This window comes from Sciurus carolinensis, chromosome 5 (genome assembly GCF_902686445.1).
Source record: "Sciurus carolinensis chromosome 5, mSciCar1.2, whole genome shotgun sequence".
Lineage (NCBI taxonomy): Eukaryota > Metazoa > Chordata > Mammalia > Rodentia > Sciuridae > Sciurus > Sciurus carolinensis.
Genome location: NC_062217.1, coordinates 114222765 through 114499794, shown reverse-complemented (window position 1 = coordinate 114499794; position 277030 = coordinate 114222765). Strand labels below are relative to the sequence as shown.

The window sequence follows — 277030 nt, the reverse complement described above, 5'->3', positions numbered from 1 at the left end:
AGAGAGGGAATACTCCCAAACACATTCTATAAAGCCAGTATCACTCTGGTCCCAAAACCAGATAAAGATACACCAAAGAAGGAAAATTACACACTGATATTTCTGATGAATGTAAACACAAACGTTCTTAATACAATATTAACCAACCACATTGAAGAACACATTAAGAAGATTGAACATCATGATCAAGTCAGTTTCATTCCAGGAATGCAAGGTTGGTTCAACATAAGCAAATCAGTAAATGTAACTTATCACATAAATAAAATCAAGGACAAAATAACTTGATAATCCCTAAATAGATGCATAAGAAGCTTCTGACAAACTAAGCACCCATTCATGTTAAAAATACTGGAAAAACTAGGGATAGAAGGACCATACCTCAAAATCATAAGGCTATATATGAAAAACCCAAAGCTAACATTATACTGAAGCAAAACTGAAAGCATTTCTTCTAAATCAGGAGCAAGAAAAGCATCCACACTTACCACTCCTATTCAGTGCAGTTCTTAAAACTAGCTCGAACAATCAGGCAAAAGAAGGAAATTAAAGGGATACAAATAGGAAAAAAAAATCATTTGTGTGTACTAGCATGATTCTATACTTATAAAACCCAAAATAACTCAAAATAATAATTCAAAGACTTCTAGAACTGATAAATTCAGGAAAGTAGTAGGACACAAAAACAACGTGCAAAAAAATCAGTTGCTTCTCTATATTCTAATAATAAATCTGCTAGAAAGAAATCAGGGAAACAATTTCATTTACAATAGCCTCAAAAGAAAAGGTGTGGGGTTAAACCTATCAAAAGAAGGGAAGGACTTCTGCAATGAAAATTATTGAACATTGAAGAAATTGAAGAAGAACTTAGAAAATGGAAAGACCTCCCATGTTCTTGAATAGGCAAATATCATTAAATGACCACATTATCCCAAGCAATGTACAGATTCAATGTGATATCCATCAAAATCAAAATACAAATGACACTTTTAAGTGACAGATACAAACTTTAATCTTGAAAATAAATCAATGACATTCTTAACTAAAAAAAAAAAAATCCCAAAAATTGTTATGGAAGAATAAAAGACCTGTAACAACCAAATTAATACTGAATGATGCTGGCAGCAGCATCAAAATATCTGATCTCAAATTATATTGCAGGACCATAGTTACAAAAACAGCATGGTATTGCCACAAAAACAGACATGAAGACCATTGGAAAAGAACAAAAGACATAGAGATAAATCAACATTGATATAGTCATCTGATCCTTGAAAAAACTGCCAAAAACATTGGAGAAAAGATATCATTTTTAACAAATGGTGATGGAGAAGCTAGATATATAGGTAGAATGAAAATAGATTCCTCTTACCCTGCACACAAATCTACTCAGTGGATCAATGACCTGGGAATTAGACCAGAAATACTGCAACTGCTAGAAAAAATCATAAGGTCAACACTCCAACACATTGGCACAGTCACCAACTTCCTTAATAAGACTTCTAAAGCTCAAGAAATAAAACCAAGAATCAAAAAGCAGATGACTTCAAATTTAAAAGCTTCTGCATAGCAAACAAAAAGAGTGTGAAGAGAATGGATAGAATGGGAGAAAACCTTTGTCTCCTATTTTTCCAACAGGGAATTAATAACTAGAATATATGTAAAGAAACTCCAGACATTTCTCAAGAGAAGAAATGTGAACAGCCAATAAATATATATTTTAAAATATTCAACATCCGTAGCAATCAGGAAAATGCAAATCAAAACTATACTGAATTTCATCTCCAGTTAAGAGTGGGAACCATCAAAACATACAATAATAAATGCTCTAGAGGATGGGGGATGATATTCATACATTGTTGGTGGGACTGCAAATTAGTGCAACCACTTTGGAAAGCAGTATGGAGATTCCTCAAAAGATTAGGAATGGAACTACCGTATGGCCCAGCTATTTATCCAAAAGAACTACAGTCAACATGACTATATTGATACTTGCACACTAGTGTTGTTTGTAGCAGCATAATTCAAAATAGCCAAGTTCTGGAACCAGCCCAGGTGCCCGTCAACAGAGGAATGAATAAAGAAAATATGGTGTATGTATACAAAGGAGTTTTACTCAGCTATACAGAAGAATGAAATTATGGGTTTGCTGGTAAATGGATGAAACTGGAGAATACCATGCTGAGTGAAATAACCAAATGTTTTATATGTGGAAGCTAGAGAGAAATAAGGAATTTTAAAAGAAGGGGTGTCTCATGAAAACAGAAGGGAGAGCAGTGGAGTAGATGAACGGGAATATGGGGGAGGGATGGGAAAGGGTGGGAATAGTGAAATGAAATTAACTATGTTATGTACATGTATGAACATATCACAACGTATTCCACTTTCATGTTTAACTATAATGCACCAAGTTATAAAAAAAAAGGAAGCTTTTGAAATCACTCAGAATATTGAAGAATGCCTAGGAAGTGTTGTACAGGATAAGTGGTGGATCCAGGAATATTAAGACAGAAAGAATAAAGTCTGTTCTTCACCTAACTTGTTAGAACAATCTTTAGACTTGGGGATACAAAATTAATCACAAAATTTAATTGTCTAGAGCTGTATGTCTCAATCAGAAGTAATTTTTTTTCCCACACAGAACATTTGACAATCTCTAAAGAGATTTTTCATCGTAACTGAGGGTGGGAAATGCTGCTTGCAACTGATGGGAAGAGACCAGAGATGGGGCTTAAGATTCTACAGTGTATAGGACAGGCCCCCATGACAAAGAATTATCCAAACCAAAATGTCTATAGTTCCAATGTTGATAAACTCTGGCTTGGAATACATAAATACTTAATATTTAAGATAAAAAATAGTAAGTGTAGTAAAAATGTAGAAATATAATGGGCATACAAAAAATAAAGCTCTTAGGAGGCATTGAGAAGGCTTTTTGGAGGAAGTAACAGTTGAACTGGGTCTTGAAATGTATGTGGAATTGGGCTCTTCTGATAAAGCAGAAAGAACAGAAGGAGCAAGGGAGTGGGAGCACTATGATGGTTTAACATATTTCCACAAATTTTTTGATACTTCTCCTTCAAAGATGGAGTCTGATTCCCTTTCCCTTGAATATGGGCTGGACTTTAGTGATTCTCATAGAATATAGTAAACATGATTCCATGTGACTTGTTAGGCTAGATTATTAAAAAAGATACCTTATACCTATCTTCCTTGGATCATTCTCTGGGGGAAACTAACAGGTATCTCCGAATAGTCCTGTAAGAGACCCCTGTGGAGAGGAACTGAGCCCTCTCGCCAATAACCAGCCCCAACTTTCTAGTTAGTCACCTCAAAAGTAGATTCTCAAGTCTAGACATGACCGTAGCCTCCTGAGGAATTCCAAGCCAGGCCACATAGCTAAACTACTTCTAAAATCTTGTTCCACAGTAACTGTAAGATAATAATGTTTATTGTTTTAATCATCAAGTTTTGGAGTAATGTATTTCCTTACTAATAGGTAAATTTAAAAGACTTGAAAATATATATAGCTTATAACCAAGCACTTAAAAAGGCTTACTTGTGTATGGCTATTACTTAGGGGAAATAAGGTTGACTAGGCAGGTGTGTTCGACTCATGGAAAGTCTTGAATTTTAGGCTAAGTAAATTGCCTAATGTGTTTTATTCAGAAAGCTGAAGAAATCTGCCATATGGACTTCAGTCCTTCCAGATCACATCTTTGACTGATTCTTTATTAACATAGTAAGGGCAGATATGATTACAAGTAATAGTGGGAGCATGTTTATTATTGTCTCTCATAAAAGAAAACAGCTTTTAAATGCCATCAGTATATGTTAAGTTCATGGAGGATGGGGCCATTTTTTAAGCATGCTTTGTCACCCTAAAGATGCTGAGAGGACCTAGCTGCCTCTGACTTTATAAAGAAGAAACTGCACATCTATCCAAGTCATTGATGTTACACTATTGATTTGATTTTTCTTACCTGCCAGCTTTTTTTTGCAAGGAGAGGGTGACACATTAACATCCACCTGTGACATCTTAGCATGACTGAGTCTATCAAATTCTCTTCTTTGTAGAAAGAGTGAAGGAGAGGCCTGAAGGATTGTGAAGGGTAACCCAGAATAGATGGAAGGGAGGAAATTCAGGGGCCTAAGGCAAACCAGTGATTGCATCCAAAGGCTTTGAATGGAGTCCATGATTCCTACTTCCCTCTGAGGGATAGGTAACTTCTTCATCTTTTTTTTTTTTTTTTTTCTTTTTTTGTAATTTATGATACCGAAAGTATTTAAGTAGTTAATTTGTTTTTGTTTTGTTTTGGGGTACCAGAGATTGAACTCAGGGGCACTCAACCACCGAGCCACATCCCCAGCCCTATTTTGTATTTTATTTAGAGACAGGGTCCCACTGAATCCTTAGCACCTCACTTTTGCTGAGGCTGGTTTGTACTCACAATCCTCCTGCCTCAGCCTCCTGAGGTACTGGGATTACAGATGTGCACCACCATGCCCAATTTAAACAGTTAAATTTGAGGGCAAAGCCATCATCATCCTGGCTTATACTTCAAAAACTTTGCTGTAGTATTAAGCAATTCAGTAAAATTTTGGACATATAATTCCATTTTATACCAATATCAACCACTACAATAAAATGCTTGCTGGACCCAGAAAATGTTAGATTAAATGTACCACATGTCTTACTTAACCAACACCGGTGAAAATAATGTGTTTTTTAATTTTTTTTTCTGCCATGAACTTCCTGGGAAGCAATTGATAATGTGTACTATTAAATTACATATTTGGAGGAAAAATGTACTCAGCCAACACTTTCCTAGTCTCCACACAGGACTCTGCTGGCTACCTGGGCATCTGAAGATGGAGAATGGGGGTTAGTCTCACAGAGGTTGTAAGTTAGTTGGATTGATTCATGGGGTTCAGTTATAGTGTCAGTAAAATGACAATTTTACAGTGTTTGTTTGCCACAAAACTGCATTTCCAACAAAAATCTTATATAGATCTTGACTACATAAGACAGATGTAGAACTACTCTGAAAAGGGGTGAAGAGCACAAGCCATGCTTCTCTACCCACTCCCCAGTGCTTCCAGAAGCTTCTCCATTGGACCCTGTCATTTCCTGAATAGTTTGAAAACTTGTTTTAAAGAATTGCTTTATTAATCTTTTTTAAAAATCATTTTGTTGTTGTAGATGAACACAATACCTTTATTTTATTTATTTTTATGTGGTGATAAGGAACAAACCCAATGCCTCACATGTGCTAGGTAAGCACTCTACCACTGAGCTACAACCCCAACCCTGAACTGCTTGATTAATCTTAACTAAACACTACTACTAGTCATTCAGTTTAGAAACTGATGAGCCTTAGACCAACTCTACTTGCTCTTTGTTGCAGTGAATTGGCCTTCTAAAACCTTAGATTTTGACTGCTCAATACTGGATTACTCAGTAGACAAAACTAAGCAATGCTTAATTCAATAAAACACACCACATATACATGAGAGAGACCAGATTTTTCAATAGGAAAAAAAGTATCTCTATTTTAAAACACGTGTATGATTTGTATTTTATGAGTTGGTACTGTACTGTTTGTACTTATATGTGGCAGAGGGAAGAGGGCATCAAATCTTTAATGCTTAGTCTCCCAAAGACCTAATTCCTCACTAGCCAGCCTTCAACTAATTCCTGGGACCATGAATCAAAGAGAGAACATGTCTCCTTAAGCCCTATGCCGCCTCCTCTTGGGGAGCTAATAGCTCCTATCCCTGTTGCCTCGACCTCCTTTCCTGTTGACTGGAGGGAAGGCAAAGATGTTCATTGTGCTGTCTTCCATGGTTGCAAAGTCTGCACTCTCCTTCAAATCAAGAGGTTTCTTTGTTAGTCCTATTTCCTTCCTTCCTTCCTTCCTTCCTTCCTTCCTTTCTTTCTTTCTTTCTTTCTTTCTTTCTTTCTTTCTTTCTTTCTTTCTTTCTTTCTTTTTCTTTCTTTCTTTCTTTCTTTCTTTCTTTCTTTCTTTCTTTCTTTCTTCTTTCTTTTTTATTGTAAACAAATGGGATACATGTTGTTTCTCTGTTTGTACATGGAGTAAGGCATACCATTTGTGTAATCATAAATTTACATAGGGTAATGTTGTTTGATTCATTCTGTTATTTTTCCCTTCCCCCCCCCCCCCCCCCCCCCCCCTCTTTTCCTCTATACAATCCTTCCTTCCTTCATTCTTGCCTCCCTTCCTAATCCTAACCCTAACCCTAACCCTAATCCTAACATTAACCCCTCCCCCCCATTATGTGTCATCATCCGCTTATCAGCGAGATCATTCATCCTTTGGTTTTTTGGCTTATCTCACTTAGTATGATATTCTCCAACTGCATCCATTTGCCTGCAAATGCCATAATTTTATCATTCTTTATGGCTGAGTAATATTCCATTGTATATATATATACCACATTTTCTTTATCCATTCATCAATTGAAGGACATCAAGGTTGGTTCCACAATTTGGCTATTGTGAACTGAGCAGCTATGAACATTGATGTGACTGTATCTCTGTAGTATGCTGATTTTAAGGCCTTTGAGTATAGGCCAAGGAGTGGGATAGCTGGGTCAAATGGTGGTTCCCTTCAAAGCTTTCGGAGGAATCTCCACACTGCTTTCCAGAGTGGCTGCACTAATTTGCAACCCCACCAGCAATGTATGAGTGTACCTTTTCCCCCACATCCTCGCCAACACTTATTGTTGTTTGTGTTCTTGATAATCACCATTCTAATTGGGGTGAGATGGAGTCTTAGGGTGGTTTTGATTTGCATTTCTCTTATTACTAGAGATGTTGAACATTTTTTCATGTATCTGTTGATTGCTTGTAGATCTTCTTCTGTGAAGTGTCTGTTCATTTCCTTAGCCCATTTGTTGATTGGATTATTTGTATTCTTGGTGTAGAGTTTTTTGAGTTCTTTATAGATTCTGGAAATTAGTGCTCTATCTGAAGTATGGGTGACAAAGATTTTCTCCCACTCTGTAGGCTCTCTCTTCACATTACTGATAGTTTCCTTTGCTGAGAGAAAGATTTTTAGTTTAAATCTATCCCAGTTGTTGATTCCTGCTTTTATTTCTTGTGCTATGGGAGTCCTGTTGAGGAAGTCTGATCCTAAGCTAACATGTTGAAGATTTGCACCTACTTTTTCTACTATAAGATGCAGGGTCTCTAGTCTGATTCCAAGGTCCTGATCCATTTTGAGTTGAGTCTTGTGCAGGGTGAGACATAGGGGTTTAATTTCATTCTGTTGCATATGGATTTCCATTTTTCCCAGCACCATTTGTTGAAGAGGCTATCTTTTCTCCATTGCATATTTTTGGCCCCTTTGTCTAGTACGAGAAAATTGTATTTATTTGGGTTTGTGTCCATATCCTCTATTCTATACCATTGATCTACCTTTCTATTTTGGTACCAATACCATGCTGTTTTTGTTACTATTGCTTTGTAATAGAGTTGAAGATCTGGTATTGCAATACCCGCTGCTTCGCTCTTTCTACCGAGGATTGCTTTAGCTATTTTGGGTTTCTTATTCTTCCAGCTGAATTTCATAATTGCTTGCTCTATTTCTGTAAGGTACGTCATTGGGATTTAATTGGAATAGCATTGAATCTGTATAGCACTTTTGGTAGTATGGCCATTTTGACAATATTAATTCTGCCTATCCAAGAACATGGGAGATCTTTCCATCTTCTAAGATTTTCTTTAATTTCTTTCTTTAGTGTTCTGTAGTTCTCATTGTAGAGGTCTTCCACCTCTTTTGTGAGATTGATTCCCAAGTATTTTATTTTTTTTCGAGGCTATTGTGAATGGGGTAGTTTTCCTAACTTCTCTTTCTGAGGATTCATCACTTATGTATAAAAATGCATTGGATTTATGAGCATTGATCTTATAACCTGCTATTTTACTGAACTCACTTATGAGTTCTAAAAGTTTCCTGGTGGAATTTCCGGGTTCCTCTAAATATATAATCATGTCATCAGCGAACAGGGATAGTTTGAGTTCTTCTTTTCCTATTCGTATCCCTTTAATTTCTTTGGTTTTTCTAATTGCTCTGGCTAGAGTTTCAAGGACGATGTTGAATAGAAGTGGTGAAAGAGGGCATCCCTGCCTTGTTCCAGTTTTTTGCTTTCAGTTTTTCACCATTTAGAATGATATTGGCCATGGGCTTAGCGTAGATGGTCTTTACAATGTTAAGGAATGTTCCCACTGTCCGTATTTTTTTCTAGTGTTTTGAGCATGAAGGGATGCTGTATTTTATCGAATGCTTTTTCTGCATCTATCGAAATAATCATGTGATTCTTAACTTTAAGTCTGTTGATATGGTGAATGACATTTATTGATTTCCTGATGTTGAACCAACCTTGCATCCCTGGGATAAAACCCACTTGTTCGTGGTGCACTATCTTTTTAATATATTTTTGGATGCGATTTGCTAAATGTTGTTGAGAATTTTTGAGTCAATATTCATTAAGAATATTGGTCTGAAATTTTCTTTCCTCCATGTGTCTCAGGGTAATATTGGCTTCATAGAATGAGTTTGGAAGGGTTCCCTCCTCTTCCATTTCATGGAATACTTTGAGGAGTATTGGAATGAGCTCTTCTTTAAAGGTTTTGTAGAACTCAGATGAGAACCCATCTGGTCCCGGACTTTTCTTTGTTGGTAGGCTTTGGATGACCTCTTCTATTTCATTGCTTGAAATTGATTTATTTAAGTTGTGTATGTCCTCCTGGTTCAGTTTAGGTAATTCATATGTCTCTAGAAACCTGTTGATGTCTTCGAGGTTTTCTGTTTTGTTGGAGTATAGATTTTCAAAATAGCTTCTAATTATGTTTTGTATTATACTCATGTCTGTAGTGATATTTCCTTGTTCATTCCGAATTTTAGTAATTTGAATTTTTTCCCTCTTTCTCTTTGTTAGTGTGTCTAAGGGTTTATCAATTTTGTTTATTTTTTCAAAGAACCAACTCTTTATTTTGTTAATTTTTCCGATTGTTTCTTTTTTTTCAATTTCGTTGATTTCAGCTCTGATTTTAACTATTTCCTGTCTGCTACTACTTTTGGTGTTGGTCTGTTCTTTTTCTAGGGCTTTGAGCTGTAGTGTTAAGTCATTTATTTGTTGATTTTTTTCTTCTTTTGTTGAATGCACTCCATGAAATAAATCGTCCTCTATCTACTGCTTTCATAGTGTCCCAGAGGTTTCGATATGATGTGTCTTTGTTCTCGTTTACTTCTAAGAATTTTTTTATTTCCCTCCTGATGTCTTCTGTTATCCATTCATCATATAATGGATTATTTAATCTCCAGTTATAGGAGAAGTTTCTGTTTTTTATTCTGTCATTTATTTCTAATTTCAATCCATTATGATCTGATAGAATACAAGGTAGTATCTCTATCTTCTTGTATTTGCTAACAGTAGATTTGTGGCATAAAATATGGTCTATTTTAGAGAAGGATCCATGTGCTGCTGAGAAGAAAGTTTATTCATTCTTTGTTGGATGGTATATTCTATATATGTCGGTTAAGTCTAAATTGTTGATTGTGTTATTGAAATCTGTGGTTTCATTATTCAATTTTTGTTTGGAAGATCTATCCAGTGGTGAGACAGTTGTGTTAAAATCACCTAGTATTATTGTGTTGTGGTCTATTTGATTTCTGGAATTGAAAAGGATTTGTTTGACATACATGGATGAGCCAATGTTCGGGGCATAGATATTTATGATTGTTATGTCTTGCTGATTTACGCTTCCCTTAGGCAGTATGTAATATCCTTCTTTATCCCTTCTGACTAGTTTTGGCTTGAAGTACACATTATCTGAAATGAGGATGAATACTCCAGCTTTTTCGCTGTGTCCATGTGCATTGTATATTTTTCCCATCCTTTCACCTTTAGTCTGTGGGTATCTTTTTCTATGAGATGAGTCCCTTGCAGGCAGCATATTGTTGGATTTTTCTTTTTAATCTAATCTGCCAGTCTATGTCTTTTTATTGATGAGTTCAGACCATTAACATTCAGGGTTATTATTGTGATATGATTTCTATTCCCAGTCATTTGACTCATTTTTGTTTTTTTGACATGATTTGGTTTCTCCTTTATTTGGCTATTCCTTTAGGCTAGTTCTTCCCATTGCTGATTTGCATCGTTGTTTTTCATCTCTTCCTCATGGAATATTTTGCTGAGAATGTTCTGTAATGCCAGCTTTCTTTTTGTAAATTCTTTTAGCTTTCGTTTATCATGGAAGGATTTTATTTCATCATCAAATCTGAAAGTTTTGCTGGGTATAAGATTCTTGGTTGGCATCCATTTTCTTTCAGGACTTGGTATATGTTGTTCCAGGCCCTTCTAGCTTTTAGGGTCTGGATTGAAAAATCTGCTGATATTCTTATTGGTTTCCCCCTGAATATAATTTGATTCTTTTCTCTCACAGCCTTTAAAATTCTGTCTTTATTTTGTATATTAGGTATTTTCATAATAATGTGCCTTGGTGTGGGTCTATTATAATTTTGTACATTTGGAGTCCTATAAGCCTCTTGTACCTGGTTTTCCATTTCATTCTTCAGATCTTGGAAATTTTCTGATATTATTTCATTGAATAGATTGTTCATTCCTTTGGTTTGTTTTTCTAAGCCTTCCTCAATCCCAATAATTCTTAAATTTGGCCTTTCATGATATCCCATAATTCTTGTAGATTCTGTTCATGATTTCTTACCGTCTTCTCTGTTTGGTCAATTTTGTTTTCAAGATTAGATATTTTGTCTTCAGTGTCTGAGGTTCTGTCTTCCAGGTGTTCTATCCTATTGGTTATGCTTTCTATGGAGTTTTTAACTTGGTTTATTGTTTCCTTCATTTCAAGTATTTCAGTTTGTTTTGTTTTCAGTGTCTCTAACTCTTTATTGAAATGATCTTTTGCTTCCCGTATTTGGTCTTTTAACTGTTGATTGGTGTGATCATTTAATGCCTGCATTTGGTCTTTCATCTCTTCCTTCAATGCCTGCATTTGCTCTTTCGTCTCCTCGTTTGCTTCCCTGATTGTTTTAATTATGTACATTCTGAATTCCCTTTCTGACATTTCTTCTACTGTGTTGTCATTGGGTTTTATTGATATAGTATGTAGGTTTGTTTGGGACATTTTCTTCCCTTGTTTTCTCATATTGGTCAGATGTCAGTGGGACTCTGAGATATTGCAGATTTCCTCTATTGGCTTATAGTGTCCCTGTAGATTTCCACTATATCACCTCCCAGCCTTCAGTAGCCTGAAGTCTTGGAGGAACTTGATAATGCAGTGCTTCTGAAGAAAGCTGCTCCTAGCCCGCTACTGGGTCCAGGGCTGGGGGCTGGTTCTGCGTGGAAATCCTCTCACTAGGCGGGCCTGCTCCTAGAATCTGGCTATAGACAGGGCCTGCCTCCGCTTGAGGGAACCGGGCTGCTCGGGGAAAGCCTCTCCCTGTCCTGCCTTGGTTCCAGAAGCCGCCTGTGGTCCAGGGCCCACCGCTGGGTCCGGGGATTGGGGATGGCTCTGTGCAGAAAAGCTCTCACTGGGCGGGCCTGCTCCTAGAAGCTGGCTGTGGATGGCGCCTGCTGCTGGAGGGAGCAGGGCTGCTTGGGGAAGACTCTCGCTGCCCTGCCCTGCTCCAAGAAGCTGCCCACTGTCCAGGCCTGCTGCCCAGGCCGAGCTTCATCCGGTGGGAGAGACTCACCCCGCGGCTCTATGTTGGTCCAAGTCTCTCAATACCTCCCCTTCTTGAATCCTCAGTTCTGGAGCAACAGGAGATGCAGTCACCCTCTAGTCCGCTATCTTGGATCCCAGCTAGTCCTGTTTCTAATAAATTGTTCATTTAATTCATCCTTTAGCAAGTGGTTAGTCAATATATAGAAGAATTTTTTTTTTCAACTTCTCATGTTTGAATGCACTCAGTAGAAACTTTGGCTGAATTACAGAAAAATACCCTAATATAAAACAAAATATGAAATGAAAGTGTGTGTATTAAGAATAGGTGAGAGTGAGACCCCAAGGCAGGGAGTCAGACACAGAGAAGGGAAAGGCTCAGGTCTGGCAACACAGCTCTCCTGTTGTCAGCCATACCTTACAGGGTCCAGCTACTTCAGCAGAGAAAGTATCCACCTTGGGTTTTAGTCCTACTGTGCTAGTTCAATGACTGACCTTCAGCTACTCAACATAAGTTTTGTTAAAGTGCAGAGCCTATAAAATGGTAACAATAGGATCTCCCTCAGCAGGATTAATAAATGTTAACTTCTATGACTATTATTATTGTTCTTGTTGTTGTTGTTGTTGTCCCAACCAGGACGTTATTCTAGGCATAGGAAACACTGTTTAGTAAACTGATTTAGGATTGTTGCAAGATGAGGACTTAGGGGGTCACATGTAACTGTATCATGAATTCAGATGTTAGATTACCCTAATCTCTCCTGAAGGGAACCAAACCAAGAACTTCTTCTGTGAAGTCTCACTCCACTTTGAAAGTGAGTTTTGATGTCTTTCCATAAACTTTCTTTGAATCAGAGCCAGAGAAACTGAAGCAACCAAATGCTCATTAGTGTAGGCCTGACTCATTGTCCCAACTCCAGTCAGTTTGGAGGAGCTGTCAGTCAAAAATGTGAGGATCTTTTATTGTTGAGGTCTTGATTTTTATAAATCATAGAAGCAAGGAATGGCAAGTTAAAATGAGAGTCATCTTAACTTTGTGGGTGGCAAATTAGATTAGGGAAGCAAAAGCAATGGGGAAGATTTTAGCAAGATTTTTGGGGCATTAGGGATAAGGATGGTGGCATCCATGATGGTAAGTAGAGTGACAACTTCCCAATTAATAGTTACTTTTTGTTTTTTGGTACTGGGAATTGAACCCAGGGGCACTTAACCACTGAGCCATATCCCCTGTCAGTTTTTATATTTTATTTTGAATCAAAATTTGCTTAGGACCTTGCTAAGTTGCTGAGTCTGGCTTTGAACTCCTACCTCAGCTTCCTGAACCTCTGGGATTACAGGTGTGCATCACTGCGCCTGGCAACAGTTACCAATTAAATTGGACAGACTTTTTTTTTTTAACTTTATTTATTTATTTATTTTTATGTGGTGCTGAGGATCAAACCCAGTGCCTCACATGTGCTAGGCACTCGCTCTAGCCACAACCCCAGCCCAAAACTGGACAGACTTTAAACCAGTAAATTGTAATATTTCTAATTGAGCTTCAGGCAAAAGAATAGCTGGTACAGCTATCTTTTTTGTTTCTGTTCAATAATTAATAAGAACTGTTTGTTTACTCATCTCTTGTTTGAGAACACTGTTAAATAATAATAAAATGTAAACAGAATAGTAGCATCGTGGGTATATTTTGTTGTTAAGAAATCTCTTTCTCGAGAAAATATGACTTCTTAACTGCAGTGTTTATCATAAACTCCATAGATAAGAAAGGAAATTCCAAGGTAATCTACTTCAACCTCCTCCACAGGCAGAGGTCATTCCTTCAACCTATAATATCCAGGAATATCTAGCCTCTATTTGACACAATTATTATCAAGATTGTTTTTAGAAATTTCAGCCTGATTTCTGGTAAGTGTCAGTTCTAAGATGGTTTTTCTTATAATTGAGACAACTCATTTTTCCTGAAACTTGCAACCTTTTCCACTGACAGCCATTTGCGATTCTGATTGGTGGTAGACTTTCTGGTTTGCTCCTCACCTTTGTGGCTCTACAGGTGATTTTTCCAAAACAGTAGTAATCAACTACATAATTTCCAGAAACCAATATTGCCAGAAACCTCCAAATTCCTCCTCAATGCCTTATTGAAGAGCTGATGCAACATGTAAAATACAACGTGACTTTTCTCTGGCAGAACATAAGCTTCTTGAGGGAAAAGACTGTGTCTTCTTCCTATATTCCTGGCCCCCAGTGTAGTGCCTGACACATTATAATGGCCGTAGAAGAATATTCAAAAGGCACCAAATGAACATCTGTAGAGTTGTCATTTGTTTTCCATTCCATGTTTACAAGTAACTTTCTTTTAAAGTTGTCTGCTATTAGGACAGTCACTTCATTGTTCATTAGTACATGACTTTGGTAAGTATATCTCCTGTGGAGAGAAATATTGTAACAAACTATTATGGCATTCAACACTGATATTTCAGTTACTCAACTAATCCACCCCCTGATAGAGTGAACTTTGAATTAAATGCTTTGAAGACTAAAGTCAAGTAAATCTTGATAAAAATCAAAGGCTGCGGAAATCTTGTTTGACAGAAAGCATGAACAAAAATGCTAAAATTAATACTGTTTGGGGAGAAACACTCATTCCAGAGCAGACTAAATGAAGAGCAATCGTTCAAGAGTATCAAAATGCCTATGTGATCAAAAGACAGAAACAGCCTCTTTTTTACTGCAGCTTTTAATATTCCGGAACTCATATTCTGCCTACATGAGCACCTGTCTTTGGGGTAACCAAGATTATTTGATCACCTTATCTCATCCAACCTCAAACTTCCTGTGAGGTAGGTAGACACTGAGAGCTCTCGGTTCTGTTTTCAAGATGAGGCAAGTGAATTAGAGAGGTTGTTCACACACTCCACATTTCACAGAAACCTGTGGAGGAAGTCAGGGTAAGAATTGACAGTTAACTCCTAGGCAAAGAAATCAGTGGCTGAACTTGAAAGGACATTGTAAGGCCCTAGACCATCGTGACTTTAATAGGAAGACTTACTTGTGGTTACTTGCTTCATGTCACCACCGACACAATTTTAAGTAAATTTTAATCATAATAGTAATAGAAACATGCATAAAAGGTACAGAAGAATATAATTTTAAAAACAAATGAAAACATACATCCCATTGCCATTTTTCAGATCCCCATTGCTCAGAGTTATCCACTATTTAGTGTGTATTTCCAAAATTTTGTTGTAGTTATATCTTCCAGCTCCTCTTAAGTAGCTACACTTGCAAGTCTAATAGATTTCAAACTTTTCATGACTTTTTACTGTTATCTCCCAATTCTGATCTCACAGTTTTGTGATTGCTCACAGTTCTTAATCTAGTAAGTACCAACTCCATCCTTCCAGTTGCTCAGATCAAAAACATTGAAGTCATCTTTGGCTCTTCTCTTTCCTTAATATCCTATGTACAATTAATTCATCAGCAAAACATATTGGTTATCTGATCAAACTGTATCCAAAATGCAAACATTTTATCTCCATCCACATTACTTCCACCCTAATACAAGCTACCTACCATCATCTCTTGCCTGAATTATTATAATTGTCTTCTCATTGGTCTGCCTAACTCTATGTAGCTTGTTATTACCTATGTTCAGGGTGGCACCCAGAGGGATCCTGTGAAAACACAAATCAGATCGTATACCTTCCATGCTCAAAATTCATCCAAAGGTTCCCCATTTGATTCATTATACAAACCCAAGTCCTTACAGTGACCTACCAGACTCCACATGATCTACTGACCTTCTTACCTCTATAAACTTAATAAATTGAATTTTGTTCCTGTTTTTATACTTTGAAAGTCTTTGTCAGATATATGATTTGTGAGTATTTTCTCCCAAACTGACTTATCTGAACAGTGCTTTTAATTTTGGCGAAGATAAGTTCATCTATTTTTTTTTTTTAATTTCATGGATCATTGTTTTTGGTGTCATTGAAGAAATTTTTTCTAACCCAAGGTCACCAAGATTGCTCCTGTTTTCTTCTAAAATTTTCACAGTTTTTAGGTTTTTGCCCTGTGATACATTTTATAGTTTATTTTTATATATGTGTATGTATTTTTGTATATATATATATATATATTTTTTATATGTGATGACATATGGATCAAATTTTATTTTTTGTATGTGAATATTCAATTATTACAGTGAAAACACTACTGTCTACTAAATTACCTTTGCACTTTTTTAGAGAATCAGCTATCCACTTATTTGTGAGTTTTGTTGAATTCAGGTACTCTTTTTGTCTCATTGATCTATTTTCCTAACTTTATACCAATGCCACACTGTCTTGATTACGCGAGTTTTATAATAGGCCTTGAAATTGGGTGGTTATCCCTAGAACTTTATTATTCTTCAAGATTTTTGTAGCTGCTCAAGATCCATGTCAGTTTCTACAAATTCCTGCTGGTATTTTGATTAGAATTATGTTTAATCTATAGGTTTGGGGGAAGAAATTGGCAACTGTCTTCTGACCCAGGAACACAGTATATTTTCCCATTTATTTAGATCCTTCTTAATAATTTAGAAATGTTTTGTAATCATCAGTGTAAAAACCTTCTATATCTTTTTTCAAATTTCTTACCTAACCAGTTTAAAATATGATGCCATTATACATTATATTTTTCTTTTAATATGTTATTTTTTTCTAATATAAAGAAATGCAACATAATTCTATTATGCAATTATAATTCTATGGATTTTGACATAGATAATCCTGTTGTGTTTGAAGAAAGACAGTTTTACTTGTTTCCTTCACAATCTGGATTTCTTTTATTTCTTTCCCTTGCCTTATTGCACTGGCTAGAACCTCCAGTACAGTGTGGAAGTGGTTGAGAGCAGATGCATTGTGTTACTTCTGATCTCAAAGAGAAGACATCCCTCCCCCAAAAAGGAAGACATCCTTCATCACCTATTTATCTATACATCTTTCATAGATGCTTTTTATTAGGCTATGGAAATTCTCTTAACATTCCTGGTTTGCTTGAGAAATTTTATCTGCAATGTTTTTGGATTTTATTGAAGATTTTTTCTGCATTTATTGAAATAATCATATGTTTTTTCTTTTGTCATGCTAATGCTGGTAGTTTGTGTCTTTGCTGGAATTTATACATTTTATCTAGATTTTCAAATTTATTGATTTAGTGTTGTAATATTTCCTTATTTTTAATATCTAAGTACTATATTATCTCTCTCATTCCTGATATTAAAATTATCATACTTTTTCCTGATCTTATTTTTCTAGTAAACCAGAGGTTTATTGATTTTATCGATCTAGGAAGTTTTTACTTTATTGTTTCTTTTGTTTGAAGTTCATTGATTCCTATGTGATTTTTGTTATTTCCCTTCTGCTTACTTTGGGTTTCATTTGTTCATTTTCTAGTTTGTTTGTTTGTTTGTTTCTTTCTTTCTTTCTTTTGTTCATTTTCTAGTTCATTCATTTGTTCCTTCCTTCCTTCCTTCCTTCTTTTCTTTCTTTCTTTCCTTCTTTCCTTAAAAGGCTAGGCAAGCACTCTCCGCTGAGCTACATCTCCAGCCTGCATTTTCTTCTTTTTTATAGTGGAAGCTGAAGTTGCTGAATTGACACTACTCTTCTTATCTCCTATAGGCATTTATAGGCATTTACTGCATCAATTTCCCTCCAAATACAGCTTTAGCAGCATCTGACACAATTTTGGTATGTGGACTCTGATTTTCATTCAGCGTAAAACGCTTTTTTTGATTAGCATTAGCATGGTTTATCTCTTTTCATTGTTTTACATTTAACCCCATTGTTCTTTATATTTAAAGCAAGCTTATTATAGGCATTCTATAGTTAAGGTCTTGCTTTTTAAGCCAATTTTAAATCTGCCTTTTCCTCTATTTATGCCTTCTTTTAGATTACTTGAGTTTTAAAAATTATTCCATTGATCTATTTTGTTGACTTTAAGCTGTAGTGTTTTTTGGGGTTTTGTTTGTTTGTTTGTTTTGGGTACTGGAGATTGAACCCCAGGGCACTTTACCACTAAGCCACATCTCTAGCCCTTTTTATGTTTTATTTAGAGACAGGGTCTCCCTGAGATGCTTAGGGTCTTGCTAAGTTGCTGAAGCTGTCTTTGAACTCATGATCCTCCTGCCTCAGCCTCCCAAGCTGCTGGGATTAACAGGTGTGCTCCACCATGCTCTGCAGTAGTTTTATTTTAATGGTTCCTTTAGGGTATAAAATAAGGCCAATTTGTTAGATAAACAATGAGATTTCTCTATACTATAGCCTTCTAAAACTTTTACAGCAATACCACTTTTTAAACATCTATTGTGTCAGGTACTTTTCAACACTTTAAATACATTGGCACATGTATAATAGTACTGTGATATATGGATTATTATTCCCATTTTGCATATGTGAAAACTGAGGCCTAATCAAGATCATACAATTGATAGATGATTAATTCTGGATTAAACCTCTTTTTCTTTAGTTCTATATCTGTGATTCAGTAAATGAATAGTCATGTCTTGAATCAATATTATGTTGTAACTACCTCCTTTGAAATTTTAGTTTTGTGTTATTTTTATTGTTCTTGTTTTAACTCACAAACCTATTTGTGGTAGTTTAAGCATTAAGGATTTCCTTGCATTTTAATTTTATGCGATTTGGAAAATTGCCATACCACATGGCTGAGGCCCTCAGTTCCTGCAAGGTAATCCATCAAACATAAACCACAATTTTTATTATTCTAAATATTCTTCCACTGGATGCTATGTTTAACTCCATTATCTCTGAGGTTCTTTTCCAAGTTTACCAACCTGGGTTTTTATTAGTTTGGTTTGTTTGTTTGGTTTTTGGTACTCAGAATTGAACCCAGGGACACTTGAGACCCACATCCTGCTGGGCAGGTGATGCACGCCTGTAACCCCAGTGCCTTGGGAGGCTGAGGCAGGAGGACCCCGAGTTCAAAGCCAACCTCAGCAAAAGTGACCCTGTCTCTAAATAAAGTACAAAGTAGGGCTGGGGATGTGGCTCAGTAGTTGAATGTCCCTGAGTTCAATCATCAGTACCCTCCTAAAAAAAAATTTAAAAAAAGAGCCACATCCTCAGTCCTTTTTTATTTTGAGACTGGGGCTTGCTGAGTTGCTAAGTTGCTGAAGCTGGCTTTGAATGTGGTATCCTCCTGCCTCAGTCTCCCTAATTGCTTGGATTATAGGCATGTGCTACCATGCCTAGCATCAGTCTGAGTTTTTAAATTCTTCCTAGAATTGATTACTTAAATAATTATAATTCACTTATGCTTTTATTTAATGTGGTACTTTCCAATTTAATATGGATGCACAATAGAATTGCTTTGTGGTTTCTCCTTATACGAATCTATGTTTGGCAGGTAGGTATATATCAGTGTTGTCCACAGATTCCTGGCAGTGGGGTGGTAGCTTTTCTCTGATATTCTTGGTGCTATGAGAAGGCAAAACTATTATCATAATAACACTAAAAAGATGTTCCCTTCACCACTATGTTGACTTTACACTTATGGAAAAAAAATCTGATGGGAAATCCAATGGCAGCTTCAGCAGCAACACCAGGCCCAAACAATAGATTGGTGGTTGTATTCTTTGCCACACTGCATGAGGTGGGGGTGGGGCAGTTTCATTTAGCATCCTTAATGGAACAGTTAACAACTATAATTATCAGTAAACACTGATCCTTGATTGCATGTGTTTTTAATGTTCCATGTGGTAATGAGGAAGTATGTATGACACACTTCTACATACCAGAATATGAGGATCGTCTCAAGAAAAAGGTCTTGAGTGGCTGCTTCGATTGTGAGTTCAACTGACAAATAATGGTTATTTAAACTTGTGTATTTGTCAGGCATTTTATCAAAAAAGTGAACCAGGTCACTGTCTCTAAAAGAATAGAAATGACAACACTCTAAAATTTAATCTTTCCATTGAAAATTAGAACTTTGTGATAGCTTCTCAGCACTTAAAAAATCTTGATGAATTAATTGGTAATAATAATGGAAATATTAGTGGAAATAATAGTGGAAAATGTAATTTTTAAATTGCATAATGAAATGTATCAACACTTGGAAAACCTGTATAACTCAATCAACCAGTATTTTCCAAATGACAATTGCTTGATATTACACAATTGTGCATGAGTAAAAGTACTTGATGAACCAACTGATACCAATTGTAACTGAGTACAAGATGTGCATTGATAAGGTTTCCTATTCTACCTTGCAATTTTCACTTATCACGTGTTGATATGGTATCAAAAAACGATATCCATGATTATATGAAGAAGTTACTAAATAAAGTATTTCTTCTTTTCCCAAATACATATCTGTGTAAGATGAATTTTCTACATATACTTCAGTCAAGTAACGTATCACAACAGATTAAATGCAAAAGCAGATAATAAGAATCCAGTTACCTTTTATCAAGCCAGACATTAAAGAGATTTGCAAAAATGTAAAACACTGCTACTTTTCTCACTAATTTATTTTGGAAAACACTGTCATTTCAATTTAAAATGTTATCAATATTAGCATACAATGGGTTTGTTTTTTAATGAATTAAAAATTAAATCATTTTAAATTTCTCAGTTTTAGTTTCCAATATAGTAAATTTTGATAACTATAAACCATATAAAAATATTACTTGGGATCCTCAGAAATTTTTGAAACTATAAAGGGATTCTGAGTCTAAAATGTTGGAAAACTGTAAGTATAGATCTTCTAGCTGACGCTGAGCCAGTGCTATTCTCTGGTAAATTCCCTTCCCTCTTTCCATGATGGTTGTTGATTTACTGGGTTATGATCCTTCGCCTCATCCCTGGATCAGCTGAAAGACAGAGGGGTTCATGGGTTGTAGAGGTTGTACTTTGTCTCCAGCAAAGCCTATCTTACCCTCCCTTTACTGTTCCACTAAGCCAAAAGAGTTTTGTCTTTCTCCAGTGCCTGACCCTATAATATAGTATGTCTATTACCATAAAGGGTCCAACTCTCCACCTACCGGAGTGAATGGGGAAAGAAATTGGTTTGCAGACTGAGAAAATAATAAAGCAGATAATGCAAAGAGTGTAGAGACAAAAGATAGAAAAACAGCCTAAAATTTCCCAGAGTTCCTACAGACCTCTCACCCTAGGTTCAAGTGTGTGCCTGAGCACAGGCTTGGGTGCTCTCAGAGAGCCCAGCACTAAATATTATCTTTTCCTTTTATCTGCCTGAGTGGACTTTTTTTTTTTTTTATAAACTTGGCAACCACATTGAATCATTTATAGCTAATGAAGTAGGACACATGTGATCCATTACAAAACTTATGTTAAGTTTATGATGTGCTATATATTAAGGTCTGATTAGACTAGAAATACAAAGCCAAAGTTTCCTGGAAATGCAAAGATACTATTTCTGTATTGAAGTTAAAAAGAAGAATCACCATAGGGTACACATGGATTAATTACTCTCTTCAAAGAATTAAACTCTATTCTTACCACAAAATTATGCTGAACAAAATTTAATCTTTTATGCTGAACAAAATTTAATCTTTTCTCTGACTGTTCAAAGAATTTAGAATCTTGTAATGCTCCAGGGACATTATCATTTTGTAAATTGCACAAAAAATTCTCATTATTTCAGCTTTCTGGTAGTTTGGATTTAGAATAAATGGGAATTTACTGTAATACTCTGAATTATTAAGTTCTGGGGAGCTCAAAGTACTTCAAATATACATGCATTACATCACTTATCTTTCTCATGAAGTTGACAAATGGAAACAGTTAGTAATGGGTGGATTTAGGATACAAAGTCATGTTTCTTGAAGTTTTAATGATTAATTCTTCCATTTGGCTACTCCAAACCGATGCTAGCTTTTCTATTTTAAAATATTTTATATATAATATATAAATATATAATATTACATATAGTACATAACAAATAGATATATAATGTTTTATATAGACACACACACACACAAATACCAAATAGGGCTAAGACTAGAAGCAAAGAATTTGGGTCATAATTTTATTATAATAATAAATGATTTGATTATAAGTTTCATCTTATAAATTTTCAGATGAACTTAGATTTTGGAGGATTTTTTTTCACAAAAATGGAAAACTCAATAGTAAAAAAAATCAAATTTATGTATACTCATGAATTTCATTGAACTAAAAATATAGTTTAACATATACAGGGAAAAATCAACAATGTGAAAAGAGAGCCTACAGAGTGGGAGAAAATCTTTTCCACACACACTTCAGATAGAGCACTAATCTCCAAAATTTATAAAGAACTAACAAGACTTTACACCAAAAATACAAAGAACCCGAACAATAAATGGGCCAAGGAACTGGAGAGACACTTTATAGAAGACATACAGGCAATTGATAAATATATGAAAAAGTATTGAAAATCTCTAGTAATGAGAGAAATGAAAATTAAAACAACTCTTAAGATTTCATCTTACTCCAATTAGAATGGCTATCATCAAGAACACAAGAATAATAGATGTTGGTGTGGATGTGGGGAAAAAGGCACACTTTTACATTGCTGGTGGAGTTGCAAATTGGTGCAGGCACTGTGGAAAGCAGTATGGAGATTCCTCAGAAAACTTGGAATGAACCCACCTTTTGACCCAGTTATCCCACTCCTCAGTTTATACCCAAAGGACTTAACATTAGCATACTGCAGGAAGCAGCCACATCAATGTTTATAGCAGTTCAGTTCACAAGAGCTAGATTGTGGAACCAACCTAGGTGCCCTTCAACAGATGAATGGATAAAGAAACTGTGGTATATATACACAATGGAGTATTACTCAGCCATAAAAAAGAAGTGAAATAAGCCAAGCCCAAAAAACCAAAGGCCGAGTGTCTTCCCTGGTTAAGTGGATGATGATACATAATGGGGGTTGCGGGGTGGGGGGTAAAAAAAGAATGGAGGAACTTTAGATTACATAGAGGGAAATGAAAGGGAGAAGGGGGTGGGGGTATGAAAGATGGTGGGATGAGACAGACATCATTACCCTATGTACATGTACAATTACACCAATGGTATGAATCTACATTGTGCACAACCATAGAAACGAAAAGTTATACCCCATTTGTGTACAATGAATCAGAATGCAGTCTATATAAATAAAAAACAAATAAAAAATGTTTAAAAAATACACAGGGAAAAAGTTTTCATTATTTTTTTTTTCCTCTAACCTTCCGTTTTGGACTCGGTATAGTAAGATTTGACTTTCTACTTATGGACTATCTATGACCAAATATATTTACTATATAAATGACCATATTGCCCCCCAAGTTCCTTTCTAAATATCTCTTTCCCTTAAAATGTAATTAGTTTCTTTCTGCTACTAAAAAATTTAATGCTCTCAGAAGCCAAGGCTTATTTCTGCATCTCCTGCTGTTTTAGAGTATCTGTACCTTTCCTCCTGCCAGTTAGCATGGATAATCAAAAGTGAACTGTAAGAAGAAATCTTCCATTTAGGAAACATCAATTTGTACTAAGTCTAATCTAAAAGATTAATATGGAGCATGTGGTACATTCAATAGGAAAATGGCATTTAAATATTAATACTAGATAAATACACTCTTGCTGCTGTCTTTGATAATTTATAAGTCATACACTTCTAGAAGGAAGTAAATCACTCTTCTTTTATAGTGTTGCTCAGTAACATTATACAGCAACATGTAAAAACAAGGCACCATTTTCCTAGTCAGTTCTGACAAGGGGAAATGAAAAATTTGTGTCCAATTTCAACCTCATTACCTTACAGCCTCACTTCATGTCCTACCTGGTACTTGATCCTAACTGGTGCTTTCCAAATTAAATGTATATTTTTCAAACCAATATCTTAAGTGGTTATGTTCCAACAGTCCAAATGTCGATTACCAAAACAAACATTTGTTTCTCTAGCAAGTGTTTTCACACAAAAGCATTTGATTCGCGTACTGCAGCAAACAAACATTTGCTTTAGGCAGTTAAGGCAGCCAAAAGTTCTTGCAGAAACATTTCACAGGCTGGCTGGCATCCCTCCCTGGAGCAGGGCTTGCTGATGTCCGAGAAGGCCTGGGAAGCCATTTGCTGACCAACAGAATCCTTTGCAAGACATTGAGACCATTAAGCTGCTTAAGTTTTTCAAAACACATCTTTTAAGAAAAAGTGCTTTTAGTTATGATGTTTCCATTAGAAAATGCCTCCATGTCTTCACAGTGCTTCATTTGCTAATATAAATTCAGTCTTTGAGGTAATCACAGAACTAAATTCTTAGGAAAGTTCACAAAGCCAGTTTTCACATAAAAACATTCACACAATTCAGGAATCATTATTTATGCAGCAGCCCATGAGAGTTCATTACATAAATAGTCCTATTACTACATTAAAGTCTATTTTCTCTCTTGAACAAGAGGTAGATTATCTGTGTAAATATATTTTTCTTAAGTGCACATCTACCTCACTGTCAAGATACAGCTTCCACACAAAAATCCTCTTGTTTTCCATATTATTTAAATTCTTTTGGAATGAATTGATATTTCTGAGGAAGTGATTTACTTAAATACATGTTCTTTAAAGCATGGGGAAATTGATTCTTAACTTCTGCTCCAAAGACATAGTATCCTAGCAACTGGGTCACGATCGATTCTTTGGCTAGTTCTAAACTGAGAATATTTACTAGCCCCCTTAAAGGCAAACAGAGAGGAGTTCCTCTTAGAGGAAGGAATGAATGAATGAATGAGTGAATGAGTGAAAACAGATGCACATGCACATAGTAAATTTCATTTAGAGTGTATTTGATAGAACACACGATAGTTTTGTCCTCTACCAAATCTACTTGCAAGAAGAGTTTGTTGAACATCTTCCACAGGTTTGGTTCTCTTTTGGCATTTATGGGGATTGGGCAAGGATGGTAAGAGAGAGCAGGTACATGGCTGGAATTATTCTGGTAAGAATAGATGTAGCATGTGTTATGAGCCAGTGCCTACAGGTGATGCAACTTGAAACAGGTAGAAGATGGCAGATCAAGACTCACCCCAGGTCTGATGTTAAAACTCTAAACTATAGTACTTTGACATGATGTCACCTGAGAGAGTAGATATGGAAGCGCCAATAATATTAAAGTAACAAAAACTTGTGTTTACTGAACCCTTGTTTGCATTAGGGACTGCTCAGAACATGGCAGCATGGAGGAAATGGAACTTGGCACTGGGCCTTGAAGCAGGTGGGGAGAAGGAAGAATCCAGGAGGTTGTGTCCTTCGTAAGATGCAACTGCATGAACAGAGGCATGAGGAGGTGGGGAGGTGCTCTTTTTTGGGACCTGACAGTCTTGGGATTATGGATTTTTGGGGTGTGGCAGTACTGAATATGCAGGAGGTCCAGATTATGGAGGATTTTTGCATACCAGGCTGAGATGCAGAATTGACCCAGGAGGAAAATGTGAACTCACTCTAAGGTTCTTGAGTATTGGAAGCATGATAATCCCCCCTGTACCTTCTGGGACAAAGGGAATATGCATTTTCTGTTGAAATAGCTACAGCCAGTGTTCTTCTTCAAAAAGGTTCACATTTACAGTACCACCCATATGCCAACAGTGTCTTAAGAGTTTTCTCACCTCCTGCATTTGCAAACATTTTAGTATTTGCTAACTTTTTCTTTAAATATGATATCCTCTATTTTTTGATTTGCACACTCTTGACTTTTGGTGTAAGTATGTATGTACTTATATTTTCATTGTCCATTTGCATTTTTCTGTCAATTGAATGTTTTCCTCCCTTATTATAATTGGAAGTTTTTTTGTTGTTGTTGTTAATTTATAGTTTTTTAAAATATATCATAAGCTCTATCCCTTTATCATATATTTGCAATTTTTTCAGAGTATTGTCTTACTCTGGATTAAAGTGGTTTTTTTCCATATAGAAATTTTTTATACTTATGTAGCTAAAGGTACAATTTTTTTTTTAAATTCCAGGCTTCATCTGCCTAGAAGGAAATGCCAAAATTATAAAAATATTCCAATATTTTCTCCTAGTACTTAAAATTTTTGATACATTTACATTTACATACACATACATTTGATCCATCTGGAATATAATTTGAGTTAGGTGTGAAGTCGAAATTTATTTTCATTTTTGCTACTGATTTGAAATGCCTAATTATCATATGTTAATTTCCTATGTATGATTCTATTTTTGGTTCCTATTCTGTTTCTTTAGTGTATGATGAAAAGGCACAATGTTGGTGTAATCAGTATCTTGTTATTTCAAAAAGTCCTGATGTAGCATAGCACTATGGTTAAGAACATAGATACAGTTTAGTAAAGAAGAGCATTAGACTTGGCAGCCAGGTGACACTTTACCACTTTCCAGCACTGAGAAACATTGCTTAATCACTCTGTACCTCAGTTTTTCTGTCTTTAGAATGGGAATAATAATAGTGATTATACAGATTTAATGGATTTCTATGTGCAGAGCAGTTAAAAGAGTACCAAGCACATAGTGAGCAATTATAAAGGTGTCAGCTACCATTGTCATAATTCCCCACCCCTCACATTTTCTTGTTTTGCTCACCCATTATCTGGGCGAGTTATATAAGAAGTTCCTAAGAGAGCTTATCAAGGGATTTCCCAACATACTTCCCTTCCTGTGAAGATTTCTAATGCCAACTGTTAAGAGAATTCATTTTTTTATTCATCTGGCACAGAGTAAGCACTCAATAAATAGGAGTCATTCTTATAGTTTTAATAATTATTTCAGAAGGAGCAACAATCTTGCATTTTTTAGTCCTCCTCAGATAGCTCCTTCTCCACTCCTAAGGGAACCCCTTGGAGAGGGGAAAGAAAACTAGGAGTGGGACACAGAGGACGATGAGGAAGGAGCAAATTCTTAAATTCCTTTGGGGGAAATTGTGAGTCCGTCTCTCTCTTTCCCCTCACATCATTCTGCTGTGGTCCTTGCCTATACAGAGCTGGGAATTAGAGGAAAGCTGCCTGTCCCTGTACTTCAGTCATGGCATTCAGAAATCTGGAGAAGATAATGCTCCCAAGAAATGCAACTCAGGATTGACAAAGGTATTCAGCTGCTTAGCAGAAGCCTACTGGGGCCAGCAGACAAACATCAGTGGTCATTGAACATTTTTGCTGATGAACCTCCTAAATTTTTTTTTATAAACCATATACCTCTCACCAAATTTTTAGGTTAACACTTAAAGGGTAATTAGAATAGTACAATAAATGGTAACATTTTTTTAAAAAGTTCACTTCATTCTAACAAACCCCATAAGCAATTTGATAACACCATCAACCATAAAAAAACAAGATTTTATTTGACACACAGGAATTTTACTCTTTTTCTCTGTGTATTCATATCTTAATTTCTTATCACACAAAATTTTATTCTAATTTTTGTTTTCAAGTGTTTTCTCATCACCCTAACAGATTCTTACTGAGATAAATAAAAATACAAATTGAAATTTTATGTCCCATGACCAGAAGACCATACAGGTGCTCACAAAATGTATCTTCTGGAAAAACTGATCAAAACAACCTACATAGATAGACTTTTAACATTTTTATGAATTATTATTCATAAAACATAAAATTAGAATTTTACCTAAAAATGCATGCCTGTAGAAGATGGATGAGATTTTATTTTTTCCACATATTGGTTCACATATGCACGGATGGATCTTAATACTAGAATTAATAAGCTCAGTATCATCTCTGTCTCTATTTTTGGCATTTATAGATGTAAAGGTTGAAAAAACTGGTTTGCAAAAAAGAGTAAAGGAACCATTTTGTCATATCAGCTTCAATATTCTGAATGGCTTCAGTGTTAGCAAAAAAGTCATAACACCCTATGTGAATGCAATATTGACTATGTGACTATGTGTCACATAGTCACCCTAGGTGACTATGATGCAATATTGAGATTGCATCATAAAAAGATTTGAGTCAGGCGAAGGGTGTCCATTTCCCTTGCATTGTAGGTTGGGTTCTTGGAAAGCAGATTGTAGGGAAAGATGTTTATTGGGGATCAAAATCTGATCCTTGAGTACAAAAGATATGGTTATAGATCTGACCAGTCCTTAGGAGCTCTGAAGTGAGCTGTTAAAGATGTTTTGGTGACAGCCTCTACTCCTACACTGTACCCCATACACTCAGTCAGCAGGCATGAAGCTGTCCTGCGAAGGGTGTGGCCTCAGGGCTGGAAGCAACTGACCTTTGGTTGCTGGCTACTGACCATGCTCTCCTGTTTGGGGGCTTCATAGAGCTGTCACCACCAATTAGTACACACTTGTGGCTTCAAGTAACAGAGATTTATGCTCTCATGGTTCTGGATGCTAGAAATTCAATCATCAAAATGTGGGCAGGGTTGGTTCCTTCTGGGGGTGCTGAAGAAGAATCTATTTCACGCCTTTCTCTCAGATTCAAGTGGTTTCTGGAAACGCTTGGCTTTCAGTGTGTAGACGCATTACAACCATCTCTGCCTCTGTCTCCATATCTGTTTCCTTTCCAGTCTCTTATAAGGATACCACTCGTTGCATTTAAAGTCCACTGTAATCCAGGATGATCTCATCTCAAGATCCTGACCTTAATCATATCTACAAAGACCCTTAGTCCATTAAGGTAACATTCCAAGATTCCAGGTGAACATATCTATAGGGGGTGGGTTCAGCATTTGACACAGGACATGTAGCAAGTTCTTTGTTGAAGGGGTAGCTGAATTGCATATCTCCGTATCTACAGTATCTCATAAAGTGGGAAAAGAGGGATTGTAAAGGCAAGCTGAGGAAAAAACAGGGCAGCCATGAGGCTCAGAAAATAAGCAGGTTACCAAGCAGATCAACTTTAGAAATGAGAACATATGGAAATTGAGTGTCTGGAATTTGCTATTCCTTGGAAAACCATCGAGTACCCTAGGGTGACAGGTAACCCAGTTTGAGGATATGGTTTGAGCTGATTATTTCCTTGCAAGAATACAGACCTCAGCTTGTTAGATTTCAGGTTATCTAAGAGTGTTAGAAATTCATACCTTAAATAATATCTTTTTGTTTTTAAATGTTGAAAACAAACTATGCAGATCCAAGAAATGAGCATCATGGAGCTAATTACGGCCACTGAAGCAAACTGCTTTATAATGTTTCTATGCCTAGTCCTATCTGTCAGCAATGAGAAGATATGCATCTTCCTTTGATTGCCACAGTTTTACTGTCTCACCTGGACAGCTGTCTGTCAGGGTTCTCCAGAGAAACTGAAGTAACAGCATAAATATGTATATAAGGAGATTTGTCTTAAGGAACTGGTTCACACAGCTGTGGGAACTGAAGGTCCAAAATCTGTAGGGTGGGCTGGCAAGCCAGAAACTGTCAGGAATAATGTTGCAGCCTTAAGAATTGTTCTCTTCTCCTGGAAACTTCAGTTTAGGCAAGAACTCCCAACTGGTTAGACGAGGTCTGCCCTCTTTTTTTTTTTTTTTTTTTGACCCTTCATTATTGTTTATATATGTATACTTTATATTTGTTCTAATTAGCTATACATGACAGTAGAATGCATTTTGACACATCATACATAAATGGAGTATAACTTCTCATTGGTCTGGTTGTACATGATATAGAGTTACACAGATCATGTAATCATATATGCACATAGGGTAATAATGTCCAGTTCATTCTACTATCATTCCTATCCTTGTGCCCCCTCCCCTCCCTTCACTCCCGTGTCTAGTCCAAAATACCTCTATTCTCCCCTCTCCCATTGTGAATTAGCACCACATATCAGAAAAAAACACTTGGCCTTTGGTTCTCTGGGATTGGCTTATTTTGCTTACATAATATTCTCCAGTTCCATCTATTTACTAGCAAATGCTGTAACTTTCATTCTTCTTTAAGACTGAGTAATATTCCATTATGTATATATACCACATTTTCTTTATCCATTCATCTGTTAAAGGGCACCTAGTTTGGTCCCATAGTTTAGCTATTGTGAATTGAGCTGCTATAAACTTTGATGTGTCTGCCCTGATTTTTGAGACTAATTCATCTCCTTTACTTAAAGTTAGCTGATTGTGGACATTAACTACATCTGCAAAATAGCCTTCACAACACCTAGATTAGTGTTTAATTAAATTACTGAATACTAAAACCAGCCACATTGATATGTTGTTGAAGAAACTGTGAAGTGGAAGGAACCATATAGGCTACCTGACTCAATAGCACCTTATTGTTCAGCAGAGGAAAGTGTGGCCTAGTGAACTGAAGGCCACACAGCAGGAAAGAGAAAGAAAACTTGAAGTGATGCTCTGGTTTCCCAACGCAGAACTATTTGCACTATCTTACCATCATGCAGCTCAATTCTCAAGAATAAAATCATAGCCCGTGAAAGCACAGAAAGTTCCTCAGAGGTTAAATGGGCCACCCCCATCATCTTACAATGAGCTCTAGGGAATTTAAGCAGGAGAATTGTAACTTCCGGGGAAGAACATTTTCCATCACATACATTGCCTTTCAGATATGATTGTATGCAAACTAGGTTCTGTTCATTTTTCTTTTTCTTTTGAGACATCTTCTCTCATAGGAGAATCACTGACTTCCCATGAGGGTGTAACAGCCAACAAAACCAAACCAATATGATTAATTGAAAGTTGAATTATTTGGGTGCCAAATCAATGTCTTTCCTAAAATTTTTGTGGATATTTACCCATTATTTTTCTAGAACAGCAAGACCAAGAATTGAACAGTTAGTTCCTCTATGGGTGAACTTTTGAACTCCCTCCTTTCTGCTACAGCTGGTTATTCTCTCAGAAGACCACAGGAGTGGCTTCACTTTAGTAGAACTTAACAAACTGAATTCCAACTCTAATCAGTTCTATGTCACATCACATCCATTGCTCAGGCTTATTCAGATGACCTAAGTCACATTTCCAAATCACCTTCTCCCATCATATGCCTCAAACTCAGACCATCCCACCCATAGATCAGAACGAATGGCCCCTATAATTATATTTCTTCATTTTCTAAGTGTGGCTATAATTCAGCAAAACTTGCATGTTTACAACCCCAACATGGTCAGTGACAGAAGCATATTAGATGATAAAGAGATGCCAGTATAAGGCTGGTGAGGAGGGAAGGGCCAGAGTTGTTTCTGATTCTTATGGGTCTAGAAAAAAGAAGGAAGTGTGTCTCGGTGTGACCCTGAGAGACATCAAGGCAAGTCTTTCCTTTTCCTAAGAGCACCTCTGTGATGACACTCTGACTTTCATTTCCAATAGTCTTGATATTTCCTATATGTTTTGCTTATTATTTAAGGAGAGTTTAAAATAGACATTTTTCTGTTGACAAGAGTGGCAATTTATATATATGCATATTTAATGTATATTAAATATTTAAAAATATACATATATATTTATAGGGCATAGCTGAAGGAAATAAACATTCCTAAAGTTATATAATTTCTTCTCCTGGCCCTTTCCCACCCTTAGTTAAAATTAACCTAACAAAAAGAGAAGGGAAAATGTAATTTCACAGAAGCATAGAGTTCACTGTTTCTCTAGGCACAAAGGGGAAAATCAAGTCTCTGGGTACCACATGTCCTCTGAAATAGCAGTGAAGGAAACATAATTTAGCAAATTCTATTTATTTATTTTCACAACCAAAGTCACGATTCTCTTCCCACAGAATCAAGGCTTAAAGTCCTGATATCATATTTAACAATACCAAAATTCTTTATTTTCCAGGATAAATAGGTTTGGGAAATGGCCAGTGGAATTTTCCACTTCAGTTAGCCACAGTGGGGAGTTTACATTGTTACACAATTGCAATGAAGTTTAGTAATGAGCATCACAATGGAAAATTAATAAAAGCTCAGTGTAGCCCGGCTCATTCAAGTAATTGTCAATTAAGGCTACAATCAATACCGAGGTAATAGCTCATGAACAAGGATACTTGGGTACTTACTTCATTAACGTTGCAAATCGATGTCGACCATTTGGGAGTAAGTGCAGAGAAATGAGCTCATGTATTGGAGGTAATCATAGTTGGGGAACTTGCAGGCTGAAAGGAAACATAGGGATCAGAGTCGGCATATAAACAAATGTCAGAGAATAGCCCAACCTGGTTCATAAGATTCTGGTTACTAGAGGGCAATACCTTCTTTGTTCCAATGTTTGATACTGAAATCCTTTGAAAATACCTTGGTTTCTTTTTTTAAACTTGGAATGCTGATCAATTGCATTTATTTCCTCTTCCTGTTTGCTTTTAGTTCCCCTTAGATACTTGTATTTTTCCTGTCATTAAAAATGACTATAAATATTTCTCCCATAGTCCACTGTAGCACTAGGTAACTTCCTAAGTTGTGTCTGTTTATTCAGCAGGTGGGTCTTCCAAGGGCATTTGCTTAGAGAATAGTCTATGATCAGCATTGATAGACAGAGTGTCCTACTCCTTCTCTTCCCTTTCTCCTCTTTTCCTCCCCAAAATAGCACCTAAATCAAATATGTACATAATATGAAGTTAGAATGTATTCTGAAACCTGAATATAATTTTAGCTTTGCATACCTAATGGAAGGGACATGACTATAGAGATCAAGCAATGCATGTTGTTGACTTTCCGAAGTTGAAACCAGTGCAAACCCTGTGCTATAATCATAGTAGTAAATTCCACCACTACCTTATTGTCATCCAAAGAATGTATTTTGTCTGAGAATTTATGAATTTCTTTCTTGCCTCATATCCTTCACAAGAGTGGATAGCCTGTGATTTGCACATAGACTTCCATCCTCTTGTTCTTTGGATGCTTGTGGCTTCACCCTATTTGACATTTCTTCTCATCCTTCAGTTCAGATATGAGCATTACAAAATGTTGTTATATTGGTAATGTTATATGTAAAAAGAGAGACATGGAAACAGGTCTGAGACCACAGAGTCAATGACAAGGTTGAGTTAGAAGACAAAGAGGGAATTCTAATGCCAACCTTGTAGATCTTCCACTATCCTGGTTGGTTTCTGATACATTGGAAGAAGAGCAAATGTTTAGAGCATTTTTAGTTAGAACTTGTGGAAAGGCAGATACTGGGAAAAGTAGAAATAGCAGGTCAGACTATGGGAACAACTGCATCTTTATTCCTTAATCTAAGAGTATCCCATTAGTAGCAAAGTGGAAAAGAGAAAACTAAGAGGTGTTGGATGTTGATTTCTTGGCTCCTGCTGCTACTGCCCTGAATTAGGTCTAAGTCCAACATCATCTCATGTAAAGAGCAATCAAGTAGGAATTAAGAAACTGGGGATTCAGGAGCAACTTGCTTGTCCTTGGAAAGAAGTCACTGAACCTTCACTGAGCCTCCATTTTCCCATCTCTGAGCAATGTCAGGATCCAAGAAGATAATGCACATGGCAAGAAATACAGCTCCCTCTTCTAAAGTGTTCAGCTTCTTTAGAGTCTAGCATGGGCTAGTCCTTACACACAGATCTGGGTAGAAAATCCAAGGAATTTAAGCATTGCTCAAAATTATTTAATAATAACAATAATGAAAAAGAGATGCTATTTTTTTAATACTGAACGCATCATGGTTTTCTTTTCCAAACCAAGTGTTCTCCATAAAGAAGTCATTGGGAGTCCATAATTACGCAATAGCAATGGAGTCATCTGCCCTTGCTACTTCCAGAGCAGCTGTAAATTGGGACACACGCATGCAGCCAAAGGAAACCATTTCCTTGCCTGTCACCTCGTATGTCAGCCATCAGTCAGGAGCAGGTTTTTATGGCGCTGCTGTAGAGCCAGGAAATGGGGCACCCCAATGGAGCCGCAGACAAGCCCTGGATGACCCCATCACTAACTGCACACATTTTGTAAGCTTGCCTGCCAGGAGATGCTTTCTTCACAGATGTAAAATATGAAGTGTTTACTCTAGCACTTCATGAAGATTCCCCCCGCCTTTCTTCTCATGAAGAAATCCCTCCTCTGTGGAGGCCTCAGGCTCCCCCATCTCTTTGCTCCATCCAGGGTATGAGGAGAGGGTGCCTCCTGTGTTCTAAGTCACTTTTTTCCCAAGGTGTGTGCAATGCAGGCTTGCACCTGCCTCTACCACACTCAGACAGCACTGGGTCCCTGTCAACTCCATCCGTCCCCATGTTCATCTCCGTCTTGCCATTCTACTCTGTGATCTTCAGCAAACTCTTGGTCAACTGTTGCCACTCTACTCCCTCTTCCCAGGCCCAGTCACCCTGATGGAATTATGCTCAGATGTGCCTGGGTAATGCTCCCATGAGGGTGTTTCAAGAAATAGCCATTTGAAACCCACAACTATATTTGTTTCAGGGATGTTATTATATACTGTCTCATAGAAAAATCCCTTTATGAGGACAATAAAAAAACTTCTTTGATTCAATACTGGAAAGAACTAGGCTTTTCCTGAGCCAGTGACTTCTTGTTCTTGGGGTTTTTTTGTTTGTTTTATTATTTTTTTCTCTCCTGTGAATCTAGCAAGGGACCTTTGCTCTCTTCTCGGTGGCTACTAGAAGACGTTCTGTAATACACCTCAACTCAAGAACTGTTCATTATGTATTTTTAACCACTAACTTAAATTCTGGATTTTATGGGATTTTATTTATTATTTTTGCATTCTCTTGATCTGATTCATCATTGTGTGTGTGTGTGTGTGTGTGTGTGTGTGTGTATGTGTGTGTGAGTTTCAATAATGTGTACAACTCTGTGTACAATTTCAAAAATGTTTTGAAACTAGTTGGAGCATAAGTACCTAAAAATTAGATCACCTTTCCTACATTTGTTGAGCACCTACTTTATACAGAAGGCTGCTCTGGGATGTCCACAGCTTGGATTTGCTCTTGTGTCCTTAAGATGAGAGCGCCACCAGGCAAGCTACACTTACATGAAACCCTGAGGAAGTGGAAGCCAGAACGACGACAGGAAGGGCAGTTGGGCTGGTTGTGTGGCTTCTCGGTCATTCATCCTGTGATGTATGGGGATTGGGCTTCTGCTTCTGCCTGCTGGCTTGTCTGTGTGTGTCTTCCCTCCAGGATGCTCAATCTCCAGCTGCAGTTCAACACACAAATGCCAGGCAAGAGAAGGTTCTCAATTAATATTTCTTGACTGGATGGATGGACGAAGGCCCATCACTTTCCTGCTTTAATCTTCCAGTTGTTAAAAAGCACACTTAGCATAAAATCCAAATTCCTTACATTGGGCTGTAATGAACTACACCCATCTGGCATTCGCCTACTCCCTACTTCTCTGACTTCCTTTGCTTTGCTTCCGACCTTCCTTCTTTTGTTATTCCCAGTGCCTGGAAATCTTTGCTCCCAGGCTATGGCAAGTGCTGAAGCTGAGACTTCAAGTCTTCACTCGGGTCTCAACTCTCATTTTTGAGAAGCTTCCACTTAATCAATAATAATACCTGCCAGCCCCACCACTATCCCTATGAATCCAGTGACTCTGCTTTTACTTCCTAGCACTCATATTAACTGCTCAATCCCACGTAAGACTACTGAAATAACGCTGATGGCGTTAAAAAGTCAAGTTTGTTGCTTGGCGCAGTAAGTGGTAAATACATTGATGGAGTCCTAGAAGCCTCTTACAAGGGGGAGATCAAGAGTGGGATACTGGGGCTGCAGTTGTAGCTTAGAGGAAGCATGCTTGCCCAGCACATGTTAGGCACCAGGTTCAATCCTCAGCACCTCATAAAAATAAATAAATAAAATAAAGGTATTGTGTCCATCTACAAATAAAAAAATAAAAATAAAAGATTGGGACCTTGATAAGGTTTTGAGAGTAAGTTAAAGTGGGTCTTTCAATGTGAAGATAGATTGGAATTGCAAAGTCTGCATCAAATTACAATTTGCTATTTAATAGTTTAGAACTGGGTGAAAACAGCGAGATGAGGGCTCCTCAGGGGGCACTGAAGAATGTGCGACAAGTTGGGTTGTTCTGAGAAACAGCTGACTACCCGGAAGAGTCTGTTTTCAGAAAAATGGATTTTCAGGAAGTTCCTGAGACAAACAATAACATTATTTGCAACTTAGTCATTTTAAGGGCTAAAATTTTGTGGAATAGTGTAATCATGTTAGCACGGACAGTAGGCTGTGTGTCTGCAATGGTTTCAGTTGTTATTCATCAGTGTATGAAATTATGATGTTTATTTATTTACTCCTTTATTATCTGTCATTACCTGTTGTTATCTATGATTACCATCACCACACACAAATGTAGTTTCATATGTATGTAATTCCTCGGTTCCTCTATCTTGTTCATTTCTTTGTCCAGAGTACCCACAATGGGGCCTGGTTCCAGGCAGAAGCTGAGTATTTAGGAAATTTGAAGTAAAATCAGGACTTTGCCTTTGTTCAACACCAGAGGCCAGAATGCTGCGTTATCAACTCCTTGCTGAAATTCAAGCAACAACTCTTCCATTCAATAGGAACCTATATGATGGAAAAGTGGGCGTTGGCGATTAGGCTAAGGTGCTTCCAGGTCAGATAGGGTTCATTCTTTCATTTATTCACATAATCAATACATCTTTCATAAATTTCTCATCTGGACCTGGCGTGGTGCCAGGTGTTTGCCATATCAGGCTTCTGATATCTAATCATCATCTGCAAAAATGGAGGTGTCTGAGGAGATCCGTCCCTCTCATTCCCTGGCATGCCTGAGCTGGAATAAGTGAGCATTTTCAGCAATTAAAAGACTTGCTCATGAAGGGTATTAAAGACATAGAAAATATATAGCATCAAACATGTATGATGATAAGTGAAATAAAGATATAACTTTATATGTTTAATGTTACATATGTTTAATGTAATATATTTCCTCAAATATACAAACACATTTTCATCTATATATATATAAAATGTTATAAAGGAAAAGCATAATATAAAATCATGTATTTCATATAATTAAAATTTTATAAATAAACATGATTCACAGTAAATCAACCCCCCCAACACACACAGACTGACAGAAATAGACCAAAATGTTAACACTGGTTAACAACTCTGGGTGGCAAAATTATGACTGGTTTTAATTTTTATTTTTCATACTTCTCTACATTTTTGACAGTATTTTTTTTTAGAATGATATTTTAAAATGTCACTTTCCTGTTTGAGGGTGGGGACGGTAGGAAAGTTGCCAGATAAAATACACGATGCCTGTTAAATTTGAATTGCAGATAAATAACATTTTTAAAAGTATAAGCATGCCCCCAGTATCACCTAGGACATATTTATGCTGAAGAGTATTCATTGTTATCTGAAATTCATTTTAAACTAAGGTACTCAGATTTTATTGTTTTTGATTTTTGTTAAATCCAGCAACCCTAGAAGGTGGGGAACAGCTCATCCGATACATTGGGGAATTTTTTAAACATATCTTCCCTTCCCCCAATCAGATTCTGATATGCTCCCTGCCAACGCTCAGACTTTGAAATCTCCCAGAGTTATCCCAGACACTGAAGGCTGAGGATGGCATTGCACTGGGATACTTGGTAGCACAGTGTGTGGGGTCTAACAGGAGTCCAAGGAAGCTTCCTCCATGTGTGTCCTACTGCTCTCCCTGGTGAAACTCACTACATTTGACATTGTGAGCTCAGCTCTCTAGAAGCTCCTAGACTCTCCTGACTGTGTTCTAATTAGCCTGTTTTCATGATTTTTGTTCCCGAGGGGCACTGGAGGACTCTCCCACCCAGGTAAGGTACAGGCAGAAACTGGTGACCTAGTTGGAGTAGAAGCTCTCCAGGCTGCCTGAGGCCTCTGGTCTGGGAGATTCAATTCTGTGTCTCTGGATTTCTGACAGACCTTGGGACTGAGCCACAGGGAGATCTGTCTTTAAGGAGTGTCCCTTTAAGGGGTCCCCTGCCTCTGAGAGACTACTCCAACCTCAACCTCAAAAGGATGCATTTCTGTCAGAGGACACATATGTCTAGAAGACATGGCCTTTTCTTAGGAAGAAGGGATCTGGAACCCATGATCAGTGACCAAGCACAGAATGGCACCTTTGGGGAGCTCGAAGAATTCACTGCATTGTCCTTTTGGAAGAGCACTGTAAAAGATCGGAAATAACCCCAATGTGGCAACACCTAGAAAATATTACTAGAGGTGCAAATAGTTAAACATCAGTCAGGATGTGTAAACATGGACTTCAAAAAGATAATAATTAATGAGGTATAGGACAAGGAGCAATAAAGGAGGAACTTCAGGCTTTGAACAAGGCCCCTGAATGCTCTAGATCTTAGTTTCATCATCTGCAAAATGGGTGGGTTGAACAAGGTGGTATAAAAAGTGCCTTCTAATTGTAATGTTCTAGAATGTTAATTTGGGGAATTAATTGAGCGGGGACTTCTCTGAACCAGAGAAGTGGGATTGATGACTCACATAAACCCAGCATCATTTACTGAAACTTACAGTACAGGGGGAGAAGGAGGAGTTCATATTCTTTAGGTGCTTACTTGGAGCCGGTTATTGTACGTGTCTGATCTCATTTCTCTGCTTTAACACTGCTCTTGGAGGTTTATATCTAGGGAAATGGAGCCACATAGAGGTTAACTTTTTCTTAGGGCCACCCAACTAGCAAATATAAAGCCACAATATATACTAACACTGTCTTATGCTGAACTTGATGCCTTGACCACCATATTGTGTAGACCTCCCTTAGTCACCTTTGTGCTGAGCTCTTACCAGCACTAGGTGAGGGGCAGAGATGGAGAGAAAGTAAAGTCTCTGCCCCTTCCACTATGATTAACCTACAAACTGTAAGAAAGGAGAAGCTGAAACCCAACCATTTACCAGGGACAGATGCCAGAACATGTCTTCAAGGGTCTATAAGCTCTGGAATTTTCCATATACCTCCATTCTGATCCCTGAAATACCTTGAACAACATCCAAAGCTTTTCACTATGTACCTAGTCCTTCCTTCCCCATCTCCTACTGAGAAGATACATGGAAACTACACATGTCAGACACTTACTGGTTTAATAACTTCTTAGGAATAAACTTTGTGCAAGAGGGGAAAATTATGTCATTTTTGCCTGAATGAAGTCACTGGGGTATAAAAAGAGAGATTGAGAAAGAGGAGTCAGAAAGTCTTTGACTTGAGAGTAAATATTCAAGGAAATCTCCCTGAATAGATAACTTATTTGGCTACTGTAAAGTCCTAGCCACTTTCAGGCCACTGAGGGATAGTCATAAGAAAAGTATTAAGTGAAAATACTGCAAATAACCATAGCACAGAGTTTTGTTGGAGAGAAATTGAAAATTTTACTTATTTAAATGAGCAACTGCCATTTAAATGGTGCTGGTCACTCCTCTTGGAGGAACCAAATCTCTTTGGAATAGTTTGAAATGTCTATGAAAATGTAAGGCCAGAGGGCATTCGCCACCTTGACCCTTTTTAATGGTGTCTTAAGTTGAGTTCTGCAGGAACAGACTCTGAAATGAAGATCATGAGGAAGTGGTTGGATAAGAAGTGCTCCCAGGGAAGATGGGTAAGTAGGTGGAGAAAGCAGAACAAGGAAAGAAACAGCAAGAATATGTATGAGGTTGCCTCACCCTCCCAAAGAGGAAATTTTAAGGGTTAATTGCATCCTGTTGTTATCCGCCACAGGGCAAAGGAACTGGTTTTTTTACATCGGGAAAGGATCATTTTTGGTGTAGGATGCTGGATGTAAATTCATAAGTCACTTCTTGCTTTGTACAAATGCAAACAAAATGACTTTAGTCACAGGGCGGTTCTTTAAAGATATATAGACACCTTAACAGCATTGTGTCTTTGTACTCTTTGGAAAACAGAACTAGTTTCTGGACAGCAAGTGGGTAACTTCTACATAACTAGCCTTAGCAATGTCCTCCCATTTTGAAGATCTGATGAACTGAGGTGCTCCTGAGTCAGGCCTGCTTGCAGGAAAGGAATCTTGAGGGAGAGAGAATTCGCCTTGAAGATAGGGGAATTTGAGTTGGTAGATGCCCCTGTTAACTTGTCTATCTGGCCTGGTGTGTTCACTTTGGGACATGGGCTGAATGTGGGAGGGGGCAGTTTTAGCCTCAGGAGCTTGATGTGGGCACATAGATGAGCATGATGCTGAGATTATAGCATCTTTCTCCCAAATAGACAGCCTGAACTGGGAATGGTGTTATGGCACTAGTGGGCAAAGATGGATCAGACTGATAGTGCCACAACTTTTCGGTGGTGACAGAGTCTAAAGTAGTCATTGTGGTAATAGAAACAGCAATGGATGGAAAGGAAGATCTGTTAGTGGACTCGGCAGATTTTGCAATCCCTTGCAGTAGGATATTTAAAAGCTTGACTAACTAGACTGAGTACGTTGTAGGGTTCTAGGATAATTCAACCAGGGTGCTCCGAGATAGAGACATACTACTTCCTGTTTTTATAGACAAATGATGGCTCAATGTGTTTGGTATTTTTGTTTGTTTGTTTGTTTGTTTTATTTTGTTTTGTTTTTAATGGATTTTGCTATGTTGCCCAAGCTGACATCAAACTCCCGGGCTGGGGAGATTCTCCTGCTTCAGCCTTCTTATAGCTGGAACCATGAATGCACACTATCACACCAGATATTAAACATATGTTTTAATGTACAATCAATAAGCTAAGATGAGAGAAAATAGAATGATATAAATTAAAACCAGAGAAAACAGAAAAAGAGTGGGAAACAAAACAAATGAATGGAATAACGGCGATGATAGAAAACAGGTACAAATGTAGTAGGTATTAATCCAACTGTATCACAATCACTTTAAATGCCATTAGTCTAAATATAAAGTTAAAAGTCAGAGATTCTCAAAATGGATAAAAGAAAATTAGACCCAACTAACTATATGTTGTCAATAAGAGCCCCAGTTTCCATTTAAAAACATGGATAGATTTAAAAAAAAATAATAAGAGTGGAGAAAGACTATGCTAACACTAATCACAAGAAACCTGGAGTCACAATATTCCTTCCAGAGAAATCAGGCTTCAAAAGGAAGGAAAACTGCTGGGGGCAAAGGGACTAATTCTCAAGGAAAATCTTACAATCCTTAGTGTGCATTCATGTGGTATATTTCTGATGCTAACTGCCTAGCATTAACTAAGACTTCACAGGCTAAGGGCTTAGTTGTTCACAGGGCTCTCCTTGTTAAACAATAAGCTCCAATATTCTTAGGCTGCTCACACTTTTGACCAACTGATTACAAACTCGGGTTCCCACCATCCCTTAGGTACTACTGTATTTCAGCAGAAGGACTTTGATATTTACTCTCTCCCTTCCATATTTTGCAATATAAAGAAATGAATCTTAGTTGAGTAGCTTACCCAAATAGTGAAGGTAAAACTCTAATCCATGTCTTTCTATTTCAGAACCCATTATTTAAAACTGTCTCTAGAGGATTCTCATTAACAGGTATCAGCTGTCAGGGTTCTACTCCTATCTCTTTGGGCCTTTCCATTTCAATGCACGCCTGCCAGCATCTGCCTCTCTTTGCTTGAAGGCTTCCTCTTGCTGCTGCAGGAGCCAACCCTCAACTAAGGAGTCTAGCCTTGTAGTAAAAATATCCCATTTTCCGGTCCCTGGGGGTGAGGGTAACTCTGAAGTGTGTTTTTCCCCTGGCTCAGGGTTCCCCAATGGATCAAGCTCCATTGCTGTCAGAGGTCACTTGCTTGGTAATATACACTTCATTGGCTGCCTTCCCTACCCTGACTCACTTTCCTGCTCCCTGCTGGTATTTCCTTATCCTCCCAAATAGACTCCATTTGTACTGAAATGCTTGTCCTGGGGTCTGTTTCTGGGGGAACTCTAAGACAATTAAGTTCCTTGGAAACAATGTTTCTTGAGTTTCCTAGCACTCCTAGCCATTGCTGGTTTAGTCATTGGGTGTGATCTTAATATTGGTTTTCTCTTGTCCACAAGGCATAATTAAAAAAGAAAAGAAAGACTAGACAAATTTCTACCTTTTTTTGTTTTCTTTAATATTAAGTCGGAATTATTTTTATAACTGTACTTTTTTATTCAGGCATAATTCTCATACTGCAAAGCTCATCATTTTAAGATGTTTAATAGTGGTCTTATTCTCAGAGTCGTGCAACCTTTTCCACTATATAATTCCAAAATATTTTCATCACATTAAAAGAAAACTCATACCATATAGCAGTTGTTCCCCTTTTCCTCCTGTCCCCAGCCCCTGGCAACTCTTAACCTAATTTTTGTCTATCTTGATTTGCCTATTCTCCACATTTTGTATAAATGAAATCATATATTTGGATCTTTTGTGTCAGGCTTCTTTCATTTAGCATGTTTTCAATTCTTAAATGCTGTAGCATTTATCAGTACTTTATTACTCAATACTGCTAAATAATAGACCATGGTATAGGTGTACTACGTTACATTTATTCATTCTTCAGTTGATATACATTGGGCTTCTTCTACCTTCAGGCTATTATGAATAATATGAATATCATGAATAATGCTATAAATACATACAAATTTTTGTTTAAACACCTGTTTTCATTCCTGAAGTATATATACCTAGGAGTGGAATTGTTGGGTTATGTAACAACTCTGATTAACTTTTTGAGGAACTACCAGACTCTTTCTAAAGTGGCTACATAATTAGACATTCCCACTGGCAATGTATGAGAGTTCTAAGTTTTTCATATCCTTAGCAATGATTATATTGTAACTGTGTTTGTTTTTTAGAATTATAGCCATTCTAGTGAATATGAAGGGGTATCTCATGAACTCGATTTACATTTACCTAATGACTGATGATGTTAAGCATTTTTCAAGCGTTTATTGTTCATTCGTATATCTTCTTTGAATAATCTATTCAAATCCTCTGGTCATTTTAAAATTGATTTATTTATCTGTTTATAAATCTGGCATCCTTGTCAAAAGTTAGTTATTTATAAATATGAATTTATTTCTGGACTCCCAATTCTATTCCATTGATCTATATGACCATCTTTGTACATGACCACACTCTTAATGCCATAGCTTTGTGCTAAGTTTTGAAATCGGGAAGTGTGATTTATCCAACTATGTTCTTTTTTCAAGGCAGTTTTAGCCATTCTGAGTCCCTTGCCTGTCTCCCGCAGCTGGAGTTCCTTAATTCCTACTAAAAGAGACTGGCATATACTGTCCTAGCTGAGAAAGCCTGAAGCCATGCATCTTCTGGAAAAAGTCTCCTAATTAGGTAAGAGTTGTGTGGCCTCAGATACCTGCTTCACTGCCAGAAACTCCATTATTGTACTTTTATTCTTTTAACTCAAAGACTTTTGAAGGATCTCAGGAGTCAATCAGGCCAAGGCCTAGAGGGAATCCAGGCAAGAATCCCGCTGAAGGGATAAGAGGCCAATTTGTTAGGGACCCAGAATTCGGAGACCAACAGAGCTTTACCACATGCTTTCTGTGTGATATGGCTAGATACTTAACCACTTTGAGGTCCAGTATCTTAATCTATAAAATAGGGATAACAATATCCATGTTACAGAATTAGTAAGGTGATGAATAGGATCATGCATTTAAAATACTTAGCAGGGGAGGAGAAGAGAGACTTGAATAGTCCTTTTTAGACCCACTGCCCTGTTCCACACCTGACAGTCTCAAGGATTAGGAAGTGGGACCTGTTAGTGGACTATGAGTCAAGGTCTGCACAGGCCTACTCAAGTTTACTTCTACATAGGACGGTTTACCCTGAGAAGCTTCTACAATAGGTATGAGAGCTAGGGAAACTGAAGAACCAGAGATAGAGTTGGGCAAGGGAAAAAGAGTTTCTTTCTAGAAGGGTCAAAGTGGGGAGAGAGGCAGGGAAGAAGAAAAGGGATGTGGCTTGCTGAACCAGACTGAATTCAGTAGCAATGAAGATGGAAGTTCCGTAAGAGACTTCCACCTTCTAAGTGCTAACCCAAGAAAGACTTTAACAAAGAATACTCACATGATACACAGGAACTTTCAGGTTTGTTTTTCTTTTACAAGTCCTCCATTATATAATCTCATGCAAACTGCAGGGAGAAATCGGGTTTAAGTTGATTTTTATTTACATCTTCATTTACTCATTGGCACTTGTCTGGCTTCTGAAACTCATTTGACAACCTGACTCAAGGCTGAGCCTGGTTATGTATTCTTGTAGAGCTACACACCATCATTTACTAACTAAACACAGGGGTCAGGACTCACCCCTCCCTCTTCTGTAAGCCACAGCTCCTGATAACAAAACTGACCTGGGGTTTGCATGTTGTACCAACTGCCTGCAATCCCTGAGAAATGTCCTTCATCCTCCGTGATGGCAAATTGTGTTTTAATTCTTGTGAATATTTACTTCTGTAAAATTACACAGATGTGTCAAGAAAGATTCTGAATCTGCATCTGGTCTCCTTGGGGAAGAATTTGTTATTAGCAATGTCTGCTTTGGTGATGGTAGTAAGGAGGTATAAGTATTCTGACTTAATATTAAAGGTCATGATTGGTCATCCCTGATTTGACTGTGGAAGAAAAAAAGCACATTGAATTCTTTTGTATCTTTCAGAATATGAGGATCACAGGTTTAAAAGACACATTCTATTTTCAAGTTCCAAAACAGGTGATGTACCCACATAGACCAAACCAATGCCTGAGGAAAAGAAGGTTGGGAGAGGAGTTTTTCACCACAAGGAGAGCGGTTATGTATCCATGTTCTCTCTGACCTGTGAAAAAATTCCTCTCATCTTCTATTTCATTTCTTCAGTGAGCCAGTCTTAGTGGCAAGTGCCTATAATTCTAGCTGCTCAGATATTTGAGGAAGATAGCTTGAACCTGGGAGTGTGAGGCTAGCCTGGCCCAACACAGCAAGAACTCTGTCTTTAAAAAAATAATTAAAAATTTAAAACTTCAAAACTATTCAGTGAAAAACCCCACAATTCTCTGCAATTTCATTGACTTGAAAACGTCTTCACCTTCTCTTTATTTGGTCTTTTTTTGTATGTGGCAACATATATGTAACCTAAAAGTTACCACTTTGATCATTTCTAAGTATAGTTCAGTGACATTTTCTGAACCATCACCACCATCCATTTCCAGAACTTTTTCACCTTCCTTACCCATAATCCATTTGTAAAAATTTGAACTTGAACCTCCAATAAAACCACAAATCTGTTTTAAAATGATCAAATGTTATGCATGAAAGGTATACAGCAAAATGATTAACAGAATTGACTGTGGTTTTGGACTGTACTCCATCTCTGCCACTCACAAACTGGAAAAATCACTTGTTGGGCCATGTCTCTGTTCTTTCATCTGTAAAAGGGGATAATATCAGTATATATGTCCTGGAGTTGTCATGAAAATCAAGTACTATTAAGTATTCATTATTATTGTTTTCCCAACAACATATCAATTTGTTATAAAGAATACCCCCAAAAAATGAAAAAAAAAAGTGAGATTTTAGAAAAATAGACAAAGTAGAAGTGCATTATCTTCTCCCTGTCTTTTTGGATTGACTTACACAGCCCCCAGCTTTTTCATACTCTCCTTTGAACACTGCTAGGCTTGCCTATACCTGCCTTGATGGTTCTCATGAGTCATGAAGGCCCACAGGGTGGGACCATTACAACACCACCATGGACTTTGTCAGGAACCAGGAGACCATGTTGGCAGTGAGTGTGAGTCTAAATACCCGAAGGATTAAATAGCAGCCCTGCAGGGAGAGTTTCATGGGGTTTTTAGAATATATTTTTATTTTTTTAATTTTATCATAAACAAATTTTATTTGCTTTTCTCATGAGAAAAACAATAATTGCCATCTAGGAAAGAATTTGTTGCATTGATTTTCAAAGTGAATATATGAAAGGCTTAACCAAGCTCAGATAAATTCTATTATACTAATAAATACTGATAAGCAAACTGTTTTGCTTTTTAGTGCATTGTAGTTATACATAATTGGGTTCATTTTGACATATTCATGAATGAATATAACATAGTTTTTCCCGTTTCCATCCTCAGTACTATCCCCTTTCCTCCCCTCTTCTTTCCTCTGATCCCCTTCCTGTACTCAATTGGTCTTCCTTCTATTTATTTGTTTGTTTAATAGGTGCATTATACCATATATAAAATTGTGATATTTTCATACATGCACATAGTATAATTTAATCAACATTATTCCCCAGTTCTCCTTACTCTCCTACTCAGTTCCCTACTTCAACTTTACTGCTCTCCCTTCTATTTTCCTGAGATCCTCTTTTATAATTCCTTTTTTCTCACTTGCTTTTGCACGTGAGAGAAAATGTTTGACCTTTGACTTTTTGAGTAAGGCTTATTTCACTTAGCACGATGTTCTCCAGTTCTTCCATTTATCAGACATAATTTTATTTTTCTTTACAGCTGAAAAGAACTCCATTGTCTATGCATACCACATTTTCTTTATCTATTGATGGGCCCCTAGACTGCTTCCATAACTTGACTATTGTGGATTGTGCTTCTATAAACGTCGGTATGCATGTATCTCTATAGTATGCCAATATTAGTTCTTTGGAATAAATACCAAGGAGTGAGATAGCTGGGACATACCTAGTCTTTTTGAGAAGGCTCCATACTACTTTCCAGAGTGGTTGTACTACTTTTCAGTCCCACCAGCAATGTATAAGCATATCTTTCCCCCCATATCCTCTCCAGCAATTATCGTTATTTGTATTCTTGATGAGTGCCATTCTGACTAGGGTGAGATGAAATCTCAGTGTTGTTTGGATGTGTGTCTCCATAAGTGCTAAGGACGTTGAACATTTTTTCATATATTGGTCATTTGTATTTCTTCTTTTGAGAAATATCCCTTTAGATCTTTAGTCCATTTATTGACAGGTTTTTTTTTTTTTTTTAATGTTAAGGTTTTGAGTTCTTTATATTCTGGTTATTAATCCCCTGTCAGAAGAGTATCAGTTAGAGATTTTCTCCCATTCTGTCAGTTATCTCTCTATACTCTTAAGTTCCTATGCTGTGAAGAAGCTTTTTAATTTGAAGTCATCCCACTTATTGATTCTTGATTGTATTTCTCCAGCTTTAGGAGCCTTTTTAAGAAATTTGGTGCCTACAACAGCTTGGAGCATTGCCCCTAGGTTTTCTTCTAGCAGTTGCAGTGCTTTTGGTCTAATTCCTAGATCTTTGATCTACTTTGAGTTGATTTTTCATGCTGGGTGAGGGGGATCTTAGTTTCATTCTTCAACATATGGGTATCCAGTTTTCTCAGTATCATTAAAGAGACCATCTTTTTTCCCACTCATGCTTTTGGCACCTTTGTCAAGGATTAGATGACTGTTTTATCTAGGGATGGAGTTCAGTGGTCTAGCACTTGCCTAGCATTTGTGAGGACCTGGGTTCAATCGCCAGCATCACAAACAAACAAATAAACAAAAAAAACTGAAGTCCTCAAACAGTAAAATGCAAGAACCAACACACTCCCTTCTCATGAATCCACTGCCCCACCAGGTGCCCTCAGAAAGGCAAAAGGAGGTACCTGTGAAACTGCCAGACTGTGCTCAGTGCCTGACAATAACGTTGAAAAAAAATGTGGACTTGTCTCTGGGTCTTTTATCCTATTCCACTGATCTTCCTATTTTTTTTTTAAATGCCAATAACATGTTGTTTTTGTGACTATAGCTCTGTAGTATAATTTGAGATCAGGTAATGTGATGCCTTCTGTCTCACTTTCATTACTCAGCAGGATTGCTTTGGGTATTCTGGGTCTTTATTGTTTCACATAAATTTTAACACTGTGTTTTCTAGTTCTATGAAGAATGTATTGGTTTATTGATGGGGATGTAGATTGCTTTTGGTAAAATGGCCATTTTGACCATATTAATTCTACCTATTCATGAACATGGTAGGTCTTTCCATCTTCTGAGTCTTCAGTTTCTTTCTTCAGTGTTTTATAGTTTTCATTATAGAGGTCTTTCACTCTTTAGTTAGATTTATTTCCCAAGTTTTGCCTCGTCTGTGAGGTTATTGTAAATGGAGTAGTTTTCTTGATTTTTTTTCCTCATTGGGTTCATTATCAGAATATAGAATCACTATTGATTTACATGTATTGATATTGTATCCTACAAATTCACTGAATTTGTTTATCAACTCTAGAAGTCTTTTGGAGAAGGTTTTAGGTTTTCTAAGTATAGGATCATGTCCTCACCAAACAGATGTAGTTTGATTTCTTCTTTTCCTGTTTATATCCCTTTAATACCCTTTTCCTGCTTTGCTACTCTGTCTAAAGTTTCAAGAACTATATTGAGTAGGAGAACTGAGAGTAGACATTCTTGTTCCTGATTTTAGAGGAAATGCTTTTAGTTTTTCTCCAGTTGTGTTGGCTTTAGGTTTGTCATTTACAGCCTTATGGTATTCAGGTTCTTATTTATGTACCTAGTTTCTTTCTTTTTTTTTTTTTTTTTTTTTTTTTTTGGTACCAGGAATGGAACTCAGCGACATTCAACCACTGAGCCACATCCCCAGTCCTGTTTTGTATTTTATTTAGAGATAGGGTCTCACTGAGTTGCTTAGCACCTTGTTTTTGTGGAGGCTGGTTTGAACTCACAATCCTTCGTCCTCAGCCTCCGGAGCCACTGGGATTATAGGTGTGCACCACCATGCTCGACTTCTTCAGTGTTTTGACTGTGAATGGGTACAGAATTTTGTCAAAGGGTTTTCTGCATCTATTGAGATGATCATGTGATTTTTTTGTCCTTGATTCTATTTATATGATTAATTATATTTATTAATTTACACATATTGAATCAACCTTGCATCCTGGGATGAATCCAACTTGAACATGGTACACAATCTTCTTAACATATTTTTAATGTGTATTACTAATATAAAGGATTTTTGATTCAATGTTTAGTGTAGATATTGGTCCGTAGTTTTCTTTTCTTGATGTGTCTTTGTCTGGTTTTGGTATTAGGGTGATACTGGCTTCACAGAATGAGTTTGGGAGCATTTCCTCCCTTTCTGTTTCATGGTGGAATTGGAGACAAATGGGAATTAATTCTTCTTTAAAGGTATGGTAGAACTCAGATGAGAAGCCATCTGGTCCCAGGCTTTTCTTTGTTGGAAGGTTTTTACTACTCCTTCAGTCTCATTGCTTGATTTTCATCTGTTTAATTTTTCTATATCATCTTGGTACAATTTGGATAAGTCTTAAGTGTTTAGAACTTTGTCATTATCTCCTAGGTTTTCCAACTTATTGTAATAAAAGTTTTTAAAATAGTCCTTTATTATCTTTTGGATTTTAGCAATGGCTGTAATGATAGCTTTTTCATCTCTGATTTTGTTGATTTAAATCTTCTCATTCTTTCTTTGGTTAGTTTGGCTAAGACTTTATCAATTCTGTTTATCCTTTCAAAGAACAAACTCTTTGTTGCATTGATCCCTTACATTTTTTAAATTCTCTATTTCATTAATTTTGGCTCTAATCTTAATTATTTCCTGTCTTTTACTGGTTTTGGAACTAGTTTGCTCCTGCTTTTCTAGGGCCTTGAAATGTAGTATTACATTGTTTATTTGGGATCTGTTTTTTTGTTTGTTTGTTTGTATGTTTTAATATAGGTACTTAAAATTGCCTTCATAGTGTCCCAGAGATTTTGATACATTGTATCACGATTCTCATTTGACTCTAGGAATTTTTAAATTTCTTCTTTTAGTTCTTCAATGGTACGTTCCTCTTTTAAAAAAATATTGTTCAATGTTCATGTGTTTATGTGGTTTATAATTTTCTTTCTACTGATTTCTAATTAAATTCCATTATGAGTTGATAAGATGCATGGAATTTTATTTTATTTGCATTTGCTAAGACTGACTTTGTGACCTAGAATATGGTCTATCTTGGAAACTGGTTTCATGAACTGTTTTATCTGCTAGGAAGAAAGCAAATTCTGCTGTTTGGGGATAAAATATTACATAGATGTCTGTTAAGACCTATTAATTTATAGTATATTTTAGTTTGCAAGAATCTTTATTAATTTTATGTCTGGGTGATGTGTCTATTGGTGAGAGGGTATTTTGAAATCACTCATTTTTATTGTATTGGGGTGTATCTAGAATTTAATGTCAAGAAATGTTTGTTTTATGCAATTAGGTGTGCTGATATTTAGAGCATAAATATTTATAATCATTATATATTCTTGTTGGATCATTCCCTTTACCAGTATGTTACAACTTTCTTTGTCTCTTTTTAAAAAAATATTTTTAAAATTTGTTCTAATTAGTTATACATGACAATAGAATGTACTTTGATACATCATACATATATGGAGTATAATTTCTCATTCTTCTGGTTGTACATGATGTGGAATCCCATCAGTTGTGTAGTTATATATGTACATAGGGTAATAATGTCTGATTCATACTACTATCCCTCCTTCCCCCATAACCCCTCTCCTCACTCCCCTCTACCTAAAGTAACTCTATTCTTCCCTAACTGCCCCTCATTGTAAAATTAGCATCCACATATCAGAGAAAATGTTTGGCTAATTTTGCTTAGCATGATATTCTCCAATTCCATCCATTTATCAGCAAATGCCATAATTTCATTCTTCTTTAAGGTTGAGTAATATTCCATCATATATATATATATATATATATATATAATATATATATATATATATCCACATCTTCTTTATCCATTCATCTGTTGAAGGGCATCTATGTTGGTTCCATAGTTTAGCTATTGTGAATTGAGCTGCTATAAACATTGATGTGGCTGCATCACTGTATTATGAGGATTTAAAGTCCTTTGAGTATAAACAGAAGAGTGGGATAACTGGATCAAATGGGGGATCCATTCCAGATTTTCTGAGGAATCTCCATACCACTTTCCATAATGGTTGCACCAATTTGCATTTCTACCAGCAATGTATGAGTGTACCCTTTCCCTCACATCCTCACCAACATTTATTGCTGTTTGCATCCTCTATAATTGCCTTTCTGACTGGGATGGTTGAAATCTTAGAATAGTTTTGAATTGCATTTCTCTAATTGCTAAAGATGTTGAACATTTTTTCATATATCAATTGATTGATTGTATTTCTTCTTCTGTGAAATGTCAGTTCAGTTCCTTAGTGCATTTATTGATTGGGTGATTTGTTTTTTGGGGTCTCTTATTTTTGCTTGAAATCTGCTTTGTTAGCTATGAGAATAGCTACTTCTGCTCATTTTTGGACTCCGTTTGCATGGAATATCTTTTCCCATCCTTTTACTTCCAGCCTGTGTATGTCTTTGCCTGTGAGAGCAATCTCTTGCAGATAAATCTCTAGCATACAGAATGTAGTTGGATCTTGTTTTTTAACCTATTCTTGCCAGTCTTTATCTTTTAATTGAAGAGTTGAGACTATTTATGTTCAGTGTTATTATTGATAGATATGTGTCATTTCCTGTCATTTTGGTTTGTTTCCTATAATTTGGTTTTAATTTGGATTTACTTAATTGCTCTTAAAAAGCTTCATTCATTTTAAGCCTCTGGGATTTGTTTTTGTATTCTGTGTGCAGTAGGTCTTTGTGTATTTTTTTTTTTTTTGTAGTACTGGTTTAGTTGTCATAAATTCTTTTAATTTGTTTGTTTCTTGGATTCTGAAAGACAGCTTTGCTGGATATAGCAATCATGGCTGACAATTGTTTTATATTTTCTTTTAGTGCTTGGAATATCTCAAAGGCGATTTCTTTTAACCTCAATATCTCACTCCAAGTTCTAAAACATTGATTTTAAGAAGTCATAAGTGAGGGAGAAAATCTTTGCCAATCATACTTCAGATAGAGCACTAATCTCCAGAATCTATAAAGAACTCAAAAAACTCTACACCAAGAATGCAAATAACACAATCAACAAATGGGCTAAGGAAATGAACAGACACTTCACAGAAGAAGATCTACAAGCAATCAACAAACATTTGGAAAAATGTTCAACATCTCTAATAATAAGAGAAATGCAAATCAAAACCACCCTAATATTCCATCTCACCCCAATTAGAATGGCGATTATCAAGAATACAAGCAACAGCAGGTGTTGGCGAGGATGTGGGGAGAAAGGTACACTCATACATTGCTGGTAGGGCTGCAAATTAGTGCAGCCACTCTGGAAAGCAGTGTGGAGATTCCTCAGAAAACTTGGAATGGAACCACCATTTGACCCCAGCTATCCCACTCCTTGGCCTATACCCAAGGACTTAAAATCAGCATACTACAGAGATACAGCCACATCAATGTTCATAGCTGCTCAATTCACAATAGCCAGACTGTAGAACCAACCTAGATGCCCTTCAGTTGATGAATGGATAAAGAAACTGTGGTATATATATACAATGGAATATTACTCAGCCATAAAGAATGATAAAATTATGGCATTTGGAGGCAAATGGATGAAATTGGAGAATATCATGCTAAGTGAGATAAGCCAATCTCAAAAAACCAAAGGACAAATGATCGCACTGATAAGTGGATGATGACACATAATGGGGGGTAGGAGGGGTTAGTGTTAGGGTTAGAGTTAGGGTTAGGGAGGGTGGCAAGAATGGAGGAAGGACTGTATAGAGGGAAAAGAGGGGTGGGAGGGGTGGGGGGAAGGGAAAAAATAACAGAATGAATCAAACAACATTGCCCTATGTAAATTTATGATTACACAAACGGTACGCCTTTACTCCATGTACAAACAGAGAACCAACATGTATCCCATTTGTTTACAATAAAAATGAAAAAAAAAAATAGAAGTCATAAGTGAGCCGTATATGTTTACCTCTAAATGTGACCCTACATTTTTCTCTTGTGACTTTTAAAATTCTTTCCTTATTCTCTGTTATTCATTTTGATTATGATATATTTTGGAGAGGTTCTTCTTTGATATTGTCTATTTGGGTTCCTCTGTTTCTCCCATATGTGGGTGTCCATCTCATTTCCAAGGTTTGGACATTTTTCTGCTATTTTTTAATTTATAGGAGAGATTTATTTAAAGAAACATTACAACATATAGAAACTATATAAAGTCTTAATTTCCACCGTACACTGGTAATTTGATATAATGCATCATAAAAGCTTTTAAAATCCAGAATGCACAAAGTACTGCGTGGTTTGATCACTAAGTCATTATTAAGCAAACCTCACAGAACAGATCCATGTCAACCAAGGTCACAAACACTGTGTATACCACATGTAAACTGACAGATTTCAGCATGTTGAAAATACAACATCAGTGCATGTTAGGATTTATTATTTTCACTAAAAATGTTCTTAATACAATTATACTGCATGTCTATGCTCACTTACATCCCTTGATGTTATCATAGAGTTATTATATATCTGACCATGGCCTTTTAGGTTCTTTTCCTTTATTGTATACTGAGTTTCAAGTTCACATACCCTGTCTTCAAGGCTTTAACTTCTGTCTTTGAGACACAAAGTTCTATTTCCTATGTAATCTAAGCTGTTGGTAATACTTTCAAGTTAATTTTTTATTTGATTCAATATGTCTTTTATTTCTAGGAGTTCTGATTGATTTTTTTTTTCTGAATCTCTATCTCTTTATTGAAATGATCTTTTATCTTCTGTATTTGCTCTCTTAATTTGTTCTTTAGATCTTCTTTTAGCTTGTTGAACATTTGCATAATCAATTTCTTACAGTCTTGCTGTGGAATTTCATCCACTTCCATACCTGTGGGTCCCTTTGTTGGGGGATTATAAATTTGACAAGGGAGACTTGTTTGCCAATTTCCTCATGTTTTCAGAGGTCTTGTACTTGTGTTTCTGTTGAGATGCATCCCCATTTGGTGTACATTCAACTTTTTTGTAGTGAATACTGTATTGTCAGTAGGTATACATTCAACTTTTTTGTAGTGAACACTGTATTGTCAATATCTTTTAGCTTCAACACCTAGGCTCAGCATAATCTGAGCATTAATTTCAACCACCAATGCCTCTCAGTTTACTGTTGTAGAACTACTGATTTAATTCATTCTTGGAGACCTGCTGCAATACTATGCATTCCTCTGAGCTCTCATCTTGAGACATTTTTCTGCTTTTACTATGGATATATATGTATGTCCAGAAAAGGGACCTGAGGTTTCTGACTAGCTGGTACTACTTGGGGCTGGTCTCAGTTTGGGTTTTTGTCTCCTCTATTCTATGTGCTAAAGGATTATTGGTGCTTGAGTGGGATTAGTTTGTGCATGGAGTGGGGTTCATTGTCACTTGACTGAATTGTGGGTATAGCTCAGCAGTAGATTTCTACTCTGTGACTATGTAGTGTTCTGATCATTCCCCAGTTCCTCTTAGAATGGGGGGAGAAAGCAATAGAAATATTAATAGTAATCAATATAAAGCCTTAAAATAAATGTCCAGTGTCTACTATCACATCTATAACACTAGTTTTCAAACAAAGAGGAATGATGGGGGTCAGTATTTAACATCAGCAACAAAAACAAACAGTCACAAAGTAGATCTAGCATTGAACTGCAGGTGTCAACTACACCACCCACAACAACATGAATGGTGGGGGTAAGAATTATATAAATCAAGTAGTTCTAAAAGATAGTAAAATTACAGTTACTTAAGTGAAAATAAAATGAGATAGAAGGGGAAGAGAATGTTAGAAGTAGTTAAAAAAGTGAACAGAGGGGAAGCAGGAGAAAGTTAGCGTGGTGATGACTATAAAAAAGAGAAGTAAGAAAACATAACTAAAAGTGATAAAATAAAGAGAAAAGAAGAGGGAACAGGAGAATTTGGCTATTAGAAGGGGAAGAATGGGAAAGAAAGAGTAATAAGAGGAACAAAAAGAAAGGTAAGAACAAACAAAAAATCCAACCAAAAAACCCCATGAAAATCCCTACCCCTCCAAAGTCCAAAACAAGACTCAAAAAGGTGAAAGAAAAATGACAAAAATGAAAGAAAACATATAATATATATATACTTAATTACATATAATATATAATTTTTTATATATATGTGTGTGTATATATATTCTTGAATCGATCAGCACATCAAGAACACACATACACAAATATGAAAAAAATTCTTAATGAAAAACAAAAAACTTGTTGCCACTGAGATGATCAAAATTTTGATTAGGATGTTTATTTCACTGCCTATGCTGTTGTGCCCTTCTTCTCATTTCTTCTTGAGGTATGTACCCCTTAGATCAAGGACTGGGTCACTGGTTGTAACAGCTCTCAGTTTCCCTGCCTCATAGCATAAGGTAGGACAGACTGGGGAGTACTGGCAATTGGAGTTTTGTCTGGACAGACTCGGTCAATGAACTCAGAGCAGAGTTGATGAAGAATTTTAAATGGGATGTCCACTGGCTGGGGCTTAGTTTGACTATTCTTGGAACTTGTTAGGCAGTGTTTACTCCAGAGAGAAATGTCCTGTTGCTAGAAAGAATGTTGTTCTCTATTGGATCTGGGTCTGAGGGACCCTCCCCCAAATCCCTGTGGTATGGGATCTCACACGTTCCCTGTTTGAATGTGGATTCTCAGTATCAGATTTGGAGTGCAGATGCCTCTCTGACCAGTTTCTGGTCTCTTCCCAGCTGCTTGCATGGGACAGCAGCAATCAAAAGAACTCAATCCTTCTCCCCTTGGTATCCCAAGCTTCATACTCTGGACCCCCTGTGGCAGCATTTGCTGGGACAGATTGGTAATGCCCTTTGTGAACTTCCAAGCTTCTACCACTGAAAGCTGGTGGGTAACCACCATGAATGGCTCTCTTCTCAACTCTGCTCACCAGCTAAAAGATTTGGAGCAGTTTTCAATCTTCGGTTTGCCTTGCTATCTCTAGGTCAGATAAAATCAGCCTCCCTGTCTGTTCCACAGGTTTTCCCATGCCAACTGTATTTTCTGTATTTCTGCCTCCCCTCTGCAGCGAACTGGTGGTGCTAAGGCCGCCACTGCTGCTGGCAGCAAAGCTGGGATATCTCTATTATTTCTTGTTTTATGTTCAAGGCTTGTGAATTTCTATATCTCTATGATTATTTTACTGTCCACAGTTGAATTGCAGTGAATTCCTTCACTCACACACCTCACTGAGAAGCAGTCCTTCTTTTGCTGGACTCTCAAGCCTAGGAGCAGTTGGAAAGCACAATGTTCCTCTAATCCACCATCTTTGATCTGTCTGCCCTACATGATTTTGAAGTAGTTTTATTCTTTGGAAGGAAGATAAATGGGGAAAATTTAAAATAAAAATAAAAAGAAAGGAGAGGAGGGAAGTGTTAACAATGATTTTAATTCTTCTTGGTCCTGCTACTCTCTGGAAAGTCTGCAGTCCTGAGCTAAGGGATACCTACTTCCAGGATTCTTGCCGGCCTACATTCCAATTGCCTTGAGGTTTTCATGGAAGACTAGATTGCAGGTTATTTCAAGAGGCAAGATGATTTTTTCACTGCCCCCTTTTGTAGGCATTTCTTAATTTTCCCATATCTACTTCTGGGTTACATTCCACCTCCTCTTGTTCTGTTTGTATTCCAGTTAAGCCTCACTTACTTCCTCTATGTCCTTCCATGTTCTCAACAAGAAATTTATCAATATTTATTGAGCTGAGACTTATTATATATAGCTACTTCACTTCCTCTTTTTAGGGAGACCTTAAACATGTGTGTGAGTAGTTTTTCTTGGCCCCATTTTTACTTTTTCAACAGAGATCCAGAAATGTTAAGTATAATTTATCCTGGCATATAAGTCACAGTAATTAGAATTTGAACCAAAACTTTGATTCCAAGGTCTTTTGCCCTTTCCACTGTATCAGAGCTACTTCCTCGTAAGATCAGGTGAATCAGTTAATAATGGATTTGGCTGTAAATAGCAGAACACCCATTCCTAACAACTTAAACTAATGGGAGGCTCATTTTCCTCACATAATGAAAAATCTGGACATAGTCTCTCAAGGCTGGTACAGTGGCCCAAACATGTCAGTGGAGGGTCTTTCCAACTTTAACCCTGCCTTCCTTAGTGCGTTGGCTTTGCCCTCTCACATGTTGTAGGATGTTAATTATGAGATGACTACTGTGCTTACAGTCTCTTAGTCATATCCCAAAAGGAGAAAAGGGGGAAAAGGGACAAAAGTCTAAAGGAACATGCCAACTAGATCTGTCATTTAATGCAAATCTTTCCTAGGTGCTTCACCCAGAGATTTCTGTTTTTATTTCTTTGCCTGAACCATACTCCAGGGATGCTCCTTGCTGTATGAATAAAGAGGAAGTTGGTTGGAAGTTGAATAAGCTAACTGACATCTGTCCCATCTCCATCTTTGCACCCCATATGCCACACAGAGCTGATCTCAGAGAGTGACCAGTATGGAATAAATGAACAAATTGCCTTCCATGAAGGACCTGGAGGAGCAAAGCTGTCAGAAACAGGTGATGGAGGGGAGAAAGATCCAACCAGGATCTCAGGACGTATTCCCAGCACCCTGGTATCCAGCTGAAGTCTGATGCTTGTAGCACCACTGAAGTGTACAGGGCCCATGAGAAGACCAGATGGGTGTAAGCCATCTTAGTCTGCCCAACTAAGGCAAGGGGAAAGAAAGACAGGAGGTGAGCCTGTATCTGTTTTTGTCATCTCACTCCATTTTATCTATAGAGAGGAATGCTTGCACAAATCATAACTACATTCTTTTTAAATTTGATTTCCTTTCATTATTTAACTCTCTTGATGCTGAAGCCAGTTCCCTGTTCGTTATGTATAGAGCCAACCATCCTTATGGGAGGCAAGTGGGGAAATCTCTGAGATGTTGGAAGGTCTCCTGGGACCCTAGCAGTGTTCTAAGGGCCATTGTGTGAATTTTTTTTTTTCTTTTGGGTCACAACCTTCCTGTATTTTGTTACTCCCACTTAAAAAAATATATAGACCATTTTAAAAGTCCATCATTCTACATCTATGTAATCCCTTTCATGTTAATAAATGAAAGTAATTTATCTATATATTTTAAACTTCTAATAGTAGAGCAAAATATAAAATGAGATGTAAAAGCCTTCCTTCCCCAACTCTGTGCCTCACGGACTCACACACACACACACACACACACACACCACACACACACTCATCAAGTCATGGCTTTGTTATTTCTTTGAACTTTTTTTTTTGTTTGTTTTGGTACCAGGGATTGAACCCAGGAGTGCTTAGCCGCTGAGCATATCCCCAGCTCATTTTCAGGCTGTTTTATTTTTTATTTTTTTGTTTTGAGACCGGATCTCCTTAGTTGTGTAGGGCCTCTCCAGTTACTGAGGCTGGCTTTGAACTTGTGATCATCCTGCTTCAACCTACAGAGCTGCTGATATTATAGGTGTGTGCCACCATGTCTGTTGTCTTCAGAAAATTTGTCTATGAGTATACCAGTACAAATGTCTGTCTACTTATTTTTGTAAATCGACACAAGAATGATGATTCTGTACTCACAGGCATCTACCTATTTTTTTACTTCATTCTTTTTCAAAATTTCCTAATAATCCATCAGATAGAGCACCATATTTTATGCAGTTAATCCCTTCTTGGCAGGTTACTTCTCCTTTTTTGTCTTCTTGTCATTCTCTGCTATTATAAACAATGCCACAGGGAACACACTCTTTAGACCTGTTGACCAACATCTGTAGGGATAGTTTATTACAGGAAAATTCCTGGTAGAGTTGTCACGTAAAATGACATGTAACCTTTAAATTGACAAATGTTGCAAAGTTTCCTTACAGCAGAGAAGTGATCCACCACCCCCTGCCTCTGCTCAGTGTCTTAATAGTAATTGTACCCTCCATAGCCTTCTCAGAATTGGGTCTCATCGCTGCAGTTTCTCACAGTCTGAGTTAAAAACAGTCTCGACTTGCTGTTAATTTACATTTTTTTTCCTTTATGAGTAATATTGAGCATATTTTCATATTTGCTGACTACTTTTATTTTCACTTTTTGGTAATTGACTACCCATATTGTTGTCCATTTTTTTTTTTTTTGCCTATAGGATTGTTTATCATTTCTGTTTTATTTGCATAGTATTTTGAAAATGAAACAAATTAGCCCTTTTCTGCCTTATGAGTTAAAATATTTTCCCCAACCTGTCACTTCCCTTTTCTCTTGGTTTAATGGTATTTTTTTTACCCTCTCTTCCACAGCCCAATCACAATTTTTGTATGGTCAAATTGTATCCATCTTTTCCTTTGTGGCTTCTGGGCTTTGAGTCCTCCTTAGGCTTTCCCTATGTCAGGAACATAAACTGAGTCACTTGTTTCTCTAGAACTTTCATAGTTCCTTGTTCACATTTAAATCTATGATCCACCTGGAACTGATGTTAGTATAGTAAGTGAAGTAAGGATTCAGCTTTGCTTTTTCCCCCTCCAATCAGCTATTTTTCCAACACTATTAATTGACTAATCACCTCCTCCTTGCTAGAAGTGTCCCTGTTTCACCCATAATAAATTCACTCATGAATTTGGTTTCACTTTTGGACTCTCCATTTATATTTATTGATCTATTTTTTCTAATGACAAACTAGTTTAGTTATTGTAGCTTTAAAGTAGTTTTCGTAGCTGGTTGTGGTGGCACATACCTGTAATCCCAATACTTAGGAAGCCGAGGCAGGAGGACCACAAGTTTGAGGTCAGCCTGAGAAACTTTGCTAGACAGAAACTGTATCAAAATAAAAGTAAAGTGGCTGTGAACATAGTAGTGCAAAAACATATAAATAAAATTAAAACAATATAATTTTAGAATCAGAGTGGCCTAGTTCTTATTGTTTTTCAATTTCAAGAATTTTTCTGATTAATTTTCATAATTAGTTTTATAAATGAACTTTAGTATTCTCTTATACAAATATGTGAAAATTGCTATTTCAATTGGGTTTCATTCAATTTATAAATTAATTTAGGAGGAAATTATATTTTCCCACCAAAGACCAGTTGGTCTTTCAATTTAAGTCATTTTGGGGTCTGTTCATGGATTATTAAAATGTTTTTAATAAAGGCCATGCAAATTATTTATTGTATTTATCCCTTGGATTCTTTTATCTGCTACTTTTTTCTTTTTTCCTGAGGCACTAGGGATTGAACCCAGGGGCACTGTACCACTGAGGTCATCCCCAGCTCTTTTTATTTTGTAGTTTTGAGACAGGGTTTTGGTAAGTTGCCCAGCTGGCCTCCAATTCATGTCTTCTGGCCTCAACCTCCCAGTCTCAGGTTCTCTGGACCTGGCAGTCTCTTTAGAATGCAAATTAACAGTGGTAACATCTGTCAGTCGTTATTCAGCCAATATTGGACTAGTGCTGTTTTGTGAGGCTGTTGTCCAGTACTATGTCAGCCCAGTAAGTCAGTACTGTTCATACTTTCCCACTTGGGTACTTCCCCCCAAAGTCCTGTTTCCCCATCTCAACCGCAGCCCTCTGCTCTCTCTCAGTTCCTAGAACACCTCGTGTACTCTCTTGTTTGTTAAGTTTCATGTGTCTTATTTCTCTATTTATCACTTCCCAGATCTTTGCTTAAAATAACTTCCTTCAGAAGCCCTCCCTGAACCCCAGTTGCCGTTACTGCCCCTTGCTCTGTGCACATTGTCTTGTCTTCTGTCACACTCCACACACTGGGAAGGACTGCTCTCCCCCTCCCCCGGGGCTCGGGGAGAAACAGTGCTGCTGCTCTCCTCAGCGCTGTAGCCAGAGCTTCACCCTGCCCAGAACATAGGCAGTGACCAATGGATAGTTGTCAAATTGCAGCTGTTGCAAATAGGATGTTTTTTTCAACTTTGGTTTTATCTTAAAACTCAGGAGAATTTTGTCTTCTATTACCTGTTATTTTTGTTATTTTAAATATAAAAATAATGGGTTGTGTTTTTTTTTTTTTTGACGGTGGAGTAAGTAAGGGCAACAGTGGTCATGGTTTTTCATGTCTTTGTGAACAACTACAGATTTAAGCTTTCTGTCTTTAACTTAAAAGATTAATGTTGGGGTCTGAGGTTGTGGCTCAGTGGTAGAGCACTTGCCTAGCATGTGTCAGGCACTGGGTTTGATCCTCAGTAGCACTTAAAATATGGGAAGAAGAAAGAAGAAAGAAGAAAGAAAGAAAGAAGAAAGAAAGAAAGAAAGAAAGAAAGAAAGAAAGAAAGAAAGAAAGAAAGAAAGAAGAGAAAGAAAGAAGAAAGAAAAGAAAGAAAGAAAGAAAGAAAGAAAGAAAGAAAGGAAGGGAGGGAGGAGGAAGGAAGGAAGAGAGAGAGAGAGAGGGAGGGAGGGAGGAAGGAAGGAAGAAAGAAAGAAGGAAAGAAAGAAAGAGGAAAGGAAGGAAGGAAGGAAGGAAGGAAGGAAGGAAGGAAGGAAGAAAGGAAGAAAGAAAGGAAGGTAGGTATTGATTGTGTCCCTCTACAACTAAAAATGTTTAAAAATAAAATAAAAATACAATAAATTAATGTTGACTTAACTGCTCATTGAAATTATATTATGCTCGTGTTCCCCTGAAATTCATGTGTTAAAATCTATTCTCCAAATGGTATGGGGGGGGGGTTGGGACATAATTCGACCATGAAGATAGAAGCCTCATGAATGGGTTAGTACCTTTATAAGAAGAGAGATGAGCTGTCTTCTCTCCACCATGTGAGGATACAAGAAGAGAATGGCAAACCAGAAAGCAGGTGTTCACCAGACAGTGGATCAGATCATCTTGATCTTGGACTTCCTGGCCTCCAGAACTGTGAGAAATATCTGCTATTTACATCACCCAGTCCATGGCATTTTTGTTATAGTATCTCAAATTAATGAAGATGATTATGAATAAACATTTAAAAAATATTTGCCATGAGTTCCTCCCATTTTAGAGAAACCTTGTCATTCACACTTTTCTGTGGATTCCTCCATGCCATGCCTATGACTAAGACACTGAGAAGTAGGAATCTCTGGATAAAAATTGCCATTTTAGAAAAATTGCCATTTTAGAAAATGGCAACATGACAAGAATGTTTGATGAGTGAGAAAGAACTTCCCAAAGATGAACCTCCTAAGGTTTGTATAGTAGATTCAGGGAAGCTGAGAAAGAACAGAAACCAAGAGGGATGGAGGAAGTCCAGGTGGACTGTGGCAAGGCTGACCCTCATTCATACCTACAGTGTATGAATGAGGAAAGGTATAATCTGGCAGGAAAGGTATAATCCCAAGGAGAGAAGTTTCAGTTCAGGGTAGAAACTGAATACAAGATCACTGGAGGGGCTAGAGTTGTGGCTCAGTGGCAGAGCATTCGCCTAGCACTTGCGAGGTATTGGGTTTGATCCTCAGCATCACGTAAAAAAAATAAAATAAAATAAGATAAAAAAGTCAACCCATTCTATTAAAAAAAAAAAAAAAAAAGAACACTGTAGCCTGATGTTCTATGTTTATAGTCAAACTGACACTGGTTGGGTGACTATGGGCAAGATACTCTTTCTAAGCCCTACTTTCCTTATCTATTAGGAGAAACATGAAGTACTGGCTATGAAGACTAGTCCCTTACTTGTATTGTAATAAAGAATCAACAGATATTATTATTATAGCTCATTAATGCAGAACATTCGAAAAAGTCTTTTTATCCACAGACATTGAATGTAGATGGGAGCTGGTTACTGATTTAAGAAGATGCCACATCTGTTGCAGACCATTGACCATAAGCATAATTTGCCCTTTGATTTACTGAATACAACTTAGTCTTCACACAGGAATGGAGCACCTTCCAGAAATTAGACATGAGGTTAAAAGTGTGTGCGTGGGGTAGGGTGGGGGGATCCCAGTGCTTAAGGATGGAAGGAGTCAAAAAGACATTTTTTTTTTCTATACAGCAAATCTTCCTTCCTATTGGGGCCTCTGAAATACAGATGATGGACTAATACATGCCCTTAGAGACAAAAATTCTGGACTTTCCATCTTTGCCATAAATGCTCCAGATGACATTTTGCAAGTTATCTCTAGCTTCTCTAAACTCTAGTCTCCATGTCTATAAAGAAGAAATAGTAACATTAACCTCAGAGTGCTGTGATAAGAAGCACTTAGAGGCTGGGGTTGTGGTTCAGTGGTAGAACACTTACCTAGCATGTGTGAGGCACCACATATAAATAATTAAAATAAAGGTCCATCAACAACTATATACATATACTATATATATATATGCACACACATATATGTACTCTCTCTATATATATACTATATACTATATATACAGTATATACTATATATACACTATGAACTACATACTACATATATATACTATATACTATATATATCTACATATATATATAGAGAGAGAGAGAGACATTAATAAAAAAAGAAGCACCTAGCACAGTACCTATGCATGTGTATGTATATACCACACATACACCTGCATACATCCTTATTTGGAGAAGGAATTGTAAGTGAATCCTCATGGCCCAAGGAATGCAGTCCCATCACTTTGCAGCCCCAGTTCTAAAGCCCTTTACCTCCCCATCCTGAACCTCTTCTCCAGATAAGTCAGTGTGCTCCCCCCCCCCATGACCATTCAAGCAGCATCCTGTCCACCCAGATATTGGAAAACTAGCTTGGAAATTGTTCCTGATATGTTCTTGAATTATGCAAAATGATACTACCCAAGAAAAGCAGAAAGACACTCCTCTTCAATCTATGACACAACTATAACAACTGCCACCCCTTTGCTTTGAGGCAAAGGTGACCATGAGCTGTGAGAGGTGATGAACAGAGCCAAGGTGCAGAACGATGTGCTCTCTGAGGGATCTGTGCCCTTATCATTGAATTCCTGGAACCAGATCTTATGCTTCTCTGCAGTAGGCAATCAGGAAAAAGTCCCACCAGCCTTGAATCTAGCGGGGAGGTGAATAAGAAGAGATAAGATGGGTAGTCCTGAAAACACAGGCCAGTGTTTGGAAGCATCTTAAGGTGTTGGACTGGGAAACAGCCAGGGTTCAGGAGGTTTTAGAATGAGATGCACCTGTGTGTAACTTTAAGTCTTCTGCTTACTTCCCCAGGACCTTGGGTCATGCACTTACTATGCGCCTGCACCTACTGAGTTGTGCAGTGGGGATAAGAATGATGCAACACCTACCCATTGAAGTTGTTGTGAGGATTGCATGACTAAAACATTTGAGGATCTTGCAGGGGACTTATGCACAGAAGGATGTATAATGTTCCATGTGAATGGTGTCACCTCCTGGAGTTGCACAACGCGGCATTCCTCTACATCAGCTTGGACACTGAGCTTAGCTGTATTGGACTTCACTGCTTATCACACATTTTCCTGTCTTGACAGCAACACTGAGGGGAGATCAGACAAGGGTTATTATCCCCAACTTCCATTGAGTGAACTGAGGCTTGGAGTGTGTCAACTCAGATTTTTACCCCATGTGCAGCATTATATGTCCATTAGTTTGTTTTATACAGCAGGAGTGATTTCATGCATATATAAATATGTCATGTATCACCATATTCTTCCCACTCAGATTCAGTAAATATGGACATTTTGCCATTTTGCTCTAGACAACAAAAGAGATAAATTATTATGAAGTTCACCTTCTCCATCAGCTGCTCCTTCCCTGATTATGAACTATGTTTTTATACATTTGTTAAATATATCCATCCATAAACAGTATTACCTTATTTATGTTTTTAACTTACACTGTGTCAATAATGTGCAGTGTGGTTTTTTCCCACTGAACACTAAGGTTTTGATGCTTATTTACATGGATACATAGCTATTTAAAATATTTGCATATTATTCCATATACTCATTTACCTATTCTTCATTGACAAACTTTTATGCTGTCTTGTTTCTGGGTATTTCCCTGTGTGTGATGCAGAATCAATGGTGCAGTGAACATCCCATACATACTTCTAACTTGAGTTTGAGGGTGCTCAGTGAATGCCCACAAGTGTTCTTGCTGAGTTTATAATAAGCAGTAAGAACATCTGCAGTTTTAACTGCATTTTGCCAAATTGCTTTCCAACTTATTTTGTTAGATTCAATTCATAGTTGCATTTTTGTTTTATTGCTTTCGTGAATGGAAAAAAAATTATGTATCATTTCAGGTTTTGCTGGCAGATAAAAATGTTACGGACTTTGACATTTTAATCCTATATTGAGCAAATGTGATGAGCTCTCTCATTCATTATAATAATGTACCTGTGGATTCTTTTGGATTTCCCAGAAGAATAATCATATTGTTTATGAAAATATCAATCTTACTTCTTCCTTTCCAAAGTTTATACCTTTTAATACCTGTTACAATCATATTATAGCACTGCAAGGAATCTGCAGCACCTTGTTAAATAAAAGCAATAATATGATAGCAAAATATCTTTGTGCTTCCAGTTTTTGAAAGAATTTTAAAAACAAGCAAGACCAATCTCTGATGATAGAAATCAAAACAGCAGTTGTCTTTTTCTGGGTCAGAGTGGAATAATTGTAAAGTGTCAGGAGGAAATATTCTGCCAAAATAGAAGTGTACTATATTTTGATCTTGGTTATGATGACAGTTGGCTCTCATATTTGCAAGTTCTGTAATTGCAGATTCACCCAACCATGTATTGACAATATTAAAAAAAATCAGTTGCATCTGTACTGAATCTGTAGAGACCTTTTTCTTTGTCATTATTACCTATGTAATACAGCAAACAATTATAGAGCATTCCATTCTATGAGGTCTCATAGGTGATCCAGAGATGATTTAAAGTATATAGGAGGATGTGTGTAGGTTCTCCGCAAATACTGTGCCATTTATATGAGACTTGAACATCTGGGAGCAAATGAATTAATAGCAGAAATTCATTTAAAACAGCACATATGGAGCTGTCAGTCAATATCATTAGTTGTTATCATTATGTGTAAAGGAAAAATAAAGAAATAGAACCAGACTTGAAAAAGTAACTAGGCCCAGGACACTACAAACAAATTTACCATAAATGTACCTATACTGGGCTCTCCTCTCCTCACTTGGTCACGGGCTCGCTCACTGAATGCCCTCCCAGTTTCCGTAGTTGACTGTTGAACTGCCACACAGTGAAGCAGTGCAACTTGAATATGGTCATGCCTGACATTTCCCAGACTTTCTGAAGGTTGCCTTCAAACCTCTCACACAATCATATTTAACACAAAAGGCAGGGCTGGATTACAAAATATCATAATTGTAGACTTCTCTTAACACTTGTTCAATGATTTATTTGCTCATTTAGGAAGTATTTAAACACCTATGATGGTTAAATCCTGAATGAAAAATAGTCTTAAATCCATTGTCACCCCCAATTAACAAAATTTTGCCAGTAAGAGGCATGATTCACCTGCTTTAGTGTGTATGTTAGATTTTATATGCAGATATTGGCTAAGTGTGATCAAGTCTATCCATGTATGCATATTGGACAACCTTCTAAAATTGTGTTGTCTTATTCAGGAACCATTAGCTACATGGGACTATTTTAAGTTTAAATGACTAAAATTAAATAGACTATTTAAAAAGTCAGTTCATCTATCATACTCAGCACATTTCAAAGGCTCAGTAGCCACACTGGCTATGAGCAGCAACATTGGAAAGCTGAATTCTAGAACATTCCCACCATTCCAGGAAGGATGACTTGTGTTTAGGGAAATTTTTAACAACAGAGTAATAGTAGGGCCTGGGGGTGTAGTTCAGATACAGGGCTTAGTGTGCATGAAGGCTTGGGTTCTATCCTCAGCACTGTAAGAATAAAAACCCAAATCTCCTGTAAAGTAGCTGCTGCTCTTCTGTAGGTGGCTCAGAGAACAGACTATCTTCTTTGTCCCAGGCTGGCTGAAGCCCCATGATTACGGCTAACATGATTTAAAATAGTTTATTCTTTGAAGTGGGTTAATAGAATGCTTTCTCTATCTTGGGAATTTTCCTGGAGATTCCCAAACTCAGGAATTCTGAACTGGTGAGGCCCAAATGAATGTGATTTACTGTATGCCCCAGGTCCGTCTTGAAAGCTGTACTTTCTTTTACATAATTCCTGGCCAGAGGTCACCTCCAACACTATTCCCATCTTCTGCCACTTGCATACTTGTTGATGCTGATTTCCTGGTCACTATCAGCCCTAAAACATTTGTCCACTTTGGCCTCTTTCCTGGAATATATGTTTGGGCATTTTCATTGCTTTTGCTCTATGAGCAACATCTTTAGCTAGAACACTGTCCCTTCCCAACAATATTTGCCAGCTAAACCTGATAAAAATAGATAACTTATCATGATGCTTCCTGTTGTGTATGAATCAAGTATTAGATCTACAAATGCCGAATGTGTCAGAGATGGAAGGACGTTCCTTTGATGTACTCAGAATGACTTATGATATGGTGAAATACACATGAATCAGAATGAGGGCCAGGAAACCATGGGGCTGGGGATTCCTGCTGTGCTTGCTGAGTTCTGGAGGAGCAAAGAGGTGACAACCAGCAAGAAGAGAGTGAGGCTCCTTGTGTGTCGCTGCAACTCTGCTGACCTGACCTGAGAAGGCTGTGCAGGGTCCTTCAGGGAGTCAATCATGATGAGAAAAGGATCCTGTCTTTTATAAAAATGTGATTTTTTTCCTCCTCCCAGTTGTGCTGACACACTTGCTAACATCTTATTTTCTTCTGTCTGTTCAAAGCCATCCTGACCAGGTGGGTGGTGTAGTCTTAAGCCAAGGCTCTCACCAAAGCCCTGTTCCCATCCTTATCCCTCCTCCCCCATCTCTGGAGCCCATTAGAAGGGAGAACCAGCAGGTGACTTTGTAAATACCTATTCAATAGGAAGTAAAAAAAAAAAAAAAAAAAAAAAAAAAAGGTCATGGGAAAGCCAGGAGGCAGAGGATCAAGGGAAAGATTAGAAATCTTTGTCCATCACCACCAGGTGTGTGGATAAAAAAAAAGCACCTCAGAATACAGAGTATTTTCCTAGATTTTCAGTCCTGCCTGGTATACTGCCACCAATTGTCCTATTTAATCTACCATCAACTTGTTCATCTTCCTTCTGAGTACCTGTAGAATAGTCTACTTTCCTGTTCTACTACTCCAATCGAAAAGACCTTGGTCTTCATGTTAGGCTGCCTCCCTCTGCCCGCACACAGCAGCTCTCTAGAATGATGTTGGAAAAAACAAACCTGAACCAGCCATTTCCTCACTTAACCCTCTGTTCTGCTTAGGACAGACCAAAATGCTGTCTGGTCTATTGGGACCTACATGGCTGAGCCCTGGTCCCAGCTCTGCTCTACCCTCACCCAACCTCATTCCCTCAACATTATATTTGTGATGCAGAGGCTCCCCCTGCCCCCAATTCCTAATCACAAGCCTCAGGGCCTTTGCATGCATGGTTTACCCATCCTGGTTCTCAATCCCCTCTTCTCCCAATTCTCTCCCTCTAGGTAATGCATGCTCATCCTTCCTGGGTTAGCTGGTCCTCACTCACTCTTCATGTGTCACTTCAGGCATCACACTCCTCTCCCCCAGAACTAGGTCGAGTTTTGCATTTATAGGGGCAACTATTTGATTAACTCTTATAAGATTTATGAGTTCCAGAGACAGTATTTATCTTTTACTTACCATCATATACCTGACAATTGAGGCATGAGTCAATCTCTTGACTGAATAAACAGCAACTTTTGTAATCTTCAAGGAAAGGAGTGTACAGATTTAAGAGTCCTGGGTTCAATTCTTAACTCTGCCATTTGTTAGTCAGGTCATCTTAGGAAAGTTGATACACCTGGCTAAGCTTTTTTTTCTCGTGAGTAAAATGGGCACAACAATATTCACATAAGGTTGTGAAGATAAGAGATAACATATACGAATTGGGAATCCAGTGGGCTCTCAACAAGAACAGATATCATCATCATCGCCATCAACATCATCAATATCCAACTTAGGGGCCAGCGGGTGGAAGGTCCTCTGATGAGGCCACGTGGCTTCTAAGAAAGAAGTGACTGACACCCAAAAGGAAACAGATAGTAACATTTTTTATTAAATATTACAGTGGATCAAAAAGTACAAAATATCTCTTGCCTGCTATGTGATTGGGAAACTATTGGCACGTAATACAGTATCAAAAGCAGTAATAAGTACAATTTGGAAAACATACAAAATTGAGTGTTTATAGTTGGCTCAGCATTCTTCTGGTAGTGTTTAAACTAATGCAAAGGTTACTCAATAACCTCTCCATTGGGAATCTATATAATATCACTGGGCCATGTTGCTATATACAAATAATCACCTTACAGAGCATAGAGGTTACATAGCTGGAATCACCAAAAGTATACAATATTTACAACACAGGAAAGTTTAAAAAAGTATAAACAGCCAAGAGATTATGCTGCTATTCTTCAGACATATTTCAACCATGGGGAGACAAGCAGAATATCAAATACGTCAACAGCCCACACTGGAGTTGAAGTGCTCAAGGTAATCATGGCAAGGGTGTGGGTCTCACCAGGGCGAAATCATTCCCATTTCTCTTTAAAATCTGGACAAGAGTAAAACTAGACCAAATGGGACTTGGCTGACCACCACCAAATGTGACTTTGTGGGACAACAAGTGAAGAGAAATAAATGGTTCTCTTTGAAGGCACACTACATAAAATATTTTTGTGGGACCATCTCGAAATTTCCATCAGACACACCAACACAGTGAAATACAGTACTTGAGAATTCATGCACCAGGTCAGAAAGTTGTAAAGTCAATATTGAGTTTTAACAAACCCTCCTGTATATGCCCTGATAAACAAGTGAACTTAAGAACTTCTAGCAAGTAAATAAATAAGTCAGTCCTGTGGCAAATGTTACAAGTGTGAATCACTCATTAGAATACTTAGTTCTGAAACTCAGTTGGACTGTTTTGTTTTTTTTTTTCCTTTTTTTAATGTGGAGTTGCCAAAAGTTAGACCAGAAGTTACATGGAACAGTTTTTAAAAAACATTATTTGGAATCTCCAAATCTCCAATAAATCACAGGCTTAGTGCATTTCAAATTGCAACATTTCTTGGAAGCCACACTCAGTAAATAGATTTATAACTCCATCACCAATTAGATTCCACAGTTTCCTTTACAGAACTACCAATAACAATGGTTTGATTGCACAAAGAAAGGCTTGTGCAATTCCATTCAATAATAAGGCCCCTTGAACTCAAACAATGCAAACAAAGCCCTATTTAAGACTTTTAAAAACGTAGTTCTCAGCCAATGAAGAATTCAATGGTCTTTCTGAAAGATTTCCAAGATCTCTGTTCGGAGTTTTAAAACAAATAACACTCAGCTTCTGTTGGGAATGTATACCCCCATCTCTCTATATTTGTCCTGATGTTTTGCCGAGGGTATGAGCTTCCTCAGACAGAAACAGTGAGTCTCCTCTCGGAAGAGATGAGAAAAACAAAAGCTGGACTATGTTAACATTGTTTGAAAATGGTGTGATCAAATTCCAACATGATGAAACCAGACTGAAATCATCGCAGTGGGGAAAACAAATGCCCCATATTCCAAATGGACAGGTGAGCTCCACTGGGGACAGACAGCCCCCATTTTCTTTGAGAAACAAACTCACAGAAACCATGTACAATCTAGCCCACGTCTGCTGCAGAATCACCAGTTTCCTTTTCTTCCATGTCCTTGATTCTGTGACCATTCAATCTAGTGCAACTTTCTTACATGTGTCCTGACCAGCATTTTTCCAGCTGGAATTGAGATTCTTTCCCCCTTATTCTTGTGCAATAGCAGGATAATCTGCATTCACACATTTATAATCTAAATTCTACTAGTCTACCTATGGTTCTATTAAATATATATATATATATATATTATTCCACAGGAAGGTAAATAATTAATTGAAGCAAATGGAACTCTTAACACTGGATCTCTACATTCTTTTGTTTCCACCTTTGGATATTAAGTATGTTACATGGAATATTTGGCTTCATATCATGGAGACATTTCAATACAGATGCACGGCATGCATGGCTTTGTGTAAGAGCCGCAGTTTCACTGTTATCAGTTTTGATTATTTTGCAGTCGAGTTACCTATTTAGAAGTCAAAAATTGTCATCAATTTTCATAGACTTAAATATCTCAGAGGTAAAAGACTTGGTTAACTATGGTCCTAAAGCCTATTGGTAGTGTTGGGGGAAGGGGACAGTGGGCTGGGGGTTCATCAAAGCAGTCTGCAATGGGGATGGATGGGAATGGGAAAGAATATCCACTCTCTACCGATCGACTCTTCACACACTGAGAAAATGCATCCACTTTGATGTTACATCTCAGGAGCAAAAGGAATAAAGTGGCCAGAATGACAAGAGGCATTTTCCACACCTTTGACTGCTTGAACAGCTCAATCACTCATTTCCAACAATAAAAGAAATGATCAAGTGGACCGGTGTTGCCAGGTGATTAAAAACCTGGCACAGGCCATGTTAAGTGTGCACCAGCACACAAAACTCACATCCCATACATCCAAAGAGGATGACTTTCTTTTGAAATGGGTAATCCAGCATGCCAAATATCCCCAAAGATAGACCCCGGGAGAATCTTCTTGGGGTTGACAAGAAAACAACTGATGAAGACAGTGTGACTTGATACCACTCCACAGGCCAAGGCCCAGAGAAGCTGTGTGGCGGCCAGGCCTTCAGCTGCTCCTCTATTGAAGGCTCAAGCTCCACCCTCTCCCAATCCCCTTTCCCAGACCCTTTAATGGGAGCAGTGCCAACACCAATGTAAGTCATTCTGGCTTCTGTTTTAATTTCTGAAATTCCTAAAATATCTGTGCAGCCCACAAATATGTCCTCTAGATTCTGTTGTTATTCAGCAGCTTGCTGCCAGTGAGGTTTTTGTTTTTATGATTCTTCTGGTATGTAGGACAGTTTCACAGCCTAGATAAGGTAAGTACAATGCTCAATATTTTCACATCACCCAATACTTCAAAGCAAAGCATTTGGCCCGGCAAGCAGTGTGTAAGCTCTTTCAACTATGCCATTTATGAGGAACAAAATCCGTAAGTCGTGGATCTGCAAAGGAACGTTCTCTGCACTGTGGTGTGCTCGACTGGTTCTTTTTCATTTGTTCCACTAGAATCAGTTGCTTCAATATGTAAACAATAACTTTACCACCCAAAGCTGCTCAAAATGATAAGATGTGGGAAAAATTACAAACACACATCAACAACAAGGACAGTCAGTCAGCCTTTAAAACAAAAATGAAAAAACAAAAGACCTGCAAACAAAAGCGAAACTGTTTAATTAAAAAAAATATATATATAGGGACAAGAAGGAACTGGGAGAAAATGGAACTACCTGTATATAAATTAGGTGAGCAAACAGTGATACGGGTAGTTTTAAAGAAGCAAATATATACAGTCAATTTAACAGTGTTTACTTCTCTGGATTGTTTAATAGTGTCAAAATGAAAGATCTACTGAAGTTTCACTATACATTGCATTGATTGAACGTTGGAGAGTTTTTTGAAAAGAGGGGCATTCCTTGGCTATGTGTGCCAGTCTTTCTTGCCCCTCCTTTGAAAAGCCTGCCCCCATTTTTGCCCAGATTGTTTTCCTTACCATTCGAACTCAGATGGGATGGGGTCCTCTAAGTTCTTCCTGGATCTACATCAATCCTTTCACAAGACCCATCGCAAAGTGAATGATCTGGAGGTGCCGGGGCATCCACATTGGAAGGGGGTCAAGACTGACCAGCCAAGGCTGGAGTTGTCCCAGAAAAATCAGGCCTGTTCACCTCCCTTTCGGCCACTACGACTGGGACTAATCGTACCCCCCATATTAGAAGGAATACTGACTTCTCACTCTATAAGCCATCACCCCTGGGTCGGGAGTGAACCTTTGATAGCCACGCCATTTGGGGATGCTAGGCAGAATCGGGCTTACAGTTTTGTACTGGGGTGTACAGACGACAGCTGGGAAGATGGAAAGGCAGCTTGAGGATTTATAGCAGCTAAAGGGTAAATGCTGTTGTGCAAAAGGTCCCCGTACGAACTTCCTACAGGTGTGGCCGCAGCCAAGTGTCTGTATAGCTGCTGAGAATTTGTCGGTGATGTAAAATCCCCCTCTGCATCACAAGCGAGTGGAAAGCCAGGGGCTGCATGAGCGGAGAAAGCACAGTTTGGTTTTTCAAGTACTGCAGAGAATGAGAATACCCAGCTGGGAGCCTGGAGTTGAGGCCCGAGTTACACAGGCCCCCAGAATACAAACCTGGGAAGATGGGGGAGGAGAGGGGAAGCTTGTGGCCCTCAGATCCGCCCCCAGAATGCCCACCACCGTAGGCTGCCTTGCCGCCTTCACTCTCCTGCTCAGAGGCCTTTTCTTTCCCAGAAACCTCCTTGGACGGGTCCAGGGAGACACTGCCCGGGCCTTTTTCCCAGCAATCACAAGGTCCAAATCCTCCAGGCTGCGCTTTATGGGACGTGCTGCACCAATGTTCTGAGGGCTCATTTTTCGGTGCAGGATGGGATGGACCATGCCTTCCATCTTTCTGAAATTCTCCAGTCTCACGTGGTGAGGTTTACCCGATCTCGAAAGTGACTCGGGGTACTTTTTAGGTGCTGACATGGTCATGGGTGATACTCGACAGGCCTTGGGGTGGCAGTCTCGACTCTGGCTGCTGATGACCTGGAACTGGGAGATGCCTTTGTTCTCCTGGGGTCCTGTGGCTGAGTGGGCCAGGCCCAGGACCTTGCCGGTTGGTTTATGTGGGTTTTTGGGAAGGCTCAGATCCGTCGGCTGATCATCTGTAGGGGCTTCTGCGGTGGCCAACTTTTCCGAGGCCAACTTTTTGTCTTGCAGATGCAGAGACGTGAGATAATTTACATGGAGCTTTTCTTGGTGTTTGTGGGAAGGAAAAGAATTGTTTTCCGATTCCCTGTACATGTCCCTAGAAGGGTACTTGGATGTCTGTTCACTATGAAGATGGTGTTCGGTGTGTCGATAGAGACTGTGGAGATGCGGGGATGAGTAGAAATCTGCCAGGAAGCTGGGCATGTGGGGATGGGGGAGTGCCCTCTTCTCTAAGAGTTTATCCTTACCCTCCTGAATTTCTTGCTTCAGGACATAGGAGTCAGCCAAGGAGTTCAGGTGATGCTTGGAGAAGCTGCAGCGGTGGGCGTCTGATCGACTGAGCTTGTCATGCTTAAAAATGTCATTGATGCTCTTTCTGTCCTCCGAGGTCTTGCTTTTGAAACTCTGGACGTGCTGAATCACTGATGGCCGGCTGACCGCCATGTGGTCGGCGCTTTGACTGTGGTGGGCCTGGGACAAACCTGAACACAAATCATCCCTGGCTATCAATTTCTTTTTGCTGATCAAAGGGGGTGGGGAGCCATAGGGGTAGCTGCTGGAAAGGCTGGCCCCACTCACCTGCGACAAGAGCTTTTTCTTGGCTAGTGGGGACATGATGCCTGGGTTACCCCTGGAGTAAAGCAGGGGTGTGTAATTGAGTCCATGGTTCTCATTCATGGGCCCAGTCAGGTCTTTGTCCTTGAACATGTCAAATGACTGGACCACAAGGACCTTTGGGGTCTGCTTTAGTGCATTGTGGATGTCGTCGCTGCCCAACTGGTCCACCTTCACAGTGCAGTTGGCGATGTAATCCGCCATGGCGGGCAGTTTGTCATCCTCTATCTCATTCTGGTTTGCCAGTGGTGGCTGAGTAGCGGGGAAGCTGGCAAAGGATGCTTCTTGGAGGTCATTGTCAGGGCTCTCTGTAAAACAGCAGGGTTTGGATTCTTGCTTTGAGTCTACCAGGACACTAGGAGAGGTGAGGGACTGTTTGCCAGATCCAGGGATTGGAACTGGATCCCTTTCTGGAGCCACAGGTGTGCTCGGGAGCAGAGGTGCAGGTCCTTTCTCTCCTGCCTCCTCGGCCTCTTTCTCACTGTTGGAACCTTGCTCTGTTTCATTGTCTTTTTCTGGGTCTGTTCTGGATGCCAGGGATCTCGCTGTAAAATCCTGGTACCCTTCCACTTTTTTCTTCAAGTCAGTTGCCGGGAGAGGCTCTGTGATGCTTTTCTGGTTTGAAGTCTCTTGTTCTTTCTCTTGCTCTGATGAAACCTGATAAAATATTTCAAAAGACAATCAGAAGAAAACTAAATACACTGACACGTTTTGCTATGAAATAAAACGTTACACACAGCAGTTTTTCCTGAAAACAGGCTTGTCAATCAGCTCACCGAGTTTCGGTAAGGTTTTATTACTCCCCAATCACGGCTCTAAACAAAGAAATCTAAATTACAGAAACATTAGGGGAAATATGCATATTCACTTCATTCCCTCATGAGACACCTATCAAAATAGCAAAGTGTTATGTACTGATGGTATACAATCACATCACTCCTTGATTCTAATATATAGTTTAATTCTAAGGTTGTCTTCTTGTCAAATCAGTCAATTATCCAAATGGGTTTTAAATTACATGTTGTGTTTTATGACACTTCTGAGAAAGGTTTTTTTTAAGCATCTCTCTTTCAAATATCCAACCAACTCCATGTCAACAACAACAAACTCACTCTTTGCCTTTCTTTGGAGAGCAAATCCCTTCCTGATGTGTTCAATATGATGCATTGAAAATTAGCGATGCTTAAGTGTCAATAATTTCCACTCCTTGCCATTTGACAACAGATAATGCTGAAACATTGAAAAAGAATCCAGACACAACAGTAGCCTGTCTACCACCTAAATGACAGGGAATGTTCTAAGTCCTTCTGGACTTCAACAAACTGTATTTCTATTACAGCCAAAAAGGAAATCGCCAGAATTTGCACAATTGAGTGCCACCACATGCATGGTTTTTCTATTCCTTACAACAAATTATAGTCAATGAGATGGATTTTTTTTATGTGTCTCTATTCACCAAAGTTGTGGGCACAATTCAAACCATTTATTGCATTATGTAGCTATGTAAGCTTTGACCTTACAAGATCATTTTAACTTTCCATCTGTGACCCAACTGACAGACAAAACTTTTCAAAACTGCTGTCATTCTGCCCTTACATGTCTTAATGAAGCAGTCACAAAACAGTTGTATTGTGTTGGTCCCCAGATCCCCCTGCCCCAATCTCATCCCTAGAACTTTGCTCTTTGTTAAGAAAAGAAATGCCAACCACATTAGCATCTTTGAGCAAAATGGAATACTCTGGTGTAGGGATACATAGGAACAAAAATTTTAAGGAATCACACCCATTTCGTAGATATTTCTCCTCAAATCCACCTACAAACATTTCTACTTTCTAGGGTTGTATTATATAACTAAGTGCCTTTGCTTATCCCCTCCCTTTCTTTCACTAATAGCTGCTTTTTTCAGTACAAATATCATTACTTGTTCTACATTAATAATCAGCATTGGTCTCTTGAGCTTACACATTGCATGAAAATACAGAAAAATGAGTAAAGGCAAATGAAAAAGGCAAATTGCATTTAATTGTTACTTTCTGATGGGACTAGAGTTTGAAGTGGGCCTCTGGGGAATACTCAGTCACACTGCAGTTTCTGTGACCCAGTCCATCAGTTCTATTGGAATCTCATCCCCCTAGCTATAAAGTAGGTTTAGAGAATGTGAAGCTAGGTTGAAAAAAGCAAAAGGCCCTTTTCCTAAGATTTTATGATCTGCTTTAGTATGTTAAATGCTAAATGATACCTTCCCTGGAAGCAGCTTGCAATTCAATTACCTGAAAATAGTGGATTTCACTAGAAGAGGTTTCTCACCCCTCCTATCTCTATTGAGTGCAGTGTTTCACATAGAAAACCAAAAATTTAAATAACAAACAATTGAATCCAACTAAATTCAATGAAAAGAAATATAGTTCAACAACATGGGTTTATGCTAGAGGTGATTCTGACTATAAGGTCAATTTTGAAGAGGGTGGGAGATTCTGTGTTGTTTAGAGAACCTCACAAGACAGCCCTGTGACACTCCGGACTCAGATAGCTCCTGAAGAGCACAGCTGGGGCCTGTAGGAAACAAGAAGCCTAACAGCTTTCAGTGTTCTTTCACTCTGGGGAGCACGGTTCCACTCTTGGGAATGATCATCTCCCAAGCTGACAGGCTCAGTGTGTGGGCTGAGGATCCTCCCATGACTCACAAACCAACCATTTCAAACTTCACCCCCAAAATGGAGCCCTTCAAAGGTCAGTGGGCCTCTTGGTCCTCAGTTTGCCCCTGGTGCTCTGGCAGCACTGTACATATGGTATCTAATAGAATTCACTGATCCAAAACCCTATAATAAATCACCAGGCCAACAGGATAAAGGAAGAATGGAATGTAAGCCTTAACTTGGAATTTCCTTGCTTTTGGCCATTTATGTTGCAAATTTGCAGATGTTTAAAAGTCTGGATCATCTTTTTTTATTCCTTCCTTTAAAAATTACTAGAATTTAAAATAATTATGAAACTTAAAAATAAGAACAAAACCAAAATTTCTCCTCTCGGTATTAATAGTTTCTTCATATAGAGGAGTCAGTTGGGTAAGTTAATATTATTATGAAGTTGAGAGAGAGAGAGAGAGAGTGTGTGTGTGTGTGTGTGTGTGTGTATGTGTGTTTGTGTATGCATGTGCATGTGCGCATGTTTTAAACCAGAGTTTAATTAGGGAGTCTCTTATGTGTTCATTATAAGCCTGATTTTTAGAGGGTGTTTAATATCAGCACCAAAATTCCCTCAGGGGTTGAATCCTAGAACATGCTGTCTCCAAATGTGGCTGCTAAGTTTTGTTTTTGATTTTTTTTTTTAAATGGTGTTTTTTTTTTAATTATTCAGGTTGAAACAGCCCAGACCAGCCTCCATGACTGGCTGTATGCTGACGGTAATGGTTTCTACCAAAGAGCAACTGTTGGGGACTGTGGGTAGACGGGACTTGTTTTAAAAGGTTAAGAAACTACCTGTTAACATGAGAGATAATAATGGTTTCAGAGGAACCATTTCAAAAATTCCCCTATAAATAATATGTACTTAAGATATTGCCAAATTGGTCCCCACCCAGGGCTGTTGCCTAGAGGTCAATTACAATGGAGACCCACAGCTTCCAGGGTTTCAGAAGAGGACTACTGAGTCAGAACAACCATTTCAATGTCCTCCCCCTTAAAAAATCCCCCCACTACCCCCTCCTGCCCCAAAGCCACACCAACCGCCCAGATGGACTGGCTGTGAAATGGGTGAGAAGCATTGTTTCACTATGGAACCCCTTGGTTTGTAGTCCTGTCTCCTTCCATCTCAGAGTCTGAGAAGTTTGAGCATTTGTTCTGTTTTTTACAGGATGTTCTTGTCTTTCTAAGTTCTATACTTGGCCTATCCCATTTCATACCTTGCAATGTATCTCATCTCTCCAACAAAGGAAAGAGTCTACAGGAACTGGAGAACTACTGGGGGAACAATGAAGCTTAGGTCTGAGATTTCTCATTTCAGCTGTGAACTCTGCAGGAACACAGCTGTGGGACTCAGGGTTCCAGAAGACCTTGGGGCAGGATGTCCTTCACAGGTGGCATTCCTGTGGAGCTCAGCAACTTACCTCTGCTGCATCCTGGGGCTTTGGGGCATTCTCTTTTTCTTTCTTGCTCTTAGGTATTTCATGTTTGATGCGCTTGGTTCCTGATACTTTTGTTTTATTTTCATTTTCCTGTGAACTGTTCTCCTGTTTTCGAGGTTTGATTGGAGGCAAGGGCTTATCTTCCTCTCCCTTAATAAACCTTTCATACGGTAGGATTAATCTACAAGAGGAGCAGAGGAGATGATAAATCAGCTGACCAACTCCAGCAGTGTCCATGCTATGGGGGTTTTCTTTCTTTTCTCAGTATAGTCATCCCTTTGCATGGGATTTGTTTCAAAACCCCCGCAGAAGCAGACCAATCTAATAGATGAACTAGGGACAGTAAGAGATTAACCATCATAACTAATAATACAATAGGACAATTATTATAATGATTATTGTAATAAAGGTTATATGAATGTGGTCCCTCTCTCCTGAATGAGTCAAGACAAATATTATTTTTGGACTGTGGTTGACCTTGGGCAACTGAAACCACAGAAAGCAAAAGCACCACAGATGAGAAAGGAGTACTATACAAGCAGCTTGTGAAATTACTTCATTGCCAGTGACCCCAATGCATTCTAGAAACTTCCACAGTCGAGTGAAAAGTCCATACCTGGTCAATTAAATAATTCTTTGCAAGTCAGATGTCACTTGGAGGTTGTGAATGTAGATACCAAAAATACCAAATGGATGCATTCAAGGTTGACAATATTCTTATTATAGCCCATGGCACTTGGTTAAGTGCCAACACCACCACAAAGGTAATGATAGTTGCTGTTCATTTATCAGTCCATCAATGTTCATTGAGCACCTATTATGCCAGGCCGTGCTCTAGGTGCTGAGATACAGCAGTGACTCAAACTTCCAAAGCCTCTGACCTCATGAAGGGACAAGTACATTATGAAGATCATTTCATAAACTCTCCACCACATCCCTACGTAGTCTTATTCTTTTCTTTTAAGCAATGAGACAACTGAGACCCAAAATGGTTAAATAATTTGCCTAACAGTCACTTGTTAGAGCTGGAATTTTGAACTTGGTCACACCTATCACCAAAGTTTTTATTTTTATATACCTCAGAATGCAGACCTAACACCTAGGATGAAAAGGTCAAGGGCAGACAGGCTCAGCATGGCTGAGGTGTGGCCTTATGCTGCAGCTCTGGGGAGGCAGGTGATGCCAGCCTGAGGAGGTCTGTTTTGGGGTGCCAAGTCAAAGAGGGCCCCAGAGAGAGGGAAGCAGACCAACCACTCAAGCCACAAAAATCAGAGGGCTGAAAAATTCAAGCATTTTAATTATATAACTTTTTAAACAAAGTGCATAAAATTGCTCTAAAAAGAGAAACATCAAACAGCTCTGGTTTTAATCTGTTTTCCCTTTGCGACGCAGCTCTTGATCTGAACGGGAAAAGGGCTGATGTAATTAAAAGGCATGGATTGCATTACAATCTCAGTTTCAACTTCAGTGATTAAAGTTTTTATAATGCATTTGGTATGATTAATGACTCACTGTGGGATTAATACAAGACTCAGCCTTAAAAATATGAACTTTAATACAGCAAACATAATTTGTTTTAAATAAGACAAGTTGACTCAATGAAGAAAATGTACTTGGCTTATAAACAACCAAAATCTGTTCAAATATCGGGAATCCTAATTATTTTTACACTAAGACACCCAGGCAAAAACTTTCTTGCTTTGGATATTTGTTTGCTCTCCTAAAATTGCTTTCTAACTACACAATTTGGATCTCAGCTACTTAAACATATTCAACTGTTCAGGTTTGAAATTAACAGGGGGACATTTGGGAACATAATATATCATTCTTTAAAAACAAACCAAGTAAATTGTGGGAAAATCAAATCCCAATTTATAGTATATTTGAAACCAAATCCATTTACTGAGCATGCTCGGACAAGGTATGTGCAAGGAGGCGTGAATAATACCTTCGAGCCCTACATCTGGCAGTGGGCCAGCCATGAAGATCAACACAGCCCATGGGGAATAGTTATCTTCAGATCCCATTACAAACTGAGTTTAAACATGTTACAGCTGCTAAAACTGGAAACTGCTCTCTCTATGTGGACTTACTAAAATAATATATGGCTGCCAAATACCTGCTTCCCACTGTAATATTACAGTTAATGTTTATATAATAAAAAGCATAACTAAGCAGAGACGAGAAAAAAGCAATCTTGTTCATACTTGAATTTATTCTGTCTCATCTGTAAAGTCCTCAACATTCCCCCCAATTCCTTTTATCTGAGTAATTCTGCCAGGGACTTTATCCCTTTCAATATTAGCAGGTTGGGGATTGTCCAGGAACAAGATGCATTGAATATTTTAAACTGGAAAAATATTTTAAATTAATTTTAATGAAAACATATTTTATTGTGGGGACAGATAGATTTGTTTTACTTTTGTTTTGTTGCCATGGGAACGCAAGGAGCTTGGAAGCCTGGGTATTCCATTTGCTGGTATTACCCTTCCCCCAGCTTCGTTTTCTAATTGAGATGGTGACACCATGAGGGACCCTCTTTTCTGAGAAGAATGACAGCATTACCTCTGAGTGTGAGGAGGGGGATGAGGGATAGCAGAGCCTTGGGTAGGGGAGACACCCAGTGGGTCCCAAAGGACCCCCTGCCCCGAGTCCTGACGGTCTTGGGCCAACTCAGCTCTCTAGATGGGTGCTAAGGAGACTTTAATTTCCTTTTCTAATTTTGTAAGTTCATGAGGCAGGGCAACATTTTCATTTCTTTTCTTTCTTTTTTTTTTTTTTTTCCCTTTCCTCTCCCCTTCACTCAACTCAGCAGCTGGCAGGCCGACAGCAGTAAAAAATACATTTCACTTTGCTGGTCAAAGGCCTAAAGCCAGAAGCAGGAAATCTGGAATTAAATGTTTCTTGTATCTGGAAAGAGGCATGACTAAGGTAAAACTGAATCCAAACACAAGCCCTGCCTGTTCAAGGCTTCCAGAGGGAGCGTGCATGTGAGCATGTGTGTGTGTGTGTGTGTGTGTGTGTGTGTGTGTGTGTGTATAAAGGTCAATTGAATTTTTTTCCCCTTCTAAATCATTGAAAGATAATTATAGTGGCTCGGGGGTTGGGGGAAAAAAGGCTCCCAGAATAAAACAAGAAAGGCAGCAGTTAAAAGGAAACAAGTAAAAATATGACCAGCTAAGCTCTGAAGAGCAGGGCATGGTCTCTCACAGCACAGAAACAATTGCTGCTTCATAGAGCCATTTCCGTTTGGTACGATTTTCACTGAATGTTTTTTCAGTTATCCTGTCATGGTACAACACAATTACCCCACAGGATGTGATCTTATCATTTGATTATTAGAAGTTTTTACAGTACAAGAGGACGAAAGCTATTATAGGTTTCTGAACATTTAAATGTTCAACGTAGTATTAAAAACAGGTTTGCCAATATGAGGTCAACATTGCCCAATGCAGGAAGCTGCGGAGGTTTGTATTATATAAAGAATTCAGCATAATGCAACCTGCCTGGGCTTTGCGGATGATTATTCCTCAAATATTTGTAGTACAACAAAGATTTAATCAGTCTCTAAACTGTGCAGATAAAAGCAAAAATGCACCCAGTCCCCAAGAATTCATTATATAGAAGAAATATTTTCAATGGGTTGCATTTCTTAAAAAAGGGGGCTGGATTTTAGGTGGGTGTAAATAATGGAGAAGAGAAGCAATATATTCATTAGTAAATCCAGAGACGCTCCCCCGCCCTCCACATCTAGTCTGGGGATTGAAAGCTGGGCACATAAATGGGTCTTTATTTTTATCCAGATTTCACATTTCAGATTAGTAAAATGCTTATTTATGATGCCATTAATGGATCTGAAATAGGTAAGCCATCATGTATTAAAAAATAACATCTTTTCATAGGCATAAGATTTGTAGCAGCATGAGATTTTATTTTTCCCTAGGAATAATACAAGAATAACATTTTCTACCCCAAAGCAGAAACAGTAGGGGAGCCTTTTGCTATCACAGAGATTCTTATTAAATTCAGTCACTGTGAAAAGCAAGATTTTTTTTCTCCTTCTCATTCTTTTTCCTCCTCTTCTTTTTTCTTTTAAATAAAGAAGACTTAAAAATCAACCCAAGTTAAAATTAACAAATCAATGGCATTATAACCTTGATTTATTAGTGTCTGAGCCAGTAAATTATCATCATACAAGAAATTGCTGGTTTGAAAAGATTTCAGCTTTGCTAAATCTCAAGTTAAATAATGGTGCTCAGTATACTAGGGTTTTAGATTTGCCTCATCTGATATTATAAAAAATTCAATACATTTCTCTACAGCAGAAGTCAGGGGTCAGCAAATCTATTACTGTAATGTAAGTAATCTGGCAACCTGCCAACTCCTTCTCCCTTTTATTATTTTTTTAAACACCAAGGCAGATAATTTTATATTTACAAAGTCTAAAATCCTCCAGGGCCTTGCCTCTCTTTTTCAACAAAAAGCAGCAGCCTGACATTAGAGAAATGTATATCACACATGTCCTCGTCATTTGCATTTCATACAAAAGAAGAAAAGACCCTTCATCTTTATTAGGCAACATTCCTCTCCCCTCCTCACAAGCAGAGGAAAAATAATGTCAAATCTCATCTGTACGAGTAACCACTAATGTCTCCTATATTGATTAATGCTTGCGTGGAATGACTGAACTTTTGGGCCAAAACATTTAGCAAACAGTGCTTAAGAGAAGAAATGAGAATCCATCTATTTATAGAGCTCTGAAAAATGATATTATAATAATGTCTGGAACTGACTCAATTCAGAGTGAGGAAAAGAAGTACGAAATCTTGAGGGTTGTTTTTGAATCTCAAACTCACCTATTACTTCATAGATTCATAGACACTTTCATGGTATTAAACCAATGAAAAATTTTAGGTCTACATATTTGCTGGTATTCTTGGAGCAGAATATTTAAGGGGCAGAAGGAAATATAGTTGGTGTGCATGTCAGGTCAAAAATGCTACTACTATTCTTATACTATTAAGTGTTTCTGTGTGTGTGGCAGTAGAAGAGAAATGACATATTGGTTCCACTGGGGCTTCGGACCTGATCTGATCCCAAATGGACTCATTACACCTCCAAGTTGATTTCAGGGTTGATAAATTCTAAGGCTTGGCCAGACGTTTCCCTTCGCAGCCAGAAATTGAAAATATAACTTCACTGTGAAGTGAGGGAAGCAATCTTTCACCAAATATGGAGCCAATAGAAGGTATATTTTTCCTTTCTGAAGACGAAGTACACGCACTTGTTAAGGTTCCAAGGAGCACAGAGTTTCTAATCTTACATACTATTCACCTCTCAAGGTGCTAGACCATGACTATAAAAATGGCAGAACATTTGGGGAGTACGAAGGCAAATGTACACAAACATGCTACATAGATGTTCAGAGAAATAAAAATGTTTTCTCAGTGGACACAACAATAGTTGAGGGGAACACAATAGCAATTGTGCGGCTTTGTTCCTGTTCTTTTACAAGGTAAACTCCATTGGGGGCTCCTGATAAAGATCTCTGTTTTATGGTATGAATTTTGGTGGAGAAGAAAAAAATTCTGTGTGGTGTGTAAGGAGTGAAATATCAGAAATCAAGAGAGCTGTGAAAGAGGTCTCCAGTTTCACCTTTCAATAGATAAGAATGTGAACTGAAAGCTTTGGGCATTAAACCATGAAATGAGGAGCCATGTTGACAGGCAGGAAGTGGAAGAATGAGCCTATGTTAGGACCTACCTGAGCCAAGAAAATGGCAGGAGAGTGCAATGTGGATTCTGTGGGGAAGACTTAGCTTGCCCAAGAGCTACCAAGAGCAAATCTTACTGTGCTTTTAGAAAATGAAGTATGTATAAATGATATCATTTGTATTCTATGCTAAGACACCAAAAAGGTATGGGGTCCATTATCACTAAGAACAAAACATGGTCACTTGTCAGAATAGCTCTCTTCCCTGGGAAAATGATCTGCTCACCGGGGGCTTCATTACCTACTCCAAGGCAGAAGTTGAACAAGAAAACTTTTGGAAGGCTTTAATACCCTCTTCTTTCCCCTGGAAGTGGTGAGAGTTTTATCTGACTCACTGTTAAAATTCTGACATTCTCTCCATGGTCTTGGAGTGCCTAGGACCCTAACTGAAGAGAAGAGCAAAAGGCACATGGTGCTAGGACCCAGAAATATTGTGGCTTGGTTCCTATTGAGGTGAGTCAGTGAGATAAGAGATAGCTTGAGGTTGACAGTTCCTCTGAACTGGAATTATGTGGACTTCAGGGAGAAGGTTAGAGGCAAGGTGAGAGGGTTAAGAGAGAAACTTCAGGTTATTCTTATATACTAATTAGTCATTATAATATTAATAGCAGTTCCTATTAATACCAGGCACTGTGTGCCTTTCACTTTAATGTATACATAAAAATATGTTATCTTCATAGTATGGGTGACAAAACTCAGGTTCAGGACTAAATAGTGCAGTGAAGAGACAATGGTACATAGCCCTTAAGTCCCCAAGTTTTGTCCAAACACAGATCTTCCTGTCTCTGCTAGTCCAAGCTGCATTCATCTCAGCATTGGAGATGTGCATCTTCATACACTGCCTGAGAAATGTCAACATAGAGGAGATACTAAATGATTATCTGTGCACAAGTTAAAGGAATTCCAAGATCCTGAAGAATTACCTAAGAAATCAAGAGGAGCAATTCTTTTTTCTCAGAGGCAAGAGACCTACAGAATACATGTGTGGCCATTCCACAAAAGGTCAACCCACTACATCAGAAGCAGCACTATGGTTGGGTACACTACATCTCTTATAACGTATCACAATAACCATGCCACAACTCTTAAAGAGCAACCTAGTTGATTCAGGTCCTACTTAATACTGAGTAAGAGAAACTCAAGAATCATCATATGCTCTATGAATTCTGGCCTCTAGGACTTAATCTTACCATGTCTGAGTTTCCCAGGATCTCCCCAATAGAGCTCATCAGGGAATTTGCTTCACCGAGGACTCCTTGCCACTTCTAAGGGTATCTAGATTAATGTTATCCCCGCCTCTCTGCCTTTCAAATGAGGCCACATTGAAGAAAGCTGGGGTGGGCTTAAAGAAGCTGACTTTATGGCCCAGGGATTAAAATTCATGATCACAACAGAGAACATGGACCATAAACAGCACCCAGCCCTCCATGGTGCCAACCAGCCAAGATGGCAGCAATTACTCTTCTCAATGAGAAAACAATGACTAATGTAGAACGCAGTTGCATGGATCCTTTCCAAAGGCAGATGAACAGTATTTTAAGAATAATAAATAAACATAACTATCATATTTTTAATGTCAAGCGTATCCCACAAATGAAGGCAGGCAGTATCCATGTGTAAAAACAGGCAATCGACAACTACATTTAAGTCTCAGGCATGTTAAAAACCACTGTTTCCAGAGCTTCTGAAATGTTCACCAATTCCCCACAACACTTAAGATTTTGGCCAAATTTTGTAATAACTTGTACAAAAACAAAATGTTCCAGGAGGTTTTCAGTGGATGAGTTAAAGATATATTTTAATGGTAAACAATTACATTCTTCTGTCATCTGATACTTTTTTTTCCCCTTTCTTTTTTGGAAACATGCTTTCTGAATTTTCAATAGTTCCTTTGTGAAGGCATCTGTTACTCACATAATTGAAAAGATGTTTGTGCAGTGGCATGCTTGAGAGTACAGTTATTTAATCTTAATGATAAAGCCCCGAGGACAGAAAATCATAAGTAGAAACCTCTTGTTATTTATCAAAAAGAAAAGGGGCTAAGACACCTAATCTATTCTCAAATTTAAATTCATGCTTGATGAAAACTATCAATAAAACATGGGACCTGAAAAGTTTCTTGAATACTATAGTTAGGTCCAAAGGCAGCAGGGAGGTAGGTTGAAAACAAAAATGAGACAATAAAGGAGCCTGACAAAGAAAAACTGCTGTTTGGCAAGCTTTTTTTTTTAGGTCAAACAAAGAAACTTGCTGCAGTTTTACAGCATGACATACACACTTGATTAGTTTGTGCCGGAGGGTGTTTTTACACTCAACAGTGTAAACTCCAACTTCTATTAATTACAACTCGCATTTAGAGGCGGATTTAAGAATTTTTAAATACAGATTTTTTTTTCAAAGGCTGTTGTTTATTTTTTTTAAAACAGAAACCAGTTTTTCTACTCCAGGGCCTGGCTGGGGTTTTGTTTTTCTTTTTCAAAGTTTCTTGAAACATCCAGGCATTGGAAAGTTATCAGAGCATTTTAGGCATGCTGAGTGATTCGGAGTGTGAGGCTCTTCTGTATGAAATTACCTGACTATCCTTTGGGGAGAAATTCTTTACAGATAAGAAGATGCTACTCAGTGTAGGGTATGTTGATCTGGTTCAGGTCTCCTGTGAGAACCAGCGTGGTGGGGTATAGACAGCAGCTGCACAGCCTCAGGTCACCTAACTCTGAGCCACTTGTGTTTGACTTCCTGGGCTGCTGTCTGTTGATAAGGGCCAGCAGGCTGCCTGCTGGTTCAAGGAAAAGGAACAGAGCACCTGGTGGCAGTGTTGCTGAGGGAGGAGCAAGAGAGAGGCCACTGGCCAGGACTTCCCTCAGCAAGACAGTTGGGAAGGAGGTGTACAAGGCCATAGACTGGTCACCACTACCCTGGATGTGGTTGGACATAATGAATCCACTGGACCACAGGGCAAGAGAGTTAACAGACATCAAGAGAACAGACTGCACTGCCTGCCTTTCAAAATTCAGTCTTAGCAATCTCCTGACAGCCCCTCCCACCACCACATTCCCTACCTCTTTACATATATTTCCTAGTGGGAATCTCCCTTTTTGTTTGGATTTAATTTAGTTCATTCAATCCCTGTTTCCTGATATATGTTCATAATGCTTCACTGGGAGCACTGGAGAAATTTCAAGGAAGGCCCTTCCAAATGGTTTCTTTATTGTCCTTGAAATCTGCAACTGAGTTACTGTAGGCAATTAGGATGATCTATCCTAATTTCTAATCCTATCTTTTAAAGATCCAGTTCAGATTCTAGATCCTCTAGGAAGACTTTTCTCATTTCAGTTGTAAATTCCTTCCTGGATCCCTACTGAACCCATTATTTGTATCCATTATGCAACTGGTTTTTCATACCTTAAATATTTAACTCTTCTCTAGGCCTATATGGTCTATAAGTCAGATCTTGTGATAAATTAGAAAACCCAAGAATCCTAGCAGCTTCAAGTTCTAATGAGATGGCAGTAGAAGTAGCTGGGGGTGCCATGTTGAGGATTGTAAGGCTGAACCTGGGCTCTTGGGAAGCAACATCATGTTCCCTAATCAATCTCTGCCATGGGTGTGGTAGCATGGGCACCTCTTTATTGTTTGCCAGTTTCATTCTCAACTCTTTGGTTCATATATTCTCATTATTCCTGACCCTGCCAGCATATCGTTGATGTTCAAAAAACACCAGCTAGCTCTTGAGGACAAGAGCAAAGGAAAAATGGCAGTTGACCACATGGAAAATCTATCCTATTCAAGAAAAGGAAGAGGAAGCAACTAGGAGAGTCTTCTTAACCAATTTCAAATCCAATCTTAGGCTGTGTTGATAGGCTGATAACAGCTCCCATCCCAAGAAGTACTATGTCACATCTGGAGTAGCTTTGGGTATTCTGAGTGACACAAATTAGAGGTATCTATATGAGAGCGAGCCAAGTTGGGGAAGTACCATAAATTATGCTCTGAGATGTGATTGAATGGAATAAGAACACTTGGAATGTGCCAAGCGTCTGGAAGTGCATCACTGAGAAAAGGAAGCACACAACAAATTGGCCCCAAAACACAAGGCAGGGTCAGTGGGAAGCCACACGAGGCACATGCTCTTCATGTACAAGAGCGTTTGGAAGCAAAGCACCTTCCACCATGTTGCTCTCTCCACAGTCTCCCACTGAAGGTACTTAGCAGACTCTGCAGAGCCCAGTGCCAAGCACAGTTCAATCCCACGGAACTTAGCAACCTCTGGACTATATTTTGCCTAAGGGAATGGTTGGTTTATTTATGTAAAATATTTCCAGGAATATTAGAGCCAATATCTATAAAGTTAGGTGACTTTACCTACAAATGATCTTGAAAATATGGATGGATAGGAAGGGTAGAGACTGCATCTGACTATGGCAATGGTGTTGGCTGATCCTACTGAGCATCTCTGGCCCGGGGCCATGAAGGTGTGCTTCCTTCAAATAATCTTCTGCTATCCTACTTTCCTCTGTGCACATCTATGCCATCTTCCCTGGTAAGTATCTGAGTTTGTGACAAGGGTGTGGAGCAGTGCTTCTCCAATGACTAGAGAAGAATGGTCTTCTAGATTCCCATCTGATACTTTTTAAAAATACATAAAAATGAGTTACTAGAAAAACGAAATTTAAAAAGTCACACGAAATACATGCCCAATTTTTTTTTTTATTATATTCAATGAACATAAAATTATTCTGGCAAATTTCAGGGTTAGTGTATCAAAACTTATTCACAATTGCTGTGCTTACTATTAGCTCTTTTTGGGATAGTAGCAAGCAACTCATGGATGGGACAGAAAAAACTCATTTTAGTGGCAGTAGTCTTAGCAAGGGTAAGTGCTAAGGGACTTCTCAAATGTAAAATTCTGAGTTCCGCCTGTGACTTTCTCAATTCTGTATTTATTAGCTTCAAGGGTGTCAAAACGAGCAATAACACATGAATTGTCCAAAACATGAACAGAACTGTAACTCACCTTGACTTTCCCTTGGCCTATCGTCATGGTATGATTAGCTGAGTTCCTTAGAACCTAAGAGATTTTTTGGTCTTTATTTTAAAGCACATGCTCATCTTACTCAGAGCATGAAGCTTCCCCTTCCCTGCCTACCACCTTTAGCAGGCCCTCCAGCTGTCTGTCACTTGGTTTCTGCCCAAGTGCATCTGGCCAGGGCACAGCTCACCCCAAGTCACTGCATCAGCCACGCAACATGACAGTCTTGTCCAAGAAATGCTTATGGGAAAAGCAGAAGGTTAGAATTTGAAATTGGGTATTCCGTATGCAAGAAGATGAAGTGTAATTGCTCATTTCCCTCACAAACAAATACATTTGTTTATGATTTTGATTTTCTAAATACTCAGAAAAGCACATCACAAAGTACTTTTGCCTTAATGCTCCTTTTAAAATCCCTAATAACAACTTCATGTGCTCCACAGAAACAGACCATGTAATTTATTCAGGAAAATTAAAACCAGTAATCTGGTATTCTGTGTAAAGATTTTTTTCCCTCTGCTTGTGCTTCAAAAACATTTAAAAGAAAAAGAGAGAGGGAGAGAAAGAAAGAAATCTGCATGTGAAAACAAAGCCTTTAAAGTGAATTAGCATTCTAGAAAAATCAAGCTAAAATTCCATAAAAGTAGCCATTTTTCTTTTGGTTCCTTTACTGATAAAATGATTTGAGGTATCTTAGGTAAAGAGTTGGACAAAAAGAAAATGTTCCATTTAGAAGGGTCTTGTGCCCAGGAAGATGTGGGCATTTTTCTTTGCGTTATAATCTATAGTAACTTTATCTATAAATCCTGAGCAAAAAATGTCCAGAATAACCACATTTCATAAGCTTTGCTGAGTTTGAGACATCTACATAGCAACAGCCTTGCGATGGGAACACATTAATGCTTTTTATATTGGTAATCATCTGTAACATGAGCAATTAAGTACAGTACTAATGGACTATGGCCAGGAGCCTGGTACTAATATTAAAAACTGACAGAGATGAATAGGTTTGGAAGCAAAACCAGGCTGACAAAGACATTTTTATGAAGTGCTTGGACCTATTTGATTTAAACCAATCAGAAGCAAGTTTGGACGAGTCGGGCCTTCAGCGACAATGATGCATTCACAGGCATTGTACCATTTCTGCTGTGCCTTAAATAAAAACACCCATTGATTCTTTTCAACAGCCCGCACTTTCATTATTACACTCATTAATAAACCAAAAGTGCCCAACTAATATACAAGTAACATTTACTGAGGAACTGGCTACTTTTTTCTTGTAGTAAAATGAAAACATTTACTGGAATCATGAACCACACTGCATGAAAAATACATCAGTGGATAATGCATAGTAGATCACTCACTCCTTTTTCATCTTCTAGGAAAGTAAAGCTGGAGGGAGGGGACTAGCTAAAGGAGCAAGTCTCTATAATAAGAGGGAAAAAGGAGAAACCAGCCGCTAGGTAGGGATTCCAATCATTCTGATCTGGTTTGGGAAGGCTGTAAGAATTTCAAAGGGCAGCTCCAGACTAGACATTTGCCTGCAAAGTCTCCTGACCCTTCTCAAGGAGTCTTCTTGAAAACAGTGGCCCTTCACCAATCTAGTTATCTCTGTTTTATCTGTGTTCGTGCAGCCTGTGACTAGAAAATGATGAAATCCACCATAATCTCGCAGCGTTAGCCACTAGTACAGTCTCTTCTTTGATCGTCTCTGTACAGATCTGAGTCTCCTCTGCCTCTCTCTGGTAGAACCAAATAAAGAGAAGATGCCCAGGACAGTAATTTCCAGCTTCTTACCCCACCATAACACATGGGATTATGGGTGATTGATTCAAGAAGGATAGTGGCATTGCAAGTGCAGTCTGAATTTTTAAAAAATAAATCAATGATCTTCAAATATGGGTGGCTGGCTACCTTTAGATAGTAATTATTTATGGCACCCCTTGCATCTGATTACAAGATCACAAAAGAAATATGGAGGAAACACTAAGGGCTTGCTAATTGCCTGAAGAGCTGTGCAGAGCTGTCCCTGTTGAGGTTTCAACTTGGCAGCTGGATTATTGTCTCTCAACTGTAAATTCACCCAGCTGTACTCTGCTAGGTGATGCTAGGAGAGGAACTCTTAAATGGCATGTCCCTTTCATCAGCTGTCTTCCTGTGGTAGTTCTACAAATAAGGGGCTCTAGGACACATGAGAAAGGGATAAGGGACCCCTTTCTTTCTGTTTTGCTTGCCATTCATATCAGCATCAACCCAACAGTTCTTCACAACCCAATAGTACTTTCTGATCTTGTAACTGTTCTTCACACCGCTTAAGAAATTCCATACAGTAAGTACTCCGTACTGAAAATCTAGAGTGGTTTCTATTTTTCCTCCTGCACTCTGACTGATACACCAACTAAACAAATTCTAGATTTGGAAAAATAACCTGGCTCTTTAAAATTTTAATCCTGTGGGAAACAAACCTTTATGAAATATCCAGTCTGACCTTAAGACTAATGAAGAAACTTTTTAAAAAAAGAAAACCCTAAAAATGTTTGGTAATGTTAGAGTTTGAAGTAATGCTACTAGAATTTTCCAATTTGATTGATTAAAGGTTTTGGGAAATCTGCTACTCTAAGAAGAGGTTATCATGACCCAAAGTGTATCACCTTTAAAAGAAAATATCTTGGCATTTCATTTAAGACTGAGGTTATTTTTAGTCACGACTTCTCAAGTAAATTATACACATAGACACATACACCACATACAAATACACCCACCCACACCTGGATATTGGATTCATTCCTTCTCTCTATCCCAAACATTATTGACTTATTTTGTTGACCATGTGATACTTTGTAATTATTTGTATTAGTGTGTGCATTCTTCAACTACACTGAGGTACCTACAGCACAGAAATTTGTTGTTTCAAGTGTTGGGGACATTTGCACATGGAGGAAAGGGACATTCGCTCTCAGAAGTGAAGTTATTTGAAAGCGGAGACAACATTTCTAACAAAAGTGTTTTAATTAAAGCCTTGATTCACAAGTCAAAACTAAGCAGACTGTGGTATCCTTGGATGTTATTTACAGAGCACACACCTGAGTAGATATTGTACATCAAGGGTGTACTTTTTATGTACAATGAAGATGTGTAGGCTTTTGTATTAAATACTGAGAGAAATAACATTCATATTTTAAAAATTGATGCATTATATTGAAAAACAACACTATAAAGAGCAGCCATTTGAAAGCCTACTGTCAATCTTTAAAAATCCTTCTGGATTCTAACATTGCCAAGGCAAGCTCTTGGGAATACTTTGTGGAAATTTTTCATGAGGTACTAAACCCAACTCAAATTACTTTGATTATTCCTACAAAAGCATTCTAACTTTCGTTGAATGGCCATACTAAAAGAGGCTCTGGGTTAAATGCAGTACAGAAGAAAGTACAACAGAACTTAAAGGAAACACAACTAAGAATGATGTGTTAAATGGCATCACCTGAGAATGCCCACATACAATCCAAAGGTGAATGTTGCTGCTCTAGACTGAAGTGGGAATGGTAACCAACTATAAGAAGAACAACAGGTAAATTTAGGAGTTGTTTTACCTTTCAAAGTAGCAAGTGAACTGGTCTGTTTATTCAGCTTATTTAGCTATGTTTTGACATCATTCCATGCATAGCCACTATTAAAACACACACACACACACACACACACACACACACACACACACACACTTCTACTTGATCTCCCAAGGTCTGACTTTGAAACCAGGTTGCTCAGTCCATCAATGCACTTTGACAGGGAGGTGCCAATTATTAGACAGTTGGTACAAACTAAACCAATGAAGCCTGAAGCAGAGCAAAGATGATGCACACATTTGTAAACCCATTGTCATCGTTGTAGGTAACCCAGTCCTAATGCAAAGGGGAAAGACTCCTGCAGACACCACCCTCAGGAGGCTACTCTTGCATTGCTTCCTGGTTTCCTTATCACCACCCTTCTGAAACAGGCAAAATTGTTAGAAAACTAAGCCACACATAGTTTGGCAAGAAGATTTCTTGGGACAAAGGCAAAGCCATAGAAGAAAAAAAATACTAAAATGGGAAAAAACAACAGACCCTCTCTGAGACCAGTGCAGTTATCCTAAGAACACTTACTTTTAAATGTTAATTCAGATACATAGCAACATCATAGTAACATAGTAGTTCTTTTTTTTTTTTTTTTTCCAGAAGCTCAAATGTTTCATGGTAAATGAACCTACAGAAACATCCTGAGTAATCTTTGCCTGCAGTGGGGAAAGAAGGCATTGACAGACAGGTGGTCACAGGATAAAACCAAACTAAAAGAACATCTAATTTTAGATCCTGTAACTAGAGAAAGTCATGTTCTCTAAAAATCACAGGGCAACATGCAAAGAAAATGCCATAGGGATATTTTCTATTTCCTAAAAGGTCCTTTAGACTTCCTCTGTCTTATCTTTGACCAGAGAGTCTTCCAATGAACACGCTTTTAATTTCACACTTTCCAAGAAACGGTTCCTTACCTTTCATAATGTCTGCGGGTGCAAGTGGCGGCGCTGGTGCTCCCAGGATTACCGCCTAATTCATCATAAATATGTTTCCACTGACGGCGGGCTGTTATCTGAAAAAATGGCAATGAGAAATTCAATCTAGCACCATCAGAGAGTCACAGTGCCAGGCTTCAATACATATGCAACAGTCAGAAGAGAACAGTCTGTTCTGGAAACCCAGAAACAGAGAAGTCCAAGTGAGTATATGGGGAGACTTGTGGTTTTATAGCAAGATCTCACTTTACAGTAAAAATGGAATTCAACTTTTGGCTCTATATTTCTGTCACCCTTGTGCATTTTCATTAAGGTATCTCCCTGGCTATTCAGGTTTGCCCCCATGGTCCCAAACTCATACCCTGTTCCTTCACCTCATGTGAAAAATCATCAAAATAAAATCACATTTCCACTAAACTTTATCTTAGTTTGTCAGTTTAAATGGATCAAAATTAACACTGGTTGCTTAAGGCTGGTGGAGGGGGGTGGTCATGTCCAGGGGTTAAAAAAAAAAAAAAAAAGAACTCTTCACCAAACATGCTTTTGTATCTTCTGATTTTTGAACTATGTGATATGCTACCTACTTTAAAGTATAAATAAAATGATTACATAGATTAAAGTGATCAATTGGTTGAGGAATTTATAGTCATCTCAGGCTCTATTTTTATGCCAGCTCCTATAACTACCAAAACAATACCACAAATCTGAAACTGTACATGTCACAAGCTGTTTATTTTTATTTACTTAGGTCAGGAAAATGGGATATTGATCAAATCCTATGAAAACTTACATATTCCAAAGTTAGAATGCTCACTATGTGTATTATTGAGTTGGGTGAATAAAACAAATAGCTTGAAATATACTGAACTGCTCACTGTGGTCTTTTTTTTTTAAATATTACTTTTGTACATGAATTAAGATTTTAACAAAATAACAGATGCAAGATCTGGCAAATGATTACTTTGGGGAAACCACGACACTTACTACATCCAAGCAAGACTAGTGTTTCCTTGAAACTAGGAAGACAGGGCAAGTTCTGAGGTCCTGGTGAACATTTCAAAACTGGGTTACAGGAAAACTGTGCCACTGGAATATGTAGGGGACAGAGCACAGCAAAGGTGCCAGTGGCATTTAGTATAATCAGAGCAGGAATTTTGTTTGAAAAATATCCACAGAGTTCCCAGCACCAGCAGAGTTCATGAAGGGGTGAAAAGCATCAGTGGGGCTGGGGGAAATCTCAATTTGCAACTGGGAGGACTTTGTAACTGCAGTCCAAGGAGAAGGGTGGGGAGATATTACAGGGCAAATGGTACCTTTTCCATTTCTAATATAAAATTACCCTTTTATTTCCATAAACCCTTCTCAACAGATCCAAATAAGATCTCAAAGACAAGGTTAGTTTTGTATTCTTCAATTTCCCAAAAAGCATTCTCAAACCTATTTCTTTCAGTAGCTCTCATTAGAGTGAACCATGTCTTACATCTATTAGTATAGACAACTGAAAAAAATCCTTCATATTTATGGTTTGGTTTAGATATTTGATTTCAAACCCCTTTAAAACACTCAATATACAAATTTTGGAAAATCATTATATACTGAATTACAATCTCCCTCCAATCTTTAAATGATACAATCTTGAGCTGATCTATTCTAGGGTCATCTATGGAGGAAGAAGATGATCATCTCCCAGGGGTTTCAAGGGACCTTAGAATACTGGGTTCCCTTGAAACACACCTCCACCTTCCCCTCCCTCAGATGAGGTGTGAAGGTCCAGGAAAGCACAGCGAGGCCAGAGAGCAGCCTAGGTGTGTCCCTGTGGTCACTTGAGAAGAAACCTTCACTCTCGTCCTTATATCTCTTGTACACAGCACTTTACATGGTATAAAAGATTCTCACTTGCTATCATTTAATCTTCTCTTAGCCTATGGGATAGGTTGTTGGAATCTCCTTCACAGATAAAGGAGGCAAGACTCAGAGCTTGCATAACTTACCCAAGGACACACAGCAGTACAGCAGTAAAACCCAGATTCATAATATGGTTGGTTGTCCTAAGAGAAGGCTCAAACTTCTATCCACAACATCAAAGCAGCCTCCTCATCAGAATGACCTGATGAACGGGCCATGCTTGTAGCAAGGTGGTAACAGAACTCTGGGGCCTCTTCCATCAGATGAAGCAGATGACTACAGAAATCACAGCTTTTGCTATCAGTTCTCAACCTTTAAAGTTTTTGGCCTTTCTCTTTGGGAAAATACCACTAACAGGTCAGCATGAATCAAAGGTTAGATTGGGGAATCGTGCACTGAAATTTTATTGTCAACTATGAAGTCAAACTATGTTTCCTTCCATTCTGACTATTTGTGTCTCTGGTTAGGATAAGAGGGTCTGTATTATGTTCACTGAGACCCAGTGAAGTCCCAATTACATCAGAATTCATCCACCTACCCCTTCATTCATTCACCAACAATTTACCAAATATCCTCCATTTGTTGGGTCTTAAGCTAGCAGTTGGGTGCAAAGATGAAAAACAGACCCAACATTCAATGTGACTGATTCTAGTGGGGGATACCAACAACAAACAAATGAACATACAGACAAAATAGCACAAGTCATGAAAAAGGTGACACTTTATACATTTCACTGCTGATAGGGACATTTAGTGCAGGCACACTGGCCTTGTCTCCCTCCCACAACATACCATTTAGACAAGGGATTGTCCTATCAAACCCTTGCTCTCATAAAAATGACAAACCTGTTTTAAGAATAAATAATGAATTATCCAAAGGGGAAAAAGGCAATCTCACACTAGGTTTGAAACCACGGCAGCTGGAAGCACCACTGTGCGTTAGTAAGCCATGTGCAGCCAGCTCAGGGTCTATGTTAGCCCCCTGGCTAGTAGGTTCTGGTGTTTCAATACAGTTTTTATCAGGGGGGAGGGGATTTCATCTGGAGTAAAGACAGGGCTGGGCCTTGGAGAAAGTGGTCTCTCTGCTCACTGAGCTCCACTGGACAGACTGGGTGCATAAGACAATTTTGAGATATTTTCTTTCTATGGCAAAGTCATAAAATGCACCCTTCCCAACTGCTTAATGCTTTTGAAGTACAGGGTTCTCTTGAGCACACGGATCTTTTTTTTTTTTTTTTTTTTAATTTTCTTTGTCATCTCCAAATGCACTCTAAATTTAAATGATGACCATGGTCTATAAAGTAAGGAATTTTTAAACTCCTTCCACTGTCCAAACCCATCAGGGATCTCAAAAACCAATAAGGAAAGGGGAAAGGGCAGGAAACTCTTCTAACCCATCTCTTAACCTCCTGTAAATCTCCCATCGACACTAACACGTTTTAGCTGTGCCTAATTATGAATTTCCTTGGGGTTTATATTCTGTCATCCAATGTCCTCTCTGGGGTTATGTTAGCTTTAAAACCCCACCTGGGGTAAAACCAATGTCTGCCTCTTGCTATCTAGTCCCCAACCCCAGCCAGCTGGAAAATTTAATCGATGCTAGTTTGTTCAACTCTCTTACCCAAACCTCAGGCCTCCTGGTTATATTTATGTTTCAACCTGATCTTTTATTATATTAGGTTTTTAAGAAAATGTCTAGTTTTTCATTTCCAAATCAAAATGGCCAAATTTGTCCAAGCAGTTATTTCTCTTGGATTGTGCTTCCCCCGTCCCTCCTTCAAGGTCTTTACTTGGATGACAGAGATTCGTGACATCACCATCTACCATTGCTGACCATTTTCGGGTTACAGAGAGGTTATAGAGAGGCATGGAAGAGGATGAAAGGTAGAGGGCGAGGAGACAGCATGGAAAAAAAGGGATGTTCCACCAGGTGCACATGCCTATAATCCCAGAGGCTTGGAAGGCTGAGGCAGGAAGATTGCGAGTTCAAAGCCCAGCCTTAGCAACTTAGTGAGGCCCTAAACAACTCAGTGAGACCCTGTTTCTAAATAAAATATAACAAAAGGGCTGGGGATGTGGCTCAGTGGTTAAGCACCCCTAGGTTCAATCTCTGGTACCAAAAACAAACAAACAAAAACCCCACTGCTTTCAAGGACTTATAATTTAGCAAGAAGCATAATTCCATGCAATTAACCACAAGCAGGATGAAAAACTGAGCAGACCACACCCCGGTAAAATAAACCAATCTGGGTGCATGTGACTCTAATCTCACTTTGAAGACACTTGAAAGTTACTTCTTTCAATGGTGTAGGCAGGATTTAGGGAACACTATGAAAAGCACTCCATGACTATTAGGTTCATAAAATTTTCACTGCTTATAAATATAGTGGTTTTCATACTGCTCTGTAGAACCCAGGTGGTGTTTTAAAGGTGGCCTGAAACTCACTCTCCACACTGCTGAATCTGGTCAAGAACAGGTCTAATGAGTGGGAAGAAGCTGTCCCGTCCACAATTTTATTTGATGAAAATATTCTGTCACTTAAAAAAAAGAAAAATTGAGAACAACCATTATGTTAACCCAAGACTCTTGGAGCCTTGATTTCTCTAGCCTTAAGATTTCAGAGTCAAATAATGCCAGTATTTTTGTGGCCTGGTGATGAAACAGCAATCAGAAATCTTTTTGGACTCTGGTTCTTCCAATGGCTTGAGAATATATAAGAAATATGAAGTCAAAGGAGCATTTTCCTGCACACAGTGTTGCCCAGGCTGCTCTGAGAAACAGCCTCTTTCTCAGGACACCTTGAGAGCCAACTGAATTCAAGGAAGATGACTTTTTTTTCCTGGTAGTACTCCAGGAACCGGAGCCTTTCAAAACTACATGACATCATCTTTGGCCTCAAGAACTCTGAATTAAGCCAGAGGCTTTGTCTGTCCAGAAAACTAAGGTTAGATTCAGAGGATGTCTTGAAAATGATGTCAAAGCCAGAATTTGATGTCAAAGCCTAATCCTTCCAGCAAGAAGACAAGTGACTTCTTCTAGATGAAAAATCATGGTCCTAATCTCACTGGTGGGAAGAGAAGAGGCCGCTCACCGACACTCAAAGAAGGTACCACCAAGTGTCACCCTCTGTCTCCAGGGTAAGATTTCCTCAACACCCATTTCCCTACCCTGCCTTCACTCCAAATATTGTGTCTGGCTTATCATCAAATGGTTAGCCAAATGGAAATTGCTTTAGCAAACCATATGCTGCATCCTGGTAATACCCCAAGCTACTCTTCAAGCCTTAACTGCTTCCCCAGACACTGAGGTGAAGGTCTCTATAGCTCATCAGTAAAGTCATATCCAGTTCTGCCTCTTCAACTGTAGATGATCCATTCTCAAATGTTTGGGAGGAAAAGTTGGATAGATGACTGCAGAGGAAGGATCCTCACTGCCAACCAATCAAAATGCCAGAATATTGTTTTTTGGGAAATCAAATCTGTTCAATGCATTTCTGATCTCTAAACCTAAAAATGAAGTGACACTTTATACATTTCCAGCAAAGGCGGAGGAGGCTGAGGGATTGTATATATCATTAGTCAAATGCTATAAAGGCTTAAAATAAAACTTCTGCTCCTCTTTTTTTTTTTAATTCAATTTGAGGGTTGTGAAGGACTGAAATGAAATAATCCATAATCCACAATTCAAACCAGAAGGTTTGGAATAGTTTATAACCACAAACAAAAACAAGCCAATTAAGATGGCCTCTTTTTCAACCAGAAGGAATTTCAGAAGATGTCTTTATCCAATCACAAGTTAACAGCAGAAGTAATACATCTACAAATTTTAAACTTGCACTTTTTGATTATTACTGAATATTTACATTATCAAGATTTCTTGACCCATCTCCTAAATTCACGTTTTTCCCAAGAATCAGATAAAATCTCAACGAGTAACTAGTCCATCTGGTAAAGCTCATGTTGGAATGGACGGAAAGATGTTGTTAACAAAAGCAATTTATTAGATCCTCTTTCCAAGACATGGACCCAAATATATAGAAAACATTTTAAATATATAAGAAATTACTAGGATGGAAGGTATATGACAAGAAATGGTCATTCATGAATGTCTTTCCTCCCAGTCATGCTACAGAGGTTGAGACCATTGTTGAGACTAAAAGAATCCCTCGATGACCCCGTGCAATTCATTTCATCTTCCTGTGTCCCAGTTTACTCATTTATAAAATGAGGCTATGAACTGGAACAGAGCAAGAATTCTTTTATGCACAATGGTTAATTCAGGAAAGATAAAATACATGACAGTGCTACACTTTCCCTTATTCAAAGTGAAATGGTTCTAAGTTGAATCCTAACTTAGACTACCACTTTACAGAATCGAAAAATACTCATCAGAAACTTGGTGTTGCTTGTGAACCCTGGAAATATTCTAGCATGTTTATATAGTAGCTGTATGAAGTCAAATTTCTAATCTTTGATATTTGGCTCAGTTGGGGGTCCCATTTTGAAGCTAGGAGCTACAGGAGATGGTAGGCTTCAGTGTTAATAATCACAATTACCACTGGGTTTGAATTAATATCATCTGGAGAGCATGAAAGAGGATTCCCTGGTTCTGAGGCCCAGGCCTCAGTATAGAATTCACAGGTTGGGCTGGTGGTCTAAACAACTACTTACACTTCAAAGTTTCTCCTTGAAAACTTGAGTCCCAATTCTTGAGTAACTTCTGGAAGTCACTGATGTAGAAGATGCTAAGATTTCTTTGAGCTCTAAATGATACGTCTATAGTTGTTTTTGATATCAAATAATCTCAGAGATAAGTATCTTCTAGTAACTGCAATGACAGCTTAAACTCTCAGACTCTGGATATTCTCAGTGTAGGATACATTTCCTAGACTGACTTCAAAATTGAATGTTCACTGATCATCTCAAATTTTTACTTGTCAAAATATGCCAACATGCCTGTAATCCCAGTGCCTTGGGAGACTGAGTCAGGAGGATCATAAGTTAAAAGATAGCCTCAGCAACTTAGCAAGGTGCTAACCAACTTAGTAAGACCCTGTCTCAAAATAAATAAATTAAATTAAAATTAAAAAGAAAATAAAAAGGATTGAAGATGTGGTTAAGTGGTTAAGAGCCTTTGGGTTCAACTCCCAGTAACAAAAACAAACAAAAAACAAAACAAAGACCAAACAAACAAAAAATGCCAAGAGAAAAATATATTCAACACATAGGAGTTCTGGAGGCTTAGATGTAGGATGGCAGTGGTGAACACACATGCCTACGGGGCTAACAGGCAGCACGAAGCATCAATGAAAGAAGCAAAGTGGGAAGGAAATAGGGAGGAATTCTTTAAAAATCCTGTTCATTGCTGGGTGTAGTAGTGCATGCCTATAATTCCAGCAGCTCAGGAGGCTGAGGCAGGAGGATCACAGATCTGAAGCCAGCCTAAGCTATTTAGTGAGGGCCTGGGCAATTTAATGAGACCCTGTCTCAAAATATAAAATAAAAAAGGACTGGGGATATGACTCAGTGGTTAAGCACCCTTGGGTTCAATTCTAGTACTCTCCCCCCCAAAAAATCTGTTTATAACCAGCTAGAGGGCAGATACCAATCTGTATTTCCATATTCTCCCACCTCAATCAAGGGCATCAGAATATGTCATCTGCACATATGCAAATTGGCATGAGGATATTCTAAGAGGAAGGGAACTGAGAATCAACAAAGAATCCCCTTCCTGGTTGCTTGTCCCAGCCACCTAATCATCCTATTTTAACTTACTTGAATTTTCTGTGCTCAACTTTGTTTTACCTCCATATTCTCCACCATCATTTAATTCATTCTCTCTTTCTGGAAAGCCATGACCATTCATCTCTAAATCCCATTTCATTCCCCCCACTCAAATCTGCTCAAATGACATCAGAGCCATCAAGCCTTCCTTCCTCCATCCCCACTGGGGAATTGCTTTATCTCTACAGAGCACTGATCTTTTTCCACCTCGTTCCATAGCTACTGTTTCTCCTGAATGGTAAGTAACTTAAGGACAAGAACCACAGGCTTAGATATTTTGCTTTTCTTACAGTGTCTAACACAAGCCTTTTACACACCAAGTATTCTGTAAATATGTGATCAGGTGATTTGTTATTCATTCATTCAACAAAATAATAAATACTATTTGTTGAAAGATTCCACAAATACCCTGAAACTTATCAGAAGTTTCTTTTGTACCTTCTACACCAACTTGCTGTCTCATGGAAAAAAAAAAAAATCTTTGTAAAGATACAGAAGATACAAAAGCAGGAAAAACTGATTCTGTGAAATGTGCTGGCACTCTTCCTATCAGTGAATAACAAAAAGTTCCTGAGTTTTTAAAAAGACATTTCATAATGTTGTGCAATATCATATAACTATCTGCAATCACAGTTCATAAAAATGTGTTCTCCTATTCTTCATATTAAAAGTTAGATTTAAAAGTCTAGGCTGTGGGGTTGACAACTAAGTTATCTTTTTCACATGGATGAAATATATAATTAACTCAAGATTCTGGAAAACTATGAGATACAGTGACAAGGAATCCATATCCTGGTCCTATCAACAGACTCAACCAAGTGAAAAATTATAGTATTTATTTTTACACAGGGTACATGATAAAATAAATATTTCCAATAAATTCATGTCCATGAAATCCATATTTTATATGTAGTTCATATGAGTATTGTATTTTCTTATAAACACACATATATACCCCATATATTAAATATATATTTTATATATACATATAATCACATCAAAGAATTTCTAGTCAGAGTTCATAGCAGATCTCTCTACAGTAAATACCAGGTTATCTGAATTGCATAATGTTTGCCATCTTTTCCTGTCCCAAGCCTCTAACATCAAACCATTATATTAGTTTATGGAACAATATGCTTTATCTGGTAAGAAACACTGGTTGTTGTGTTTGGGCTAACATAAATTTTATTTTCTTGACTTTGTGTCTCTTACTGTCATTTTACTTTGGTACAGAGATATTCCAGATTACTTCTTAAGGAAAGAAAAAATAATTTCTTACTCAATTGCAGAAGAAACAGCACAACTTAATCTGATCATTGTGTGGAGGAGAAAATATTTCCAGTGACGACATCTTCCTATGTCAATTGATTTTATTATAGATGTCATCTCTGTGTGCTATATTAATGCAGCTCTTTTTTCTTACTTCAAGATCTTAATCTTAGTTTGTTGCTCTAACATTTTATTGGTTCAGAATACATGCTGTAAAAATCCGTGGCCATCAAATTTTCCCGTGGGCTAAAAATAACCCATTCCTGTCAGTTGGAATTAGCTGATAAAGAGTGTCAGAGCCTGTTCTGAATAAGTTTGATAACTTCCTGTTTATGCAGCACTGACCCTTGTCTAATAAAGCTTCTTTGCCCTAGAACGAAAGGAGATTCTGCTGCATTCTATTCCTTAATGGCCAATCCTGATTACTTTTGAAAGCCTTTAATACATTTCCCATATTAGACATGAACAGATGTCAGGTATGTTGCCAAGGGAAATTTCTTTTATGCAATCTTGGCTTGTTGTACAATAATAGCCCTTTCTCAACATGGGAAAAAATTACAGACCCAACTAATTTCCCTGACAGGGGAGAGTTACATATGTTTTCCACTTGTAGTTTTTACGACAAGTTTACAATTTTGCCAAACCTGGAACTAATTGGGACTGTTTCCAAAAGCAGCCCAATAAACCCCCAAAAGTGTAGAGCCATTTGAAAAGGCAGTCAATGATGGTTTGCTTTTGCATTTTCTCCATTTTGGCCAAAGAGAGGGGGAAAGTTAGATTGCAAAATTACTTCATTTAAGTTGCTTAAACACTTACTGTTTCATATCCTCCCAGTTTTTGAGCAGCTTGAAACATAGTCCAAAGGTTAACTGTTAGAGGGACAATAAGTATTTAGATAAGCATTGCATTAACATAATTCCAAGAAATGTCAATTAAAACATTTTGTTCTGTTTTTCAATGAGAAAGAGAAAAAAAGAAATACTAATGTACCCCAGAGAGCTAAATTCTTAGGAAATATTTTGCCAAAGGGCATTCAACAACAGAATCTATTATTACCACTTAAAATATTTCTTAAGAAACAGTCACAAAACTACAGAGAGGTTCTACTTTTAGGATAAAAGACAACACAATTTTAGTCCTGTTGCCATCAGTAGAGCAAGAAAGGTTGAATTAGAGTGACCTTGAGAAAATGTGCCAGGATTTCAAAACTGGAGTTGGTCTTGCTCAGTCTTCAGAAAGAAGCCGTTGACTAAATAGTAATAAGTAATGCTTCCCTCAGATAAGACCTTTCTGGGATCAATAAATTATAGCTACTTTAATATATGATTACCTTCCTAATATTAAGACCATCTGATGGCAACACTATATTAAAGGCTCAGACCATATTTCATGAGCATGTGGTGCCTTGAATGACAAAGAAAACAAGTAATTCATGTGTGAGGCAACCAACTCACAACAGGTCAAAGGGAAGGAAGATGTTCATTCATAAAGCAACTGAGTCATGAGCCCACTTAATTCCCTAATTTGCCTGTGTGATGTTGCAAATAGGTTTTTGTCCAGGTTCTTTTTGTTGGGTTTGTACATGTTTATACTGTTAAACAACTATGCCCAATTGCCAGCAACCTTGTTTCATTTGTACCAAATACCATGGAATGTGACTGCTACAGATTTGATTCTTTTGTAAGAGGGGGGAAAATTGAACTTCTAGTCATTCCTTGGTAAGGGAAATGAATAAAATGAAAATTAAAAAAAAAAAGGGGCTCTTTGACACAACGTGTTCGCAAAGCCTCATTGAACCTTGCACTATTTCAAAGCTATCAAGAGCCCTGCCTCGGCCTTGATTTAATCTGAACCAATGCATAATGCAACAAAGCTGTTCATAGTACATTAATTTTACTTCTATTTCAAGCAACCAGTTTTCAGACAAACATTGTAATCATTCGTAGTTATATAAGTTTATAATGGCTGTGAGTGTTCTCTTGCAATCAGTGCCAATTGCTATTAGGTATGTAAATTGTTATGTAAAACATACAGGTTTGACATTCTTCATCAAAATGACACATGGTTTTAATCTAGGAAGATGCGTTTAGAGAAAATACTATTTCAAGCCAGAGGCTCATTGCTTTGTGCACCACTAAATCCAGACAGAGGCAAAATATATATTCATTTGTGAACTCAGGGCAACATCAGCATTTCTTCTCTTTTTGGTATGAAATTGTGCTGGGCTCTGAGATCCCTGGTCTACTTATACACAGTGATACTTAGATGTGTATCTCAAAGTTATTCAAAACTGGGACCTCTGGTTTAAATCTATATATTTCTTGTCTCCCCTGAGGTCATATTTTTGTTATCTTTTAACAAATTGGGGGCATAGGAAATGTGTTTTTCTCTTTGTGGTTGTTTTGTCCATCTTTAAATGTCTGTCTTTCACAGGCAACATCTGGCCTGATCAGGCTACGTCATATTATTATCTCACAAGAAAGGCGTTACAGACACTCAAGATTGACAAAACAGAAAATGAGAAAACTTTCAACATGTCTATTTCCAGTCATAATCAGTGGATTCAAACCTATAAATATCTCACTGCAACTGTCCCAGAAGGGAACAATGTAGCGGAAAGAGGCAGGGAAAAAATTCTTGGCTGGGACAATTTGGAGATTTAGTATAAACAGAGAACACCATCCCCAGATTTGGATTTCAACATAATTCCAAGTAAAAAAAAAAAAAAAAAAAAAAAAAAAAAAAAACCAAAAAACAAAACTTCTTTTCCCCGTTTCAAAGAATTTGAGCAATCTTGATATTTCAGAAATGAAAACTAGTATACTTACTCTGTTTAAAACCTAAATAGGGTATTCGTTCTATCGGCGTTTTCCTTTCTTTCATGTACTTATAAAGTGCCACCAAAAAGGCCTGTTCATCTGCCCTGCACTCTTCACCAATGGCCAGCTTTGGTTTTTCTTCATTGGAGACTTTTTTACAATTTGTATGGTTATTCTTCGGCTTGGTCAAGGCTGACCTGGCCTCACATTTCACCTGCAAAACAGAAAATACACCACATCAAATCAGGCACAGCACTGGAGGGTTTACAAAGACATGACTGGTGACATTTCCTGATGGGAAGGATGAATCAGTAAGTGACTCTTGCCCTGGAATGGCTTTTCAGAAGTATCATTGAATATGAACTAGCTTAGGATCAGGGGATGGCCAATTTGTAAAGGGCCACATGTTAAATATCCTAGGGTTTTGGGCCCTATGGTCTCTGTTGTAATTACCCTGTTCTAGCCCGAGAGCAATATGTAAATGAACTGGTGTGGCTGTGTTCCAATAAAACTTTACTGACAGAAACAGGTGGCCAGTGGGCCATAGTTTGCTTAACTACACCAGTTTCTTTTAGACTCTCTACAAGTATGCTGATGCAAAATCAGAGTTAGTGTTTGTATGAACATTTTTTGAGTTCCTTGACACATCTTTATTTCCCTAAGGGGTACCATCAGTGTCCTTGAACAAACTTTGCTTTCTAAATAAATTGTCCCAGATTGTAACACTTTGTATCAAAATGAATGACAAGTTTGGTAAACTTATCTTGTTGCTATTCTTGCCAGCAACCTGGAAAAACAAGTCAATGCCAGCAGATACTGGTAGCAAGAATATCAGCCGGGTCTCTGCTGTCTGTCACCTAAGGGTGACGCCTGAATACACCCTCAGTAGGAAACAAAAGATCTCACTCTTTAACGAGGACTTCTTCCTTTTCAGTCAGCTCTGAGAATAAGAGGTCAGCTAAAAATTCAAGAAGAGTGAGTGAAAAGCTCCATGATTAAGAAATAAATGGTGGTAGGCGCTCCAGATGTTCCTCCGTCCACACTACAGGCGAATATGGAACTCGGCATGTGGAGCTGCTAACCTAATGTTCCCTCCTAGCTGCCATGTTCTACAAGAGGCCTTTGATGGTTGTTAAATATAACGCTAAGTTGCTGAGCTATTTTAATTGTAAAAGGGGGAAGTACAAAGGGTCAGACTTGGAGTTCAAGTGCGCCCATGGGGAATGTGTACATTCCAATATTCTTTACATCTCCATATCTAACATCGGGCAGGAAGAGGGCAAGTGCTGAGGAAATGTTATGAATAAAAATGTCCCACAGATTCTACAGTGTTCTCCATTTCAGATTTCTGAACCCTTTTTTCTTTCCCTGCAGATCCTCTTTCCAAGCACTAAGAACATAAAAGGCTACACTTATGTATTAAAGGAAAGCATCTTCTGCAAGGGTTTTCTTTATTGCTTATTCTCTCAAGTGAACGCATCAGATTAATGTGGTTAGACCGGTCCTGGAAAAATAAAACTCACGCACAACTCATTCAGTAGGGCCTCTAGATAAGGTTTTAATTTTTAAGGGGCTGTGGAAATGAGATTAAAACATTTTCTCCATGTAGAAGTTTTACTTTCGATCTTCTCAGACTTGAGTACTTTGTGGTATTATACGAAGGCAAACATCCTGTGAAACTTTATGTTGTCATCATCTTTCACTGCCAAATTTTAGGTTGTTGGGTCCAAAGTTCTGATGAAATGTATAATTTGATGGCTCATAAAATCACTCCAGTTTTAATTTATATTGCTTTTCAGCCCTTTTTGAGTGTTTACTATGTGGCCAAGGTCTATTGTAAAAGGTGTTCAGATATTATTTCATTTCATGCTCACAGCCCTTATGGGGTAGGTTATTATTCTCAAATTAGAAAAGTGGAAATTGAGGTCAATAGAATGAGTAACATGTATACATGTACAAGTTCATGTGAATATGCACAAATTCATAAGTGGTGAGTCTGGAATTGAATGCAGCCTCTCTCTAGGGTTTGTGGTTTTAAACACTATGCTTTACTGACATTCTTAATAAAAATGTTAAAATCTGCAGTCAAAATAAACATTTTAATTGAAAAAGCATATCTTATTACGAGGCATTACAAAAGCTACCACTTAAAAATGTGATTTATCAAGTGAGACATAAAATATAAAACTAGGTGCGCCTTTCAAATCATAGAAGAGCTCCATTCCTTCGATTGGAGATAAAACTAAGAGAAGAAAAGTCAACATCAACATCGAATGAGCACCCACGATGACCTACATACAGTGCTGTGGGCTTCAGAGAGTCCACCTTCATGTCCAAAAATATTGCAAAAGGGGGGGTATCTAGCACCATTTTACAGTGAAGGAACCTGAAACTGAGAGAGGTCATGGTCTTGTCAAATGCCTGGTGAGGGGCAGATGAGTGGGTTTGGAGCTCAAGTCTGCCTCACTCCAAACTCCAGTCCAGTACAGAAAGAGTAGAACTAAAGGCTGTGGGAAAAACAGGCTGAGGCTTAAATCTTCAGTGGTAACGGACAGATCATCTCTATTATTAGGTCAGAAGCACCACTGTTAAGGTACTATGAGATTTGCTTTTCAATGTCTAGAGTTGTTCAACCCTCTGCCTCACCTGTGCAAAAACACCCAGAAACAGAAGGAAGGTACACAGGGGTACACTAACCAGATCCAAAGTCATTCCCACTCCCTGCTTCACAGCATAGGCTCTCAGTGAAGCCAGGGTGCTGCCTGGTGAACTGCATCCTGATCTCAGTGGGTGCCCCAGCATGCTGCACCCAAGGAGCCAAGGTATCAGTAAAAATCGAACAAGCAAACAGTGGTTTTCCATCTCCCACTAGCTTGATAACATTTTTTTTTTTTTTTTCAGTTTACATAAGTGAGCACTTTAGAGTATTATTCTGTTTCTGGGTAGGACCAAGTTCTTTTCTATACTTCTCCCCACATTTACCCAGCATATTCTCAACATTTTAATCTACTGAATTATTGCAGTGCAGGTGGAATAGAAACATGAGCTAGTCCTCAGGTTGACCTTGAGAAAGCCCAGTCTTTTGATAGTGACAGTTAATTACTAGATCTGTTTTTCCTGACCTGAACACCACACACCTGTTGAGTTCATGAAGCGCTCTGGGGTTTCCAAAGTGATTGAGGAAGTACTAATTAGAGAATCAACATTTAATGTTTTCAATGAACCACCACCTATTTGATATTAACCACATCCTTCCATGGGATCGAGTTATAACTAATCTAGTCTTTAACTGGGGCACAAAGATGTGCTGAACTAGTAATAAACAAGCTAGAGTTCTAATCTTGGTTTGGCCACTGACTTGCTGGGTGACCCTCAGTGTTTTCCTTGGTGAAGCAAGAAGGATAATCCCTGGGATAGTTCTGAGATGTAAATGACTTGACAAATACTGAAAATAATGGAAGTATTGCATCTGTGAAATATCAACATACATTTGTGATTTAAATGAAAGCAAATATTGCACACCATAGTTTCCTTCTTTATGTTCCTTCTGAATATAAACCACCTGTTATACACTTCTTATCTTTGGAAAATGCTTGAAAGCTACAGGGAAATATTTGCCTTCTATCAATATAAGACTTTAATTAGTGACTTAGGCCAAGTTTTATCTAGAGAAGATCGCTCTATGAACAAAAGTGGGCTTCAGATCTGCTGCTTTAACATGATCCCAGGAAAAAGTCAGGATTTGAGCTGAATGCATTAAAGATGACTTCAGAGAACTGGTAGCTTTTTCCCCCATGTGACTTTTGCTGTCTTTGAGAAGTCACAAAATCCTCTCTCCCTGGGAAAACAGGGTCTTGCAAAGCTGCCATCATGTACTCATTGAAGAGAGTACAACCTTTTGATAGTGACAGGCAAATTACCAGGCATGAACACAAACCCAGAGGGTCCCACTCTAGGTGCTTTGCTGTGTGGAGCTGCAGGAAGCTGGTACTTATCCATAGTTAGAAATGGTCTGTTTGAAGCACTTTTGAAAAAAAAAAGAAAAAGAACAGTCACACAGGCCTTAAAGTCAAATAGCTCTTTGTCACCTAACATGTTGCTTCCAGTTCAGAAAATGATCAGATGGTCACAGCTTACACTCTCTACTGTAGCATTTCATGGGAAAAGACCACTTTACGAAACAAGTGCCATTTTAATAGCTGTCCTGGTTCCGGATGTGGCTTGTTTATTCTGTAGGATATTTTAGACAGGTACCAACAGACGAGATCACCACACTTCACACCTACCAATCTTCCTAAGCAAGTTGATGTGGTTTTGCAGACTGGCTGGAAATGACCAAGGCAGGACTCTAATCCAAGACTCCAAAAGGAGCCATGCATTTGACCAGTCCCCAGGAGCTGACTGCAGCATGACATTCACCATAGCACATGAACAATGGAAGGGTGCTCTGTCCCCTTGTAAAGATTCTGAATGGCAGCACTGGTGGGAGGTGGGGTAAAGGGGTCACTTAGAAAACTCAGGCTTGACTTCCCTCCCCTCTAAGGGGAATAAGTCAGTGGATACTTAATACAGCCCATCCTTAGAGCAGGCTCCTATTTTCCTCAGCTTTGTGAGCCTGAGTGTTAAGTCCGAGCTGCCTTCCATGGAGAGGAACATTGGAAGCAGTGTTCTTTCAGATCAAACTGTATGAGTTTTAGAAGATCCCCAGAGGCATACTTGGTAGTAACTCCGAAGGACAAGGGAAGGAGCTTCTTCCTGCTGGATTCAGGCACAGTATGTGCTGGAGTAAACACATGATGTCACTCTTCAGGCGTGGACCAGCACCAACACGAGGCATGGGCAGTTCACACTCTGCTGAATGTGATAGATCTAAACCCTTTGTGCTCCACTCTGCAGAATCTCGCAGGAACTTGCAAACTATATCATGTTCATATCACAAGGAATAAGCGATTCCAGCTGACATCCTTTAAGACCAAGGAAACCAAAGCCCTAGGTAGGCAACTCAAGAGTCCTGTCCAGTTCACAGGAAAATGTCCTTCATAGTATCCATGCGCACTCACTATAGAAGGTCAATTGGAAAATGCACATTTCTACTTATTGGGCTCTTATTAACCCTTTGGAAGCATGAAGAAATCCTACCCAAAGAGTCTTCAGAACTTCTTGATGAAACAATCATAAATGAAGATAAGATTTATGGAATGTGAATGTCTAGGACATTTATTGTACCCAGAAAGGGGTGGAGTACATGGTAGATAAATAGTAGACTGTCAACACAAAACCAAATTCATTTTTTTTTTTCCTGCAGCAAAATCTTCCAAATTCACCAATAATCCAAATGCTCCCATTTTCAAAAGTTCAGTTCTTGCATCTGGAAATCTGCTGTCAGTTCAAATCTGGTTTTCAATTCAGGTCACAAATGGATTATTGCTGTCTTTGGCTCAGAAACAACACCCACACACAAACACCCAGTGACTGGAACGTGGAAATCTGAACCAATCTCACAAAAATCAAAAAGATAAGTCTAAAATTATGACGTGACTCTTCACTTTTTGAGGGGCTAAATAATTTGGGTGCACACTTTAAAGATTCCAAATAATGCTCAGGCAAAATGGGCTGGACCAAAGGAGGCCCGGAATTGAGACTTTCTACACTAACGGAGATCTTTAAAAACATATAAGTGGATACATGAGAATATGTTTACATACAAATATTTTGCTATGTGTCTTTAATTTTATTCTAGTGTGAATTAGAGGTGACTTTGAAAAGTACATAACTAAAAAGATTAATTCCAGCCATTTCTAATTTCATCCTCCGCTAATCTCTGAAACATATTTAGATGAACACTTTCAGAAAGAGGATGGTTCAGCTGGTCTATTTTTAATACGAGCAGAGTAAACTATGTCATTGTGTCACCTACTATGAAATCTCAGCCCCAGTGACGTGGGTGCTTAATCATCTGTCCTTTATCCAACAGGCCAAACTGGGAGGTGGGAAGCCTTTCTGTTGACAAATCAAAATGCCTGCCTCCCACCACCCCCAGACACCAGGGAGGGGAGATGTTGGGAACAGACACGGCATAGTGCTTTCAAAGGCTCTGAATACCAAAGTCAGATTCTGAATTGAAAACTGCCACCAAGGCACAAGAGCAGAGAGATGAAGAGGAAAAGGAAAAACGAAAAGATGCAGCACAGTGAATACTATGGAGTGAATGATCATACCTTGGCAACAGCTTTACCATCGGAATTATTGTTGGAATCCTTAGCTCCACTGAATGAATCTCTTCTTTGTGGGCATGGTTTCTTTTTGCGTGGTCTGCCTTTAAGATTTGGCGCTGAAAACAAATGGAGAATAATTGATATACATTTTCATTGGCATGGCTTTCCTTAGTAAAGACTCAGAATCTTACAGCAGTGCTCTCCTCTAATTGTTCAGAGAAATGTACATATTTGTGACAGCCAATTCTCATTAGATGCTTCTCTCTCCGGAGGGTTGCAGCTTGGTAGACTATCCCCCTCTGTATGTTTTCCCAAGCTAAATTATTGTACTTGACTATGTCTAATTAATATAAAAAAAATTAAGCCTAAAGGATGATGATAAGAAAAATGCCCTTCCCCACTGTTAGAAAAGAAGCATTTGGGGCTGAAAGATAACCCTGAACCAGGCTTCATGATCATTCTTTGTATTTGGTTTTGTATCTTATTTTCAGAAACCTAAGTGATATGCCAGCCCATTATGGTATCATAGTAATCTAACACTTGAAAACATCCCCCTTTGAAAGTGTTTGGAGACATGAACATTTTCTCAAATTATCATACAGAGTAAGGAGAGAGAGAAAGGGAGAGCAAGAGAGAGAGAGAGAGAGAGAGAGAGAGAGGGAAGAAAAAGAGAGCTATGGAGAGAGTCATTCACAATAACAAGCTGCAAAGTATTTTTATGTGTATTTACTAATAATATCATGACCAGCATGTTTCAAATCTCAATAAATCTAGGAGATACATTTAAATCAGCATGTTTTCTTTTTCAATATATTTTTTATGAAGATCTAGAGGGTTATTTAAAATAAATCTCAAAGATTATGCTGGAGTTAACTTGTTTCCGCTGATTACACTTTTTAAAAGCCATAGACAAGGTATAAATCAGTTCTATTTCATCCTTGATGTTGAGCTTGGTTCCTTTTTGGATCTGTACAAAACGTAGTGGGGCAGAGGAGGCTGCTGTTTATTGAGTGCTATGACAGACTGTCCGGCAGCAGGCTTCACATTTGATTTCATCAGTCACTTAAGTCCAGCAAAATCAAAACCAACCAACTAACCAAACTGCCCTTCAACAATTCCAAACTCATGAATTCACCCCGGCAACTTCTTCCAGACCTTTAAAGATACCCATACTTTCTATTTTTTTCGGGGATGATTATGACAATGTCGAATCTGAACAACACGAACCCTCTTAACTGTTGTTAATCTTACTTATGACACGCAGTTTAACCCGTGGTTTGGGACATTTTTACCTTGTACTCATTTTACAGACACAATTAATCCTATTAATCTGATTTTCTGCTGGGGATATCAGTTTTTGTTGTGAAGCTCAGCAAGGCAGAGAGAGCTGCCTTGACAATCAGAGAGAAAAACAAACAAAAGTTCAAAAAGTGGTTTCGGGAGCCTAGGTTTCCCCTTCCCAATCCCGCTCTCATCTCATTCCTAAAAACGTTGATCTGAAAGTCCATCCCAGAAAGCCAGCCCGGAATTATCAAAGGTAAACAAGCTCGCAAACAAAATCAAGCAAAGAGAAAGTAGAGATTACCCATTCCAGTCGACAAACATCTGCCTGATTGATGTCTGTGTTCATGAAAGCTACGGCATGTGACTGCTCCCCGGCCACATCCCTGAAGTCTCCACTCCGTGTGTGTCAGCCTCCCTGTGAATGCTCCCCGCGAGGCTCGGTCTCTGCTTACAACTCCCCTCCCCCGGCAGCTCCATTACTCATGTAAACACTCGGCAGTGACTAGCACCGAGTGTGTGGGATGAGCTCTGAGCACTTTGCTGGAGCTGCCAGACTGGCAGGGAGGGCTCTGCTCTCTCCACCTCCCCGCACGGGGTTGGTGATTTCATCTGGCCTGTTTTGTGGATCCTGACCTCTTGCTCCTCCGACAGAGCGTGATGCCACGTTCCATGAATCTGACACAGTCCACAGCCTGGAGCCAGGGTGTGGACTATTTTGTTTAGAAGACTTTTGTGTAGCACAGAAGTGTTTCCACAAGTGACCCAAGTGTTAAGACTTTAATGACCCCGAGGAAAGGATGTACTTTCATGTCCCTTATCAAAATAATAGCCCAGCAGAAAAGCTGACAGAAACAAACAGAACTCCGGGGAGCAGGTCCGAGATATTTCATCAGAAGACACAAAACAATATTGCCTCTGTTCTAAGACTTGTTACTATCATCTTCCCCTCCCAGCATTTTGGTGAAAAGCACTTAAACCTAAAAGGCATTTATTTCCAGAAAAGCTTTCAAATCCCAAAGGCCTTTTCGAAAAAGATAACTTGCATTGAACATGCCATTTTAAATACTAAAGGCAAAGGTTCCAGGAACCGACAAGAAGTCATCCCCCAACTGAGTCTATTTTCTCAACTCTTTGAGCTGTTTTCAGAACACAGAGAAGCACAAGTCCTTCCCCAGCAGATTCTGAGAATTACAAATTTAGAACAGACTAGCACCAAATATTCTGGTCACATAAACTGAAACTCTAAATGGAATTTGATCAAGAGCAAAAACCTTTGGTTCCTAATAGGACAAGCACTTGTATATCTCAGGTACTGTTAGGTAATTCCCACCAGCAGCTTAAGCCTCGAACTCAACTCTTTTAGCCAGCCTCCCCTCTGAACTCTTTTTCTGTCCTTCTCTTATGGAACATATCACTAAATTCCATGTGTTTGAGCTGCGTTTTTTGGCATATTATTATACTGAACTGGTCAGTCCTTAAGGGCAGGACCATGTTCATTCAGCTGTCATCTGCCCCAGCACAACACTCAGGAGGCGGCATTACATAATAAATTTATGGAATGAGCAAGTGACTAATGGAAATAAAGATGTCCATATATCCTTTGCAACTTCATGAACTGGGCTGGCCAATGTGACCACTTGATATACTTGTCACTCTGGACACTGGTAAAACTGCATTCACCTTTATGACTTACATGGATGCTCAAGGAACATAAGCCAAAGACTTGATGTTGCATGGTGAACTGGGATAGAAGCCTCAGGCCTGTAGCTCCTGATCACTGTTGAGCCATTGCATTTGGTATCTTGTCCCACATGCAATGAACAAATGCCCTGAAGAGCACAAATGTTCAATGCCCCAGGAGCAGGGGAACAGGAAGGACTGGGCAGGAATCCCCATAGTACAAATGAGATCTTTTGGAGTCAAAAGACCCCAGGTGAAGCTTTGGGATTGAGGGGCTGCCTTTTGGGGAAAGCATAATTTCTGGTTTCTAGGCCTTATCTTTTTCTCCTTGGGGCCAGTGAAACAAATCATTTTCTAGTCCAGTGATTCAAAGTAAATACACCATGATGCGATGGTGAGCCAGGGACAGGGTGGGCTCTGGATTTTTATTCATTTACTTAAGAAACAGCTCCAGCCCTTCCAACTACCCTGGATGGACCTGTTTCTACCCTCTTCTTGAACGCCAAGGGCTACATACATACTGGAAGAACAAAAAGTCCAAGATTCCAGAATTGTAGCAGCTTTGGTGCTTTATGTTGGACTAATCTCTATTTACAAAGTTCCGTTGAGAAGCCAGTGGTGTACTCCCCTGGTGCACACTTGACTCTGGTCAGTTCTTAAATAAGTGACAGTGCAAAGCAATAAATGTACACCTATTTGGGCTTGTATGTATAATACTGTGCCCTGCCCTGGCCTGGCTCACCATGGAGTTCAGTAAGTGCTTTTTGCATGGATATTTTCAATATTACACACCCATAACCAAAGTAGCTCATACTTCATACTTGCTATGTGCTGGTTACTGTTTGGGATGCTTTGCATGTACTAACTCATTTAGAACTTACGACAAACCAACGAGGGAGGTGCGAATTCTTATTCCCATTTTACAGATCAAGAAACTGAGGCAGAGATGAAATGATTTGTCTCAGGTCATGCAAATGGTTATTGGTAGTGGGATTCCAACCCAGGCAACTGGATTTTATCCAGAGTTTCTGCTTTAAGCAAATTCTCTCTAATAGACACACACACACTCACTCTGCCTCATAAATGACGTATTCATATTCATATTAACTTGAGGTGACTGTCACCAGCAAGCATGAAAACACTCTCAAATACTGCACAGTGTCCATCGCAGCAAGCACTCAGCATCCCCTTGACTTGACAGAGAACAGGATCTCCCCCAGTCTAAGACTAGACTCAGCAGTGGGCGATAGGACTTCATTAAAGTCACTAAAACTTTGCCAGTGTCCCATACACATTACCCTTCACAGCAGGCCTGTGACTCTTCTGCCTAATCAATGAAAAGATCTCTGGTTTAAAAAAAAAAATTATTTTCTCTGATAGTCCATCTGTTCCTCTTACTCAGTGACAAGAAATTAACAAGTATTCACCTTTGTGAAGCCATGGTGACTTCTATAGGTGTTAATCCACAGAGAACCAAGCTACCTCCAGCAGTCCAGGCTACTCTGACATCTAATCCATGTTTGTGCTATTGTTTTCTTTTTAAAAAATATTTTAAAGTATTAATGAATTATAGCTATTTTCTCAACGACAGAGCAAAACAAGTTCAGACACGTTCGGGCAGGGCAGGTGTGGGAAACTTTCATCTCAGCCCTGACTCTTGTAACAATAATAATAATAAAACAAAGGAAATGTAACCAGTTACTGGCAGAGTAAATTGCTTTTGGCTTAAATGTTCCTGTTTTTTTTCTACTGTGTTCTTCCTGTCATGACCATCCCTCTCTTTCTCTCTTTTTATAGCATTTATGCTCTTGGAAATACCATGAAGATAAACTGCTATAAAAGCTGGATTGACTCATCAGTTAGCAACTCTCTCTTCCCATTTTGCAGAGAGAGAGGATTTTTGTTGCCAACACAGCTACATATTCTCTCGAGAAATTCTTTGTGAGACTGGGGATTGGGAATTGGGAATGGAAAACCGGGGATAATTTTCCTAAGAGTTTGACCCCCAGGGTCAATGGCTACAGGAAGTTGACAGAGCGTTAACTCATTTAATTTGCAAGTTGTACATGTGTGCCCGCGCATGTGCATCAATGTATGTTTTAAGCACAAGCCAGAAAACAAGACTCCACTGATTGAAGAATTAGGTTCTGACAAACATTAGTCTATGTATAGTCTGTGTTCCTGATAATAAAGGCATTTCTGTAATGCCTTTCTGTTGAGGATCACAATTCTCTGGTAGATTTTCTTTATAGACAATAATCTTAAAATACTCTGGCAAGTTCCAGCATGGAGCATTGCCCTTTCAAGAAGAAGAAGAAGAAGAAGAAGAAGAAAAAAAAAAACCTAATTTAGTTACCATTTACTTTGTTCTATTTTCAATGTTTCCCTTTTGACTATTTAGAAACTTCCTCTTTCACTACAACAAAAATAGGATGAATGTTTTTAAAGTTATTAACGTATGAGTACAAGATTTAGAAACCAAGAATGGCAGAATGCTTGATCAAAGCCACTCCTAAAATTTATGAGTGTAATAAAAGAAAGGCATTTCACAGATAATCTCTTACAGAATTTCAGTTTTCAAATACTTGGGGGTGGGGGGGAAAGAAAACTAAAAACTCTCAGTTCTCATTTTGGCTTTTACTAAAGCCAACATTTCAACTTAGGAATTCACAAATGATACCTGAAATTTTTATTTCAAATCCACAGTTTTATTCCATGTAACTCCTGTCAAAACTCAATGTCCATTTAATTGGTTAAATCTTTCTGCAAATTCATAAAATACACATTTTATTTTTATTCTTTTTTCTTATAAATAGTCTTCTACACCCAACAGAAATACTTAAGTAGTTGTATTGTCTGAGATACTAACACACAGGGCCATTAACAAGAACAACTTGATCTTGTAGGGCATTCAAACTTTAAATAATGAATTTTGAGCAATGGACATGGCAAAACAATGCAGTCAGAGTGGTTATTTGGTAATTGTTCTGACAGTTTCCTTTAATTTCTTTTTCCAAATAAAGGCATTAAAAAGATGAGCCTAGAGTTGTGCACCCAGATGTTAGAGACAGATTTAAAAACTCCTCACTTCCAAAGGCCACCAAGACCACACAGCCCAGAACAACTACCAACTCTGAATGAATGATCTCTAGAGGAATTCATCAGGTGGATCACATTGGATGCCATGGGCCCTTGTGAAGATCTGAACTTTCAAGTTTCTAAGTTTGTTTTTAGCCCTAATCATTTCCCCACATTACTTGAACTACAAACTAAAATTTAGCATTTCTCAATGAACTATGCTGTCATAGATTCCAGGTTCCAGTTCTACCTCCTAGAAGGGTGAGCACTGAAGTTGTTAGAAAAAGGGTGGAAAACAAAAACAAAACAAAACAAAACAACCCTGAAGTTGGCTCTATATGAAGTCCAGTCATTTTGGCTCTTGGTCAGAATCACTGAGATCCCCAAGAGCCACTAATGAGAGTGGAATGTATTACCACATTTGTCATACCTGGACTGCTTGGGCAGTGTAAGTCCAAAACAGCCATGGACTTCATTGACTGCTCAACAAACCATGTAAGTAAACACTCTTGTAATCTCTTCCAAAACATGCCCAGTCTTACTCACTCCAGTTTCATACTTGTGAATGCTGGAGCTTTGTTAATGCCCCTGATCAAAGTTTTAGTAATTTCATTGGCATGTGATTTACATAGCTATTTCCTGATCCGCCCTCTCTCTCTGCCCTGGAGGTCTTCATTTCTCAGAAACACTTAAAAACACAGATTATTTGACTTCTACCCTTCCCCCATCCCATAAATGGAACAGGACTTGCTAGCTCATCTGTATTGCTAATTGGTTTGAAAACAGGAGCTTTCTGCATGAGCTTCTGCATTAAAAGACAAGCGAAGCTCTTTTGTAGTCAGTTTTTATCAGCAGAGATAGGCGGATTTCTAACCTTGTTTTCCTCTGGGTCTTGAGGAAGGAGAGAAATTATCAAATATAATCTAGATGTTATTTCAAAATCATATAGTGGGTTCCAACATATTACAAAAATGTTATGAAAGTCTAGAAGAGAGGTTCACAAGGACACTAGCCAAGAAGAAAGGGATTCTAGCAGTTTTTCATGACCACCTGAAGTATGCAGGATACTCAGAGTCGGTGGTGGTGTGAAGAGAATCTGATGGATTTTCAGAGGGTAGATGCTAAAGGGAGAATCCTGGTGATAAGGAGACTGAAATCCATTCCAGACCTCACAAATACTCATCTATTTCTTCTGCTCTGTTTCAACCACCCACATTATGTCCCAGTAGACACCATGGGGGCAGGGGTCCCCCTTACCACTTGTAAAGGGGTGGAGGTAGTGACTCCTGGCTGTTTTGGAAAAAATGCTCTCATCTTTGTGATAATAGGGTCCACATACCACAGCCTGGATGGGAACATGGCCTTGGTTTCCTGAGAGTCAGGATCTTATGGGAAAACTACTCTACCTTAGAATGCCCACCTACTCTGTCCAGAGATCCCAGGGCAGGAAGGACACCTTCAGAGTTAACTGTGTCCTTAGGGGTGCGGTGGCAGCACTATCCAGGTGCTCACACTGCACACTGAGGCTCTGATTCCTACATCCTCATCTTATGGCTCCGCCCCTCCATCCAGGGTCTTCTAATGAAGTCACAAACTAGAAAACCCCAAAGTGGTCCCTTTTTGGTCATAGTGGCTAAACCTCCACTTTCACCTTGGTAACTCATCTCTCTTACTGTCCATATCTCCAGATGCCAGGTATCCAAGAATCACTTCTAGGTCCATGAGCATGGTGCCTGGTTCCTCCCTCAGTGGAGAAAGTTAGTCAGGCAACGTATTTCAATAACAGTGTGTCCTTTCAATGCTACACTGTGTGCTTTTTCTTAGGCATTCAAAATACTCTTGCTCCCATCTGTGGAAAACTATGCAGTGAACACAGAGTTAGTCTTAGTATGCTACTATGTAATCAGAACAGCATATTAACTTAATATAATTGTCTATTTTTTAAGGAATGTTTAAAGATCGACTCTGGAAATGCTGTTGTAGGACATTTTATCTCCACAGTTCCTGAAGGTTAATAAAGATAAGGCCTCTTAAATACAGAGAAATTTTTTGTCTCTTATCTTTCTCTCTCTTTTTTTCTTTTTGTTACAATCAATAAATGCACTCATTCCAGTCTATGATTGCTATGTTCTGTGTGTCACTATTGAACATGACAGCACAGAACTGAAAGCTACTTTTTTTTTTTTTGTATCAAATAGATTTGTAAGAACAGTAAATACCAGAACAGCTTTTAAACTCATATATAAACAGAACATTCTTGTTCAGCTATTTCTCCAGGATTGGAAATGAGATATTCCATTTTCAATGTTGAGGATAATTGATTTGCTACATCTCTAAAGAAAACATTCCCCACTTGGAAATAAGTGAAAGAGGTTTTTTTTTGGTACGTGTGAATGTGGATTAACATGGAGATATTTAACTTATTATAGACTTGCATGAATATATTATGAAAGACATTACAGTTTTTAAAATACATACACAAAAGAAAAAGTAAAAGGTCATCAAATAAATATAGGGCCCCAATTTGCTTTAAAAAAAATCCAATTGTAATCAATACTGAAAGGAGATTTTTCTTCCTCTATATGCTTTTCTGCCTTACAAGAAAGAATAGTGTAATAAGTAGGATCATATCTTACTTAAAAGTAAAAAGATGGCAATGTTTGCATGTCTGAGATTCTGAGGCATTTCTCTTTGTTCAGGTGAACCCTCTCCCTTTCCTTAAAAGACACCAGCACAGCCTTTGACAGAGCACCTTACTGGGCCCTGAGCTTCACTTCCCAGTGGAGGTACAGAAGCCACCATCCTGGAAAATGATTTTAAAACACTTCCGAGGCACCATGGAACTCATGGATCACATGGAAGAGTGTGTAAACTGCAGCATGGTGGAGTGAGGGTCCAAAACCAGAAAAGAAAGGAACCAGGTTGCAGGGTGCAGGGTGGAGAGGCAGCAACAAGTTCCATGATACCTGGTGGTATACTGACTATGGAAAGATGATTAGAACTCAGCAGGCAAGCTGGAGTGTTCAGTTAATGGGATCAATAGTTTGTCACGTTGTAAGGGAACCCAGGCAGATACATTGGAAACCCTAATGTAAATCTCATGAGGAACACAGGAGTTAGAACTTTTTGATATTCTTCTCAGTATAAGATAAACCATTTCTTCTGCTATTTAAGGCTTCTGTGTCCAATATAGTTACCACTGGCCACAGGTGTCACTGAGCACTTGAAGTATGTCAAGTCCAAATTGAGACATACTGCAATTGTAAAATACACACTGGATTTCCAAAACTGGGTACAAAAAAAAGTCAAATAGCTCATTAATAACATTTTATATGGATTACATATTGAAATGATAATATTTTGGATATAGTAGATTAAATAAAATATATTATTAAAATTAATTCCACATGTTTCTTTTTACCTTTTAAAAATGTGGTTTCTAGAATATTATAAATTACATGTGGTTTCCATTATCTTTCTCTTGGGCGATGCTGGTTTAGTCAACAATTCAATGTTATGATTATAGATATGTCCTTGGAAATATGTTTAAGAGCAGACAGAACAAGATTAACATCTGAAGCAAGAATAACCAACAAAAATTGTGATTCAGAGTTTTGATACAATTTAGCATTTTATTCCCTGTTATGGAGGACAGTTCTGTAGAAATGTTAGTATTAAAAATTTTATCAAACTTGAGGTATCTCCTTTGTGAGATTCAAATCTGGTCATCACTGACTCAAGGCTATGAGATGGCCCTGAGGAGAATGTGATTTCATGACTTCCTTGACTAAGATGTCAAAGCAAATGTTAAAGCCTTGACAACAGACTGGGGGAAGAGACAGAGAGAAATGATAAAGAGAGAGACAGAGAGAAAGAAAGGCCAGTTATTTACTTCACAACTTCTTCTCTTCTGTTGCCAGTGTAAGTTGGGTATTAAAACGTGAGCCATTTTCTTTCAGTGCAAACTGAATAAATGGAACTTGAACTTGAGTGGTTCTGGCTAGTCCTAAGTAGAGACTTCTTAACCACAAATTGTTGAATAAGTTCACAGTCTGTGTTTGCCTGTTGGATATTTCATTTGAAAGTAAGCAGAGAGGTCAGATATAGTCAGGCCCAGAGACAAGGGAATAGCCTAGCTGGCTTGGCCAAGCAGCCTCAGGTTCCATGGTTTTACAGGATAGAAAGTGAGATTATGCATTGAAGACAGGTATTCCAATGAGAAAAAAATAACAGAACAAAAAGGTTTGCACTCCGGGAACAGAGGAAAAGACATATTTCCCCCCACCCTGAATCATTCACAGCACCAGAAAGACCGTAGGCATCACCCTGAGAAGGTGGCTGCCCAATGCCCAGCTGGCCCAATGTCCCATCCTCCCAAATAACTGGTCACCGGAGTTAAAATCAGAGCCCATTTCCCCCGCCCCTTCACCTTTAGATGCCTATGCAGCAGCAAGACAGAAACATAACTAGAAATTAACAGCCCTCCAAACACAACATGAAAATCAAAGGCCTGCACATCCTCCTGGATTCTCTCATGGAACAATCCCACCCCCTATTACTTCCATTAAAATGTCTCTAGTTGTAAAACTACAACAAAAGCAATGTGGCACTTGAAATAAGCTTAGGAAATATTTTCTTTTCTTAGAAGGTGAAAGTTGCTATAGCATTGAAGGCAGTGGTATGCAGAGAGATTAAGACCCAAACCTCTGCAACATCAACAAAATATGCAATGAATATTATACATTCTACTGTTTAAAGCTTATAAGGTAATATTTTTTATGAAATTATTTGGTGGGTACATCTAGTGAAGCAGTTTGCACACCTCTGGTATGTTTCTGATATCTAACTATAGAAGTATTTGTCTTTGTCCTCCAGACTCTTTTATAGCACATGGTATGCATATTTCAGCATCCAACATTATTAACTCATGACCAACTGTCAGTTGATGGTTATCTAACACATGGGGTCTCCACAAAAGGGAACCTTATTTGGGCAAAAGCTCTTGTCTGCACCCGGCTGTCTATATTTTCCCTCAGAAGAACTTTATTTGGATTATTATTCGCTGTTAATGGAAACTCAGAGGCTGCATGTGTGGCAATTGAAAGGCGGAGAAATAAATCCTTACCAAGCTAAAACACTTAACTGATATTAAAACCATTTCTAGCTTTGTTAGCTGTAAGCAAACTCTTCATCGCCCTCTGGTGGTGAATCTATGAAATACGGTTGGGACGACCATAAAAACCCAGAAACCAAGAGTTTAATCAAATACAGGTAAGAACATTCATCTTGGATAGAAACAGCTGCAAATCACAACCTTATGCTGTTTTATATGTTTTAGAATTTACATTTAACAGTCCTCCTATGTGGTGATGGATGTGGTGGGGGTGAGGGTGGGTGGGGCTTGTAATATGGAAATTAGAATTTTGTCTTCCTAGAATACAATGATTTCACTATATTTACAACCAGAGCTGTTATGTACACGGAAAACTGATTTTTACGAGATTTAGAACCTTAAAAAAATCATGCCCACATTTTTAAAGTTCTTTCATAACCAAAAATAGACTGATGTTCCAACTGGTTTGGAATTATAGGAACCAAGGAAAGAAGTCTGAATAATTCCCTAATATGGAAGAAAAGCCAATATTATTTTTTTAAATTAGAACAGTTTATTTATTTCTGACAATAGGCAACATATGGAAACTTAGAATTTATAAAACCAACTATAGATATTACAATTAATCTTTCCAGATCCTGTAAAAATGAAAACTTTATGGAATTCTGAACTCAAAACTTAAGAACCAGTTACCCAATTGGCATTTATTTCTATTTTTCAGAAACACTATTTAAAATTTCTGCTGTATGTCTTTTGACAATTTCCTGCCTGACAGGCCCATCCCCAGAAAGCAAACAAACTTGGTATTAAAACAAACTGAGCAGCTTGAGAAGAAGTTGGGAGAGAATTCGCAGCAAAGTACACATGAACATAAACTATTTTTCATGTTATTACCAGTAAATGTACCAGTTCTGTCTTTCATGTGTCTTCCCTTTAAAGAAAAGCCACTCCCCCACCCCAGCACGAACAAAACTCCTCTGTATTTTCAATATGATTTTAGGGGCAGAGTCATCTGAGCTTCACTTTTCCACTCACACGTGGAAGTTCAGTTTTGCAACAATAGTTGTTTGGTTTGTCTTTGAATTAGCAAAGTTCTTAAAGTAATTTTACTATAAAATCAAACAGCTGTGAGTTCTTTAGCAAAACATGACGGGTCTTGTTCTTCTTTGTACTATTGTGCAAGCTGAAATACCCTTTCTTTCATGTCTTTTTATTCCAAAATGAATTCCCTAGTTAGTCTTGTTTAGCTTAAGAAAAAAAAAAAATAATAAAGGAGGGGGTGGTATTTGCTGACCTCTGAAATTCATCTGCCTTTAAGCACAGGCGTTTACACAAGGTAGTACTCAAAGGGCTTTTGTTTGATTCCTATTATGGAATGTAAAATGATATTCTGCCACAATAAAATGCCAATCCTGTGTAGAATAAAGCCATCTGTATTTCTGTGGAGCGAATTATCTTATGCCTATTTTGCAGATGGGAAAACTGAAACATGGCTAAATGGTGAGGAAGTACAGAACTAAAGACATTCATAGAGGCTTGAATTAAATTTAGAATTTGACTCTTAGCCCAGGACTGTAACCACGTGAGGGCCCTGACTCTTTGGAATCAACAGAAGAGCAATTTTAAAACATTCTTTTGACATGATTAACCACAGCCTTGGGGCTCAGGGAAGTGCGGGTGGGGGGCGGGGCCAGGAAACATAATACAGAGCTGTTGGGTGACAGCCTCTTGCGACACTGCTAATAATATGGATTACTTGATCCATGCTGCCATATATTCTAAGAACACTCAGAGGCTAAATGAAGTCTCCTTGTATCTCAAAAAAATTAGAATCTAAAGTTGAGAGTTATTGTAGATAGCTTTCTAAAATACAGAGCCAGAGAGTCAAGACAAGACATGAATTGCAGGAAGTGGCTCCTGATTTTTCAGATGGACTGGAACCCAACCTCATTGTTAGGAACTGGTGAATCCGAGGTGGGATGATAGTAGGATTCTTCATTTGAGTAATTTACAGAATGGTGGTATTCCACAACTTAAAGGGAATCTCAGGCACTATCTAGTCCAAACTCTCATTGGGCACATCAGAAAAGGAAGATCCAGAGAGTTCGTGATTCCTCCAAAGTCACACAATTGGCAACAGAGCTGTGATAAGACTCCAGCTTCTGCTGGCTGCATGGGACCAGCATCAGTGCCCTGGCAGCAGACGACTTTTTCAATGGGTCCCAAATACCTCCACTTGGGTCTCCACAGTGCCAGTTCTCTCAGCCCAAGACCACGTTACCGAAACACACTTTCCAAGGAACTGCAATTAATAAAGTCAACTGGGAGCTGACAAGGACATTCCCACTGTGTTCAAATGCCAAAACATACAACTGAGAAAGCTCACTTGGAGCACAGGGACTGTGGGTCCCTCTGGCAGGACTTCCATGCACCACACTCCCAGCTGTTCACTCAGCCCCAAGTAGGCGGGACTAAGAAGAAAACACTTGCAAAGACATCAGGACAGCACTTGGGTATTTGGCTTCAATGCCTGCTGCCACCTGCTTGCTTTTGTTAGGCTGGACTGGAAAAAAAGGAAGGTTCCCTCCTGGGACTGAAGAAAGGCTTTGGGAAATCAGGATCTCTGGGTGCAAGAATAACAGGCCCACAGCTTACCTGACATGGAGCCCACTTGTTACCATCCAATAGTAACAAATGCCCTGGAGGTCCCAAGCACCTCCTGGGGCTTCCCACTTGTGAACCTTTATTCCCCCGCTTCCTGTGATGTACCTTTCCTTTTTTGGCTTTATTCTCTCTTGCCCCAACTCCTGCTTGTTCTAAGCTGACATTGGTCATGTATCCCTGAGAAGCTTCCTTATTGACCCTCATCTCCAGCAGAGCCAGGACACCTTGGTCTGCAGCTTCTGTGTCATGTTTGCTTCTATCCTAGCACCTATCACTCTGCATGCAAATAGTGTGCCTCTGTGTCAGCAGACACTAGAGGGATTACGTCTGCCTTGGTCAGTGTAGCACGTTCATAGTAGGTGTTCAGGAAACAGTGACTGAACAAATGACTGACATGTTTGGAAATCAGTATCCGGCATTTAGTAAGAGTATAGTAAATATCTCGTCAAACTACACCGACTGCTGATCCCACAGAGACCTCTGAAGAGGGCAAGGTGACTGGGCTATCTCAGTGGTTTACCTTTACCTATAGCATCTTCACGGGGTTGTGATTACCATTAATAAGGGGAAGATGTGTACAACCACATTTTAATTTCCACCAAATAATTTTGAGACCCAGCTATCGCTAACTACTTACTTAACAGAAAACTGTTTTGTCTGTGGACACACATATCTGACCTGTTTTTTCAAGACCCTCAAACCTACAGGAAAATGCAGGCTGCCCTAGAGATCCTATACCTATAACGAGAAAAAAAAAAAAAAAAAAAAAAAGTCAGCAACACCCAAGAGAAAAAAGTTCCCTGGGGAGGATGGCACCTGCCTGCTGAGAACCATTTTTAAGGAACCCACCTCTGCAAAGCTGCCTAAAAAATGTGCACATGAAAGTGGGAAAATCTATAATGTAGAGATGAAATTTAAATTCCAAATAAAGATATATATTTTTTAACAAGGATCGATAACATAGGAGATTGATCTGCAGTTAAAAGTTCCCAGTAATGGGATAGTCTAGAAATTTCATAAATAATGCTTTTATCTTGATTGCAAAATAATCCCCTGCCACAAAAACAAGGCAAATCAAGGTAGGAAATTGTTCAGCGGGAATTAAAATGTCACACTTTACACAGAATAAAGCATTGCAATCACCAGGGAAACACACATTGCAAATGTGTTAACACAAAATTACATACATCACTTAATTATATAAGCACATAGCTCCTGAACAACCCATTAGCTAAACATGTCGGGCTGCGGTTGAATATATACATGCAATATTTTTAGCTCAGAGGGGATGTAACTATGTCAGGCCTGGCACCATAAAGACTGAGATGGCAAATGCTATTAAACTGAGATGCAATCATGTTGAAAAGGAAACAGTAACAAACAGCAGACAATTGAGAAGAAAATACAGTGAGCTTGTGTTCTCCTACATGTGCTTCCAAAACCTTATATAACTACTCATTGTCTACTTCATCTGGCTTGCATCCCAGGTTTGTTCTATGCTATACTAATTTTATAATAATAAACTGCTACACTAGGTTTATGAAATCACGCACGCAGAGAGTTACAGATGACATTACATCTGATTATTTTCACCAGCAAAGGACACTGTCCTGAAATTAAACATAGCCTCATGCAAAACCCATCCACTTCGTTTAAAATGGCCCCTGGAGTTCGCTTCTGAAAAAACACACGTCATCTTTTCTTTCATCTCCGCAACACAGGTGAAGTTGGTAGAACTGCTGCTGGCTACCTAAGTTCCACATGGAAGTAGAAAGCAGGTGACTCTGAACATACTTTATGTAGATCAGGCAATTATATGATTCTGGGAAAGTCATCCTCTCTCTGGGGCTGAATTTACCCATTTATCAACAGGGGATTATAATGCTTTCTTGAAAGATTATGATGTAGAAACAATAAGAACAAGGTAACATACCTATCACACTGAAGACACTAATAAATAGTGGATGGAATAATTACCACAACTATATGCACAGACACGTGGAAGTAATACATCACTTCAAGCATTTCAAGAAGCCAACAGTTGCCTGGTGGGAGAGTTATTGACACACTGGAAACAGCTGAGCCCTCAGCACACAGGTAAGCACCTTGGTGAACCCAGGAAGAAAGAATAGGTGCACAAAAATTATGGTATCATTTGACACAAGCATCTGGCATGCCTTCCTAGAGGTCAAAATCAGGTCTACCACATTGGCAGATCTTCTGGTACAGAGCACTTTACTGGGCTGGTAAAAGGGGGTAACGTGTTTTGGTGATAATGGATTTCATGTTTGGGGCAACTTTAAATCACAAGATAAAAAATGAAGAAAAGTAATGACCACACAGTAAAGTGTTGTCTAAATAAGACAGAAAGGAGGAGTCTGGGGTGGGGTGGGGTGGGGTGGGGTGGGGTGGGGGGAGGTCAAGAATCTTTATTCTTGAAATAAATCATTGAATGTTTCTGAAATATATTTGGGGAAGTCATACTCAATATGCAAACCCCCAATTTTATTTGAATTCCCTATGTGTCTAGGAATCACCATGCTGAAGGCTTTGAACATTGTGGATGCTTGCTAAATAGACAAAAAATATAATGGTATAGAATGTGGAAGACCAAGAAGAAAGGCAACCTGTTGGTTACAGGGGTCCCAGGATAGACAAATCTAACTTTCAGGAAGGTTGAGCTCCAATTAGGGTTCAAGGTTCTTCTAACATTTTCATGAGACATTCTTATTAATCAAATCATACTTTATAAATAAAGTCCCTACCTGGCAAATAAGAAGAGCAAATTGAATCTCTATAGAAGTTAGGGAAGTTTACTTAGGACAAAAGGGAAAAAAGGAATAATTTAAGAGGAAGCATTTATGGTCCTTATTTCTACTGGCTAACCCAAGTCTTGATTTTGCCTCTAAATTCCAATATTCATTGATTGATTCAAATAAATATTTATTGTATTGCCATGATACCTCTGACTCTGTGCTAGTCCAGCTTGTGATAAAATAAAGAACAAATATTGTAGTTCCCCAAATTAAGGATTTGGCATTTTCATTGATTTGGAATAAATATTCTTACTCACTGGACTTCAGTTCCTTCATCCATAAAATTAGGAGTTCATTAGACAAGAAAGGAGATCATGAGCTGGCAGTCATTGGACCAGGTCAGTCTATGGCATAGTTTATTCTGCTTGCACATTTAAAAAAATTGTCATCAATGAGAAATCATGAGATTTTTCATAAAAAAGGACTGTCTTTTCTAAAACAGTTGAGAGACCTGACAATATTTCAGCTTATATTCCTACAGCACAAGAAAAGAATGGAGTGGAAAAGCTCTGTATCTTTAACAGTATTTTTGTCTCTTGTTTCCTGATTTTTTTTCTTCTGTTTGAATCATTATTTAAATTTTTATTTGTTCTTTGTAACTATACATGACAGTAAAGTGTATTTTGACATATTATACATTCATGAGTATAACTTATCCTAATTAGTATCCCATTCTTATGGTTGCACATGATGTACTTCACAGAGGAAGAAATATGAATGGTCAACAAATATATTAAAAAATGTTCAAATATCCCTATCAATTAGAGAAATGCAAATTAAAACTACACTGAGATTCCACCTCATTCCATTCAGAATGGCAATTATCAAGAACACAAGCAACAATAAATGTTGGCAAGGATGTGGGGGACAGGGTACTCTCATACATTGCTGGTGGGACTGCAAATTGGTGCAACCACTTTGGAAAGCAATATGGAGATTCTCAGTAAATCTGGAGTGTAACCACCATTTGCTCCCTGATTTTTTAGAGGATCCATCTGGCCTACCCCTCTAGATTCCCTGCTCACTTTTCTGGACACATGAGCCTAATACCTCTGCTTTGGAAGGTCTCTTAGGTTCCTTTCATTTCAAATGAAGATATAACCATGAGAGTCAACCAATGGCATAAAGCAGTTACCTACAGGGATGAGACTATTTCTTTGATTAATCCATGTTCTTTATCCAGTAGGCTCAGTATCAAATCTGCAAGATCCTAAACTGGATTACCAGAGGAGGTGTGATAATCCTGCTTCTTAAAACTCCATTTCTTATACATCCATTTGGGATTGCACAGGAAGTAATCCTACTCCAAGGCAGAAAAGTAGACCAAGCTACATGTAGAGGTCTCTCTTATAACTTCCATTTTCCCTCTTTGCAAGTGTCAAAGATGAACAGAACATTTCAGATTGTCTCTACTGAAGCCAAACCAGATTTCTTAAAGTTACACGGCTCCTGCCTGGTTCCTGGGGGGCATGTTTTGAAACTGGTATCAGAAACTTGGTCATTTCAGCTGTAACATGAACTCTATTTGTTCTTCATTCATTTTTAGACCCTTTGCACTTCAAAAATGCTTCTTGATGGGTTGCTAGGCAACTATTGTTGAATACATGCAAGAGGCATTAATTGTGTGAACATTTTCAAAAACGAGAAAAACTGTTTAAAATTAAGGACCTTGCCATACTTAAAATATTTCCTTAGGCTGTTGTCCAACATAGGGCAACTACAGGCTTCTGTATGTTGCAAGGTAAGATGATTCACCACAAATTATTCATCTACACTTCTTTGTCTTCTGTCTTCCTTCTTCAACACCCAACTCAAATATGTAAGTAGCCTCATTGTATAGCCAAACCTCACACACAGGGTAACTGTGACCTGTCACATTAAATTGTTTCTGTTTTTCCTGTGGTATGGTTCCTCACTGCCCACGTTTTCCCTGACATGTGTATTTCATACTTGCATATCCTCCGGGCAGGACAACTTGTGGCTCGTCAATTATTACATCGAGCTTCAGAACCCACTAAACTTATCACAGAGAGATCATCTCTTTCTCTGACCCAAATGGAAACAACAAGAACTTTTCTATTTTCCACATCAAAGACTAAGCTTTCTGCTGATGCCAAATACTTTGTGCTTCTTACCAGTAAATGTACATTTCATTTTATAGTGTGTTTTCCCCGCGCTTTTTTTTTTTTTTTGACATTCCAATGTCATGATCAGCTACAAAGACAAAGGCTTCTATAAATTGAGTCAAACAACTAAACTAAGCAAGGGCAGAATTTGTTGCAAGGTGATCTCCCTCTTTGTTGAATATTAAGTGGAGAAACATAAATTTAACAAATCAGACTAATCTTATATTCTTCTTTCCATTATCTGGTTCACATCAGCAATCGGTTTCTTCATCTGTAAACTGGGAGAAATGATTCAGGACCCAGATTAGTGCCAGGCATGTATTAAAATAGTATAAAGTACTGGTCATCATTGTTATTATTACTGTCACTATTATTATTATTACTTCTGGGCCTTAGATCCTAAATTTGTCTTCCCATTATTTCCTGACTCATTTTGGGTTAATTCCAATCAAAGAATACATATTATTCTTTGATTAAATACATATTGAACACATATTCTTTGTACCTTCAATATATAGGCACAAATGACATGTACCTATGAAAAAATACTGAGAATGATAGAACCTGCCACAAAAAAGAGGTTGTTATCAGAGACAAAAATACATTAAATAAATACTATTTCCAACTTCCAAGCTTACTTTTCTTTTGGAGATTAAGATAAAAGAGGGTACAGCATGCCTGGACCTGAGTACAGTCTGTGGGATGTGTGTGAGAGGCAGGGTTGCAGAGGGGAGGAGGGGGGGGGGAAATGGAGGTGAGAACATCATGACTCTGGAATATTCTGTTTGGATAAATCCTAGGGAGCCCCGCCCCCCCATGCCTACTGCCCCCCCAAAAGGTCCCACAAACTGTTCTGGAGAATGGATAGGAACTGGCAAATCTCTTCATCTGGCTTAGCTGAGGTATGTATTGTAAATCTCTCCCAAGTGTTTTTTGCCAAACACTGGGCTAAGAGCTTTCATTTGGTCCTTATATAAAATCCCCTTGAGATGGGGAGCATCCCTGTCACCAATTCAAAAATGAGGAAACTGACATAGGGAAGTTGAATAATAGCCCGAGAACATGTGGGTAGTGAGTAAGAGTGACTGGACACAGAGACCAAACTGGTGCATCTCCACAGTTCGTCTTCTTGGCTTGTGCTTTCTACCTCTTCAGACCAGCCTGCCTCCCACAACACCATACCAGCTAATAGACTTTGTTCCCCGAGATGAGGGGGCCAAGGAGAGAGGCTACAAAGCAGGATGCATGACAACTGGCACGCACTTCTCGTAGGATTGCTCATTCAACACTATAAACTAGTATTTTAGTACTTAGATCACTCCTTCAGACTAAGAACAAAACAAGCCCAAGCTCGTTCATTCTTCTCCCTGTCCCCCACATCATTAAAGGAAAGCTGTCTCAATTCCTGGCTAAGGTAAACATAATAGCAGAGTTAGGTATTATTGTTGGGGGCTGGGGATATAGCTCAGTGGTTGGGCTCCGGCCTAGCATGCTCTAGGCCCTGGGTTCAATCCCTTGTTCTGGAAAAAAAAAAAAATTCTTGGACATTGATTTGCCTTGTGACTAAATATTACTTGGATCACCAAAGACACACAGGATAGGATTCCTGTTTTTTAGGGATGCGGAGTTTGTTTGCTAGGAGTCAGAGTTGACACAGCCCTTCGACACTCTCTGTCACCTAGGAGGAGCAGGCTGTACACGAGAGCAAAGTGTTTTTCCAAGGTCTCTCACAAAGTTGAGGTTCTGGCGCATGGCAAAGAGAGACGGTATGTGTGATAAAAGGGCAAGCATAGGAGCTCTGGAAGCTCCACAGGGATGCTGAAGTCATGGGAACATCAGGGAAGATGTCTCTGAGGAAGTGCTGTTTAAGCTGAAATCTGCAGGAGGGAAAATGTGGGCCAGGCTGAGGGGTGATACAAAGATGAGAAGCTTTCTTCTCCAGGAAAGATATAGACAAAGGCTTATGTTCAAAGGAGAGAAAAATGAGTTTAAAAACTAAAGTCCTCTAAAGTCCTCGACTGTACAGAACCCGAGGAAAGGACCTTTATCCTCTTAGGAGACGCTGTATGGCAAAGACCCTCTTGTGTACTTGATGGTACACAAGACTAGAAGAGAAGGAGGGAGAAAGAGAGGAAGTGCAGACTGCTTCCTTTCCTGCTCTTTCTTTCTGTATTACAGACACAGGGTGAAGCTAACCCTGGCTGCCCAGCCTGCCAAGAGCCTCCTTACCCCAGTACCTTGTCACCCTGACACGACTCTTCATTTGTATGTGTCATCCTTGGTGATGAAAGGCTCACAATTACTCCTTTCATTCCCACTAGCCCCTGTTCAGCTCCTCTGTAAGTTGAAGTTGCCTATTTTAATATATGATTCTTCATTTATTCATTTCAGCCAGCAAACAATTTTTAATTAGCCTGCTCTTTATTAAGGACACAGAGCAGGTTATTAACTAGGTGCAACTTTGGGTCTTTAAAAAGGGTGCAAAAGACAATGAATCTGCATGTGATGTTGAGGAGTTTAATTTGTATTAGTCAACATATTTAGAGTGAATCTCGTCAAGCTCCATTTTGAACCCTGACTCAAACTGACAATCCCATAAGACAGAAGGGAAGAGTGGGAGTCATACATTACTTACAAAATTTGCAGTCCCTCAATTATATTAGTTCTAGTAAAATGTTCAAGGGAATAATCAAACTTGGAAAATATATATATATGTACATATACACACATATATGTACATAGGTAGCTATCTATATCTTCTGTCTACTAAATGTGACATGAAGGAGTCACTTAGCCCTATCACAGTATTTACTTACTGTTACAATTGATTAATTCAAGGGTCTCCATATCCTGAAAGGCCAGTACTGTGTTGTGTTCCCTATTGTACTAGTCCTATTTCCTTATGTGAGACTACACACCATGGTGTGGTTGGGTAATCAATAAATGTCAGTTGGACACACAAATAAATGAACAAACTGATTGTCCCCACTGCACATATCTGCTAGTAGTAACACAGAAAACTGAGGGATCAAAAGAACCATACAAGCTCTCAATGAGGTGGTGGAGAAGGCCTTCTGGTCTCTCTGTTGGGTAGTTGTGCCCTGGTCAGTTGTTCCGAAAGGTATCACTGGGGGTTGGGTGTAGGTGCTCAGCATGAGTCAAACTCCATGCTTGTAACATTCACTTGAAAACTGACCCCAGCTTTATGGTGAAAAGAAGAGGTAAATGAATGGTGTCACCACCTTATTAGAAAGCCAGGTCTTAGGAGTTACTCAGCTCTTTTCTTATTATCCACTCCCAAGTACAGGTGAGAATTTGCAAGGCAGGGTCTTTGGTGCTTCTTTACCAGATACAAATACCTCCTGGGTTTCCATTCAGTGAAAGCCACTTTGGAATATATTTATCAAAATATTTTAGAAATTCTTCCAATTTGCCAAAATTAAAAATGCAAATGAGCTTTCCATTTGCTTCAGCTCCACTGGCCCTGGGTCAGCCTGCATGGAATGGCTTGCTTGATGAGGCATATAAAACTTGAAGGACGTCTATAAATAGAGGAGCTACAATATGATCACAAGCTATACCTATACTTCTCTATGTGCACTGACTTGATCAAGAGTGATTTGTATTTAGCCTATTTTTCTAATTACACGTCTGTTGTAACATTCAGCAGCCATTGCAAGAAACACACAAGCAAACACAGGTTATCTGGCTAATTCTGAGGCATTAGATGCCAACTATGGATGCAGAAGCAAGAGTAACTTAAATACAAGTGACCAGGCTTGTTACTGGGAAATTTACAGCACAAAAAAAAAAAAAAAAAAAAAGGCAAACAAATCCAAATTACCTTTTCAAAAAGTCACTAGACATGATCCAAATCTCCCCCTCTCCAAATTCTCTTTGAGGATACCCATGTGAATCTGCTTAAACTAATGTCACTGAATTCTATGACTCAGATAAAGAGGTTCCTTTATTGTGAGATTTGTTACAGAAAAAATAAGGCACAAACGAATCACAAAGATGTGAGATAAGAATTGTGTGTGGAAAACACTGTGATAGATGACACATCTCATTAAATATAATTTTATGCGATCGGTTACTGTATTGCCCGTTTAATTGATTTATATACACTTTAGGAAGCTTTTTACTGTTCAGAATGTAATTAAATGCTTTATAATTGAGTACATGTTGATTAATTACAATGTTTATGGTCATTTCAATTGAAAGCTGAATATTGGGTCCTTGGACAGAAACCTACCCTCCCTACCTTTAAAACATTTCTTCTACAAATAATGTTCTATGAAAACAAATTATACTTAACCTTTAAGACTTTCACTTACAGCAATTTCCAGTAAGGTATTTATATATAGTAATCAAGTGGATGTCTCTTCTTGGGTAATTGTCTATTCCTAAGCATCTTGGTACAGGGTCATTCTCAATGTTTTGAAAGTTCTTTCCAAACAATTTTAGAACAAGGAAAGAATTCCAATACAGAAGATAATTTGGATCCAGTAGCAATGTAGTCAGTGTCTACCCATGAAAACTTTTCTGATTTTTTTTCAATAGTTTGGTAGCTTTTATACTTTTAAATAAGAACAATGAGAAGTTAATCTCCCTCCTGAAAGAAAAAGAGAATCAGAAAACATAATTTTGTCAAATCTCCTTCAAAGGAATTTCTCTCCTAGCTTCTTATCTGTTCAAAGCTGCTTAAGATATGGTAGTCAATATCAATCAGGAAACATTTGACCCAAAGAGATAAAAGTCCAGAGGTATGAGCTGTTTGATGAATGGTTTGCCCTTATCAGCTTGTAATTGCTATTATAAACTCAACAGAAAGGTTCCTTTCCCCTCTCCTTTGTGAAATAAGCTCCAAAGAAAGAGTGGGACTGTCACCATTAAACTTTGGGCACTGAGCATGTGCCATAGCCACTGGTTGCCACAAAGCCACAGGTGTTGCTTCAGTCAAAATGGGGACTTTCTCACACACACATATCTATATACATATTTACTTGCTTACTAGTCACGTCCCTAGATTCTAGAATTCATGAAGGCAGGACATTTATCTCTTTTAACTGGGGCCCAACATAGTGCCTACCATATAATTAGTTCTCCTTAAATAGTTGTTGAATTGATGAATGGTGACCTGGGCAGAAAGAAGAAGAGATGGATGGATGGATGGATGGATGGATGGATGGATGGATGGATAGATGGATGAAGATGCTGTGTACAAGGGGATCATCATCCCTATTTTAGAGCTAAGGCAACTGAAATTTGAAAGTGAACCTGCTTATGCAGAGTGGGCACTTAAATTGGCATTTTCCATTGTGCAGATGTTGCTGAAGATGCTAAGAAGCCTTTTATCACTCAAAAGGGGTGGAAGCAGGAGAGGGGACATCACCAGTTTCATCTGTGTCACCCTGATCATTAATTTCTCCTTTTATCATTTCAAGACTACTCCACTGGGGGCACAGTTTAAAACATTCCCCATACATAATCTTGACCAATCCTTACAATAACCATGGAAATCAGGTTTTAATATTCTTGTATATAAAGTGAGAAGACTCAAGAAAAGTTAACTAACTTCCACAATAACAACAATGAAATGAGCAAGAAATGAGATGGAGCATTAGGAAAACTTCGGGCAAATTAAATACCTATTATCTCTCTCTAAAGGTGAGAAGACAACAACCATGGTGAAATTATGGCTTCATTTCTAAGAGCCACAAGAAGGCCCTAGCTCAGCATCCCATCAGGAGAAATAGGAAAGTGGTAGTGGTTGAAACAAGGGCTGGTTTATTCTAGACTCTTCCATTGATACATTTTATTTGATGAGTTCCAACAACAGTTTCTACATCTGTGCTAATGGGCTCTTATTAGTTCCCTCTGGTCACTCAAAGGACTCTCGGAGGAACAAGGAGGATTTCATTTGCCAGCTAAATGCTGCTGTGGTGATTTGAAAGGCAAGTGGAGCATTCGTGTGAAAAATTACCCATAAGGCCCTCATAATCTCCAACCAAAGGTTTCACCTCAGCAGATTAGTGGCTTTGTGTTCTGCAGACCGTTTCACCCACAGCTCCATTAATCCCAGCAGCCTCTACAGATCAACTGCACTGACAGCCCTCCCTGAGAGGTTCAGTGACCCCTCAAGTCTCATCGGGTTCAAAGCTACTGACAAAAAAGTGTGCCAAATAGTGTGGACACACCTCAGCTTTCTACATCTTCCTCAGAGTTGAAGACCCTCCAGGAAGCTGCTTTAACCACCCAGAACACTGGTATTATTTTTATTCAACTGCATATAATCTTCATTACACAGCTAGCTCTTAATTATTCTATTCAAAATTTGTTTTTTGAATCATTTCAAATAGATTTACTTAGTCTCCCAAACAGGCTTCATTCTCTAAAGTGTCTAGGGTGTAGCAGAATAGTCACCATTCATTAAAATCTGTGATTTGACTAGAATATCAGAAATAGCCTTCTTAATTTTATCCAAAAAGTATCATTCTTATTAATCCTATAAGTAAGGTTTCCCTTTATTGAACTAATGTAACATGTTACTACTTGTCTTCCTATTCAAGGTCACAGCTATCTATCCTTCATTTCCTTTTTCTTTCTGTATCTGACCCAGTAGTCCCTTGTTTCTGATTTAACAACCTGCTCTAAATCCCTTGTCCCTTCTCCTTTACAAATCTTCCTTAAACTCAGTAATACTTTCAGTTTTGTGTTACTCTATTCTTCTGGTATAAGAATGTGACTTAAAGTGTGGCAATGACCTTCCATGTGTGTATAAACATGCCATTTGGTCAAGTTGGTGTTAGGAGACTGGAAAGGGCTCTATGTCATATTTACATGCAGGCATAAAACTCTGAAGGCAGTGATACTTCTTTAAGGGCTGGTCAATTATTGACTATGAATGATGGCTGAAGGAAAGCAATACAGGGAAAAACTCCTTCACCTAAATTTAAGGAGCAAACCTGTGGAAAGTCCGAATTGAACAGTCAACATTTTTGTACTTTCAAATATTTCACTATCCTCTAACAAAGCATGTCCAAAAAGAAGTGTTATATTAGTGAACATATTAGAATTGTCCATAGCAAGGGGTATGAGACGGTTTTCCGTGAATGACTGATTTCTTCCACTAGGTGGTTCTACCATTGCTAGTAGGTGCTGGGAGAGGGGCAGGAGACTTGCCCCAGTATGTGGAAAGTCTGGGCAGGGGTCCAGAGCAAAAGTCACAACTGAGTGATCACAGGAGCTGTGAGGCAAAATTAAAGGGGTGAGGTTTTCAAAGAACACTATAGCCCTAGTGAGTTAATATAGAGTAGGACTGCCCCAAATAGGAAACCCATGTGTCCCTTAGAGAGTCCCATCTTTAGCAAGGGTTTTTGCATTTTATCGAAGCAGTGTCTAAAAGACCTCAGAGTTCATTTAGTCCAGCCTGCTGGGTTACATGCAAATTCAATTGTATAAACTCTGTTCATATTGCAAAGAACAAATTATATTACAGTGTGTGTTGTTTGTGTGTATGGGGAGAGGGGGTGGATGGCCCTGGGACTTAAAGCTACTAAAATAGCTGCAAAATGTAAAAATCAGAAGAATCCAAAAGAGCTATGTGATGTCAGGTCTTATTTCTCCTTTCCCCCCACAAAAGAACATTTGCAAATCATTAATAACTCTCCTTCTCTGATTCCTCTCTCTGTTGTGTCATCTCTTGCTGTGTTTGTGCTGATGGTGCCAGTTCCTTAAAGGCCGAGCTATAAAATATATGGACTAATTGTTGAACAGAACCAGGGAGCTATTAACACCGCAGTGGTGTGGCCCTTCTGGTCACACTTGATTATATCTATGTAATCGGGTTTGTACTGCTTCAACTAATGCCTTGAAATGCTGAAATAAATTAACTCCTTTATTTAGACATAAACATCACAGCACCCAGAAGGGACCAGAATGGACTCTTCTGGCTCATATATTCGTTCCAGGGCAAAGGGAGATACTTTTCAGTAAATATCATCACCAACCATAATCTGGATTCTCTAATTTCAGAAACCCATTCCTCTGACAGAGTAATATTTATAGAAAATGAAATTCGGGCTTTGAATTATGCCAACTTTCTCTTTCATATTCAAATGCTACATATATTCCAGAACATGTTTATAGAATTTTCCCATATTTCTAAATAAATACACCAAAGAAGTTCTGAAATATACACATTTTAAAGATGCCTTTGCGCACACCAAGTTATTCCCAGATGTTTTACATTCCGAATTTCTCAATAAATGAATAACATGCTAGGAAAGCAAACACGAGCTGACAGTATTTAGTCTAAGTTTTTTAAATGGTATAACATGTGCAGCTGAAAACAATGTTCAATAACTGCATGTCACTATCAGCAGTTATTAAAGAATTCAGAACCAGTGTCTATGGGATTTGGCACAGAGCTCTAGATAAATGTGGTCCTTAGGATGATTGCTTTGTGCTCCTTACGACCAGGCTGCAGAAGCAACTCTTGTCTTCCATCTTCTGATACATATATATCTCCATGTGACAAACCCATGATCCCCGTGCACTGCCACAAGCGCTCATTAACAAGCATCACAGTCCCGCAGTCAGTTCTGTGAGCTTTGAACCAGTTCCAGAACGAGGGCTATGGCAAATGGCAGCTTGGCCTTTTCACTTCTTCTATTTTTTACACTTAAAAAAAAATGTAGAAAACTCCCAATAACTGCTCCTTTCACACCTTTTATCTTCTTTATAAATTCATAATATTCACTCATTAAATCTCAAACTTTGCTGCGTTCTTATGTAATGCTTAATTCTCTTCTTCTCTGGTGTTGGCTTGTGAAATGTCTTTAATTAAAAAAGCTAAAAGCACTCTAAATCTGGATGGCAGACTCATTTCCAGGGCATTCAGGCATGTTGTCTAATTTTAAAACTCTGACAGGATACATGTAAATTTATGCAAGTTTCATAAAAGTCACAATTTCCTCCTTGAATTCAAGCTAAAGAAAATGCCCCTGAGCTCTTTTCAAAGCTGTTTGTTTTACTGGAGAGCTCCTTGTGCCCATTGTGTCGGAGGTGATTATTTTGAAGAATATCTCATGTCAGTGTCCCATCAATCCACTGAGAAGTAAGGAGTTAAATTTCCCGATTATTGATCAAACAGGCTCTTTGATCCCTATTTTATGGCTTCTAAACACAGATGGGAGAGGGCAGGGGAAATATTATCATGCAAATTATTTTGGTTGACAGTAATTAAGAAATTATATGTTAAGAAAATCAGTAATTGTTCACATGAGTCATTAATGTGTTTTCATTCTTTGTAAAACTTTCTGGCACGCCCTTCCTTTCTTGCTTTAAATAAGCAAGGACTGGAAAATATGCATAGTATTTGGAACCCAGGGGAGTGACATATTAATTCAAAGTTTGCTTGGAAGGGTAGCTTTGTGGAAACTCAAACATGTTCCCATCCTTTTTTGCTTCTGCCACCCTTTGCCCAAGAATTCTCTCAAGAAAGTTAGGGTAGCCTCTAAATGGCTGATGGACAGGGTCTTCTCTGGGCTGGGACTGTCCTCCCTTCAGAGGGTCATAACCAGAGGACCTGCTGTTTAGGAAATCTGTAAGAAAAACCACAAAATGGGGAATTAGAACAGCCCGGCTGTGGGCAATTAACCAGTCAATGCTAATTCTGTGGCTCCCTAGAAGCAAATCTTCACTCTGAATTAAACCTTTGCCAAAGTTTGTTTTGGAAAGGTCTTAAATCCACAGGAAAGAGACTAAAAGTATGTGACGGAAGACTGAGACAGGCTCCCAAACAGCTGGGACACCTTCGAATGAACTCAGGTTAGCTTACAAATCGTCAATCCCTAAAAGAGCACAAACTAAAATTACATTTGTTTTTATTGAAAGACAGCCTCAAGTGCTGACATGTAGTGTGTGACATGTGATACATAATAATACTCTTAAACCAGTTCTGACATAATATCTCCGGCGGCCTAATAACCACAAATGATTGCTTTAGTTAAGAACTAGCCAGAAGCAAAATAGATCCATGTAAAAGTAGCTTGAACCATAAATACCTCAACAATATTTTATGTCACTTTGTAAAAGTTAAAGGAGTCCTATAATAATTAACAACAAAAACGCCATGTTCTTTACTATTGTATGGTGGTTGTGAAAGGTTATTTCATAGTCCCGGGGCTGCCAGTGCTGTAAATTATGCAGGCACCAAGAAACATTAAGGAGAAATAATAGCAATTTAAACGAAGGCTGACGTAATTCATGATAAACAGTCATTGGAAAATATTACAATGTTGTCTTTTTCGAGTGGGTTTAATCAGAAGAATGTGACCATATTCTAACATAAACCACTTCTCTTTTCCATTGTGCTCGCACTTGGAATGTTGGCACTCACCCTAGTTGCAAGGTTCTTATTCACAATAATTGCTGAATCCAGAGCTCCAACACCTCCAGGGACCCTAACAATGTAAATTTGGTATTCTGATTGATGGAAGGAGCTTCCAAGACAAAGCTCCAAAGCTCTGAGCTGCATGGTGGTCCAAAAGGGGGACTGAAATTTGAGACTCATGTAACCAGGATGCCTTAAAGAATACATATCAAAAAGATGGCTCGGTAACACAAACACCGAAGAGTTACTTTATTGTCATGTCTAAGAGAATCTGGAGATGGGGTATAAATCAAGCAGCTGTCCTGATAAAAGCAAACCTTTGTCACAGACTGTTCTGGGTGAACTGTAAATATAGCAACACATTAAGAAGCCAATATGATGAGGAAGACCAAACCTGCCAACTCTCATTAATGCAAAATATCACCAGGTCAGGATTGTAAGATAGGATCCCATGATATGGTGGTCAAGCAGATGTTTATATCTGAATGCACATAAAAATGGTTACCTTCTGTGCATAACTGCTGATTGGGGGCAGGTTTGGGGGTGGAAAAAGCTCAGAAACACATTTCATGCCAACATGGAGACCGGGCAATATTTACCTCTCTGGCATCCACCCAGTCTTTGGGAGTATAAAGAGAATAAATGATATTGCTATTATAATGGCAAAGCCTTCCGATGCTGAGTTCATTTAAAAGTCTTTAAGCCAGCTATTGATTATCTGTGCTGACGAAGGAAGGCCAGGAGAAAAGAAACACAAAAAAATCCGATAGCTTATTTTTCCCACTGGTTTCTATTTCATTCATGACCCATTCTTTCCAAGGGCCATTAAGAGCAGCAGAAGTGATTTCATTTTTTCTTTCTCTCCTTTTCTCTGCCAACCTTCGGGTGGAGGTGCTAATGAGCTGGAATAAACTCAAATGAAGGGAGAAGAGGCCTGCCCGGCAAGTCAGGGACGTGAATAATCTACATAGTGGGGCCTCTGTATCTGATAATCAAAAATTAATTTCCATCTTCCAAAGATCACTTAAAATATCCATTATATAGCAAAACGGACTATTTTTGACATTGGATCCTTTCTTCCAACTGAATCTATTTAAATCATCTCAGAGGTCAAATATCTGGCCACTCCTTTAAAAATATTCTTTCAAAATAAGATAAATGATTTTCTCTGGCATTTATACTAATACAAATGTAATTTATCTCCTCTTACCACACAAACCTTACTTTCTCTAAATAGCCCACAGTGAACATTATCAGTGAATTTTGCTCAGTGTACAAATATTTTACGTATTACAATGAGCTGCGGAATACAAAACTTGCAAATATTTATTTTTAGACATATGGGAAAAAAAGCAATTAGAGCTAAAAATGTGAAGAATGAAGAGCTCACTTAGAAGCAATTATATTGGACATGCAAACTGTTCTGCCATCAAACTTTTATTCAGATGCTGTAGAGCATATTAAGAAATATCACTTGCACACACACAAAAGAAAATATTATTTCACAACTGAAAATACCCAATCACTATAAACAACATCTGGGGGTCATTAATAACTTACTCTGCAGCTGAATTAGCCAAGTAATATGTGGCCTGACTCAGAACTCCTAAATGTCTATTTTTGAAGAAGGAAAAAAAAAATGAGAGAACAAAACAAACCATCACACCATGACTTATTTTTGCAAATAGAGATGCTCTCTGGGCAGTTTATGAGCATTTGGAAATATGTGTACACAAAATGGACAATGTGTGTACACTCAGGAGGCACATACTGTTTATGCATTAATCAGGACTTCCCTTTACCGTAGTGTCCTGTTTTTGTTTTCAGGAAGTTTAAAATTGTAATATTGAGTTCACTCTTTCTGCTCAGAGACTTGTATATAATTAGCATATTTTTCAGACTGGTGAGAATCTGACCATAAGCAACATCTGAAAGGCTCCCCATTCCAAACTACTACAAAGTCTTTTGTATGTAGCCTTATAATGCATTTTAAGAACAGGCATAGTGTTCAAATATTCCAGCCCTAAGATAAAAGAACTAACAATTTTACTGCCACACAACCCACTGTACTGAAACACCCTAAATATTTATACTAACAGGAGTTGAAAATAGTATCAGAAGACAATGCCAAAATATTTCTTCCACACATTATTAGCAACAGGCTTTGGGAAGACAGATGCCAAAAAGCCAGCACTTTTCTAATTTATTGGGTCCCATCACGTGATCTGTTGTTATAGGTTTCATGGTGAGTCAACAGACCGGTGGCACAGCTGGGTAAAATTGTCTTTAAGACCATCTATATTTACAGTTGTTTTTCAATACCTCTAAACCATGGCTCTGAAAAATATAGATTTTTCAATTGTAAGACACTTTTCCCCCACCCACATTTCAGTGTCTCTTGAATCTGTGGTCTCCCAACTGATTGCTTTTTGTAATTAGCAGTGCTTTCCAATATTTCAGCAATGTAGTACATATAAAAATGATTTGTCTCAGGAATGATGTTTTAGATTTGATGAACTACTAATTGGTCTATATGAGGGTCAAGAAATAAAATTTTAATATATTTATTTTTGGCGATGCTGTGGATTAAGCCCAGGGCCTCAACATGTGAAGCAAGTGCTCTAGCAATGAACCATACCCTCAGCCTAAGAAAAAAATAATTTTAAATATCAGAGAGTAAATATTTTCAGCTCTGTGGGCCATGTTCATATTTACCATCACAGTACAAAAGCAGCCATAGATAAGATGTGAGTGAGCCCACAAGTGGGCAGTGATCCAGTAAATCTCCATGACAGGCAATAGGCTGCACGTGACCTGTGAGTTGTAGTTTGCCCTATGTAAACTAGATGGCAAACAGCAAACTGACCCACGAGAACAGATCCAGCAATGCAGAGTGACTGAACCTCAGTGCTGCCATTCAACCTGCTAAAGGCAGAAACCTGCTCCATCTTCACGACCTCTGCACTCTAACAACTCACCCCTAGCAGGTGCTCAATAAGGTGAGGTCAAAGGTCACATTTAAACTCATACTGTTCAGGAATGGAGAAGCAAAGACTATGCAGGTGAATTTGAAGAACAGATTTAGCTTCCCCTGAAAAAGCTTTGCTTTATATTTTGAGTACAAGTTAGGTTCTTGTAATCATTATTTAAATGAATTAGAATAGTTAACTGGCTACTAAAAAGAGCAGCACAGCACAATCTCTAAGAACACTATCTAGATGTTCACAGGGCAGAGCTTAATTTCCAGATCCCCCACTTAATGAGTCATACTGGGTGACTTCCTCCAACAGCTCTGAACTTTGATTTTCTCACCTGCAAAGCAGGGATAACAACACCTCCCTCAAAGTATGGTTGGGAGAATCAATGGAGATAATGTATATAGTAGGTGTTCAATAAATGTTAGATGAAGTTGACTTCACTAAGCCTTTCACTAAAATGATACATCATATTAAACATACACAATTCACCGAACGGATTTCACTTAGAGATAAAAACTATCTTTAGGCACCTAAGAGAGTATCAAGAGCACATGGTATACTCTCAGTAAAAGGTAAGAGCTACTGTCATTATTGTTATATTTTAATTAACCAGAATTCTCAGGAAATGAGCCATCCAAGTTAATGAAGTGTGAAGTGTATGCTGAATTGTTAGAAATGACTTTTTGTGTTTCACTGATAGCATGTCATTGTGTGAGAACAGAAAAGGATCTTAAAGATCACCCAGTCCAGGGGTTCTTAACCTAAAGCTTCACATGTCTATAATTCCTGAAAAATATATGCAGAATACTCTATTTGTTTCATAAGTTAATTTTGCTAACAACATTGTTCAAAGCCATTATCATAATAATTATGTTTGCACATACACTTTTATAGAAGATCCTCAGCTTTCATCAGTTTCTCAAAGGGACCTGAGATCCCAAAATGCTCAAAAATGTGGTCCAGTGTTTCATATTGCATATAAAACACAGAAATTCAGAGAGATTAACTGAGTTGCTGAAGCTCCTTCTTTGGTGTGAGGGTCATATTCAGAACCCAGTTCTTCTGACATCCAGACAAGTGCCTTTTCTAATACATGATCATTTTCTTAATTTTTTGGTAATTAATACTACAGAGTATATCCAAAATCATAGTTCTGCACTTGTATTTGGCAAAGTCTTTTACCTGAGCCTGTAACTGTCCAAGGAACAGACTCTTACTTTCTGTGGCTATTTCTTACCATACTCTAACTGATGTTCGCCTCCACTGCTGCTCAACGGCTCCTCCATATACCTGTGCAGAAGCCACTAAGGAACAGGGGGCTGGTGATAATACTTGCTTTGTCAACTTCCACTCTTCATTACCCTTGCAATGAGAGTCAACTCTAGGTGTTTTTACAGCATTCTCAATCTTACATGTGCATAAAGTGTGACTAAAATATTGGTAACAAGGGAATGTCAATTTGTACAGATGTCATGGAAAATAGTATGCAGGTTCCTAGAAAAATTATAAATAGAACTACCATATGATCCAGCAATCCCACTATCAGGTATAAATCAAAAGATGTTAAAATCAGAGATACCGACACGCCCAGATTGATTCCTGCATTATTCATAAGATCCAAGACAGGGAAGCAACCTGTGCCCATGAACAGATGAATGGATAAAGCATATGTGGTTTAAATACCACATACTATTCAACCTTAAAAAAGAAGGAAATCCTAACATTTGCAACAACAATGGATAAACTTGAAGGATACTGGGTTAAGTGAAATAAGCCTGATGCAGAAAGACAAGTACCACTTTATATCACTTACAGGTAGAATCTAAAAAAATAAATGTAACTTAGAAGTAGAAAGTAGAATAATGGTTACTAAGGATGAATACAAGGAGCAGCTGGGAGATGTAGGTCAATGGGTACAAAATTTCAGTCAGGAGGAATAAATTCAAGAGTCATAGTGACTATTGTTTACAATGTATAGTACTTTTGAAAATTACCAAGAGTAGATTTTATGTTCTCATCATGAAAAAATATGTATGTGAGGCAATGCATATTAGTTTCAGTTAGTTATTCCACAATGTCCATGTATTTCAAAACAATATGTAGATACAAATGTGTATGTATACACAATATTTATTTGCCTATTAAAATATTGGTAATGTAATACTACCTATTCAAACTCTAGAAGAATCAATTCTGCAGCAAGTTCTTCCAGAGACGGATGCAGATATGATAACCTCTGCTTAAGCTCACTTTCTTGCCAAAGCCCAGTAGTCACCCAAGAAAGTCTTTTTCCTATTGGGCTTCAGAGCCCTGGAGATCATGGATGTTCATTTTGAGTGCAGGTTCTCACTGTCCTCAACTACAGTTGCAGAAATTTCAGTAGATACCTAAATCCGTAGCAAGCTCTGGTTATTTGATACCTCTGCTATTGCTTAGAAGGAAAACAATTCTGGCAAAAAGAGATTCCTAGAATCTCTCCTTAATGAAATCATCAAAGTGCTTATGCTTTTAATGTATAAAGATGTTCATAATAATGTTAACTAGTCATTATTTACAATAGCAACAAAACAAAATCATGGAGGAAATATTCTAAACCTCTAATAGAAAGGGATTAAGTAAATTTTGATAGGGTCATTTTACACAATATTATGCAACCATTAAAATGATGTTCATTAAATGCTTATAATAATATGGGGAAGTGTACCTTTTATAAAAACTAATAATTTAAGGTATAAAATGCCATACAAAAATGCTCTCAAGTAAATTAAAATGCTCTGGAAAAAGAACTGAATAGTTATAGATAACATTGACGAGATTACTGCTCATATTTAGGGAGGCAATACCAGAGCAAGATAAGCATACCAACTTTAAAGCCAGACAGACCTGAACTAGGATCCAGTTTGACTACTTACCAATCGTGTGACTTTGGGCCTATTTAACCTTTCTCTGTGAAATGATAGTTAATATGAACTTCCTGATAGTGATGCTGTAAGGATTAAACAAGCAGGTATATGCTAAAAGCTTAGCATGAGGTGTGACACATGGTACATGCTCATAGAAGACTGGCAATTATTATTGTTATTATACTTAGACTTTCCATAATGGAAATATTTTCATAATGAGAAAAAATATTTTGAAAAATATACGAGTTATTTTTTACTATGTACTTTTTCTCCTCCTCAAAACATTTACCAAGGGGATGGGGGCGGTATTTGGTTAATGGAAGATTCTGGTTAAATGAGTTTGCTGTATAATTGAAGCTGAGCCACCATCCCCTTCATCACTGGTCATGTTCAGGGAGATGACAGTAAAAGCACAGGTTAAGAAACTGGTACTGGTGTCCCATTGTGGTCTGGGCACAACTGCACTAATTTCTCACTACCGAATCACCTGATCAGTTTTCCAAACTGCACAATGGGCTCAATGACACTTGAACCCTTAGTAACAGGGTTGTACAGAGACAAGGCTGAGTGAAGCCACTGTGAAAAGTATGGGAGCCTCTTCCACCCCGCAAGACATTCCTCTCATGAATGGTGAATGGCAGGGCTGAGGGTGAGGTGAAGAGTTTCTAAGCTCTGGACCATTTCCTCAGCTCAGGGAGATGACCCTTGCACTGAAGATCAAGATTTAACTTAACCGTGTGTGTGTGTGTGTGTGGTAGCGGGGTGACTTCCACCACAGTCTCTAAGTGTGTTCTAGTCCTGACAGATTTCAACCATGGTACCTGCCATTTTGTGACCAATCGAAAAGAACCAACTGGTACCAATGTCCTCTCTTTTTCTAAAGGGTTATGTTCTGGGAATGAAACAGGAACCAGGTACCTGATGAAGTGTTATTTATAGTACTGTGTGTGTGTGTATGTAAATCCTTGTTAAAATATTTGATCTCCTTATTTCAAAGACATAATGCCTGAGACTGAGTGGAGAAAGTGTGAACTGCTGAACCTCATATGTTTTGTGGATGTTTCTCATTCGGAATCTTCTACAGAACTCTCCTATGAGACAGAAGGTCTCATCCTTACCTATAAATAACATGGAGTGAGCCAGTGATTCAGAAAGTGTCCTTGGGGTCTCAGTGCCATTCTCTAAGTGGACAAGGAACATTGTATAAGCTAAGCCTTTCCTTTCTCAATACTTTTTTGATATTATTCCAACCTGAACTGACATCTATTATGTTTCTGACCCATAGAGTTCACATTTCAATTAGAACCTAAAAATTCCCTGATGCTAAGGATCAGTCACTGTTGCTTGGTTTTCAGGGTGAATTCTGATTTTCTGTGTGGTAGAGGCTGGTAAGGTCAATGTGGTGACCTCAAGATACAGGTTACCATTAGTCCTAACTTAAGAATACCCCTCAGCTTCCTTAGAAAGAGCACCCCTCTATGTTTTGCAGATCATAGGGTTTTTAAAGTATCAGAACAAATGAACAAACTTCAACAAAAGACATTGATCAATTCATGAAGAATGCTCCTGGGGTTTGAAAAGCTATATAAACGCTGAGAAAAACCTGATCCCTTTGAGGTAGACACTTCCCTTTTGAGAATTAAATTCACAATGAACTACAGCTGAAAGATTGAGGTCAAGAAATACTTGACTTATCTAAGAAAGGACATAAAGTGATGGAGGTTTGAAGCCCTCTGGAATCTAGCAAAGTTTTTATATCATTTCAACAAACATATATTATTACTAACATGAGTGAATCATGATTTACCCCAAGGAGCTAGAAGTGAAGAAAAATGCAAGTGAAGCTGTTAATTTTAATACAAGGCAGAAGGTGAAAATATAAACCAAAACCAAAACCAAAAAACAAAAAAACCACTTAACTCTGAGTAACAGAGAAGGGGCAGAGCAAAGTGTTGAAGAAGATCATTCTAAAACCATTTCTCAACTGGAATTGGCAGCTAAGAAATCAAGGAAGCCCCTCATGTTTTACCTCCTACTGCAGTGATGGTGCATCCCTCTTTTCTTTCTTATAGCCCAAGGGAAAGATCCAATTTAATAAAAGACAAGTTGATTTTTTTTTTTTTTTACAAGAGGTTTCCCTTGGGTTCCAACCATAATGGGGTCTATGAGAGAAGGACCCAGGAGCACATGCTCTCTCAGGGGAATTTCACATCTTCTAAGAAGGAAACAAGTTTTGCTTTGTGGATGCTGCTTTTTGTGAGCACTTCAAGCTAAAAATGGCAGAGAAAACAACCTCTTTTTTTGAGCTTCAAAATCCAGAGACATTTCCAACTCCTCACCTGAATCAAACTCCTCCTTCTTGAGTCCTTCAAGGTCCAACTGGAGATCCACTTCCTCTAAGAGTCCCTTGACACAAGGGCCATCTTTCATGCATCTTTTAATACCAATGTGCCCTCCTCTCTTACCCCTTGGAGGGCCCATTATGTGACAAAGGTTTTATTTACAAAACTTTGAGAGATACTATCGCCTTTCAACCTCAGAATCAATGCCCCTGACTCAGCTCCATGTTCTTCTCATTTTTTTTAGAGAGAGACAGTATTTTTTTTAGTTGTTATTAGACCTTCATTTTTTAATTTTTATGTGATGCTGAGAATCGAACCCAGTGCCTCACATGTGCTAGGCAAGTGCTCTACCACTGAGCCACAACCCCAGCCCTGCTCTTCTCATTTTGTGGCAGGAAAGTGTGCCCATTGGGGTCAGGAGACCTGAGTGTGTGTGGCGGGAGGGGAGGGCAGGTAGGGCGGTCAATAAAGCTATTTCAGCAGCATGCTAGGTCTGTTTGTGATTCAGTGAAAACTGTTTAACCTGAGGTCACCAATGGGTAAAATGCAGGACTGTTAAGAGAATGACAAATAATATTCCAAAGTGTATCACTGTTCCATGTCTTACCTCAGAAAATGTGATTTTTAAGTTCTCAAGAACAGAGACCAATATCCCAACAATGCCTAGAGTTCTGCCCGAAACATAGTCAGTGCTCAAAAAAATGAATGAATGAGCACCCAAGGAGCATTAGATTAGAATGCACTAGACCTTTTCTACCCAAATCCAGTGTGTTCTCTTGTCCTCCAAGATGGCAACCGAGAGTCAAAAAGGACATTCAGAGAAGGGATTATTAGGGAGAGAATTCCTAGGCATCTTCCACAGGGAGAACGAACCCCAGATGATGGAATCAAGGCCCACGCCAGCCGGCAATGAGAAGACTTCCTGATCAGGCAGCAGAGCCGGCTCTTATGCCAAGAGCTTGGCTACTCTGCCTCCTTTGAAAAGCCATTACCAAATCATGGCAAGCAAAATTTAATTTTAAAAAGGGAAATGATTTATGTGCTACAGGAATAAAGAAGTGACAGAAGCAGGAAAGCTTGCATACATTTCATTTTTTGAAATTAGGCCTATAATTTTTTCATTAAAGAAGGATGCCAAGTTGGGAAAGCCAGTGTGTTCTAAGCAGAAAATTATAGAGAGGTGTATAATGAAAGTCCTGTCAGCATTGAAACCCCATGTCTTACAGAGTCCATGAGAACACAGGCTGTTTACTATCTGCCCCCTCCAACTTCTCCCTAGTTCCAGCTCTTAAAGAGCCCGTTCCCCATATCTACTTCTCTGCTGAGAGGGGAGTCACGGGAGGTCTGAACAGGGGTGGGAGCACTCTGGTTGGTGGGTTGAAAAGAGACCCAAGGACAGAGGGCTGAAGCAGCGTGAGGGGGATAACAGAGAGGGTGGTGGCCCGCACCATCATTTCCTGATGCCTACCTGGTGGTTTTCACATATTGAATCTTTAGGATTATTCCTTTCCCACATAAACCAATCTGTCTGTTTAATTGCTATAGAACCTATTGTCTAGTCCTTGTCTTAGAAAACTGATCAGTTATCAGGTTCTAGTCAGCCTGATGACAGGCAGCGTGAATGCTCTTTTGGAGCTAAAGGCAATCTGGGGAAGGGGCAGGGGGATAGTGGATGCTAAGGTGAGCTGCCTCAGTTAACACCCTGGGTTTGACAACTTGTTGGCTGTATCACATTGCTGAGTTGCAGTGTCCTTACCCACAACACAGGAGATAGCAATGATTCTGAGCCACAGTACCAATGTTCACTTAACTGATATTTATTACACATTATTATGTGCCAAGAACTGTTCTGGTCCTTGGGCACATGGTTGTGAACAAGACAGAAAAGTCACCGCTTACATTACCAAGAGCTTACAATGTAGAGTGTGGGGAGACAGACTATAAACATATAAACAATTATAGGAGTTAATTTCAGATAATGATGAGTTAAAGGAGGATAATAACACACTGGGTGATGGGATAGGGCTGGACTTGTGGAGGAGGGATGGTCAGAGATTTCTCTGGGGAGATGTTAGGTTGAGGCCTGAATAAAGAGAAAGAGCTGGACCCATGACATCTGGGGAAACATAGTCCACGCAGAGGGACAAACAAACAAATATCTCTGGGCTGAACAGATGCATAATGAGTTTTAGTATTAAAAAAAAACAAAAAAACCTCATTTTTCTCAGCGGTCAATGTTGGTATGAAACAATTTTGTAGGTGCTTTTTGGATGAATTACTATGGACCCATATGTGGTCCATGTTGTGTTGGGTAAGGTAAGAGGTAGAGGAAGACGCGGTTAACAATGAGTGCTTCGGTTGTGCATACCAGGTACCATCTCAGTGCTTTCACTTATTCCCTCTTCATGACAATCTTGCAAGGTCTACTCCTGTGGGGTGTGGGCCACGGTGATCTTACATTTTGTCACTCTCCTTTCCAGATACTAGAGTGTAACTTCTTGAAGACAGAGGAAATTTCTGTCTTGTTTGCAACTCTTGTACACAGGGACCAGAATAGTACTTGGCCAAAAAAAAAAAAAAAAAAAAAAAAAAAACAGGTGTCTAAGAAGATACTGATTAGATCAGCAAATGAATGAAGGTGTGCTATGTACCAGTCACTGTACTAGGCTTTAAGCCTCCCAGTCAGCCTCACCTACAGTCCAACGAACTTGAATTAGTCTAGTTCCCTTGACAGGATAGAATGAAGGGGATTACAGAGCATTCATATATGTCAAGAGAATTTTAAAAACTGGACAAATATAGACTTATTTTGAACCTCATTCTGATACTCTGACCCAGACCATTTGCCTGTGATTTTTCAATGACCTGGTTCTTTCCTATATAGTATATGTGTTTTTAAATAGACAAAAATGTCTGTTTCACCCCAGAGGGGAATATGTTGATCTTGCTAATGTACTCAGATATAACTTTTTTGCTTTTATAAACAAAATGCTAAGTGAAATATTGGCCAATATAGACACAAATCCTTTCTTCTAGGGTGAACAAGAGTTTATTATACCTGCGAGTCTAAATAGTGTTTAATAACCCATCCAGTCCACAAAGCTACAAAAGGAGCCCAGAGCTATTTTTAAATCTCCTTTCAAGTTCCCAAAATAGAAAAGGAATCCACTAATCTTACCCATTCCATATATCATGACTGTAAATTAATTTACGGTAGCAACATAAAATTCTTTTCATTAATCTTCAAGAGAGTTGGTATCCGAACTTCTAAAGTCTCTAAGGAGGTCTGCTCTCAAGCTTTCCTTGAGTCTTATTGTCCTGAAAGCTGAGTCCATATGTTAATCATTATAAGAACCATGCAGCACATCTGATACACCTCCCGAAGCAGATTTACTTGGATTCCACTCACTATGTTGTATGACCACCTTAACCTTCTCTTTGTCCCTACTTTGTCAGCAGAGGCAACAAGAAGCACAGAGGGTGAGTTGTGTAGATGTTTCTCTAGTAATAGAACCCCTAGAAAACGTTCAGGACAGAGCAATGAGATCTCTGAAGGTTAAGGTCTTCTGCATCTACAGCAATGTACAAGAAGCACACAGCTCACTTTCAATTACAGAAAAATGTCTGCTGTGTTATCATTTGGGAGATCGGTGGGCACCGCAGGCAGGCGGCAAAAGCCTGAATGTGGACAGGGGCCAGGAACAAAGTCATTTGATCATCGAAATCCACTGTGACCATGAAACCTACTTTGGCAAGGAAAAAAAAATGTTTACTCACTTACAAATTCCCAGGATCCTTAACAAAACAACTGTCTTTCCTTTCATTTCCAGCAAAACATGTGATGTTTAGAGGGGAAGAGGCAGAGTCCAGCTTGCCCTTTATGCTTCAAAATAATTTTATATGTCCTGAGTTTTCTTTCATAAAAATTCAGGGTTTTGTCCCCCATATGTTTTGCTTTCTCCCTTGGCTTTTTCTTCTTTTGTCTATAACATCATTATTTCAACCAACAGGAAAAACAGTAAGGAAAAGTTCAATGCAGAGTCAGAAGACCTTTGAAAAATACTATACAACGTATAAAAACTCTTCTTTTCCATTAAGATTCTAGTAAGACCCTAAGAGCCTCAGGGGATTGGATTCCTTTATTATTCAAAGAACAAGATCATTTCTGATGAATACAAGTTGTCTGAGTCCTAAGATTCTAATAGAAACAGTAGAGAATTTTCATTTATTCAAAGATTTTTTTTTTAATCACATTAATACAGACTTACTCTGAGCTCAGCAAGTTGGCTGTGATTACCTGATTTTACACAGGAGGCAAGTTAGGGACCTCATGTCACCTGCCCAAGACCAAGAGAATCAAATAGTTGAGCCCTGATTTAAACCTGGGCTATTTGGTCATGAACTTAGCACTCTTTAATCTACCCTGCTGTCCTCTGTCCTGACCCCATAGCAAAATACAAGTCTTAATAATGTCATAACCAACTTCTTCTCCTGGAAGATCAGAGCTCATGATGTCTACATGTGGATCAAACATCTAACCACAATTCATCTCTTTTCTTTCCAGGCAAGTAACCACAGCCTTCTTTTGACCCCCGACCCAGTCTCTGGTCCATAAGCACACGCATACGCCCCCAACTGTCAGAAAACTTAGAAGCACAACTTTGACTTCTTACATTTCTTTGCAATTCAAAACTGAGACCAAAATAGACTATTTCTTTAAGTCAAGCATATCTTAAGCCACTTAGTCCCACTCACCTTTAAGAACTGACATCATCTCACTTATGTATATTGGGTTGCCTTACATCTCTCTGATGGGAGCCAGCATCTTAAACTTATCCATTTATCTACTAGAGTGCATGTGCCTCTGTTTGGATTTAGCTGTCAACACTTGTGAAATTAATCTGTGTGATATTAACGTAAGCACTGTGCATTACAAAGTGGTGGACATTTTATTGTTCTAACAGCAAAAATAGACAAAATGTTTGCCTGTGTGTGTTTTTCGATACAGTATAGACAATAACACAATATAAATGACAGGATGCATTTTACAAAAGAGGAATCATCTCAAAAATGGAGGTAAAAGGAAGGTAGGGGCTGCCCGGTGGGGAATGTCTTATGTCAGGAGATTCTAACAGGATGGTGGGGGCAGGAATTATGCATAGTGTGAAGATTTTCATGAAGAAAAAATTACCATTCATGTCACTTTCCCCTCATTGTTATTATAATCTCATTTCCTAATTGCATGTGCAATACAATGAGTTTTCATAATGCTTTAATGGGCAGTCCGTTGCTTTAGTTTTAAAAATAGTCAATTCTCTCGTGCACGTTGCCGTAGAACAGTGTAACTGACAAGATGGAAGAATGCGGACAGGATGTTGAGGCTGAAGCTTTTCAATCACCTACCATTAATATGATTCAATTTATGCTTATGTCATAGGTTTAGACACTGCACAGTGCTGTAAGCAAGGAAGGGACTTGAATAAAATACAGTGAAGAAAGCAGATGGTATGCTATCAAAACCCTTCAAGCCTAAAATAACCTTTCCCAAGTAAGGAGGATAGTTAATTAAAACCAGGATATATTTACTCTATTCTGAATATCTCAATGTAAATAAAAATCAAAATGACACTACTGTAATATTGGATTAAATGATGAAATTTCATCTATTCTATTTTTCTTTAATAGTTTCTAATCAAACTTTTCATTAAACAGCTTCATAAAATTCCATGGAGAATTTATTTACAGGGACTCATTGCAGATTTAAAAGCTTTACTTTTATTGTTCAATTAAACTTGTTATTCAGTGGACAACACTGAAGGGGCAGGGAGAGGGTGCTGTGTGGGCAGTGGGCAAGGGTATCTCTTTTCAAAGATGAAGACAGAAAAAATGCAGGTAAGTCATCAAGACAGCACCCAGAGAAAATGTGGGGAATCTGTATCCAAGAAAAACAGCTGTTCCAATTACAGAGAGGCTGCTGGGATCTTTCAGGGCTCATACGCAGGCCCCCTGGTAAAGAGGGCATCAAGCCACTTTACAACCCACCCAAAGATCAGTGTCTCAGAACAGAACAAACCACAGAACGACCAACATCAGACCCAGGTCAAGAGCAGCCAGTTCCTAGCATGGAAAGTCAAGGACGTGAGTTTCAAACCATCCACACTTGCTGGCAGTTTTCTAATGACCCGATTCCTCTCTTTTAAAACCACATCAAATCCTGCCCTTTCCATGAGGCCTTCCCTAACCCCTCACCCTGACTGCTGTATATGGCTGCCCCCAACCACTGCCAAATTCCTTCTGCACTTGTTTTCGGAGACACCCAACAAATACTTAATCATTGACTTTCTCATAACATTAGTTAACCTTTTGGGTGCGGTAATCCTGTCTTCCCCAATTAGATTTTAAATCCTCAAAACAAGCAAGGACCATGTTTTATTTATTTTTTTGCACAGCCCCTCCACCCCCATTCCACAAGCCCACTTAATAGAAGAAAGCAAAAAGCATATTAGTTAATAAAATAAACATTATTCAATCATAGGAAAGCAGACACTGTCCTTTTGAGAAGGACCTTGGAGGCATTTTATGGCAATTTATGAATTTCATGTGTCAAAGGTGTAGCTGCTAAATGCTATAAACTCTTTGCCATCAGCTCTACCATTCATCCACCTGGTGATATGGCTAATAAAATTTGATTTTTACAGCCTAGGCATACTGTTACCTAAATTACATTTGACCAATTACTGAAGTCACCAAACGTGTGGTACAGAATATATACTGTGTAGAAAATTCATCTGTGGGCCCCTTGGCACTCTCGGTAATCTGACAGAAGTGTTTCAGTCATCTGGCAGTGTTTAATATTAGGAACATTTGTTTAATGCTAGTCACTAATTAAATTTATGTTCTTCCACCAACTGTTAGTTGGTTGGAGAAACCTAACGCCATGTTTTAACAAACACGTTAGACCATGCTGATTTCAATACAACCAGTTGGAGGTTTAAAGGGGCATTCTCTGGAAATTTAGATTTGTGACCGAAAGTGGGAGGTGGGAGAGACCTGTAGGTGAAGGTGCTCAAATTGGGTCAAAATAAGGTTTTTTTGTTCACTAGCTCACACGAACTACTTTTAAAAGTACAAACTATTTGAAATACAAACGTAACTAAAAATATCTAATATTTTAACTAAGGGAACCATTTTAGAAGCGCTTTGAAGACACCTTTATTCCAAAAGAAAACTTCCCCTTTAAGAGGCTAGAGAAGAAAAACAGCATTGACATTAACTATACCAGAAGAAAGTTCAGGAAAACATTCAAAAGTCAGACGCTTGTGTTTGTGAGAACATTTAAAACTAATTTAGTAACTCTTAACAGCCATTGTGATCGCTGTTGAATTGGAACTTCTTTCTATTACCAATTCTAAATGTAACTAACAGCTTTGAAAGGCAATGACTAATAACTCTTAAATTAGCCAAAAAGGTTAAAGCATTTTTTTCATTATATTACATTGTGAAACTCTAATTTTGAAAACTCTCAAACGAGAGAAAGCACTCTTTTAGTTTCAGGGCATGCCAGGAATTTAGAGACCACTTGAGTAGCAAGTAGGATACAGGGTTTGGGAGGGGCGATGTGGAAGAAAAGCTCACCAACACTGAAAAGGGAAGGTCTGTAAAGGTTAATCTGATGATTAGATTGATGAAAAGAGGATATTGAAAAAAAGTGTACATTTATCTGCTTAAATAAGATTGTTTGAATATTAAAAATATGACAATAAATCCTCCTTTAAAGAAAGAAAATAGAACTTGTACAAACACTATTACCCTCTCACAGATTGAGTCATCTTATAAGCCAAAGTTGTAAAAGACATCTGAAAAAACAATTTATAAGAAAAAAAAAAGGAATGGCCTTTGGACTCCAATGAGCTTAGATCTTTCTGTTCTCTTCGTCTCTCTTCTCCCTTCCTATTTGAGTCATCCCATCCCAATCCCTCACCCCCACATCTGCTTACAAAATCCCTCCTCGTAGCAGCAACAGGACTGCAGGAGTCATGAAGAATCTGTTTTGAAAAGACTCCCCAAACCCTGCTAAGGTCTGTATTGGTTAAGTGGGATAACCTGAATTGGAATAATCTGTAAACTAGGAATCTTTGGGGAAACACAAGCCCAAAGAATCAAGGAATGTTCCAGATCAAAGGGATGCTATGCTTTTTCTAACCCAGGGGTCTCAACCTCTTCTCCATCCAGAGACCCACAAGGGATTCACCAGGGCTCCATTATCCCTTCTATGGTGGAGATTCCCAGAGAAGGGGTACGGTGAGGGTAGAGAGTGAGCATGCGGGGTGGTGATGTCTCTGTAAGTGTAGGAATTCTGTCTGTGGAGAACCTCTAATATGATCCAATCTCTTTCACAAACAGAGGAAATAGTGAAAGAACAACTGTCTGCGTCCTCCAGTCCCTACACCATTCAAGATTTCCCAAACTGATGATGCGGTATCTTCTTCCCCCAAACCCCTATGCCTACAAAGACACGTGACCAGTTAACTAGGCAGAGAAGCAAACGTGTGTGCACATGCCCATCTTTGGTCGGCACTATGTATGTGTGTGTATGAAAAAATCTGGAAACATGGCGATCTAATCTCTCTATGCATCTAACTATTCACCTTATACATTAGCTATAATTTGTGCATTTTACAGTCCCTTACAAAAGTGATTGGCCAAATTAAATTAAAACAACAACAACAACAACAACAGTATTTGAATAGCCACATCCTTTTAAGAAAGAGCATGAAAGCTTCCTATCCTAAAGTCCAATTTCAAGGTTGACCAACCAACTTCGCTCTGTATTGAACAACAAATAATAAATAATAATCTCTTAACCATGGTCAACAGAGGCTACCAAGAAGGGAATGACACCACGGAGGATGGAAGGGGTGGGAGGGCACACAAGGCTTTTAAAAATTAGTCCTGTTCCTCCTGCCACTCTTCACAAGAATTGAGAACAACTATTGACACATGAAAGTTTCAGGCAGGACAGGAAAAAGAAGAAGAAAAAAAAAGACTCACCAAATTCATCACATATACTCTCATTTTCTATGAGAGTGGGGTGGTCAAAGGTGTCCCGGCAGTACAGGATCTGAGGGTTTCTGCTGACCACTGCAATGCCACCCAGGGCTAGTGCGAACTGGTCAGTTAGAATGGAAGATGGCTTATCCTGGATGCGTTTCAGCATGGAGCGGTAGCGGCAGTACTGAGGGTAGCTGAGAACAATCACGTTCGTTTCTTCTTCGTCCTCCCCTGGACAAATGAGAAAACACTTTCATTACTCCTTTTCCTCCAACAACAACACACACACACACACACACACACAAAGACTTTTGTGGCCTTGGTGTGACTTCAATAATCACGTCTGGTTTTGTGTAGAGATGTCATCTTCAGCAGGGCTCTCAACGCACTTCATCTTCGTTCCAGTCTGACAGTTCCAGAATCTTCCCAGCCCCTCCTCACAATCCAGACACACACACACACACACACACACACACACACACACACAGCCTCAGGCTCCCCATGGAGCATAACCTCTTGTAGGGAAAAGAGAGTGGGGTGGCTCTAAAGGCATATGAAGCAATGTTGGTGTCACCAGAGAGCAGGAGAACCAAAAAACTCTTTTGAGAGTATCTGACATTTTTTAATCGTTAAAGTTATCATGGGGAAAAAAAAAGCAGAAATATGTTGAGCTTCTTTACACACTGACTTCCACAGTTTAATATTGCTTTTATATTGGATTATATAATTTTTTTTTCAGTGTTTGTGGCCTCCAGAAAGGTCAGCTGGCATGGGAGAAATGTTCATGGGTTCAAATAGCATTGTTACCTGCTCTGGGGGTCGTTATTGCTATACAACAAATATTTCCTGTTCTCTTTATGGGCCTGAGGAAAGGCTGTGCTTTCCACTCTCTAGGGAGTCCAGTGGCCTTGTGACTTGTTTTGGCCAATAAAATATGACAGAAGTGGGGCTGTGCTAAGAGCCAATGTGCCACCAACCACAGTCTCCCTGTGCCTTTGTTCTGGCCATCTGTAATGCTTCAGATAGCAGCTACTCTGCCAGTCTGGGTCTTGGAGTAAAAATAACATGGAGCAGAGCCCCTGGTTGATCCAAAATAGATGCATAACATAAGTAGAAAATAAACTCTTGTTCTTTTAAGCTACTAAGATTTGGGTTCATTTGTTATTGAGGCATGATCTATCCCAACTTGACTAATATATCCATCTTCTCCACCCTCCCCACACATACCCCCTATCTTTTAATGTTCTTCAAATCCATCTGGTAACTTGGCATATCTCAGAGAATCATGCTGAGAGGACTCCCCAAGCATTCTTATGAGATAGTTCCATCAGAACCAACTCAAGGGAGGAGAACATTTCAGCAAATTTAATGAATTTTCCTTTTACAATGATCCTAATGCTTATTTACACCCCTGTGCTCATTTATAGAAACAAGATTTGGCATGGATGAATTCTTCCTTCATCTTATGTTTGAGATGTGGCAAACACCAGCCCCCTTTGGTAACTTGTCACCTACACAACGTCAAGTGGAATTTAGGCTCCATGACCCATTTTGCCATCACTCTCCACAACCACACCATCAAGGCAGTTGTAAGCAATTCCAAGACTTGTCACTGGCTTATCCAGAGGGAAAACACTCAATATTTTGAGCCTTTGCCATGCTGCAGGGGATTTCACAAGACAGTTGTTAAGGATTCTGACATTATCATGGCCATCTGGTAACCAGTAGGAGACGAGTGAGTAAGGACAGCACATAATAATTGAACATAACCAGTACCAATGGAAGGTGTGCATGTGACCTTTCAGATAGGAGGCCAATACCCAGATGTATTTCTAATTATGTTCACTTAGTTCCTTAGGCTAGAGGCTTCTCCACGAATGGAGATGTTCAGCTGCTTGCAAGATGACATCTTTTAATGGCTTACATTCCTTAGACTCCTGCCTAGAGTCTCTGGGCAGCTACTTTATCAGCTGGCACACTTAATTAAGAGGAAATATGTTTATATTGAAGGCAAGCCCACAAACGAAAACTAGTTTTGAAATGCTGATACATGTCCCTTGATATGCCAATCTGAGATTCTTACAGCAGACCTAGACACTAAGTTCAAACTTTGGGATCAAATATGTGCTTTATATAGAGATAAGACCCAACAACTTTTCATGGAGTCTTTCACCAAACACCATCAGAAGTCCAGTATCTAAGTGCTATTTAAGAAGTAGCCCTCAATGTGTCATGGTATCACTATATCCTATGTATATGACTAAACTCTGCTGGTCCAGCACATGGTGAATGAATGAGGGAGACAATCAGGAACTGCCAGAATTTATTCCTCTTAGCATACTCAGCACCTAATACAATTTCCTGTATGTAGTAGATACTGTGCAAACACCACAAAATTGATCCAAAATTGTTTTGGTCATGCCACTGGCTTTCTTTGAAGGGAAAGTTGCACCAGTTTCTCTAGGTGCTCTTGAAATAAAATGGAGAAAGTTGTGTTTCAAATTGAATGACTGTGAAAGAACAGTCACTTCAGAATTAGTTTCATGGAAAAACACGTTACTTGGACTCTTGGGTCCTCATGAATTCCTTCCTATCCTTTTATTCTGTTTTTCTCTAGCCATTTTGCATGATGAAGCCATCTCTAATCTCTTCTTTATTCTCTGTTCTGTATGGAGTCACCTCCCTGGCAATCTTCTGCACCTAGGCCTGGGGGCTGCTTCTTTTGTTCTCTCTCTCTACCTCATCCTAGCCAAAACATGCATTCCCCTTTCCTACATGCAGTTGCTAAAATACTAGTCAAGCCATGAATCCTTCTTGTCAGTTGGGAGAGAAATAGCAACTTCCCTCCATTCCCAACTCATGGAAATCAATCTCACAACCATCCATTCATTCTGCAGGCAATGTCTCTAAGAGAGGTTCTGGGACCTCAGAAGCACACAGGACACCTGCAAAAAGGCAGACTGGGTGCCATCAAGGCTGACTGATTCAGAATCTCCAAGCCAGGACTTTACATTTTTAACAGACATCTCACATAGCTCTTTCACACTCAATTTTGAAACCAGTAATTCTGAGTTTAGTTTTTTGTATAGAATTACAGTAACTTATTTAGCTTGTATTTACACACACACACACACACACAATTTCAGACAAATTTGTCACATGTGTGTGACAAATTCATAGTTGTTAGATATATATGTAAATTTATAAATAAATATATATATAAATTTTTATTTCTCTTCTAAGTCCTCTAATACTTAGAACAAAATTCATGAATAAGTTCCCTTCTCCCTGCCACATCTTTTCAGAATTATTGCAGGTATCACAAAAGATAGCAGATGAAAAAAATAGTTTTCTTAACTAAATATATAAAGTCCTGAGGGGCTATTTTCCTGTTTAGAAAGCGAGCAAATACTAATGCTGTTTCCGGTACTGATAATAAAACACCAAAATTTGCAAAGGTCCTTCGCATAATGTACTTCTTTTGTTTATGACAGCAGCCCTATTAGCAGCATTACTATCTGTTAATATTACCCAATTTAGAGGTGAGAGAAGAGGTTAAGACATCTATGTGACTAGTCCAGAATTTAAAAGAGCTAGAAAATGAAGGAGGTGAGGGTATAAACCAGTCTTCTCACTTTAAAGGTGATGAACTTTTTATTATGAAAAAATGTCACAAATAATAATAGCAATAGTAATAATAATAGTGATTGAACTAATTTACAATATTAGTGTATTACTTTGATCAAGTAAAATATGAGATTTCTGATTCATGAAGAATTCAGCCAGTTATAACCCAGAATCATTCTACTTCGGCTAAATTAGCTTGCTATTATTTTAGAGCATTGCAATTCTCACTGTAGTTATTTAACGTTATTGACGAACCTTTCATGCACATCAGCTCTCTCTTCAGGTGATAGGAAACAGCACCAACCCTATGTTTTGCAAGCCTATTGCCCCTGTGCCTCATTAAACTCTCTCTCCACACAAAGAGCCTAGAGGTACAGCTGGGATCTGGCCTAGTGTGGCAATGCTTGATTGATGCCAAAACAAAAATTATGATAACTTTGTTGCTTATGAACAGAACCACCCAATTGGACCAGAATTCTGGCATTGTTTGGACAGAGGCAAATTTCCAACCTCGTAATTAGACATCCCCAGAGGAATTGCCTTTCATATTTACAAAACCAGAGAAAACCCATGAGACCCTCAGAACTCTATGGATGCTAACAAAGCACACTAAGGCAAGAGTAAAGAGAAGATGCAGAGGTAAAGCGAGACCTGGAAGAATCAAGACAGTAGGGCCAAAGTTTCACTAAGCAAAGACACCCACAGTTTCCTATTTATAGTTTAGGCAGATATGTCTATTTTACTGGAGAGACATTTTTTCCTCCTGAAGACAAAGTGTGGTCCCTTTAATAATAATAAAAAGAGTGTGTATTACAGAGTATAAAAGTATGAGTTTGGGAGAGCTTTCCAGATCTAAAATTCTATGATTCTATAACTGCCTCCTAAGCCTCTGCATTAAATTAACTTCCTCCTGATATAGCTACAAAAATATTAAATTGTTCAATGGCTGGTGTGTTTTATTTTGCCCCAGTACACTGTGAAACAAATAAAGTCAAACAATCCTTTCAAGAATTCTTATTTAAATTCCTCAGATACTCCTTTCCTCCTTATGCATTTCATACACATATAAACAAATACTCCTATGCAAAGTTACCAATGAAATAAGGACTGTGAATAAATGCTATACAAGACATTTCCCCTTTCTAATTCCTAAGAGGGAGAGTAGATGACCCTAAGAATGAATAAAGAATGGATAAATTACACATTTGTTTGGCAAAGGACAAAGTATTCCTGGAACAAAGATTTTCTTTCAACCACACCCACATAGGAAAAAAAAAATATCAAAGTACTACCCTAAGGAGTAGGCTTCTAACATACTCTAGTTGGTTAGGCTTCTAACATACTCTATTTGGTTATATATATATATATATATATATATATATATATATATAAAACTTGATTTCAGTCAACAGAAAATGATCAGTAATAAATAATTGCTGGTACCCAAGACTGAAATTGTAAACCTCAATTATGATATTCTATTAAAATATCATCCCATTCCTCAATTCCCCCTCTCCACCCCCCTAAAAAATGTGCACATGCCTATTTTAAAATGAAGTATTCAAAGGGAATAAGAGACCCAAAATTACTAAACCTCATTTCAACTTCAATAAAAAGAACTTTGCCTATTAAAAGTTAATACCTAAAGTACACTGCTTGTAATGCTCAACCAAAATTACTCTAATCCTGTGCTTATATCATAATTACACGTTTTGTTAACCTCTCTCAATGTCAATTTTTCACTTATTTATATATTTTCAAAGTCCAAAACAGAATTCCACAGAGAAACTGTAATTATAACATGAGACTCCACCCAGGCTTTTCAAACAGTAACTGTATACCATTGCTTTAATCCTCAAAGTGGGGCTGGGGGTGGGGAAGAGGTGGGGGGAGAGGGTAAGAGCAGGCATTCATTCTGAATAGCACGTTGCTCAAGTTGTCTTTGTACAAAAAGGGATGCATGAAATGGCAAACACAATGAATTAATGGAGCATTGACTTTCAAATATCCATAATGCTATTTTTTAAAAATAGTTAATGGTGGCCAAATGCACAGACGGCTAAAAACATAAATTCCGGAGGAGAAATTTGCTTTTATCTCTTACACAACAATTTAGAAATGTAACTTTCTTTTTGATTCTGGGGGGAGGAAGGGAGACTTGTTTCGGAAACATCACACTATTATGCTTACTGAAAACCACTATAATCTACTTCTAACATCAGTAAGCTTAAAAAAAAAAATCTTAAAAAAAAAAAAAAAACCCTGCACACCAGGATTTTATAGAGCCTGGTGGAAAAAATATGCATGTTCCTTCCTGCACCTAATTACCTCAACTGAAAAATCTGCCAAGTATTTTGCCCTTTAGTTCCCTTAATCGTATTAGGGCAAATGCATTTGGATGCCAACAGAAACAAACATTTAAAGATTTTCACTTAAAAGATTCCAAATATGTATGAAGGCTAAGTTTAAAACACAATGTCCCTGGTGCTTCTGAGACAACAGTTTTCTTTCTTTCTTTTTTTTTTTTCCCCAAGCAAATATGAATTTGCTCATGTTATAAAACTTGATGTCTAGTTTTGAAACAATTTAAGTAAAATAATGTCAATAGGAGAGGCTCTCACAATGATTTATGCTTCCTTCTGTTACTTTATTACATTAGACATTCCTTTCTCAAAGCTTTATACTTTTCTCTGTGCTCCTAGCAACCAACCAAAGGCAAAGCATCAACTTTATATACCTGGCACTATTCCAATTCTTACTGCTATTGACAATTATATTGAAGTTTCTATTTAATTGCTGCTCTGTTGTGACACTGTATATTCGTCATAATTAGGCATTTCCTATTTTCTGTCCATTCCTCTTTGATTATTAGTGAAAATGAATTTTTTTTTTTTTAAATTTCAGAAAACCTGAGCTGGAACATTCTACAGATAAGAGTAGCTACAGCTGTTACTATCATTACCAACATTGTAACATGCAGAAAAAAAAAAGAATATAATTTCTGGGAAGGTAATTTTCCTTTCAGTCTAAGTGCTCTTATTCATCTTACAGTTACTCAATGATTTCCTGTTCTAATTACAGGACATTATACAGAGAGACATTTGTAAAAGGGAAATGCAGCAGGGTATATGACTAAATAGCTTGAATTGGTTGAAAGTGTTTTTTAAATTCCAAAGTTGTACATCTACTTTATCAATCCCGTGGTAACAGTTCTGTGTAAATGCGTCATGTGCCTCACTGTATTTTTGAATCTCTGTTAAGGCAGTCAACTTTGTACTCAAAGTTAGTACACATCAAACTCAAAGTTAGTACACATCAAAGGGGAAAATACATTTGCAGTTAAACTGATGTTAGAGAGTTGGGTGAGGGAAGATCAGTTGTTTTTTTTTTTTTTTTTTGTGTGTGTGTGTGTGTGTGTGTGTGTGTGTGTGTTTCCCCCCCCTCATCAAAGCTGTTGAATTGGAGACGTGCCAAGACATGGAGTGGAAAATATTAATAATAAAAATAAATTAAATGCCTGATTAAAAGGGAGAGAGAACAAGATTCCATCCGGAATAGAAATGAAAATGCCACAAACTATTTCATAAAAACATACTGTGACGTAAATGACACATCAGTATTGCACTGTTGTGGTTATTTTGAGAAATGGTTTGTACTGTAAGTCAGCTGGTGCTGCCCCACCCTTAATGATTTTGTAATTCTCTACACAGTAAGCAAGTGGGGCAGCCCTGAGATTGCTAAGACAGAAAACAGACCTAGCCAGACAGAACTGGCAATGAAAAGATAATGTACTTTTAACATAACAGAACAAGGAGATTGGCTTTATTAACTAAAAAAACCTACTTTAAATGGTCCCTAGCTTGCTATTTGTTTTGATAAATGGAAACACAGATCTTCCCAGGATAGGTAACAAAAACATTACAGGAGAACTTAAAAATAAAAGTGGGAAAATATATCAGTGCATGGTTACAAATGGAACAAAGAATATTTCAAATACAAAACCAGGGGTTTTAGTCAACTGTTTCTAAAAGCCACACACTTAAAAGAGAGGGACACACAAATATAAAATATATATTAATATGTTAACACTGGCTTTTGCCCTCACTTACTGTTTTTCATCACTCAAAAGAGAAAACATAAAACCAAACACTGCTATCACTCTGAGTAACGAATGAACCCACTGGAAAGGAGCCAGCACCACCTCCGCTAGTCTCCCCATTGGCCCCTGATGTACAAGCCACATCCAAGAGCCATACTGATGAATTTCAAGCCACATTCAGAAGCCACTCTGGATTTCATCTTGAGAATTTTACATCTTATTTCCATACGGCTCATCTCAGCCAAATTTAAATGTCACATAAGACAGGGATTATGCAATAAAAACACCTACTCACGGTGAGACCTCATGATCAGACTGATGTATTTGTAGGTAAAGTTGTAACCACATATGAGGCATAATTCTAGGGGCCTGAACTACCTTAACTTCCTCCTCTTTACAAGGGTTAAACTTTAAGCTATAGTCATTCATTTTTAGTATAAATGAGTTGAATATCTGAAGAAGAAAATATCAGAAATCCATGAGACATCAGGAAGCCAGGGCCTAAACAAAATTTTTTCCTGCTCCAAAATCAAATGAAAAGTTTTCTCAGAGATTGATTTATGTGTTACATAAATATTATACTGGATTTGAATTTAGTTAAACTCAACCTTGTCTTGGTTTACAAGGAAATACCAATAAGACTCCATCTAAGCCCCTATGGTTACCATGGCTAAGTTGTTATAAGAGGAATAAACTGAACCATCATTCACAGAACGGGCCTTAAATATTAAAACAACTTCTGGAATCTTTCCCCAGGGATTATCTACGTAGTTTTTTATTTTTCAAGTTGTATCTTACATCTGCCCTCATTGCAAGAATTGCAATTCTGTTAGTGCAGCAGCTGCATAAACCCTTGACTTTTGAGATACTCTCCTGAACCCCAACTCATGAATAAACCTAATTAAGGTGCAGTACTGGACAGATCAATAGCTAAATGATTAACTTCCACCCATCAGTCTCTCAGCATGTGAGATACAAATTTGTGCATTAACAAAATGACAAATCACTATTTGTCATGACTTTCGTGGACATGATCATTTCACAAATAGTCAACACTAATTAGGCTAAATCTAATAATTGCCAACATAATTTATATCAGGAAAAAAAGTGCATAGAGAGAACTAAACACCCATGGAGTAGTGACTCATATTGATGATCTAATGCCTAGCACTTAGAAGGCGTTCCTTACATAGACATGTATACACATACATATATGTCCATACGTATATAAACACGTGTGTTTGTGTGTATATATAATGATATTCTACTGGCATTAAAATTGCACAGCCATTAAAAATAATTAAGCTAAATAATATTTTAGATCCTGCAAAGAAGTTTGTTATATTAAGCTTTTAAAAAGGGAAGGTATGAAATATGTCCAGACTTGTGTGTTTTGTTAATTGCTTTACTGAAGCTACAACTCATACATTTAAGGTGTACAAGATTTTAGCATATTCATGTTGGGCAGTCCTCACCACAATCAAATTTGGAACACTTTCATTACCCAGAAAGAAATCCTGATCTCTCTTTCTCTCACCAGTGTTAAATAACCAGCAATTTTCTTTCAATCTCTATAGATTTGCTATTCTGGACATTTATTATAAATGAAATTATACATTTATGCAGTATTTTGTGGCTGGCTTAGTTCACTTGACATAATGTTTTCCGTGTCCTTCCATGTTGTAGCACACACCAAAACTCCATTCCTTTTTATGGTTCAATAATATTCCATTGTATGGATAGACCATGTTTTATTTACCTTATTATGAATAGTACTGCTATTATCATTTGTGCAAATATTTTTGTGTGAACATTTGTCTTCACTCTTATGTATACACTTAAGAGTAGAATAGTTGGGTCTTATGATAATTCTATGTTTACCTTTTTGAGGAACTGCTGTACTACTATTTTCTAAGGTGATGGGACCATTTTACATTTCCCCGGTCAGTGTATGAGGGTTTCAATACCTCCACAACCTCAGCAGCACTTCTGATTATTTGTCTTTTTGATAGCTGTATTACTGGGTGTGAAGTGGTATCCCATATTGTCGTGTTTAATACTTGAACATAAAACAGTGGGTGGCTGGGGTAGTAGCTCAGTGGTAGAGTGCTTGCCTAGTATGTGTGAGGCACTGGTCCTCAGCACCACATAGAAATAAATAAAATAAAGGTACTGTGTCCATCTACAACTAAAAATACATATAAAAAAACAGTGAGTGGCTCTAGGTTGTGAGATTATCTACAATTCTATTTCTTCCTTTGGTTTTCTGCATTTTCAAATGAAATTTTTTAAAAAGAAGGGACCATCTGCCAAATAAATACATATTTTTGAGGGGCCATCAAATAGGCAAAACAATCTTGAATAAAGAAAAACATTGGTGCACTCACAATTCTGGATTTCAAAACTTCCTATGAAGTTACAGTATCAAGAGACTGTGGTGCAGGTATCTGGATCAACATATGCACTAAAGGAAAAGAACAGTCGAGAAATAAACCCTAATATCTATAGTCAATTGATTTTTGACAAGGGTGCCAAAACTATTCAATGAGGAAAGGAGAGTCTTTTCAACAAATGGTAGTAAGAAAATTGGATATCCTCAAGCAAGAGAATGAAATTAGACCCTTCCCTCAAACTATACATAGAAATCAACTTGATCAACAATCCAAATGTAAGAGCTAAAACTAAAATTCTTAGAAGAAATCAATGGTAAACATCTTTGTGACTTTGGATTTCCTGTCATGTCCTTCAGCCTGACAACAAAAATGCGGGTAACAACAACAAAAATAGATAATTGGGCTTCATAAAAATTACACTTTTTTGCACCAAAGAACACTACCAAGAAAGTAGACAGACACAGAATGGGAGAAAACCTGCAAATCATATACCTGGTAAGGGATTCATGTCCAGAATATATAATGAAGTCCTGCAACTCAACAGATAAACAGTCCAATTAAAAATGACAAAGGACTTAAATAGGTATCTCTCACACAAGTGGCACATGAAAAATGGACAACATGATTAATCATTGGGGAAATGCATATCAAAACCACAATGAGAGACCACTGCACACCCTCCTGGATGGCTACAAAGCAAAAACAACAATACCAAGTGCCGGTGAGGATGTAGAGAAATTGGGATCCTCACTCATTGCTGGTGCAAATGTGAAATGGTGCAGCCATAGCAAAAAAGTCTGGAAGTTTCTTAAAAAGTTAAATCTAAAATTACAATACAAGCCAGTAATTCACTCCTAGGTACAAACCCAAAGGATTTGAGAACAAATAGTCATATACTTATATACCAATGTTGACAGCAGCATTATCACAATTGTCAAAAATTGGAAAAAACCCAAGTGTCCATCAAAGATGAACAGATATGTGTGGTATATCCATACAATGGAATACTATGCAGTCATAAAAAAGAATGAAGCTCTGATATATGACACAATATAGATGAACCTTGAAAACACCATGGTAAGCAAAATAAGGCAAACACAAAAGGGCAAATATTGTATGAATCTACTTGCATGAGGTATTTAAAACAGGCTAATTCATGGAGATTGAAAGTAGACTAGAGATTGCCAGGTGCTGGTTGAGATGGTAGAGCGGATGGTAGAGGAATAGGGGAATTATTGCTTAATGGGTTCAGAGTTTCTGTTTGGTGTGATGAAAAGTTTCTATAAATCGATAAGGGTGGCAGTTACCCAACATTGTGAATGCACTTAATACCACTGAATTGTATACTTAAAAATGTTATGTATACCTTACACAACAAAAGGGACCAACAGGCAAGTGTTACATGCTACAGTATAATCTCCTGGAGGACACGGAATCAGTGTCCTAATTCCTCGGTATCTTTCCTAGACCTTTGAGAGTGTTAGCAAACGTAATTGCCTACAGACGGTGTCACAGCGAACATCTGACCCTTTCATCCCTGTTTCACCCCAGGCTCTGGATCAACAGCTCTTCCTAAATGGCTAAATGACTCTGGAGAAAGATATCTGCCCAACAGCCCTGAAGATATTGAATGGCGATTTTCTTAGAAGAAGGGTCGGGAACTTAAGCAGCCATTTTATGGACTCTCTCTCTCTCTATTCACCACCTCATCACTGGAGATTCGGAATTTCACCCCCAAAGTTCTGAGCCATGTCCAAACATCTGCACTGACTTTTGGAAGCTCATGCCCTACGGTGACAAGAGAGTTGTATGACTGCGTTGCTTTCTTGCATCTTACTGTAGGGCTCCTGGAGTGACTCAGCACGGAAGGGAAAAGGCCTTTTTATTCTATCAGTGTCTCATCTTAAATCTGTGTTTGAACTGGAGAATCCCTACTGAGAGCACAGGAGGTTTTCTGAGGGGAACCTACATATGGTTGGGGAAGATCCTCAACTTCTATCTCACATTTTGATTCATCTGCCCAAGAAGGAGCCAGATCTGGTACAGCCGACACCTTTACCACCACCCGTTCCTGGTCTTATTATGACCAATAAAGGGTCAAATCAAAATACCTGTTTTGGAGAAGCTTCCTTTATTTATGTATTGAGACACCTCAAACCACCCACACTCTTGATTTTTCCCTTCTTGCCTACATTTCAGTTAAAACGAAGGCTTGGCCGGGTGCAGTAGCACACGCCTGTAATCCCAGCAGCTTGGGAGGCTGAGGCAGGAGGATCGGGAGTTCAAAGCCAGCCACAGCAATTTAGTGAGGCCTAAGCAACTCAGTGAGACTCTGTCTCAAAATTTAAAAAATAAAAATAAAAAGGGGTGGGGATGTTGCTCAATGGTTAAGTGTCCCTGGGTTTTATCCACAGTACCAAAACCAAAAAAAAAAAAAAAAACAAACAAACAACAACAAAATGAAGGCTTGACTGCTCTGAATTCAGAAAAGCCAAGTAGTAAAGTTAAAAATGCTGATCCTTCAAAATGTAGCTAGGATGATTTACAAGGCTACGGGACATTTTGACATAAAGTGGATAAACCCAAGGATAACAATTTTACATGATTTATTTAGAATCGTTGTATTTTATTAACTATACATTTTAACATGTAAAATCTTATCAAATCATATATAAAGCTTATTCTAATTATAGTTAATCACCATCTGATTTTATTCTTTATCATGCTTAACATTTTATAACAATTAAAAAAAACTTACTCAAACTCATAGTAAAAAAAAAAAATTTAGATGTCCACTTAAAATGTGGCAAAGAAATATATGTAGGTCTTTTTCCCCAAAAATCTTTTAGAGCAGCACTATTCAATAAAATGTAATGTGAGCCAAATATGTAATTAATATTAAAAAGGTAAAGAGAAAACAGGTAAAATTAATGTTGTTATCAATTTTATTTGACCCAAAATATATATTCAAAAAATTTTTTGTTGTTTTTTTCAGTGCTGGGGATTGACTAAAATATCATTTCAACATGTGATCACCAAAAAGAATTAATGATATAGCTTATAATTATTTTTTACTTCCTATTTTAAAAATCTGGTATTTTGCATTTATAGCATCTCTTGATTTGAGCAAGCCACATTGCAAGGGCCTAAGAGTCACATATGGCTGGTGGTGCCATATTGGACAGCAAAGCTTAAGAAGAGTCCACCAGAAAAGAAATTTGAAGACAACCTGGGCCTGAAGTGGCACCTGGGATAAATGGGGCTGTACTGGACACAGAGCATGGTCCCCAAGGTGCCTTAAAGTTTTAGATTCTAAGAAAAAGAAGAAGAAGAAAAGAAGCACAACGAAGAGACTAGAGTGGAGTTTGATACTCAAGACTCCAACAAAGGCCAAAAGATGGAGAAAATGTTACTATTTTAGTGGAGATCTTCCTTGTTACCTTTAGTATCTGGTGAATGATATAACAAAAACAAAGCCAAAGTAAAATAATAAGTTTTTTATTTTATTTTTTTTTAACAAAGCTTCTCACTATTAAAGCCGGCTGGAGTTCTTTCCGCTGGGTTATACCTATTCTCCTGCGCTAACTAGCTACAAGTTCACCTGGTGCCATTTCCACGAACCATCTGCTCTGCTTTCTGTTATGACGCCAGGAGAACATCAGTCTTTCACAGGGGTATTTTCTTTCTTTTTTTTCTGGTGTGTGCAATACTAAAATTAGTTTAACATCTGAAGGAGATACTTATAAAACCTACTGGAAACCGAAACCCCTCTTCAATCTCACGGTTATGCAGTCATATAAAAACTCCAGCACCTTCTAATGTGCTCTCACAGGGCACCGTGGAAGAGCATCATTGAAAGCGGACGACATGGATATGCTCTGTTTTGCTTTCTTCTTGTCCAGTGTCAGTGCTGGAAAAGCTGATGTAAGACAGGAGGAGGATGAATCTGGTTTATTCACATTTCCCAACATACCTTTCATCCTCTGAAAATCCTTTCCACTGCAAATGTCCTCCTTGATCCAATCTCTAACATCCGAATCAACTGACCCTTTTCTCATAAAAGACACAATAAACAAATTGCTGGTGACTAATATATTAATTCCAGCCATGGTTTTATACCACGAATTCCCAATGCTGTAGATTTCTGCTCTGGATATTGTTTAGATTTCTGGGAGAAGGTGTACATTCACCAGGGTTAGCAAACCGTGAGCCAACTCTGGTCTGTCATTGGTTTCTGTAAATAAAGTTTTATTGCAACACAGCCATGCTCATTCATTTACATACTGTTAATGACTACTTTTGCACTCCAAGCACACAGTTGTGTATTTGCAACAGGCTCATCATGGCCCACAAGTCTAAAATATTTACTGTCTGGTTTGACGGGTCCTCGCTCTGGAGGTTATATTATTGCTTCCAGAAACTTGCTATTTGGATCACTAGCATTAGCTTAATTCCTAAGATACAGCTACTCTGTTAACACCTGACTGTACTTACTCATTCATGCTGGACTTTCCTTTGCAAACGATGGGTTCTTTGAAGGGCAGGAGGTAGGTCTTAGTGTGTCTGAATCCCTAATGCCCTACAAACAATTGAAGCATGTGACAGACTTTCAATTTATGCCCTTCTCTTTTTCTGGATATCTTTTTCTGGTGTTCTCTTTTTCTCACAGTATCCCCTGATCTATTATCTATTTTCTCTACCTTGCTCCATGACCTCTGAAGTTTATATCATTGGGCTCCCTCACAGGCTGGCTTCTGCTTAGTTCAGCCAACAAAATACCCAGAAGGAGATCAGATGTGGGAAGGAAGAAGTTGTGTTACAGTATTTCTTTCCTGCTTGCTCTCAACTCTCTCAGCTCATATCATGGCTGCACCCCAGAGCAGCTCCCCCAGGATGTCTGTCTTCACCAAGTAGCACCATCTCCTCCACCTGCTTCCTGCCCTCATGAGTCCCTGCTTGCCTCAGCTGCTGTACTTAGTTCTTTTCACCCTAACCCTATAAGTCTTCCCATTCTCAACATCCTACGGGTTGAGTTCTATCTCTTCCATACCTCCATCTTGACTGATACTCCTCCACGGTTCCCACCTAGCAAGTGGTAAGTCGGTGGACGTTCCCCATCTCAGAGGCTAAAGGAAAACCAAGAGAGGACTTGTGTTCTGTGGACCAGAAGCATCAGAATCACCGAGGGGCCTGTTTTAAATAGGGAATCCTGGATCCCCATCCCTGCATGATGAATAAGGATGTCTGACCTGGGTCTCTGGATTCATACTTTGTGAGAAAAACCCTAGGTATTTCCAATGCACCCATCAGAACAGATGGTGATTTCAGTTTCAGGGGCAAGGTGAAATGAGAAACAGAAAAAAAGTTTGAAGCAGAGTGTCTTAAAGGTCCTGAAGTAAGATGTGTTGAGCTTGAATTTAATGGAAAAGGAGGCTAGAACTACCTGAAAGAGGGCCACAGGACGTGCTGAAGCTAAAATCAGGAATTACCCATTATTCTTGGTCATAGGGTGAAATCCTTTAGAGTAGGCTGCATATTTAAAATCACACAGTCCACAGCATTGGCTTCAATGGTCTACTTACACTTGAGCACCAATATAATAACGAGCATGAAAATCAATTGCTTTGACAGATGGAAAGACATGAGCCACATAGCCCAAGCATGTGCAGAAGGTAGCACATGTAAACGACAGAGGGCCAGGACCCAGTGTTGGCCAACTACCAACGGGTGATCTGGGGAAAGACCATCTTGCAGGGCCTTTGGTTTCCTATCTGTAAAATGACCAAAAAAGGGTGACTTACTTCCTGAGAAGATACCTGAGTTAAAAGATGAAAACTAGTTCGGCAGGTCCTACTAACCACTCAGGAGATATCCTTTGTTATAACTGGGCTCTTCCCCAAAATATGTCAAGAACACTAGCTCCCAGTGGGAGAGGGGAGCTTATTTCCAAGCACCGTGTGGAAGAAGGGTGTCCCAGCAGGGAAAGCACTGAGTTTCCCAAAAGGTCACACAGATGGACTTGCTGGAAATTTCAACATGCTGATAGACATTTTAATCCACAGGAGATGAATTTGTTTGATCATGAAATCCTCTCTTTCCCCTCCCCCATCCTGCCCCTCCCCCTTTGTCATTCATGCCTCACCTCCACAAGCTAGTCTTTCTCTCATCACATTTTGGTGATATAACATGTACCAAAATGTTGACCGTAGCAATTGCCCCACTCCTTCAACACCCCTCCCTCAGTACACACTCTGCTTAACACTTTACAACTACAAATAGTTTAGTATGTGTAGTATCATTACTCATCTATTCAACACTTCAGAATTTATAAAGCCCCTTCGCATGCTTAGATTTACTTAATCCTCCTAGAATCTCCCTTGAGATCTGTCAAGAATGCTGCCCATTTTTAAAAAAAGGACATAGAAAGCTCATTGGTTTCTGTAAATAAAGTTTTATTGCAAAACAATAAATGACTTGCCCAAGGTCACCCAGTGAACAGGTCATCGGGCACTAAATCCCTCACCATTCTCCTTACATTCCAGTTGCAGCCTACATGAATCCAAATCTCTGAGAAGTGTTCTGACAGATTCACCATATCCCCAGTCCACTCTTACAAACCTTCCAAAGGACATGGTTTTGAGAATTCTTGTGATTTTACTACTGATAAGCAAACTTCTGGTTTCAGGAACCCTTCCAGTCTCATATTCAAAACAATCCCTCAAGGAAAACTTGGTTTTGCCTTCTGTGGAAGATAATCTCAAATAGAGATGACCTCTGCCTAAAGACCCTTCACTAGCAGACCTGTCTACCTTTAATCTCTTTGGAAGCACATTTCAGGTTCAGTGAAGCCAGTGCTGTTATTTATATTAAGTTTCCCCTTTGGGTCCTAGGACAAACACCCACAACTTCTTATCCCATATACATAGCTCAGAAAACTACAACCTGTATATCATCAAAAGAATAGCATTCAAAATGGCCCACTGTCCAGTGACTACTCAGACCCCAGAAGAGAACAAAGACTGAAGAGTCACACCCTCCCCCACTTCAAGGAGGTATAGCCTAGCAGAGAGGATGGGCATTGGAACAAACAGACAGATAAGTGTCCAGACAAGAGTCAAACAGAAGAGGCAGACTCTTGGTACTTTCTCTTCATAGTGAAGATAAAACTCAAGCTAAAATTTGAAAGACACATAGAAACTCCCAAAGCAAAGGAAAATTCCAGAATTCACTAGACACCCAATATCCGTCACTGAATACATTCTCTCTCCTCCTGAAGACAATGCTATAGGAAGTTACTGCCACTAGCACCGTTTTTCAGATGGAAAAACTGATGCCCAAAAGAGATTAATAATGACTTCCCAACAGTCACTCTGTCACAGAGGACTAGAAAAGAGACTTGAGTTTAGAGCCTGTGTCTGCAGTTGCTGCTGCCTTAAAGCAGAGCAGAGCACCTCCAATCCCCAGGACTGTAGCTGGCATGGGTCAGTGAGGAGGCTGGAGTTCGTGGTACTCCTCGGGGCAACAGGGGACCTCAGGGGCTATGCTGGAGGGTAGGGCTTCCATTTCTCCTGAAGGCACAGAGTGAAGGACAGAGGAGAGCTAGGTCTTGAGCTGGGTCTTCCTTGTCCACCTTCTGTCTCAGTTGACAGGTGTGCTCCTGCCTGCCGTGACAGCATGAGTGAGACCACAGTCACTGTCCCAATCAAGTCTCTTCCAGGGAGAATGAGGCCACTTCAGCTAACATTTGAGGTCAGGATCCCGGGAAGGCAGTGCAAATCTGATTAACTAGATATACAATACTAATGGTCTTATTCTTTAGTTGCTCATGCAAAAATTTTAGTTCCCACTTAGGGCTGCACACCGCGTTCAGTTATGGGTCCACACTGGTGAATATGGCAGGGCCTGCTTCAAGAAGCTCTGGCTTATATTCCAATGATAGAGAGTAAACAAGTTTCCAGGCGATGGGGGCATTGGTGGCTCCAAAGGAAGTGACAGGGCCCATGGGATGAAGAATTAAAATGCCACACACACCACAGAGCTCTGTGCTTTAGGCCTTAGCTCTGGGGGGGAAAAAGCGCTTTAAAAAAATTTTTTTTTCATCTTTTGAGTGTGGAATTTCAAAAGTTGTAGTTAGTACAATAGTTAGAACAAAAGGGAGTTTTAAAAAACTGCGATCTGACTATGAGCGGGTTCATGCAGAACGAAGTCCGATCCATCAATTGTGTCACCTACAATTTAGATGCATCCTTTTTCATTCTTATTTCTGGCACTTGGCTTGCGGCATCTTCAATGGGGCAAGCACTTCATACACAGAGCATGTAAGCAGCTCAGGTCTCTTTTAATGATGAAGGATATTACTAATATATTTTGCCTCAACTGAAATTCAAACCCAATTTGATTTTCTCCCTCAGGTGAGATGTGGACAGAGAACATGTAGATAATAGGTGTGATCATTCACAAGGCTGAGGCTGAACTGATACTTTCTAGCTAAATGTAATTCGTGAAGCACAATTTAACAGCTCCATTTAGCGACTCTTCACAATCAAGATGATTTCAACAGTCTCTGAACACCAGCCAAGATACCTCCAAAGTGTACTTAAATACCAGCAAATATTACATGTTATAAAAATTCCATGTTTGTCTCCTTCTCTGACTTAAGAAAATCAGCCCCCTCTCTCTCATCCTTGTAAGGCGAAGCCATTGTGATTCTTCTTTTCTAAATGGAGAAGGAAAGGAAGGTCTGGGACCAGGAGACTGAGCTCTGAGCTTTCCAAAAATTAGCATTCATTTTCCCCACCTTTCTTTTTATTGACTGTTAAGCTTTCAGGTCCTTATTTCAAGCCAAGTGGGACACCCAAAACACCATTTCTTCCTTCAGTCACAAATCTTGAAACTCAGAGGACTTTCAACAGGAGTTATTCCAGGGATTCAGAGACACGCATGAGCAGTGCAGGAAGGAGCCTCAATACATGGTCTGACGCAGCCAGGAAAGAGGCTCTGAGATCTATTAGGTCCCTCTTACCTTCCAATCAGTCTCATTATTCATTGTCATCTGTCTTTTGTTTGTTTGGTTGGTTTTGGTGCTGTGGATTGAACCCAGGGCCTTTATGCACGCTAGGCAAAGTCTTTCCCACAGAGCTCCATCTTCAGCCCAACAGCCGACTTTTTAAAGTCACCTTTGCTCTTTCTGTTTAGGGGGACAGTATCTAGCTTAATAAGCAGCACAATTTGTCACTTGGGTGGTTCTTTCTTATTATAACTGTGTTCACGTTTGAAATCTGGAAATAAAATTTTATCCTCTACTGTGCAATTGGAGTACAAAAGCAGGAGGCTTCGAGCTGCCCTTTCCCAAGGTCATCGAACCTCTCACCCTTCTCTAGTGGAGTAGAACTTCCGAGCTGGGACAAATGTTCTGGTTAGTGGAAGAGACTCTTCCAATAAAACACCCCCCTACCTGATATCTTGGGTTAAAATGCTCTTTGTAACCTGAGTAACCATGAAGAGGCTATGTTTCTTCTGCTAGAAGAAATGAGATAATTCTTCCAACTTCGATCATACATTTTTTAAAAAAAAAATTTTTAAATGTTGATAGACCTTTATTCATTTATTTCTATGTGGTGCTGAGAATCGAACCCAGTGCCTCATACATGCTAGGCAAGCGCTCTACCACTGAGCCACGACCCCAGCCCCACTGATCATACATTTTTTAAAACCATATGTTAGAAAAACAATTCAGAACAAATATGTAAATACATCCCCGCCATAAAGGATAAATTGATGATGCCCTTGGCCTCACAAGCTCTCCTAATTTAAGGGAGACTTGCATTTCCATTTCAACAGGCGCCTTCCTCCCAACTTGAGAATACTCTTTGTAGACAGGAGACAGAGAACAGTTGTTCTCAAAGGGAGAGAACCAGTCCCTTGGTCTGAGATTTCTGTCTCTTTCAAAAATCACCTTGAAATGACACTCTTCTTAACTCTTCTAAGTATAATTTACTTAGTACAGACACAAAAACATCCCACATAGATGGTACACTGCAACAAGTTGGAGAACACAGCCAGGATGCAGGTTTGTGTGAAAATAACCAGCTCAATGTAACCCTAACTCCCCAACTGTGATACTGCTTCTTCCAACAAATGGAGAAGTGAGAATGATTACATTTTGTTCAAAGTGTCTCATTACATTGATTTAAATAAGATTTCCAAACCTGCAAAAAGAATAGCAGTTTAAAATGCCATTTGTTTTGAACAAGACTCTACAATAAAGATAGGTAGTGAAACCCTTCATAAACTCAGGCAGGTGAGGACCAAAGTCTCTTCTGCTGTGGACATCTGACAGAAGGATAATGGAATTCAGTAACACCCAGGTCAGGTGTTTCTGTTCTGCTTAATGCATCCTCCGATGCCCAACATAATGTAACCGACAGGTGTTAAGAGACCTGTACTGAGGGATACACACTGTAGGTTTTGAGATCTTAAACTTGATGAACTTGCTTCATCTCTGACAACACTGAGTGCAACTGATGTGGAAACAGATCTCACACACCTGGACAGGTAAGATATGGACCAGTTTGCAAAATGTCAAACACACTACCTGATGTTTATTAACACTGCAGTCACCACAATGCTTAATGCCAGACTAACAACAACAAAAAATGGAAATTCTCAGGCTACCAGTCAGTATTCAGTTATTGAACACTGCTAGAATATAGCACCTGTTATTAAACATACTATAGACCAGCAAACACTAAGCCTTAAATGTGTATGTAAGCACCACAGCAACCCTATGAGGAATATGTTTACTACTTCCACTTCGTAGATGAGGAAACTGAGGCTTAGAGAGATGCTGCACCTTGTTCAAGGTCATTCTGGAACCCAGGTGTGTGTGATTCCAAAGACTATGGTTCATGGCCACTGATTACAAGTTCTGAGAGAAGCCTATGCCCATACAGACTGGTGACAGAAAGACAGAAGTCACTAAGGCAGGCTAAAAGTGAGGCCACATGTTGAGCAGGGGAGATGCCCAGCAACCTGTTAGCTGAGTGATGACATTGGCGATTCAGGCATCACATGCAACAGGGGTCCAGAGTGACAGTTCTGGGAAGCCATGATCCTCCCCATTCTTGTCCAGAGTCAGCACAAAACCTTTGATCTGGGAGGAGGCAGGAGAGGGCCCATCTTGGTTTTGCAATTATAATTCCCTCACTGCCCTCCAAGTGAAGGCAGGTATTTACTGAGCCCAGGAACACTTATTAATTTAAGAGAGGCCTTTGGAACCAGGAAGCTCCATGAATTTATGAGATCAGCAGCTATTTTTCCAAGATGGTTATAATACAATTCATTTCATTTGCAGCTGGTTTAACCTGAAACATTGTTTAAGAGAGATAAATAAACAACAATTCACATTCTCTGGGCTTCTCTCCTCTCCACCCCGCCCAGTTCTTCCACAGGAAATTCTGTATTGATTAAAGTACGATTACATTATGGTTGGGAAAAATCGGCCCTGGAATAAATCGTTTTAAGAAGAAATTGTGGTGACATTCTATGAAGCAGCAGCCAACAGAAAGGAACTCTGAGCAGACCTGGGTTTGTGGCTGTGGGTTTTAGTCTCCTAATTTGTAAAGTGATCAACGGGGGGACCCTGCCTTCTAGGGAAGGTGGGATCAGGTAAATGTGGTCATATTGTGACTTTCATGAGCATCTAGCCACCTCTGCCTTCCTGAGTTCCTTTTTCCATAGAAAGATATTGAAAATTACTTTTTAGGGTTGCCTTCTTAGAAAGACAAATACACGAGTCAGGCATTTCATGTGGGATCTTCAGCAGAGGTGCTGGGAAATTCATGGTGGGCACAGGGCTCTTTCTTTCCCATCTGCCACCCCTCATGCACAGCTACCACCAAAATGCAGATTTTTGTGTAAACTTCCGCAGGAGGATTACTCCTCTATAGGTTGAACCCTCAGATACAATAGAAAATGCAAAGGCCAAGATCCAGGAAATGAAGAATTCTTCCTGATCAGCAAAGACTGGAAGACAGATGCATTTTGACTACAGTGTTCTAAAGGAGCCCGTGCTTCTCCTTATATTGAGACCCCGTGGTGGTGCAAAGAAAAGGGAGAATTACACCACTCCTAGAAAGAATAAGCATGAGAGAAGGGAGATGATGTTGGCTGTTGTAATACAGCGTAAGGAGGATAAGAATGTCGAAATTGGTGCCCTTCTGATGAATGTGGTGCTGGCCTTTTTATAACCAGCCACTTTGACAGACATTATTGTGGCAAGTTGTCTGACTTCCTGCTTCAACAAACCAGAAGACAAGTAATAGCATATGAGTTAATAAAAGATATAAACTAACAACGATAAGCAAATATATAAATAGTATACGGTATAACATTTTCTTTGAAAAGTTCACTGTAGTTTCTTCTGATTTTACTATACATAAAAAAAAAAAAACGTCTTTTTGTGAATCCCTAAAGTATTGTGGGCCCTAAGTATTGTGCCTACATGGCTCATGGATAAGGGGTGGGTCCCTTGTTTGCTGAGGGCCTAGGTCTGGAAAAGAATGTTTGGAAGGGCTAGGCTCTGGCACTGTTGCTCTGCAAAAGAGGAACTTTATGAGGGAGAAGACTGTAGGGGAGACCTGCAGTGGGGAGTCAGTTGGAGAGATAGGGAAGGGGAGAAGTGACGACATTCAGACATTCATTTGTGTATGGAGAGCAGGATGTAAATCAACCCTTCCTCCATCTCTCCTGTCTACTCTTGTGAAATCCTCTGTAAGATCTACATCGTTCATCAGGAATGTGGAATTTAAAAATTAAAAACTAAATAAGGAGATTGGATTCCATGATGTCTAAAGTCCCTCTCTTCCCACTCTAATATTTGACTTCTCACCACAAGTATTTAAATAACTGTTCCATAATGCCAAAAGCTGCTTCCTCTCCCAGAGGAAACTCACTAATGTAGGAAGTAAGAAAGGCCTTTGAGGAACCTGATGGCTTACAGAGAAACATCACCTTCCAGTGCTGCAGATCTCGGGATGTAGTATCTCCCAGGAGCAGGCCTCATTGGCGTTCTCCTGATGGTCTGTATGTTCAAGACTAGGTTGGCAGTACTTCACACCTTGTACTTTTAAGAGAAGCTTCGTAAGACTCAATTGAGATAATTCAAAATGAAAATGTGAAGCACTGCATAATTTAAGATTCTGTGAGACAAAGAGTTATTTAATCTGTAGCTCAACCTTTACAAATCCTGCAAGTGTATCTATTGGGCACTGATACCCCCAAATCGCCTCCCACTTGCCAAATGAACACTCTCCAGATGGCATGGCTGGGGCTTCCTCCCAGCCTGTGGTGCTGTTTATCAGGGCCGCCATCTTTGCTTGCTCACCAGGGTTCAGGCACTGCTTAACTATTTTATTCATTGTCCCCCTCAGTGTGTACCAGTTCTCTGTTTCAACACATACACACTCAAAAGCAACCCATTCTTTTTTTCCACCATTGGACTTCTTCAAACACTAATTTTTTTGAGCTTTGGCACTGTGCTTCATTAAGGAGAATAGAGACATGGGTAATTTAGTTTTGTGTGCTTACAAAATACTCAGCTTTACCTTCCAACCTAGCAATTATGATAGCAAATCTTTACTCTGGAGCTGGGTTGTCCAAAATAATAGCTGTTAGCTGCATGTGGCTATTTAAAGTTAAATTAATTAAAATAAAACAAAAATATAAAAATATGAAAATTCAGTTTCTCAGTCATACTAGCTATATTTCAGTGCTCAACAGCCACATATAGTTGTCCCTTGCTGGAAAACACAAATACAGACGTTTCCATAATTGAGAAAAGTTGTATTGTCAAGTGCTACCTGAAGTCTTGAATATTTGCAAAACAAAGGCGACATCCCTTTTACCACAGTATTCCTGGTGCCTAACATGTAGTAAAAGCTCCAATAAAAGCTGGAGGAACTGAAAATTTCCATCTCTAAATATGGAAACAAAATATGATCCCCCAGAAATGTTGAGTTAGAGAAGGAAGAAGTAACAACTACAAAGAAGGGGCTATATTGGGCAAATTGTTTCCATTAAGCAAACTAGAATTCTAGAGTTAGTATGTTAGTACACAAAAAATATTTCTAGGCCGCTCCCTATGAAAACAGAGAGTGACTAAAGGAGACTGTTGCCTAAAATATGCATCCATGAGTCGTTCACAAAACCAATAGCCCAGCAAAGTTACCAAAGCCAGTATTACAATACAAGAGCCACAGTATTAATAATGACGAAGGTAATGATGAGGGGGATACTCGTGAAATATGGAGCATTTTATACTTAGAAAACCCTTCCACATCTTGTCTCATCTGAATCTCAAAACAATATCATGAGGTTGGAACTCTTATACCCATTATATTTTTTTTTCTTTTGAAAAATGTGACATAGATGTGTGTGTGTGTATATATATATATATATATATATATATATATATATAACTATATCACATATTATATCACATACTATATTGTATCACATATATACATATATATACATACACAATGGAATATAATTCAATCTTTACAAAAAGGAAAAACTGTCATTTGTGGCAACATAGATGATTCTGGATGACATCATACCAAATGAAATAAGCCAGGCACAGAAAGGCAAACACTGTATGATCTCTTTATATGTAGAATTCAAAAAAATAAAATTTACAGCAGCAGAGAGTAGAATGGAGGGTACCAGAGTCTGTAGAGGTGGTGGACAGGCAACCCCTTCCACTTGTACCCTTTGATCGATGTCTTATTCCTTAAAAGAAATAAGTTGCATTTTGACCAAAGTTAACATAATGTAATGTATATTTCAAAAGTACTAAGAGTAGATTTTAAGTGTTCTTAACATAAAAAAATAATAAGTGTATGAGTTGATAGATGTTTGGTTAAATCATTCCAAAATATATACGTATATCATGAGATGACATTGTACCCCAAATTTATACAATTATTATGTATCAATTAAAAATAAAGTTGTTTTAAAAAATCTACCCATTTATATTGATGGGAAAAAAAGAGGTTTGGAGATTTCAGTGACCTGCCTAGGATGTCTCAGCTAATAAGTCAGAGGCAGAGACTTCTGGCCTCAGATTTTTAATGCCAAGTCTTTCTGCTCTGTCATAGCTAAAACATTTTACCCAGAAACTTCCCACTGTGGGGTGCTGTTCTTACCTATCTGTGCCCTTCAGTGAAATTGAGCTCTCTTAGTAAAAGCGCAACTACACTTGTAGTGCCTTGGAAGGCCAACAAATCAGATGTCCTTTTTCAAATAATAATTTTTGGTTTCTGCAATACAGCAAGGCTAATCTTTGGTAACCATAGGCTCCAGAAACATTATTAATTTATCACTGAAGAAACCATTTGTTCTGTGGATTACCCATCTCCAACGGTGGTTGTGAAGCCTTAAGCGTGATATACTGTGTTCTGGGTTGCACAGCTGCTTTGCATTTTGAATTCTTTATTTATAGAACAAGTCAAATTAATAACTCAAAAATGTTGTTTCAGGCAAAGTAATGGACACACAATAAAACTATTCATTTCCTAAAAGGTCACTCCAGGAGATGCATACATTGTTTAAAAGCCTACCAACAATGCTATTATTCCTTCGAAAACTGAAAATGTATAATAAGCAGTTAGAGCACATATCTGCCCCTGAGACCCCAGGCTAATTTAAAGTACAATCACAAGGCAATCAATCATACTCCAAAATTACTTCATTTTCCAAACTGTTTACACTTTTTAAGTTACAAATCCACTTTCTGCTATTTCAACTCACGATTTACAACTACAGATTTAGACCTCTTGGCAAGCAGCCAAGCACTAGTCATGAGGGAACTAATGATATGAACAGATCAGTGTTTTATAAAGGAGAAAAGCGCATGTAAATTTCCAGTGTGTCTGCAAGTAATCAAGGCACTGCTGACTATAAATGAGACCGTCTCAAATTTATTTTAGGAGAAATATCTTAAAGCTGCACTTTTTATCCAGGCCAAAAAAAGCCTTTAAGAGGAACTCTGAGATTACTCAAATTATTGTAAATAAATGGTTATGTGAACAATATGGAAAGAATAGTGAAATACTCGACTTATTTCAAAAGCGACTTATTTCAACATTTCTGTCCCACATGTCCTTATCGTGATTTCTGGAATGCTAGAGTTAATGGAAACGGAGGAAAAGATTTGCCATTCACACCCCCTCCCTCTCTCTTTCTCTCTCCCTCCCTCTCTCTCTCTGTCTCTCTGTCTCCTTTAAAATGCTATTGTTAACTGTAGCAGCAAATCAAGTTTGTTTTAGTAGCCAAAAATGCTCTGAATAAAAGGAAGACCCTGGGGATACTGTTTTAAATTAAATATGATCTTTATTGTTTCATTACAATGGCACAGCCAAATAATCACTTTGTGCTATTTGTACAAATAATGTAGGATGCTCATTTTCTTGCGGAAATAATTACTCTATCATATCCTGCTCGTCATCAAAACCTCCCTTTCTGCTGTCACCAAGCATGTGCATTAGACTCAGGAGGCTAAATTTAGCCAAATTTTGTGTGTTCTTACATGCTAAGGAGAAAAGCCAAGTAAGCATATTCAGATGTGAGGGTGCCTGGAAGAGAGAAGCTCGAAATAACCTCACAGTATATACATCGCAAAAGTCCATTCACCATGATTGATATTTTAGTTAGAGAATCATTACATGACTAAACTCAATTTTATAATTGGATAAGGCCAGATACAATAAACCGGCACTGCACTGTTAAAGCATCCTACATTTTAAGACTATCTCTGATCATAAATCAACCTAATTATTTGAAATACTGTCATGAAGTGGAAAAGAAAAGAAATTAAAATAAACTAGCTGTCTGAATATCTCATTTTATTTTCTAAAGACCAACCAAGGCTTTTTATTGGTCTTAAAGTCCAGCCCCACAATGGCTGATAAACCATACTTTTTAGGGACAACCATATACATAGAAAATCAATGGCAAAGATTAAAAGCATCCTCCTGCCCCCATCATTTTTCACATTGGCATCTGGAATGTGTGTGTGTGTGTGTGTGTGTATGTCTGTGTAGATAGGTGTTAATTTAACTGTGACTAAAAATAATGATATTCAGGAACCCGAAGCAACAAAATGTAGCCCTGTTTTTATTAAAACTTCACTTTCCTAACTTGTCTTTGTTACACTCAGAAAAACCACTGAGAGAAGAATGAACACTTCCAGTTCTGAGCAATTTCATAATGAAGACCCAGGAGCCTCTGATGTCATCATTGTGACATCAGAGTTTCATCACTGTGACATCACTGAGATCAATGCTCATTGGCTGCAACAGTCTTTCTGGTTAATGCAGTCACAGATGTCCTAGCCTATTACTAGCCTATTAAATATAGGGCTCCAATGTGGGAGCTCTATATATACCTGTGGATGCAAAGAAGACCCAATAATCTGTACTCACACACACACACACACACACACACAAAATGCTGCTATAATATTCTATAGGGCAGGGGTACATCTCTTCTTCTGGAAGTCTTGGTGCAAATATAGGCCCTCTGAGGGGCAATATGAGAAGATCTGGAAGGTGGAGAAGGGAGTGGCTAGGGGCTCTCCTGAAGGTGGGTTGTCCTTCCTTATCATAGTCTGAGGACTGGAGACAAAATTCTGGGTATCTGAGTATCTTTGTATTCTCTACACATAGTACAAGGCTGTTCAAGATAGACTATATCTAAGTTTGCTCAACTCTTTTTGAAACTCAGTGACAAATTTATCCATTTTACATTGACTTTAGCAATGCCAGTCACTGAGGGATTTTCAGTATACACCATATCCTAATTGTACTGAAAGTGTTCTTTACAATCTGACCAACAACTAGCAAAAGCCTCAGAATTCTACTTTGACCTTTGACTTTACAAGTTGCACTTCTAGGAATTTATCCTAAGGAAATAATCAAGAATACAAACAATGATATCACTTCAAAGATGTTCCTGAGTTTTATACAATCAAAAGCTGGGAAAAGACAAAGTTCAACAATAGGGGAAAACTTAGTTAAATTATGGCATTTCTACATAATGGAATATAGTGAAGTTCATCAATAAAGGCAATGTCACAGACTAATATCTATTGTGTAAAAGAGCACATTAAGTTTTTTTAAGCATGATATAAAACTGGAGATAGTGTATAGTAAAGAAAATAGAATGATAGGCAATAACATTAGTTCAGTATGATGGCATTATGGGAAAATTAAATTTTTTGTTTCTTTGTATGTATCTTACTGTGATAAGCACATATTTTTATTATGACATAAACACAATTTTAAAAAGATTAAGAAAAAATGTGGACAGAAAGTTAGAAAACAACTCCACGTAACCTCTTCAAAGTTGAATGGGTTGAATATCTTTACCTATTTGTGGTAACACACACATTTTTTTGTAACTGTTTAAATCCCTCAACACACCTTGCAAGGGGATGACAACCCAATAAATGTTTTCAGTTAACAATATTGATAAAATAGTTGCATCCAGTTAAGGAGGAAAATTGGATTTAGGTTTACATGCTACTGACTTTTTTTTTTTTGGTGGGGAGCTGACGGTATCTTTTGCAAAACATTTTAAACATTAACATCTTGTATTCATGTGGCACATTTGTTATGACTGGTAAAATAATATTGCTACATTACTAATAATGCCTAGAGTTTTCAATAGGGCCCACTTTCTATGTTTTACAGTCTTAAAGGTCTTACCAAATGCACAATGTCACATATTTACCCTGATGGTATCATATAGAATATTTTCCCTGCTTACCAATTTTTTAAACTGAGATTGAAAATTTCCTTCCAATAACACATACTGATTTTGCATAATTAGAATAGGCACACATATCAACAACCCTCAGTATGGTCCAAAGTACAAAAACAGCTACAGAGTTTCAGCAAAATTAAACAATCACTATATTTTTGGTGCCAGTTCAAAGGGTGGTTGTGAAAACAGATAAAAGTTTGAGATCAGCTAGTTCTTTTCTCTGAAACATAAGGAGGAGGAGGAGGAGGAGGAGGAGGAGGAGGAGAGACTCAAATTTCCTTCTTCTCCACTCTAAATCCAGAATTACTATTCAATTACAAGACAGAATGTCAAGATACAATAAACTGAACTGAAAAAGGGAAAAGAAAACATGCTTTTTTTCTACAAATGAAGTTCAGAGCTTTTTGCCCATTAAAGTAAACCAAATATGTTTCTCTCTCCAAAATTCCAGCCAAAAGGCAGGATGCCAAACACACTTAACAGATAAATCACTGTGCAGGGTCTCTATTTTACTTCCCCCCTTTTCTTTCTTTTGTTTTACTTACACACATAAACACACACACACACACACACACACACACACACACACACACATATACTTTAAAAGTAAACCAACATCCCTCCCCCCTCTTCTCAATCTCCTTGCAGAAAAATAAACTAAAGGAAACAATTACTTTTGTTGAAGAATCCATTGTTTAGGGGAAAAGTCACATAAAAATAAGTTCTACCTTCTTCATCAGAGATTAGCATTTCATATCTTGGGATCAAGCCATTGTCCTGAACACTATGTATAACTTATTGCAGTTAATTTATCACTAAGGTCATTGTAAACTAGGAGGGAGTTTGTAAACAAAAATGAATCACAGGTTTCATTTTTGTATCCTTTTCAAACTGGAAGACCTAACAGTTTCCTGTTCCAACATACAAAATAGTATTGCTTCTATCAACCTCCTCAGTGCTCTTGCCAGCAGTTTCCATTTAATTAAACTGACAGCAAAACAGGGCCTTTGCTAATGGGATCCAGACCATATTTCCTTCAATGTAAATTCTCAGGCATGAAATTACATCTGAAACAGACACAATAATCCCTCTCTATCTTCGACATACATTTAATCTATAATAACAATTCCTTTGTCTGTATACGAGTTGTTTTAGATTGCAGTCAACTTTGTTTTCACTGGAATTCTCAAATGTTACCCAATTTGAATTCACCTTAACATTCCTCTGAGGCCCTGACTCTAACTAGCCATAGATTATGGTTAAAGACCAGATGCCAATGGCCAATGTCCACAGTAGGGAGGAACAATTATAAAATGAATGAATTATGTTTCTTTTTGCATCCTTGTTCTCAAAATCAATTTATTTAAGTAAGCGCTTTTTCATCTATTGTGGATTCTAAATAAAAGCCATTGGCATTTATAAGCATGTCTGAATTTCACATTATAAGTCAGCATTCCAAGTATTTCGATAAGGCTAATCAAGGCAGAATATATTGATTAAATGCATCTTGCAGACCTGATCATATGAACATAATTAATGGACTGACTATTTTTCTCTGTTTCGATGTTGGTCACTTTCCTGATAGTATTACTATGCTTAAAAACTTGATTCTTTCCCATGCTTTAAAGCATAAATATGAAAATATACACTCTTTATTGAATTTATCGGTTAAAGAGAGAACCTTGTCAGGTTATTTAACATGGCAGTCAAGACCTTTGGGGAAAAAATAAAATTCCCCCCCAAATCATAAGCTAGGCCTAACCAAAATTAAATTACCTAGTAAACTGAGTGTGGAAAATATTGATTATATTCTGATCACTCCTGAGTGAAAATTAGTTTAGTCAAATGTCATTTAAAAAGGAAAGCTCAGGACTGGGGTGTAGATCAGTGGTAAAGCACTTGCCTAGAAATGTGCAAGGCTCTGGGTTTGATCCCCAGCACTACAAAAACAACAACAGTAAAAACTAAGCTTCTTTCACACTCATGGCAGGTCTAGAGATCAGTAATGCAGGTGTATGAGAATATAAATAATTTGGAAATGCTAAGGCCAAGGGTCAAGAAAGGCTGATTGGTAAACTCAACTCAGTTCTCCCTCAACACTGACGAAATGGCAGGTCCCTTGGTATGGTTCGCCTAGCTGTCAGAAAGAACTATTTCAACAAAGAAAAGGAGTTTTGCTGCAGACACTTATGACCCTGAAGAAATATAATGGTGGGCATATTTTAGGTTTAATTCTTTCTCCATATGCAGAGAGCCACTGTCCTGCTTGGTCTTTCCACAAAAACTGGCAACTCTTGTTAGAAAGTGAATCAAAGAAGATATTCCTGCAAACGACTTCATGAAACAAAGAAACTGCTAGCAAATAAGCATTTTAGGACTTGCTGAAAGTCATATCTTCCAATATAAGAATAATGCCATTGTTCTTTTGGAAAATACAAAGCAAAGCACTTTATTTTTAAAGGGTGGGGGACTGTACAGCATTTGAAGGAACTGTCTTCAGAAAATCCTGACAATCTCTTTGAAAATGAAAGATTTCATTTATACAGCAGAAGACAGTTGTGGCAAGATTAGAAATCATTTCAAATCTCCTAGGCAATCAAAATACAGACTTTCCATGCAATGGAAGGTCTCTTGTTTTACAGAAAATGCTAAATAAACAATTCTATGGGCAGAAATGTGAAAGCAATTTATTATTGTTCTATTCACTTTGGTTAAAACTTTAGAAACCACATGAAGTCTATAAATAGAAGCTTTTCTTTGTCTTTGGGGTGTTGAAAGCAGTTTCTCTTAGGTCCAGGGCGAAGAGGCAGGAAATTATTGCTCTTTCTCCACTGAAGAGTAATACACTGATTCAGACAATGCCTGAAAGATGGATTCCTTAAAAACACGGTAAGAACAGCAGCAAACCTGTCTATATATTTTGAAAAATCAAGAGCACTACATTATAAATGGACTTGTGTTATAGGGTTTTCCTCCTATTTTAGACATTGGCAATTTAATTATAGATGACAATACTTTACATTAGATTACCAAAAAGAGTATGGAACTGCACCAGTTATGGTGCCTTAGAAATAGGACACTTGGAAAGGGTTCACTTTTAGATTTTGGAAAAGAAATGCAAATCCTGCAGGGATTGTTGAAGGGTTGGGAGACTCTAAGTAAAATTAGCCAAATTCAGATCTATAAACACTTAGTTATGTTTGGAAACTGTGTGTATAACCAGAAAGAAGGCATCATGAAAAATGATTACTTCTAGGTCAGTGTTTTCCAAACTGAGGTTGGCAGCCCATTAGCAAGATTATAAAACCTATTAGGTGAGTTGCAACTAGCATTTAAAAAAAAATTAAATAGAATAGAAAATGTCAGGGTCCATTAAATGTAGTGGGGTAAGTGCTATTTGGGTATAGATATTCATACACATATTTATACACATACATGTCCACTTGTGTGTGTGTGTGTGTGTGTGTGTGTGTGCGTGAACACGCACAAGCTCTGGCTTACTAATTATGTTATAGTTATTATTATTGTGGAACATTAGATTAGGTATATTTATGTACCTACAAATTCTTACCTAGGTAATTTTCATGAAATGAGTCATCTTCCATCAACTACCACAAAATAAGAAAATGAGCATTTTGAAGAATCTTTCTAAAAAGGTAGACTAGTAGAGGCTGGATATAACAGATCCTTAAGTATTTACTAAATAAACCAATGAACAAATAAATAAATATGAGGTACAAACGGGCTCTGTGAATGCACCAAGCATATCCAAACCCAAAAAGTACCATAGGCCTGGGCAACTCACCTTTATCGCATCCAGTTACACTCCCAACATTCTGTTGGAATAAAATGCCAGCACTATTCTTTCCGTTATAAACAGCACACACATTAACAAAAGCATTAACATTCTCAGGCCAGAAATGTATCTGTTGAGGCTGTGTCTATATTATAGCAAAACATCTGCTTGGAAAAGGAAAAATTGAGTTAAATGTTTGGGTAGTTTGGCTGCACAGTATAAATCATCTGGCTTGAAAGATGAGCATTTATCCATCAACCAGCTCTGCTTGTCTTTCTGTAATAAAACACATGAATGCAAGAAAAGGACATCTTTTTGCTTTGAGGTTCACTGTGCATTTAAAATTCCTCTTTGGGCATTTAAAGGAATTGTAGTGGTGGCAAAAGGTAAGGTAGATACATGATTCACTAAGGCAATGGATCAATTAAAAATTTACTCTCAACTCAGGACTCTGAAAAATACAAATAATGACCAGTAAGATTAGCTTATCCCATAAGACATTGGAATCAAGTTAGGAAGACATACCTTAAAAAGAAATTTGAATGGTGATATGGTAACATCCAAATGAGAAGAGTGGTTTGTTTCTTTGGTGGTTTCTTGCTTTAATCAACTTTACTTGAGTAAAGATACAGAACACTTCTCCAGCTTGCAAACAACACAGAAGATACCCAAATGTATGTGAGTCAAGAGCAGGAAGCTCTGAAAAGACTGAACAATGGCCCAAAGCTAATAATATTATATAATAAGGGGAAATGCAATCCTACACTTTGCTTTTTTGGGGGAAAAAGGCCTGGTTTTCTTAAATAATTATAATTTCTATAAGAGCCAATAGAAAGTACTGCTAGCAAGTAACAATAAAATATGGGCAGAATGGTGGAAATACAGATAAAGATAAAGAATGTGACAGTTTTTATCATCTGCTACATTGGTTAGACAACATATGTGATCTGCAGACAGAACTTTAAAGTGGGTATTGATTAACTGAAATACGCCGATAGGAAGTATAAGAAATATATACTTGAAATATATACTTGAAATATATACTTGAAAGCATCAGGAATGTATAAGAAATATATACTTAAAATATATACTTGAAATATATACTTGAAAGCATCAGGAATGTTTAACCTAGAAATCAGAAGATGTCAGAAGAACCAGGAAGATTCCCAGAATTCTGGAAAGCAACAGAGAACTGCCTTTAAAGTATCTGAAGGACTTTTCATGTGGGAGAGGAGTTTATATCCAGGTGCCTTAAGGAAACCGGTACCAGTGGGAGGATGTGGCACAGTCACAATATTAGGTACAGTACAATAAAAGACAAAGAACTTTCTAAAATTCAGAACATGTGGGGAAAAATATCCTTAGTTGCACAGGTAGGGAAACTCAATGATACTAGGAGAACAAAGCAAAGAGTATTGTGATGGATATGAGATGGAATTAGATTGAATTGTTACATTTCTTTACCATTCCAAGAGTCAGACTAGGGAATCTGGGTACCCAGGGAGAACGACACCTTGTCAGGAAGGAAGGCCAGAACTGGTATTTTAAAACAGGTCCTAAGGACTGAGGATGTGGTAGACCACTTGCCTAGCACGCGCACCACCCTGGGTTCAATTCTCAGCATCTCTAAATAAGTAAATGCATAAATAAATAAAATAGGTTTTAAAATACACTCCTTGCCACTCTTCATCACTTTTTAATTTTCTGAAATTGGCATCTATCTTAAAATCATCTATATTATTAGAATGGAACAGTTTCCTGTACCTCAATCACAGACACATCAGTATCAAAAATAAAACAAAACAAAGAAAATTGGAATTAAATTGTTACTAGTGGTAACCCCTTGGAAATGGGACTATGAATTATTTTTATTTCTTCTTTTTATATATCTTTACTTTCCACAATACAAAAATTATATTCATAATGGGGAAAAACATTTTAAAAGAATGATTTAGAATGAGATCAGATCATTATCTAGAAAAGTCCCACTGGTGAAAAATGAAAGTGATGTTTAAATTAAGACATTTCAGTGTTTCCCGGAGAATATACGTAACCTTAGTTTAGCCAAAGCATTTACTTTTGTGGATGGTGAAAAACAACCCATGGCCTACCTCTTTGAGATGATAGCTTCAAATCTAATTTTAACAACAATGACTAAAAAGTTGCCTTTATATTTCTACTCCTCAAATATACCCATATGTTAACATTTTAGTGACCAATGAGTCACTGACATTCTTTTATTAACTTAAGTAGTTAATCTAAGTTGTAAAACTAGAGCCCCTAGGGACCCCCAAAAATCATTTTTTTAAAATACAAAAAAATAGGTCTTTTTGTTTTTGTGTTTGTGTGTTTGTTTGTGCGTGTGTGTGTGTATGTGTGTGTGTGTGTTTGTGAGAGAGAGAGAGAGAGAGAGAATTGGCTTGCAGGCACAAAAGCCATTCACTTCAGAGAGGGTCATACCTTGACTAAGCTGTGTAGCAGTAATGCAGCAAACACCAATGCACCTACCTGACAGTAATCCTGCTTCGCTAACATTTACTAATTTTCAGGATGGTTGGAGTTGGAGGTTAAAGGTATATTATTATATCCCACTTTGAGGGTTCATGAATTGGATTTTTAAAAAAATTTCCACTCCTCTTCTTTAATATAATATTAAAACTGGTATACAGTTTTAAAAATTTCCCTCTCCAATATAGAAAGGGTCATGGAAAATATCTCCTTTTATCTTTAAAAAATGGTGTTCAAAGGAGGTATAGGCTTGAAATATACAACTCTGAATATACAATGCTCCTTCAATAAAGGCTGGGCAAGGGTCATAAAACTGTGGAAAAAAAAAAAAAAAACCTGCCCCTTTGGACTGTAACAGCTAATCATTAGCCATCCATTCGTAATGTTTACCTTTTAGTGTGTTATTTTCACATTTTTCTTCATGGGGACTAACCATTAGTACCCCCCTAAGACTAACAAAAGTACATTCATTGCCTGCTGGCAAATGATTTCCGGCCCCAAAGCATTCACTGGTAGAAAAAGTTAAAGTATATCTAGGCTTATATTTCTATTATTGTTGGGCATTAGCAGCAGCATAAATTTTTCAGCCCAAGAACTTCATTCTAACTGACTTCACATAAGACAGCACTCCAAATCCACCCACACGAGTTACATGTTTGTGAATCAAATTTAGGAAAATACAACATTCTAAACAGTAGATGTTTCGGAAATACTTTACTAAGTGGATGTATTTTAAATTCATTCTCTACTCCCCTTCTCCCACCCCCACCCAAAGACTACCCCAAAGTACTACTAACTCCCAAATCAATAGTCTTCTGCATTTTATAAAGCGAGCTTGTTTGTATTTAAACATGGCTATGTAAACAAGGTGTTTGACTGGGGGAAATTTTCATCTCATAGTATTCCAGAGTGCAGTGAAGCTATTTAAAGAATGGAGTATTCAATTCCTTAGGCCAGATGCTAGTGTAAATATGAAACTATGTTCACGCTGCAGATGAAACTATTTTTAGTGGTTGCGTTTTGAAGAGGACTATTCAGTTAAGTATTATAGGGTGGGATTTCAGTAAGCTCTAAGTAGAATCTAGAGGGAACCAACCAACCACTGTGTTAACACACTGATACCATGTCTGCAGGGAGTACTGCCCTTCAGTTGGCCACAGCATTAAGGCTTCACCAGGTTAAAATGCCTTTTGTGCAGGGAAGTTAACAGCCATGGCCCCCATCTCCTCTCCCCAGAGCTCTCTCCATTGCCTCTTCTTCCCATCCCTAGATCTTCCCTTGAGAGCTCAGGAGCACCTCACAGTCCAGGCACTGAAGGGTTAACTGCTGCCATATACACCAGGGGGTTCCTAGTTACTGTTCTAGCCCAGAGATCTGTGTCCATTCTGATGGTACCTGTCTATGACCTCCAGTTGCTAATGTGCTGATTCCACACATAAACCCCCATCTGATTATCCAGTAAGTTAGACTATGTATTTGACCCCAGATTTTAAAATCAGGAAAGGTGCAAATCTAAAAGGAATTTGAGGACCACAGAAGTGTGCGAAAATAAAATTTCTCTGGGGCAGATGCTGGCAATGTTTTTCATACAGACACATGGCTCCCTGTGTGTAAGCTCCTTTAAGTGACTGTTGCTAATGCCGCCAAGGCTGTAGGTGTGCTGGCCTCACGGGTCATTTCTTTCCTGTCCTAGACACAGTATAGTAAGGGTACACAGAAGGGGCTATAGAAATGCCAGTAGTCGAAGATGATGGAAGTCTCCAGAAGCTAGGGTACAGGCATATAAATCAAGAGTGAAGCAAAGACACAGTAAGTAGTTTTCAACATACCTCCAACACTTGCCTTGCATCATTTTCTGTGGGAATAATTAGTTTTACAAAGAATGATCTTGCTCTTTACTCAAACATAGGATGCTCTACCAATCTGGTAACCACAGTGATACTGGCCTGGAGATCAGTTGTCTGTCTGGATCTTCATCAGAGACAGGGCTGTGAGGCCCTAAGGCTGTGTTCTGGACCCTGCCTCTTGCTTCCTCTCTGACTGGGCACCCTTCCTGTGGCTGAATCAAGCAGCAGGCCAGTGTGGGGCAGTGCCCCTTTCTATGTCTCCTCCATGAGCCCACCAGGAGCTGACATGTGGGGAAACAGAGTGCCATCCTACAATATTGAATGCTTTTCTTTCAAGAATTAGAAATAGGAGATATACCAGCCAAACTAGGGGCAAGAACCGGAGAGGCTCAGGACCTTCCATGTTTTTTTGCTGACAGAAAACTCATTCAAGGGAAAGAAACCAGAATAAGGGAAGTAAGAGGGAGACAGGAAGAAATACATTATTTGCTCTAAATGTGTTTTATATTTGTTCTAAGAGTCACGCATTATACAAACTGAGGGCCTAGTCTCAGAATACTTGGTCGTAATGAAAAAAAAAAATTGCACGTTTTTTGATAAAACACTAGTCACACACACACCCCAATCCAGAAGCCAACTGTGGTGCTACGAACATGGCTCTAAATATTTCTTAAGGTTCTACTAACATTAGAAACCACTTGAGCTTCTCTCGTGGTTTATTATGGTATCACCAAAGCCGTTTCATGTATTTATAGCCTTGTAAGTCATAATAACCAATCATTTACTCTAAGACCATAAATCTTTTTTGGCAACTTAAATGGACAACTAATACTATTAGTCAATGAATTAAGGTAGTGCTCATGAATGAGAAAAAATTACTCTAGTACAAACTTCAGGAGTTCATTTGTCTGGTATTTTATGCTACTATTCTTTTTAAAGATTCATTTATCTTTATAATATTTGTATTCAGAACTGTGGTATTTCCAGCCAACAGTGGAATGTTTGGCTGAATTATTTTTTTCTTTCACAGTGTGACAGAGTAGAGCACAGTCAAATTGAAGATGTCCTTCAGAACACTGTTGGAATCAGATCATCTGGCAAATGCATCCAGACCCATTTCTTGAACCACATGTAATGTTCCTACTACCAGTGTGCCCATCAAGTCATTAACGAGCATCCTAAAACATGCTGTATATATTGAAATGATGGGGAGAGTGGGATGGATGGTGAGTCTGTTTCCAGTGGGGCTTCAGCTACTGTCAATTATGCAACACAACCCAGATGCAAGCCTTCACCTTTGTTTTTCGTGTGCTGCTAAAGTACACTTTCTTTGAAAGCAGTGTTTATTTCCTTTTGCTCAGTTTAAGCCCAATGCGTAAGCAAGTGAGTTGTTCCAATCTAGCCAGTCTGAAAGATTCAAGCTTAGCAAGTTCCCTTTAACTAGGCAAGTTTCTAAAGAAATTAGTTGTACCCAGGTCTCAGTTTTGCAAGATTACACAATTATCATTCCAAGTAGTAATAACAATTTTCTTTTCCTTACCCTAAGGAGATCGGTATTCATAAACTGCCCAGAATTGAAATTCTTAGGTCCCCAACCCCAGTCAAGAGCTGACTGTTTAATGATCTGTAAGAGTCCAGGCATGGCAAAAGTAAGGTTTGTGTTTTTATTCTACTGTTCCTACAGCTTCTAACTTATTGGTACTCCATGAACACTGTGACTGGCCCAGAAGAGGGGAGAGGAGGTGTTATTTTCAGAATCCATAACTATGTGACTGTTATACTTTTGAGCCTCCAGATCCATTAAGTGCAGCTGGGTCCAGCTTAGCCTGTTTCTGACAGAGGCTTGCATGGCCTGAGAAGTCTCATTGCTGGCAATAACCTGGGTTGGGCTTTTGCCCAAGATAAAAACCTCAAAGGAAATGACTTAAGTGTGGTATATACCGGTGGTACCCACGTCAATGTTAGGTGGTGCGTGGATAAACATTTTTTCTTATTTTAAGAATTATGTACTTACCTTTACCATTATTTATTGCAAATCATATAGGTTTTCCATTTACAGTAGTGCTATGAAATTTCCTATTTAAAATAAAGTTATTTAAGCAAAAAACAGTTAATTTAAAAAAATTAAGTAAATAATAAAATTGTCAGTTATCAACATGGTAAAAATTATAAAGTTGGTTTAGGAATGACTAAAGTCTAGGATATCCTAACTTAAGTCCTCAGACTTTAATAATGTTATCATTTATCAAGTGCTTTAATTTACCTGACACTGTACTAAGCACCTGGAATTCAATATGTTATAAATCCTACAATATTTCTATGAAGTAGCAATTAATATACCCATTTTATAGTTGACAAAACAAACTCTGCAACTTATCCAAGGTTATAAAACTACTAATTGGGGTTCCTGCATTTAAGTCAAGAGTTTATCAGGCTTCCAGGCTATTACCACTACATCATATTGCCCCCAAGTATAAGATTTAAGGTTTACTCAAACATCATTCATTCTGCACACATAGTGAGGACCTACAGATGCCAGACAATGACTTGGATTAAAAGAAGGGACCCTCATTCCCTCCCCCTCAAGTAGTTTAATCTAGTAAATGGCAGATGGGGTCCTGATTAGGGAAAAAAAGGAAAAGTTTCTCATCTCGGGCTTCAAATCATGTTCCCAGGGAATAGGCCAAATTTAGACCTAAAACAATATGCAGAGCTCCCCATATAAAAGACAAAACTCATTGTTTTATAAATATTTAGAATACTGAGTGTGAGATTGATTCACATAATAAACATATTGCTGTTGGAAGAGACAAAAGGCTTTCAAAAGAATCCTTAAGCAGGCCTCATTTCATGAAACCTGATATATAAAAATTAAGCTGTAGAAAATTTATTTCCATTACAAAAGGTGTTCTACTTTACCAAAAGGCATTTTCATAGGTTTTCCACACTGTTAGCCTCATTTGAGCATTCCAAAGAGGAAGTAACTAAGGAAGATCTAATATCTATCTACACAGCTTCTCCATACCAGCCAGACATTTCAGAACAAGTATTACCTATTGCCCATCTTTCTGTTAAATTTCACAATTTGAAAATAGAAAATAAAAATATATGAGATGAGAGAGACATGCCTTCCTTCCCATCCATGCATGGGAACCCTAAGCTCTCCTGTCTGAACATGGACTCCAACCAGCATGTGGGCGGACATTACATGATCTTTGTTGTTATTTTTCATATAATGGTGGTTTTGTACTCTTATAGGAAATTAACCGGTAGTCCTCAATCAAGAGTACATAGACCAATCTGAGAAGGGTGCTCATGAATGTCCTCAAATGTCACTTAAATATTGTGGGTGTAAATATTTTCTGGGTACAGAGTTTACAGGATTCTCTAGTTCCTCAAAGTCTCTATACCACCCTCTGAAGGTGAACTACCATCAGGACAGGCAAATCCAGCTGTCTATCCTCCCTATCACATGCACATACATTAAGTTATACATTTTTTGGAGGTGAGGGAAAGATGACAATAATCAGTATGCCACCTGCCAAACCCTGAATAGTAGTATCTACACTAGAGATTATATACCATCCCTACCTTCACTCCCAGAACAGAGATGTGACAGAAATTTTATTCAACCAGAAAGTTCTGCCCAGGGTAAATTCTATGATTTTATGAGATCCACCACTAACATTGCCTTGGGGAGAAATTGTTTTATATGAATTGATTTGATTAACCACACTAGTCCCATTTGCAACCATGAATAATGTAACTAGGCAGAAAGTTGACATTTTCATGGAAAAGTTCTATCATTTGTGACCTAAAATTGCTACATTTTTTCTTAGTAAGTTATACCCTAAGAATATGATATGAAAATATTGCTGGGATGAATCAAGGACACACAATGAGAAGATAAAATACTTAATGTTTTGAGATTCAACTGATAGCTTTTCACTGTCAGAGCATGCATTGGCTGGCATGAAGAGTCTTCATTGTTTTGAGACACATGAAACTCAATAAACTCAGATAAATCAAGAAAGAACCTGAAGCTTCATTGTCATCCCTTCAACATTTCAAATCACTTTCTGGATAGAAGTGTTAAAGCTGTGGCAGAGTATTAGGAATTTCAACAAGGAATACACAATATGTTTTCTTCTGCTAGACTAACAGCCTTGATATGAACTACTATGTATTAATCAGAGACAATGAGGGTCAGTATTTAACACTGAACACAGCATTTCTAGCTAGAAAGGCAAGTTTGATCTAAGTTCAAGTTCCTGGTGGGATGAATAGGCTCTTTAACAAGATCTAAGTGAGAAATGATCACGAGATGCTCTATTTATTCAAAAATCATGTATATGAGACAAACACCAAAGAAATGGGTCACAATTCCTGCTCTTCAAGCAGTTCTAAGTTATTTCACAGGCATGACAAGTTCTCCAGAACCTTCCTCCATGTTCCAGTGCACTTTGCTTCTACCTTTATCCATGCACTGACAGAACTCTACCTTATAACATAGGTGATTCTGTCTGCTCTACCATATCATGAGGACTGGACTGGACTCCTGACAACTGGACTGGATCCATCCCACAGTAAATATAATGTCCTAGCCTCATTAAGTTCTTAGTGCATAATACAGTGATTCCACTTCAGAATAAAAGATTGGACTAAATATCATACCTGTCTGAATCTCTATAGATCAGTACTGTCCGATATAAAGTGAGCTACATGAATACTTTAAAGTTTTGTCATAACTATGTAAAAAATTTTTAAAGGGAAAGGTCAAACTAATTGTAATAATAAATTTTATTTAATCCAATATGTGAAAAATATTATTTTGACATGTGATCAATATAAAATTACTAGTGAGATATAATTTTTTTATGCTGTGTTTTTGACAACAGGGTTAAATTTTATACTGGTAGTAGAACCAATTTGCTTGCTAAATATTCAATAGTTAAAGTGATATATGGTCCTACCAAGACAAAAAATTTTAATGAAAAAATTTTATAGTCCCTCAGTTTTTAATTTAAATTGGAATTAATTAAAATTAAATAAATGTAAAACTCAGACTCTCAGTCACAGTAGCTACATTTCAAGTGTTCAACAGCGTTTGTGGCTAGTGGCCACCATCCTAGATAGGACAGTGCTAGGCTACTGTTAAACACTAACAAAAGCAAGCTGCAGAATATGCACAGTGGCATCCTGATTTCTTAGCAAAATAATTTACACACACACACACACACACACACACACACAAACACACACACACACACACACATGCATACCCACAGACACACACGCAAATAAATGGAGAAATAACCACCAGTTGTTAGTAAAGTGTTTGCTTCTAGGAGGAAGAGTGGAACTGACTGGAAAGAGATTAAGAAGGATTTTTACTTCGGTATGGTTTACATTTTGACGTGTACTACATAAAAAGTAAAATCAAGGGAAAAAAAGAAACTTAAGTATCACCTTTTCTTTAAATAGAGACAAATACAGTTATACTTTAAGGGTGATAGGACCAACTTAGGTTTCTTTGGATTAGGGCCACCAAGAAGGTGAAGGAAGTAGAAAAATCACTTTATATAAGGAATGTGGGATTAGGCCATTGGTATTTGCCCAAGAGATGGGAAAACTGGGAATGGAAACAAGGCTTTGTGGAGTGAAAAGACCTCATGAATATTTCCAAATACTTGAAATATTATCAAAAACAAAGTTTTGATTTGATCTATATTGTTTTAAGAATAGAACCATGAAATACAGTGTATAGTGAAAATTATTCATACTATAAACCATGCATTCAAATTTAATTTATCCAGAGTAAGAATTTCTAACAAAGTAACATATCAAAGATGGAATAAGCTCTCATAAAGTAATGAGTTCCCAATCATTGAAATTATTAAAAAGTTAACTAATTGAGATTTCTGCAGAGGGCATTTAGGATGTAGTAGATGAAGGAAAGATGTCATAATTGGAATCCTCTAACTAGATGATCTGTCGTTCATTTCAACTCTGAGACTTTATAACCCTATGATATCCACCAGAGTCCTAAATGAATGCATGAGATATTATATATGTTAGCATCTAATTTCTCTCTCCTTCCCAGAATGCAGTAGGATTATATACTCCAAACTCCTTGAAGTAAAACATGGCCATGAAACTAATAACCTAATTGAACAGTAAAGCGTGAGTACAAATGATACATGTTACTGCATGTTACTAATGAGTGTAAATATTTAATTGCTAATACTCAACCGTTCACTCATTTTCCTCTTCCTATTTAAGCATGGAAACCTGTTGACATGGAGGTCCAATGCAGTTACCATGATGGGAAAAACTCTTTGCAGAGTTACATGCAGCACAGTGAACTGTGCCTAAACAAAAAATAAGCCTTTGTGGTATTAGGCCATTAAGATTTTGAAGTTGTTTTTTACTGTAGCATAATACAAGCTATGCTAACATACATTGAGAATTTTTGCTCATAACCTCTGAGAGAAAACACATAAAACCATGACCACATCAGTGTGATTTGGTTTCTTTTGGAATAATTAAGCACCTCCAGGACAAAAGGGATTTCAGTTTGGATCATTCCACAAACACACAAGCATATTCATACACCTACCCATACATGTCCAGTAAACTTCAAGAACAGCCAGTTCACTGCCAGAGAATCATCAAAGGAGACCAGTAATACACATGTTTTATGTGGGACCCTCCAAAGTACATTCTGAATTCCTGGCATCAGAATTTCTAACCAGCTAGGATGAGCTGTTAATTATGCTCTCTGAGTGATCAGAGGAAGTAAAAACAGATGGTTTGCTGGACAATACATATTTAGGTAGATTTCAGCATAGAAAATTTAAAATCACATTTAAAACACTTCAAAATAACCCTCAAGTGTTTCTGGACCCTTAGGGGATTGAGATCATGGCTTATTTAACCCTGAACCCATTTCAATGCCTTACAGTAGATAACTTGAATGTTTGTGAAGGAAATCAAATGAGATCACATGCTACTGTTATCTATATCTTGGTATTCTTTTTATGTTGCAACTGTCCACTTTACTTTCTTGGGGAAGAAAACAGCATTTCAGGAGGTTTACTTTCCTAAGGGAAAGACAGAAGGAAACTGATGCTGTTGACTCAGTGCTCCCACTGTGTGCCCTGTGCCCCCTATACATGATTTAATCACATCTCCCCAGTCCTGTGAGACAAGTATTGTTAACCCTGTTTTCCAGATAAGTGATCAAAGCAACAGTTAAAACTTGAAGATCATACAGCTTATGGAGCAAGGATCTGATCCAGATCTGTCTTATTTTAAAGTCCATGGACTTTCTACTACAGTATAATGACTACTACGACTTAGTTCCATTGTCAAACAGAAGCTACCCTAAAATGGTAGTTTCCTTGGTTGATCATTCTCTAAATCTTTGATTGAAAACATTCATGCAAAACAATGGAAACTAAATGAACATTCAAAAGAAAGAAGAAAAGACAGACAGACAAGAAAAGAAACCCACACAAAGGCTGCACATGTGAAAGCCTATATTTATACACAGCCATCACGTGATGGGTAATTAGCCAGGTAACTATAGGTTTTTCTCTGGTAGAAAAGTATACGTTTCATCATGCTTTGAACTCTGCCTTATTATCAGCACTGCTATGAAAACAATGTTTTATTTCTTATTGAGAGGATAGCCCAGGCACGAAGCTTTGTTTTCACAGGGCCTAATAGAATACTTTCTTTGTAAACCAAAGGAATCAAATATGTAGTTGGAAGGTAAAGAAAATCTTCTACCATGATTAGCAAGGCACCCTTTTTAAGGGAGGCGAGGATTATAACAGTGCAATTGCATAGAAAAAAGAAGCATTAGATGTCGAGCTAAAACCATCTCCTTAATAACCTGTCACCTAAAAAAAAAGACAGATTACAAGCAAGCGATAATAAAAAAGATAAGGTGGAACAAGTCCAGTCTGGATTTGTTTACTTCCCTGAACATTTTTTGTCTTTGTTATAATCCTGAAACATGAAAATAGATTCCCTGATTCCCTTGAGGAAGAGAGACATTAACATGAGCCAGTATTAATATGTACAACATACACACACATACCCCCATACCACCACCTCCCATCCTGAGACAGGCAGGCTAGCTTCAAGCACATCGAAAATCTCTCTCACAAAGATTTTTAGAATGAATGACTTATGCTTGAGTACTAATTAGGCCAAAAATAGTTAGTAACCAAATACCCCAAGTATGTTGCTGCTTCTACCAAGTACCAATAAGACAGCCCTTCCACTAGAGGGTGTCCTAGGAAGTGTTGTAAAAGCAATCAGATCAACCTTCAAATGCACATAAGTGTCTCCAGTAGACTAAGAACAGAGAATGTGAGAGATTTCAGAGAAGGCTGATCACAAAAGCCGCTTGTTTACTTAACCTACTGGTATAGCTTTGAAGTTAGAGAGCCAACACTATAGAGCTAAGATTGTTACTGGGAAGATAAGACAAACACACGAACAAAAAAAAGGAACTGCATTATATTGGTAGTTATAGAGTAAGGTGCTCAATAAGGTGGTAGAAACACTGAATGTGATAAGATAAGAGCTCAATAAAGCAGGACAAATCCCATGAGCTGGGTGGCTAAGAATGGTTTCAGCATCTTAAACTGAGCCTTAAAGGAAAGGGAGAATTCCCACAGGTAAGAGTCCTGGCAGAGACATCTAGCGTAGAAAGGCATTAGTCACTCAAAGTATACTGGAGAATCTGGAAGGCAGGGGAAGGGATGCATGTGGTTAAAGAAAAAGACGACCAGGAGGGTAGACTAGTAAATCTAAGGCAGAAGGCTCACAGGAGGGACAGGAGATAAGGAGGAAGGATGGACGGTCTTGACATTATATGCATATTAGGAGTTAGCAACGTCTCCCCGCCCTTGGATATGTGAAGAAACAGTCATGGATATGTGCATAGCTACAAGGGTTTCACAGTATGTGGGAATCAGAAGCAACTGAAAAGTCCAGCAATAATTAGTCAAAGTATGAAACACCTCAATAATGAAGCATTCTGCAGCCAGAAAAAGTGTTTCACAACAGAGAGACACAGTCATCAGAATATGTGTATGCAAAATTAGGTATGATAGGCAGGTTCCCAAACAGATTTTATTTTTAAAGGGAAAAGTGTACTCATATGAATTCTTGCCTATGTACCAGCCATATACATTGGTACATGTGTAAATGCCAATAGTACTTACATCTGTGTGGGAGGAAAATACTTAACTTACATTCTTCTGCTTTATGTTTCTCTATATTGCCAGCACTTTCCAAAGTGAACAGGAATAATATTGGTAGGGAAAAAAAGTAACTACACTGAGCCAGGAGTGGTGGTGCACACTTGTAATCCCAGTGGCTTGGGAGGCTGAAGCAGGAGGATTGCAAATTCAAAGGCAGCCTCAGCAATTTAGCAAGGCCTTTGCAACTCAGCAAGACCCTGTCTCAAAATAAAAATAAAAGGGGTTGGGGATGCAGCTCAGCAGTTAAGTGTTCCTGGGTTCAATCCCTGGTAACCAAAAACAAAAAAAGTAACCACGATCAAAGTTATTAATAAGGAGATTAAGACTGACAAAACTGTTCACTGGATGTTTGCCTGCTTGTGTTTTATTCAGTAGATGTGGAGTAATTGAAGAAAAGAAAGCTGAAAGCTAATATTTAGAGTAGGTCAGAAGTGTAAAAAAGTGTAGACATGATTAAAAATTTTAAAAGCAATAGAGGAAGTCTAAAGGGAAAGAGTTCTAGGCAAGGCACAGCTCTGGGATTTTAGGGAAGAAAGAAGTAACATAACTTCATCCCAGAACACTAAAGCAAAACACACTGAGCTAGGCAACCAGGAAAACCCCAAATTAGTAGCACTATTTGCTCAGCCCCTACTGTGCATGAAGCACTTTGTAAAGCCTTTAAAAACCCACTATTATTCCAGTCTGTCCTAAATAAATATATTTACTAAAATGGGCTAAAAATCCAAACCTCACCTTTCCTCTGCAGTGACCTATACAAACTACAGACTTAAACACATAATGTTAAAAGAAAGCAGGGGAGTGAATCTTTGACATTTAGGGAAATTAATGTTTTGCAATAAAACCTCACATTTAAAGCACTCTAAAAGATAAACGAGCTGTTCAAAAGAATTGGTGTCAATACTAAAGAGTATTAAGACTAAATGCCCAAATCAAATACCTGTTCCTTAAACCCGCTGGAAAAGTCACATAAATTCACATGCAGGATGTATGTGCTTTGTGTTCCAAGGTAATACTGTCATGACAATAGGCACAATAATGATCTATCGTCAGTCATCATGCAGGTAGGAGGTGAACAAAAACATTTTAGAGTTATAATAAAATGGAAAAATTTCACATACTCCAACCTGAAGGGGAACTGTTGAATCAAATCTCATTTTAAATGCACATCAGAGGAACAGTCGATGTTGTCCTTTTCAAAAAATATTTAACAGACCATGGTGGACCAATTGGATCTGTTCTTCACAGTAAACCTATTCTTACTACCAAAGGCAAATAGAGTCATTGCTTCAATTTTGGCAATGTATGTAGAAAGCCAAGGCCTTTTTTCAGGAGACCCAAGGTACACAACAAGAGACTGTCACCCATAGAAGGAAAACTCCACCATAGCTGAATTCTTTCTTTCTTCTTTGATTATCTTTCCATCACATGGTGATCATGACCATGATCATTGTGAAATTAACATTTCTCATTAATGAAGCTGAAAGAAAAGTAAGAGTTGGTTGCCTTCTCCATCATAGTCTTATCATAAAAATGGCCATAAAGTTCCGGATCAAGGACAAAGCACAAGGAAGAACCAGACCAAACCAAAACCAAAACACCAAAACAACAACAAACCAACCAACCAACAAAAAACAAATACAAGAACAGATGAATTCCAGGAGGAGGATATGAATTAAACTACCACATTTGCTAGGGTAGGTAATTACCTGTCAGTCTTCACCTTGTTTGGCTGAAGCACCTTAAAGAAGTTGAACACCAAGTTGGTCTTCAACTCTGGATCTTTACTGAGGCAAAACCAATTTGGGTAAGTCATACCTTCAATGTTACAGTATACAACTGTAGGAACTACAGGAGTTTAAAAGGAACAGCAGCCCTTACTGAGTCACAGTAGCTGCCATATTAACAATGATGCTCACTAGATAATATCTGTACTTAATAATCTGTCATTAAACTTCAGGGGATATAGTAGTGAAATAGTTTTATACTCTAGTTAAGTTAAGGTCAAACAGCTGTAAGGAAGAATTTAGTAGTTTTGTTAGTGTCAGGTTTTATCTGGAGAGTGTGCCAAGCCAGCTCCTTAGAGCACCTGCCATGAATGACGCATGTACCATGACCCTTATTCCCATGTAAGCCACTCCTACTATGGTTCTAGAACTTTTAGCAAAACTGAATTCTTATAATACAGATGAGTAAACTGGTATAAAAAAAAAAAAATCCCAAGTGTATCCTGAGATGAGCAGCCAGAATGGTAAGGAATTTTGAAAACATGTCTTGGGGAAGAACTGAAAACATTGGGGTAGTTTAGCTAGATAACAAGGGAACTAAAGATTACTTCAAGGAAAACATTGAGAAAACTGGACCAAAGTCCCCGATGGTCCCTTCCAGCCTGCGAAGAGTATGAAGAGTTCCTCCAACGCCTGAATTTCTTACTTTTTCAGGCATTGTATTCTACAGGTGAATACTGGTAACCTAGATACCAAACATAGCACTGAAAATTCCAATTTCACTTCCTGCCCCCCTGTCCCTGCATCTGCCCTGACGTTTCAAAGTCTAAAAGTAAGAATAAATTCCTAAACTTTACAAACTTCTTTTCAGTTGATTATCCATCTTTAGTCCATCATCAAAGGGAGAAATGAGCCTGGAATTCTAAAAGCATTATGACTAGATTTGATGGTCAAGCTGAACTTTAACTTTCAAGTGAAATGAGTGATCTTGTTCCTTATGTGTTACAAGCTTATGAGTCCCCAGGTTCTTAGAAACATCTTGCTACTAAGCAGTTCTAAAAGTTTGAATGTTTTGTCAGGAAGCTGAGACAGGAGGACCATAAGTTAAAGGCCAGCCTCGTCGACACAGTAAGACTGTCTCACAATAAAAAATAAAAAAGGGTGGTGATGTAGCTAAGCTGCAGCGCTCCCTAGGTTCCATCCTCAGTACCAAAACAAAACAAAACAACAACATAAAAAAAATAAACAAAAAACTTTGAATGTTTTAGATGCAGATTCCTGAAAGTGTGAACTTACTCCTTTTAAAGGTCCTCTAGGTTATCACTTTATAATAGCATGAAGCAACCTCTTGAAGGAAGAGCCATGTTGGTATCAGGACAGCATGCCTCTCCCAGGCTAACTGTGTTACAAGTAAGATTCTTTTAAGAATCAAGTAAACACAACAATATTATAAGAGGACCTTGTGAAAAAATCCTTTGGAAGGTATCTTTCTGAATTATTAATGAGTCCTACATGTAATTGATTTCTATTTTGAACTAAAGGATATTATAAAGGCCAAATTTGTTTTAGTGAGGAGTCTGTTCTGTAGCTTTTTCTTAAAATATTCATGAATAGAATAATAAAAATGTAAATCATCTAAGAAACATCTCAAGTTTTAGTATTAAGGAAAATGGGTTTACCTGGCCCAGTAATTGAAAGTAAAATACAAACAACAATACTTCAAAAGACTCTTTAATACACGCACAAAATTTCAACTGACCAAGGAGGAAGAATTGTCTTGGCATGAAAGATGTTTTCAATCCTAATAAGTTCAGATATCTCAGATAAAAATAAATCCTTATTATAACAAGCTGTCACCATCTTAACATGCTTCTTATAAGAAACATTTATTTCTTCCAGAAAGAATGAGAACCCTTCCCATGGCCACATCCAAGGAAGCTGCTTGATGTATCAAATCAGAAGGGATCTGAAACCACCATTTAAAATACAAGGTCTCAAGAACTTCTAAGCAAAGAATATATTGAATTTTTTAACAAAGAATACTTGAGAAGCCACTTGCACAACAGACTACTTACAATTCAGCTTATTTTGACAGAATTTTCAGAAGATACAAAGTTATATAATATACATCTATACTTATTATATAAATGCACAAAACATGTATTATATATCATATAAATATAATATTTTAAAATATATAAGTAGTCTTTGTTATATTTAGCATATATAGTTAAAATATATTTTATAGTACATTATAAAATAAATAGTATATACATAAACTATATATATTTACCTATATATAGCTTACATATAAGCTATATAGATAAATACATAGTTTACATATAAAATATACAGATAAAAATACAGATGCACATGTTTATAAGAACCTGAAGAACTTTAATAATACTCGTCCACTGAGGCAGACAGTATTGAGGGCAAACACTGTTCTAAATAACTAGAATGGGTGTATGATTAGAGACCTTCAGAATGAACAGTAAAGTTATCATTATACCACACAGCTCCCTATTGTATAATTTCCTCTAAAAGTAATATAATGAAAATACTACATTGGACTTTAATTTCATAAAAACTCTCATAGATATTAATTACTTCGTTCTCAGCTGATCTCCTCCAAATTCCAATGAGATAAAACCAGGTACATATTATCACCCATTTCACACACAAAGGACCCAAAGGTATAAACAAACATACAGAGCCTTTTTCCAGGGAGTGACAAGCTTCTCCTGACATCCTGTCCACTGCCCTTTTAACACCACTATGCCATCTACTCGCAGAAGTTCAGGGGAAGTCCCAGCAACAGAAGGGAGAGGAAAGCCAGTCTTTCTCAATTTGATGGGACTTTAGAAACAGAAATTGGGCTGAGGGAAGCTTCCATCATTAAATTCAGGCAGACACACTGATACTCATACACACACACACACACACATACTCTTTGGGTCTCTTTTCTCAATTTCAACTCAGACTCTTCTATCTTATATTTCTTTTTCTAAAGGCACATTTGGAGATGAAACCATTCATAACTGCCCATCCATAGACAGTTTGTGGCAGCATAAAGCATAATTGACAATGAGTCTGCTGCAAAAAAAAAAAAAAAAAAAGAAAATGCTGTTTTAATAACCTCGGCCTAAAATACATTTTGTTGTATGCCTCAAAGGGTTTCAATAAAAAGTCAACCTGTAGAGACATATTTTCTTGGCTTAAACAACAATCCAAAGCATATAAATGTAGTCCAACTATAATGACATATTTATAGGCCAATAAAGCTTACACTGCAGCTTTCATACTTCACTTAAAGGAACTCTGTAAGAAGTAGTGTTATATAAAATAATTTGATTTTTTTTTCAAACTATAGCCCAAGAAATAAAAAAAATGCAAGTTTGCTATGTTTAACTGATAGTATTTATATTCCTCAGTTGCTAAAAATTTTGTAAAATGAAGCAATGCTTCATTTGACTACTTCCAACTGCCATACCAAATATGGGTATCAAGTCCACTTTATTACAAAAGCTAAGTACTGTAATTCTAAAGACAAAAATAAATAACTAGAGGCTTGTGTAGTGAATGATTTAATCAACCCAATTCTTCTGGAAAAACAGGTTCTTGTGTTCGTTATGCTTATGAATAATACATTCCTTAACCCTTCTATTTTAACAAGTTATTTTTCTTCATTTTTAAAAATAAATTTCAGCATGAAATAGTCTGAAAGAAGGTAAAACATCTCACCCAGTAAAGTCACAATTTGCACTAGTTTCATATTGAATTTTCTTTGAAAAGGACAAAGAAAAGGGAAGACGATGAACCTACTTTGCCATATCTCAGAAGTGTTTTTTTTAAAATGACAAGTTTTTCCACTATACTTCTCTATAATTTTAGTTGACAGTCATTTAGAGTCTTAAATGAAAACTCCAGAGATTTTTAAGAAACAAATGGGTTATCCTCAAATATTGTCCAAATGTGCCCCTTCAAGAAGGAAGGGGATAAAAAATGAGAGACTTGTGATTTGAATCAGAGCAGTTATTGGAAGCTGCCGTTTGAGGCAGAGTTTCTCTTTGTGGAGTATTAATTTGTTGGCAGACACGCATTTGTGAGAACATTTTTTTTTTTTTTTTTTTTACTATTCAGAGACAGGAAGTGACACAAACTGGGATTAAAGGGAACTTATTCTACCTAAACACAGAGCAAGAAGAGTTCTTTAATTAGCTTGTATATTTTAAAATCTCTTCTTTAAAAGTCAACCTCATTTCTTTCACTATTATTGATTTTTTAACAGGATGAAATCACTCAGTTAAAAAAAAAAATAACATGTTAGAGTTTTACTTCATCCATAGAAAGGTAAAATCTTTTCATTCTTTGCTTACTTTCACCAGAAAAAAAAAAGAGGAGGGTCTTAAGTAATCTCAAAGTTCATCTTTCTTTGGTAAGAACAATGAACAGTTGGAAGGGTTCTACAGAAGGAAAAACCTAATAAGTGTGTGAACTCCATTAACAATGTGGTATTGGAGATGGTTTCAGTGTGGCCAAGAGAAAGAGAGATAAGAAAACCACTGTGTAGAAAGAAAAGTACAGACAACAAATATTTTGATGTTGCACACAGAGAAAAGAAGAGACTGAAGAGAAAGTTGCTGGGACAGGATTGTGTACAGCAAATGACACCCCCCGCCTCCAGTATAATTCCTGACAATGTCGACTTACAAACCTTAGATCAGGCAGATAATGGAAACTCATTACATTAAGGAAAGTTTTTGTTTCTCTTTCCACATTATTACAACACAGTGTGCATTCCAATTACAAAAGCTATTTGTCTCAAATTCCCCACAGTTCATACCAACTGAGTAGAATTTCAAGGCCCTAAATTCTATCCTTAAAGGGGTAGTTTACATTAAAAAAAGAAAAAGTACATGGTGTTTCTTGCCCACCAAGTCTCCTGTTGATTATTTCTCCTTCCTCAGCACTAATCTTGGAGATGTTTCTCAAAGAAGACAAGGAAAAAAAAAAATCTGAATTACCTAGCAAGTCTTTTATCAGTACACATTCTTTGGCCTTGCCTTAGTCCAACCTAGAAGAATCTGAGGAAGCTGAACCCAGTAATCAGTATTGTTTTTCAAATTCCCCTAGTGAGTCTAAAGAGTAACTAGATTTAAAAACCACTAATCTAGATTTTCCAGGCCAAACCACCTGCAAGTACTTTGAATATTGTCTAAAAACCTATTTCTTCTGGAATCAATTTATAAAAAAGGTAGATTATGGATATTTTTTAGAATCCAAGAAGATCAAAGTCTCTAAATCTTTTGATGGGATTAAGAAATTGGTTTTCTTTTCATGCTCATTAATAAACTATCCACTTTGAAACACAAAACAATCCTGCTATAAATACTCTTGTTTATATGTGTGACATCAAGCTTAACCATCTACACATCCTTTTGTCCCCCATGGGTTTCCTGTTTAATTTTTTTATTAGTAACAGTATATTCCATATCTAAAAAAAAAAAAAAAAAAAAAAAAATCCAAACAAAGAAAGGTTTTAATGTTAAGGAAAACACAAGACAATGGCAACACATCTTAGATCATACATTAGGAAAACAACAGAACGGATGTATTATTCAGCATTTTCACACGTCATGAGGGTAGTCATTGTGTGTTCACAAAATTGGGACATGTGAAAGTATATATAAGAAGACTATTAAAAAATTCTTTGGTTTTAGAAAGAAAACCCTGGCTTAATAATTTTCTTTAATTGTGACATGGCAATCAGGCTGCCATGTCCCAAATATTACTGTCTGACATCTACCAAAAGATGCCAGGAAACTGTTGACTGGCGAACTGTAAGAAAATATTAATGCTATTCCCAAAACACAGCACAGCTCATCCCAAACCAGAATCACATGAAAGACCCAGTCAGTTACTGGTGTTATTCAGTTTCTTTATGCCAATTAAAATAAATCATCTAGGTTTCTTGTAAGAGTTAAGTTCTAGGTTTAAAAAAAAAAAAAAAAGAAACAGGAAGTTGCCACATTAAGACATAAAATAGGGCTACGAAAATCAGCATTGTGTTAGAATGAAAGAAAAAGATGCCTTAATATGTTAAAAGTGAAGTTCCTCTTTGCCTAAAGAGGAAATAACTGGTCTAAATCAGAGGTCAACAACTTTTTGGTCTTGAGCAATGCTGAGAGAATAAGTCAGTAAAGGCTACAGAAAAGGAAAAGACACAGAAATCATGGAGAAGAAAGTGTTAAAGCAACAAAATCAACTATGGGGCCCGTCATATCTGTCATCACCATGCTGGTCCCTTTACATCTCATACCTCACAGTGACCCTATTTTTCACAAGGGGAAACTGAGGATTAGGGGTTAAATTATTTGCCTAAGGCCACGTAGCTAAGTAAGTGTCAGAGTTAGCGTTCAATTAACTAGTTGAATGCCACTTGTCACATTGTAGAAAGCCAATTTCTCCTTCAAACTTAGAGTGGAAGCAGGGAAGGAAGGAAAGAAAAGAACACAGCTGAACACTTAGAGCTCAAGGAAATCTACTCCATAAACTGCCAAACCCGTGGATCCCTTGTCCCGGGTTGTTCTCTCACTTCACAAGAGTAACTCATCCCTCTTCCTCACTTGCCCTCTACCCAGTGTAAAACACAAAATTCTGACATGGCATTAGTAGATGTCAATGTCACACTATCAACATATGGCAAAATATTTAAACTCTTCATCAATTCAATTTTAGATGCCTGAATTTAAGTTTCCTGTCTTGATAGTGCACTGGAAGCTGTTTAAGGACACATGTTCTGTCACCCAGGACAAGGCTTTGTGATCCCACAGGAACACTCATTCCTTATCCACCCAAGTCATCATTTCTCCACCCATATTCTCAGGCCCTTTTGAGCACAAAGTGTGAATACACACATATAGACACACTTCACTAGAAAAAATTCACATCGAAAAAAGTAGCTTACTATATAAGCCCACACATTGGATTTAGAAACAGGAATCATATTTACCAAGGTCGGCCTTTTCCTTGAGAACATCTTTGAAATTGAGTCCGCTGTTCAGGGTTGACTGCCTATACTTCAGCAGAGCTTCCCGCTGACCATTTCTTCCCAACGCCTCTGCTTTCACTGGCCCAGCTCGTAGGCCACATCTCCACTTGGAGAAATCAGAATGGACCCACTTGACCAGGTCTTCAAGCTTCACAATCACCTTTTCGGAAACAGCAATGACTTCATCCTACAAGAGATGGGATGCGCAAAAAGCGTTATTTATGGGTTAGAGGTAAATGATACACTCTCCACAAAGCCTGCCTGAAATGCTATGTGAATGGTTTAACCTATGCAAGCAGGCAGTGTGTGTTTGTCAGTATCAGAGGATCTCCAATAACTCACTGGAGATTGGTTGTTTTTTCACTGCTAGTTATTTAAAGAATAATTTAAATGATATATTTGTTACACAATTAGAATGTATCCAAAAAATAGAACAGTAATCCTAATAGCCATTTTTAATGCTGGTTGCAAAGCTCACTCTACCTTAATCTCACCACTTAGGCGAAAGCTGATTTTTAGGTGCAATTAATTGCAAATGTAAAAAGCAAGGGCTAGATGACTAATAGTTAGCCTGTCTCCATATAAATGGTCTAAGTAAATCTAGGATTCTTGGAACTCTGACTCACCCCAAAATTCCTATGTTTATGGTACATTTTCCCTTGGCTTATACACAAATATTGAATTTAACTTTTGTCCTAAAAATTAAATAAAACTGTGATGTAATCCCAAAAGAAATACTTCATAAATGTTATGTGCTTCCCACTGAAAGAAACTTACACATTCTCATGTTTCTCGAAAACTTTGTAAGTTGAGAAATGAACTGATTTTTTTCTTTTAATACATATGTGGTAGGGGGTGAGAGGGCGGAGTGAGGAGAATGTCTTTGAATATAAGAAAAGTAGTTGAAACTTAAGTTCCTCCTATGGATCATAAATTTGAATTTTAAGCATCTTTAATTGCTTCCAGGAAACAACCAACTTTTCTGCTTCAGAATTAGTCCAGCAAGATATATAATAGATATTTATACATGGAACAAAGGGAAGGTTCCCTCGCTTAACAATTCTTTGGAAAAAGGCTTATAAAGATTGTCTCACTGGCTTTTAAGTTAAATTATTTGAAGCATTTGACATTTCAACTTGAACTGACTTCTTTTATTTCTTTTACTTCACATTTCTGAAGAAGGCTTAGCTGTGAAAACCCCTAAGCTTACAGAACCTTCAAAATATTTTGGCCAAAACAACAACAGGAAGATGTCTCTAAGCTATTAAAGACAAGGAATTCATAATTGATTTTGGCTAATTTTGCTGTTAAACAACTCTTTCCTCTTTCCCCCACCTACACATAGGCACACACACCCATACCCTCAACACACCACCACTGCAAACCCTACTCTGATTCAAACCAAAAAGGGTTTATTAAGATAAGCTTCACATAATAAGAAGCCCTGAATTTAGTTTCTAAAAACGTTTTAAGGTAGGATCTAAAATTTCACTTTTCCTCACCCAGTCCCAAGTTGCTCTTGAGAAGAAAGTTTACTAGGCAGCAGAATAACAAATACTCTATCAAAAATGAAAAGTAAAACTTTGTTAATGGAATCTTTTCCCTTATCATGATCAAATAAGAACTTCCAGTAAAGGAGAAACTAAGTGGAAACTGTGTTTTTATCCTCTGCTCATGAAAAAAATTTCAATACTTTATCAAACAATGGGGCACATTACAAACTACAATTTCAATGGGTGATTTCATCCAAACTCACCACACTATCCTCTTGAAATAAAAGATCTGTAGTTGTCATGCATTTTATAGCTATTACATGGTGATTATTAAATGTCAGAATAAAAATTCAGACTGGGTATTGTTTCAAAGCATAAGGGAACAGCTTCTGGACAGGACATACCATCAATCAAATCTAGAATGTACTGGAAAATAATTAAGTTGCATGATATATCAGTCTCAATGTTAGTAAAAATGGAATTTGGCAACACTTTGACCAAATAAGGTTTCCTAGAATAGACAAGTTTGGAGATGAGTGTTATTTTCAAATAGCTCTAACTATGATCAAATGATTATCATTTCAATTACCAGTTGCTTCAGATCTTTTCCAAGAAATGGCATGACTAGCTTTGGCAGGCTTACAACACCCGCCAAACAAATAGTTTATTAACCAAGAGAAAAAACAATCCTTCTGATGTCACTGATGAATCAACTCATCTTTGAAGATTCAGTCTATAGATTTTGTACTTGTTCCTTTTCTCTAACACACACATAAAAACAAATGCAGGAATTCACATAAACATGCAAACCATAAACCCCAGTTTGTATTAATTGTGAAACAACCAGTATATTTTACTGTGGATTCACAGAGAAACTGGCCCTGCAACATTGTTAAATGCCAGAATTTAAAAGGAAATCTGATAAGTGGAGGAGGGCGAAACGGCAAACCAATCTCCAAAAAACAAAACAGTCAACACACAAGTAGAAAATGTCTCAGGAAACATTGCTTTGTACACATAGTGGCATAAATCACATGCTCATATTTACTATTCTGAGCAAGTGCTGACTAAAGTTCCTAATATGTACCATTCTTGGGCAAGTCTCTATGTCTAAGAAAAGAATTTCAATAAGCTCATCTCATGATTACATTAGCTCTCTGCAAACTGAGAATTAGCACTGGATAAATATTGCTGATTTGCTCTAATACAACACAAAAGGAACACAAAGAAATACACTTTGTTATTCTATTAATGTACCTTGACTTTTCAATTAACCCAGCTCTTAATCAATATTTATGTAGGCTGGGTTAAGACACTTTTAAGTCCTTATCCCCTTTCATCGTTGTTTAAAACTATTTCTGTAATTCGGATTCTGTTTCTACCACTGTACAACAACAGTCCATTTAATCAAGGATCCTCTAAGTCAGAGGAGATAATCTAGTCAAGAAATCACAAACCAGCCAGCCGGTGTGCATGCCTGGTCCCTCCAACTGTTCATAAAACTGAAATTGTACATAAAAATGTCCAGACATCAATCTTCTCTTATAAAATAAAACAAAGGAAAAAAAAAAAAAAACCAAAACCAACAACAAAAAACCACTTGAAACTGAGCAGCAGCAGATGCCTTCTTTAGACAAGATGTGAAATCCCCACTACTCTCTATCACATTCTTTTCAGTCCACTTTTCCCTGACCTGCCTGGTACCTCCAAAGGCACCAGACATTTTCATTTGATTCAGACCATCTCATGTTATTGATGAGGACAATGAGGTTCCATGACATGTCCTGGTGTCAATGTACGGCAGGACTTGGATGAGAACCTAGGTTTCTTATCCACCAATACAGCATGTTGGACTCTGCAGCCAGAATGCCTGGGTTTGAATCTCAGCCTTGGAATTTACTTCCTTTGGAACCTAGGGCAATTTCTTTATTCTTCCCGTGTTTCAATTTTTTTTTTCATCTATGAAAGGGGATTAAAAAAAAAAGGATTATGCTATCTACCTCTTACATGAATTGCCTGGATTCAATGGGTTGGCATAAATGCAACAATGCCAGAGTTAGCTGTGTGTCACTACTTCTCTACACTGGTGTTTTCCAAAGTGTGGCCTGCAGAGATGAATTCAGATCTTTTGCCGGGAAACTTTACATAAAGTTATTCATTGCTTATTTATTTTTGTGGTTACTCTCTATTTATGGAAAAGTGGTACTGGTTTCCTATTTATAGGAGATATAGAAAGTTTCCTCTTTAAATGAATTTAAACTAAAAAGTGGATCACTTTTTACAAAACCATTAAGGAAACAAAGGGGATATGTGATGTGGGGGGGGGGGGTCAAGTTGTTGCAAAAAAAAAAAAAATGACTGAAATTTGGGACATTGTCCCAATTGGGACATGTTTTATCCGTGGTTCTTAAAGTCCAGGAAGCCTTGGAAACCCCTGAGACCACTTCAGGTGGTCCACAGGGTGAAAACAGCAATCCTAATCATACCTAGACCTTGGCTTTTTTTCTCACTCTCATTCTCTTTCAAGTGTGCAGTGGGGTTTTCCAGACCTGTGACATGTGATATCACAACTATCTGAATGCAGAAGCAGATATGTGAATCCAACTGTCTATTAAACTAGACAGTAAAAAGATTTACAAAAATTATATTGCCATTGCCATTGTTTCCACTAATCTTTTTGTTTTTGAGAATATAGCTAATTTTCATTAAAATGTTACATTTTCATAGTGGGTTTATATTGGTATTTTAAATTTTTATTATTAAAATTAACTTAGAGTAGTATTTCCTTTTATGGTATACAGTTCTATGAGTTTTAACACAAGGACAGAATCACGAAACCAGTATCACCACAATCACTAGATATAGAGCAGTCCATCACCCTCAAAAGTCCTTTGTATTATTTCTTAGTTGTCATTCTCCCTGTACCCCACACGGATTTCTGGCAACCACTGATCAGCTCTTGCTACAGTTTTCTCTTTTTTGAAATGTCAAGTAAATTGAATCATATGGTATAAAACCTTTTGTGGGCTGGGGTTGTGGCTCAGTGGTAGAGCACTTGACTAGCATGCATGACACACTGAATTCGATTCTCAGCACCACATATAAATAAAATAAAGGTCCACTGACAACTAAAAAATACTTAAAAAAAAAAACTTTTTGAGATTGCTTCTTTCACTCAGCATAATGCTTTTGGGATCCACCCACATTGCTGCATGAATCAACAGCTTGTTACCTTTTATTACTGAACAGAATTTGATGGTGTGGATGGCCACCAAACTTTGTTTATCCATTCACTGACTGAGGGACATCTGGGTTGGTTCAGTTTTGGTGATTACAAACAAGACTACTATAAACTTGCATGCACAGGTTTCCGTGTGAGCACACATTTTCAGTTCTCTAGAGTAAACAGCAAAGAGAGGGACTGCTATGCAATGTTTGAGAAACTACGCCATTTTGCATTCCCACCAGCACTGTAGGAGAGTTCCAGTTGATGTTCATCCTTGCCAGCACTTGATACTGTCACTGTAAATTAATTACTGCCATTCTAATGTGTACATAGTATTTTCCCATCCTGTTTTTAGTTTTCATTTCCTTAATGACTAATGATATCATACATCTTTTTGGGTGCTAATTTGCCACCTGCGTATCTTTTTTCAAAGAAGTTTATGTTAAATCTTTTGCCCATTTTTTTAAACAAGTGATATTTGTTTTCATACTATTGAGTTTTGAGCATTCTTGGAACTTCTAGATTCAAGTTTTTTGACAAATATGTGACTTGAAAATATGTTCTCCCGCCTTGTTGCATTCTTCTAACAGTTTCTTTAGTAAAACAAAAGTTTTAAATCTGATTAAGTTCCACTGGTCAGCTTTTTTGTTTTATGGATTGTGGTTTTGCTTTTTATATCTCTGAACTCCTTGCCTAATCTGAGGTCACAAAGAATTTCTGTTTTCATCCAAAAGTTTTATACTTTAATGGGCTGGGAAAGTATCTCAGTGGTAGAGCATTTGCCTAGCATGCTTGAGGACCTGGGTTCAATCCCCAGCACCATGCAAAATAACAATAAAAACATTAAAAAGTTTTATACTTTAATTGTTTACATTTAGGGTTATGACCAATTTTGACTTAGTTTTGTGTAGGTATGCAGTTCAACTTGACATTCATTTTTTCATGTAAATGTCATATTATTTTTAAGTGGATTAAGCATTTTAAGTTATTTGTTTAAATTTCCAGTATAGTAAATATAAATATGTATAACTCACATAAACAAAACTTACAGGGGTCCTCACTAATTTGAGTGTAAAGTTTCCTGAGTCCAAAAAAGTTTGAGAGTCACTATATTATGTCACTAACTAAACGCATTTTCTTATTCTTTTTCTTGACCTCTTTGTATCATTTGATAATAAACAACACTATCTATGACTTGAACTTTCCCTCATGTTAAGAACTGAGAAGGGTCTGTGATTTTACTCTACTTGCAAACTTAACAAATTTGCCTACCACAGTTTCATGGATGCTCACAGAGCTCATGAGACTTCAGGCACAAAGAATGGTTTATTGCTCATGGTGCTAGCAGTAGTCAATGTTCCAGTATTTGTGTTGGTCCCTATAATATCCAATTCACAAAAAAAGATGTAAGGAGGGATAGATGAAAGCTGCTCACATTTTAGGATGTGTTACAGAAGAAAAGTCTTGAGTTTAGGAAATCTAAATCTTTGCTTTTTAAATTGCTTTTATTAGTGCATTATATTGTACATAATAGTGGGTTCCATTTTGACATACTCATAGCTGTAAATAACATAATTTGCTTAATTTCAATCCTCAAAATTGCTCCCTTTCCTCTCCTCCTCTCTCCTTCTGATCTCCTTCTGAACTTTCTTCAATTTATATATGTTTTTAATGGGTGCATTATAGTTATACATGAAACTACATTATAGTTATACATTGTGGTATATTCATGCATACACACAGCAAAATTTGGTCAGTTTCATTCTGCAGTTCCTCCACTTTCCCATCACTCCTATCTACCCCTGATCCTCTTCCTCTACTCCACTGTTCTCCTTTCTATTTTCATGAGATTTCCCTTTTTAAAAATTCCTTCTTTCTCTCTTGCTTCTGCATATGAGAGAAAACATTTGACCCTTGACTTTCTGATTCTGGCTTATTTCACTTGAATAATGTCCTCCAGTTCTATCCATTTACCAGCAAACATCATAATTTCATTCTTCTCTATTGCTGAGTAAAATTCCATTGTGTGTGTTTGTGTATATATATATACACAAACACACACACACACAGTGGAATATATATATATATATATATATATATATATCACATTTTCTTTATTCATTCATCTGATGATGGATACCTAAGCTAGTTCTGTAACTTGGCTATTATGAATTACACTGCTATGAAATTGTATGCTGAAGTTCTTTTGGATAGATACCTAGGAGTGAGATATGTGGTCATATGGTGGTTCCATTCCTAGCATTTTGAGGAATCTCCATACTGCTTTTCAGATTGGTTATACTAATTTATAGTTCCATCAAAAATGTACAAATGTACCTTTCTCCCAATATCCTCACCAGCAATTATTGTTATTTGTATTTTTGATGGTTTCTATTTTAACTGGACTGGGATAAAATCTCAGGATAATTTTGATTAGCATTTCTCTGATTGCTAATAATGATTAACATGTTGCATATATATCTGATGGATGTCTGTATTTCTTCTTTTAAGATATGTCCATTTTGATCATCTTGTGTGTTTGTTGTTTTTTGAGTTCTTTATATCTTACAGATATTAATCCTCTGTCAAGAGTCGATTTTCTCCCACTGTTCGGGCTCTCTCTTCACACTCTTTTTTTTCTTTGCTATGCAGAAGTTTTTAAATTTGAGGCCATCCCACTTAATTGATTCTTGATTTTATTTTTTTATGAGTCTTATTAAGGCAGTTGGTGCCTTCACCAATTTGTTGGGATATTGACCCTATATTTTCTTCTAGCAGTTGCAGTGTTCCTGGTTTAACTCCTAGCTCTTTAATCCACTTTGAGTTGATTTTTGTGCAGGGTGAGATAAAGATCTAGTTTCATTCTTCTACATATGGATATCTAGTTTCCCCAGCATCTTTTGTTAAAAAGGCTATCTTTCCTCTAATATGTGCTTCTGGCACCTTTGCTAAGGAACAAATGACTACACATATGGATTTGTCTCTGAGTCTTCTATTTCATTCCATTGGTCTTCACGTCTATTTTTATACCAATACCATGCTGTTTTTGTGACCGTAGCTCAGCAGTATAATTTGAGGTTAGGATGCCTCTCTGATCTCACTCTTATTGCTTAGTATTACTTTGACTGCTCTAATTATTCTTCCAGTGGAAATTTAGAACTGTGAAGACTGTCACTGGTATTTTGATTGGGGTCACACTGAATTTGTGATCACTTTTGGTAATATGGCCATTTTAACAATATTAATTCTGCCTATCCAAGAATATGTGAGGTCTTTCCATTTCCTGAAGTCTTCTTCAATTTCTTTCTTCAGTATTTTATATTTTTCATTGTAGAAGTCTTTTACCTCCTTGGTTAGATTTATTCTCAAGTACTGAATTTTTTTGAGGCTATTGTGAATTCAATTGTTTTCCTGATTTTGTTCTCAACAAATTCAATATCAGAATATAGGAAAGGTATTGATTTTTGTATGTTGATCTTGTATTTTGCAACTTTGCTCAATTTTTTATGAGCTCTAGAATCTTCTGGTGAAATTTTTGGGGTGTTCTAAGTATAGGATCATGTCATCAGCAGACAGACATAATTTGACTTCTTCCTTTCCTATTTCATTTAATTTCCTTTTCTTGCCTAGTTTCTTCAGTATTTTTAACATGAACGGGTGCTGGATTTTCTCAAAGGCTTTTTCCTCATTTATTGAGATGATTGTGTGATTTTTTTTTTCTCAATTCTGTGTGATGAATACATTTATTGATTTGAGTATACTGGAACAATCTTGCATTTCTGGGATGAAACCAACATGATCACAGTGCATAATCTTCTTAATGTGTTTTTGAATAAGGATTGCTAGTATTTTATTAAGAATTTTAGCATCTATGTTCACCAGGGATATTGGTTGGTAGTTTTCTTTCCTTGATGTGTCCTTATTTGATTTTGGTATAAGGGTGATACAGCTTTCATAGGATGAATTTGGGAGTGTTCTCTCTCACTCTATTTCATGGAATAATTTTAAGATTGGCATTAGCTCTTCTTTAAAGGTCTGGCAGAATTCAGTTGAGAATTCATCTGATCTAGGGGCTTTTATTTGTTGGAAAGCTTTTTATTACTGTTTCAATATCATTGCTTAATATTGGCCTATTTAGGTTTTCTATATCCTCATGGTTCAATTTGGGTAGGTAATATGTGTTAGTTCTAGATTTTCCAGTTTATTATTGGGGTATAAATTTTCACAATAGTTTCTAGTGATTCTCTGGATTTTAGAAATCTGTGGTGACATTTCCTTTTTCCATCTCTTTCTTTTGTTGATTTGTGTCTTCTCTCTCAGTTGGTTAGTTTGGCTCTGTGTGTATCAATCTGGTTTATCTTTTCAAAGAACCAACTTTGTTGCATTAATTCTTTGTATTTTTAAAATTTTTAATTTTACTAATTTTAATTCTGATCTGTATTATTTCCTATCTTCTCCTGGTTTTGAAATTAATTTGTTCTTGCTTTTCAAGTGTGTTAAGATGTAACATTAGACCATTTATTTGGAATCTCTGTTTTTTCAATATAAGCCTTCAGTGCTATAATCTTTCTTCTTAGAACTGCCTTCATAGTGTCCTAGAGATTCTGGTATGTTGTACCTCTGTTCTCATTTGTTTCTAAGAAGTTTTTTAATTTCTCCCCTGATTTCTTCTATGACCCTTTCTCCTTATTCAAAAGCATAATATTCAGTCTCCATGTGTTAAAGTGTTTTCTATTTTTTTATCTTGTTATTGATCTCTTATTTCATTCCATTAGAATCTGATAAAATGCAAAGAGTTATCAAGATTTCTTTTAGTTGTTTTTGCTTTGTTTGCATTTGTTAAAACCTGCTTTGTGTCCTCTAATATGGTCAATTTTGGAGAAGGGAGAACCTAAATTTTTAATACTGAAAAATTAGCATACTAGCTCTTTGTTCTAGAGCAAGACACTATCTTTGTCTTCCCAAGTTGTTCACTATGTAAACAATTTTGAAGAGATAGTCCAGGACAAAGGCAGTCAGTGGCTTTGCTTACAATATTCACAGATATGCAAGAGATTCACGGAGAATATCTACCACCCCTATTTTCCTTTGTTTTGTTCGATTTCTCTTCTTCCTTATTCCATCTCCACCTGGAAAAATGTAGAAAACATACATGCATAGATGGGAGTCTAGGTCCAGATCTTCTTTCTCTGCATATCACTCCTTGAAGATACCATTCTCCACTGAGATTTCTGTACTCACCTCTAAAGTTTATGACTACGTTCTGGTTTGATTCCAAAAATTTATCGAGATTTCAGTTCCCTGTTACCAATTTAGATGTCCCAGAGTCAACTCGAGTTCAGTGTCACTGCATACCCCTTTGACTTATTTGTAAGAAAATGTCTCACCTGGCATAAGGGGAATTTAATACTTTCCAACTATGCCTAACTTTCCCCCAGTATTTAGTCTTCCTTAATGATAAACTGAAAATTTGCACTAAATAAAGACACCATGTTTCTGCTTCCTTTATATCCAGGTGCAGCCATGTGACCAAATTATGACCAATGGTAAGTATTAGTGAAATTGCATCTTCCACTCAAAGGGAGTGAATATGGCTTTGGATCATACAAATGAGCAACAAAAGAAACCTGATCCCTAATAACCATTCCAGCCCTCAACCATCCACCTGTAGGCTGTGACAGGAGAGAGATATTGAACTCCCAACTTACTTAAACAACTGTAATTATGAGTCTCTTACACACAGCTGAACCTCTACCTTTACTAATACATCATTCCTCAGGAGACAGGACATGAATGGAACCTTTCCTAGCATACCACACGGTACACAACGACAGTATTGCTGAGAAGAGGTATAATCAGCTGAGTCCCGAGGACAATGAACACGTAACAGGTAATATCAGAGGGTTGGCAAGGAAGGGAAGGAATGGGAACAGGAAAGCATGGCTTATTTACCTCAGATTTTCTGAATGTGCCTTGTAGCATTTGAAACATGATAAATGTTGTGTGTTAGTCACCTTGGTGTCACTGTGATCAAAACACCTGGCAAGAACAACCTAAAGGAGGGAGAGTTTATTTTGGCTCCTGGTTTCAGAGATATAGTCCATGGTTGGCAGAGTCCACTGCTCTGGGCCTAAGGTGAGGCAGCACATCATGGTGGAAGGGTGTGGTGCAGGTGTGCTGCTCTGTTCATGGCAACCAGGAAGCAGAGAGGGCCAGGGAAAAGGGCCGCAGGGATGATGAACCCTTCTAGGGCACACCCCCAGTGACCCATCTCCTCTAGTCACTCCCTACCTGCCTACAGTTACCACCCAGTCCATTCAAACCAGGTTGGACTGATCAGGTTAGAGCTCTCACAGTTTATTTTGCCTCTGAATATTCCTGCATTAACACAGGGGATTTTGGGGGACACCACATTTCCAAATCATAACATACTGGGAACACAAAACAACGATAAACGGTGATAGCTGAATAAACTGTGAATCTAAAATACCAGATGGCTACACGAGAGTGGAAAATTTTCATCAAGATGGAAACTAATAATGAAAAACCTGTAGTGTCAATTTTTAGAAAGACCAACTATAGCCACTTTAGCTCAAGTACTAGTCAGACACATGTGCCTATGATGTGCACTGGGGAACTCAGGTCAGGGGGTGGGTAGAATGCCACCTTTGAGACTGACTCTGCTGCTTACTCTCTTTATTTGAAACCTCACTCAGACATGCTGCAATGGGAGGCACCTACCAGTTTGATCAATTGTGCTCTATTACACATTATTTTCTTCTGCCAATGGTAAAGCTCCAGGGCAAGTAAAAATGTTTCTCTCTACAGGTAAGTGGTTGCCACTCAAAGATCCAAGAATGTCAGAGAAAACAGGATGGTAAAGATGAAGCTTTCACTGGTCAGTTGTGAAACAAGAAAAATGTGCACAATGTAGTGAGGTTTCATAAAATGAGATCTACTAGATTTCAAGGACTATCCTTGTATCCATCAGATGCTAGCAGGAGAGATGGAATACTTGTCTAATGATAGTCCAACGGGAGGATTTACAAAGGAACTGATGAGAAAGGTGTTGGTGGGATGTAAAGAGGCATGAGAGATAGATAGCACAGGAACCTACACTGACAGCAGCACAGCCAACACCACCCCTACGCTACTGGGCCAGAGAGCAGGTGGCAGTAGTTACCAGGATCAGAGTAGACCCTTCCAGCAGCAGCAACCCTTCCTTGCAGCGACAACCACAAGCCTGGAGAGATCTCCCACAAAAGTCCAAAGAATCAACACCTGCCTTACTCTCCTCCCTTAACCTTTCCTGGCAGGGTACCTGTATGGCTGAACCCGACTAAAAACCAGAGGACCCAGGGGCTCACACAGATCAGCCTTCCACAGAAAGAATGTTGATATGGATGAAAAGTCCAACTTTCTGTTGAAGACTTTATTCTTCCTCCTTTCATCTGGCATTATAATATCCTTTGTTTCTGAAATGAGGATGGCAATTTTTAAATGGTAGCTGTTCTTTAATGTCCTTAGTAGGCAAAATAAAAAGCTATTAACTCTAATTCCCTGTACTAAAGATTACTATTCTTATGACATAATGTTAAATCTTATACCTATGACATAATGTTAAATCTTTATTAGGCATCAGTATTTGATGCTGAATTGCATAATTTTTATCTTATACAGTATACACCAGAATTGTCAACACTTTTTAGAGGCATATAACACTTGTTTAACTTCTGTTTCTCTTGTAGTGCCCAACAAACCAAGGATCATTTTGGGTCTAAAGCACATGACTCTTAATGGTGCACCATCTCCGGAGGTTCCATGTTGACAGATACTAAAGGAGAACTAAGATAGCACCAGTTTTCTTTTTTTTTTTTTTTTGTACTGGGAATTAAGCCTCGGGGCACTTAACCACTGAGCCACATCCCCAGCCCTTTATTTATATTTTATTCAGAGACAGGGTCTCACTAATTTGCTTAGGGCATTGCTAAATTGCTGAGGCTGATTTTGAACTTGCAATCCTCCTGCCTCAGCCTCCTGAACTGCGGGGATTACAGATATGTGCCACTGTGTCTGGCAAGCACCAGTTTTTTAGTCTGATTGACCGAAGTTCAGATGCAATTGTACTACATTTAATGTCAATGTTAATCTTGGGACTCATCTAAAAAAATGAGTTAAATGGAACAAAAGAATCCACCTCATATGGTAGTTAGGATGTTGCAGCTATTAGCATTAAATGGTCAACACAGAGAAGGCATCCCAAGAAATGTGGCTATTCCTATTGCTATATAACACTTGAATGAAAAATGAGAGAATAGGGTATGAATGTATTTGATAGTCTTCTCTGAGTAACTACGTACATTCCTAACTCTTCTTGATTCTTTGTCAAGGAACAAAAATGATCCTGTAGTTCCCACTGAAAACCTCCAAGGAAAAGTTGGGACAGAAGACCATTAAGAAGACCTGGATTTCTCATTCTTCTCAGTTCTCAAATATACAGCAGTGGAGAACCCTGAGATTCCTTATCTTATCCATATAGTAATTGGTGAATTTAATGACATTATATTATCTGATACTTAAAAATAAAGATTCTCTGAGGTAAGTATTCTTAGCCCCATTTCAAAGATGGAGAAAACTGAAGTAGAACCAGAAACCACCTTGGTAATACTGTCTTCTTTCTAGAAAATTGATCATTTAAGCCTTTTCTGTAGTCATATCCCACCCTGCTCCCATCCTGGGATGACAAAAGGTTTCCCCATTTCCAGTCGATTCCACAGGGTGTGTGGCATTTAAAATCACTTCACAGCAAAAAAGGGTTTTAATTCTTACAGTGCTTTTGCCCCCAAAGAAAGACTACAGATATTGCTATTCAAATGCTAGTTAAAAATGTGAAGAATTTTCTGTTGACTGAGCCGTGAAGATAACCTCTCAAGTACATGCTAAGATTTAATTTGACTCCCTTAACATGATGGAATGGATTTGCCATGGAGGCTCATTAGTGTATTGGGTTCCCATTTCCCAAGCCAGCCCCTCTTCTTCCAACCTTTTCCATCCCCCTCACCAGACATTAGAGTAAAGCTGGTGGCGCAATGAATTTTGGAAACCTATCCTGGCACAATTAGAGGGAGTGAGCAAACAGAAGACTGCTCTGAGGCACGATTTGTCAGAGATAATGTGACTATCCTTCATAGTACAGCCAACGGCATTTGTGTATCAAACAAGTAATTCAAGAATCCTAAATATTTTATGTTCCTAAATACATTTTTAATACACACTAATCTAAAACATGTTAGGTTGCAGCCTGATCCTCTGACCAGGAGACCATCTCCAAAGAAAGCCTCAGAAATATACTTTTGCTAATTTCCAGTTCCACTTCTTTCCTCTTAGACTGATCGTGCCTGCACCTTTTTTGTCCTCCCTAAAATTAAAGACAATTTACACAGAGAGCAAGAAATTGCATCGTAGTGTCCTAGATATTTCCTTTCGAAGCAGGCAAGCATTTGATATGTAAAGAAGGTGCCTTAGGTTGGTGATAGGACTTTCCACATTTCCTTTGACCAAATTAATAGGGTATTAACTCCACAGTCTATTTTTTAACTACTTTCAGGTTGCCATAATGAAAACTACCTTGGCACCCAAATACTCAGTTCTGGCCATTAAAACATTAACAAAAGAAGATAAATGAGCCCAATTCCAATGTTAAAGCTCAGTCGAATTACCTAGAACACTCTATTAAAGACAATAAAAATAAAACCCAAATCCAACTACCACCCAATCCAGCTGTTCTATTGTACTGAAGGAATCCAAACCATTACTTTTTAAATACCTCCTGGTCTTTTTTTTTTTTAACCCATTTTTGCAAGCACATGACCCTCCACTCAGGTATGCTGTTCTGCAAGGCTTATAAGCCATAAAGACTCTCAAAGGAAGAAAGATACCCCTTTGCCCTGTTGGTATATGAAAATCACAGTGGAAACTGTCTGAATTATTAAACTTATTCATCATCTGGCATGGAGTCTGGATAACCCATTACCATTAATGAGAATAGTCTTCACAGAGAATCACCAAAAGCTTTGGTGCCCATTTAGAACACTTTAATGTAGACACCAAGTTAATCTTCCTGCTTTGTGTAGCCTCTGTTTAAACATAAACATATGATTCAGACATGCTCCCTCTTGTCAAACATTTTTTTTCCTCTGTTCACTTAGCACAGTTCACATTATTATCCTCACATGCACAATGGCAGCAGAATAATTTGAGACCCACAGCTTTATTTAATAATGCAATTATCCTATATTGGATTACTTAAAGGGGCTTTGTATTTCTAAGTTCTAGTTTTTCCTATAGTAGTGATATATTCTGCCACAGTAAGTGACTCAGGCTTCAATCAAAAGTCCTAAACTCAGTTTGGAAAAATATTGAGTGTTTTTAAATAAGCCAAGATGAACACAAGAGCCAATTAGCAACCACAGTTGGTGACCTTTCTACTCCTGTTCAAAGAGTGTGGTATATAGGCCAACACTGAGGACAGACCAAGTAACTACAGCCACCTGATTCCAACTCTTTGGAGGGAGGTTTCCTCAAAATAAGATTTGTAGAGGTGGAACTAAAATCTTGTATAGTTTCCCGTATCTCATGTACTCCAGGTGGAGCTTTGGAATGAATGCATGCATGCATGCTACTGAGCATTCTGACAAAACAGCCACAAATGGGAATCCAGAAGTTTCCATTCCTGCCACCTTTACGGAAGTATTCACAAGTTGAGAGATTTTGTTCTAGCTTTTCCCCAATTCAATTCAATCTGATCCAATTAATTTGTATTGACTCTGCTTTGTGCCAGGCACTGGGCTGAGTATCCAGGCAGAGAGAGATAAGGATGAACAAAAGATGAGTGTTGCCCTTTAGGAACATACAGTGCCCAGGACCTTCTGCTCCTTGCTTGGAAAGTGAAGTTTATTTTCTTTCTTGTATTATGTCAGAAGGTTCCTTCACTCTTCCATCCTCAATGTTCTGAGTATCTAAACTAGCTGTGCTAGGTAAGGGGAAGGACTGGGGAATAAACTTCTGACTCATGGAATGCCAGTCTAGTGGCAGGGGATGGACAGTAAACAGTAAGCCATCAGCTAAATGTGATTTATATAAGGAGAAACGGTCACACATGATTTTATGCAACCAGTAAATACTGAATACCAACTGTTTGCCAGGCATTGGGGTTACAACCAGGAATAAAACAGATGAAATCCCCTGCCCTTCTGGAACTTACAGTCATGTGCATATGTAGGTAAAGGGAGTGGGGAAGAAAAGCCACAGAGTAAACAAAATCTGAAACAAAACTGTGAGAGACCCATAATGGGAGGCAAGGGACAGACCAGAAATCATTTAAGTTGAGTGGTCAGGGAAGGTTTGGGAAGGTCTTGGCAGAGGGAACAAAAAATACACAAAGGCAAATGGTGTGTTGCCAAATTCAAGGACAAAAAAAGAAAACACAAACAACACGCCCTCCATGCATGTTTTATAGTTGAGGCATCTCCTCAGTTTGAATTCAGGCACCTTTTCACTAAGTTCCCACTAGGTTTAGCATGGACACTACTCATGAATCAATTTCCATTATTACAAATCAGTCACAATCTATCTAGTGTCACCTTTTCCCCACACCTTCAATACCTACATATATATGTTTTCAACACTTTGTTGAAGACCAAGCTACACCCTTCCTAAAAGAGAAATAGATCAGTTTTCCTATAAAAAAACTAATTTTCACAGAATTTAAAAGATGGCAGGTCAGCTGCTCTCTTGACATATGCACAAGATTGAAGGGCAGCTAGGAGATATCTATTTTGTAGACATACTCATTAGAAACACAAATTGAAATAGTAAATTCCTCTCATCTGGAGTTTTAGGTTTTCTTTAAAAACCTGCTTGATTTAATGCCCCACCTCAACTACTATGCATGAAACATTCCTACTTTCTTATGCATTAAGAAGCCTGTTTGTGTGAGGTATAGGCTCCTCCTTCCCCTTCTCTCTGCAGATTTATCATCGTACCAGACACAATGCCCTTTCCAGCAAAACTCTCCAAATTCATTGATCAAGACATTAGGTTTAAAAAAGACTCAATATGGCTTGTTGACATGCTGTAAGACTAACAAATCCTTAAAAGATTAAAGCAATCTGCTGTCTACTGTGCATGTCATCTATAATTATATGCCTGGAAGAGGGAGGAGGTGTTTGGGAGGCACTGCCCAAGGAGACTGCATAACAACAATAAAAGGAGAGAGAAAAGAACAAGATGGAATAAGAATATTTTTCAATCCTCATCAGATTAACTGTTTCCTGAAGTGATTAGTCCTATTGATGATCATAGTAGGGGGCCTCCAAGATGGCCCCCAAAGTTCTCTACCTTCCTGTTTTCACACTCTTGTGTCATCTCCCACTCCTGAGTATGTACCTGGATATGATACCTCACTTCTAACAGAGTTAGTCCAAAGTGATGGAATACCTCTGAGATTAGGTTACAAAAGGACTGTGGCCTTCAACACACACATTCTGAAGGAAGTCAGCTGCCATGCATGAACTGTCCCATGGAGGTGCCATGTGACCAGGAAAGCAACTGAGGGAGGCCAGGCACCAGCATAAAAGACCTGACGTTTGGTGATTGGCAAGTGGGCTTGGAAGTAGATTTTGCCCCAACAGAGATTTGAGATGACAGTGTCCCAGGCTGACACCTGAATTGCAGCTTTAAGAGACCTCAGACAGAAGTACCCAGTTAAGCCACACTCAGACCATTGACCCACAGAAACTGTGAGGAATGTGTTTTTCTTAGATATCAAATTTGGAATAATTTGTCATGCAACAATAGATAATGAATAAACCGATCTTTAATACAGGACACATTTACACACTATTGTGTGGCAATGAAATAAAGTTTGCAAAATAAAGGTGCTAAACACAAGTTTCAATTACACTGGGAATGCTAAGAGAATGACAAACCAATGAAAAAATACTTCATGCACCCATCTAGATCCTGAATTAATTGCCTGTACAAGAGATCTTTTATTTTGGGGCTATCCTCAGACATTTCCAAGAACTACCTAACAATGTGAGCACACTTTTCAGGATGGAAGGGGCCAAGTTAAATCTAATTTTGCCCAACTTGTATTTTATTTCCTCTAAAATACAGAGAGAAAGAGGCTAATCTTGCTTTTCTCTTGACCCATCCCATGGTACCCTGGTATATATTAAAAAATATTGAATTTAATTGAATGAAAGGTTACAGTCAAGAGGCCTATATTTTAAAATAGAAATGTTATGTTTTTCAAGAACAATATTATTTTATGCCCTTAGCTACAAAAGAAAAATTCCAAGCCTCATCTCTCTTTTCCTCTTCCCACCTTTTCAAAATTCATCTTTTAAGGACCCTTGGCACAGCTGACCAGATAGAATTGTGTTGCCTATAAGCACAATCCTGTGTATACACAACTCTAGAACACTTGGGGCCAAAACCGAGGCGAGGTTTTTCTGTGCTAAAAAGAGGGACAAAAGAGTCTTTAAAAATGAGGTGAAAAAAAAATTAAGGCAACTGAGATATCTCAATATTCTGACATGCTGAGAATGTTTTCACTCCACTGCTTCGAGGGGTCATTTAAGGAATTCTGGGTGTCAGGAGTGATTTGAACACCTGCTTCGCTGTCTATTGAATTACTGATCTAGTAACATCAAAAATGTGGAGTGAGAAATAGGACCTGTACTGTAAAGGAAAAAAAAAAAGAGCAAAGTCTGTTGATAATTTAAAAGACACTACCATTTATGTGACTCATAGACTCTGCATCAGAAAAACATCTTTAGCCTTTTTACTAGAACCTTCTTTTTGCCTGCCCAGATAGTCAGGGATGCATATTTTACAATTCAATGCATTGTTTCTGGACACATATTCAGCCCCTCAGAACACAAAACACAATTAGACTATTATGGAGAATGTTCACAAGAATGGAACCGATTATTTCACTTAAGACGTAGAAAATTCAATTATTTTTTGTATTTATAACCCATGTATTTTGGAATAATTCAGTGAGGAGACCGAGTACTACAGCAGTGTTTTCATTTGAATTCTAGTAATCTGATACACACTGTGGGATTAACCCAAAGCAAAAGGATTTTAATGACCCAGCAGGCAGTCTCTATTTTGAAGATCCTTCTTCTAGGATCCCTCATTCATTTTGGCAGAGACTCCTCCCTTTACATCCTTTTGCTGATGCTTTTGGCATCTTTAAGAGTTGAACTGGAATATACCTGCCCCCCCCCACCACCACCGAAAGAGAAGGGGAGGTGGAAGAGGTAGAGAAGGAGACAGCAGGGAAGGAAACCAATTTTCAAATTAGGAGTGTTTTTAAGAATAGGAAATTGGAAAGACCTTTGTAAATGGAGGGAAAATGGGTATATTTAAAATAAGTTCCATGGATTGCACATTCAGCAGATCAGCACCAGATTTCCTGGTGGTTGCATCATGAAAGGGCGGGGGTTGGGGGCTGGGAGACCTGGGAAGCACCAGGTTTGAACTTTGTTTGGCACAGGGAGAGAGGACATCTGGAACCCGGGTTTTGTTTCTTGACTTCATCGTCCTCCCATTCCACTTTATTTTGCTGTGGCTGATGGAAGAGATGCCCCCTAATGCTCACTCCTTTAAGACTTATATGGAGCAGAAAAGAAGAGGTTTGAGCATGTCCCCTTCATAGTCACAGGAAACCTCAAACAAAAACTTTAAACCCCACTCAAGAAAAGTCTCTCAGGACAGACAAAGAACCAGGAAGCTTAACTTTATTTAAAATGATCATTTTCTTAGTTATTATTTTCCAAACAATGGCCCAATGTCTCAGTCAATAAATTACTTATTAAGACTATTAACATGTTGTCTAGAATCATGACAGATTTCAAGAGTTAGGATTTGGTCCCTGACCAAGAAGAGCAAGGTGGATATCCAAGAATCTACCAGAGGCCTGGGATAGGCCAGGTCATGGATTGGTTCCCAACTGCCATCTATTTCTCATTTGATATTCTTAGGCTGGCAACATTAACCCATTTCACAGATAAGAAACTAAGATGCCAGAAAGAAGAAGCAAGTTAGCCAAAACAACACACAGTTACTAACTGGCAGAGTAAATATTCACACTCTGTTCCACCAGGCTTCAAGACTAAGGGTTTATAGCCAGAAAGAGAAAACACAGATGTGAAATTATTAATCAGCACTGCCTTCAGATTCAAGTCCAAATGACATGCTAGACCTACTGAGGTCTGGCCTTAGTCTACCTTGTTTCCCACTAGACCCATGATCTCTCACCAAACTCAGCCCATTTCCAACCCTTTCTTTTATGTCCCTATGGGAACAACAGGTTGCTTCTGCTTTAATTACATGGGCCAGATGTGAGAAAGTTTTAACATTCTTAACAGTCTAGAGTTTTGCTCTGGAGCTTGCAAGGTGGCAGCTGGTGGGTCATATCTGGACTGAAGACATGTTTGGGTTGGCCTACAGAGAGAGTTTTAAAAATTAGATCGACTGGCCAACTAAAATTATACAAAAATCTAAATTTCTGACTTTACTTGAAAAATGGAGAGATTTGACAGTGTTGGAGGACATCCCTGCATGGCAGTGTTAGGCAGGGCCCAAAGGGCAACACTTTAGATATGTGCTTCAAATAAAGCCCACAGTCCCCAATGCCTCCAAACACCATGTCACATCCCGGGTCTCCCTCCTCATCCCACATGCCTAGCCCAGTGGGTATCTGCGTGTGTGTCTCAGCTCCACAACTCCTTTTTCCCTAGTTAGCATCCATGGAAGGTCTCATAGAGGAAGTAGGTCCTGAATGGGTCCCTGAAAGATAGACACTGCTGTTGTGCAGCTTCACCTCATGGAGTGAATCCTCAGATAAATCTGACCATGAGTGAATCCTCAGATAATCTGACCACCTCCTTTCTGATACCACCTGTGTCTTCCACCTATAAGAAGGACAGCGCAAGCTTTCTGCCATCTACATTATCTGCCCTTTCAAAATCAGGACAGCCTGGGTTTCCACTCAGTGTCTGTCATTTACCTGATGAATAAAGTTGGAAACCTGGACAAGTTACTTAAATGCTGAGATTACCCTTCTGTAAAATGGAGATGACCCTTGAACCTACCTCATACTATTATTGTTGTGAAGAGTAAATAAATGGTCACATATAAAGCTGTCAACACCTAGTTTTACTATTAACTTTAATAACAACATTATTTTAGACAAGAGTCAGCAAACATTTTCTGTAAAGGGCCAGATAGTAAATATTGTAGTCTCTACACATCATGACAGTCTCTGCACAACCACTCTGTCATGTAGTATGAAAGCTGCAGGAGACCTATGTAAACAATTGGGTGTGGCTGGATGCCAATAAAACTTTATTTACAAAAACAAGTAGCAGGCTAGATTTGGTGTATGGGTCTTGGTTTCCTTTATTTTCTACCATATCCACAGAAAAATAATGTAAATCAACTCTGAAGATGTTACAAAGGGGTCTTAATGATATCTGCAAAAATAGGTGTCTACAGTGGGCACTTCTGGGTATTTCTAACCTGGTTACTGGATTCATAGGGCCAGGTTCAGCCCAAACATCATCCTTCAGGGAGGATGCTCCCCTCTCCACGCCTTGCCTAGAAATCTCTTCCCCATTTTTACTCCATAACCTCTTTAGACCTCAAATGAAGTGTGATTTCTTCCCAAAATGCCTCCTCAGATCTTCCCAACATAGTCGGGCACAACTGTCATAGGTTCCTGAACTTTCCTTCATCTTTATCACCATACCATAAAATCACTCCTTTATTTGCGATACTTTGATTAACCATATATATGCTCCCACCCTTGGACTGTAACCTCCATGAGGACAGAATCTGTCTGGTTTTCCACCTCTGTCTTTTCAGGGCCCAGCACCAGGCTCCTCACAGAATATTCTCCAAGGTACTGAGATAGACTTCTCTTATGAGAAATATGCAGGGTCCAAGGAGCCCTTTAATTTTTATAACACAGTACTTGGTACTACTAATGACTTATCTGTGTGATCAGTCAACTGCCAATTTGACTGCAAGTTCCTAGAGGAATAGGTCAGTATATAAAAGTCCCAATGTCCAGAATTCTCAATATATTCTGTAGGGAGCTACAGGGAATCGGAGAGAACCTAGGTTTCAAATCTGTTTCTGAGTCTTTCCTATATGTGACCTTAGGTAAGTGACTTAACTTCTCTTGGCCCGAGTTCCATCATCTTTAAGCATGGAATGTCAAAATGCTACCAACCTTACATAAAAATCTGTGAGAATTAAATGAGCTATTTTATTTATGTTTAATTTATATATTAATACATATGCAATGCCTGACACAAAATAGTTAGTTAATAAATGGAACATATTGGGACTTGGACTTCACTGAAAACATGGAGTGAAACTTTTGCATGTAGTTTTGGATAGAGAAGCCTGGGGCATCTTCTGTGGCTTGTGAGTACACAGAGAAGGGAAGGGAAAGTATTCTAGAAAAAGGAAGGTGAGTGTGGTTCTAAGAGTAAGATGTATGGAGATGGCTTTCCCTCCATTTTGGATAAACCAGTCAAGTTGTTTCTTTGCTCTAGGAGAGTAAATAAGCCCTATGAGAATAGAATATCTTCGCATATTAGCAACTCTGTTCACTATTACAATCCTCGCACAGAGAACTGACACCCAAATATTTCCAAATAAATGAAATCACCCACGAGTATCAGATGTTGGCAAGGATACCAATCCCATCTATCACTAAGATTCCCAACTTTTGGCAAAGATTTTTGTAAGCCAAAATAATATCCCTCTCAGAAGGCCCCCCAGCTTCAGGAAAGATTGTGGAAATGGAGGAAATAAAAGTGAGGTCCAGCTTGGAATCCTGAATATCAAACCTGATTTCTGTTTTATCACTGACCTTCTGCTAAGTATCTCATCATTCCAATAAAGTCTATACTCTCCATTAGTGATTTTATAAAACATGATGTCCTGATGGGACAACCTCTACTGGTGTAAGACAGGGCGCAGGACTGACCTTCCCCAAGTACATTTATGGGAATCAACTGTCTACTTCCTCAGAGCGTCACTTCAAGACAGCAGCCCTTCCCAAAAGCAGCAGATTAGACTGTCATTCTGGAAGGTGCTGGGTTCTAGTTCTGCTTGTCACTTGCTAGCTGTGAGCCTGTGCCTAGGATTTTTCTGTCTTGGGTTCTTCTATAAAGAAGCAGAGCTGGACTCATTGCCTTCAAGTTTGTACATCCCGTGACTGTGTTAAAATGTCCATGGCAAATGAGCAATAAGTCTTTTCTCTTAAATAACTCTGGCAATTCTTCTTGATCATCTTTAGCAACAATACCAAAGGATTCTGGGCTAGTCACACTCCAAAACACAAATTCTGCCAATGGCAGAGGAAGAGGGGCCACCTTTACCATTGGATAAACCAACATTCCAGGTAGGTCTGAAATATTATGAGCAACTTCTCTTCATGACCTTCATTGGACTGACCTTTGTTTCTTATTAGCAGCCATTTTATCCCACAATACAAATTTCCAATTCTAATCTTGCCAACCTTCCAAAGTTGGGTAATCAGATGGAGGGAAAAAAAAATAAACAAACTAAACTAAACCTGTGCCTATCATTTAGAAAAAATCTGGGGACAAGGCGATGAATGAGAATATCTTCATTATTTGATACAAACTGTGGCTAATTTGCTTTATTTCCAATGGTATTCTGAGCTGAGTTCCAACTACATAATAGCAAGCAAGACTGAACCAAAGGGAAAATAGTGTTCTGTAAAAACTACTTCTATTTAATATTCCAGAGAGAGCTTAGGTCAAGTCACTATATGGTAACTTGATCTATTATCTCTGTAGCAGAGAAGCCTTCCCTTGTAGGAGAGTAAAGAAGCCACACACACACACACACACACACACACACACACACACATATGCATACTTAATTTTTTAATTTTTATTGCTTTCCAGCTTTGAGGTATAATTGACAAAAATTATATATATTTAAGTTGTAAAATATGATGATTTGTTATTATATATACACCATGAAATGATTACCACAACCAAGTTAACTAACATCCATCACCTTTCATAGTTACCTTTTCTGGGTTGGTGAGAACACTTAAGATCTATTCTCTTAAAATTTTTCAAATACACAATACATTATTATTCCTATAGTCACATGAGATTCCCTAGAACTTATTCATCCTATAACTGAAAGTTTGTACACTTTGACTAACATCTCCCTATTTCCCCCAATCTCTACAAACATATTTTTTAAAACCTACTTCTCCCTTAAAAAGAATAGACAGAATTAGTAAGTTTAAATTATCTGCACTCAGTTCTTTGTCTCCAGTTATACTGTGTTCTTTTGGGCTGGTGAAACAACATGTACTTTAATTAGCAAATATCTGTAAATAATTTACTTGCTTTTCAAATATAACAGAACAATGGGGTCAGTTTTCATACATTTACCAAGCATGTATCCTGGATCTTAAGCCAGACTCTCCCATTGTTCAATAACTATATCAAGCTGTCGCATTCTTGCTGCCCTCTTTGGTGGAGGCTGGGAGTCGGGGGTGGAAACCCAGGTTCCCGTGACAATATCAGTTTTGCAGACCCCAAAGCAGGCACACAGTTCTGTCCAGCCCAAGCTGCACAAACTCTTGCAATCTCTAACCCTGGAACCTCACCCAAAGAATAAGGAAGTGTGCCAAGGGTGAAGGCAGTGGAGAAAGGGCTGCTGGACACAGGTGCTCTTCTGACCCCCTGCTCCCGTACCCCGACAATGCAAGCCAAAAAACATAAGGTGCAATGCATGAGGGCTATGAATCACAGAACCTCATCTAGGCTCTGCAGGGTTAAAACTGGGCGCGAGCATGCAGTGCAAAGAAAGATGTTAAATCAAATGAGAATGACTGCTCCAGGACTGGAGGCACTATTATTTTGAATAAGATTGAAAAGGCCAGAAAAAGCAATTCAAAAACATTTCAATTATGTATTTCCCAGAACTACATCTTTGAGCAACTAATGCAAATGTTACCACCACAATAAAACTTCTTCCCACATAAAAGCATATAAAACAGGTTGAACAGCATATACTTTATATATCATATGCATATTTTTGACTATTAATAAAAAATTCAAAATCTATGTATGCTTTACTCTCCTAAGCAATACAGTAATTATGATTAAGGGACAAGCAGCACAAAAAGAGCCAATTTATCTTACTCGTGCTCAGGAATACTATTGTGTAACTAAGCAACTAAAGACAAAATATGGTCTAATTAATTCACTCCTATGCTTATTTAAAAGACACAATTAGAACATTTTTATTTTCCAGCTTGCACAGTAGCTCAACATGCTTGAGGGTGTAGAAAGCAAAGCCTATTATTCTCAAAGACAAGAGTTTAATGTTTAGTGCCACTGATCAGGCCTGGAACTCAACTGTGGGGAGGAGGAGGTGTTTCGTAGCCCGGATGTGTGGGGCATCATGAAAAAGGAAAAGGGGGGATGTTTATGGGGTCCCTAGATGGACTAGCAATATGTGGCCTCTACTGCCTGCTTTTCTTACTAGGGCACAAGGATGGAGATGGAACCGTGAACCTGATGGTCATGTGTACAAGGACACATGCCACTGTGTCTACACACAGCCACAAAGATCCTAGAGAAAATTCACATAATTAAACCACTCGTCCTAGTCTGTGTGATAAATGTCAAATATCCATCTTTCATGCTGCTAACACTGCATCTGATTTTAAAAGCAGAATTAATTTACGCAAGTGTGTGCGGGAGACTGATGCCATTAGCATGATTCTAAAGCACCCTTTCAATAATCATCATCATCTGCATGTGGCAAATGTGTTGTCAATACTGATGCTCACAGTCCAGGAGGTGAGTGACATACTTTTGAGGGCCAAGGCTGAGGTTCTAATCTCCAGCAAGGCAGTAAGGCTCATACGGTGGTCAGAAAAACCACCCTCCTGCGAAGGCATGGGAGCGAATTCTTCAAGGAACTTGGGAATCCATGACCACATTTCTGAGAGGCAAATGAATCCTTAAGCCAACAATCAATAAATTTATTTTAAATTTCTTTAAAAGCCAAGCCAACGAGTAATCACTAGCTACAATATTATTCTGAGTAGAAGATGGCAAATATCCAACCATGCTGGCTATAAAAAATGACAAGTGAATGCATTTGATTTGAGCAATTATATTCTGGATATTGGTTAAAACTAGACTTTGATAAATGAGCTTGAGTCATTTATATCATATATCTCTAGGTGCCACTATGAACAATGGTATGCTTTATTAATAATTAATAGCAAAGTATTTACATGTGTGGACTCTTGTACTTCATAAAAATAACATATCCTTAGAATGTGCCTTACAGTCTAAATGTCAAGAGAGGTTTTAATGGCTTACAATTTTGAGTCACTTAAACATGTGGCCTAGTTAAGACCATCAACCTGAAAAACACACTGGCTCCTGTGAACTGCCAACCAACCCTCAGGTGAGGAGTGACTCGTCTTTCTAGAAGGCTAGGTTTCATCAGTTGCCACCTCAAAGCCCTGAATATTAATGAGTTGAAGGTAGAAGATTGGAAAAATACCCAAAGAGATAAAGAGGCTGGCTCCAGCCTCATCATTCAGTCCTAAACATTTGCCCATTTCTTGGGTGAATGTTCCCCCAAAAAGGAAAATAATTCACATTTTTTTCATATCCTCTGGTATAAAATGACTATGGACATTTTAGAAGGGAAAGAAAGAGTGTGAGATGGGGTGCTGGAGCACAAGTGAGTGACCAATCACAGTCCTCTGTCAGAAGGAAATTTGGTCAAGCTTAAAGAAGGTAGGCTGTGGGTAAAAAAGGCATTTTAATATTATGTCATTCAGTCATTTAGTTCCCACTGAATAGACTGAATAGCACTGGGTTTGGAGGGGTGGATGGGCCCAGAGGTGGACAAAGCAAGGCAAAGGAAAAGAACTTGTGCAACTATAACATAAGGCAGGATGTATCAAGCACGTGAAAAGTGAAAACCAACCACCGGACCACAGACTCTAAGAGCAGGGATTATAGTCTGTCATGGCCATGCTGTACCCCCAGGACCTAGAACAGACTCCGACACACAGTAGGTATCCTAGAAATGCATGTCTGGTAAATGAGAATTCAAAGATGAAGACAGTACTTTCTAGTTTCCAAAAAGATCATGAGCCTTTACAAATAAAGGATGATCTTAATCTCAATGTTAAGAGATATAGATGTAAAGCCTGGTGGCTTTTCTGTAACCAGTGTCTAGCTATAGGGGTAGTTTGTGAGCTCTTTGAGAGCAGGGTATCATTCTGCTTCATCTCCATAGTCAAGTGTTTAGCACACAGTAGGTCTTTAATCAATATCTGAGGAATTAAGTGGATTTTGTTCCAGAAACATGCTGCTCCTGAGCCTTCCTCTGAACATATATCACATGTACTGACAGCACCATTTACTCATGTGTTACACTGCATCTATAACACGTGCTGATCTCATCTACTTAGGACTGATCAACATCTTCAGAAAAAGGGCCAAATCACCAACTGTTTTACATCCATCTTCTTTACCTGGCAGAGTGCTGAGCACATGATTAACACTCAATGAGTAGTTTTCTTTTTTCAGATATTATTTTCTTTTTTCCTTTTTATTGGTGAATTATAACTATATATAGTAGTGGGATTTGTTGTCACATATTGGTACAATAACAGTATAATTTGATCAGTTTCATTTCCCAGTACCTACTCTTTTCAACAAGTAGTTTTTGATCAACTCAAGATAGACAATACCAATATTGGCTAGTGTTTGGATCTTAGTCACATAAAATACAGTTTAATGTATATTTTACTTATTCTCGAGGTTTTCACCCTTGACTCAATAATGAAATGGAGTTTGCCTATTTAAATGTTAATTTGACAAAATATTAATGTTAAATTATTTCTTATGGTGCTGGATTTGCTCCAAAGTTGAGATATAGCTCAGTGATAAAGCACAAGCTTAACACATATAAGGCCTGGATTAAATCTAAAGCGCGCACACACACACACACACACACACACACACAAAAAAAAAAAAAAAAAAAAAGAGAGAGAGAGAGAAAAGAAAAAGGAAGAAAGGGAAAAAAAGAAATGAGTATATTATCAGGTACCTTCTTTCAGATCAACCCTACAGGCCAGGGATCAGCAAACTTCTTCCATAAAGGACCAGGCCAGATAGTAAATATTTCCACTTCGTTGTCCATATGGTAACCATCAAAACTACTCAATTCTCCTGTTGTAGCCGAAGAGCTATAAACAATACATAAACAAACGAGTGTGGCTACATTCCAATAAAACTTTATTTACAAAAACAGGCAGTGGGCCAGATTTGGTCTTCAGACCTTAGCTGGCTCACCCTCAGTGCAGTACAGTAAATTCTTCATATAATTCTTTAGCTCTTATCTCAAATGTACAGGGCCTGCCAAGTACAGTAAAGATGTTCCTTCTTTAGATTTAAATGATTACTACAAATAAATAATAATGATTATAACTACAAACATCATTTGTTGAGCTTTCTTAGGAACTATGCTAGATGCCAGGCCCTTTTCATTATTATCTCTAATTCTCCAAGCAGAGTAGAGATCATTAAATCCATTGTGCAGATGAAGAAACTGAGGTTCAGAAATGTTAAAACATTGTGCAAGGCTAGTGAAGTCAGGAGTATCAAAAATCTCTAAAGAAACAGTTTATACATACACACCAAGGTTTAGGGACTATCTAAAAAGATCAAGACCAAGCCAGCACATTCTGGATTCCAGAATGTGTCTGCTTAACCCCACATATGATCAAATCAGTCAATCTTTTAAAAAGTCTTGCCAATCCAGTTGACAGCATACTTCAATAGCAAAATGTAAATCCTTAAGAAATCTTCTATTTTGAGGACACAGCTGAAAGCAACAAACAGATGAAAGCCTGAGCTGAAGGGACCTGGATGTCTACATGTTCTAGCAAATTAACCCAGGTGCCAACCTCTTACAGAGAAAAGCTTTCTTCAGTAATAGGTACAACAGTGGTTTCAAACTTCAATGAGAACAATACTAATATTAATGATAATAACAGTCAATTATTATCAAAGTATCTACTATGGGTCAACTTTAATTGTAGCCATTTTACATTTATTAATTCATTTAATCCTTTAAATATTCCTAAGAAGTAAGTACTGTATTTCCATTTTACAGATGAAAAAACTGAGGCACAGAGAGTTCAGAACTTGCCGAAGATCATACAGCTAAGTGGGATTGTTCATGATGTTTAAAAGTTTGAATCCAGACCCAACTTCAGAGATTCTAATTGAATTAACTGCAATAGGGGCCCCAGAATATGTACTTTCAACAATTTTTAACTGGATGATGTGTCTGGTGATAGCTAAATACTGTTACAAATCCTGTATGCATGCTGGAATCTGAAACACCCAGGTATGTTTAATCTTAACTGCCTGACATCAAGAGCTTAGGTATCCATATTCACAGATCCAGGTGACCAGCAGACCTGCATGCAAAACCCAAGTCATGGATGGTCAGGCTCAAATCCAAGGCTGCACATCACCTATTTTAAAAGGGTACATTGCCAATAGATTAAGCACTTGGCAATTTGAAAATGAATGTAATCAGAAGTTACCCAGTAACAGAACCAATTACCCGCCTACTTTGCCATTTTCCTCCTCTGAAGAGCTACTGGCTGAATGTGGCAATTGAGGGTAATTACTAAAGACACTTAACTCCTTGCACATGGCCCTGCTATTCACTTTCATGGTAATTTAAGACAGTATCATGATTAGGTCCAAGGACCTCCAAAGACTCAAGTTATTATGCTTTGCTATTGTTTCTAAAGGCAAAAATATCTAGAACAAAGGCCACTATAATTAGAACTCCTTTCTATTTATGTAAGCACTTTTCAATATATAAAGAATTTCTACCCATATTTCTACCCTCTTGATCCTCACAATACAGTCATCCTTACTATATGTTCCCATTTTTCAGCTGAAAAATTAAGGCTCAAAGTACTTAAGATTATTCAAGGTCAAACAAATATTAAGTTGCAGAATCAAAGTGTTTCTTTTTGGAACACTTCCCCCCATACCAGTTACCAGGAATGGAAATGTATTAAGGCAGCAGTGTATGTAAGCTTGCAGATTATCATTATCATTATTAAAACAAATTACCAATTATTAATGATTATTAATAACTATTAAAGTATAACTGTCACTGTTATAAACCACTGGCTAGAATTAGCTAAACATTATAGAATAAGAATGGTTTCACTACCTAAATATCTGGTGACCTCTGGCAAAGTTGATTGACTCATCATAGTTCTAAAAGGTTCAAGGGACTGCACACATTAACACATCCTACTATAATAGGATGCATTCAAGTTCTGGTTTCAAGGGTAGGTTTCATTGCGGGTAAAACAACCTTAAAGTTGGGTTCAAGACTGCCAACCTTTGACAAAGCACATAATCTTTCCAAGTTTAAGTCCTCATCTATAAAATGGGCATAAAAAGTCCTGTCTTACTCAGCCTCATACAATGATTGCAAGGATCAATGAGAAAATATTCCAAAAAAAGCCCTCTGCAAATCATAGCAAACCACACAGGGACGCTATTTCTAAACTTGCACAATGATCATTTTCCTGCTTTTAGAACTGACGTCTTTACATTTCAAGAAATCACATAAAGGCAGAATGATTCTCTTAAACCAAAAAAGCATGCTGAGTTCTGGACGTCCTTTTGAGATGGATGCTGATGTCAGCTCAATCAAGAAATTATTAACCTCCATTTGGTTACTTAAAATAAACTGTACTGGCTGATTAAATGTGCTGAACATTTTCTCCAAGTAACAGTGCATATCACCAAGAAACCTTTTTCTTTTAGTTACAGGCTGCAAATGGTAAATGCATCATTCAAAACTATTTAAAATCAATAATAAAAATCACTTCAATGTATATAAACAAGTAAATGGAGTAAGTGAAAACAAAGCAAATTTCTTAATGAGAGGGCCCTGTTGCCCCCTCTAGGTGCCAGCAGTAAATGCTGGTTTCTTTCGAATCTCCTCCAGAGGAGACTGCTGCTGCTATTCTGCTAATGAATGACTAACTTAGGCCAGGGGGGAAATGACATCACCAGGGTGGAAAACCAATCTGCATTGGGAAACTTTCTACCTGCTTTACATTTGTCATAATTATTTTGCACAATGCAGTCAGCATTTGCATAATTTTGAGGCGTGTCATTATCTCAATTGAAAATTGTTTTAATATGGCTGAATAATTCACAATGACATCAGCCAAAGTCCTAATGAAATATACAAGTATAATCATACAGCTAATTACCAGCCGTGTTAGCATTAAAAAAACAAATCATGCATAATATTAGAGGATGTATATGCAGCTGAGAATTATAAATAGAGCCATCTCCCTCCACAAACCCCCTAGAGTTTACTTTTAAATGGCAAGATTAATTTTCTCAGGTATGGCTCATATAAAAGTGACGAAATGCACCGATCATTACAATGGTTCGCTTTCAATTCCCCATAATGAACAATTAAAAAGAAATCGTGCATTTAAAAATATATCTATTCACCAACAGTTCCAGCAGATGCACTCTGGCAAATGTGGCTTTTATTCTTAAATCAGAATTCGTGTTTAATTACACCAACAGAAATTAAAACTGGACCAAGTGAGGTCAACTCGGGGTCTTTAAAAATATTCTAAATTTAATCCCCCCCCCAAAAGAAAAAGAAAAAGAGAGTGACCACAAAATATCCCATAAAACACTGAATAATTTCCTCCTGGGTTTAGTCAGAAGTCTATTAGGCACCAGCTCTCTTCTGGATATTTAATCCTTCCCTTTTCCAGATCACAGGCCATGTTGAAGTAATAAATTTGAAAAGCAAATAATAAGAAATCAGGAGGGGGAGGGGGAGGAAGACAGCTGCGCAGGAAAGTTGGGTCGGGGGAGGGGCCGAGCGAGACCTTGGGAGGGGGAAAGAGCTCAACCTGTTGGTAGGTTTCAGGATTTTTCACAGTATTTCCAAACAACACCTTTGTAAAATTGCAGGCGGACGTAGGGAAATATGAACGTTAAAACCCAAAGCTGCCCGGGGAGGGCGGGGGAGGAGTGTGTGAGGAGAGGAGGGAGGGGCTTATTTCCGAAAAGCAGATTTGAGTGCAAACGTTTTGACGAACTCCAGTAATTAACCGGCGTAGACCACTGTTGGGTAATTCGATCCGGAGGAGAGTGAGCTGGCGATGCCAAAAGTACAATCAGCTCTATCAGATCAAGAAATTCTGGAAGAATTGGCATCTTGGAGCCCCGGGATGAGTTAAACGGGGCATCATTCATTTAACAAAAAGATCCTTAGACCTACCTCGAAAGCTCCACAGCCTGGCACAGAGCTAGCTGCCCTCAAAAGTCTCAGTTTGATTGCCCTCCTCTCGCTTTGGCAACACAAAGCCTTGCCAAGTGTCCGTGCGCCCTCCCTCCCCCCGGGCCATTGGCACAGACTCCCCAAAATAGTTCCCCGGTAGGTACCATGGCGCTAACGTCGGCCAGCTTCCTAGGGAGTCCGCAGAACTGCGGTTACACAGAAATGACAGAGCCGAAGGGAGGCGGTCGCCTCGGCGCCCGGTGACAGCGGGCTCACCTCCGGCGTCCTCCCGGGAGCGCGGCGAGCGCCCCCACTGCCGCCCAGAAACGTGCCGGGAAGGCTCGGTCCCTCCCTGGGAGCGCTGTCTAGGCACCGAGGACGCTGGACCCGCAGGGCCAGTGGGCGAGCTCACACCCCTCTGCCCTCCCTCCGGTCCCCCGCCCGGTCCCACACACCCCCAAAGATCGCGCTGGAAGACGTCCACTTTGCGTGGAGTAATTGAAAACTAGAACATCAAATGGCTTGTCGGGGCGGGGGGGCGGCGGGGGGGGAGTGGGCGAGAGATAGTTGTTAATGCTTAACGTGTTTGTGCCGGTTACACGACCGCTTTGAAATCCGCCCGGGCAGATCTGCAAGTTATTTGAATGTATTATTCCAGTACCTGTCATTTATCACTTTATTCAACACGTCTTTGCCAACTCAATAGCTTTTGATCTCATTCTGCCTCCATTTCGTAATTTCCGCCCTCTTAAACATATCAAATACTTACTTAAAAAAAAAAAACGTGAACAATATCGAAACCCACCGAAAGAAATCCACCCAGCCCCAACCAAGCTAGACACGAAGGTAAATTTTCAAAAGGCAAGAAATATAAAAAGCATGTGATGTTCAAGCGGCAGTTAGCAGGAGAACGAACGATCTCTCACACACAAACACACACACACTCTCTCTCACACACACACATCCTTGAACAAAACCCTTCTCGAACAAGTTATTTGATCTTGACTAAAATCAGCAGTTGGATCCTCTTTGTAAAGCTGACAGCCAAACTCTGACAATGGCAAAATACTCGAGCCCCAGCTAGTGGCGCTACCCCTTTAAAAAAGGAGTGGATCCTGCTCGCCTGCAGAAGTGAATACAGTATTTTCAAGCTTGCCCTGTAATAAGCATTACTAGGGGAAAAAATAATAAAGAAAGAAGAGAGGGAGAGATAGGTTTACCACCTCGCCATGGTCGCTATTTCTGCCCTGGGGTGTGTCTTCGGGGAGGAAATAAAGTTTAGAGCTGGATAAAAGTTGCCGGCTGGTCCTTTCTTCCCACAACAGCTGGAGCTCCGCTATGCAAATCGGATCCTTTGGCGTACATCTTACAAAGAAAAAGTCGCCAAGGGACAAAATTCTTGGTTTGCCTTCAAGGTGGAATTGAAAAGCCTTGTAGAAAATGTAAGGTCCGTGCAAACCACACGGTGAGCCGACCCACTGCAGGGGGGAAAAAAAGCACCAAATAAATAATGTAGCCATCAGAACACAAACATCTATTCCCAGACACATTTACACACAGACATTCCCACTCTTAATACAGAGGAGCCCACAGATATAACGCTGGGTGGAAAAATCATAGAGCCCACAAATTTTCTGCCTCCCTTAAAAAAAAAAAAAAAAAAAAAAAAAACACCTCCGCCACCCCCCCCCGCCCGCCACCCCTTCCCACCTCCCCATCTGAGGCGGTAAAATTACATTATGTATGTATGATCAGTGCAGGGATTTTTTTTAAACAATAAAAATGATTTGGGGGGATGCAGAGGGTAAAAGTTTGGTGAAAAGTTTGTGGGGGGTGTGGGTGGGTGCAGAGGTGTGGGTGAGCTGTAGGGCTGGGGGGTGCCGGGGGGTACCGGGATCGGAGGAGCGGAGGAGAGCGAAATACCTGGAGTGAGTTGGGCTCCATCTCGACGTTCTGAATTGATTGAACTCAACATTCTCTCCAAACTTGTTGGCGTGAATGGATTGCATCAGGTCCTGGCAGGGAAAAACATTCTCTGCCTTCAGTCGGTGTAATGTCTCAATATAAAACTGAGCTCTTGCTTCCCTTTGGGCACCAAAATAATTTAAAATATGTCCTAATATTTCTCTGACGACTCAATTTTCAGCTCCTGCCAAAACTATGTGGGTTTCCTCCCAAATATGGGTTGATCAAATTCATAATCGGGAGAAAGGCTCAGTCCGATCTCGGCGGGAAGCGAAGTGATCAAGGCAAAAACCAGATGGGAAGATTTGTAAAAATAAAATCCACCCTAAAACTGTGCGAAGATGAGATCTTTCTCTTTCTAACCGTAACTGTCTAAGTGTATCGTCTGATGAGATTTTTGGAGGAGTCCAGGGCTCGCGAGCTCTGCTGTGTATCTGACAGGACCTGCTTGTATATGTCTAATATAAAGAACATTTCCTGCAGAGATTCCGGGGCGCTGCTCCTCTTTCTAATGCTCCTTAGCAGATTTGCTGTTATTAGACATGTAGATTTGTTTGATAGTTAAATTACGCTTCCTCACTGCCATGTTTTCGAGAACTAATCTGTTAAATTATCTTTTGATGCCTATTTACATGGAAGGGAAAAGTGGGTTATCGATTATATAAACATATAAATATTAATGCATTTGTTCGCTTCGCAAAAAAAAATACTCAGCCAAAAAAAAAAAAAAAAAAAAAAAAAAAGAAGAAGAAGAACAGAAAGACAAGTGAGCAGTGCACACATATCTCGGGATTTTGCAAACAATATTGAACGGACAGCAACTGCATTTAGGGACTGGAACAATAAACGATGCATGATAAATCAATAAATGCGAGCAGCGAGTCTGCTCGGAATATGAATTCAGGCTCCCGGTTCTGCGTGTGCATTCTTTAATTTTGAAGTATATACACTAGTACGTGTTTACAATGCTGATGGACGCCAAGGGCGCTCTCAAATGATAATGTGTTTATATAACCCAGCGCTACAGGAATAATATACCGACTCCTACCCCACCCCCATCCCCTCCCCCGCCAAAAAAGGGAGGGGAGCTTCCTCAATAATAGTTTGAAACTGAAAAAATCCATTTGCAAACTAGTTAAATACAACCAGAAATTAAGCTGTTGAAGACCGGGGGCATGAACCGTAAGACAATAAAGGCTTTAAATGTGTATATTTATTGTTCTGGAGCCCTGGAGCATTGCGAGGTTTGCATGCACGGCTATTATGCAAACACAGAGAAACTTAAGAGCGACAGAACAAGGAACAGGCAGAGACTGCAAAGCTCTCGCTCGCTCCGACCCAGCTGCCGGTCCTCCGCCAGGCTAGATTGCATTTTCGCAGTGTTGATGTAAAATGGTGTACTCGCTTCCCCCACGTTCCCCCACCCCTTCCCCGCTCTCCTCCCACTCTTCCAGCAACCCCCCCCCCGCGCGATTTTATTATATTGGCACCAATCTTTCCAAAGTGGGTCTGGCATGCTAAAAAAGTAAACATGTACTATATGGGGAATAAGGTCTGTATAGTATGACAGTTGAAACTTGATCTGTGATAAAATTACAGGATGTTGAAATTACTAGTAAGCTATTTTTAACGCTTTCGCAACGTTTCACCTCTAGTCACAGCATCTAGTTGAAACAGGATTACTTTAATGAAAATTATATTCACATGGCTGAAGTTAATATACCCAGTAGAGCACAAATGCCTCATATTCAGTGACTTGAGGTGGAAAGACCCTCTGTGTGTATTTTATGCCTTTTCATAATGTCTGCGTTCTCTGCAGTAAGAATTAGGGCACTTAACATTATCTAAACCACATTTTTGATTCAGAACATGGGGAAGTAATAAAAGGCAAGATCTATCTCGTTTCTATACACACAGAGATAAACGAAAGAAAATGGCAGATCCTCCAATTACAATAAGTAATAAAAGCCCATGCCAAAGAGCCGGTATTCTGAAAGCTGTCGAAAACTATTTTAATAATTTAAAGTAATATCACAACTCTGCACCAAGGAGGACGACAATGTAACAATTCAGTCTCCCATCTTTTGCATTAGCCAAATTATGACTTGCACATCACTCTTTAATTATCTTCCTTTAAATTCCATCTGATCTTCCTATTTTATAAACATGGGTTACAAAGAGAAATTACAGCTCTCTAGCCCTCTCTGTCTTTTTTAACTTTATGATGCATACTGCAGACATTTGATTAGAATAACCCATTTTGTTCATTTTTAACCAATGAATGGACTTGACTAAAGGGCATTTTTACATTTTTTAAAAAAATACATGACATATGCCTCAGGCTTCTGTTAGTCTCTGTCCTATTAGTGTAAATATATACATCCAGTTCAAGAAATCCTATATTAAAAAACTTGAGTTGCAGTATTTTGACAAGATCTTATTTGAGATCGACTCTGAGTCAGTTTCCTGTATGACCAATGCAGCAGCATTTATGCAGGAAACCTCAACAGAATGCCTGAGGGTATCCCTCGATTGTATATTAGATCTCTCTCTTAAAAAATACACAGTTCTTTACAGCATCTAAGCAACTTCTGCTGTCACTGGTGCTGTAAGTCTTTAAGTGTCTGTAACAGACTTAGTCTAATTAGAAACCTTGTTTCCATGTCTCTTCAAGGTAGGCACTGAACTAGTTGCATGCTGCCTAATCTCTCTGATAAGGTTTTTGAGATGTTAACAATTGCAGGGATCTGGGTCTGAATATTTTTGAATATCTACATTCTTGTAATCAGAAGAATGCTAAATTTCAAAACTGAATCACAGGGTTATCTTTCCCCTGTTTTTACAGCACCATGAGCATTCCCATGAACATAAAAAATCTAATAAATCAAACCTGGTCCCAATACTGTGAATGGTTTCTTTAAATTACAGATCACAATAGTGCCCCCACCCTTAAAAAAAAAAAAAAACTTCTCTATTTTACCTCTTCTTTAATGCGATGCTTGATAGGCACCTGTAAATTATCTGTGTAGCAAATATCCATACAAAGAAAGTTTCAATTAAGATAAGGAGATTGTATTGAAACAGTTCTTTGAAGTAATGTAGTTAATAGCCTGTTTGATTTCTGCTTGTGAGAGAGTAATAACGTGGATTCAAGGCTCCATCAATCACAGAGCAGATGTAAGACTTGAGACACCGACACCCAGGGGAATAGAGGCAAACTCCTGCAGTGCAGGGTCCCTGGGCTAATGTAAAGTAAATACTCATAAACAGATTGGATGTTGTAAGAAGACAATCCATTCAGGACAGTTATAATCATGAAAGCAACTGCTTTATCTATAAAAAAAGCTTGTAGCTGGGACTTGCTGTGTATAAAAGGGGGGGGGGAGCAGTATATGTTTTATATGACCCCACTATTTCTGGGATTTTTTTGTACTGAAACACACAAGTCTATCTATACCAAACATCTATATTCCTGCTGTCTTATTAGCCAGAAATTCAACTCTGTTTTAAGTTATCTGATATATTTAAAAGATAAAAAAATTAAAAATCATTCTCAGCCCTCAAGGGGTTGAGGGAGCAAGGACACATTATTCAGTGCCTGTGAATCGTTTCTTAAAAGATCAGGAGGATTAAGTTAGTTCCAAAAACCAGCAGTGACATAATTAGGCAGCTTGGACTATAATAAACAGGATCATTAAAAAAAAAAAAAAAAAAAAAAAAAAAAAAACTAAAAAGTACATTTTGAAGAAAGAAGGCCACCATTTCGAAAATGCAAATTTCTCTGCGCACCCCTGGGCCTCCCCTCCCCCAAATTGCAAAAGACAACTGAAGCATTTTTGACCTTGGCTACAATAATACTTCATGTTTTAGCACTTTAGTCAGCATTTTATCTACTAATTGCTACACACTACCGCATGTGGCTCGAATCTGCCACTGCAGCTTTCTTTCATTGGTGAGCGAATTGCTTGATAAAGACTGGGAATTCAACCTGGCTGTTTCCTTTCTTGCTCCCCCCTCCCCCTTTTCTCTTTCCTTTTCCAGCTAGAAGCGGCTAATTTTTCCAGAAAATACCACACGGATTAAAATAGGGACGGTGAATTGTTCCCTAATGTCCTTCCATCGGTTAAAGCTCAGGCCACTTTTGATGATCCCTAGGCAAAAGGGAGGGCACGGTGTGGGGCAGCGGGAATAAGTGAGAAGAAACGGGAGACAAGGATTGTTGGTGGACCTGATGCTAGGTGATTCCGAACACTGGTCCCTTGGATAGCCCGTCGCTGGTTCAAATCCAAGGGTCTCCGAGCTGCCTACCTGGGAACCTTGGGTCTGGGTCACTTTCTACTCTTGCTTGGTAAAGATACGGGGTTCGAGGGGGTAGCCCTATATTGTGCAGATTGATGCGTGGATTAAACAGCGAGCACTGCCCGAGGGTCAGCCACCTGGTCCCATCCCCCTCCAAGCCTGGCGCCTTCGTAAGCAGTGGGGTGGGTGGCGATATTTATAAGGCGGCCTCCAGCAGAGCAGGCTCGTCAAGTCTTAGAGCAACAAGTCTATTGGTTCTAAAGGAGGATAAACCGGGTTATACGGGTCATTGCTTTCCAGGAGACATCTAGTGGTCAAAGGTTGAGCTACATCTTAAGTTTGGGGCTCCAATTTGTCGTCAGTCTCCGGGGCTGTCGTGGGGGGTGGGACTCTAGCTCAGATTCTGAGAGTAAAGGTTGGTAGCTTCAAAAAGATAAGGATGGAGACACATTTTTTAGGACTTGGAGCTAGACCCAAAAGTGCCGAAGGTAACTTGGAGAAAGGGATTCCCGGAGTAGGGGTCATGTGTGGCCTTTTGTGGGCACTGGAAGCCCCAACTTCCTCTGCCCACAGTACGGATGGAACTTCCTATCTTATTTTGATTTTCCTCTTAGTCTGAAATTAATCAAGTATTCAGGGAAGTTGGATTAAATTTGCCCAACTCATTTCCAGTTACAATAGTAATGCTGAGTCTGTTTGTTTTTTCTAATTTGTTTGTAAATTAAAGCCAAGTACCACTTTCTCACCCCAATCACAAACATACTCCGACACCCCTTACTTTCAACAATTCATTGCCTTTGAATGCCCTTGACATTTATGAGTTACTTAGTTTAGAAATAACTAAGCTTCTTTTAAAAAAATTGTGTGCACTGCAGGGGTACACTGCAGGGGTACATATATGACTTTTGCTAAATTGTAACCTTGTCCCTCCTTCTGGAATGCTGTACCATTGCATCTCAAATGGCAGGGTACTGGCAGAAAGGGTAGTGGTGACTCATAGTCTCCTTGTTCTTCAGAATCATTTGTGATCCACATATTAATAAATAATTTGATCAAACTGACTCCCAGCATGGTATAAAGAAATTGCTGGGAACAACTATCTTAGGTCATACTAAAAACAGAGGCCCCAGCCATCTGAGGTTATTAAAACACCTTGCCATACCTGATTTTTAAAAAAGAAGACAAGAAAATGTACAGACATGGAGTCTTGGCTCCACTGGGGGACTGTATATCGCCTACTAAAATTTTCTCTGTGTAGTTTCAAATAGACGTTAATGATGCCTTGTATTTAGTGATTTACAACTTAAAATTGCTTGACAAACATTAAGCAACTCATTATTTAGAAGCAGAGTGGGTATGGTGGGTAAATCACTAGACTGAAAGTCAAGGGAGCCATTCTTCACTGATTTTCTATGTCTCAGTGTCCCTAGCTATAATTATCTGCAAGACTTAAACCCTAATTCTGGCTTTGTTGGAATGTCTCAGATAATTGTGGCAAAATTATTCAGACTGGTCATCTGTGTTGTGGCAGTCCCTTATGCTGGTTCGTCAACCAAACCCTTGGGAGCGCCAGCAAGTCCCTTAGCTGACTCCACCTACATTTTGCCATGTTACAGATTGATCATTTTATTACTTATGATTGCAGGTTGAAATATATAAATGTGGCAATTCACTAATGATGTAAAGAGACCGGCGTACTTCAGAAAAAGAAAACATAATACTAAGAAGAATAATGATATTAATTCCATACTTATTTTTGATAAGCTTTGACCAAAATTAAATTGGGTGGGATTTCCACAAAGAAGGTCAGGGACCAGACTGAATTTCCTCAGGACTTACACAAGATGATTCTAAGGGTGTGTGGGAACTAGTTCTGTGGACTCCCCATAGCTGATTATTATATTTTTAAGAATTTTGCAAGCCAGCTGTTGAACACATCCATTATTAAATATTAAATTATATAAACTCACAATTAAACAAATTATGTTAAAAAGCAAAAGTAATATACACTAAACACTCATTGCTGTCTAATTATTTTACTACATTTTACTATTATACACAATCTTAAGGTTATTTTTATCTTTTGTATTTTTGTGGTCACAATATTATAAAATAACATGCTAACACTACTGCACATCTCCTCTGTGTTCATTGATATCACATTGACATCTTTAAATTGGCGATGGTGACACCATTTGCACTATGGGACTCAACAGACATTAAATGAGGGATTTATGGCTTTGTTGATAGTTTAGACTTAAGTGATGGAAAAATGTTAGTATTATAGATCTTGATTTAAGTCCTGATTCGACTGGGCCATGGGATGCATGCATGTTTGATAAAGCAATGTTGGGTGTGTCTCTGAGGGTACTCCTGAATGAGATCAACATTTAATTCAGCAGACTGAGTGAAGCAGATTCTTCTTCCTAATGTAGGTGGGCCCCACCCAGAACAGTTGAAGTTCTAACTAGAAAAAATTACTAAGAGGGAACTCCTCCTACCTGACTGCTTGAGCTGGGACATTGGTCTTTTTAGGCCTTCAGACTCAAACTGAAACCTTGACTTTCCTGATTCTCAGGCCTTTGAATTTGTACAGGAGGTATACATCAGCTCTCCTCAGTCTCCAAATGGGCAAGTGAAGATGGTGAGACATCTCAGCCTCCATGATCAATCATGTGACTCAATTGTTTATAATAGATCAGCTTCTCCCCTTGCCCACACATACACACAAAGGCATGTATATGTATATGACTATTTTATTGATTCTGTTTCTCTGGAGAACCCTGACTGACACAGAGATTAAACATAAAATATGTCAAAGTCTGTTTGCAAATGTGTTGTGAAGATCATGAGAAAATTAAGGAAATATTTGACAGCTATTATCTAATATTAGCAAAGAGGTTGCTCATGATATTGATGAAAGAGTGAAACTCTGGGATACGTCTTTGTTTTTCACTTTCATCCTACTCCTTATTAGAAATGAGAATATAAGCCAACATTCAAGTTGAGAACACACTCAGCTATTAATTGTGATCATAGTTTAGTCATGGATACAAAAGTCCAGCGAATAGCAACAAAAGCATTCAATGAGAGGGAATTGGCTACAGTGAAGAGTGTTGTGTATTTTATCATTATTAGTACATTTATGCTATACTTCCTGTATAACAATAAAATGTATACTAAACTTAGGAACACACTATTTTTAAGTATTTAACTAGCTCTAGATAGATACATACATAATTCTGAATATCTAGATCCAGAGCTACATACATATATAATCAAATGCATACATATATAATTTTTAAGGTGAGGAACCAGTTGTTTAATATTTAGAAGTCCATCCTGTCTAGAGGTAACATTAAGCATGATGTGCAATACCAACTTCTACAATGGCGATCAGCAAACTACTTCCCACTACCTGCTTTTATACAACCCATAGGCTAAGAACATGTCTCACATTTTTAAATAGTTTATGTTTCACTAGAAGAATAATATTTTGTGACATACAAAATTATATGAAATTCAAATTTCAGTGTCCATAAATAAATTTTATTGGCAATGCAGTCCTATTCACTCATTTGTGTATTGTCTATGGTTGATTTTGCACTAAAATGGCAATAGTTGAGTAGTTGTGACAGAAACACAATGACTCTGAAAACCTAAAATATTTACTATCTTGCCCTCTGCAGTAGAAATTTGCTGATTCCTGTCCAAGGTACATTCCTTGGCTGGCAGTAGTAGGCTAGACCAAATGATCTTCTGAACTCTTTTCTTGCCATTGATTCTAGAAATATTTCCTTGGTAAGCAGAGAAAATGTAATCCTCAGAGTTACATGGAATTCAAATTTTGACTCAGTGTCAGGGTGAGGGACCATGCCATCACAAAAGCCAGAATGAAGCATCAGGTTGGTTTGTGTTCCAACCACTGGATGACAGTGCCTTTCTTCCTTGCTGCTTGTCCTAAAGCACTGTATAATTTTGTTGGGTGTTGTTAAATATTTATCGAGTTTTCTTGTCCAATGTGGTTCAGTTACTGCATGTCTGTGTGTGTGATGGGACCCTTCAGGATTAAAGGTGCTATATAAATAGAAGATTATTTTATGACTTGTTATCACAGGTTGAAGTATGTAAATGTGGTAATTCACTAATGCTTTATCAATGCATATTTATGGGAAACTAGACTGCATTATCTTGCTATTTGAATCTAAAATCATTTATGCCTTTTTTAATGCCCAATCAAAAAATTTTTTTAAATGAGGAAAAACAGTGGAGAAAAAAAAAAAAACTCCTTTAATGCAATACTTCAGCTGAAAGTTTAATGACACAAAAGGCAGGCAATTCAAAGTTACAGTTCCCACAGCAACTGTAACTCTGCTATATAGCACATTTAGGCATAGATTTCACAGCATGTACTGCAATACAAAATACTCCACACTGGGCATGCAAGGGGGCAGAGTTATGGTTGCTATGGGTACCACGACTTTGAATTTTCAGATTTTTTGAGAGTTTAAATTCTCAACCAGAACATCACATTAATAGTTCATTTTTTTTGCATTGAAAATAATAAAGGTTGTATCACTGTTTCCACTGTCAAACCCATCTCCAGCTCAGTCCACTGCTTAGTATAAATACCTACCCAAACATATTCACCCTACTTGCTAAAATTAAACGCATGACCTCAGTCCAGGGAGTATTTTAGTTTGCAAATTTATATGTGATGACTTTCACTGGATTAACTAAATTTACTCTCTCGTCCTTTCTCAAAATCACCAATAAATTCAAATTAACCCTCATAGCATTCTGATGTATTTTATCTGTTATTCATAGACCGAGAGGATATGATAATCACATTCATTGTATATGAATGTGTAATGTATATATTTATAATTTATACTCTGTCTACTTCCAAAAAGAACTCAAGGTAGTTAACTGCCTTGGATTCATTTATTCATTTATTTTTTGAACACACCGTGCAAGTCTATGTCTTTATACAAATGGTCTCAGAACTCCTTTTTACTTTTAAAAATTATGAAGGACCTCAACTTTTGTTTATGTTGGGGATGCTTGTACCTATGAATACCAATACATAGGTATACATCTCTCCAAATTAGAAATTAAGATTGAAGTATTTAAAATTATTTGTTCATTAACTCACTTTAAAATAACAGTAATAGAGCTGGGGTTATGGCTCAGTGGTAGAGCGCTTACCTAACACATATGAGGCACTGGGTTCAATCCTCAGAACCACATATAAATAAATAAATAAATAAATAAAATAAAGCTGTTAAAATAGAATTATTAAAAAATTTAAAAAACAATAAAATGACAGGAGTAAATCCCTTACATGTTGAGAAACAATTTTTATGGAAAAAAATCCTGCCTTTTCCAAAATAATTAAACTTGATGAGAAGAGATATACTTTTACATTTTTACAAATCTTTTTAATGAAAGGTAGATTCTTATAGCTACTTCTACATTCAATCTGTTGTGTATTGCAGGCCACAAGGTTTCTGGGAAACTCCACTATATTTTGTGAGAGATTAAGAATTAAAAAAGCAAATGATGTCTTGATATTATTGTGATCAGTGTTTTGAACCTGTGGGCCACCTGAAAGTATCTCAGGGATTCCCACAGATCCCAAGACCATACTTTGAGAACCATTGTTGATGCATTGTTCATGCTATTATTCTAAGCATACGCTTCTTCCCCATCTACAGGAAAACTCCTAGCCATACTTCAAGTCACTAGGAAGAATCAATTGGTCTCTAACCTGTGTTCTTATAAGTACTTTATACATAAGTCAATTAGACCATTATGTGGCACTATGATTGTATGTTTAAATGTCTGTTATTAGATTATGAGTTTCTTAAAGGGGAACCATTTTGTATACCTTTATTTTCTAATTTCCTAACTAGGTACCTGGAATTTTATATGTATGGAATGTAAGAACTCAATTCAGTGAGTCATAAGCATAACTCTCATTCATTGAATCCTTAACATGTTAGGAACTGTGTATAACTGTTTCAAATTTAATCCTTGAAATAATGCTGTGAAGTTAGCACTATTATTTTCAACATTTTTTTTTTTTTTTTTTTTTTTTTTTTTGAGACAGGGTCTCTCTAAGTTGCTGAGGCTGATCTCAAATTTGCAATTTCTTACCTTGGCCTCCTGAGTCACTGGTCTTACAGGTGTGTACCACTGTGCCTGGCTTATTTTCGTAGTTTTTGAATGAAGAGAGTAAGACTTGCCTAAAGTTCAATGACTAATACATGACAGACTATGATGGATCTAACACCTTGCCAATAATATAGGAGATAGTAAAAATTAAGACTCAGGGACTTTGCCTTAAAGACATCTACTTTGGGAGACAAAATATACTATACAAATGAAAGGCAAATAACCATATAAAAGTTAGCTAACAGTAGACCATGAAGATCCTAATTAAAAGCAGTTCCTACTTAGTAGAAATGGCTACTTACCCAGTAGATTTTTTAGATTCAAACTTTTGGAGAATATTATATGTCTTGGAAAACCTGTGTTTTAGAATGCACACCAAATAAATATGTATGTATTTACAAGTTATAGATTTACTATTGCACTAATATGTTACAAGTGTCCTAATACACTTAAAGATATTAATTATAAAGGAACTTAATAGAATGAGGTCATATGTGTGTGTGCTGGTAAATTATGAACACCACTTTAGAAAACATTCATATTGACTAGTGATGCACAACTTGATCTGAAAATTACCTAATCTGAGGAATTTTAAGGAACTTATGCTAGACTTCCACCCATCACCAGTCTAGCTAAGGAATGTGGCCCCATCCAAGGGGTTTGGTGGGCTGCAGCCAGAAAAGCTGATATTAAAGGCTGCTTTGATATTATTATGTAGAAGTTTGGCAAAGATTTCAAATAGTAGTTAGTGTTGGGGTGGAGATGAGAAAATGGAATTTGCCCAGCTGGTGGAAGAGCCAATTCATGTAGTCCCTCTGAAAGACAAATTTGATAGTACAGGATATAGTAAGTCCTCTGACATAGTGGACCCTCAGGCTCAGAAATTACACTTCTGTGACATTATCCTAAGGAAAATTTTTGTTCACTTCACACATGCACAAAACAAGATGTATAAAATTTATACCAGAATATTGTTTAAAATATCATAAAATTGGAAACAGTATAAATAATCGACTAAAGGGGATTGGCTAAATAAATCATAGCACAGCTGTATTAAGGAAAAATAGGCAGATAGTAGGAATGTAATAGAATTATGTTTACTGACATAAAAAAATTATGTTTGAAAATAGTGTGAAGAATAAAAAGGAAATATTTTTGTACCTAAAATGTAAATTAATGTCAGTAGTAGAACTAAGGCAATTATACATTTCTTCATACTTTTTGGTAGTTTCCAATTTTCCTACAATGTATTACTCATGATCTACATAAAAAGAAGAAACAAAATGTTAGAACTTCCTTGCCTTAGCCATTGGAGAAATTTTTGCATATGTGCAAATAAGCAGCAACTCTAACCAGAGCAAGTTCAAAGTTAAATTAATAGCTAACATTTATGCTAAATATTTTGAATAATTTCTTTTCATTCTTACGACTCTTGATGATATGAGAACTCTCAGTCATCCCTTTTACAGATTAAGAAACTGAAGTACAAAGAGATGGAATAACTTGCCCACATTCACTGAGGAGGCATATTCTAAGGAGATGTGAATAATTTGTAAGATTGAGAAATAAAGGAATAAACTTGCCCCTTGGGTGTTAAGGCACCATCTCTTGGGGGTAGGAACATTAGGCAGCAAACCCAACATAGAAGATCAGTTTATCTGGCTAAAAATAAAATCATCCATTATAGAGATTGAGCCCTGAGGGAAATGGGATGGGTAAATAACTATATAGGGTGATTTTTGACAGCAGTTAACTTCTCTGCTAAAGAGAAAAAACTTCCCTACACGATTTTTTTTTTCATCTTTTTTCTTTTTTTAATTGGGGGGACTGAAGCAGGTATTTTGTCTGAGGAGGAACCTGAATGCAAGTCAATTCTATTCAATTCACTTTTAGTAGTTTAGGGATTTTGCTTCTGGGGAAGGTGACTAGGCACTCTCTTTATGTTTGCATAGCACTTAGCATAAGAATGAGAAAACATCAATGTATAAATGGAAGAATGGACCAGATAAGTGACTTAGCCCTAAGGACAGAGTAAAGATTCAGTGACTAGGTTATAAAGAAATGTGCCTGGTGCCCTAACACCTGGGTCTCTGCCTAACCTTAGGATACCTCTAAACACCAAGAGTTGCTTCCACCATTGAGCTTGATGATCACCAATACTCAATCTCAGATGGCAGTAATCAGAATTTTGAAAAGATAGAAAAACCTTCATGACTGCCATTCTTCTATTCATGACTTTTATGTTTCTGGAATGCCTCTGCTTATCCTTCCCATTCCCATCACTAAAACCCAACTGAAGGATCCCCTTTTCTATAAGAAGTCTGTGGTGGTACCAACAGAGAATGATCTCAATATGCCTGGAACTCCATAGAAAACTTGTGTTTCTTTCCTTGACTGTGACTTTTGAAATAAGCTTTATAGTTATATTCCTCTGCCTTTGAGGGACAGGAATTCTATTAAATAATAACAATGACAAAACAGTAGTAATCACTAGCCTGGTGTAAGCCTATTTCTTTTAATAGAGAGGAGCCTAGTGGGTTGAAGTAGACTTCGCCTACCAGACTATGCCTTCAGTACATGAGGCTATAAGTGGTTCGAAAAGTCCAGTGCATTGAGAACCTATTCTGTTCATGGGGTTAATTGGCATCTAGTTCAAGTCCAAAAGGCAAAAGATATTGATTGTAGGCTTGGTTCAGTCATCACTAGAACAAAGTCAGTTACATTCTTAGAGACTCAGTTCCCTCATCTGTCAATGGGAAATGATACAGAGCCACTCAAATCTTATAGAACTATTGTAAGAACAAAATTAATTAAGAGATACAAAAATGTCTTTAATAGATAAAAGCTCTAGGCAAAACCAAGGCATTATGTGACATTGTTGTAAAACTCAAACCCAATCCTGTGTTGCAGAGGAGATTGCAACGATAAGGATGGGTGGTCGATACCGAGTATTCATATGTGATCTATGGGACCAACTGTCTGTGGAAATGACATCCACTAAGGAAAAGCCTGAGTGGCTGAGGAGGTCACAGGCAGATGAAGACAGCTCATATTTAATCAAGGAAGAATATTCATATTGCTAGCAAATGGAACTCGGGTGGTTCTTTCTAAAGTGTTACCTGAAGTTTGATCTGTGAAACAAATTTCTTAGGTAGAAAAATGGGTCAAATGTACTTGGGTTAGACAAAATAAAATAGGGTTTTTCACATTCAGCCTTTAGAATACTAACACGACTCTTCAAAAGAGAGAGAGGCAGGAAGCCTTAATCATCTCAAGGGGTAGTAGCCTGGCTAAAGCTGAAACTCAACCCACTTTATTATATCAGACTGAAGAGAGTATGTGCTCATGATATCTGCTTGGAGTTTCTGAAATGAGAACCCAAAGAGAGAGATTTGAATATATTTATCCAGTATTATGAAAACAAAGGAGACTTTGATTTGGGTAGTCTTGGGAACTTTGATTCTAGGAAATTAGGACTTTGTTTTGAGGGAGGAGATTAATCAGATACTCTTAGGTCTGGGAGAAATCCTCCTTCAGACAACTGCTACCTTTGCTCCAATTCTAAATTCACTCAGCACCCTTTTGATGACCTATTCTGGGGAGCAGTCTAAAAGATGGGCAGCAGCATCCTGCAAAAAAATTCACTGCAACTTACAAATGATTATAGCAGTGTTCATTTTTATTTAATTAATACAATAAATAATTATTTCCAAAATTAATACGTATTTACTTAAACATTCAAATAGAAGAAACTTGGAGTAGAAAGCGGGCATTCCTTATCCCACCCTCATACCCTCAAGTCATTTACTGGAACATAGTACAGATATATTGCATTTGAAAGAAGCCAATTTGTAATATCCATAAGTATTTAACCAGGGCTCTATGGCTGGGCATTTAGGTAGTTTCAATTTTCCATATATACAATAGGTGTTACAATCTACTTGGACATTTATTTTTGTGTAAGTACTTTCTGTGAGATAGATACATAGAAGTGAAATTGCCATGACAACATGCAAGTAAATTTACAATTTGGCTATGTACTGCCAAATTAGCCCAGAAAAGATGGTACCAATTTATACTTCCAACAGGAATATATGAGAGTTGCTTATGAGTTTGACCAGTTGGTTAAGTTGCTTGAGACAGATCACATCCACAGCAGTGACAAAATGGATGACCTGCACTGGAAAGACTCAGGATGTTGGTGATGAAAGAGCTGCTTCTAGGGAGAATCTGGTCTAGGTGATCCACAGACCACTCTAAACAGCAATGACCTCACACCTCTCTTTAACTGAAACCAGATACTATTATAACTCCCAAAGTGTATTACATTATATATCAATCTCCTTTGAAAACCTTATTAATTGCCATGGGGGGTGTTAAAGACCCCAAAATATCCCCCTCCTTTGTAACGCAAGATCTGAATCAGAACCAGGCAAGAGAGTCAGAGAGATTATCAATACATCACTTTTTTTTTAATTGTTAAAATGGATTTTGAAGAATGTGAGTTATATCTGCTGCAAAGTGAGCTTCCTCATTCTTCACCTGACATTATAGGAACCATACCCAGTCTCAGGTAGCAATGGACTACTGCAGCTCTCCCTGTAGTCCAAGGAGAAATGTCACTGATCAATGAACAGCTGTTTGAGAAGAATTAAGGGCATATGGTACTCAGGACTGTGCACACTCTGCAAGAAGAAAGGGCCCAGAAACCCATAGCAAGCATTCCTTTCAAAGCTTACCAATCAGATTATATATCTTTTCCTTTCCTCAGAAAGAATTAATGAGAAGAAGGAGGGACACAAGGAAACACCAAGAATGTTCCCTCCACAGGAAGGAAGCATCAGAAATAGGAGAGATTATCCCCACCTTCTGCTGCTCCTCCCATCCCAAAGGGAGTGTCTGCCTAGAACCTTTAGTAGAAAGGAGTTTCATGGTTGATTAGTAATGTCTTCCATTGGTGAGGGGGAGTGGGGCTTAAGGCACATTTGTCATACATTTTCAATCTTGCAATAATTATGCAATGAGTAAGATGTGATTAGTATAAAAGTTAAGTGCAATTGTGTCTTCTAAATTATAAAAGGATTGCAGTACAAACAAACTAGCCTCACAGACTTTCTGTCTCTATTTTTTGAGTGTTCTGAGTCTCTCTTCTATAGCAGGGTGGAGAGAGAGTCTGCTCCCAAATAATTCATAACAGTCTAGGTCTTTATACCTCTTGGTGCTATTCCCAGTACAGAGCTGATATTTTTATTGTAATGGATCATAATTAAGGACTCGTGTATCCAAATCTTTAGCTTTTACAGTGAGGTAGCAGAGGCAGAAAAGAACAAGAAAAAGAAGAACAAAAAGTCAATTTTTGCCAAGTAGCCAAGAATAAAATTAGTAGTGGAAAAAATTGTATTTTCAAGCTATTAAGAATTTATTATAGACACTGGAGCATTTAAATAAAACAAAGCTAATTTTGTCCTTCTAAAACACTTGGCATTTTCTACTTTGTGTTCTTTTTGATGTTCTTTCTTAAATAAAACTTTATTTTAGATTTTGCATGCAGATACTTTCCATTTGCAGTACTGAGGAGACAATAATTATTTTACTTGATTGGGTGACTTTGGTGCTAAAAAGAGAAGCCAGATCTGACATTGTCCAATTAGGTTGGACTTAAAAATGGAGGAGCTGCATACTAGAAAAATAATACATGCTAGGAGGGGTGGAATTAGGGAATAGGAGTAGGATAGGTTGTATTGAGGAGAAAACATTTGGAAGATGAAGAGAAGAGACCTTTTGATTATCATATTTCCTTGTTGACACTATCATTTCTGGCCCTTTCACATATTCAGCCAATAACATGGCTGCTACCTGGGGTGGGACTTAATTAACATGCAGGTGAACTAAGCACCTCCTTAGAAACCTGACCAAGTACCTCCTCCTTCAGACTGGTGTCTCTGGACCTCAGACTTTGGCATGTTTTCCATCTGATTTTCACCTTATTAATTTGCCATTGGCACTGTCCCCTAGCATTATTTATCTATATGACTCACTTTTGAAAGTATTTATGAATAAGTTAAAATCAGTGTCCATTCTCAGTAAATAGAGGTAAGCACAAAATTAAATATGATGGAACTAAAATGCTATTAAATTTTATTTAAAAATAAAAAGTAAGAAGCAATTAATGATAAGCTTGATAATTTAACACGTTTCTATACCCATTATAAATTTCTCAATGAGAAAAATAGGAAGCAGACCCAGATGTTTATAGTTGGTAATGGCAGGATATTTAACTCATCATTGCTTAGTTTCCCCTAAAATCATGTCATAGTCTTTAGTTTGGGAAACAGACATTTTTCCTCAGAGGCAGTGAGGTGTGATAGGGAAAGCTTGGGATTTCCAGTCAGACTACACTAATTTTGATTTCTAGTTCCAGTTATAACTGGTCCCAGTAAAAGTAGGTAGATACTATCTACTTCATAGGGTTGCTGTGAGGCCAAAGTGTAATTGTATTGGAAAGCATTTAGGACATACTTAGGTAATTTCAGTTTTATTCTTTACTACCAATATGATATTTGTAGAATATCTCCAGTTTTGGTGTATTTTTGTCCTGGGTAGAAAAAGGAGTAACAGAACACAGATTTACAGAATTTGAAGAAATAGAAGGCATTGCTCAGAAAAAATAAACAACATTTATGGGCTGTATTTATTTGCCATTCAAAGTAAAATAGCTTTATTGAGTCCCCTGGGAAAAATGTACCATCTTACAACTTACATTATCTACTTCATTGACTAGAAGAATGTCAATGATAAAATTTTCACAGTTTATAGTCATTCAGTGTTAATATCTGGGTGTATATGAGAAGCAGTAACAGAGGTAGCATCTAATCCTTTAGCCTTAAATTCAAAGTGAGGTCAATGAACTGCACAGGACCTCTGGGCCTCAGTAGTACCTCATTTAGCAGTTCATTGCTTTCCTTACTGTGAGGAAACGGATCCACAGTGTCAAGTATTCCCATGACATTTATACAAACAAACAAACAAACACAAAACATGTATAGTGACAACACAGAGGTTTATCCAGTATATACCTTCATTAAATGCTTATAATTAGTGATCTAATATCAATTGGCACTATTTCATAGAATTGTAGAATAGTAGCATGCTCAGTTCAGAAGGAAATACAGGGTCCGGTAACTGCAAGGAGTGATGTGGGTCTGGGGGCAGTGGCCAAAGGAGAGATGAAGCTATCTGGAAGGACAGCACCCCTTATTGGTCCCATGCACAACTTTAGACCCAGTGTTACCAGATCTGGCTTCTAAAGAAAAGACAGAAATTTGCATTTTGGATTTGCTGTGATTTGGGTGTGGTTTACCAACCAAAGTTTATGTGCTGGAAGTTTAGTCCCCAGGGTGACAATATTGATAAGGGGTAGAAACTTTAAGAGTTGGAATCTCACAGAAGGCCCTTAGAACATTGGTGGTGAACCCTCAGATGGAATCGTAGGACCTCAATATCTCCCTGGCTTCCTATTTGCTTATGTGATACTTCTCCTCCCTACACTTTTACATGGCCATTCTCCATGAAGTAACACAGTCAAGGGGTTCCTCACCAGAGCCTATGACATGCTTTTTGAACTTTCAGCCTTCCAAATTGTGAACTAAATAACTTTTTTGTTTATAAAGTTAGCCTGTGTCAGCTATTTTGTTATAGTAATAAAATGAACAAATACAGGCTTTTTTGTTAAAAATGTCTTTATATGTTAGTTATTAAACACATGCCTTGCCCCTACCCTTCAAATACACCCTCTTTACACCCACAGAGAAAACCGGAATCCTCTGTGCAGATCAAATAAAACATATTACATTGGTTTCTATCCACCCTGTTTTACCATATTGGTATCTCTATCTAATGTATGTTTTCTCTTAGATGGAAAAAAGAAATGACTTAACCAAGGTCATAGTGAAGTCTCTTTTCTAAGACCTCCTATGAAAAACTGACAGATAATTCATTTTTAGAAAAGTATGATGAACTAAAACTGGAATCTGGATAATTTAGAGAGCAATAATTCTGAGCACAGCTCTTTGTTTAATTGTCTATAACCTATATTATCCAAGTTGGTGAACACAAAAAGTTAAGAAAGTGGACCACTGAAATCCTAAATTGATAAGGGAAAATTAAGTGGAAGTGTTCATTGGTGCAAAATATTCCCAGAGATTAACTCCTGATCCAAGATCAAGACCAGCACTTAATGTAATATAGAAGGATGTCAGTGATTTAACCAAGGCCTGAGGGATAAAGTTGAATGAGATAATGAGTACCATTTGTAATTCCATGGAAGAAAGACCTATGCATATTATCAGTAATCTTTCACAATGGATGAATGGACAGATGGTTCATTCATTCATTCATGCCACAAATAATGACTGACCTCTTACTATGAACTAGTCATGGTTCTGGCACTTGGGATTGAGCATGAACAAGAAAAAAAAAATCCTGCCCTAATGTGACTTATATCTTAGTGATTTGAATGAACTCGATAGACCATTCTCAATTGCCTAAATAATGTATCAGTGACTCCATTTCTTTCAGTCATGCCAATAAGAACAAGAAAGTTGTTGGTGGTACTGGGAAGAGAAAGTTGACTCCCTTATTCCTCCTCCAATATTCTGTTGCCAGAAGGTATATTTACAGGTTGTTAATAAGACAAGGAAGAGGGACTGATATTAATTTACTTCTTTTTTGCCCAGGCCTTCCTTAAAAAAAATATCTGAAACCCAGCACAAACAAGACATGTGCCTAAATTAAACCCGTGGTTAGCTTTGCTAGGGAGTTATACATTTCTGTAAATGATTTCGTCTTCAACCCTGTTGGCTCTGGCAGATTTATAGGGTTCATATTTTCACACATAAATTGTCCTTGAGTGATTTCTCCATTACCTGAAACACTGCTCCGTCCTCCCAGCTCTTTGTCAGATGCACCCATCTGCCATCTCCCACCCAGATTTTTTTCTTTAATAACAAAGTAATTGTTGACATTGTAAGAAAAATCCAATTCTTGGTTGAAGTTTACGTTCCAAAGGGTTTCTCTTAGGGAGAAAATCAGCCATGGATAGAGTTGCACATTCTTGACATTGGGGCCAGCTCTGTCTAAAGCCTGCATTACCGTGAAACAACTGTACTGGCCTTTCCAGCTGGTTTTCTTTTCTTTCTTGGGAGGGATTAAGAAGGACTAATGCTTCTTGTCCTTTATCCTTCCTCTAAGTGCCAGGGTTGCTGCATGGAACAATGTCAATAGTGAATCAAAAGGAAGATGGTAGACACATGATGGCTCTCTGAGTTAACAGTCCCATGCCCGCATCCCATTTGTTGGGTGATTTTGTGACCATACTACACAGATCATTTATTAAGCTTATAGTTCTCTGACAACAAAAGGAACTAGAGTCATCATGAGTATCCAACTCCCTGTGGCATCTACAGATGATGGTACCCAAACAGACTGAATGAACAAGATAAAAGTTGAGTTAGAGGTGGCTACTGCCTTTTAAGAATATGCCAGCTAATGGTGTGAAGATGAACCTTTTTTAGCATATTTTATTGCAGCAAAATCTCTACTAAGTTGTGCTAGCCAGATAAAAGAATATCTTAAAAGAGATAAAGTAGAAAAATGGCTAGTAGAAGGGGTTTTAAAATTGCATAATTTTTGGTTTATAGCCCTGTCCCATCATTTTATAGCTCTGGGTCCCTGGATAAGTTACTTGAAGTCTCTACACCTGGCTTTCCTGTGTAGAGAAAAAGAAAATATTTGCCTCTGTAATACATCATGGAGTTGTCATAAGGGTGAGCAAGCTGATGTATTTGAATATGCTTAAAACTGTGGTCTGATATCTGTGAATACTCAATGAAAGATCTTTTTTATTCATGGTATAAAGTTATAAAGTATTTTAAGCAAATGCAATTTTAATTAAGAAAACTCAGTTAACAAAATCTTCATGAATAGGCCCTTTTGGGACTTGCATAACAAAGAGGTAAGAATATTTCAGAATTGCTGTATTATCACTTATTTATAGGAAAAGATTGCTTTGAAAATCTTTTTTAAAGTTCTAAGCAAATTTCTTTGAAGACTTATTCAAAAGTAGGGTCAATGCTCCCCTTGAAGCTTTGTTTATATATCAAGTCCTTCTTTCATAATTGATACAAAGGTACATTTCAGTTTAACTCCCTCTAAGGAGTGATAAATTTTGAATTTGCAGTGTCTGGGTTCCTGAGACTTCACTATTATTCAAGGTCTTCATTTCAAAGAGATTCTTAATATTTTAAATCTGAAATAATATACTCTTACCATCTAGTATGAATGACCTAGAATACATCCTGTTAATGATATGATGTTGAGTTATAGTTCTTGGTGATTGTCTTCAGTAAGATAAAGATGATGATGATGACGGTGATGATAATGATAATGATGATGATACCTCCTGCATTCATCCATGGTGAAAGTGACTTCATTTGTGTTTCAAACAATCCCTGTATGGCAGAAAAAGTACATATTATTACTCACATTTTACAGTTGAGAAAATTGAGGTTTGTCACTTGCCTCATGACACTTATTTCAGAGGTTTGCAAATCTTTATGTCATCATTTAGTTGTGGAACTCTTCCTGAAACTGAAATATCCTCTGCAAGAGAAAAGAATGAATTAGACAATAGCCAGGTCTCACCTTCCTCCTGTCCTGTCCTGATCCCCAGTCTGAGGTGGGATAGGGTGGCCATTGTCCTTGAAAATGGCCATGGTGGCACTAGCAGGTGGTCATGACAGAGGGAAGCCCTTTGCCTTCTGCATTCCCAATGACTTGAATGCTGGAGAGAATTGGAGAGATGAGATCTGCCCACTTAATACTGATCGAGTTACTTTGGTTTCTGAAACACTGACCTCAAAGGTGATTCAGTATGATCCTGCAAACTGGACCCTCCGCTCCCTGCCCACCCTTGTTGTAAATTCTGAATCTTCTCTATTTGATTTACCTGCGGTGTGTTAAGTCTGTAGAAGAGGAAGAGACCTAGTTCCATAACACTGGTACACATGATGGGGAGTGTAGGGAATAAAACCTGGCATTTCTATTTTGAGGAAATTGCAATGGAACCAATGGGACAGGTGACCAAATTCTTGAAGTTTCCAAGATAGAGTGGAGTCCTTTGGTAAAATGATACTGTAAATCCATACCTCTCTTAGTGGTTTCAAACACAGGAGCATACTACCAGGAACCTAGCCAGCCAGCCAGATACATAAACATCATCAACCCGTGTTGGTTTCAAAGCACCTCAAGATATAAATGCTTATTTTATTACAGCACTACAACCTAATTGGTGTCCTATTAATGGTGGTCGAATGAATAAACACCATCTGCAAAGTTGGCGTCTATAAGTTGGTTCCTTATTTTACAAACGAGGAGACTGGGAGCTTAGGTGATGTGCTTGAGGTCACACACTGCCATAAGGTCATATGACCATTCCATGACCAATGCCTGCTTGCACTGACAGCTTGATCATGCATCACAGGAGCAAACTCTTCATACGTCAAAGGGACTTAGCCCGTGTCTATTTCGTGTTCTTCTTTATCTGTAAAGAAAAGGGGACCCAGAGGAGTTTCAGTCAAACACCTACGTGGAAATATGAGCTCTTCCTCCAAAGAGACTTGGATTATATCCTATTAACAGCTGTTCTCCTGAGATTATAACAATTTGCAATGTATAAAGATTAGAGATATACCAAAAGTACCAAGAAAAATGAAAGTTTTTCAAGAAATGGAAAGGTGAGATGGCTCTAATACTGAATAAGATCTGTATTAGTTAGAATTTAACAGCTGCTGTAACAAACCCTAAAATATCAGAGGCTTAACACCATAAAATTTTATTTCTTACTCATATAAAGTTCAATGCAGTGTTTCTTATTAGTAATGGTGGGGGGCTATTTATACAGTCATTCAGGTATCCAGAGTAACAGAGTCTCTGTCATCATTGACCTGTCACTTCTCAGTCCTCTTCATGCTGGGCATCAGTATATAGCAGGGAAAAAAAGGGAGCAGAATGAGGGAATCACAAGGAAGAGTTTAGTTTTGGGGTGGGGCCTGGAATACATCATTTTCTTCCACTGATCATTGTTAGAATTCAGTCACATGGTTGTGTCTAATGTAAAGGAGGCTGGGAAATGGGGTCATATTCAGAAGAAGAGGACAGGGGTTTGACAGCTGGTCAACCCTTTCTGCCGCAGGTTCCAAAGGCAGAACGGACTTTATGGGGAAGTGGCAACCTTCTCAGGTTGAGAAAGTTCCCCTGTGTTTGATCTTCAGATGGAGCTCATTGAAGATCATGATTCCAACCCATAATTTTGAAGAGGAAGTGTAAAGGAAAGTAGGAAAGAATATTCAAACTATGTTTATCCTTTACTATCAGGATCATGAAGTGTTTCTGGATCAGTTCAGCCAGAAGTGATCATTTCCTCCTTTTCTCGTATGGGAAATATTCCCATATTTCTCCACCTTCTTACCCTCCATCTCTTTAACTTTAGACAACCATGCTACCATCTGTCTGTCTTCCTTCCATTTCCTTTGACCAATTTATACTAGTGAGATACTGATATAACCTCATTTACATGGTGAAGTGCTATATATGATTTTCTTACCAAAATATTTAAAGTTTGAAAGTTGTGGGATAGGATACTCTCTAAAATTCCTTTGAGCTCTATCAGATCTACAATTCTGTTGACCTAACAACATGACCCAGATTTATAAGATAATTGTCAACTTCCTGCTTCACTTTGTACTTGGACCAGGCTTTTGAGCAAGAAGATTAAAAAAAAAAAAAAGTCAGAGTGTGGAGGAGGGGAAATTCAACTGAATTTATTGAAATCAACTCAACCCTTCCAGAAATACACTAAAGAACCAAGTGGCCAGTTTTAAATTACTGTTTCCCATAGTGAATTAGGAAATGGATTCCCTTTAGTGGGCCATATCTGTCTCTTGTAAATGACTCTAATTCAGTTGGTCACATGGGTATAAAACGGTATCCAAGGGCTGTTTTGAACAGAATTCTGTTATCTAACCCAACCCCTAATTTTCAATCTATCAGTGTGTAAGTATATGCTTTTTGCTTTCTCTGAATTTGCATAAACTCCTGCGATTTTTCTTCTTTTCTCCTTCTTCTTTTTTGGTTGATAACAGTGTTTGTGTTAAAATCACACCTCTTTTGATTTCTTGCATGCATATAGACTTTTGTCGTGTTTGTGGACATAAGTGCTTTTATCTTGCTCTGCAATCAGTCACAACCCAGGGTGGAGGCAGGGAATGTTTGGTACAATATTTCCTATATAAACAGTTTCACTGTAAAAGGAACAATATGGCTCTAATTTTGATGTATGATCAGTTTAGAAATATGCAAACACATTTGAATATACATCCTGTACATGACAACGGCGATGTGAAATTGGATACACAAAAGGTTTTTTTTTCCCCTCTAGTGATTTCCTCGGCCCTCCCCCAACCAGATAATATCAGCTTTATTTCCAAGCTTTTAAGTGAAAATGCCTGCTTTGATTGCGTTCCCAAATTGATAAAAATATATGTAGTCAAATAGAATTTTTTTTAATGGTCAAGTTGTCCCCTGGCACACACTCTATCTTAGTCTGAATACAAATAAAAGCAGTCTAAATTGAAGAGGGTTTAAAATTTTCCAATGTAGCCGTGAAGTAAAATTGGAAGTGGCAGTAGTAGACACATAGCCCAGGGATATTTAAGATGCATTTGTTCTGTGTGAGGAAAAAAAGCACTTGGATCATTAGGTCCTATTCGACTGTACCATGTGGGAGGTGAACCTTTGTCCGGCTTGGGTCACAAGCTGCCCAGGTGTGGTTGGGCATTGATGGGGCATCCAGTGGTGAGGGTTCCTTTGTTTTTTACTCTCTTTCCCACAGTATAGTTTTGGGGTTGAACAACATATACTCAGTGAATGTAGATGTAATTTGGTTCCTCACAGTTCTTTTAATGAACACAGAAACATACTTTCCCAAAAGGTAAAAGTATTACTCCAATCCTTACGTATTCCTTAATATCAGTACTACTTATTGCAAATTTGCAAAATGCCAGAGGCAGCAAAGGCAAACTAGGAGGTGAATATCATTTTTAATATCCCCATTTTTTGAAAAGGAAACTGAGGCTTAGAGAGATGATGTAATTCAGTTGTGATAATATAGTTAAGAAGTGTGGTCTGGCTGGGATTAAAGCCCAACAAGTGGACTCAGGAACTAATGTTCTTAACTTCTATTCCAAAACTACCTTTCAGTCCTAACACCCTAAAAATTTTACTTTTCTATGGTTTACCTTTTTGTCCACAAAAATGCATATTTTTTCTTACTTGAAAGCAGAGTAAATAAATATATACATAAACAGAGGATGCTAATGAAATATTTGAAATACTAAAAAAAAATTATCTGAAGGATATTGTTACTCTCCAAGTTTTCATTCCTATAGCTGTCATTTGTAGTGGCTGCATCATTCATATTAAAAATGCATTTACTGCGTGATTTCAAATTATGTGCTAAAAATTATGCTTTTAAATACAGAAAGTATTTTGTCTCCCCTGACACCAGAAGAAAAATTTTGTAAGATGATATCTCCATTTTGTAAATACAAAAGTTGAGAGTTATAGGATTTCAGTAGCTTAATGAAAAATTGAGCTACATTCCTAACCCTTTTTATTTTTTATTTTGAGACAGAATTCTAAGTTTCCAAGGCTAGGCTCAAACTTGTGATTTTCCTGCCTCAGTCTTCCAAGTTGCTGGCATTGTAGGCATGAGCCACTCACTGTGTTGGGCCAAGACAGACTTTTTGACTCTACATCATGGGCTCCATTTCCATACAGCACCTTCAAAAAATTTGCAAAGCAAAATGTAATATTTGGGGCACAGACAAGTATTGTATCCTTTGTGGGTATTATGATCTCAATGTTGTGTTGCTCAAAATTCATATGTTGAAATGCCTATCTCCATGGTAATGAGATATCAGAAGAGGGGAACTTTTGGGAGGAGGGTAGAGTTTGGAAGCACCATAAGTAGGATTAGGGTTTTTATTCAGGGTATTTATTTATTTTTCTGTACTGGGTGGGGATTGAGTCCAGGGGTACTCTACCACTGAGCTATACCCCCAGTCCTTTTTACTTATTTTTTTAAATTTTGGGTCTCACTAAGTTTTCTAGGCTGCCTGCAAACTGTGATCCTCCTTCCTCAGCCTCCTGAATAGCTGGTGTTAGATATGTATGCCCCCATGTCTGCATAGGGCCTTTATAAATAAACCTAAGGGAGATTGTTGTCCCTTCTACCATGTGAGGTGCAGGGAGAGGCAAACACTGATGAACCAGAAAGCAATCCTTCACTGGAAGGCTTCCTGGCACCTTGATCTTGGACTATACAGTCTTCATAACTGTGAGAAATAAATTTATGTTATTTATAAACTACCCAATTTATTCTATTTTGTTACAGCAGCCCAAACAGACTAAAAAAGTAGGCAATATGTTTACTGTGTAGATGCTAATTGCATGAAACAACGAGCTCTGATTTTTCCTCCCAGTGAAAGCTTTTCATGTGGACTCTAATGATAAGACATATGTTGGGATGGGTGTTCAGTGATTGTGATGACTTTGGGCAGATTCATGCAGACCTAGCAATCGGGTTGGTGATGTAACTCAGTGAAATGGCACTTGTCTAGTATGCACTAGTTCCTGGTTCGATCCCCAGTACTGCAAAGAAAAAGAAAGAATGAAAGGAAGGAAGGGAGCTGGGGAGGGAAAGAGGGAAGAGGAAGAAAGAAAGAAAAAAAGAGAAAGAAAGGAAGAAAGGAAAAAAGAAAGGAAGGAAGAAAGAAAGAACCCAGGCCTAGCAACCTATTAACTAACAGCATGAATTTGCAGGGTCTGAATCTTAGGTTTTTCATCTCCTGAGGGAGAAGCATCTGCTCTGGGAACAGAAAAATTATCAGATGGTTTCCTTCCCTACCAACAACAGAGCATAGAAACCCTTTTCCCACTAATACTGGTTCTTGGCTATTTTTTTTTTTTTTTCTGTTCCCTTCTGCCTTCCAGTTCCTTCTATATCTTAAGGCAGAATTTCCCTAAGTGTGTTGTGAGAATAAGTGGGGTGGTACCTGAGTTCACTTTTAGGACTACCAATGCACATTTCCTTATTTTAACAGTTAGGTACTTAGATTAATGTGTATCAGAGAACAATACATAGCTGGTGCATTCAATATGACTTTCACCTGTATCATTGCTTAGGATGAAGCTAAATCAGAGGAAAAAAGTGAATGAAGCCAGGTGTGGTGGTGCATGCCTGTAATCCCAGCTACTCAGGAAGCTGAGGCAGGAGGATCTCAAGTTCAAGGCCAACCTCGGCAATTTAGTGAGATCCTCAACCCCCAAAAGCTAAGGGTATAACTCACTGATAGAGACTCCCTAGGTTAAATCCCCAGTAATACACACACACACACACACACACACACACACACACACACACACACGTCATCTAAAGAAGACTATTAAGCATATAATAATAAAGGTGGTATTGTGACATGCAAAAATCCTGAAGATATATCATCTCCTCTTTCTTCTTCTCCTACCGGCCTGAGCTTTTCCTTTAGTCCTTGCCTTCATAATCTTTCTGGTTAGAGACTTGCCTCACTTGCCCCTTGAATCCACTTCTTCTTCACCTAGCATTTGGCACAATGCCCTGCACATAGTAGGAAGTTTAGCTGGATCCTCAGCTTCTCTTCTTATAAAATGGAGAAGAGGCCAACCTGTCACCTGGCTCCGGGCTCTACCTTTCAGCACCAAGCCTCAAGGATTCAGGGTTCCCAAAGTCTGATCCTCAGCTAAGAGAAGGAAACAAGGGACAGAAATAGAACAAGAAATCTTGAACACAGATAAAAGGCTTTTTGATATTTGCATGAAATATGCTTCTTAAAAAGGAACTATTTTTATAGTATTATCTATAAGAGATTATAGGCAAAAATTAATTTTCTAAGTCTTTATAGTTAAAACAGTCTGTGCACAGAAGGAATTTAAATTCCTCTTTTAATAAAAAACCGTGCATTGTCCTGCAGGCAAAGGCTTGGTTTCTTTGTGTGATTATTTTGCGATTTCTGAGGCCAAGGAGAAATTTGTAAAATGCTATAAAGACTGCTATGCTTACTTCACTGCATTCCAAACTTGGTCTATGCTTCCTCATAAAGGATTATTAGGGGCTAGAGGTAGGGCAGAAATATTATAATATAGCAATTTAATAAAGTATTGTAAAGCCATAAAATACAGCAAGGATAGGAACTACAGCTTTCTAGGTGAGCAGAGGTGAGGCCGTACTAACTGTCTGAACAAAATGAATTGAGACCAATAATTGAGGGTAGAACAAACTGAGAGTTGAACTAAAAGCATTTGAAGTGTTAATTTATTAAATAACCCTTTACTTTCAAGACTTACAATAAAAAAATATTTGTGGTCAGGAAAGTTAGGAGACAGGAAACTGAAGTCTTCTAAACCCATTTTTATGCTTGGAATGAAACCAAACCTTTATCCAATCATAAACCTTATGTGTTTATCTGCAAGGGAGTGGAGAGGGAGAGAGAGGGGAGAAGCATTTGATTTCTATTTAAAGTACCTCTCTTCACCCTGGGTTTTGGTCCTAACAGGGAGTCTTCATGTGGTGTAGAGGAGACTGCTGCCTCCCCTGCCTCTCTCCTGCCTTGATCCACAGCACCCACCCTCTGAGCTGATGGGCAAGCATTGGCTCAGTTTCCCTGCTATGGTGAAAATTCACCGGGGAGTGGGGAATGGTTTAATGATCAAAGCTGAACTTGATCTCTATCAAAGGAATCCTTTCCATCCTAGAAATCTGAGCCACTTGAAAATAGTTTAGATCCAAGAGGAAGACTACCCAACTGTCCACACAGACCAGCTTGAAAGGAGGAAAGGGGCAGATCACCAAATAGGGCCTGTCTTTATTGCAATTGCACAAGAATGGTGTGTTTGAGAGCAAGCTGCTGTCTTTATGCTTCTTTTCAATGGTGCTGCATCCTGGTCCAGTCTCAGTGAAGATTTTTGATGAGAAAGACCCTCAAGGGTCAGCACAGACATATGAATTTCTCATATGGCAATCTATTTCAGATATCTTTATTTGATGGATGAAGAAACTAGGATCCTGGGAAGTAAAGTGACTTGCGGTGTGAAAACTACAGAGAAATAAGACTCTTGAGTTCTGTTTGAGAATGATCTCCAAGGAGTGATTTAGCCTCTTTAAACCTCAGTTACCCCCTTCTTAAAACAGGATTAATGATAGTTTGGGCTTTCATGTTTGCTTGTAAATGTCTAAGTTCTTGATTCCAGTTACAGGGTGCTTTCTGTTATACCACATTCAATGGTATAATTTTGCCTTCTTTACAAAATGCTACTTCTTTCTTCTTTTCTCAGAGCTTGGAGCAGGAACACTTGTGGGTTTACAATCATCTGCTCACTTTTCACCCAGTGACATCTGGGACAAGGTTGACCAAACCTGGGCTTGGTATAAAACCAGGTTTTAAGGAACTTAAATCTACTGTCTACCATGTATCAGGCATTTTACATACATTGTCTCATTTAATTCCTGCAAAATAGAAATAAAATTGAGGAGCTACGGATTATTATTCTCATTCTCAGTTGGGGAAACTGATTCTCCACTAGCTTAAATGATATAACTGAGATGGCATAGCCAGAGGTCCACCAAGTTCCAAACCAGTTGTCCTTGTCACCCAAGTCTAGGCCCTGGAGTGCAGTACCTGTGGTGGGAGAATGGTGGTGCTGGAAGTGATGGGAGAGGAGATGATAGAGGACTGTATGGAATGATGACCTTGGGATACCTGGCACTGCCAAGTGACATGAGCTCCCCCTTGAGTAGATACCAAGGACGGTCCGCCATGAGCTGGATCTCCTGTGGCTTGCAGAGCCAAGATTGGATGCAAACTGAACTGACTTGAGTTTTTAGTCACTTTACTCCATAGTGAGAATGAGATGGCCCAATCCCCAGGAGACCCATGTCACAAGTTTGATCTTTTCTTAGAGGAAAACTCTTTTCATTGGGTTATTGGCATTTTCTCCCTTTCATAGGAACATGACCCCGGGACACTTGAGAGACTGGGGAGAGTTGGGCAGGACTTGGTGATAGTCACTACTTCTGCTTATTGGAATTTGGAATCAGTCATTCCTGGCTGAGTTCCAGTTAACTCTCTAGCT

At 38.2% G+C, this 277030-nt stretch overlaps 1 protein-coding gene across 1 annotated transcript; it reads right to left on the bottom strand.

The window, feature by feature from the left end:
- Window positions 1-68608: 68608 nt before the first annotated feature.
- Arid5b (AT-rich interaction domain 5B) lies at window positions 68609-247285 on the bottom strand. The gene is given in 12 exon segments (XM_047554478.1): window positions 68609-72702; window positions 72705-72992; window positions 72995-74705; window positions 78154-78352; window positions 93504-93601; window positions 103298-103350; window positions 105310-105514; window positions 111519-111631; window positions 157950-158180; window positions 213068-213293; window positions 246529-246783; window positions 247229-247285. Coding segments are annotated over 12 exon segments (3579 nt in total). The 5' UTR covers window positions 247250-247285; the 3' UTR covers window positions 68609-72523.
- Window positions 247286-277030: the final 29745 nt, after the last annotated feature.